This window comes from Acomys russatus, chromosome 24, assembly GCF_903995435.1.
Source record: "Acomys russatus chromosome 24, mAcoRus1.1, whole genome shotgun sequence".
In the NCBI taxonomy this organism is placed as follows: Eukaryota; Metazoa; Chordata; class Mammalia; order Rodentia; family Muridae; genus Acomys; species Acomys russatus.
In genome coordinates, this window is record NC_067160.1 from 27,143,478 (window position 1) to 27,431,835 (window position 288,358).

Here is a 288,358-nt window from a genome sequence, read left to right on the forward strand (position 1 = left end):
AGCAAAGACACGTCTAAACATCTTCAAACAGCACCACCATCTGGAGAACAAGTGTTCAAATATATGAGCCTATGGGGGACATTTTCTTCTAAATCATCACATCACATTCCCTGGCCACATCACAGTGCAAAATGCAGTTAGTCTGATTTCAAAAGTCCCCATAGTCTCAACACTGCTTAAAGTCCTGAGTTTTTTCGGAGACTCAAGACAATCTCTCACAGTGAGCCCTGTCCTGTAAAACCAAAGAGCAAAGTACATACTCCCAGCATACAATGACACAAAATATGTGTTCCCATTCCCAAGGATGGGACACAGTGAGGACAAACTGGGCCAAGCAAGACTGGCTGATATCCACTAGAGCAAATATCAAGCCTGTAGCTCCTTGTTAAAGGGCTTAGATGGCTCCACCCCTCTAGCTTTGTTGCCTGCAACATGCATCTCTTTCTTGGGTTGCCTCCACTTTATGTAGCTCTCCATGGCAAATTTCTCACAGCTCTGGTGTCTCCACCATCTTTGGGTTTGCACTGTAACCCAGGTTTTGCTTTTATAGCATCGCACAATGGCCTCTGGGGCTTACTGCTTGCTCAGAGGCTTCACTCTGAGACTCTCCTGTTACATACTGCCTGGCCTCAGTGGTTTCCTGAAGCAGCAGAGTCCTTGACCCCTTCACTCCTGTATCCTTCATGTCTCTAAAACTCAGCCCTTTGACTCACATTCATAACAATGTTTTTTAATTCAGCTCTTTTCCAGGAGCAGAAAACTCCTGAAGTCTTTTTTTTTTTCAAGGCAGAAGCTTAGCTGGATGAGGTCTTGTCCTGAAGGCACTCTTTTCTTTGTTTCACTGCCTCGACAAGGTCTCCTTAACTGTGCCAAGCTCTTAGGCAATTGTAGCCTTGGCTGTAACATTAAGCTTCCTAGTGTTCTTTTCCTATTCAAATGCTATGTTTTGTATTTTTTTTTCAGTGCCCCTTGCTCCTTCTCGTTGTCGCCTGCATAAGGCAAACCAGTAACAACAATGCTGCAGACTTGATCGATATTAATGCTATCTTGGAATTTTGTCTCCCAAGGAAATTAGCCAATTATTTTTTAATTTAGCTTCAGGCAAGTTCTTAAGGACAAAGACAGAAGGCAGCCAGATTCTTTAATAAGGTAGCACAGGAGTGGCCTCTAGCCCAGTTGCTAATCTGATTCCCCTCTGAAACCCCTTGACCCTTCCAAGTCCACATCGCTCTTAGCGATATTGTTTTGTGGGCTTCTACAGGGAAAGGAAATGGTAAAAAGCTCTGTTTACAGCATGAAATGTTGTAGTGCAAAGTTGCAGACTGTCCCACACTTTTCTAAGAATTATGTGGCCAGGTTCTTCATATCGGCAGCCCACTCTGAGGTACCTTCTGTGTCAGTTACTTTTCTGTTGCTGTGATAAAATACCATGACTAAGACAACTTAAGGGAGCAAGTTAAGTGCCCATCATGGTGTGATGGGCAGGCATAGTAGCAAGCATAAGGCAGCAGGCATGGCGGGCATGAGAAGGACGATGTAAGCTCACATCTTCAACTGCAAGCGCAAAGCAGAGAGAGCAAACTGGAAGTGAAGCAAGACAGTGAAATCTCAAAGCCTACCTGCACTGATGTGCTTCCTCCAGCTCCTAAATCTTCCTAAATGATGCTACCAGCTGGGGAGCAAGTGATCAGATACAGGAGCCTAGGAGGGACATGTTTCATTCACACCAACGTAGGAATGGGGCCACTGATATTTGTTAAGAACTGTGGCATTAGGAGTTAGAAAAATACTAGTTTGGGTACCAGGATCTGTGAAGAGTGGAGTTTGGAGTTGCAAGCATCTCTTTGTGGGTTGAAGAGGTGGTGAGAAAAATTCCTTAACCTGATCTTGTATGTGATTGGCTTGCCTTCATGGTCTAAGTGGGGGTAGCTCTGAAGATGGCTAAGCGTTTGTGTTTCTTGGGGAATTCTTTCTTTCTTCCTTTCTCCTTTTCTTTCTTGAATAAAATTAAGTCGGAAATCACTGATGTGATGATGGGAGTGTAGCTGGCAGCTTGAAAACTCATTTTTGACTGATGAGATGGCTCAGTGGGTATAGGCATTTGCCAGCAAGCCCGATGACCTTAGTTCAGTGCCCAGAACCGAGATGGTGGAAGGAGAGAACTTTCTCTCTCAAGTTGTCCTTTCAGTTCCGGGTGTGTGTTCTGTGCCATACATGCCCCCGCCCCCATTCACACACAAATTTAATAAATGAAAACAAACAAAAAAATCCAAACCAAAGACATCTAGTTTAGCCATTTCCTAAATGCGAATCTGTAAACAAGTGTGTTAGTTGGGTCTCATTGCTGCCGTTTTAAGGGGGGATGTGCACCATTGATGGTCCCTTTCCTTCCCTCTGCTTTTGCCCACTCTACTACCAACAACGTATTTTACACTAGACAAACACCTCTATTGTAGCTGAAGATAGACAAAAGTGATACTCTAAGATTTTGGCTGGGTGTACTTTAGCCAGTTTGCTGTAAACAGGACAGTAGATTTAGAGTGCATCACCAGACATCAGTCCCTTAGGGTCCTTGGAAGAGACTACAACCAGAGGGAAGGAGACGAGGCAAAGCTTTCCTTTTCATGATGCCCTTGTTTGGCAGATGGGCAGCACCAGACAGATGGTGACAGGTCATGCTCCCTTTCTTTTCAAGTGACCCTATCTTGCCAAAGGACACTTGGCACTCCAGGAAGGGCACTCTGAAGAGATGCCAGAAGGCTTGTTTGACCCATGCAAGTGTGAAGAGACAAAAATTCTCTCCAGGTACCATAGAAGCTTGACCAAGATGTGGCCCTAAGGAGATAAAGGAAAGCTGTTCTTCGTTCAGTCTTTGGACAGACTAGACTGGCCAAGGGTTTTTAGAAATCCTGCACTTCATTTGCGGTACGAGTGAGTCTCTCTCATTAAATCTTTTCAGACCATGTATTTTTTTTTCAGGTTTCATAATAGTTTGTTGAATACCTTTGCTGTACTATTTAATAAGTCCCTCAAAGGAAATTCTTGGTTTAAAAAAAGTGTTTATTAGCCAGGTATAGTGGCTCACTCCTGCAATCCTAGCACTTGGGAGACTAAAACAGGAGGATAATTGAGAGTTTTGGGCCAGCCTGAACTAAAAATGAGAAAAAGAATATTATACACATTGTACTATAATTGATATCCTGATTATTTTGTGTGTAAACCTCTGATTATAACATTAGTATGAATTACTGGAAATGGAAGCACTGGGCTTTCATTATGTGTCACCCAACAAGCTTCCAGAAAGTTCCACCAACGTGTATTTTCTGTCTGGTATCAACTGTTATTTCACACAGTCTTGTCATTATCATGACATTGTTATTTTTACAATTTTCTTGAGCTTTCATATAATAAACGGTAATATTAGCTAATGCATTTATATGTATAATGACAGACACTATCCTAGCACTTTCTGTATATGCAATAGGCAGAATTCTAAGAGGAGTTCCCACAGGCAGGGTGTGACTATGTTGCACTTTCTCTCCTGTGATATTGCTATCTTATGTTGCCAAAGAGACTTGGGCATGTAATTAAGGTTCCTAATAACTGACAAGATAAAGGGGCTGTGACCTTACTCCAGGAACAGTTTCCAACTTTGGGGATTAGAGACAAAATCAAGGGATTCTACGTATGACAAGGAGTTGATGAGAGGGGGACTTTGCCTGGTCGCATTGACTATGGAGGCAGCTGCGTGGCAATAAAAACAAGAAGTCCACTTTCTCCCAACTACTCTGGCTCATACTAAACAAGTACACAAGACCCTCAGTCCCAACACCACAGGTAATTGCACCAGACATGGATGGTTCTGCAGATGAGATTTTGTGTAAGATTTCGACTTTGGTTTCAGCCCCGTCATGGTCCAAGTGAAGAGCCTAGCTGAGCCATGCTAGACCTCAACACAGCAGCACCATGAACTAAGACAGGGACACCAGTTTTACAAAACATGGGACACAGACACCAGGTGGAAGGAGATTCAGTGATTAAATTTGAGGTAATTTGAGCATAGAAATACATGTAGTATGTAACAGGCCCCGAGACCTTAGAAGACCCCCAGATCTTAGCACTACAGATGCCATGATGGAAGTACCATTCAGGCCATAAAACTCAGTGCATAACCCCACCTGCCAAAACAAACAAAGAAAAGATCTAAGCCATTAAAGACTATAGTTCTGAAAATGCCTCTAATGTACTAACCTTGCTTTTTGGCTCATGTAGTTCTGCTTCTGGCTGATTGTTCCTGTTAACTGAAGTATGTCAGCCCAGGATATGGTTCTTAGGCTTAAAAGCTCACCCTGAGAAAGGCTTGGGGCCACATTGAGATTTCCAAACTCCCAGGGTAGTTGCCCACCAGCTAATAAAGACTTTCTGTTAGCTTAAACCCTGTCTAAGTAGTCTTCTCTGGTGGATACCTATCAACAGTAGCTGATGTCAATCTATTGGATACAATGGATCTGGATAGACAAATACATAAATCACGTACCTAGTGAGGAAATCTCATTCATTTCAAAGTTACCTCTCCACAAAGCACTAATTACAAACACAAGGAGTAACAGTAAAGTGGGATTTTTTTTTTTTTTTTTTGAGAGAAACTGCTTTAATTAAACACTGGAAACGACCCCAGGGACAAGTGGGAAGCAGACTGCAATATGAAGAACATATCAGTCTTGTCACAGACCTAACACGCATGTAATCATGAGGAAACACCAGACAAAACCTGCTCGAAGGACAATCCACAGAGAAAAACTGGCGTGTAATCTACAAAGTGTCACGATCATCGAAATCAAAGGCAGATGCGGTTAAAGAGGCATGGCAACCAAACGCAGGGCTTCACCCTGCACTGGGGCTTTTGCTGGGAAGGACAGTGCTAGAACAATCGGAGAAACTGGAGGAACAGCCGTGGATAGGATGATGGCAGTATTATCAATATTAAATCTTTCTGGGGGCCGTCTAGTGCCTACACGGAAGGTTGTTTTGTTTGTAGGGTGCCTCTCAAGAGTGTAGGAGTGCCGGGTAACGAGGGCAGCAACTTCCGTGAAATCAAAGCCTCCCTCAGAAAACAACAGATTTCTTTCTACTCTGCTTGCAGCTTTCCCATAAAGTCGGTGATGGTTTCAAAATACAAAAGTTAGTTTACAATAAAAACTTTAAGGGGAAACTTCTTTTTCTACTTTTAAAAAAGTGTGATTAAGTATAGAACAAAAATTATTGTATTTATGTTGGTTCTTTCTGTGGCATTTTTATGTGTAGCTTTGCAGTCATTTACTACATATGTTGCATATATTTACATATATGTAGTAAATATGCATATGCATGCATTATTCATGGTTCTTTAGAGGAACGGAACTTATAGAATTAATCTATGTTTATATAAATGGGATATATTAGAATGGCTTACAGACTGTGGTCCAGCTAGTCCAATAATAGCTGTCTGTAAATAGTAAGCTATGACACAGGTAACACCACCATGTCCTTTAACAGGCTGCCAGCAGAAGGTGTGGCCCAGATTAAAGGCAGATAGTCCCACTTCAAAAGATCTGGATTAAAGGTGTATCTTCCCACTTTAAAAGGCCCAGATTATAAGTGGGTTGCCGGGTGGTGGTGCATGCCTTTCATCCCGGCTTTTAGGAGGCAGAGGCAGGTGGCTTTCTATGGTCAAGGCCATCCTGGTCTACAGAGAGACTTCCAGGAAAGTCATGCTGCAAAGAGAAGCCCTGTTTCCGGAGAAAGAAAAAAAAAGTGGTGGTGGTGGTTTTTCTCACTTCAAATACATATATAGTGTTTGGGTTTGTCTAAGTTCTGTGTGTGTACATCTGTGTTAGTACCTGTGTTTGTGTGCAGTCATCTCTGTGCATATATGGAGGCCAGAGGTCTACATGAGGTATCTTCCTGCATCTCTCCTCACTCTATTTTTTTTGAGACAGTATCTCACTGTTTTGGCTAGAATGGCTGGCCAGTAAACTCCCAGCAGATCCACCTGCCTCTGCTTCCTTCAGTTTTGGGATTACAGGCACACACTGCCATGGCCAGCTTTCACATGGGTGCAGTATCCTCACTTGCATAGCACTTTATCCACTGAGCCAACTCCAAGCTTAGATTTTTTTTTTACACACCCTTTTATTACATAAAAAATTCTTACTTTGTAGCTTGTTTTAGAATTTTTGTATTCATGCACAATCTATCTGTGACTGTTTACGCTCACTATAATAGTAACTGGTCATGGTGACTCTCTGAGTATGAAATGCATTGTGCTGTTAGAATGTGCAGATTTGGTTTTCCAGTTATCTGAGTACCTTTCAGCAAGCTCGCTAATTCTGTCATGTTGTTATGTCAAATAACCTCGGGCGGCAGGTCTTAGTGAGATCTGGTAGCAGCTAATTTAACAATGCGCTTGGAAGAAGGATGGTGTCTGCTGTTTACACCACACCTGTGCCTCCTCACACTTCCCTTTGGACAGGGCCAGGAGCATCGTTTTCTAAATCCAAATAGTATTTGCTTTGCTAATATTGGGTAATTTTTACCACTCACTCTTCCTCCCATCCCCAATAACTAATAATCCCAGTGGATCTGTGACCGTGTCCCAACTTATACTGCCACTAAGATAATGAATAAGTGGCACGCACTTGGTGCTTATGGTTCCAGGAGTAGTGAGCCCTCATACCTGATATCTGAGGAGGGGGATGTTCTTCACTTGAGAGGTACCCCATAACTTCTGGCTCCTTCTCAGAACCCTGATCTCATTGAAAGGAGAGGAGCCTTTGCTACTTCATAACTTCTTTAAGGTCCTTCCTGCTAACCTAATATACCTTTGACCTGGTGGTAGCATTCAGACCACAGCATCAAGGTCATCCTTAATGGGCTGTTTGCTTGCACTCATCTTCTGATCATGCTGCGTACACACTTCTACTGAGTGTATGTAGGAGTTGACTAGCAGGGCAAAAACAGCTGAACAATTTCCCGGAAGAAAATGCCCCAATTTACACTCTCCTAACCATGTAAGTGTTCTGGCACTTCCACCCTCTCTCTGCCATTGAACATTTTCTTTTCAGTTTAGCTACCATGGTATGCTGATTGTGCTATTACATTGTGACTTAAATTGCATTTTTTTTTTTTTTTTTTAATGAGTGAAGTCAAACGCCTCTTAGTATGTGATGGTGTCTTTTTGTTGTGGAGTGTCTGTTTATGTTTTCTGTTCCATTTTGTTTATAGGTTGTCAATCTTTTTCTTATTAATTTATATGTCTAGATCCACACTTTTATAAGGAAAATGCTTGGATGGCAAATATGTTTTCCTAGTGCTTAGGTTGCCAGTTGCCTTTTCATTTCCTTATGGAAGTTCTTAGTTTAATATTGCCCAAGTTCTTACATTTTCACTTTGCATTAGCTTGTGGTAAAGAACTCCGAGGTCCCGGAATTTATGAGAGAGCGGGGGTGGGGTGGGGGGAGGGGTAGGTGGGCAAGGGGGTGGGGGAGGGCCTAGTCTCATGTATCCCAAGTTGCTGTGTAGCTGAGGGAGACCCCAGACTTCTGATCCTCCTGTCTCCCCGGTGCTGGAATAATGCATAGCACACCTGCTTTCATGTTGTGCCAGGGACTGAATCCAGGACTCTCTGCATGCTAGGCAAACCCTCTACCGAGATACACCTCTCGTCTGTTGTGAACATGGTCTCCTTTATATATGAGAATAAGATAACAATAGATACAAGGTACCAGATATTATGTTATATGAGGTGTATTAAATGAGCATGGGGAGAGAAGAAAAGGAGGGAGAAGTAAAGGGAGAAGTAGAGAGAGAGAGACCTTGTGGACAGTCTGTTCTTTTATATGGCCCTGGGCAGGGCCACGCCCCATGGCAGGTAAGCAATGACGTCACAAGTAGGCAGACTGAAGCAGAATCCTAACAGTCCCCCCCCTCCGATACATACCCCACTCTCTTTGTGGATGTAGTCCCGGCCTTGGATTCCCTACCCCTGTGTCAAGTTTAGAGGCATACATCAGCTTACTGACCTTTGTTATTTTGACTGGGCAAAATCATCATTTTAATTTATTTGTTATTGATTGCTACCAAAAAAGTGGTAGTTCTTAATAATTCATATTATTGACCATTGTAGGATTTATTTTTTTTTTTAATGGAAAAATTCTCATACCTACATCTACCTCCTGAGTACTGAGATTAAAGGTGTGTGCTACTGTTCCTGGCTTGAATCAAAGTCTTTTGATGGTACATTTGCTTTTTTTTAGATGTATTTTTATCTTTTATGTATGAGTGTTTTGGCTGCATGCATGTCTACCTGGTACCTTTGTAGGCCAGACTGGTGCATCAGACCAACAGATTACTGGAGCTACAGATCGTTGTGAGCTGACCTGTGTCTTGCAGGGACTAGAACCCAGGTGCTCTACAAGAACAGCATGTGCTCTTGCTCACTGAGCCATCTCTCCTGCCCTTGGTGCTACATTTAAATTCAAGAAGAAAATCCTATGTACCTAAAACTCCTCAATGTCCTTGAGTTCAATGAGCCTGGCCCCTCTCAGCCCCATTCCTACTCGACAGGCAGAATCTAAAGGCTACTCTACAGGCAGAATCTAAAGGCTAGACACTTGTTTTTCCTTTCTCTGGCTTGAATAACAGATTTTTTTTTTTTCACAAAACAAAATTTAAATCATTGTTTGGATGATGCAACGTGATTCTCTCACAAGAGGTTGTAAAGTCAGAGACAGTTGAAGCTTTGCTACTTCTATCCAGGCTTGGTTGAAACTACCTTGGAAAAGGGTGGAACCAGGCCTCCCCTAACTACCTAATGCTGCTCAGCACCTCTTACCTCAAATCTCACTGCCTTATGATGCTGCACTGCCTCACATCACTCAGTAAGGAGCGACTAGCCTGGAATGTGTCTTACTGAAGGTGACTTGCTATGTAGACTACTAACTAAGCTGGTTAACAGCCTCAAGTTACCCCACACTGCCTCCTCTGAGCTGCAAATTTGCCTTTAGAGGGGAAAGAGACTTTTCTTCCCTTCCGTCCTTGCTTCCTCCCCCCCCCCTTCTCCTTTTATGACCCCAACTTGAGGTGGTTGAAAAAAGAAACAGGAAGTGATTTCTGTTTGTTCCTTCTTCTCTTCACTTTTCTGCCACTTTCTCTTTAAACATCATCTTAACACCTTTAATTGGGATTTGTTTTTTACTTATTAGCCTAGAAATGTTATCAACTCTTAACTGGCAGTAACACAAAGTGAATAAGCATTTCTTAAGTATTATAACTATTTCATTCATTCAAGATGTATCAGTGTCTACCATATTGCAGGACCATTACTGAGCAGTTTTCTAGTCTTCATTGCTAAAGTCTAGTGGATTGCTGCTTTTTATTAAAATTAAAATGATGTTCATATAATATTTTATAAGAAAATTGCTTCCTCTATAATTGATCCTTTGTGGAAAAACTATTCATTCTAGAGCATTACAAACCACAGCCACATTCTTTTGCCTGATGTCTTTTTGTGTATTGCCTTTTAGTAGTTTAATTAAGTTGTGGAGTTTTTTTTTTTTCTCTTTCATCTTCCAGAACCGCCCACACCTTTTTACGTCCTTTCCTCCAGCTATGTTTAAACTGAACATTCTACTCTATTGAATTTTTAAATGGAAGCTTTTGCTAGATGGAGATCTCTGTGCTGCTTTTGAAGAGCAATGGCAGTGATATTTTTTAATACATCTATATTGTTGTGTAATTCTGTAGAACAGTTTTTATGCTGCTTTATATGGAAGGTCCCCGAAGGCTATTTTCTATGGAGGGTGCTTTATATTGCCCCAGTAGTTCAGCAGTTGAGAATTTTGTGTGGTTGGAAATCATAGAACCGGATTGCAGAAATGTGGGGGTTTATTTTTCTCATAATATCATGTCCAGAGGAAGCAGTGCAGGGCAAGGACAGCGGAGTTTTGATGTCACTGGTCCAGCTTCCACTGGGCTTCCTTCTGCGCAGTTCTTTCTGTGTATCTTTCATGCAAATAGTCTCTGTATAGTTGCCTCTGTGTCTGGTTTCACACCTGTATTCCAGGTAGGAAGAATGAAAGGGCAGGGGTGAACCTGCAAGAGAAAGCAAATCTGCCCTGCTCCCGCCCCTGATTGCGTACACCTCGCTGCTTATATCTCATTGGCTGGGACTCTACTGCATGGTCACAGACAGCCTCAAAAGAACAATATTCCAGCCTTGAGCAAAACTGGAATCTGTTAGGACGATGAAAGTGGAGAGTGAGTATTAGCACGTGACTGTCTCTTCCAGTTTCAAACTTCAGATGGTAAAATTTCTCAGCAGTACTAGGGGAAAGCACATCAGAATTCCATTTAATTACTGAACTTCATAACCTTGCTTTGGCCTTGGCTTGCACATTTTTCTTTTAATGAACAAGCTTGTAATCAAAAGACAGAGCGGTGCATTTGTGACAGCTAATCACAGGAAAAAGGACGGGGTTCTTAATCATTTGGTTAAAGAACGTGTCTGAAACAATTTCTCTCGTAAACCACAACAAATCTGTATAAAATTGAATGGCTATGTAAAATTAAAAGTAAAGTTAACTAGAAATCTCAGGCTGGCTGTCACACTGTTATTACAACTTAGTAGGGTCCTGGTGCTCCAGGAAGGGGCCGGAGAGATGGTTCAGTGGTTACCAACACTGGCTATTTTTCCAGAGGATCCAGGTTAAATTCACAGCACCCATATGGTACCTTACAACTATCTGTAATTCCAGTTCCAGGTGATCTGATGTCATCTTCTGGCCTCCACAGGCACCAGGCATGTGTGTGGTACACAGACATACACAGGCAAAACATCCATACACATTATATATACACATATGTGTTTGTGTGTCATGTGCATGTAAACATATGTATATATACATATTTACACATATATGCATATAAACATATGAATATATAAATATACATATTGATATACACATATTCATATGTGGTGTGCATATCAACATGTAGTGTATATAATATGTATGTATACAAATACATGTGTGTGTGTATGAGAGAGACAGAGACAGAGACAGAGACAGAGAGATTGAGAAAGACGCTCTAGGAGTGAAGTGATAGTGATAGTTCCGAAACGGCTGACAGATAGCCAGGTTTTCAGGCTCTGGCAAGTAGAAACCTAATGGAATGATTAGGAGTCAACAAGAATGTTTTAAATGAAATAGTGAAGGAAGGAGTCTCTGCAGGAGCCTGCATACAGTCTTTCCCCCTTAATCTAGTACATGGTAGTTGATCGGTGACCATTGGAGGAGATGCAGAAGTAAGAGAAGTGGGGATACACACACGGGGCCAGCACAGGACCGAGAGGGGGAATCATCTGTCAGAACTAGAAGAGGCTCCGTAGCTTGACACGAGGCTGAGAAGCACAGCCACAGAGGTGGCTCAGACAAGGGTATTCAACACCAGCGCGTGTGTGTGCAAGACTTGGTTGGGAGGTCGAAGGAGTTGTCAGACTCCTGTTGTGGAAAAAAGGAGTTCCTAGAGAGCTGGTGGGCTAAACAGCACCAAGTATCACCATACCACCCTGCTGGCCAGACCTCCAAAATGGCTCCCAGTGGCCAACATCCGGCTCTCAGCAAGGCTGTGGGACCTCTAGGGGAGCATCCATGTCCTCACCCTTTGCAGCCTCCGGGTTCTTCGGTTTTACCCCTCCTAGGTCAAGGCCCCTTGTGTGGTATCACTCTTCTTTCTGACCCATGCTTCTGTCATCATGTCTCCTTTTCTGACCTTGATGCACTGCCATCCCTCTTATAAAGTCACAGTGAGCACCTGGGCACCTGGGTAAACCAGCATCCTAACTATTTGCCTTTGCCGTGCAGTATGACACAGCAGAGGTTCTGAGGGCCTTAGTCTTGTCAGTGCTGGGATTATACACAGCACATTTGTCATATGAAATTGTACTTTTTTCTTCCTGGAGCTGACTTGTCAAAACTGAGAACTACCCACCATGCTGTCCTGTCTAGGAACATCAGCATTGTCATCCTTTCCGTGCTCCCCCCCCCCTTTTTTTTTTTTTTTTGAGACAGGGTCTCTCTATGTAGCCCTGGCTGTCCTGGACTCACTATGTAGTCGAGGCTGGCCTCGAACTCACAGCAACCCACCTGCCTCTGCCTCCAAAATGCTGGGATTAAAGATGTGCGCCACCACGCCCAGCTCCGCTCTCCTATCTTACTATAACGCAGAGCATGTTGGCTTAAGACATGTGTATATTCCTTTAATCTTGGGCTGTAGAATTACTGCTGTAGCTTTGGGAGTTATAAATGGAAGAACGGGCACTCCATATTGTTTGTTCTCACTTTTTTTCCCTGTGGACTACTAGAGGTCTGCAGAGACTGGCCTCTCTTGGCTCTTTCCCTCTCTACCCATCTCTCTTCTCCAACCTGGAAAAGCACTGGGAACAGCAGGTTACACTTGAATTATTTTTAAAAACAAGATTGACTTAGTCTCTCTGATCTACTGCAGACATAAGAATGGAGACATTTCCAAAAGGGTGACTCTATGTGGAATTTGCCTCATAAACCAATGCTAATGAATTATGAGAGGAGCAGAGATTTTGTAGATCTCTTGTCTGATTGTTGATTCTGTTTTATAGTAAAGGGGCAGAATTAAGTTTTTCCTAGAAAAATTTCTTTTTGAGCCAATGAGAAGACTCACTGGGCTAAGGCACTCAGTCAGCTGCAAGCCTGCGAGCCTGACGTCCATCTCTGGTATCCACACTGTGGAAGAAGTGCATGGCTCTTGTACAATGTTCCCTGACCTCCACATGTGCACGCACAGCTCCCGCCCACATGCTACACATATAAAATGAGTAAATTGATGCTTACAAATTAAAATGTTTTTCTCAGATGCATTTTCCCACTATATTAGTGAACATATTCGTTTTATCGCCATTGAGGTCCATGTAGATTTATGCACAGAGGCATAGTAACAGAATGACAAGGAAAGATGGCCAAGTTATGTTACTAAATAAAAACTGATTTATACAGCAGTGCCTACGCCATTATTACATTTGTATACAGATTCCACTAGCTACACTAACTACACTAGATACATTAATGTGTATACATTAGAATATACTGAAAAATAATTTCTAAAGCTAAATGTAACTGTGTGTCAGGGTTTAATAGAGCCAGACAGGTTTTAAGAAGCAATTTTCTATGTAATTTGACATGATTTTAAGTATTACCTTTATAATTGAAAAACATAAAGCTATTTACTTGTACTTTACAGAACATGAAAACTGATACTGAGAAGTTTTAAATTGTAAGATTAGCAAACTGTATTTTAGTATGTCCTGTTTTTAGTAGAAAAGGTTGTAAGGCCTGTGGTTTTAGTTTCGGTGCAGTTGCTTGTTCTCTTACGTAGTTACAGGTTTGTGTCTTGAAAGTTTCTTGATATTATGAAATTTGGTTCCTTTGATAACTGCTAAAAAAAAAGAAACAGTGATAGAGTTTTCCCAATATATGATGAAATAACTACCAGAAGTGTAGTTCTTCCTACTGTGTGTGTTTCTCTCTATGATAATAGTTTAGAAACAGTGCGTAAGCAAAAATGAAGTCAAAATTAACTGCAACCCTGCATTCCAGAAATTGTCACTCTTAAAAATGTGGCTTGCAGAGTCTTTTCTGGTCAAATTTCCTGTTATTTCCTGCAATGCATTTTCAGATTTTTAGAGACCAGATCCCATAACTTGCTTAAGCAGTTTATTCTTAGATGCCTCTTTAGAGCTATATCTTTCTCACTATGCCTGAATTTATCATTGGGTTATTTGTTATGTAGCTGAGCCGCCTGAGCGTTATTAGTTCTAATCATTTCTCATTAGTTCTTCCAGGGCAAAAACTTTATATTCTGCAAACTAGAAAGCACAGTGTTACAATGGAATGAACACATGCCATTCCACTTAGATTTAAAAAGGATATTTTGGATATTAGGGGAAAAACACCATTCAAGCTAGACTCTGGTCATAATATTTGCACTAACATTTAAAATATTTTGAGAGCTGTCATATGGAACAGATAATAACTTGATACCATATCAAAGCCATTGAATGTTGTTTACAGTCTTAGGCTGTTTGGTAAAACCCTTGTTATCTTAGAGAACATATCCTCGTGGGGAACTGATTGATCCACATAGCCATACAATAAGTACTGATTCAGCAATAACAGGGTAGCTACAGATTTTCCATTTTGAAAAGTCTAAATATAACTTTTTCTTTCTCAGTATATTCAAAGTCCCCCCCACTCCAGAAAACAGGTGAAAATAACTTTTAACATCATGGGGAAAAAACCACTTCATTTTATAAATTATAGCTCTGCTTCTTATTTTCTCATCTTTAGGGAAGTCTGACTTTTCATCTACCCTGTAGAGACTTAGTTAAACCCACATGTGTTTGTTATTTTGTCTCATTTAACAAAAGTTTAGATTCTCTATCAGATCTGTATAATAGAACTTTATGCTAAAATGCTTTCCAAATCTCTTGCCATTGAAAAACTACCATTACATTGTGTATAAAAGTATTCATCCTATACTCTGAGAAATTTTTCCTAAATTCACTAGTTTTAAATGTTTTCAACTATTAAATCTATCTAGAAGGCTCAATATTTTGACAGCATTCAAGCACTTTCTGAAGTGTCACATAATGTAAGCACAGAATTCTTTCAAAAACCAAGCACTCCTAATGATTTAGCATGGGAGACCCTGTTCAAGTGCAGTTGCTCACCATCCGCATTTAGCCACGGGCCGAAGCAGGTGGTTTAGATTTCTCACTGGCAAGCAGATAAGTGGCCTGAGCAGCATTCACTTGTTGCAAATCTGGAAGTGTTGCTTTTAGTGTAGCTTGTCAGTCCTTGATCTGAAGTCCATGGAAACTGCATTTTGTACTTCTAAGGTTTTTAAGAACTGTGTAAGAGCAAATAGTCTCCATATTATTGATGGAGCTAGGGCAGTCCCTTACAATGACATATATGCTGCCAAGCTTTGCACACTGTGTGAATGTTCACAGTGAACAGGGCGAACTCGTTAGTTTAGACTTGCCACCAAACAGCTTCACGTCAGGTTGGTTTGTTCCCCATACTGATAATGAGTTAAGCCTTATTTTCAGCAAGTTTTATCATGTGAAACAGCTCCGCTGGTCATCGGTTGTCGGATCTTTGTTGTTCCCCTGAATTCTAAGCATCCCAGAGTGCTAAAGGAAGCTGGGCCAAGTCACTTGTTTATAAATTGTCCAAATTATAAATCTGAATACCTATTCAGTTCTTTGACATAAAAAATACTACAAATGAATCCATTTTTGTAATGACCGAATTTAATGCTTTCTTAGAAGTGTATATAATAGTATTGAAGGCTAAGTAATAATTATGTCAAAAGATTCAAATATGTATGAATTCTACATGGCTGGGCCAACACAGCTAGATTTCAAGTTCATGAAGACAAATTGGCTTTTGGTTACATTTATTTCTAGAGGTCAACCTAGGTAAGATTTTTATATGCATACTTAAAAATTTGGGGCTGGTTAGATAGAAACAGGTAAAGTGCTGCCAAGCTGATAACCCAAGTTTGGTCTTTGGAACTTATGTAGTGGAAGGAGAGAAGCAAGGCTGCTGATTGTCCCCTGATCTCTACGTATGTACCATGAGACACGCATGCTCACTAATACGCATGCACACACACGCACAAACATGTAAGCACATAAATTAATGTAAAAATTAATATGATTTGAACTATGTATAGGTGGTAATGAACACTGTGTGGTTTGCATGGTTTTCCTTAGCAAACCAGGAGACCAGATTATAATAAACCAAGGTAACTGAAAGAGAAATAGGAAAACTCACTTTTCTTAAGATCCTCGACTCTTGAATCTCAACGCCAAGAAAGATGATTCCAACTCTAAAGGGGGGAAGCTGTCCATGAGAAAAGACTAATCTATGAGCCAGAAGACTAGAGGTCTCCTAGATAGAGACATAACACAGAGGAGTTGGGTGAGGAAAGCACTGAAAACAACTGACAAGGTACGGCAAGCCTGAGCTAACAACCTCACGTACATTTGTTGAGGCGACTTCCTTACCTGTCTGGTACTCAAGTATATTATAAAATGAAAAGAAGCGTTTGTCTGTCTTTGGGCATGGGATTGTTGCCTCTTTCACTTAATTAACCCAGTGGGCCTAAAAGGCGTCCATGTTCGTCTGTCTGTAAGCCTTACTGTGAAAGCACATTAAAAAGAAATCAAAAGTAATGGTTAGGAAAGCAGGGCTACTGTATACTTAGAAATTGTTCTCAACATTCTTCCGAGGGGCTAGAGGACTTTAAGAACCTTTTTACTCATGTCCTTAAACAGAATCTGTTCAACACTTAGTATATTTTGTGTGAGCACTGGAGACCATATGTTCTAGTTCAATTTCTACTGTTGTGATCAAGAGCATGAACAATGCGCACGCCTTTAGTCCCAGCACTCGGGAGGCAGAGGCAGGCGGATCGCTGTGAGTTCGAGGCCAGCCTGGTCTATAAAGTGAGTCTAGGACAGCCAAGGCTACACAGAGAAACCCTGCATTGAAAAACCAAAAAAAAAAAAAAAAAAAAAAAAAAAAAAGAGCATGAACAAAGGTAACTCCGGGAGGAAGGTGCTAGGTTTATCTTGCAAAACTGTAGTCTATCACGTGGGGAAGTCAGGGCAGGAACCTGGAGGCAGGAACTGATGTTCTAAAGTAACACTGTTTACTAGCTTAATGCTCACTCGTGGCTCGCTCATCTTGCTTTCTTAACCACCTAGGACCACCTGCCAGGGTGACACTACCCACAGTGAGCTGGGCCCTCCTCCATCAATCATCAGTCACGACTTCCCAATTAAGGTCCCTCTTTCCAGAAGGCTCCAGCTTGGGTCACGCTGACAAAAACTCAAGAAAGATGATGCGTATTCATTACTTTTCTTATTGCTGTGATAAAATGTCTCTCAAAAACAACAAAAGGGTTGTGCTCATAGTTTGAGGGGTAACGTCCATCCCGGAGGGAAGGCATGGTAGTGGGAACATGAGGCAGGTGTCCGACTGCCTCGTGTCTGCAATCAGAAAGCAGACAGAGATGAGTGCTATTGTTCACACTCTGTCCTTTTCATTCAGTGTGGGACGCTGGCCCATGGAATGCCCCCCACATCCTTGGTTAAACTTCTCTAGAAACTTCCTCTCAACCATGTCCGGAGGATGGCCTCCTAGGTTATTCCAAATCTAAGCAAGCAGTCAACAGAGAGTAAAGATGACAAGATACAAGTGGAAGTACAATACAGTGCAATGTCTAGCAAAGGAGACAAACGTCAACTTAGCAATTACACAAATGTGAGGACAGGTTGGCTTTATCATGGAAGAGACGGGGCCGGATGGGAGAAACAAGAGGCCCTCTCTAATTCAGATGGAAAGGTGTGGCTCTGTCAATTCCAGCGGGAGGTGGCTTGACTCTTCCGACCACAGTGGAAATGGGCAGATAGGGTGGGAATTTCGGAGGAAGCTTAGTCGATAATAGGTGAATGTAAGTAGAGTGCAGCTGTTGGGAGGGGTGCCTGTGTCATCAAAGCCTTAGAGCACAATGTTTGTGCTCAAAGACCCACAAGAACACACACTAGAGTTTAAACCCTTATTCCCAAAGCAGGTGGACAATCTGCACATGCTATTTTGGCAGGATTTTCAAAGGGTTACAGACCTTCCTCTCTCTTTCTACCCCCCACTAAGATTTTTGGATACTGTAAATACCAGTAGATGTGAGTAGCCCCCTGCCCCCCATATGTGGATCAGAAAATTATGAAACGAGGCACAATAACTCAGCGTCATTTAATTAACCTGTCTGCCGTGGAGGTGAGCTTTCCTAGAGACAGGCCTGCTCTCTTCGGTGCTACTGCAGATGAGTTCACAGGAAGCAGGTCCTAAAGCGGATTTGGGGGTGCAAGGTGTTTGTCAGGGACCGTATGAAGTGAGTGTGGGGGAGCCAGTAAAAACTAAGGCAGCAGGAAACTGAAGTACGTTTTTTCCATATGAGCACATCTTGGGTTGGGGCCAGCTTGCTTTCGGACCCGTACTGCTTTGTCAGAGGTCAGGGGCTGTCTGTCCTCAGAAGGGTGTGCCTTTAGACAAGGCTGTACTCTGCAGCCGAGTCCAACACCAAGGGAGGTGACTGCAGAGGCAGCTTGCACACCGGGTTCCCACAGGAGTACGTCACTCCTGGAAAGGGTTGAGGACCTGGTTGGTACCCTTGCACGTTCACCACACTGTATCACTTACAGTAAAAGTGAGGAGGAATTCATTCTTCAACTGATGCCCTTCTTTCCTCCCAGAAAGGTGAGACATCTGCCCTTTCCTGATCACCAGGTATTTACCAGTTGGGGCAGTTGCATAAAGGAGGGTTAGGAGGGAAAAGAGAGGGAGTGACCAAGAACAAGAATGGTGTGGAAGAGCGACCAGGGAGACGGGTTTGTCAGTAAAGTGTTGGCCACACAAGTGTGAGAATCCAGCTAGACCCCCAGGGCTGCATAAACACTTGATGTGCCAGTGCGTGCTTGACCCCAGCACTGGGAAGGCAGCGACCATCTGATCAGTGGGTTCCAGGTTCCCATGAGAGACTCCGTTTCAAAACACATGGAGGTTGGCTCTTGAGAAATGACACCAGATGTTGACCTCGCACCACCACTTGTACACACACAGACACAGACACACAGACACACACACACACACACACACACACACACACACACACACACACACACACACCATAGGAAAAATACCCTGAAATATAGAGTTATAATATCCACTCCTGGTTATCACTTTTGAAAATAATTAAGTGAACACATCTCTAAAAATATTAGAAAATCGGTCTGTAAAATTTAAACTGTTTCTTATATTTTGACAGATACAGGAAGCGTGAATAGGAGAGATTGGCCGTTCATGATGATTCAGAGGAATGACAGCTCAGGTATTTTTTTTTCCTACTTCCATCTGTCCTTTTTGATTTATAGCATATTATGCAGTTTTGAAATGATACAAACTTAGAATGCTGATTTCTAAAATTCTACTAAGGAAGACTGGTTTTGCTTACACGAAATGACTGGCCAGTTCTGCATGAGGCCTGTTTCAATCACAGATGGGGACAGGACAGTGCTGCCTTCACAGTTCTTGTGCTGTGCTCTTCCTGAAGATGTTTGTATCTTCTTAGGCCAGACGTTAGTTGTTCATATTGATACAAGCGTGAGTTTTTGTTAGAAATTTTTAGGTTATTGTGATCTATGCCTTGGTTTTAGTGGACCTCTTCCTGTGTTTTCTCAAAAAGGTTAATCTACTAAATTCAGAGACGATATGTCTTTGGGTAGAGAGTATACAAGTATTGAACATACTTAGAATCTTATTTGAGCTTATTTGAGCTATGACATATTTAACGTTAATTTTAAAAGCTTTTCAAATTTAACTTTTTTGAGTTAGAAACTTATTGATGACCTCAATATCCTCTTGTATAGTTTCATTAAGAGAGATATGATGCTTAAATATTTCCTGTTGGTGCCTAATATTTTAAAAATGTCTGAAATGCAAGTAAATTGAATAGCATCATAATTTCTGGCATTGGCAACGTTAACCTCACACAGGATTGCTCTTTCCATGGAAAGCGATGTTATATAGGACTGCAGCGGCCTTGTTCTTCTAGATACAAAGTATTAAGTACACCACGAACATTGCAACCATCTTTTATTTGCTTTTAAAACTAAAAATATGACCTAACCTCAATATTTTTTGCCTTAACTACATTTTGATTTTGAATGATGTGACATTATTTCTATGTCATTTTTCTGTTCTTAATGAAAAGCAGATATTCTGAAAAATGGGGTGAGACGTTCCAAGTATAAGCCAGCTGACTACGACCAGTTACGCGCCTTAACCAATGCTAGGAAGCTAGCGTCTGCTTCCACAGAGTTGAAGGTTAGTGGGTTTTGTTTTTGTTTTTCAATTTGGTAAACTGAACTGCTAGGAGATATGATAGTATTTACATTAAAAATAAAAAACAAAGCTGGGTGCCTGTAATCCTCAGGAAGGCAGAACTCTGTGAGTTCGAGGCCAGCCTGGTCTACAGAGCAAGTCCAGAACAGCCAAGGGAACACAGAGAAACCCTGTTTAAAAGAAAAACAAACAAACAAACAAACAAACAAACCAAAAAACTAAAACCCAACCCCTCCCTCTAAAAAAGGAAAGAAAAGGGAAAACAAATGACTGTTCAGATTGGTTTTAGAACTATTAACAGTACTGAGTAGCAGCTACCATTCACTGTCCTGTCAGCGATGTGGCATCATTTACATGCAATACAAACTGTTAGTAGCATCATTATTAAGCTAGATTAAACTTCATTTTGGGGTAGACAGATTCATTAGCTTTTAACAATTTTCAACTTGATAGGAAAAGTAAAATATTCTGGCAAGTGCTGGCCATGGTTTATTTTCTGATTGAGTGCTCTTTCTCCAACACCACATAAATATACCCTCGGGTATCTTCTACTCTAGAATTTTCTCCCCCCCTCCTCCTCAAATAAGTGTCCAATACCATGAAAATGGCAACATTGACTAAATTTGAAGGGGCCATGTGCAAACGATCATGCATAGTATTTTAAGCTATGTATCGCAGAGGATTACACATATGGCATATTTTTCTCTTGCAAAGAATGGAGTTCATTAAAAGTAGCATTTTTGTTATTGTTGCTTGGTTGCATCGAAGAACTTGGTGAAACAGGATGTCAATTTAGAAGTTTTTTTTTTTTTGTTTTATATTTAATGTTTTAGGGTTTGGTAGTTTTGTGTGGCCTTTATTATTCATATCTTTTAAAAGGCCATTCTTCCCAGTGCAAAGCACATGTGACACTTTAGAGACACCCCATCTCCATGAGCTTTATCACTACAAACTCAAGTGAGAACTTAACAGTGTGGGGCCTGGTTTGCTTGGTTCAGGCTCGACTGTAAACTATGGTCACATTGAGCAGACATTCCAAGTAATTTCATAGAAAAGCCCCGTGGCTATCTTGTTGGGAGAACTGTCCATGACTTGTGTTCTGAGACTTCACAGAGTTAAAATGTGCACATACAAGCATACATACATGCACATTTAGTATGTATTTTATTACCTTCCATTATAAGCATGAATATGACATACTATATATGTTTCCTCCTAACATTTTGCCACATTATCTTTGTATTAGTTCCTATGTTACTCAACCACCACAGACCACAAAGTTTAGGCTTTGCCTGTTACTTAGCTTGCAGACAGAATGTGACTGGCATAGTGGGCCTTACCCTTCTGGAAGGCACTATTTGCTGGGATAAAGAGATCTGTCAAATAAGCCCAGACATAAGATTATAGTAAATACAAACCTCAACAAAGCATGCTTCCTTCAGAATTCAGGAAAGGTGTTTTCTTCAGACACCTCACTGGACTTGAGATCTCATTGGACATCAGTGAAATATTAACTAAGCAGAGCTTGCGAGACACCCCAGGGTGCAAACTGCTTGCCATGTAAGCATGGGACCTGAGTCTCAACCCTCGGCACCCACCTGAAAGCCTGATGTGCAGTCTGTACCTGTGACCCAGGCCTCTTATGGTGAGATGGAAGGCAAGGGAGGAGAATGCTTAGAGCGCAGGCCAGATAGCCTGCCCATGCAGCAGCAGACAAGAGACCTCGTCTCAAAGAAATTGGAAGGCAACAACAGACACCCATGGTCATCCTGTGTCCTCCAGAGCTCGTGCACACCTGTTATATGTGCATTACACATGTAGGTAATGTAAGGCAGACAGATAAACAGAGAGAGAGAGAGAGAGAGAGAGAGAGAGAGAGAGAGAAGAGAAGAGAAAGAAAGAGAGATGGAGAAATTTTAAAATCTAATAAATCTTAGCACTCAGGAAGCTGAGGCAGGAAGATTGTGGCCTTAAGGCCAGTCTACGCTACACAGCAACATTCTGTCTCAAAAACAAATATATAAAAAAGACAAGTGACGTCAGTGGATGAATTGAAGATGGTAAAGCTGTGTGATTTGTCTTTAACTCTGTTATGTTGGAAATTCTGCTACCGTGAACTCTTTAGACAGAGGCTCTTCTGTGTGTTAGAATCCTCTATCCCATAGGATAAATTTCTAGAATTGTGGCAAAATTAATGAATATTTTTAATGTGTTGAGAGATCTACCAAGTTTTCTTCTGAAGTAAAAGTACTGCAAACATATCTGCTACATCTTTGTTAATATTAGAATGTGTAAGCTGGACGAGGTGGTCTATGCCTGTAATCCCAGCACTCGGGGAAGCAGAGGCAGGTGGAGCTCTGTGAGTTCAAGGCCAGCCTGGTCTACAAAGTGGGTCCAGGATATCCAGGGCTATACAGAGAAACCTTGTCTCAAAAAACCAAACCAAACCAAACTAAACCAACCAACCAAAGAAGAATATGTAACTATTTGTTCCTAGTTTTATCCATCCATCCATCCATCCATCCATCCATCCATCCATCCATCCATCCACTCAGCTGTCGGAGATGATCACGAAGACACTCGGGTTGAATGTTGATGAATTAGCTGAGTGTTAAGTTCAGTATTTGGCCAAGGCTAATTTCTGTTTAATGATACGATCCCTATCTGAGGCTACATGCATTTAAGACCTTAATTACTAAAAGCTTTACATTTTTAACATTAAGTACAAGACCAGAAAATGTTCCCCAGTGCCAGCTGCTCGGTGTCACCTCAGGCCCCTGGACTCACACGTGGGAGGCGATGCAGCTGCTTCCCGCAGCTACCATATTAAGTTGCATTGTTGACCTTTTTGTTTATAGGAGAACATAATCCCCCCAAAGTCCTTTTTTTCTGTTACATACTTTCTAGAAATAATGGCACGTAAAATTTGTACTTTGGTAGATTTCTGTGATGATTGAAAATGGCTCAGTGAGTCTTTCGCAATCACTCTGTTAGGTTTTTGATTCCAGGTTTTCATGTGCACAATCCATAAGATGAGGAAGGGCCCTTGGAAAGCTGCGGTGCCTCAGTTGCTGTTTCAGGTTAGGGTCAGTGAGGATGAATGCATTTTGAGAACTGCTACAAAATTTTCTAACACTTTCATTTTTCTTCATGTAATTTACATTTTATTATATTGTGGATTAAGGAAGATGTGTTAAGAGTGTTATTGCACATGAGTTTTGGAGTTTTTCTCTTCTCATTCAATTTAGAGACTTCACATTGACATTTTGCCTTAATTTACTTTTTAAGATGCAAATAATAACTAAATAGAGTTTCCTTACCCAGGTCTTAAATAGGATTAAATAACTTAGAATTAAATAAAGCTCTTAAAATCCATTTTAACATTATGGATGTTTGTGTGCCAAACAGTCTGAACTAGCTACAATTACCAGCGTCGTCTCTGGTAGTCTTACTTATGTTATTACTTACATTCTTATAAAATATGTACGAGCTCAAAGAGCGCATCCTATGGCGTATAGATAACAAGCCACTCTGAGTGTCTGTACCAGCCGTGTCTATTTCCTGTTCACTACTTATGTGTTCAGCTTTTACTGTCATTGTTAATTAGACACAGGGTGATGTTGGCACATAGACCCAGGGGGAAAATGGCAGGTCAGGCTAGACCTTGACTTCTCAGCCGCCTGCCGGGATGTTGTCACTGACATGGACGTGTGAGGTAGATGTGATGCCGTCCTCTATAACCCCTGTGACACTGAGCATGCTCAGATTCAGATGCTAGGTGAGACTCGGAAGTAAACATCAAGCCTTCCAAAGAGCCAGCTCTAATCTGAAGTTGTACAGTGGATCTGGGCTGGAAACTGAGGCCAATTTTTGGTACATTGTGTCTCCATTCACAATTTATTAAGTTTTAAAGAAATCTTAATAATTATTTTTATATAAGGTTCTTTGTTTAGGATGGATACGTCTTCTGCTCAATTCAAGTATCCTTCCATGAAATCTTTTTAACCTTATAGGAAGTTACCCATATAACTGCAGTCGGTTTGAACGGTGGTCTGACTCACCATGTGACGTCATCCAGCCTCAACAAGGATCAGCTTTGGCCACAGTTTTGCTTATGATCCAACCACACACTCCCCCATGCTAAACGCTCCTGAAGGAAATCATTGACATCATAAACACGCATAAACATTTAGTATATTACTTTAAAACAGTAGCACTTAAAAGCCCTACCATTCCACCACTATGTATGAAATGTTTGTTTCTCAATAACTTGTATTATCTAGTTAGTATTATTAGATTTCCTTGATTGCTTCAGAAGATTTTCTCAAAATTTATTCAGATAGCATCTAAGTACAAGCCAGACATGATGATTCACTTTTGGTAGGTTTCTTCCCCCCTGCCCCTGCCCTGCACTGCCCTCTTGTAGTTTTATACTTTGTCTTGAAGAAGTCATTATTGGTCCTTATAGTTCCTCACATTTTGAATGATGCCACCTGTATCATTTCATGTCATCTAACAAGTTTTTCTCTTTGTACTTCCTGTAAATTGGTAGTTATATCTAGAGAATTGATCAGATTCAGGTTCAGTTTACTTTGGAAAGAACATTTTCTGATGGAACTTTTGTTTTCCAGTCTTTTTCTATTGTAAATGGTGCTGTGGTGAATAATTTTGTACACCTTTGCCAAGATGCTTTTCAGATACATTTCTATAAATGATGTTACTAGGTCATAGTTAATCAATGAAGACATCTTATGCATAGCCATGTTACCTTCTGTGGGCTTGTATCAATTTTTATTCCCATTAGAATGGAAGAGTGAGCATGTGTCACCAGAGCCTCGTGGAATGCTTTGTAAAGCCACTGGCAGCCTGGCAGATGAGGAATTGCATCTTATGGCGGTGTTTTTATTTGCATTGTGTTGACAGCTCTTTATTGATAGTGCTCACAGCACATCCCAGTGAATTTTGACAAGTGTGTAAGCACATGTAGTATAGCTTCAGCTGTGCACTGCTTACAGATGTTCATTTCTGAACTTGGATGCTCTGACCCATGAGTCTTCTGTACTGTTTCAAAAGGCATTGTTGGGATTTCATATGATACATAATCAGAGTAAATCAGATGCAGTGGATTTTTGTTTTCTGATCTTTCAAGGAATTCATTAGATTTGACATTTTTACTCAAAGTATTTTAAATCATCACCATTCTGCATAAGTTATCATCCACCTTAAAAATAGTTGTATATAGCTTATTGCTCCATAAAATGGATTCAAATCATCTAGCAATCTCTGTTGATGAAGATACAATTTTAAATCTTTGAGTTCTTTTAAAGACTTTGCTTTTCTTCATTTGTAGCCTGAGGATAAAAGTAGAGTCGATGGCTGAATTTCCAAAAACAAAGCAAAAACAAAAAGTAAGATGTTGTACAATGTATTGGAAGTGTCTAGTGAAAAATAGTAGCTTGATTTTTGACTTTTATAGTCTATTTAATTGGCCTTTCCCTGAGCCCAAAGGCAACAACATTGATTTTTTTCCCTTAAGCTATAAAAAATATGTTCACATCTTCCACCAATGTGTTTTAATTTTTTGTACAACATGGACCAAATATGTCAAAGGAATCTAATTTTAAAATTGTATCTGTTGCAAGAAACTTCAGAGGCTGTAGATGGGAAGAATTTGAAATACATCTTTAGACATTCTTAACTGAAGTCCTAGTGTGCCAGCCTGTAGAAATACCCCATTCCTTAATTTTTTTAATAGGTAGAAAATGTACATTTTTTTAAACCAATGTCTCCTATCTAATTTTTCTTAAACTTCATAAATATAACACTCTCAAGAACTTCTGTGGAGAAGGTTTGATTTTGTCTTTTTGAAGTCATTCTTTGGATTAATTTGTTTGCCCATGTCCTTAATTTTGAATCAGAAACCAGGAGTGCGCAAAGATAAACTCAAGGTTAAAGTAATCAGCGAACAGCAGCTGGAAATAGCTTGCATTATGAGATCCCTTTTTGGAACTTGTCCTCTCAAGTTTTCACATCTTCCTTATTGACGTTTTGCAGCTATCAACGTATTGAAGTGGTTCGGTAGCGGAGAAATTAGGAAATATGTATATTTTTGTCAAGTTTCTGATCCCTACTTTCTTTTTAAAAGATTTACTTGTACTGTTTTTTAATCACATGTATATGTGTCTGTGTGGGTTTGTGTGCACAGAGGCCAGAAAAAGTTGTCAGAACCCCCAGAGCTGGAGTTATAGGCACCATGTGGGTGCAGGGATTTGAACCCACATCCTATGCAATAGCAGCTGGTGCTCTTAACCACTTATCTATCTCTACAGCCCTAATCTGTACATTCATACATATTTAAAAGTGTTAACGTGAAATGCAAAGTTTGGAATACGCATGGCTATAGACAGAGTCTAATCAAGGTTCAGACACTGCTGGGGGTTTAGAGTCAAGCAGCCTTCAGTGCTGGAAGAAGGCTGTGTCGATGATTGAGTGAAACATCAGAGGGTTGTGGGCCAGTGTAGAGGTGGACAGCCACTCAAGTCATACCACCCTCAGGTGAGAGGGATGGAACAAAGCAATAGGGAGGTAGAATTGCACATGTACCACAATCTTACTTGTCTCCTCCTCCCCTCATACCCACCTCCCACCCTTGCAACCTCCCAACCAACAGAGAAAAAAAAAGATCTCATTGTGGAAGCTGTAGTGTATCACAGTGTGTCTCATAGTATATGCTTTTGTTTACACTTGTTTGGTTGCAAATGTTCATTGCAATGAGTCATCGGTCAGGCACAAGGCCTCTGGTTTCTGCCACTCTATCAATACTGGAACTTCACTGGACTCCTCTCAGACACCCTGATGTTTCCCTGTGTCATGGAGGTCCCGGAGTTTTGGATCTGCAGGACTGGTCCCTTCATGCACTTCAGGAGTTCATAGATGGGGTGGATGTTGGGGTGGGCCAATTTCAAGCCTGGATCTGGACCTGAGAGGTGTGTGAGCTGGTTAGTCTGGTGGCCCTCGGGCAATCCCTGCAACTAGCTCTACCCTGCTGCCCAGGCAAGGTGCAGGGCCTGCTCTTCTGAGTGTTGCAACCAATGAGGGACATGGTCAGTGTCCCCACTCTCAGGATCCTAGAACCAGCTCTCTTGCCTGCCATAGATGGCAGGATGAGGTAGGGGAGCCCTGAGGGCTGCCTTGTTCAAGCCCCTGCCAGGGTCAGCTCTACGGTGCTGCCCAGGTGAGGTACAGGGCAGGTCTCCTGCTCACATGACCCCAGGACCAGGTCTCCCGCCTGCTGCAGGTGGTGAGGGGCTGGAGAGGAGAAGGTTATCTTTTTCTCATCCATGCCACTGCATGGGAGGTGAGTGGTAGGGCCAGTTCTCCCACATGCTTGCATCCTAGGGGTGGCTACTCCCACAGTGTGTGGGTGCTGCTCTCTCAGGTACTGCAGCTGACTAGGCATGAGGTCAGCTTTTTTACCCTCCCACCCCCAGGGCCAGCTCGCCCATGATGCTCAGGTGAAGGGTGGGGCCAGATCTGCACAGCCCTCAGATATCAACATGTCCCAGGGTGACAGCCCAGACCCGGATGTTCACCTGGCTCTCCTACCCTCATGCCCTTTGGTGATAATAGACCCCTGCTGCTGCATGGGGAATGGACCCAGATGTAGCCCCCAGTGGCAACACACGTCAGGACCACACCGTGGTCCCAGGTGGCATCACCCACTGTTCACATCAGGCTGTTCGTCACTACCCTCGAGTCTCCGGTTCTGCCTCTCTTCCCTGTGCACACATCCTTCTGCTTCTCTTTCTCTTCCACTTCTCCACCACTTACTTGCTCCTTTTAGTGGTGCCTGGGGTCTCTGAGTGTCCCAGTCATCCCAGGAGTGGTCCGAGGAGTGCTTTGCCCCGCTTGTGCCTGATGGAGCTGGACAGGGTCATCTCTGGCATGGTCTACCCCCCCATCCCCCCACCAGGCCTGCGCTGCACTATCCTGGTGGTCACCTGAGGCTAGCTCCCTGCCCAGGCCCCATGTGCCAGTCTGGTGGTCATTTCAGGCTGGCTTCTTGCCCTGCCTGCTCTGGTGGCCTGTCTCAGGCTCACTTGCACCGGAGGCCTGCAGTCCCAAATGGAGTTCTTCTAGTTTCCAGCTTTGTCCCCTTCCTTGGAGCCCACCCAAGCCTACCTGATGCCAGACTGGTGGGCATCACAGGTTGGCTTTTTCAGATGTTTACAGGTCAGAACACAGGTCAGAGCGTAGTCATAGCCTCTTTCCTCTCTGCCATCTAGGAACACACATGTGACACAGTAGCCACACCTGCAATGCCTCTTATAATGAGGGTTCAGTAAATACAACCCAACACCAAGGACCTACGATTGTGATGTTTAAAAGCTTTGTGATTTTGAGCAAATCTTCTGGCCTTTGCCATTCTTATGTCTAAAATAGGAATAATGCTACCTAAGTGCCTTGTAGGGAACATGTGTCCAAAGTGGGGACAAATGTATGAAAACTCTCAAAAAGTCTTCCTTGAGATTGAAGTTTGGGGTTTACTTATTGCATAAAAACCAGAATGGTACTGCTGGAGAGATGGTTCAGGAGCTAAGATCACTCACTGCTATGCCAGGGAACCTAGGTTTGGTTTCTAGGATCTGCACGGTGGCTAACCGTCTCTAATTCCAGTTCTAGGGGATCTGATACCCTTGTCTGGCCTCTGCGTGTACATGTGGTACACAGACATAAATGCAGGCAAAACACCCATACACATAAATAACAATAAATATTTTTTAAAAGCAAGCAAAAAGTAAACAACAAAAACAATAAAACAAACAAACAAAAAAAACCCCCACAACAACTTCACATTTATTTTTGCACATCTTAAACAGGGTTCTCAAATTGGCCACTATCCTAAACCCTTTTGTCTTTCTTCTAATTGATATTTTGTTTTTGTTTTTGTTTTTTGAGAAAGCCACATACTCTTGGTTTAGCTAAGGCTAGCCTTGAATTCATGATTCTCCTGCCTCCATGTCCTGAGTGCTGGGATGATTGGCAGGCACCCCGTGCACAGTTCTCCTCTCCATGGTATTTAATTCAATACTTATTTTAGGTGGATTGTGTGTTAGAAGATGTACCGGTGATGATTGTAAAAACAGAAAACCTTTCTTTTGTGGAAATATATTTTTAAAATATGCACTTTTAGCATGTATTTTGAGCACATTCACCATTTTGCTCCTCTCACCAACTCTCCCGCAATCTGAAAAAATACATTTAAAAAAATTTTATTAATTTATTCATATTACATCTCGATTGTTAGCCCTTCCCCTGTTTCCTCCCATTCTTCCCTCCCTCCCACTTCCCCTCTTCTCCCCTCCCCTATGTCTGTGATTGAGGGAGACCTCCTCCCCCTATATATGCTCTTAGAATATCGAGTCTCTTCTTGGCACTCCTTCCTCTGAGTGCCGCCAGGCCTCCCCATCCAGGGGACGTGGTCAGAAAAGGGGCACCAGAGTTCATGTGAGAGTCAGGTCTCACTCTCCACTCCATGGTGGAGAATATCATGTTCGTCGGCTAGGTCTTGGTAGGGGTTCGAAGTTTAATGCCTATATTCTCCTTGGCTGGTGCCTTAGTTTGAGGAGGACCCCAGGACCCAGATCTGCCTGTTATAAAGTTCTTATTGTAGGTTTCCAGGGACCCTGTGGGTCCTACTATTTCCCCATTCTTCCATGCTACTCTCGCCCAGAGTCTCAATAGGATGTCCTCTCTTCTGACCCACTTTTTTGGTAAGTAAAGTTTTTCATGGTACGTATCCCTTGGACTAGTGTTTTGATATAAGTGAGTATATACCGTTTGTCTCTTTTTGCTTCTGGGTGAACTCACTCATTATGATAATTTCTAGATCAATCCATTTGTCCACAAATTTCGGGAATTCCTTGCTTTTATTAGCTGAGTAGTATTCCGTAGTGTAAATGTACATAAAGAACTCAAGAAATTAAACACCACAAAACCAAACAACCCAATTGCGAAATGGGGCTTGGAACTTAACAGAGAATTCTCAACAGAGGAATATCAAATGGCCGAGAAACACTTAAAGAAATGCTCGTCCTCATTAGTCATCAGAGAAATGCAAATCAAAATGCCGCTGAGATTCCATCTCACACCCATCAGAATGGCTAAGATCAAAAACTCAAATGACACCACATGTTGGCGAGGATGTGGAGAAAGAGGAACACTCCTTCATTGCTGGTGGGAATGCAAACTAGTACAACCACTTTGGAAAGCTATCTGACGCTTTCTCAGAAAAATGGGGATAGGGCTTCCTCAAGACCCACCTATCCCACTCCTTGGAATATACCCAGAAAATGCCCTACCACACAACAGGGACATATGCTCAACCATGTTCATAGCTGCTTTATACACAATAGCCAGAACATGGAAACAGCCTAAGTGTCCCTCAGTAGAAGAATGGACTAAGAAACTGTGGTACATTTACACTATGGAATACTACTCAGCTATTAAAAAATACATTTTTAAAAGCTCGAACACTGCTACTCTTTTGTTCCTCCTTTAAATGTAGATCAGAAAAGCCGTGGCGACCTCAAAGGCGGCTAAAGAACAGACGCTGATCAAACAACACACACAGGTGTGGTGGCAGGAGCAGGAGCGGCTGAAGGGAATCAGGTGAGGCTGGGGATCCACCCCCCCCAGGTGAGAATGTGTGTGTAGGAACCCGTAGGAGTTCCCGTGATCGACTCACAGCTATAGTGCCCAGTCTTAGTTAACGCACACAATCCGAATTGAGAGTCCTTTGCCTGTGAGTAACATTTTCTTAGCTTACTCTGGAAGGCAGGGAGTGTTGAATACGCTTTTGCTTCCCAGTGGGGTAAGGGACAGTCATCTATATCTGCCACTCATGCCCTCCTTTTCACTTGCTGTCCCAGGCTCGGCTGTGTGTGTGTGTGTGTATGTATGTATGTATGTATGTATGTATGTATGTATGTATGTATGACATGCTGACATCGGCCACATGCTTCTCTCCATATAAAGCAGAGACTCCTCAGGGGCAAACGTCACAGTCATTGTTTCATCCTGGGCACACAGAAGGTTAGTAGATGCTCTCAAGACAAGGGAACCGAGGACTTCAGGATGCTCTGTGTTGGCTCCATGTTGCACCATGACTCACCCAGCTTTATTTGGATCTTGTCACTATTTGTAGCAGACAAAGATGAATTAAGACAAAATAATAGTTTGATATTTGATCTTAAATATAAGCTCTGAAAAAAATTTTCTTTCCAAAAATAAAGAACCAAAAGAAAAAGCAGATGTCTTTCTCCACCTTTGAGGCTTGCCCATTTGCTCTGACAATGCAGTATTTATAAACTCGGCTTCTAAATAAATGTCATTACATGTTCTCTTAAGAAGATAGAGCACCGTTGTGGGCTCAGCCTAAGTCAAGTCCCCGGACTCTATTGCCTTTGCTTTGGACTTGTGGAGCTGCTTACTCTGTCCTGTGACCCCCACATGCCCGGTGCAAGGCTCATGATTGTATGTTGAAACTTAAAAACCAGAAAAATAAAGTGCTATAAACTGTACAACATACTAAGTCTATAAAAACCAAATTTGATACACCAAATCCTTCGAATGTCACCTCTAATAGAGAAAAAAGTATTCAAGGCCACTGAAATGAAAAAAAGAAAAACCACTTTGAAAAAAAAAGAAAAAAAATACTTTGAAAAATTGCATAACTTGAAATGCAATAGTAAGGAAAGCGACTTGTTAGCTTTAATCTAGCAGTCACCGACGGGGGCACAAACAAAGGAAGACACTGGGAAGGCTTTGCTTTTCTTCCCCTCCCCCCCATTTTATAAGCCTTGGCTTTTCTACTACATCTTCCCTATTATGTGGACCAAGATGATCTTGAGCCAGACAGGTGAGTCATAGGCACAGCATTATGGAGACTCATTCTGTTGGCTGAGCCTGGAGGACACAGAGATGTTGGAGGCGAGGATCTCTCCAGCGATGATGACCCCAGGGCCTGCAAACTTATAACAACTAAATACTGAACACGAAAGAGTGCCAAGATAACGTTCTGTGTTATTCTAGAATGTCAGGTAATTTTACTGCATATTCAGAGAAGTTAAAAACTAAAAGCAATAGGAGACCCCTTAGAGAAATGGCTGTATGTATGGGAGTGAAGGGACCTTAAACAAATTAGTAGTTTAAAAGCAGTATTAAAAAAAAAAAAGAGCTGTATTTGTCTACCTCAGAAAACCTGCCTGGCATGAGGGATGGCACCTGTCATCTCAGCACTCAGGACACTGAGGCAGGAGGAGTGCTACAATTTCAAGGCCAGCCTGGGTTAAATAGCAAGTTTCAGGCTAACCTGGACTACAAAGTGAGACCCTCTCTCAAAAAATATATATTAAAAATGAAACACACACACACACACACACACACACACACACACACACACACACACACACACAAACCTGTTCTCCCTTTAATAAGGAAAAGATTCTTATGCTTGACCTAAAGACCTCATTGAATGATCTCAGACCTACAGAAGACAAGGGGTACAATGATGTTTAACCTCGCCTTGATAACTGAGTATATATCAGATAACATAGCTAACAGCTACTGTGCTTAACCTCAACCCAGACAATAACCATACTATTGCTCTCCTGTGGCTGCTGCTGAGGCTTCCCACTGAGCTGAGAGGGTTAAAGTGTCTGCAAAAGGCAAACAACCTAGCATGTGGGAAGCTGGGATGGAAACTGGTATTTTTTCCTGTGTTTCATTATCTTATAGCTGACTGGCTCCCCCCCCCCCCCAAAAAAAAAAGGTTTCCATTCACATCAAAGTAGATCTAGTTCTCCAGCCTTGCTAGTCAAAACCAAGGGAAGATGGGCTGGGATATAGTTCAGTTGGTAAAGAGTTTGAGAGGGAGGCATGAGGACCCAAATTCCATCTCTACTACCCAGGTGATAAAAGGCTCATGGTGGCCCACACGTGTTCCAATGGTGTGGGCACAGGAGGATCCTGTCCAGCTGAGCAGGTAGGCTCCAGGCTGAGTGAGAAGCCCTGTCTCAAAGAGTGAGGTAGGGGGCTGGAGAGTCAGCTGTTAAGCTCACTTGCTGCTCTTGCTGAGGACCCAGGTTAGAATCCCAGGACCCACAGGGAGTCTGGAAACTGTCTGCAACTCCAGGCCCAGGGGATCTGAACCCTTCTTACTGCATTTGAAGGCACCAGCCATGTACAAGATGCACCTACGCACATGTAAGCAGGGTGCACATACGTACATGTAAGCAGAACACACAAACACATAAACTAAATAAATCTTTAAAAAATTAAAAAAGATAAAGTGGAGAGTGATTAAAGAAGATGCCTAATGTCAACTTCTGTCCTCTGCTAGTGTGCATGTATGTACATAGACATGTATACACACACACATGTATGCACAAGTTAGGACCTTAAAACCTTCACTTAGAGAACTAGATAAAATTTCCAAATATCAAATTTGTTTAATATTTAAAGTTGTAAAATTTTATCTGAAGGTTGCCGGGCTTACTCAAATCATATGCCCCATGGTCTCGCTTACATGTTCCCAGGAGCATTTGCTGTTGTTTCCTTCTGTGACATAAAGTGAGCTTTGGTGCAATCATTTGCAGATGATTTGCTATATGACTGTCTGCAATGCAACTGTTTGCAGACTACTCGCCTGATGAAGGGTGCATCCGAGTTTAGCACAGACCTCAGCATGGCCTGAGAGTTCAAAGATCTGGGTGAGGAGTTGGCTCCCCTTAATCACCAAAGTAGCACACAGCTCCCCCCTTTTGGCATATTATGGACCTATTGTTGTCTTCTCAGTACCCCCCACCCCCCTCCGAAAAAAGAAGAAGCCAAGCTGGTTGTATGAGTGCTATGTTTGTATGTAAAACAAGTCTGTTCTAAAGTGAGTTCTGGTTTGTCTTCATAAAAAATGCACCCAACCCATCCCAACCCGCCCACCCAAGGGGGAAAAATGCCAGGAAGTTTTGTTGAAAGCCTTTAATTATGGCAACCAGAAGGCAGACACAGGCATATCTCTGAGTTTGAGGCCAGCCTGGTCTACAGAGTGAGTTCTAGGACAGCTGGGGCTACACAGAGAAACCCTGTCCCCCCCCCCCACCAAAGAACCTAAAACAAACACAAATGAAAAACCGAAAGACCAGCCATGCTCAACATAAGAGTTGCAGATAAGCTCTTAGAAACAAAGGATTGGGGGAGGGTTGGGGGGGGTCTCAGTGGGGAGGGCCCAGAGGGGAGAGCCCAGGAGGTAGAGCGCTTAGCTAAGCAAAAGGCTGAGTTTGATCCCTAGAAACCAGGTGTAAAACAGGCTGAGAGTCCAGCATGCAATAGTGATCCCAGCGCTGCAGAGGAGAGGACAGATGGCTCCCTGGGCTCGCCGGCCAGCCAGTCTAGCCTACTGGGTGATCTACAAGCCAGTGAGAGATGCTGTCTCAAAATGGCAGACAAAGCCTAAGAAGGAAAGACACTGAAGGTTGACCTCTGGCCTCTCTGTATACACACTCAAACACATGAACATGTAGACACACATGCACATACATATGCATACCCTCCCCCCATTTCTGGAAAAAGCTACCCAATGGGAAATACAGAAGTATCATCACAACAGCCTTTCACCTTTTCACATATATAAATTGGCCTAAAAGGTGATGACACATGTACATGTCAATACTCACCAATATTACAGCATTAGTTATGAAAACTATTTGGAAATAGTGTAAAATATCAGTGATAAGCAAAATGACTTCACAAAAACTACAACATGAATTGTTAAATATGCTGTTCTTCCAACTATATAAACACATGTAGTCAAAGAAACTTATTGTGAAATGAAAAGAACAATCATATTAAAGTATTATAATAACTACCATTTTCTCATGCCATTTTAATATTAAGGTATACGCTAACAACAAGTCCTGGATTCAGTTACACAAACAAGGGGCAAAAATATAATTGTGCTGAATGCCCACCTAAAGGCTATTATGATTTTACTCTAAAAATGACTGTATCTTTTAAAATTTAGTAAACGATTATAAAGATTTATTGATCATTCCTAGATAAAAACAAAATGTTCTTCTGCTCCCATTTGCCTGACTTAGACAATGGCTCTCCTTGTAGGACCCGGCTGGCCTCTCTCCTCCTCTTCAGCTACCATTCCTACTGCTTGTCCCTTGTCTCCAATCTGCTGCCTTGGGAGTCTTTCTGAGCTGAACACTGAACAGGTGGGGTGGCTTTCAGGTGCCTGGGGGTGCTTAGTGTGGCATGCTGCCAAGTCCTTGCAGGGAACACTGCTTGTGCTGTTGTTTCTGCCCATGTTAGGAACTCAGTGCATGGCTCGAGTAAGCGAGCAGATGTACTAGGCCAAATTCAATGGGCTGTCCCTGCCCCACTTACTTATGACTATAAAGAAATTGATTGAGGTCATGTCTGTTTCAGATGTAAATTGGAGTCTGAAATCAAATCTTGTCTCAATGAGGAGAGCATTGGAAGTGATTGTTTCTGTGAGCTTATGAATTTTGGTGAGTGTCTTTTTTTTTTTTTTTTTTTTTTTTTTTTTGAACCTACATATCAAGGGGAATTTTATTTGGAACTATGAAAGTGGGCCCCTACTTCATGCTCTTTTAAAAGTAACACCTGTCTGGCTTTTTTTCTAAACAAAGATAAAAAGTCAATGAACTAATAGTCTGTTCTTTACTTAAAATAAGAACGTGTCTTATTTCACTTCCTACAGAGAAAGAGCTGTCAGAACAGTGGTGCACATATCTTAAGGCTGTGGTCTACCCTATTCATCAACTGACAAGAGGCCTAAAGAGACAGCGCCACACCTCCAAGCATGTACCCTGCCATAAGGGGTTTAACTCAGCAGTGGTTCTGGAAGAGGTCAGTATGTTGTCTTTTAAAAACATCACGTTGGGCTGGAGAGATGCTTAGTGGTTATGAGCACTTGGGTGCTCTTTCAGAGGACACAGGTTCAACTCCCAGCACCCACATGGCAACAACTCACCCCTGTCTGTAACTCCAGTTCCAGGTAATCTGACAACCTTTACTCAGACATAAATGCAGGAAAACACCATTGCCCATAAAATGAAATAAAAACATAATGTAATATTTCACTTTTGTCCCAAATAGAGCAGTTGAAGCAAATACTTGCCTTGTGCGGTTAAGTAGAAACTCCTCAATGTCAACATTTGCTTGAATATGTCTAGGCACCCTCATTGTGACTCATCCTTCTGCCTTCATCCTTGCCCCTCCCGCCAGCACATTTTGAGATTCTGCCCCAGGACAGGGAAATCAAGGTGTCTGCCTACCGAAATTCACCCCAGGCTCTTCCTAGTCCTTACGCCCTCCTCCTTCAGTCACATCTCTCGCATGACACTGTCCCCATTTCATGTGAGCTTGGTCCCACAGAGGCTGACCTTCTTGCTGTGCCTTTCACATGTCAAACCTACTCCTTAGGATAGCTATGTTCTCAGACCGATGGATGGTACCTTCTCCCATTAAGTCTCCATTGTTCCTAGCCGGCCACCCTGTGGTTCACACTTCTTTCCTCCTCCCCTGCATGCCTCTTGTGTGCCTTTGTTTACTAGCTTGCTGTGGTAGGTGAAGGATCTGAACTTTTGTCTCCCCACTTGTCAGCTAGTCTATATTGCTACACTGCTTTCATAGCTAGTACAAAGCATTAGCTACACCTAGCTATAGACTACCAGGAAGATTTCTTGAGAGCAAAAGTGTGACTGAAGTCTTCCAGTCAAGGATTCCAGACACGGAACAGCACTGCTGTGACTCTTACGTGGTGAGCCCTATTTTGGTGAAGGGTCTGGAATCCTCACTGAGACTTGTTTGATGAGCCTTGGCTGCCTGGCTGCTCTCTCCTTCGTAGATCTTCAAAAGGATTTTTCCCTCCTCTAATTTTCACCCCCGCCTGGCTTCTGAGACTGTGTCTTTCAATAGAAAGGACCTTGGGTGAAGTGCAGTACTTTACCCGCTGCCTGACCACATGCCACACATCCTCTAGGTTGACTTTGTCAAGCAACAGTCCAAGGCTGCCTTTGGCAGACTTAACGAGGAGCAACGGAAAATAGAAGAAGACCTTTCGGACTGGAGTGTGACGGTAGGTGTGACGTAACTGGCAATTGACTCGTTCACCCATTTTTCAGTTTCGTTAAATAAAATAATCATTCCTTTCAGTTTCTAGACTATTCTTCAGAAGAGAAGGCTGACCTGCTCCGCAAGCAGCCCATGGAGTTAGAAACTTTGGAGTGCCCATACCCCGATCTGAAGTCGGCAATCCTTAATGAGTTCTGTAACTTTACAGAGAAATACCAAGAGAAACTTGAAGCTCTTGATCTGCAGTTAGAAGACATACGCAGGTGATCCATTAGAACTCCTTGACTCCCGAACGCTGAGGTTGATTTTGTGTTCAGGGCTGCTATGCTTCTGACTTAGTGCCTTCTAGCTGCACGTGACTGTCATAGGGTCAATATAGCTGTGCCCTAGTTTGTTGAATAACAAGATTCGGTCATATTTTACTTTACTATCTTACTTTCCTGTGGTGCTGGAGAGCTAACCCAGGGCCGTGCACATACTTGGTGAGTTCTATTACTGCATTATACCTTTGGCCATTGGTTTTTGAGGCAGGATTTCACTTTGTACCATACTAGCTTGGCTTCACTTGCGGTGTCCTCTGGTCTCATACCTATTGTCTCCTTCTAGGCCTTCCAAGTGCTGCTAGAGTTACCGATACACACCATACACCGAACGGGAAAGAATATTGTATGTTTGCTTTGCTTTTTCTTGCTTTCAAAATATTCCCTTCATACCAAGGCTTATAAGAGTTTTATTGAGCCTGGTGTGGTGGCACACACCTTTGGTGCCAGCCCTTGGAAAGCAGAGGCAGGTGGATCTCTGTCTCTTCTGGAAAAGCGGAAAAGCAGAAATCTCATAAATCCTACAGTATTCTGTATGTTACCCATAGTGCTTTAAATATAAATAATTATGTGTTTTATTTGATGAATGTTTATTAGGAAAACCCTAATAGACAATGGTCTCTGCTAAGCTCTTTTGAAAGAGGTTCAAGAAGAAGGTTCTAGATGAGGCTAGAAGATGACCTTGTCTCTTAGAAGACCAGCAGTATTGGGGAAGAAATACTCACACACACACACACACACACACATACACACACACACACACACACACACACATTTGGTTAGGGCATACATGTATGTATGTATGTATGCCCTAACCAAATATGACTTACATGCAGACATTAATAGAAGAAAAGAGGAACATGTGGGTAGTGAATGAGAAAGTACTGGTAAAGCCCAGTGGGTTTTCAGGAGTGATTTCTTAGGGGAAGAAAGATAACTTGAATTTAAAGGTGGTTTGTAGCAGTCATCTGCAGCTATGAGCACAAAGGCATACAAATAGACTAAGTAGCAGAGTGAGTGACATACTTAATTATAACTCTAATTGAACTTCCAGTTTATCCGGATCTTGATTTACTTTAATATGATTATCTTCCTTTTTGCTTCTTATTATTGGGTCTTGAAAGAGTTCTCCTGGTCTGTGTATGTGCATATCTGTGGGAGTGTACACTTTATTTATTTATCAGTTTAGTTTTTGGTTTTTTGAATCAGGGTTTTACTATGTAGCTCTGGCTGTCCTAGCACTCACTCTGCAGACAAGGCTGGCTCAATAGAGACCATTTTGAGATTTTAGAAAGCAGATTGCAGTTCTAAAATTAAAAGAACAAAACAAAACAAAAGTTGGGGCTAGGTCACAGTTGGATGGTGACATGATGAGAAATCATGAGGTGTTTTGAGAGCTGGTCATGCAGACATTGGGCACAGAACATCAGAGGTCATGTTCAATGAGAGGTGTAAGTTTGCCCAACAAGAGTCCAGTCAGTGTCCAGGAACCCGGAGGCATGTCAGCAGAATATTTGGATGACATTCAAGAGGTCAGAGTGAATGGTGAACTATTATTTAAGTTATGTGTGTGAGTGTGTGTGTATTTGTGTGTCAATGTGTGTGTGTGTATATGTATATGGGTATATGTGTATGTGTGTATATTGTATGGATTTGAACTCAAGGCCTCATGCTTGCTCAGCCAGTGATGTACCAATGAGCTCCATCCTCACCCAAGAAATGGAGTATTTAGAGACATTTTCCAACTTCATCTTTTATATAAGTGACCTTGAAGCTCTTAGACCAGTGGTTCTCAACCTTCCCAATGCTGCAACCCTTTAATACAGTTCCTTATGTTGTGATAAAATTACTTTCATTGTCACTTCATAACTGCAATTTTGCTACTGTTATGAGTCATAATGTAAATATCTGATATGCAGGATATTTGATAAGCAGGCCCCTATGAAAGGATCAGTCAACACTCAAAGGAAACATGACCTACAGGTTGAGAACCACTGTCTTAGATGGTGTTGAGCATAAGGGAGAAGTGAGAAGCCCTGGTTCATGTTGTGGCAGGAGCATGTTGGCAATTATTATGCTTAATGATGGTGGGGGTGGGGTACAAGAAAAGATTGGACATATAGGAAGTTATTGACCTGTCTCAAAATATAAAGTGGGGAGTGATAGATATCCACCATCAGCTCTGGCCTCTATGTACACACACACTCACACACACACACGAAATCGTTATATTGGGGAAATAATATGTCTCTTCAGAAGTAACATTGAAGGAAAAAAAAATCATTAAAGTGAAATAAATATTTGACTTTAAGACTGTTAGATATTATTTTTTCTCTTCTTATTGGTAGCAAAACCTTCAAGATTATCTGTTCTGGATGGCGTTTTGCCAAACACATTAGCAGATGAGATGACAGTGGTCTTGATCAAGGTAGTGGGAAGACTTGAGCTCTTGGACACCATTTGGGGGTTGAGCCAAGGCATCTGCTCATAGATTTTCTTCAAGAGTTACAAAAGTAAAAGCCCAGGGAACTGCAGCTGCTGTTGCCTCCTTCACTTGGCTTGCTCGGATTGGGAGTCTAAGAAAAAGGGAGTGAGCAGACTATGAGGGGGGCAGGCATCAGGTGCCCGGGCTCCGACATGGTGAGTATAAGCAGCCACGAAAACACTTTGGGCTTTGTGAGTTCAGAGTCTGGGAAGATCTGGTCTAGAGTTATACTCTGTGAGTCATTAACATGAGATTGGATGTGGTCACCAAAGCAATGATTCAGGAGGAAAAGAGGCCAAAAACTCCGCTCCAGACATGTGAGCAGGACAGTGTCAGAGAAAAGAGGGAGAAGCAACAAAAGGTAGACAGATAGGCAGACAGGTAAATGATAGATAGATAGGTGATAGACACTCAGATAGATGATAGATAGATAGATGCAGATAGTCAGATAGATGATGATAGATGATTGATAGGTAGAAGATAGAGAGATAATAGATAGATAGATGATAGACACTCATAGATGACAGATAGATGATAGATAGATAGATGATAGATAAATGACAGTCAGATAGATGATGGTGGATGATTGATAGACAGAAAAATAAAAGATAGATAGATGATAGACAATCAGATAGATGATAGATAAGTGACAGTCAGATGATATAGATGATTGATAGATAGATAGACAAATGATAGATAGATGATAGATGACAGTTAGATAGATATGATAGATGATTGTTAGATAGGCAGATAGAAGATAATAGACAGATAGATAGATAGATGCAAAGAGACAGAAAGGGAGACAGATAGAGGAGGAGAAAGTAGCCTGTGATGACCCACTGAATAAATGCTGCATATGTCAACAAATGACTGAGAGCTGTTTGGCTCTAAAGGAAGATTGTTGGTAGCCATTTTCATTGAAGAAGACGATGTAAATGGCTGACTGGAGTGGGTCTGAATGAGTGGGAGGGGAAGGATAGAAGAGAATTAATGAGGACAACTTGAGACTTTTTTTTTCTGCCAAGGAAAGCAGGATCTCTTTTTGCTGTTGAGCTCCCTGCTCACTTACATTTTAATTTCAATTAGAATGGGAGCAATAGCAATGTGTTTGATGCTCATGGGGATAATGAGGTAAGGGCTAAACTTTAGGGGAGAGGAAAGATAGGAAAGAGGAGGGAGGAAAGGAAGGGGGAAATGTGAGTGTATGTGTGTGATAGAGAGAGGGGGGAAAGGGGGAGGAAGGGAGGGAGGGAGAGGGGGAGGGATGGAGGGAGGGGGGAGGCACTGACTGAGGGATGTCTGGGATTGAGGAGGTTTGGCTTAGCACAGGAGATTCATGTGCTGTTATAACTGAAGTGGGGGCAGGTGTTGCAGAGCATGTGGCTCAGATGCTGGGTAATGAGATGCCACAGTGTCCTGGAAGTCCTCAGTTGTAATTCTAAACACAAATGAGTCAGAAACTTAGGAACCTCTCTACTTACAAAGAAATGAAAAATAAAACAAGACTCAAATATTTACCTTATGAGAATGGCCAAAGATACAATAATTTTACCCAGGGTTAAAAATAGTATGAGGGGAATGGCTATTTACATATGACTGGCATATGATATTTTTGAAAGCCAGAAGATATTTCCCAAAGGTCACAATGGCACCAGAAATCTTTATATGGGGCCAGGAACATGATTCAGTCAATAAAGTGACTAGAGTCAATAAAAAACAAGCATGAGGACCCGAGTTCAGGTCCCCAGCAACCACATAAAAGGCAAGTGTGATGACATATCTGCAATTCCAGCACTGAGGAGGTAGACACTGCAGGATCCCTATAGTCTAGTGGCCAGCTAGTCTTAAACAACTGGTGAGCTCCATGTTCAGTAGGAAACCTTGGCTCAAACTATAAGATGAAAAATGGCCTGGTGTGGTGGAGCACCTCTTTAATCCCAGCACTAGGGAGGCAGAGGCGGGTGGATCGCTGTGAGGCCAGCCTGGTCTACAAAGTGAGGCCAGCCTGGTCTACAAAGTGAGGCCAGGACAGCCAAGGCTACACAGAGAAACCCTGTCTCAAAAAAAAAAAAAAAAAAAAAAAAAGAAAAGAAAAGAAAAAAAAAATGAAGAATGTCACATATCCAATATCAGCCTCTGGTCTACATACACACATGGACATGTTTGCAGACACACACACACACACACACACATCTTTATATTGAGAAAATAATATTTATCTCATAATAGTGAAAGAAAAAAATCACTAAAGTGAAATAACTATTTGACTTCAAGCATGTTAAATTAATTTTTTTTTAATCTTACTACTAGTAGCAAAATCTTCAAGGCTGCCTGTGTTGGTTAATGTGCGAACTTGACACAAGCTAAAGTCATCATGGGAAAGGACCCTCAGCTGAGGAACTGTCCCGTCACATGGCCTGTGGGCATATCTGTGGGCCATTTTCTTGATTAGTGAGGGACTTGGGAGTGCCTGCCTCATTGTGGGTGGTGCTGCCCTCAGCGGGTGGTCCTGGGTTCTATAAGGAAGCAGCTAACGGTGCTAAGGAGAGCAAGCAGTAAACAGGACTCTTCCATAGCCTCTACATCAGCTCCTGCCTCCAGTTTTTTGTCTTCCCTTTATGACAGATTATAGATAGTAAGATAAAATAAATTTTTTCTTCCCAACTTGCTTTTGGCTATGATGTTACCACAGCAATAGAGAGCAATCTAAGACATTACCTAAATAGCCAAGCGTCAGGCAGCAGGGACATCTGGCACGCTGTGTCCATACAGCACATGGCTACACTGATTCTAATCCATAGGGATTTTTAATGACACAAATAGCTGTAATATGTGTTATGTAAGTACAAAGCAGGTCACAAAGCAGGCTATATAATATAAATTCTCTCGGTATTTCTTAAAGTATGACATCCACATCTGTACAAACACAGAAAAAAAGACTGGAAACCCAGTTGTTCAAATAAATAATAACCATAGTCACCCCAGGTAGTGAAATTATAAACATTTTGACATATTTGGTTCTTATTTTTTAAGGCAAGTCACACATTCAAAAACTTAAGTTAAAAGTTCAATAGATCATCAATCTTTAATGAGTACTGATTGCATGATGCGACAAGTACCCATGACATTAACCCTTAGTTTATCTCATTTCAAGAGGTATGTTTTGTCAGGTGAGGTACCCATTTGTAAGCTTGGCTTTTGGGAGGCAGAAAAAGGAGGTCTGTGAATTTGAGATCTGCCTAGACTACACAGCCAGACCCTGTCTCAGACCATAGAAGAATCAAAGGGACAAAGAGAACTGTTTTTCACATTAAGTAACTGCTGGAAGGAGGGCAGCTTTCCTAGTTTTGAACCCTTAGCAATTCAATGGATGGGATCTTTATGCCCAGCTAAATAAGAAAGCTATTTACATACCAACCAGCTTGAGTCTAAGGCAGTGCTGTTTAATGGAAATATGAGTCACATATGCAATTAAAAATTTTAACCAGTTGTATTAAAAAATTAAAAAGGTGAAAATACAAATGCAAATATTAGAACTGCAACATGCGACAGACGTTTTAAAATCATTAATGAGCCATTATACGCACTCTTTTGTTTCGTGTAGTTTTTGAAGCATGCTCATACTGCAGAGCGTGTTAACGTGGCCATGTCAAACCACACACGTGTGTCTGTCTGGTGGGTAGCATCTTGGACAGCAGGGCTTTAAAGGATGGTCTAATTTACTAAGACACACCATAAAAACCATCTAACTACAACGAAGCCTCACCCTTCATTCATCATGCTGGCAAAGCACTTTGGATTCTACTTAGGCTGTGTGTCATTAAGAACACGAAGGTGAGTTTAATTGCTTACTTTACTCCAAAGAGATTGTGGGTTTAATTTCCTCATATTTGGATGAATTAATCATATGGATGAGACATAATTGTGTGATGGTCCATTTAGCTGTGTCAGATCTGAAGTCAATGTGTAGCTGACTATAGCAAGATAACAAGCAATTTGTAATTTATTGTTGATAGGTATATTAAATTTTATACTGTTGGCTCATAATTAATATTCTGAGATCTGAATCTGAATGCCGCTTAACAACGAGCCCTCACAAAGTAGCCAGTACTCTAGCACCATATTTTTCAACTTAATTATTTCCATTTATCGTTTTTGTTGATGCCACTCAAGAGGGCTTTAGCACTGTGAACATTTCAATTTGTGTATTTGTTTCTGAATTCAGAATTAATTACATTACAGAAAAATGTGAAAATAGCGATAATCAAAGAGAAGAAATGAAGTTAATCTAAATCCAAGGGAGACCTTAGAGTAAGTCTTGTGTATGTTTCAGATGTATGTGTACTGTTCGTGAGAAGGGGAACTATGCCTATATCTACTGCCTCCCCATTTTGAACCCTGCCTCTTCCTGTGCTTTTGGTCAGTGCTGTTTCTCCATGCTTTAAGTCATGCACTGAATATCCTTTTACATCCAATTTTATTACATGAATATCAGTATATGTGATTTTATCATAGAAATTCAACAAATTCCCTATTTTTGAGTACTAGATATTCCTTTATTCTTTTTATATTTATATTATTACACATATATACAATAAACTACCTACAGCAAGAAGAGCCATGACACAATCGGGAATTGTATAATGTTACATTCATAGTGTTTGGCTATTTTTATTTGGGAATCTTGAAGAAGACGTCTTTCCTATCTTGCTGTGTCTAAAATTCTGAATGTAACTCAATATCTATCATACCTCATCCTTATCAGCTTACAACATCTGTCTAGACCTGAAAACATCTTAGCCCCTAAACAACTAAGCTTAATTGTAAAACTAAACTACCTGGTCTTCAACCCCGTCAGAGATTTGAAAAGGAATAAAATTAATTACCTGAGTATACAGGGAGTCCAAGTTAGCAGCTTCCTAAATGAGAAGATGACAGAGACAGTTTGCTGCCTGAGCAGTCACCCAAAACACTCTATAACGTTTGAATATCATCTTCAGCCTTCTGGCCCAATATATCTGACAGACATTTTTGTGAGGCAAGAACTATTGAGGACTTGCTTACCCTGTCAACTCTGCCTGCATCCAGACTTGCCCATCTTTAGGCAGAATTCTGTCTGTGGAAGAAACAAAGACATTTTGCCCAGTGTCTGGTTTGCCACATTTGAAGCCATCTCCATAAGGAGGTTCTTTGATGCTCATCATTCTCTTTGAGGTAGGCTGGGTGTTGCCAGGAGTTAACCTGTCTCATTGTCAATGACTCTTTAAATACCATATTCTGTATGTCTTTGAGGCTTTTGAAGACCTTATCTAACTATTTTACCTTATCTTTCTATAGAATCTTATCTTTATGTTACACCTAGGATGTATATTCTTGTGATGAAAATAGACTACTAATTGATATGACCAGGATTTGATCAACTAACAATTAATGTGTATAATTCACTTAAGCTAAACATCCTGCAATAGCACTTTCAAAGTATTGGAATTAAACCTTGTATTATAGTTGAGTTGTATAGGTATAGTACCATATATTAGAGTAGAAACATGAAGGTGCTGAAGCATGAAGGATGCAGGCTGTCAGTGTCCAGCATACTGAGAGGAATGAATCCTATCAGGTCTGATTCGGCATCAATGTCCAGTTCTTTTGTTTTGAAAACATAATTTCTCACAAGCATTATAAAGTCCTAAAATTATAAATGTATAAGGTGTGCTTGATGCATAGAACAATTAAGGCTAGTTCTCTGCTCTTTGTACGAGCAGAAAAAGGACATCTGTAAATCTTAATTCATGCCATAGGAAGAATAGCATCTAATAATAAATCACAGGGATTTTGCAGCCAACAAGAGGACATGCATGGACATTCACGTCTCAGCCAATCTCAGAGCTATTTCCATGGAGTGGGATTAGCAATATAAGTTACCTCCTGTTCTGCAGTTTTAATCCTTCACATCCTAATTGCAGCCCCCTCCCTCATCCCCTACTGACCCCCTCCTTCCATCTTCCCCTGTCCCTCCCTCCCCTAGTTCTCAGAAAAGCAAGCCCTTCTCCCCTAACATCTGACCTCAACCTATCAAGTCTCACCTTGACTACCTGTATCCTATTCCTCTGTGGCAGAGTCCATGTCAGAAGTAGTCCTTACTCCCCATATTGTGGGACGCACAAAGAGACTGTACTGACTATCTACTACAACTGTGCAGAGGGTCTAGATCCACATCATACATGGTCCTTGGTTGGTGCATCAGTCTCTGTATTGTAGTGTGGTTATCTCATGTTATGTGCTTAGTATCTGCTTATAAGTGAGTATATGCCATATGTGTCTTTTTGGGTCTGGGTTACCTCACTCAGGATGATCTTTTCTAGTTTTATCCATTTCCCTGCACATGTCAAGATTTCCTTGTTTTCAATAGCTGAGTAGTATTCCATTGTGTAAATGTACCACAGTTTCTTTATCTATTCTTCAGTTGAGGGACATATAGGCTGTTTCCAAAGTCTGGCAATTACAAATAAAGATGCTATGAACATAGTGGAGCAAATGTCCTTGTTGTATGGTGGAGCATCTTTTGGGTGTATGCTCAGGGGTGATATGGCTGGGTCTTGAGGTAGAATTATTCCCAGGATGGCAGCTAATGTTGATTGTGGCCAGTGCCAGGACTTAGCTCTGCCTCTCTGCTTTGTGTCCCAGATCTAGTAAGCAGCAAACAGGCGGAGAGAGCCCAAAGCTGCACTGAGTGTCTCACAATCTTTCTCAAGATGGCTGCTAGAGTGGGTTGTCCCTGGAAATTTTCTGTGGCTTAGCTGGGTGGACAAGGGTCAGACTCACCCATGCTCCACACCATGTGGATCCCTCTTACGTGAGAATCAGCAACACTGGTGTTTTGTAAGCTCTCAGTTTGGTCTTTAGGTTGCTGTGCAGGCCTTGTTGTCCTGCTGATAAGAAGTGGTGTGCAATCAGCACTGCCATCTTGAATCTCCTCAGTAGTTGACATTCTACATTCTGATGTTCTTTGAGAAACTTTGAAATGGACTGGCTTGCCATTATATTTTTGAATATTTCTGTGATTATTCTCTTCAGTTGAGTTTTAGAAATGGAGAGTTCAAGTCATCGGGTGTTAAGGATATTGTTATACTTCCTTCCAGAAAATCAATCCGAGTTATGTTGTCTTCCCCTTTTAGTTTTTTAAGACAGACTGTCCTGTATCAGGGTGGCCTTCAACTACTGAGCTCATGTGAGCTTGAGCTCCTGATGCCCCGCCTCCACATTGCTGGCATTTCAATCTTGTACCACCATGCCCAGCAGAAATTAAAACTAGTTTCAGCATTTGGTTCATCTTCTAGGCTTAGTGATGAGGCCTTAAATATTGCCTCACTAGGGTCCTGTTTGTGGTCTTTCTTTGTGTTCCCATGTTTACCAACATAGTGAACCTCTATCAATGTCCATAAATAAAAAGAGAAACACACACATTTCCCCTTGCATCAAAGCAAACCATATACTCTATTGTGCATGTGCCTGTTGCCTGAGGGAGACAAGAGAGAAGAATGCAGTATTGTAATGGAGATGACATGGGCTCGCTGATGAGAAGCCACAGGTTAGAGCATTAAAGTTTAATCACCAGTGGGCATTTTGCCGTGAAAATGTACTCTCAGTACTGTAGGGAGGGCTCAGTGCCTGAGCATTACCAGTCTCAAGTTCTGCAGGTGGACCTGTGTTGGTTGTATTCCAAGAGTGATTAATAAAGGGAGAAGTACCGGGATAGCAGCATAATTCTAATTCTTTCCTTTTCAAGGGTTTAACTAGTCCCATTGGTTAGCAGACCTAGGCAGCCAACATTGGACGCAGTACTACTCACTTCTCTTGGTGCTTTCAAAGGAAAAAGTCTCATTCATTGCTGACATTTGTTTCTGTTGAGTGATGGGTAATCATAGACAATTTTCCTTTTGTCATGTAGTTTTAGTAGCAATTTTGTTTTTTTGTTTTTTGGTTTGTTTGTTTGTTGTGTTTTATTTTTTTTGAGACAGGGTTTCTCTGTGTAGCCTTGGCTGTCCTGGACTCATTTTATAGACCAGGCTGGCCTTGAACTCACAAAGATCCACCTCCCTCTGCCTCCCAGAGCGCTGAGATTACAGGAGTATACCACTGCTCCTGGCTCAAATTATTTAAAAGAACGGTTTCATCAAAATTACTAGTTTATAACTTAATGCTCTATCATACCAGAAAACACATTTGGCAGTTACTAAACCTGCTTTGGGTTTGTTGCAAAAATAATGCATATTTTAGATTATTTTGTCAATGGCAGAATGCATCCTGTCAAGAAAAATCATGAATCTCATTTTTAAAACATTTAAACATTTTTATTTACATGCATACACAAGAGAGAGAGAGAGAGAGAATGTGTGTTTGTGTGTGTGTGTGTGTGTGCTTGCAGAGGCCAAAAGAGGGCACGCAATCCCCTGGATTTGATTGTTATTGACCTGATGTGGCACACAGAAACAAACTTGGGCACTCTGCAATAGTTAGCTCTCAACCTCTGAGTCAGCTGTCTAGCCCTTCAGCGGGCTTTACTGTTAGCACCTTTGCTGTCTATACCTGTCCAAAACCCAAACCAAACCAAACAGACTAAAGAGTGAACAAAACCCCTTTCACACTTAATCAATATGCAGTATGAAACATTAATACACACACACACACACACACACACACACAAACTACATAACAACTGACTCATGGTAATTGGCTGTTTTGTCACTTTACACATTTATTATTATCCCGAGTGTGAAGCAATAACATCCTTTCTCTTAGTAATTTGATATATTTATTAATTCTTGTCAACCATCACCCTCCCATGCTGTTTTAGAAAATTAAGAACTCATTCCTGTCCCGATTCGTACCTACAAGTGTTGACCACTTTCTTTCAATGCTTCTTTTCCCCCATACCCTTCGTGGCTCCAGTAACCGCTGTTCCACTCTCTGCTTCTTTGAGATAAACTTTTAGCTGTCGTAGATAAATGGTATTATATGGTGTTGGTCCCTCTATTACCGATTTTGCTCAATATCCTCCCATTTCACCTACAGTGCTGCAAATGACAGAATTGCAGTGTTCGGGTTTGGTAGATGGTGGAGTGAGCCTCAGTTGTGCATCTGATCACCTCAGTCTCTTCAGAAGAGGGAAGAATTACCTTGCAATCAGCTTGGTCTCTGGCTTTGTCTATGAGTCATCTTCTTAATTGGTAATTGATGTAGGAGGGCCTAGCCCACTGCGAGGAGAGGGGGCCTCCTTAGGCAGGTGGGCCTGTGCTATGAGAAAGCTAGGGGAGCAAGCCAGAGGGTGTGAGCCCATGGACAGCTTTCCTCCATGCTTCCTGCTTCTGTCTCTGTATTGTTGTCAGGTCTTTGCTCTCCTTCTTGACTGACTGTGGCCTTGACCTGGGAGCTAAACAAACCCTGTCCTCCCCACGTTGCTTTTGATCATGGTGTTTATCGCAGCCACATAGAAGCAAACTGGGGGTAGTTTTTACACATATGCATGTCCAGCCATTTATCTATTATGAGGGCCTAGATTTTCCAATTTATTTGTACATAGTCTTTTAGTAATTTTTTTTATTTCTTTGGTATCAGCTGTCACTTTTTTCATGTTTGATTTTCTTTATTGGAATCTTCTCTTTTTCCTATAAATAAATTTGTCAATTTAGCTTATCTTTAATTTTAGTAGTCTTTTATAGTTTTTGTTTTTCTCGGGTCCATTTTTTTTTTCTCCTTCTGTTCTGGCCTTTGTTTTTGTTTTGTTTTGTTGTTTGTTTGTTTGTTTGTTTTTCATAGAATAATTTACTATTTTATTTTTTCTTTTTTTAAAATTTTTTTATTAATTTATTCTTGTTACATCTCAATGGTTATCCCATCCCTTGTACCCTCCCATTCTTCCCTCCCTCCCATTTTCCCCTTATTCCCCTCCCCTATGACTGTTCCTGAGGGGGATTTCCTCCCCCTGTATATGCTCATAGCGTATCAAGTCTCTTCTTGGTAACCTGCTATCCTTCCTCTGAGTGCTACCAGGTCTCCTCCTCCAGGGGACATGGTCAAATATGAGGCACCAGAGTTCGTGTGAAAGTCATACCCCACTCTCCACTCAACTGTGGAGAATGTTCTGTCCATTTGGCTAGATCTGGATAGGGGTTTAAAGTTTACCGCCTGTATTGTCCTTGGCTGGTGCCTTAGTTTGAACGGGACCCCTGGGCCCAAATCTGCCTATCATAATGCCCTTTTTGTAGGTTTCTAGGACCCTCTGATCCTTCTACTTTGCTATTCTCCCATGCTTCTCTCATCTAGAGTCCCAATAGGATGTCCTCCCCTCTGTCCCAATTTCCTGGTAAGTGAAGGCTTTCATGGGACATGCCCCTTGGGCTAGTATGCAGATATAAGTGAGTATATACCATTTGATTCTTTCTGCTTCTGGGTTAACTCACTCATTATGATCATTTCTAGCTCAATCCATTTGTCCACAAATTTCGGGAATTCCTTGTTTTTAATAGCTGAGTAGTATTCCATAGTGTATATGTACCACAGTTTCTTTATCCATTCTTCTACTGAGGGACACTTAGGCTGTTTCCATGTTCTGGCTATTATGAATAAGGCTGCTATTAACATGGTTGAGCAAATTTTCTTGTTGTGTGCTGGAGCATCTTCTGGGTATATTCCAAGGAGTGGAATAGCTGGGTCTTGAGGAAGCCCTATTCCCATTTTTCTGAGATAGCACCAGATAGATTTCCAAAGTGGCTGTACTAGTTTGCATTCCCACCAGCAATGAAGGAGTGTTCCTTTCTCTCCACATCCTCACCAGCATGTGGTGTTGCTTGAATTTTTGATCTTAGCCATTCTGATGGGTGTAAGATGGAATCTCAGAGTTGTTTTGATTTGCATTTCCCTGATGACCAAGGAGGTTGAACATTTCTTTAAGTGTTTCTCAGCCATTTGATATTCCTCTGTTGAGAATTCTCTGTTTAGTTCCAAGCCCCATTTCTCAATTGGGTTATTTGGTTTGGTGGTGTTTAATTTCTTGAGTTCTTTATATATTTTGAATATTAGACCTTTGTCAGATGTAGGGTTGGTGAAGATCTTTTCCCAGTCTGTAGGCTGTCGCTTTGTTCTCTTGACAATGTCTCTTGCCTTACAGAAGCTTCTCAGCCTCATGAGGTCCCATTTATTAATTGTTGACATTAAGGCCTGGGCTGTTGGTGTTCTGTTCAGGAAGTTGTCTCCTGTGCCAATATGTTCCAGGCTCTTCCCCACTTTTTCTTCTAACTGGCTTATTGTTTCTGGTTTTATGTTGAGGTCTTTGATCCACTTGGATTTGAGTTTTGTGCAAGGTGACAAATATGGGTCCAGTTGCATTTTTTTACACATAGACCTCCAGTTAGACCAGCACCATTTGTTGAAGATGCCTTTGTAATGTCTTTCTTTGTACTAATTTTGGATTTGGTTTGATTTGGCATTTTTTTGTTTCTTCAGTTGGATCATTAGGTTATTTATTTAAAATCTTTCTAATTTTGAATTGAATTGTGTTTGTTTCATTACAACTGGATGTTCCAGCATTGGATGTCAATATAGTTATAATTGTTGAATTTGTCCCTTGATCACTAAATTGTGACAGCATTTCTCCCCTCCCCCCAGCCCCGGCCTGCAATATTTAATTCAAAGTCAGGTTTCAGTAGTGGTCCCTGTTACTTTGGGCTTTTATTTACATGATAGATCTTTTTCTGTTCTGTCACAACCAATCTCTGTGTACTTTTACTGGCAAACTGAGTTCCATATAGCATGTATCTGGAACTTATTATTTTTTTAATGTAGCCAATCTATAGTGGTTTTTAAAAAATTATTTGCATATGTATTTGTCACATGAGTATACCTGTTCATGTGTATGTGCATGTGCCTGCTAATGTATGTATGTGCATATAGTGTGGAGGCCAAAGGTTGACTTCCAGTGTCTTCCTTATTATATTATTATTATTATTATTATTATTATTATTATTATTATTATTATTATTATTATTATTATTTTGAGACAGTGTCTCTCACTGAGCCTGGTGCTTCCTGATTTGGCTTAGTTTGGCTGGCCAGGAAGTTTCAATAATACGCCGTCTCTATTTACCCAGTGCACTCTCATGCTTGGCTTTTGACACGGATATTAAGGATCTGAACTCAGGTCATCTCCCCATCCACAATCTATGTCTTTTAATAGGGGATGATATTTCATTTGCATCTGAGGTTATTTTTGATAAATGCATTGACCTATGTTTTTGATAATTTTTCTCAGGTTGTTTAGCAAATTCCTTTCCTTTCTGTCCTGTTCATATGTGGGCCTATTTTCAGTTGGTAGAGCTTGGTTCTCTTCGTCTCCTGTCATCTCCTCTGTTGTTGGGTCTTCTACTCTGCATGTTCCTTCATGTCTGTGTAGGACAACCTTGAGTGCTTCTTGTAAGGCCAGCCTGACATTGGTGACTCCCCTCAGTGTTTGTTTTGAGACACTTTACATTTCTCCTGTGTCTCTGAAGTTAGCTTTGTTGTGTGTAACATGTTGAGTTCAACGGGGCTGTTTGGTTAGGGCTTTGCCTGTCTCGTGTACTTCTCTCTTGGCTTGTAAAGTTTCTATGGAGAAACCTCCTCTCAGATTAATGAAGTTCTCTTACGACTTCATGTTTTTCTTTTTGTTTTTAGAATGCTCTTGTACTTAAAAACTACGTGTGTGTATGTGTGTAGGTGCATGCACTTGTATATGCACATCTGGGTAAAGGCTAGATGAGCTCAGTGTCATCCTCTGGGATGTTGTCCACTTCCTTTGAGGCAGACTTTCAATGGTTTAGAGCTTACCAATTGAGCTAGACTGGTTGTCCTAGCTTCTGAGGATCTCACTGTATCTTCATTGGATTTATTGATCCTTTAGCTCCAAGATTTCTAATAGAGTCTTTGTTATATTTATTTGAATAAAAATTGATCATTATTAAGTTGTTGTATGCAATATTGTGTGTTTCATATTGTTTTGAAGTATGTACGCATTGTGGATTATATTTTAATACAGCTTATTAACAAATATATTACCCCATACAATGGCTCTTTTTTATTTATTTTTGTAATTAGCATACGAAGTGTAGATTTCATTGTGGAATTTTTCTTCCTGACTGGTTCTTTCTTAGGTTAACTCTGCTGAATGCCATGTTCATATTATAAACTACTTTTGTAGTTTCTTGAACTGTCTATATTTTGAATTGTTTTTCAGGCAGCTCTTCCATGTCTGTTGCTAGTGAGTCACTGTGTTCCTTTGAGATGTTAGGTGCATCACCTTTGTTGCTTTTTATTTTTGTGCCCTTACGTTAGCATTTGAACATCTGACCAGTTGCTTCTACCAGTTGTACAGGGTAACTTTTGTGGTGGTAAGTCTCCTGGTGGTGTTCCCAGGGTGTTGACTGGACAGACTGCATTGGCTTTGGTTTTAGTTGGATACTTTAGGATGTTGTCTATGTAACTCCTTCAGCTCTTGTCAATATTGGCAATAGTCGCAGGTGTCCAAGCCTGCCTGGTTTGTGGGATTTTATTACCAGCTGGGAAATGCCTCTCTCTCCGTTGGGATGGGTTATTGCCTACACTGATTGGCTAGGTTTGGAGTGCCTACCAGTTTCTGTGGGCTGTGGGGATGTTGACTTCTTGGTGGGGCCATGCATGTTGCTTCATTCGGTATTGAAAGTGTCTGAGGTCTTCACTAAGATGTGAAGTCATAGCTTAGTGAATAGTGAGTCAACACAGGCTTTTGGAATGACTCAAACACATGAAATTTAGTAGAACTCAACAAGGATGGAACTGCATTTACCATGTTTAGTTATTTTCATTTCATGAATGACCTGTTTTGTCTTCCCTTTTCGAAAATCACAACAGAATGACGTGTGTGGACTTCAGTTCTGTATTTGGCAGTGGAGGAGTGTGAATGTCATATGTCTTACTTTCTGCATACTGAAATCCTGGCATGTTAGAAGCACTCAATAAACATGTAAACTGAGAAGGCTGGGTGTGTTCTTATGAGGACAAAAGTTGCAAAGACACTTTTAATTATAAAATTTAGAAATGGTAAATAGTGAACAAATATTTTTCTGTCTGAGATAGTTTTTAATTACTTAATTCACTCTTACATGCATGAGAAATTTGCCTGTACTTACATCTGTGTACCATACGCACCCCTGGTGCTCACAGTGGCTGGAAGAGGGCATTGATCCCGGGGAATTAGAGTGACAAATGGTTGTGAGCTGCCATATATGTGCTGGGAATCAATCCTGGGTCCTCTGCAGTGCTCTTAACTGCTGAGCTATCTCTTGAACATCTGTCTGAGACATTTTTAATTGTAAAAGTTTAGAATAATTTTACTGCTTTCTTTGGAAAAATTTAAGCATTAAACAATTTTCAATTTCAGAATGTACATAAGAAATTTTATTAATTTTTAATTAGTCATGTAACCTAGTGTTACACAATCACCAGGGAAGTGGTTAACTTGAAGAAGAACTGTGGCAGGTAAAAGCTAACTCGGTCTTAGTTATTTTACATATATGATCTGTAATAAGAAAAAAATGAAGGTTTGATTAGGAGAGATAAATGTCCATGTTTTAGTTTAGAAACATGTGTATGTTGAGCTAAAAAGCTATTGTTTCTAAGAAATGGCTGCTTTGTTACTCTGAGGAAACTACTCTGCTTGAATACTTACTCCTTTTGGATTTTACTGTGCCAGCTCTGTGTGTGTGCGTGTGTGTGTGTGTGTGTGTGTGTGTGTGTGCGTGTGTGTGTATGTGTGTGTGTGTGCGTGTGTGTGTATGTGTGTGTGTGTGTGTGTGCGTGTGTGTGTATGTGTGTGTGTGTGTGTGTGTGCGCGCGTGCACGCGTGTAGTACTGTATGCATATGTATGTTTGTGCTGTTACTCTTGCATGTGTCATAAGACTTAAACCTGCTTCTCCGGAGCCTGCTATAAATATTGTAGAAATGATATGATTATGATATATGATTTGATATTATGATGATGCCACTTCCTTTCAGCGTGCTTTTCATTTTTACTTCTTAAGAACTAGAAAAATGATTCACAACTTGTGTGATTTTTTTAGTAAATAGAGAAAGACAGTTGAGATGTGAAGCTTCTCAAGTCAGCTGGGAGGTCAAAATGGCTGCCATCGCAGTCCAGGTCTTCCTTAGTTTGAAATGTGTGGTTTAAATGTTTGATGGTTATCTCATACATTTAAGTGGGTTTTAATGTCATTAAAATAGCAACTAATTAATACATCGATGCAATTTATAAAAATGAACCAAATGCCATAAATTTGTCTGCTGCTCTATTTATTTATAACAGTGTGTGCTGATAATGTGTGCTTGTATTTGGAAAGCATTTCAGTAAATGTTTGCTATTTGCACATTGTGGACAGCTACAATCTTGTAGCACTATTCAGTAGGCGAAGCCATCAAAGCAATTAGTTTAAAAGTACTTCTCCATTTATCAAACCATTTAAGCTGTTTGAAGACTGTGGGCAAGATTGCTTGTAGATTATGTTAGGACGAGTTCTATAGAAACAAAACCAAGAAGGGTTCCTAGAACCACAGAACTATTAGCTGGTCAGTGCTCCAGGAAGACTTGTGAGGGCCGCAGAACAGAGGAGGGGAAAACACCTAAGCAGGAGGGCATCCTGGTGTAGGCTGGTTCTGATGTGCACTGAGCAAGACTGGTGCCAGAGTCGACCCCTTGGAGGGATCTGACTGGGCTAATCTTGTTGCCCTGTGACTATCATTCATCTACTATTTGTAGTTGGCCTTGGAAACCATGTGGGAGGGGAGCCTCAGAGGGACGTGCTTCTGCTGTGGCCCAGGAACGTTTTCCACTGAAGAGAAGGGTCTTGGAAAGTTACCAGCCAAGACTCCTGGCGTCTTGGCGGTGGGGATCCCCCTCTAAGAAACAGCGACAGTTCCAAGCAAATAATAGTTTAAAAGGACAAAAACTCAGTGGGCCCACGCTCTGTCCCTTTCCCCTCCAAACAATACCCCACATAGCCACGAATACGAAAAAGATGGAAATTCAACTGTGTTCAAGGCCCTTTGATTTTAAAAATAGTTTAAACCATTAACAAGGACATGGTCTTTAGTTCTGTCCCTCTACTGCTTGTGAGATGATATTCAAGACTTTCTCCATTAACTGCTGTTAAAATGCATCCACATGACTGTGAATGAAAACGGTCCTTGAGCAAGGACCTGAGACATTGTCCTTGACAACCCGAGGGCATTTTTAAATGCCAAGTGCACATAGGCAAGCTTTTCTCCTAGGTTAATTTTACCACTTGAAATGTTTTATTTGCAGAAGCCTTTGGCTTCTCATCCAGTTGGAACCAAAACACTCGGTGTATTCATGAATGAATTCATTTTAATATTTCCAGTGTATTAGATTATTATGACATTTTGAACACTTTCCTTTTGGCAGACCATCTTCTACCCTCTCTCTCTTCCCTTTATATAGTAGGTATGGAGGTTTTTCTCTTTTTAATTTCTTTTGTCTCGTACTCCTTATCAGTACATTGAAAGAAGTAGGCAAGAACTAGGCAGTCTTGTGTAAGGCTGGTGGAATTCCCATTAGTTCTCCTGACTTAAAGGGTGGGTTATTTTGTTAAGATGTCAAATGCTGCCAGGCATGGTGGTGCATGCGTTTAATCCCAGCACTTGGGAGGCAGAGGCAGGTGTGTGAGTTTGAAGCCAGCTACTCCAAAAGCTACCCAAAGCTACACAGAGAAACCTTGTCTTGAAAAACCAAAAAAAAAAAAAAAAAAAAAAAGGTGTCAAATGTTTTTCAGAGACAAAAAGATACCTGGAAAAAAGTTTAATTGCAGAACTTAGCGTGTAAGATCATTGATGTAGTCGGAATAAGCAACGGCAATCCACCTTGGATCAAAGAAATATCCGTTGCTATTAATACTTCCTCTGATTGCATCTGTATTTGATTATTCTAATTGGCTTCGCAGGAATAATAATAACATGCAAATAAAATCAGAATATAAAGAGGCATTAATTAAGTTGGGAGTTCAAACTGACAATGCAGCTTTTTCACTTTGCACAGGACTTTGCTAATACTGTGTACAGAATGTGAGTCATACCGTGGCTGCGAGTGGTGGGAAGGGACTAGGTGTGCTGGAGCAAGGCAAACAGGCGACTAGGGAAACTTGCAGGATCGTGTTTACAAGTGATGCCTTTGTAAGGTGCTTCCTCCAAGCCTCATGACTAGGATTCCAACCCCTGAAACTTACATGGTAGAAGTAGAGAGCCAACTTCTGTAAGATGTCCTACAACCTCCTGTGTGTGCATGTACACACACACACACACACACACACACACACACACACACACACTAAAAACCCAAGTTATTTATTTACTCATCACACATGTAGCAGCACTGTTTATTGTTGTACTACCAATATGTAGCATTATCCACAGAGCACGAGGTAAAGAGAATAAAGCAAAAGATTATTTGACTTGCCTTGGAGCTCAAACCTCAAATAAAAGCCTCTCTCAATCTGTCTTTATTTTTCTTTATATAAAACGTGCATCTGTTTTCATTTGTGTTTTTCTTCAGTGTAGTACTGGGAACTTTGTTGAACAAGGAAATTTTATTTTTAATCTTTATCCCTTATAACTATTTTCCAATGTTTATCTATTCCACTCACTAGTGATGGCTTTTAAAATGTTGCTATAGGCAAGATAGAATATCATGTCTCACCAGCATCCTTAAATTATTCCTGGAACTCTGGCAAGATCAAACCAAGGACTGAAAGAACCCTCTGGACACAGGCTTAGAACTTCTCGGGAACAAGCACTCAGTGGCTAACATTAAGGGGGAAAATGCCTCAGCTGAATGTTGGTGCATTCCCATGGCCTCTGCTCCCAGGATGAAGCTAGGGGTGGGGGCAGGGGTGGTGTCTTGAGACCAGCCTGAATAACATAGTGAGTCCTTGTCTCCAAAAGAGCCACATCTTCCAGGATGATCGTCACTGGATACCAGCTTGGACAGTTTGAAGTCCCTTAAATTTTCCATGATCGTTCACCTATGTGTGTGACATTTTTATTGCTTCCAGAAACTTCCAGCTAAGTGAAGAAGAGCAGTGGATTTACCAGGCTGTCTTGGATCAGTATCCTGGAAATCTCCTTGGCAGGAGGACTCTGTACTTGGACATGTTGCAAAGATATTTTCCTCACAAATCTAGGCATCATTTGGTGAGTGCATCCCAATGATGAATATGCATATCCTACATGCCTGTGAATTGCAGTGTTTAGTGGTCCATAATTCATAAGACAAATACATGTCTGTTAAAAGTAACTGAAAAGTCCCTCGCTGCAGAAGATACTGTTACAGACTGCAAACCTGTGAGGGTCATTTTTGAAGTCTGTAAAGTCTAGAGGAAGTCCAGGGTGGGTCTGCGTCCACCTGCCTGGAGACGTTCACCATGCTTTCCCAGATGCAGAGCAGCGGTTGTGTCCCTGAAGGTCACACCATCACTTACCTGCCTGCTATGGAGGTTCTGCTATATCTGGCTCTTGCCTGAAACTGGAATGCCTGCCTTCTACCCATAGGGCTAGTGCCACTTCAGTCCTAGGCCTGGGGAAACCAGCGTTTACTCTGGGCTGCGTCATTAGCCTCTACCACCACAGCTCTGCCCGATTCCCACGTGGTCCCAAACACAAACTCCACTTCAGGGACCAAAGACAACTGACAGTTACCTGAGAGGAATCTGGGAAATAATAATTTCATTCTGTGGAGGGCAAGACCACAATAGCAAGAGTCTAGAAGTTACCATGGTACCAATTAGTTCAACTGTAACTCACCTTATAATGCACCTGTAACAAACATGCACAGATTTGACTTTGTTTGTTTGTTTTCGAGACATGGTTTCTCTGTGTAGCCTTGACTGTCCTGGACTTCTCTTGTAGACCAGGCTGGCCTCGAACTCATAGGGATCCACCTGCCTCTGCCTCCCGAGTGCTGGGATTAAAGGTGGGTGCCACCACGCCTGGCCAGAGTGGTTCAAATGAGCTATGCTATGAGATATCACGTGCCGGACCTCTGCAATGACTTCCAATTAAGGAGTGAAATGACTCTGTCAGTCCAGTGAAAGTCCATTAGTACAGTGACAGTGCTTGAAACCACTGCTATCATTAATGTCTGGTGAAGAAATGGAAGTAAAAGCCACACAGCTGGTGTGGCCGTCCTCTCCTGTCCCTCTTATTCTGCCCCATTCTGCTCTCCGCCCCCATGTAGTGAATATTTAATTCTGGTCTTTAAGTAACTCATTATAGATCTTTAAGAATTCTTAATTAATCAAATTAGAGGTTTCTTTTTATTCCCAACTAGTTCTGTTTGCCTGTGTAACTAGCCCTCAAGTGTAACTTTGTAGATTTTTATATTTTATTACTATTGATGTGATAAAGATTTTTACATTTACTTTCCACATTAATTTGGTTGCTATACATTACTGCACGGTCTGTGCTTCCTTTCCTTGATGTTTGACAGATGTTAGTGTATATTTAGCCTTATAGAACAAAGCTAAGAAGTTTGCAGAATGTGTTTTCTCTCTGGTTAAGGTGAGACCTTGGCCTGGGTTAGCACGATCCTAATTAATCCCACCTAAAGTCCTGCTTTCTGTCGGGCATTTCTCGTCCTGCTTCCTTTCTAATGCCTAGCCACTTAGGGGTCAAATAATATGTCAGGCTCACAGGTGTGGGCCGCACTAGAGCAGTAAAGACTCACTTCTGGCCGTCCCTGTCATTCCAGTCATCCACAGGGGTTTTAGACACCCTGGGCTCCCTGTGGGTCTGCACTGCCGCCTCCATGCTCACCACTGGAAGAACAGTGCTTACTGCTAGTGTGAGAACTCATGCCCCTCAGGGGCAGACAGGGCGGGGGTGGGGATGGGGTGGTGAGGGAGGCCAGAAGGATATCATCACCAGAATTACTGTTAAGCATCCTAACAGCTGGGCGTTTTAGTGATTCAAAACAACTATGACTTTCCAAGATTATTGTGACATTTAAAAAGTGTTTTAGTGTGGCTGGAGAGATGGCTCAGTTGTTAAGCTCACTGGTTGCTCTTCCAGAGGACCCAGGTTCAATTCCCAGCGCCAATATGGCCACTCACAACTGTCTGTAACTCCAGTTCCAGGGGATCTGACACCCTCACACAAACATGCACGCAGGCAAAACACCAATGCACACAAAATAAAAATAAATGAACAAAAAAATTCTTTTAGCAAAGTATGTTGCTTAGCTGAAACAATGTAATCATTTAAAATACAGAAAAGGACTTAAAAGTGGGATATTTAAAATTACATATGGGGACAGATGGATTTTTGTTGCAGCATTGCCATTTAGAATTAGCCACTGCAGGGACCACCTGGCCTGTTTCCATGCTACCCAAGGAAACAGAGGATTTAGAAAATCAAGTGACATCAGAAGTTGCCAGTTAGGCAAGTCTCTGAAAATTGGAGCTTGTGTCTCATTTCTGGCCATGGTGAGGATGTTTGTTCCCAGTTGTTCAAATTCATTACTTGTAATAGATTTTTATTTCTTTTTGAGACAGGGTTTCTCTGTGTAGCCTTGGCTATACTGGAACTCTCTTTGTACACCAGGCTGGCCTTGAACTCACAAAGATCCTCCTGCTTCTGCCTCCCAAGTGCTGGGATTACAGGTGTGTGCCACCACGCCCAGCGATTGTAATGGATTTTATCCACTTCATAAGCTACAGGTCGTTTCAGAATGATGAGCCACTGGACTGGCACTTGTTACTTTTACAGGTAGCGCACGAGAAATACTGTGACCAGTATCACTTTGCTAGAGAGCAGAGAAGAGTCCTGCTAGACAGTTGGGACAGGAACAGAAAGGACTTTGTACAGAAAGCCACGCTGACCCTCCTTGAGGCCTGTGCAGCCCATGAAATGGAGAACGTGGTGGCCAAGGACAGGAAGCGGCAACAGGAACTGTGTGCTGACCTGAAAGCCAAGGTAAGATGCTGCTGCAGCGGGGGCTTTGATATGAGGGTGTGCGTTAAGGGTCTACCTATGCCAGGCCACGACAGTGCACACCTTTTATCCCAGCCCTCGGCGAGACAGAGGCAGGTGGATTTCTGAGTTCAAGGCCAGCCTGGTCTGCAGAGTGAGTTCCAGGGCAGCCAGGGTTACATGGAGAAACCCTGTCTTGAAAACCAAAACCCAAAACCAAAATAACAAACAACCAACTTCTGTTCAAATTCTATCTGAAGTTCAGTTTCTCTGAACAGCCCATCTTCATGAAAACTGTTGGTCTGAGCCATAAGATTTTGCAATTCATCCAGTTTAAAAAAAAAAAAAAAAAAGTCTGAAGTCAGCAATTTCATTTAGCTCAACCTGTTACCGGAACAGGATGTTAGTATTGAAATTTTGGTGGTGACATCTAAGACCTGACATAAGTGCCACACAACAGGCATGGCTAGATGGAACTGTCTGATGCTGAGCCAGACTCCGTTCACATGGAAGGGCTGAAAAGGCCAAGAAGAGGAAGAAGACTTGTGGAGTACGTGGGAGCAAGCTTGCCAGCCTTTGTGGCCCTCAGCAAGGTGTGGGGGTGCAGATGGGGCTTTGCTCCTCCTCTGAACCAGAGAGGGGGCTTCAGCATGTGTGGAGAGCTTGCAGTTGAAAGGCTGGAGTGTGGGTGTCTGCCACACGCAGGCAAACGCAGAGGTGTCAAGTGAGGACTGAAGGTATGTGTTGCTGCTGTGCTCAGGTAACTGCACTTCCCTCCGCAGGCACGGGCCATTAAGCGAATCGTGTTTAAGTGTAATACAGTGTAACCTTCTTGGGTTCCTGCTAAGTAATATAGGCACAACAAGAAAGTTTATTTTCTTCATAGAAAAAAAAAAAACCCTGGCAGATATTATGGTATAGTGATTAATATATCTAAAAGCAAAGGCGTGTTTGGAAACAGTAGAGAAAACATGCTTGACCAGCATTTTTTTTTTAGAAGCAGAAAGATTTTTTTTTTTACACAGCCTAAGTTTGGAACCTAAAAAAGTAAAAGTTGGATCTAGGCTGATGTACCCTAGCCTACAGAGCTGGCATGTATTTCTCATTCTTGGAGACTGAGAGGGAACACAGGGTCAGGGTCAGGGTCAGGGTCAGGGTCAGGGTCAGGGTCAGGGTCAGGGTCAAGGTCAGGGTCAGGTTCAGGGTCAGGGACAGGGTCAGGGCCAGGGTCAGGGCCAGGGTCAGGGTCCGGGAAAGTCCTTGTACTTGTAGAGCCTGCCTCTGTTCACTTTTCCAGCATAGCCATTAGCCCTTGAACTGTGCTGTGTGCAGTGTGTGCAGCCAGGCACTTAAGTGAGCTATAGAATGAAAATTGCTTATTACGCCCCATGTAAACACTGAGCTAAGATATACTGCATAGGAAACCAATTTCTGAGGCTCAGGGCTTGCTCCCGCCTCCCCTCACCCTAGCCACCCTTCTGAGTTCATCCCTGTGATGTCTTCTGTCTGCTGCAAGCAGCATGCATATCAGATCACTGGATATGTAGCCTTTATATGCCTATTGCTCATCATATCTGCTTGAACCTCGTTTCCTGTTGAAACAATTCGTTGTTTATAGTATTGTACTGTATTTCATTGAATAGAAATACAATTTATTTATACAGTTTCCTGATTTTTTTTTTTTTTTTTGCTATTCTGAACATAAGTGGACATGCCTTCCTGCATTGACATGCTGATTTCTGTTGGGTCCTTAGGAGCAGAATGGGTGGTAGATCATAAGGTTTGTGGATGGAGCTTGAGTAAATCATGCTAAAATGGTTTCCCAAAGTGACTATGCAGATTTTCAGCCAACATCCTTCACATCCCATTTTCACTAACATTGCCTTGGCCGATCTCTGCTTGAGTCTGGTGACTAAGGAGTGGTGCTGCTCTGTGGGGTTCACTTGCATTTAAAGTAAAGGGTGAGCATCTTTTCATATACTCATCATCCAGCCAGTGAACCTTCTACTCAAGTCTTGCCCATTTCTCTTATGGGTTCCTTGCTTTTTCTGTCTCTCATTGTATGTTGTTTACACATTCTATACAAGCTCTCTTTCTTTTTGCTTTCTCCCAATCTACTGTTGCTCGCTACTCTTTTAGCAATGTCCTTAATGAGAAAACTTTTTAAAAAATTCTTTTCTCATCTATTACATCCTGACTACAAATCCCCTTCCCTCCTACCCACCAGATCTACTCCTCTCCTCCCCTCAGAGAAGAACAGGCCTCCCAGGGACATCAAACAAACAGTGCATAACAAGCTACAATAAGAACAAGCACATACCATCACATCAAGGCTAGACAAGGCAACTCAGTAGCAGGGACATGGTCCCATAAATGGGCAAAAGAGTCAGTCATAACAGAGGACCTAAGTTCAGTCCCCTACAAGTGCTGCAAGTTTCCATGAGTCCCAGTCAGTTGATTCTGTGTTCACCTGGTGGATCCCTGGCCCCTCTGGTTTCTCCAATCCTTCCTCCCCCTCCTCCACAGAATTCCCCCAGCTCCCCCTAATGTTTGGCTGTGGTACTCAGCAACCACTCCCATCAGTTGTAGCTTTGATGATTTGGCTAGGCTCTGGTCCGAGCACATTCTGCAGGCAGGACGATCTATGGGTTGGAAATTTTGTGGCTGGGTTGGTGTCCCAATCCCTCCACTTGGGGCCTTGCCTGGTTACAGAAGATGGCCAGTTCAGTCCCCCATGTCCCCCTTACTAGGAGTCTTTGCTAGGATTACTTTCATAGATTCCATTGCACTAGGCTTCCACCTTGTCCTCCCAAAATGTCCCCCAACTCCAGTCGTTTCTCTCTGTATTTTCTCCTTTCCTCCGCCCAATCCCATCCTTCCTGTTCCCAACCCAACCTGTCCCCAGTGAAATCTGTTCTATTTCCTCTTCACTGTGAGATCCCTGATTGCCCCACTTAAGCCCTCCTTCTTTCGTAGCCTCTCTGGGTCCATTGTCTGTAGCATGATTGTCTTTTACTTTACAGCTAATAGCCACTTATAAGTGAGTACATACCATGTGTGTCTTTCTGGGTCTGGGTTACCTCATTCAGGGTGATTTTTTTTCTAGGTCCATCCATTGGCCAGCAAATTTCAAGATTTTCTTGTTTTTTAGTAGCTGAATAGTATTCCATTATGTAAATGTACCACAGTTTCTTTATCCATTCTTCAGTTGTTTTCAGTTTCTGGTTATTATGAATAAAACTGCTATGAACATAGTTGAGCACATGTCCTTGCAATAGGATGGGGTGTCCTTTGGGTGTATGCCCAAGAGTTAAATAGCTGGAGCTTGAGGTAGATTGATTCCCAATTTTCTAAGAAAGTGCCATACTGATCTCCAAAGTGGCTGTACAAGTTTGCACTCCTACCATCAGTGGAGGAGTGTTACCCTGCCTTCATATCCTCACCAGCATGTGCTGTCACTTGTGTTTTTGATCTTAAGCATTTTGACAGGTGTGAGATGGAATCTCAAAGTTGTTTTTGATTTACATTTCTCTGGTGGCAAAGGATGTTGAACATTTAAGTGTTTCTTGGCCATTTGAGATTCCTCTATTGAGAATTCTCTGTTTACATCAGTATCCCATTTTTTAATTGGATTATTTAGCTTGTTGATGCCTAGTTTCTTGAGTTCTTTACATATTTTGGATATCTGCCCTTTATCAGATATATGGAGTTGGTGAAGATCTTTTCCCATTCTGTGGCTTGCCATTCTGTTCTATTAACAGTGTCCTTTGCCTTAGAGAAGCTTTTCAGTTTCATAAGGTTCCATTTATTAATTGTTGATTTTAGTATCTGTGTCATTGGTTCAGGAAGTTGTTTCCTGTGCCAATGCAGTCAAGGCTATTCCCCACTTTCTCTTTTATCAGGTTTAATGGATACAGTTTGGTGTTGAAGTCCTCGGTCCACTTGGAGTTGAGTTTTGTGCAGGATGATAGGCATGGATCTAGTTGCAATCTTCTACATGCAGACATCCAGTTAGACCAGCATAGTTTATTGAAGATGCTTTCTTTTATCAATTGTATATTTCTGGATTCTTTATCACAAATCAGGTGTCCATACGTGTGTAAATTTATATCTGGATCTTTGATTCATTTCCATTGATTAACATGTCTGTTCTTATGCAATACCATACAGTTTTTATTACTACAGCTCTCTAGTTTGAAATCAGAGATGGTGATACCTCCAGAAGTTCTTTTACTGTGTAGGATTGTTCTAGCTATCCTTGTTTTTTTTTTTTTCCATATGAAGTTGAGTATTGTTCTTTCAAGGTCTGTAAAGAATTGTGTTGGTATTTTGATGGGGATTGCATTGAATCCATATAGATTGCTTTTGGTAAGATGACCAGTTTTACTGATAATCCTACCAATCCATGAGCATGAGAGATATTTCCATCTTCTGATATCTTCTTCAATTTCCATCTTCAAAGATTTGAAGTTTTTAATCATATAGATCTTTCTCTTGTTATGTTAGAGTTAGCCCAAAATACTTTATTTACTTATTTATTTAGTTTTGTTTTGGGTTTTTAAAGATAGGGTCTATCTGGGTAGCCTTGGCTATCCTGGACTCACTTTGTAGACCAGGCTGGCCTTGAACTCACAGCGATCCACCTGCCTCTGCCTCCCGAGTGCTGGATTAAAGGTGTGTGCCACCATGCCCTGCTAGCCCAAGATACTTTATATTATTTGTGGCAATTGTAAAGGGAATTGTTCCTCTGATTTCCTTTTCAGCCGGTTTGTCATTTGTATAAAGGAAGGCTACTGATTTTTTTTGAGTTAATATTACATCCAGCTACTTTGCTGAAGGCGTTTAATCAGCTATAGGAGTTCCCTGGTAGAATTTTTGAGGTCACCTATGTATACTATCCTATCATCTGCAAATAATGATACTTTGACCTCTTCCTTCCAATTCGTAGCTCCGTTATGTCCTTTAGTTGTCTTATTGGATGGGCAAACGTTTTAATGGTGTGTTGTCTCAGCAGCGCATTCCTTGTTATCCCTGTTGTAGATGAGTCTGATCAGTTGTGTTCATCCTTTCGTGACCGTGGTTACTTTGTCATGTGGTGGGAAGCTTTAGGCTTTCCTGTGACTCTCTGCCTCTGAGAGAACCTTTTATCTCTCATTCTCCTCCTTCATCTGTACTAGGTTGTCATAGACGATGGACACAAGTGCCTGCAGGGAAGAGGCGTGCATGTTCCTCATTCACGTAGTCCCTGGGCCCTGGGGCTCAGGCTTCCTTGGTTGTCTTGAGGATATTTTCCTCATGACAAACTGCCTGGTGCCTTTAATGGTTCTTGGGAGGGAGATACTTTCCTGCCACAGCCAGAAGAGGACATTTTCCTGCTCTTTTCCAGCTCCAGGGGTCTGCTCTCATACATGTGGGTTTGCTGCCCTTCCCTGTGTCTGTCATAGTCCCCTCCCCCCATCCTCAGTTCCTCTCTTGTACATCCTCACTGCCATTAGAGGCTCCCTCTCCTTGGACACTCTGACCCCAATCTTTCTGTCGAGCACTCTGAGATCAGCACAGTGAGCCCGAGAGTGGGCACCAACTCCCCTGTGTCTGTCGCTTCTGTAGGCTGCTAAATCATCAAAATGTGCAAATCATTAAAATGTATTAATTCATTACAGAGCTCTAGCTGCTGTCGTCCCCAGGTGCTCTGCTCCAGGTGAGCCACCTTCCATGTCATATGGCTCTTATAGCCCTCTATAGTCCTAACTGGATTACTGCCCCGTGGTCTCTACTGATGGGGTTTGTGAAATTTTCTAATATAGGAGAGTCAGCTTTAAAATTTTTTGATGTCAAAGTAGGAGTGACAATTTTTTCAAAGTTCTCCACCTAAATGGAAGCTGGAAGATGCTAACGAAATCCTACTCATCAATTTTTTATATGCCCTAGTTAGTGTTGGCTGATTGTGAGAGGTCATTGTCAAGGTTATCTACCCTCCCCCGGGTAGGACCCCCACCAAAGTCGAATGGAACCGCAAAACTAAGGTCGAGTGACAATAAGTGGCAACTTGATAGACTAGCCAAATGAAAATGCGCATGGCCCGGTAGGGACATTTTTGTAGGGACAGTGCAGCTAGCAATCAAGGTGATGGAATTGCTGGGGCAGCAAGATTTAGCTGCCGGCCGGGCTTAGCTATAACATGTCAGGGATTTCTGAAGCTGCTGCTGTTCTTTCTGTGTCTTGCCTTCCCTCTTCCTTTGGATCCTGGAGATTCCGGAAAACTGAAAGAGATGTCACTTCATGATCACGGAGGAAAAGACCTTGATCTCCTGGGACTGCTCAGTGGCCCGGGAGAGTGTGCTTTATGACTTATAGTCCCCATCCTGCTGAACTTAGATCTGGTGACAGAAGAAATGGGGACTTTATAAATCATAAAACGGGCCCCATAAATCATAAGATGCTGCTTTGATTATCTCCCACATATCACCCTCGCCAGCATGTCAGCAGTCTCCCGACCCCAGTCTACGGCAGCTCTCCATAGGGTCTGTCTGATGGTCACCTCAGTCTCTGACATGTGCAGGTGACACTGTGCTGCCTGGCTGCCTGGAATCAGGAGACAGCACAGGCATAGGCTCCTGGGGACAGACGTGGTCATGTTTTGGATTTGGTTTGAGTGTGTCCTCCAAGGTTTGTGTGCTGGGAGTTTCCAGATGTAGAAGACCTTTTGGGAGATGGGCCTGCTGGGAGCTTTTGTTATAATAGCAGAGACCAGACAAATGTGAATGAACGAACGAGCCCTCTAAAGGGTAAGCGGGAATAAAAAGTAGAGAAATAGGAACACAAAACTGTGGTGAAATAGGTTTCATCTTCCTGCAGATAGTGTGAGCACCAGAATTTGCATTCCTAATGAGAGACCAAGACTCAGTAAATAGCTGGGATGGAAATATATTATAGCCGGGCGTGGTGGCGCACACCTTTAATCCCAGCACTCGGGAGGCAGAGGCAGGCGGATCGCTGTGAGTTCGAGGCCAGCCTGGTCTACAAAGTGAGTCCAGGATGGCCAAGGCTACACAGAGAAACCCTGTCTTGAAAAACAAAAAAACAAAACAAACAAACAAAGAAAATATATTATAAAAGGAAAGAGATAAGTCCGTAAATTGTGTAGTAATTTAAAATGCTCAGTTATGTTTACACTTTTTGATGTGGAAGAAACCACGAGGTTTATTCCTTCACCATCATTTTCCAAGTCTGGAAGCTGATTCCTGAGAGATGAAGTGACCGCCTAAGGTTCACACTAACTCACTCTGCTTGGAATTCAGCACTATCTATCTCGGCCCCACACAGGTTTGCATGCAAGAACACTCACAGAATAATAGGAGATATTTATTATGCTGTTGGTCCCAGATGTGCTATGTGTTAGACCCACAGAATGTGGGGAAATGTGATTTTATTGTAGCATAAATTTGACCTTTCAGAAGCTAATACACTAGCTATAATAAACATTAATTAAACATTTAACAATAATTTGGTTCTCAGACTTAGAATGTAAAAGGTCTTTGGAGGAGTGAGTTAGACGATTTGTGTCTTACGAGAAGTATTAAAGGAATTTTGGAATACTGAGTGCCCGTTCTCTGTCTTTTTGGTACTCTGCCAGGAATGGTTGCTGTGGCAAAGCAGAGGTGGCTAGGCCCCTCACTCTCAGGATTAGCTGGGAGAAGCTTGTGTTCAGGCACCCCTCCCAACCTGACGTCCTTGCGCTCTGCCCAGCTCAGATCATCCTATTGGCTCTCAGGCAATCCCATCCTGTCTGTCTTCAGAGTTCAACCCAGGAGGCTTCCCAGAGATGTCTCCTTAGTGCCTCTCTTTGCTTCCGTGCCGAGTGACCCTGTGCTGCTGTGGAAAAGACCACACCCTCTAGACTCTGACGCCACCCTGGAGACTTGCCTTCCCCCTGCCCATTCCTGTTGTGACTATTGAGACTGGCCAGCTCCACACTTTCCTAAGGCTGTGTACCCAGATACCCAGACTTGGTGTCAGACACCTCCTGGTTATCAAGAAAATTACATCACTGGGAAGTACGATCATCCCTTTTCACAGGAAATCAACTTCCTACACCATTCGCCTCGGACCTCGGACCTCTCTAGTTTTCCGCTCAAGGTTACAAGTGACCACGTGACCTAATCCATCAGAGGTGTCCATCCTCGGCTTGCTGTTCCTCTCCGTGTGCTCTGTTGACCACTCACCTTTCTCCTGCCACACCGTATGTCTCCGTGTCCAGATAATTCTAAAACCTGGCTACCCTCTGGGTTTCTTCCCTGGCTCATTGTTCTCATGTTATTCCATTGGCCACTGAGGGGGCTCACAATTTTGCTCACCGTTCTCTCAGATACTTTTCCAAGGCCCGAATAACTCTTGCCTGACTTTGCATAGTGCCACGCTCATTATATTAATTTTAGAAGTCTCCAGATGCCCCCAAACCAACATCAGAAATGGAAATCTTGACTTTCCTGTGGTAAGTTGTACTTTTTTCTTGAAACTTTGTTTCTTATCCTCCCTCCCTCTTATATTCCTTGGATAACATTGGGAAGTTGTCTGTTTTAACCCTTTAACTCCCATACCTTTTCCTTTCTGTCCTTGGGCCCCTGCCTCAGTTCCTAAATTGTGTACTCTAATGCTTCGTCTTGTCTTCTACCCTTATCAAGTCTTCCCCTTAAACCAGAGGCAGAATTCTCTGTCTAAAATTCCATTCAGAGCCTGGAGCACTAACAGAGACCTGCACATCCAGCACCCAGAGCTGGTGGCAGAAGGATTTTGAATACTAGATTACTCTGAGATCCATAGCAAAACTTGTTCTCAATAACAACAAGAACAACAAGAACAAGAACAACAACAACAACAACAACAACAACGTGGAAGAAGGGGAGGAGGAGGAGAGGAAGAGGGTGGGGGAGGAAAGTAAAATATTTTTTTTTAAACAAAAGACTTTTTTAATTTTAACATTTGCTAACTTGGTAGCATGCCTTGGCTTACAATAATAGGCAAACTTCTTGGTGGGTTTCCAGGTCCTCGGTAAGTTGGATGTAACTGCCTTCTTAGCTTCCTTTCTAAACACTCTCCACTCTACCCTCCAAGTGAGAAACACCAAGTCACAGGAATTCACTCTTTGTTTCCTCCAGCTACAGCATTGTGTACTCCCTTCTCTCCAGGCCCTGAACTTTCTCCCATGCTGTTAGCTTTCCTAGTGTGTTTCTCTCCTTTCCCTTTGCCTGAGTCTGTCTTGATCACCTTCAAGACTTGGCTCAAAAGACTCTATTGTGCCTATAATGAGATTTAATGCATTCTGCGTTCTCTCTACCTGACTCTGGCTTCCCAGGAGTTATGATTATAGCACATTGAAAAATCCACGTCAGCAACACAACTGCAAGTGATACCCCATTTTCTTCATTTTGGTACTTTATAAGCCTCACCCCTCAATACATTTTCCAGTGTTGGGACTATGATAGGTTCTCAGTAAGTTCTATTGGAGTGACGTGTGTAAGCTGCAGGCATTTTTCTCCCTTCTCAATACTTCCTGACATAATGATGTTTCTATTACCTTCTTTCTATGTTATTTATGAGGATGCTTGCTGTAGAAGCAAGTATATCATGTGCAAAGTCATTAGGAGGCAAAATATCACACTGAATTATCAACACCGAATATGCTAAGATGTTAGATGTAGTTTTAACAATAACACTTAGCTACCTATAAAGCTGGGGTATATGTCAGTTGTGAACCAAATCATCTGGCTCTTGGTTTTCTTCTTCCTGTCTCATTTCTGTGCCTCCTGCTCCCATTTCAAGTTGGCTGAATGACCTGGCCACCAACCTCTAGTAGTGAAGGAGATCAGATAATGAGAGTTAGACAATGGCACTTTGAATAAACTGTTGGGGGTTGGTTTGGTGCTGCTATGTATTTAAATGCTAAACATTGATTCTCAAGATCTGGTTGCAATACATATCCAATTTCCACATACATTGAATGATGCATGTGTGAACATTGCTCCCCTATTATCACTGATTGGCTAATAAAAAAGGGCTGGAGCCTGTAGCTGGGCAGAATAGAGGCGAGTGAAGCTTTGGTTCCTGGGCTGAGGGGTCTGATGTAGGGACCACGAGAGAAGCTCACACGCAAGGCTGGGGAAAAGGGGTGTGTGGCCTGATGGCACAGATCCAGCCCAGACAGGACAACGTAATGGCAAGTAACTTGGGGAATACAGCTGGGAAGTGGCCAGACTAATTTAGAAAATTAGTATACATCCTACCTGCCTAGTTATTGTGCTAAAGCTGCTTTAATAAATTGATAGGTCTCTGTCTCTAGAGACAGAGGGGCTAGCCAGGTCTTAAAACAGCCCTTTAGAGTTTAATAAATATTTGAGCTCACTCCCCAAGATGGGAGCCCCTCACGTCACCCGTGCTGTCGTCTCCTGTGGCTTCAGCTCCCTTTTGCTGTCAGAGATTAACCTTGGCATTGGGTTCCACCAATCAGAGGTGAAGTACTCTGATCAAATGGGGAGTTCTCTGAGTAAGTGCTATCGGTCTGCCTCTCAAACTATGAAGTCAAGTTTAACAGGTTTAGTAGGTAACTTGACAACCACACAAAGGTAAGATCTGTAAAATGTGACAAGCTTTGACTGTGAACTCACTTTCACCCTGAATTTCTTCATGAGACCATTTTCAATATGGGACGGAGAGATATATAACATGAGTGGGGGAGAACAGTATTTATAGGAGACACTGGGAGGCAAAGGGAGATGGGATTAAGGTAGATGGGATTGTAGAGATAAAAAAAAAAAAAAAAACCTCTAAAACATGTATAGAGACAACCCTTAAACCCTTTCCCACCCTGTAACCTCTGAATGTACAGGGCGAATGCCAAAAGACCAGCAAAGAATGGGTGCTAGCTAGCTGGCAACACAGTGGGGATCCCAAAGATCAGAGAACACAGTGCTGGACAGGCTTGGAATCGACATTCTTGTCCAAGCACGGGATTAAGAAGCAGGGACCCTTAACTAGGACCAGAACTAGGCTTCAATTTTCAAAGCCACCTCTCCCCATCCCTTACTTTTTTCAGCAACAACCAACTCCCTAATAGTTTCACGACCTTCTAAAGAAGGATTATTGCTTGGGGAACCAAGCACTCAAGCACACGAGCTTGAAGAGACAGTCACAGCCAAACAATAACATAGTACATGCAGGAACGGATCCTGCAGACACAGAAGACCCTAGTTCAGATTACCTTTGAGATGGAGGTGGTTCCCGAGACTTAGCTACCGGCCACATGCCTAAGTGACCACATACAAGGGAAAGGATGCTTCTACCGTGTAAAGCCCCTGGTGCCCATAGATGTCATCTATTTTCATTTACATTTCTGGCATCACCTCAGGAAATACTTGCTGGGTAATAGCTGGCGATGGGGAAGTTGGGTCTTAGATGGTAGTGATCCATAATCACAAATACTTCCCAAGTCAGACCAGGATAAAAAAGACAATAATTGGAAAATTTAGATGTTCAGTATACCACGTGAATTAAAGACTCAACAGTTTTTTTTTTTCCCAACTTAAGGCATTTACTTATTAATGCTTTGGCATGATTAACTGTGCCATGTACCATCAGCATAATCGGTATTAACATGGCACTCTTCCCTGTAGGCTATACAGTGGGGAGGCATTCATAGAGAACTTCCCTGCGGGGAATATGCATATGCAGCATCCAAAGAAGCAAGGGACTTCCTAGGAACCCCAGGATCAATGCCAGAAAGTCTTTCTTTGGTCACAGTAGCAGATAGCATTTCCTATATGCAGCTGTTTTGCACTGTCTGTGGCTCTTGGCAGGTAGCTAATTAGAATTCCACAGGGTTTAAATGCTTGATGAATCTACATATTATTTCCAAGTAAAATATTACAAAGTAGTCCAACTCTTAAAACGCCTTTGTTTTTAAAGCTGATTTGTCTGTGTTGGCTCTAGTTTATAAAGTTTAAAAGAGGCTGTACTTTTTAATGTTCTTATGATGAAAGCCTTATATCTCAATGGCAAGTCATAACAGTATCTCACAAGATGTTTTGCAAATGAAGATATCTGGTCTGGAATATAGATGTTTGCATCTTACTGTGACTGTGTGCAATAAAAAGTAAGTGAGCCGTAGTATCAGGTTCTGGATAATTAAAGAGGGAAATCACAACCTGAAGTTGGAAAGTCTAGGTTTTAAAAATACCCGTGAAAAAAATTTAAAACATGGCCATTTTAAAGAGAATCCTAAGTGTGTCTGATGGAACAGAATAAGATATCCAGGGATCAATCCAGACATTGTAGGTTAGTTGATTTTCAGCAAGGACACAAAGCTAATTAATCCCAAGTGGCCAATTGTGAACCATTGCCTCTCCACATTACACCCAAATGGACCTAACTTCACACTGCATGACTCAAGGACTGTAGACCTACATGTAAAGGCAACATGTGTGTGTGTGTGGGGGGGGTCTTTACAGCCTTGACATGGAGAAAGGTATCTTAGCCATGACACCAGATGTGTTATCATCTCTAAAAGAAAAGAATGACTAATTAGATATCTTCAAAATGATCAAAAGACACAAACAAGGCAATAAAACACAGGCTAATAAACAAAACAATATATTCGTCTACTTAATGTCTACTGAAAAAGTCAGGCACATTACTTACAAAGAGTTCTCAAGTATTAATGATAAGAAAATAATTCACTTTTAATGTGTACGTATGTATGTGTTCTGTGTGTGCAGTGTGAATGCATGCCTGTATATGCATACATACACTAGTGTGTGTGCACATGTGTTCTCAGGAATGTAGAGGTGTGAGGCTGATTCTGGGCATCTTTCTTAATTGCTTTCCATGATATCCAATGAGGCATATCTCACTTGAACCTAAAGCTCCCTCATACGACGACAATGTTGGCTGTGGGGATCTTGTCCTTGTACTCTGAAAGCTGGAATCACAAGCAGGCTACCATGTCCCCAGAATTTACCTGGCTTCTGGGAATCCAAAGTCTAGTTATCATGCTTGTATGATACTTGCGTCCATTTTCTTTTCCTTTTTTTTTTGAGACAGGGTTTCTCTGTGTAGACTTGGCTGTCCTGGACTCACTTTGTAGACCAGGTTGGCCTCGAACTCAGCAATCCACCTACCTCTACCTCTCGAGTGCTGGGATTAAAGGCATGCTCCACCACGGCCCGCCCAGGAAGAACACATTTTAAAATTCATCTTTGGACCACTCATGGTTGACATCCATCCTAATGCATAGTGTACTCAGTAAACATCACCATTGTATGGGAGGGATTTTGTTATACCTATGTATGTTCTCTGATAATTCACTTATGTTTCATATAACTCACATCTTTGATGTTCACGATTAAGCAAATTGCATTGTAAAATCTGATGATGGCATTAACTTGGCAGGGCAGTTGTGCATGAGACAGTCCCCACTGTTTTCATAATACCAGGATATTCTCATTCCCCCCCCCCCTCACACACACACACATTTTTTTTTTGCCATTAAGAACTCCGAAGACAGTTGGTCTACTGTTTGCAGTTAACCGTTTACTCTGGCATCCTCATCCTGGGGGATCATTAGGCTCGAAGGAAGTGGATAATTGTGTAGAAAGATTCAAGTCTTGACTCTTTGCTTTTACCCTAGAGAGGATAGGAAAGCTTTCATCAAAATCATCCTGTGGTAGTATTGATGGTTTGCAAATTTGCAAGGCTTAGCTTTTAATGTATCATTAATTTTCATAGACCTCTCTTTTCAATAAGAAAGAAAATAAATCCATAATTTATTAGAGAAAACTGTGTGTTTCTGTGACAGTGATGTTCAGGTACATCCTATCTAGTGAAGCATCCAGCAATCTGAGCAGTGTCCTTTTGGTGTTGCCTGTCAGGCTGCTTCTAGCCAAAATGTGAGAGCATTTTTCCTATGGACAACTTGAGAAAACCTCCCTTTTGAAACCATCTAAACCAACCGTTTGAGTCTTGCTTCTATGTATTGTCTCAAACCATTTGGCTATAGTGTCTTGATGCAAATTCTCCTTCTGTGAGTGAGAACGTCAGACTAGGAAAGGAATAAAGTTAAACAACAACAGCAACAAAACCCCGAGGAAATGCTCTGTCAGTGCCTGAGGCATTTGTAATAAAGAGAATCAAGTTTCTGGGCACGAAAGAACCACATGAGACAGTTAAAATGATTCTTTTGGGCTCCTTGCCTAGTTCTTTACTTTCACAAGAATGGGATTTGCAAAAGGTATGTACTGAATGCCTGAGTATTTGAAAGCAGCTAAGTTGCTTATTAGTAATAAACTTTCTGACTCTTTACAAAAGTGTGTTTCTTTGACAATAACAATGTACATCACTCATTTCCTCACTCAACAACAGCCTTTTGTATACCCCGCCCCCACCCTTCCGTGTCAGGCACTGTTATAGGTACAAAGCACTAAAAGAAGAATATACCATCCTTAGAGATATCAGCTTCCTGTGGAAGAGACAACGGACATAGATACAGTCATCTTGGACTGTGGTAAATCCCGTGGAGAGAGCTGATAAAAGTTCTAGGAGAAGGGAAGGAGCCTATGGGATGGGTAGGGTGTAGTGGTCAGCATTGAGGAGCCAACCAATTAAGCAACCGCCCAAGGCGTGGTGTTAGGTTTATAGTAGGCATAGGAGGGCATTCTAGACACTGGGAACTAAATGTTAAGCTATATAATCAATGTGTCAGGATAAAAAAAAAACAGTCTAATTCTCCTTAATTTATAGGTCATAGGGTAAAAAAATACAAGCTAAAGAGGTGCTAGATCTCACAGGGCCTGTGAGCAATGTCAATGAGATACCGTTTTAGTGTATGTGATGGGGAGCTACTGCAAGGTTTTGGTAGATGAGAGACATGCTTTAAGGTATATGATAACTGGGCTTGGTGAGAATAAAGATACATTTTATGAAAGGAGGTCTAAGGGAGCCAGAGGTGCCATGTTTTTGCTGTCATGACTGCATGGATGAAGGGGGTAGAAGGGTGGGTGAATGTGTTCATTCAGCGACTGATTATGCAGTGAGTGCTGAATTTTAGGTTAGCATTCTACCAAGTACATAGGAAAGGATCCAAGATCCCAAACCTAGCAGATCTTACCTTCTAGAAGTTTGAGTGACACAAAAAATGAGTAAGCAATATCCATGCATAAGAGAGGCAAGTGCTAAGAGCAAGGGAGAAAACATACTAAGCAAAGAAAAGTGCACAGGAGTTGGGAGGGGAAGATTAGTCATTTACAGAGCGGACAACTTTTTAATAATATATATATTTATTTTTATTTCTAATTTATTCACTTTATATCCAGACTGTAGCCCCCTCCCTTGTCTCCTCCCAGCCCTACCTGCTCTCCCTCATTCCCCTCCCTTCTCTTTCTGTCCTCAGAAAGGGGACTGTCACCTGACCCATGCCTATCAAATCTCATCTGGACTGCCTGCATCCTCTTCCTCTATGGTCTGGCAAGGCTGCCCTGCCAGGGGGAAGTGATCAATAAGTGGGCACCAGAGTCCATGTCAGAGGTAGCCACTACACCCTATATTATGGGACCCACAAGGAAACTGTGCTGCCTATTGGCTACATCTGAGCAAGGGGTCTAGGTCCTCACCATGAATGGTCCTTAATTGGTGCATCAGTCTCTGCAGGAGCCCCTGGGCCCACATTTGTTGGCTCCGTTGGTCTCCTTGTGGAGCTTCTGTCACCTCCAGGTCATTCTGTCCCCCAAGTTTTCCATAAGACTCCCTGTGCTCCACCCCAAAGTTTGGCTGTGAGTCTCGGCATCTGCTTTGATCCCCCCTGGGTGGGGTCTTTCAGAGGACCTCTTGGTTAGGCTCCTGTCCTGTTCCTTCTCTTCAGCTGCTTCCAGTGTCTATTCTATTTGCCCTTTGAATGAAAAGCAAGCATCGTCCCTAGGGTCCTCCTTGTTGTTTAGCTTCTTTAGGTTTGTGGATTTTAGTGTGGCTATCCTGTATTATGTGTCTAATATACCATGTGTGTCTTTTTGGCTCTGGGTTACTTCACTCATGATTATCTTTTTTGGATCCATTCTTTTGCCTGCAAATTTAAAGATTTTCTTTCTTTCTTTCTTTCTTTCTTTCTTTCTTTCTTTCTTTTTTTTTTTAAATAGCTGAGTAGTATTCCATTGTATAAATGTACAACAACTTCTTTATCCATTCTTTGGTTGAGAAACATCTAGGTTGTTTCCAGATTCTGGCTATTATGAACAAAGCTGCTATGAACATAGTTGAGCAAATGTCCTTGTTGTATGGTGGAACATCTTTGGATTAAAGACCTCAAGATAAAACCAGACACATTGAATCTGTTCGAAAAAAAAAAAAGTGGGGGAGAGCCTTGAGCTCATTGGCACAGGAGACAATTTCCTGAACAGAACACCAACAGCTCAGGCTGTAAGGTCAACAATTAATAAATGGGACTTCATGAACTGAAAGGCTTCTGTAAGGCAAAGGACACTGTCAACAGAACAAAGTGACAGTCTAAAGATTGGAAAAGATCTTCACCAACCCTACATCTGACAAAGGGCTAATATCCAAAATATATAAAGAACTCAAGAAATTAAACACCAACAAACGACATAATCCAATTAAAAGATGAGGTATGGAGCTAAACAGAAAATTCTCAATAGAGGAATATTGAATGTGCAAAAAGCACTTAAAGAAATGCTCAACGTCTCTAGTCACCAGGGAAATGCAAATCAAAGCAACTCCAAGATTCCATCTTACACCCGCCATAATGCCTAAGATCAAAAACTCAGATGACAGCACATGCTGGTGAGGATGTGGAGAAAGGGGAACACTCCTCCATTGTGGTGGGAGGGAAAACTTGTCCAACCACTTTGGAAATCAATCTGGTGCTATCTCAGAAAATTGGGAATAGCTTTACCACAAGACCTGGGTTATACCACTCCTGGGCATGTACTGGAAAACCTTTTTGGGAAGGAGACAACAGAAAAATCTAGAAGAGGCTAAGTAGGCAACATCTAGGGGAAGCCCTGCCTATGGAGAAGGATCTGCAAACATAAAGGTCTTGCCTGTGGTGTTTAAGAACAGTGTTGGGCTGAGTTAAGGATGGTGTGGCCTGGCTTACCTCGCAGATCCTTCTGGCTGTTGGCTTGGAGCAGACTAATAGGGAAAGGGCTCACCCTAGCAGACCGTTAAGAGATGTGATGTAATCTAGTCCCCCCCTCCAAGGTCAGCACAGACAGTTGCACTGCCTGATAGGATTCCCAGCTCCTAGCCTACTGCTCTATGGGGCTCATCTTCTCAACATGCTACCGTCCCTCTTACTCTGCCTCCTCTGGGCTTCAGATATCATCACTGGCCAGTCCTCCAACCTGTTATGCAGAAAGAACATCTCCCTTCCAATATTTTATTTTGAGTGGCTACCATACCACAACAGTATATTGGCCCATTTTGCTTTGTATTATTTTTGTTTGTATTTTGAGATAGGGTCTCTCTCTCTCTCTCTCTCTCTCTCTCTCTCTCTCTCTCTCTCTCTCTCTCTCTCTCTCTCTCTCTAGTCTAGGCTGTTGGCAGATGCTTTGGTTATTTGTACTAAAGGAACCTAGTACAAAGCTCTTCTTTGGGCTCCTTAGAACACAGCTTTCTGTAGTATTTATATGAGTGAGATTTCTGGCTCATAGATGATCTGTGTACCTATGACTTTGTGTGATATTAGCACCCTGTCCTCCAAAGAGTCAGAACCCGTCTATCTTTATAGCTCTCATACATAAAAATTCTTGTTCCTCACCCTTGCATGTTTGATATTTGTTTTTTAACCATCTGTAGATATGTTGTGGCATTCATTATAGTTTTGGCTTGTAGTCTCTGATTTCTAAGTGAATGTCTTCGCTTGTTTAGTGGTGACTTAGATTACTTTTCTTTCCTTTTCTTTCTTTCTTTCGTTCATGAAATGCGTGTGTAGGCAGCACTAATTGGACTTGGTGGGTTAATAAGAACAATGAGAAAGGAGGAGATGAAGTTGGGAGGGAGGCGGGATGAAATCCATGACAGAGCATTGGAAGGAGATGGGATGAGGTTACTAAGGGGAGTTGGGGGGGTAGGGGGGAGACGGACGTGATCAATATATATTGTACACATGTTTGAAACTTTCAGAGAGTGGAAATATTATTTAAAGAAGAAATTGTCTCTTCAAGTTTTTGCTTAGCCTTTTCTGGTACTTGATCATTAAATATTTCAGATACCAACTATTGGAATATAATGTATTTCAGGCATATTTGCTTCTCTTGTTTTCTTTCTTTTGGAAATATCTTTTCATTAAGAAAATCTTACTGTTTTAAATATTTTAAAATGTTTTGAGACAGGGTCCTTGGCTTACAAAGACTCAAACCTTCCTGCCTTTACCACCCACTGAAATATTCATGTGTACCCTCATACCCAGCAAGGTTTTAAATTTTCATGTAATAAATTTATGCACCACTTGTTTTTCAAAAGTTTTATTAGTTCTTTGTGAGTTTTACTTCATGTACTCCATTCTCACCTGTCTCCCTCTCCCTGAGTATCTACCCTCTGCCTATGCAATGCCCAAAATGAAAACAAACAAAAAAGAATAAACAGAACAAAACAAAGCATAGAAAACATCTTGTCATAAAAGCTGTAGTATATCACAGTGTGTCCCACTGTCCACACATCTTCACTTGCAAATGTTCATTGCAATGAGTCATTGGTCTGGTTTGAGGCCTCTGGCTTCTGCTATAACAACAATATTGGATCCTCACAGGCATTCCTTCCAATTAATTCTTTTGTTGCCCTGTGTCATGGAGCTCCTGTAGCTTTGGATCAGCAGATATGGCCCTTTCACATGCTCCAGTATTTCACAGATGATACAGGTTTGGGGTGGGCCATCTCAAAGCCCCAGATTAGGGCCTAAGTGATAGCAGAGCTGGTCAGCCTGTTGCCTCTTCTGTATTCACAGTTCCAGGGAAACTCTCCAGCTTTGCTCTGGCTAGCTCATCCAATACTGCTGCTAGCAGTGGACAGGGTCAGCTCTCCTGCTCTTGTGCCATCAGGGCCAGCTTACCACACCACCAGAGCCAGCTGCTCAAAGCTTAGGACCCACTGTCCTAAGTTCTGCAGCTGGTGAGGGGCTGGGTCAGCTCTCCTGCTCTCGTACCCTCGAGGCTGGCTCACCTGTGCCTTTCCCATCAGGGCCACTTCCATTGTGTTACTCAGGTGAAGTGCTGAGCCCAGTCTTCCTAGTGCTACAACTGATGAGGGGCAATGCCAGCTCATCTGCTTTCAAGACTCTGGGGCCATCTCTCCAAACTACTGCAGATGGCAAGGGGTGAGGGGGTGGGGAGGGCATCACCTCCAAGTCTACACCATCTCATGGCATAGAAGTGGCTCTCCCATACTCATGCCCTAGGCTGGGTCACCTATGTCCCCTCCATCAGGACCAGCTCTACTATACTGCCCAGGCAAGTGCACCATTGTTCTTTATAGTTATGTTTTTATATTTTGTGCTAGAATGCCCTTCTCACCTTTAAGTCTGAGTCTTTTTAATTTTCTAGAAACTCTGCTACTCTGCCTTTGATGCTCAGGCCTATGATCAACATGGAACTTTTCCTTAGGGCAATTAAATAAAGGCTCAGTTTTGCTTTTTATCATAAGGGTGCCCAGTTGTCCCAACAGATTATTTTGTTCTTTCCTACTACCCTGTAGTTCCATCTGCACCCAAAGTGAAGTGACTGTAAATATGTGGATCTATTTCCAGACCCTCCATTTTGTTTCATTTCTCTATATGTAATCATGGGCCAGTGCTATTCTGTGTTAATTCCCATAGCTTTATAACTAGTCTTGATTTATTGTAAAGTAAGTCTTACTGCCGTGCTAATCGTACTAATTCCTAAGCTTTTGCATTACAGACTCAGTTCTTTTTATAACTTCATTTTTATTTTAAAATAGTTTATTAATTAGCCAGACAGCAGTGAAGCATGCATTTACTCCCAGCATTCAGGAGGCAGAGGCAAGTGGATCTCTGTGAGTTCAAGGCCGACCTGGCCTACAAAGTGAGTTCTAGGACACCAGGGCTATACAGAGAAACCCTGTCTTGAAAGAGCATAAATAAATAAATAAATAAATAAATAAATAAATAAATAAATAAAGTCACTTGAGAATGTCACACAATGTATTTTGATTGTATCACTTCTTCACCCAGCTTCTTTTGGACCTATCCTCACTCCCTACCCACATGGCCTTGTGTCTTTGTTTTTGTTGTAAAACCCATCAAGTCTAGTTTGTGCTTATTATATACTCTTGGACGTGTGGTCATTCACTGGAATATAGTTGACCTACCAGGGTCCCCACCTTAATGAATACTGACTTTCTCCTTCTCAGCAGCCATCAGTTATCAGTACATTGTTAGCTGGGGGTGGCATGTCATGCTCTCCTCTCCCCTCCATGTTGGGATTTTGTCTGGTTTAAGTATGAGCAGCTGTGGTGTATGCTGTCACATCTGCTGAGAGTTCATAGGTGTAACTGCTCTGCTGTGATCAGAGAATATAGTCTCCTTGTAGTCATTCACCATTCCTGGCTCTTACAGTCTTTCCATTTCCTCTTCCATGGTGATCGCTGCCCCTTGGCAGAAGATGCATGATAAACTAGGGATGAGCATCCCCCAGTCTTCTATTCTCTGTACCTTGACTAGCTGTAGACCTCTGTATTAATTGTCATCTACAGAACAAAGAAGCTTCTCTGATAAAGGTTGAGAGATGACCCAATCTGTGGATGTAATAAGTGATTTATAATATAATGTCCACCTATCAGAATAATAGTAGGATGTTCTCACCTACGGCCCATGACATGTCTAGCCACAAGTTGTTAGTCTCATAATGGTGTCAGGTATGAATTTTATCTTATGGAGCAGGCCTTAAATCCAATGAGAAAGTGGTTGGTTACTCCTATAGCATTTGTACAGGCTATCAGTCTTTATTCGCCTGCTACTGAACCTACTTGCTGAATTCTTTAAGAAATGTTGAAGCATTTCTATTACCATATATTAATTAAAGATGAAAGTGGGATTCTTTATAACATTTCATATATATATATAATGTTTTTTAAAGCATATATCTTTGTATATGTGTGTGGTGTGTATGTGTGAGGGAGCACCTATGCATGTGGGGAGTTAGAGAACAACCTCAACTGTCAGTCCTTGTTTCCAATTTTGTATGGGTACCAGGGATCTGGACTTGGGCTTTCTAGCAAGTTCTTTTACCCACTGGGTTTTCTTTCTGGTCCTCTAAAATATTTTGATCATATTTACTCCCATTACCCTCTGTCTTTCCCTTCAATTCTTGACAATCCTCTTCTTCCTAATGAGTGCCTGCTTGCCCCCCTGCCCCGTGTGTGTGTGCGTGCGCGTGTGTGTGCGTGATTTAAATTTCAATTGTTCATATGAATAATGGATGAAAGGTTGTTTCTAGGAGCCTGGGTGATTTACCACTAAAAAAAAAAAAAATGTTTCCCCTCCCATAGTTCGTCATGGGAGTGGGGCATGGGGAGGAGCGTGATGCTTCATGAGCCCTCTCCTGGGCCACCATTAACTGCTTGCAAATCCTCTCACAGCTGTTGTGAGCGCACAGGTGGAACAGCCATATCATGTCTGTTATATGTTATAATATATAGTATATATATATATATATATATATATATATATATATATGTTATAATATTCCTTCCTTCCTCTGACTTTTACTTTTTTCTGCCTCTTTTTCTCATGATGTTGTATTCTTAGCTTTAGGGAGAGTGCTGTAGAGCCCCCTTCATGGCTGAACACTTGTTCTCAACACTTTGGCTAGTTTATGAATTTCTGCCTCTCAAGCAAGACCGATATTAATACTGACTTTTGGCCATAAACGTAAATGGTTAGAAGGAAGTTTACTGGCCTCATTTAGCAAAAGCATAGTAGTAGCTGGTTCATTAGAGCCTGTGACTTCTCCTGCCATGGCTTTGACCATGGTTATAGCACCAGGCATAAGTCATCTCCAGTAAAACAGTCCTCAAATCCTATCAGACAGAAGCTGGTTACCTCTTGTGCTGCTTTGAATGAGAATGACTCCCATAGTTTATGTATTTGAATGTTTGGTTCCTAGTTGGTGGACTGTTTAGGGAAGATTAGGAAGTTAGGAAGTTATTGGAGGAGGTGTACACTGGAGGTGCGCCTTGACATTTCAAAAGTCCATGCCAGGCCCACTCTTGTTTTTTCTTTTCTTTTTCTTTCTTTTCTAAAAAAAAACTTATTTATTATTGTATATACAGTGCTCTGCCTGCATGTACACTTGCAGGCCAGAAGAGGGCATCAGATCACATTTTTGATGGTTGTGAGCCACCATGTGGTTGCTGGGGATTACACTCAGGACCTCTGGAAAAGCAGTCAGTGCTCTTAACCACTGAGCCATCTCTCCAGCCCAACTCTTGCTTCTTCTTTCTCTGCCTCCTACCTATGGAGCAGCATGTTAGCTCTCCTGCTCCAGAGCCATGCCTATCTGCTAGTTATAAAGATCATGGATGAGCCCCATGAAACTGTAAGCAAATCCCCAACTAAATGCTTTTTTAATAAGTTGCCTTGTCATGGTGCCTCTTCACAGCAATAGAACAGTAACTAAGACACCCCTCCTAACAGTCATGCCTCTTTGCGCCAGTGGGCACATCCTGCATGGCAGATCAGTGGTGTCCACAGCTCAGTAAGACTGTTGTTGGTGGTGACTTTTCTCCCCAGCAGTTACATAGCACTTTCTGGTACTACAAAGGCTAGCCAACAGGGAAGAAATTTCCAAGTCAGTTTTAACTTCATTTCTTTATATCCTCCAATCAAAATATGAGGTATCTTCAACAATAAGACCTTATCTTCTAGTTCTGATAGACCAACAAGAGCAGTGGCAATATCCTGTATTGTTTTGATGACTTAAGAGGTCTCCCTGAGCAAATTCATAGGGAGTTAGCCCACCCTTGGCAGTGGGGTTTTCATTTAATACCTAATGTCTTCTGGGAACAGCCTCATCTACTCATATAGAGCACTCTGTTAAAACTTAAAACTTGCTCTTTCAACTTGATACCCTATGAAAATATATAGGGGGATGTAATCCCCCTCAGGAACAGTCATAGGGGAGGGGAATAATGGGAAAATGGGGGGGGGGAATGGGAGGATACAAGGGATGGGATAAACATTGAGATGTAACAAGAATAAATTAATAAAAAAAAAAAGAAAAAAAAAACTTGCTCTTTCTTTTTTAGCTTGGAAGAGTCCTCATGGAAGGAGGTGTGGGTAGGTAGAGATAGGGGTTTTTCTCTCTGGACTTGCAGGAACAACAGAGAAGCAGCTGGTAGGACACAGGTAAAACAGAATTCTAGAAAAGAGAGATAAAGAGCCTTTACAGGTTTGGAGGAATGCAGGAGAAAGGTAGACTAGCTAGGTAAAAGGACACAGACAGAAAGATTTCTAAAGAGCTAGCAGGTTAGTTGTAGAATCAGGATTGTCAGTAGATATTTTATATATAGTTAAAAAAAAAAATAAAGGTATCCTGATGAGCTAGCAGGTTTTTACCTTTAAAAATTCTTAAAACTTTTTATTAATGTATATTCATTGACTAAAATAATGGACTTTACAATTACATTTTCATATGTCTTATGCTGTAATTTTCATTTCTCATTATTTGTAGTTACTGTAATTTTATTTTAAGTATTTATTTATTTATTATTTATACAATGTTCTGCCTGCATGTACCCCTGCACACCAGAAGAGGGCATCAGATCTCATTATAGATGGTTATGAGCCACCATGTGGTTGCTGGGAATTGAACTCAAGACGTTTTGAAGAGCAAGCAGACAGTGCTCTTAACCTCTGAGCCATCTCTCCAACCTGGTTATTGTAATTTTAAGTTGTTTCTATTTGCCTTTTCTCTCACAATTTGAAATTCCTTGCTTAAAATTTCAAGTTCAACTTGTAGCTCTATGATCATAGTGTATGTTTTTGTTTTATGGACTGTTTCTTGCAATTTTCACAAATAACTTTTTGTCCTTGCTGATTCTGTCTTACAGTGTTTATCTGTATGCATCTGGTGCTTAGGCTATTTGATAGTCCCTGAATTAAATGCTCCTAGAAATAATCTGATCCTAGATGACAGCATCTTCTTCCCAGGAACATGTTCCTTCTTCTTTCATATGTATATGAAAATATTAAAGGCTCAGCATCAAAGTGTGAAAATAACATCCCCCCTTCTCCCCATGCCAAGGCAAGATGTCCTTGTGTTGCCCAGACTAGGTTTAAGTGTCAAAGGTTTCTGAATTGCTCAAATGATCCAAGGTCTTCATGCCAGAGGCCATTTTTCTTAGACTTCTACCTTACTGAACCTGGCCGCCACACCTTGTTCTAGTCTTAATTTCTAGATAAAAATTCTTCTGTGGTGAAACCAGGCTCTATTGAAACAGCTAATCAAAACTTGGTCCTACCTGATCTTTCTGAGAGATGCTCCTTCTCCTGCCACTGGGGCACTGTACCTGTGTTCATCACCCCTCAGCATGTGACAAAAGATAATCAAATCTCCAATCCCATTTATCACACGTGACTGCGTAACAGCATTTTAGTTTTTGGAATTGTTCATTTGAAAACATCTGGCTGCTTTTTTTTTTTTTTTTAAGCCGTTCAGCAGAACATTCATCAGTCACGATCGATTTCATCTCAAATAATTTAATTATATTTCAAGAAAGAAAATCATTACTACCTGCAGACTGTCTGTGGATTTAGTTATGAAGGGACACCCTAGTGACTGCAGGTTTCAAACACTGAGGCAGAGGGTTCACCACTGATGATGGTTAGGTTGACTTGTCTCCAGTTACCTGTGTGTTAACATGGAACAAGTTACCCCAGCCTCTAAGCCTCTGTTGCTTTTGAATTTAAAAAAAAAAAAAAAAAGTCCCATCTTGCTGTGTTGTATTAAATGAGACCACATGCGCAGATTACATGGCATTATTCCTGGCACTGAGGAAACAACTAATAACATTTAGTCATGATTTTCTCTATATGAAAGCCATTGGGGAAAATGTCAATAGTAGACAGCCCGTGGGGATTTGGTGGGGTGACTGTGACCAAATGAAGTCCTCTTCCTTTGTGACTTCAGACTGAAGCAAGAACCGCAGACAGCATTTCTCTCCTCTCCTCTCCTCTCCTCTCCTCTCCTCTCCTCTTCTCTTCTTCCTCTTTCTCTTCCTTGTCCTCACCTTCTTCTTCTGTTTGGTTTTGGAGAGTGTTTCTCTGTGCAGCTCTAGCTATCCTAGAACTTACTCTGTAGACCAGGCTGGCCTTGAACTCACAAAGTCCCTCCTGCCTCTGTTTCCCCACTGCTGGGATTAAAGGTGTAAGCCACACTGCCCTGCTGCAAAAGGCATTTCATTTCACCTTCCCATGTTTAGAGGAAGAACAGGTCTTCCCCTCTTTCCAAAGAGCTGAGACAGAAGGATAATGCTCCATCTGTGCCCATTCGAGAGGATGCTGAAGTTCAGGTAGTCCGAGGACACTACAAAGGCCAGCAGATTTACAAAGTGGTCCAGAAGTACAGGAAGAAATATGTAGTCTCCACTGAATGGGTACAGGGAGAAAAGGCTAATGGAACAACTGTCCATATGGGAACATACCCCAGCAAGGTGTACCACAAAGAAAAAAAAATCCTGGAAAGGAAAGCCAAGTCTCGGCAAGTATGAAAGGAGAAGGGCAAACATGAGAAAGACAACTGAGAGGATGCTGGAGAAGAGGGACCTCATGTACAAGTTTCATTAAAGACCACTTAAGTGATTTTTAAAAGTCAATAGTATATTTAGCTCACTTTTATTCTCCTTGATTATCGCAAAACATGAGCCTCATTGGGATATATTCTTCGCAGATAGAGAACTATGAGTATTGGGAATGGTAGCTATTACCTGAAAGAATATACAGTGATTCAAAATAGGACTTTTATGAAATGGTCAAAGCTGCTGTGACCAGTCATTCAGCTATGCACATGGCCTCGCCCTCCTGAGCTGTACTGTGTATTCACCTGTCCTGAACAACTGTGTGCAACGACCCTGGAAATACTCATCAACTATAAAATATTGAATACATTTTCAATATTACATTGTAAGCTGTAATTAGATTTAAAGTTATGATTAATCTTAATAATTTTGTTTCTTAGGATAGTCTCTTGAATTATAGTTTCTGCCCTAGAACTAACTGTGTTAATGTAAATAGAGCACAGTATCTCAAGGCCTTAATTTCTTTATCTGGCAAAGAAGAGAGTTGGTCTAAACTACCTCCATCTCTAAGATACTATGATTTGCATGTAAAATGCAATTTTAGTATCTCTCTAGTAGATTTGCATGTGTGACAGAATTTCTAGTGTTAGCCGGGCGCTTTGCAATTTGTATTTCTAGGCCTATAATTAGCATGAGGCATCATGCTTTCTCCATCCAGCCTATTAACAAAGCATGCATATTCTCTAACAAACATGACCTTTAAATAATGGTGCTCCGCATGACCTTACTGACACAGTCACTGCCTGCCGCAGAGCCATGGTTATCTGTATAGAAATGGCCACACTGGATGCCCTCTTAGTTCACAGCCTTTCAGTTGCCTGAAAGGAAGGTCCTCCTCAGTGATAATGGAAATACCATTGTGGATATCTGAATAGAATCTCAGATCACCTAAGGCGACACTGGATGCCCAGTGTTAAAGTTGCCTCAACAGTATAACGAAGCAGCTTTGGACGCAAACCCAATACCCTCATGTTACCTCATCCCTACCTGGTGAAGTTCTTAAAAAGCTCCAAGTCAAATAATCACTTTGCAACATCTTACGGTGATGGATTAAATAAATTAGTTTTATTTTGTGGGGAGGAGAAGTGAGAGAGGACAAAGAGAACAGGAAGGGCTAGAGAGCAAGAACAAGCAGGAGAGGCATCACTGCAATTCTCTTAGAGTGTCTAGAGGCTCAGGCCACCAAGCCCTTGGCTTCTGACAGCTGCTGCTGCAGATGTATGCAAGGGATCCCACCCAGAACTCACATGGTGAGGAAGCACTCAGCACCATGGGTAATTTTTCAGAGTCATTGAAACTGCTTATGATTTTCTGAGGCAATTATAGTTTCTCCAGGGATTTTTTTTTTTTTTCAATTTAAATTTTCCCCATCAAGAACCTTTTACAAAATACGTTGAATAAATATAACCAATGGCAACCCTGGCTTCCAGCTGCCGTCAGAGGTCTCGGAAGAATATGCTTCTATTATAAAATGAGACAGTCAGGGACCAGAGGATAAAGAGAATTCCAAGAAGCCACTGAGCTGTTAAGTCCCTTTGTTCACACGGATTCCCTAGTGTGTAGCCACAGAGAAGTGTTAATATCAAAAGGTTCTTTTTACTCTTTTTGAGAAAAGAAAAACCTAATTGCTTCCTAGAAGCAAATGGCACGGTATCCACTTGTGCACATAGGTCCTCGGGATACAAACCTATTATATTGTCTAAGCCTGAACAATGCAGCAATCACAGCTACGTTAGCTCCCTTATCTTTGAAAAAATACTTTAACATGCATTTCTCTGTTACCGATGGTATTGTATGAGAGAGGAAAAATTATCATCTAGGAGAAACAGATAAAGTCATCGAGTCACCGAAAACTGACCCGCCAGGAATGCAGGAACGCACTGGCGTTTTACTTAGGGCTAGAACTCATTTCGCATATTTTTTGTATGTTGTTTTCTATTTTATTTTTTAATTAACTTATTCAGATTACAACTCAATTGTTATCCCATCCCTTGTATCCTCCCATTCCCCCCTCCCTCCCGCTTTCACCCTATTCCCCTCCCCTATGTCTATGACCGAGGGGGGACTTCCTCCCCTCACTATATGGTCATAGGCTATCCAGTCTCATCTTGGTAGCCTGCTTATTCTTTCTTTGAGTGCCATCAGGCCTCCCCACTCAGAGGAGGTGGTCAAATATGGGGCACCCGAGTTCATGTCAGAGTGAGTCCCCGCTCTCCACCTAGCCAATGGTCAAGATTTCACAGATTCTTGACAGTGACATTTCTCGTGTCTACAGGATTGCTAGTGGGGAGGTGGGAATAAAAGAAAAATACTGCCCAGAGAAAAATGAACAAAAGGGTTACTTCCTTCTCCTCTTCTTCCCTCTGACACTTGCCAAGATAAAGTGAGTTAACCCTGGTCATTCTCAGCTGCACACACACCGTGGCCAGCCTCTCTGCTAACTTCTGTAGATTATGTGAATCCACTGGACTCTAACCTACGCCTTTCTGGAGCTCTTCTCACTCTGGCTCTGTAGGACCCTTCCTGACCTACTCCTTTCTAGTCACGGCCACTTGTCTAACTCACTTGAACTACAGCCATGTTCTCCCAAAGTGGTTGCCCCAGCGCCAACCTTGTGATGCAGCATTGGTCTTCAAAGAGCTGCCAGAAAAAGAAACCTGAAACTTGCCTTCTCCCCCTGGTGCTTCTGCTCAAGAGATTGCTAAATGACTCCTCGTGACCTTGACAGTGGTTGTCAATTCCTTTGGACCCTGTGTTTCTGATTTGTGACAAATATTCTGTAAAACTGTATCTAAACTCTCAAAATGAAATCCATAGGAAAATGTATGTAACCTGTATATGTAATCTGAATATTAAATCAGTATAATGAAAAAAGGAAGAAGAAATAAAACTATAATGCCGAGTATATCACAGTGTGCAGCTGATTGTTCAGGTGTCTGGATGTGACATCATCAGAACGCATGCTTACACCTATGTGTGGAGTGACAGTGACTGTGATGGCTGCAGATATGGAAGGACTCGGGGCTTGTATTCACAATTCCAACCCTTGAGTAGTAGTGCTGCTAGTGACATGATTTTGTCAAATGGAAAAATACCAGAGACATGATCTGTAACATTCTTTTCAAACTTTAATGTAAACAGGAATCCTTTGGAAGCGAGTGGAGCCTGAGGCCATGTGTTTCCATCAGGCTCACAGGTGATGCATAGGTCCCTGGTCCATACACTAGGTGCTGAGTCATCAGACCCTAAACTAAAGAGGCATTACTTGTATCCAGAGACAAATGCATCTTACTGAAATAAAAGTAAAATCCTGAAGTTCATGCAACACTTGTGGCCTGGAGGTATCTGTAATTGAAGTAACCTCTCTCTTAGAATATTCTCTAGGATGTAGCAGCCATGGTGGGCTAGAAGCCCAGAACAGGGGCCATGGAACTGCCAAAAAGACACAGCATCTTTTCTGAGGTGGAGGTGGCTGAGGCTTGAGTCTTCTTCAGGAGACTGATAACCTAAACTGGGCCCACAAAGCCATGCTTACCTCTCTAGGCATTTGGGTGCTAGCAATTCTAGGTGTGGCAGCTTCATGTGAGGAGGACACTGCATTCAGAGGAAGCTATTGAGAGTTGCTAAAGATGTACCTGATTTAAAGAGAGATGACCGGTGCCCCAGGTCTGGAGAGAGAGAGAGAGAGAGAGAGAGAGAGAGAGAGAGAGAGAGAGAGAGAGAGAGAGAGAGAGAGAGAGAGAGAGAGAGAGATCCTCTGTTAAGGCCCAGAAACACTTTGGCAGCCCTATATGGTAAAAGTAAGTGAGTGTGACGGAGGGGACATTGGCACACTAAGCTAATGTGACCTCATGTGTAGTCACAGGTTGAAGAAGCCTGAGACACTGGGTGCGAGTGGCACCTGGCATCACCATAATGAATGCATGTACTCTTCCTAACCTTTATGTTGACCACATCTAGAGCAGGTGCGTCTAACCCTTAAGAAAAATGTCCTCCTCCTCCTTGCCCGGTGCACAGTTTTGCTTGAGCCACTTTTACAGTATGTTATTCACTTCTCACATTTTCCAGTCCCTTCTAAAATCATGATGTCTCATTAGAAGAAAAAAGCAAATCCACCTTGTATGCCTATAAGGCTTTGGATCTTTATTTTAATTGACAATTAGTGCTAATACATACTGGAGTACAATAGACATTTTTTGGTGTATATAGACATTATAGGATGATTAAGTTACTAAACACAACTGTAGCTTCAGTTACTCATTATAAGTCTTTAGTTTCTGAAGGTACCTTTTAAGGCTGAAGAGATACATTATGAATTTCATTATTTCATGCCTTCCCACTAAGTGGGCAGAAGAGTGCTGACACAATTGATTCTAGGCCAGTTCCCCCTGAACTTCTATCGAATGCTCCAGAAAAGATAAGACTCCCACACCAGGCTTTGTTTCAGCTGCTGTGCTCTGGAGCAAGCCTCTGCATATCCACTCTGTGTCAGAGGCAGGGGAATCTGTGGCTTTGTCTGGAGTTCTAAGTCCACCTCTCCCTCCCAGGAAGATTGCCACTCTTGATAGACAGTTAGCCTTAGGGAATTTCCTATTGACATCAAAGATAAGAATTACCAAAGTATCAACAGTAGTTGTGTACTTTTTCTTACTTGTTTTCATTTGGATTCTTTATTCTATTTTTCCAAGAGCCATTCTCTATCTTCCTTGACTCAGTGAGGCAGAGAAGAATGGCTGCCCCCTCCCCCCACCCCCCGCGAGGAGACCAGTTTGCCCACAGGACTGGGTGTCTGTCTCTGTCTGTCCCTGTAGTTTTCTCAGGATTATTATTCAATCTGAAATTGAGCTACAGTCTTTTGACTCTTCTCCAGAAATTTCTGCTATAAGAATCATGAAATGGTCTTTGAGTCTGTCCAGCTTTTTTTTTCATGGCTTCTCAGTGGACCAGGCATAAGACTAGTGTTTTAGGTTTGCACTGGAGGAGAAAGGATGGAAACAAAGTTCATGAATATAACTCGTCCTGTAAGGAGGCAAAGATAATACAAGATGTCCGAGGTTTCCAAGTTGAAGTGGCAAGGGAAATGGAGAAACCAGAGTGATTTACTTGTATGACAAAATAAGTACATTTGGGTTTAAAAGATATTATTTAAGTGATAGCTATACCCCCAAATAAAAATATGAAACATTCTCATTTTATTTGATTTCAGTACAATAAAAGGGATATATTGCAAGCTACTCAGGTAATGGTGAATTATTATATGAGAGATTTAGAGAGTATAAATGAAATTCTCAGTGTAGCTAACAATTGGCTTCATTAATCCCATTAGCTGGTGAAAGTGAAGGCGATATTGATTAAATTGAAACAATGAGTGGGTCTGTTTCATGTGGCCAGTGATACTTAATCATCATAAACATTAAGGATATGTTTGTATAATTTTTCTTGTTTTTAATCTGAAATTACACTCTACTTAGATTGCTCCTTTTCTGCAGGAGTGTTTCTGCCACTCCTGTGAGGTGCTGTGAAGCCTCTTAGCTGTCCTCTGATAGGATGACAAAGGTGGCTTCTGTCTACTCAACAGTTTTCAGAATAGGAAAAATGTCCCCTCCACAAAGTGTGTGTGTGTGTGTGTGTGTGTGTGTGTGTGTGTGTGTGTGCATGTGTGTGTGAGTGCATGTGTGTATGTGTGTGTTTGTGTGTGTGTGAGTGCATGAGTGCATGTGTGTGTGTGCGTGCGCGCGGGTATGTGTGTCTGTGGATGTGGATGTGAAATGTAGGGCAGACAGTGAAATATTCAGCCAAGAAAAGAAAGCAATTCTACCATCTGTGACAATGTAGATGAATTTTGTGGACAGTGTGCTCAGTAAATTTAGACAGAGAATTCCAAGTACGATGGCCACACCACTTGTGAGAAGGATCTAATGTTAAGGAAGCAGAAGATAGAAAGTTGGCTGTTAAGTAAAGGAGGGAATGCTTAAATGTTCTCACCACAAAACCAAACCAAACCAGGTAACCAGAGTGTAGCTAACTAGGTTGTTATGATCATTTCAAAAAGTATTTGGCTGTCAAGTAATCACAGTGTGGGGCTGAAGAGATGGCTGGCTCTGAGGTTACGAGTGCTTACTCTTGCAGAAGACCCGGTTTGGTTCCCAACACCACATGGCAGGCAGTTCATAGCCATCCAAACTCCATTTCCATGGAATCCAATGCCTTCCCCCCCCACCACGTCAGGCACCAGGAACCCATGTGGTGCACATACACACATGCAGGCAACATACTCCTACATATAAGATAAATATGTCTAACTTATTAAAGACACCTTAACCTTATTCATTAATAATATGCAAATAAAACTAGAATAAGAAATGTTGTCTAACACTATGTGATGGGGATGTGAAGATTTCTGATCTGTGAGTTCATTCAGAGTAGTAAAAAGAAAAAACCTGATTTTGCTTTATCTTATTTATTTGAGACGGGGTCTCTATCTGCAGCCCTGGCTAGCCTGGGACTCACTGTGCAGACCAGGCTGGCTTTGAACTCCCAGGCTCACCTGCCTCTGCTTCCCTAATGCTGTGAGTAAAGGCATGTGCCACCATGCCTGATTTTTAAAAAGTCCAGGAAACTAAAGCCTCAGTAAGATGCCTCTGTCTCTCTAAGAGTGAGTTATCTTATCTTATCCAAAATGACCCTCTCAAACAAGACCAAGTCGAGTGTAGGTGAAGGAAAAAGCAACAGCAGTTTTGATTGTGCATGGCATAGCCGTGCTTGTCATATGTGACCCTCAAGTCCCTTGGAGTACTTATTCAAGTGAAACAAAAGTATGTTTATACAAAATCCTACATATGAATGTATCTGTTTAATTTCCGCTCACCCACAACCTGAAGCATCTGATGAATGACTAAAGACCCCATAGTGTGCTCATACAATGGGATACGTCCTAAGTTATTCTAAAAACCAGTACTGAAGTGAGCAATAACTGGATGACTTGATACCCTATCAGCATATACAGGGGGAGGTAATCCCCCTCAGGAACAGTCATAGGGGAAGGGAATAATGGGAAAATGGGGGGGGGGGGAGGGAAGAATGGGAGGATACAAGGGATGGGATAAACATTGAGATGTAACAAGAATAAATTAATAAAATTTTTTTAAATTAAAAAATAAAAATCCAAAAAAACAAAAACAAAACAAAAAAAAACAAAACAAAAAAAAACAAACAAACCTGGGAGTCAAAACACAAACTGTCACATACTATTAGTTTGGAATAAATGCTTTGAAACTAAAAAAAAAAAACAAAAACAAAAAACTGGATGAATCAACAAACACGTTGTGCTGCAGGAATAGCCAAACCCCATTTAGACTTGTTCCTTTCGTATAACATTTGATAAAGGCAAAACAGCAAGTTATGGACATCAAAGCAGACACTGTCGCAGTGTAAAGGAAGGAACAAGTGACCAGTCTGGGAGAAAGAAGTGTTAGTTGTTTCTCTCCAAGATTTAAAAACAAGTGGGTATGCGTGTGAGTGCAGGGGCCCAGGGAGGCCAGAGGTGTCTGATCTTCTCTCTAGAACTGGAGTTACAGGCAGTCGTGAGCCCCTTGATGTGGGTGATGGGAACAGAATTGGGGTTCTCTGCAAAGTATGTGCGGTTAACTGCCGAGCCTCCTCTTTGCCCTCAAGAAACTTTTTAAGAATTAAAACCGAAGGTTTATATTCATAAGGGAGCAAAGCTAAATCCAGACTTCAGATCTTTAATTCATTATCTTTACTATCTTTTTAATAAGAGAAAAATAAATTGGGAAAACATAGTCACTTATATTTAGTTCCAATACTGTTATGAGTAGAAAGCATGTAAAATGATTAGAATACAAATTATTTTTAATTTTGACTATATATATATTTACTATATATATCACATATATGTATCTATGATATATATATAATCACACACACACACACACACACACACAAACATACCTCACAGATGGATTGTTACCTGAAATCCTTTTTTCTCCAAGTTGTTTTTGTCATGTACTGTTTTATTACAGTAATAGAACACCTAAATAAAACTTATATGAGACATTTGGGGGATAAATCTTAAGTCTAACCATGAGCTCCATCCATTATATAGACACCTAGTACATATAGTCTGAAGATAGTTTTATACAACATTTTAGTCACATTTAAATTGTAACCTGCTACATGAGGTCAAGTATACAATTTTCTACTTGTGGTATCACGAGCATGCTCAAAGTGGGTGCAGTTTGGGAGCATTTCAGCTTTGGGGATTAGAGATACTTCCCCTCAAGTATCTGCCAAGAGGCAGCAGGTGGAGATAGTTGTAAAGAGGGGGGTAACTGGATTGGCATAAGGGGGAAGAGGGAGGGAGGGAGGGACCTGGAGGGGACGAGGGAGTGGGCTACAATCAGGGTGTAAAGTGAATGCATTTAAAATAAATAAATAAATAAAAAAGAGTGGAGTAACTCACCAATTTTGCCCTAAAAATCTCTGTAGTCCAATAGAGAAGGCAATTTTTTTGTTAACAACTTTGATTCGGTGTGGTTAACTTGGGGAGTGGCACCAAGGACAAATGATAGTTATGTCCCCCTGGAACTGGGATGGTGTAGAGAGAGGGACACTCCAGCTGAGTGCGGTGTGATAGATAATAAATACTCGGCTTTTACAGGAAGGGATGAGTAGGTGTGGCAGGGCATTACCCATGTGGGAGAGCTCCTAACAGCGACATGGAACGTGCGAAGAGCTGCATGTGGTTTGGCCTGAGGAAAACCCAGGCTGCATGCAGCGGAGAGAAAGACGTGTTCGCTGATGGATAATGAGGGATCTGGTATCTCTTGCACTGTTTAGGCTTCGTCTCCTAACGGACAGGTTGGAACTTGATGGCCTGAATATCAGAGTGGGGTATTAAATGTTTGGTTTTTAAGAATGAGGGCACACTTACAGAATTAAAATTTGGCAGGTTTTGCATACAAACTTAGCAGCTGAAAAGCTAGAATATCTACTTTCCGTCACTTGTTGTCTTTGTTCTCATGTGGCAACATGTGACCAGAGTCAAAGGCACCTAGGGGTCGTCAGGTGGGGAGTGCTTGATGCACACAATGGCATGTCCTCTGCCCACTGCCATCTCAGTGCCTCGCTTCCTTTCTGCCCATTGGTGTACGTGAACCTGTGCAAAGGCTGGGCACAGGATAATCATGTGCTCTTACTTTTCACTATGGAAGGATTCAACGTAAAATTTGGGTGGAGGGGGGCCTGTTGGGAAGTAATCATCAGACTGGGAAAGAGATGATGAAATATCACCTGAATGCCACGCCTTTAGTAGATTACAGTCTCAGGAGTGCAGGCTTTGGTGGCAGGATGTTAAAAGGCACTAGAAAGAGAGGAATCTAGGTTTGCTCTTAACTCGGACAGCTAGATAGCCTGTTACAGCAATTAAGTTAGGCAATGTACGTTCTGAGGGAGGGGCTGTGGTTCTGTTCTGAGTCTGTGGCTTTTAAGGTATCTGCCAGAGCCTCACAGTTGGCTGGATACATTGAACTAGAGCCATGGACTTGGGAGCTCTGAGCCCTTTTGTGGTAGTGGAGGCCCTGTATGGTGCGTGATAAGGAGAGAGCACCCTAGACACGCCAGAGGGAGCGTGGAGAATGTGGGTGGAGCCCAACAGCTGTCATTAGTTCTGACTTTTAAGATTAGGCTTCTAATTTAATTATTAATTGTTTTCTTGTTAATTTAGCAGGTTGTGCCCTACTTTATAAACAAATGACAATACCATCCAGGATTCAAACTGCGGCCTATGTCGTCCATGGGATGAGTGGAGAGGATCACATGACGGGAAACCTAGAATACTCGACTCCTTGGAAAAGACAAAGTTGTTTTCAGTGTTAAAGAAAGCCAAGCCATTTGCCCATAAAAATGTCTAGAGTTACCAAGCAGTTTGCATTAGCTCTTTTAAAACAGATAGCAGCTTTTTTTTTTTCCTAGCTGAGAATAATCATGAGTGAGCAGATGCCTGCCACAGAGACAGCCTTGAAAGACAAAATTCAGATTTCTAAATCTCTAACGTAAGTGGCAATTAGAGTCACACCACCATGCTTTATGAGTTTGGTTTAATATGGTTTTATAGGCTAGGACAAAGTTGTCTCCTTGGCTGCAGAGTGTGGGACTTTTTGTGAGGGCTCGTATCTATTCCTCTGAGAAACATAAGCGGAGTGCTGGGGAAGTTGGAAGGATACGTAAACGAGCTTCAGCGGGGCTGTCGTTAACAAGCAAAACTGGCTAAATCGTGGGCATAAAGCGAATGAATTCCACATTGTTTAGTGTTTATCTACTCAGAGCATTCCTTTTAGAGGTTCGCTATGAGTTTATGGGAAAGAATAATATTTCCCATTTCTATGAACATATTGTAACACCACCATAGCCTCCTGCCTACTTCTTAATGTCTATTTGGAAGAAATTCAATCCGGGGGAGTTTAGTGTCCCACGAATTGATGTGCTGTGCTTCCATTAGCATTTTTTGGTGATAATCTGAGGTAGTCCTCTATGAATAATTATAATTGGCCCTTAATTTTTATTTTATACTTCATCCTTCCCCTCTTCTCTATCTTTCTGTTTTCCCTGTTTGGAAGATAATGCTGCCCACGCCCCCCATCCCCCAATTGCACTCAGGCTGGACTTTCTAGAAAAAAGACGTTCAGGCAGTGCACACATATCTAGTTTGAAATGTTTATTACTGAGTGAGACATGTAAATGGGGTTCTGCTGATGGTAATAGAAGTCACTTTCGTTTATGATCCCCTAGTTCATCTCCTTGTGATCTCTGTGTGACTTCCCTGCTTGGCTGCCTACATAGATGAAATGGAATGAGTTTCTCATTTGACGAGCTTGAAAGTCCTCCTGTGTTCCTTAGATTATCTTCTGTTGATTCTGTGCTCTGTCTAGGAAGAAGTGAGCTCAAAAGGCAAAGAATATTCTCACTGAAGGTGTACTATTTCTGTTTCTATAAGGCAGGGATCCATAAACGGCAGTCACTCTTTCACACTCCATAATCACTTCCTTAAAAATTTATTTTTAATTTATATATTCACTTTACATCCTAAGTGTAGCCCCCTCCCTCCTCTCTTCTAGGTCCCTCCTGCCCATACTCTTCCCTCATCAGCATGGACCACAGATACCAACATGGCCTCCAGTGGCATTATGGACCATGGTGCGGTCTTCAAGGAGGTCCAATCTAGAAAGTGAACCTTTCCTTATCATTGTCCAGGACCAGGACAGTAGGTTTGGGGGCTAAGTCTGTGTCTGCATAAACTCCAGGCTGTAGCATTCCACTCTGTCAATCCTACGCTCTATATCTCTATTTTCCCCATCTTTCTATCACATATCTGTTCATCGTTGTGATGCCCACCACCTGCGCCACAAAGGCAGGGCAGCCTCATTGGTTTCTGCTGCCTGTTCTTCTTCTTATTTTCTTCTTCTTCTTCTTCTTCTTCTTCTTCTTCTTCTTCTTCTTCTTCTTCTTCTTCTTCTTCTTAACTATAGGAAAAATAGAAAGTTCAGAGCTGAAGAGTCAAAGGAAGGTTATACTTTCTGTGTTGGATTACTCTGTCATGTAGCCACGATTCTGGGGTTAAATTTAGGACTGGGCAGAAAATTATCTTACTTTCCTTAAGGGATGCCTTTAAGATCATATATATCTTTCAGAGTGACATTTATTGAGTTATGTTTGTAAAATTTAACATGGTGGTTGTGTTGGTTAGGTTTTTGTCAACTTGGAACAAGCCAGGGTCTCCAGGAATGAGGGAACCTCATTTGAAAATGCCTCCATCAGATTGCCTCTAGGCAAGCATGTGGGAGCATTTTCTTGATTAGTGATTAACGTGGAAGGATTCAGCCACTGTGGGTGGTGAAGGAAGTTTTAGGGTGTGTAAGAAAGCAAACTGAACAAGCCATGGCAATGAAGGTAGAAAGCAGCAACCTTCTGTGCTTTCGACTTGAGTTCCTGCCCTGACTGTGGCAATGACGTTCCCTGAAAGTGTAAGCCGAAATAAACCCTTTCCTCTCCAAGTTGCTTTTGATCGTGATCTTTGCCACAGCAATAGAAAACTACATAAGTGTTGTCTCCAGAATGTATGGTAGAATTGTGAAGTAAGCATATGAAGTTATACATGGATAAACACTTTATACAAGATAATGAATTACTCATATTTAAAGTACTTCTACTAAACATTTGCTTATGTTAAGCATTGTGACAATGTCTCAGGGAAATATAAGAGAGAATAAATTCATGTCTCCACATCCACCAGGGATATAGCTTTACATATATACCAAATATGCACACATATATGGTACCAAGCACAGGTAGGAGGTGGTAGAACCCGTTTGGAGATTTTAGGTCGTTGCTCATACTTTAGGCAGAATGTGGCACTCTGGTCTTTCACTCTGTTCATATCCTGGTGGCCTTGAGATGAGCTACTTGCCTGAGCCATGTACTCCCTTCATGACTTGTGGCTTTACACAGGAGCAGTGGGACCAAGTGATTATGGCCTAAAATTTCTGAGACTGAGCAAAACGAATGTTTCTTCTTTCTAGGTTCATTATGTGAAAGACTTGGGTATAGTAACAGAAAGCTGGTGAATACAATGGCTATTCATAGTGTATAGGACATAAACTAGAGTTTAATGTGGAAACTACTGAACAAAAGAAAAGAGGGTGTGAAGAGGAATAAAATATGACCACATGTATAGTTTGAAAATATCTCCTCTGGCCTCAGTAAGGTGAGAGTAGCAAGAATGGATCCAGGGAAGGTGGATAACGATGCCGGGGAGAGATAAGATGGTCAGGAGGTTCAGTCAGTGTGGGCCAACACAGTATTTGTGTATCTGGAAATCATGGACCTATGATGCCGAGGTAGTCCTCAAGTTTTGAGCTTATGCAAATGGGTGGTATTTGTAAGTGTGCAATATTATTACCCCATTTAAAATTAATCTGAAGTTCAAAAATGGTTAAACATCATGCTCCAGGGAGCCAACTAATGAGTCACAAAGGTACAGTTCAAGCTCTACTTTATGATTTCAAAACGTTGTGTCTTCACTCTATCCTGCGCTTCAGAATTGATTTCTGAAGCTCTGCGCTCAATGCTGTCAGCGTGATAGCTTTTCCTTTAGACCACGGAGCTGTAGCGTCTTAGCCTTGGGAAGCACTATACAGAGTTCCTAGGATTTCCAAGCTCTTTTGACCATGACCCATAGTGAGACTAATATCACACCACAAATGAATATGCACATAATGGAAACCACGTTCTCTTAGAAACACTATGACTGTATTACTTGAGGCGTGCTGTTTTCTTTTGTTCCCACTTACAGAAAAATGCTAGTTGCTATTCACAACATTGGTTTTATAATACAAATGATAAGTTCTTTGAAAAACATTGAACTAGTCCATTTAAATTCCAGAAAAATTTGAAAATGATTTTCTAAAAGAAACTCCTGCTGATTCCCTTTTTTAAAAATTAAAAATATTTTTTCATATAATATATTCTGATCATCGTTTTTCCTTCCACATCTCCTCCCAGATCCTTCTGACATCGCCATATCCAACTCTACATATTCTTTCTCTCTCTCTCTTAGGAGACAGACAAATAAAACAAGAAAATAATAGTAAAATGAAAAAAAAAAAAACCAAACAAACAGAAACAAAGGCATGGAAAGCACATGCATACATACACACACACATACCATAAAAACACAATATATAATCAAAAGACCAGTAAGGTTGAAAAATGCCCGCCCCCTAACAGCATTATGAGACACAAAACAAACCTCCAAAAATGCTATTGAGTTTGTTTTGTGTTGGCCATCATGGGTAGGCATTGGGGCCTGCCTTGAATTGTGGTTTGTATATCAAGTGAGACTCCATTAGAGAAAACTAATTTTTTCTTTAGTTTGAAGAACCATTGAACTAGTCCTTTTAAGTTTTAGAAGATCTGGAAAGTAATTTTTTTTTTTTAAAGAAACTCTTCTTTCTCTTTTAAAATTAAAAATATGTAAGCATTTGACATTTGGAGATAGTTTCAGGGGTAAGCATGGGGGCTCATGTCTGTTTCTCCTCTTAGTGTTGGGACCCCTCTGGCTTGGGCCTTTGCATGCTGCCACAGTCTTTATGAGTTCATGCACGTGTCAATCCTGCTGTGTCTAGAAGGTACCTTCCAGTACTGGGAACTCGAGTGAGTACGGATGATGGCCATAGTTAGGTATGAGATATGCAAGTGTTCACTGAGATATGCAAGTGTTGTCTTCAGCAAAATCACCTTATCATCAGTTTGTGGAGCACAACCAATAGCCTTGCCAATCACCTGAGTTGTTTGGAGGTTTCCAGGAGGCCCTTCGGCAAAAAACCCAGATACAACCCATTTCTAGAGGTTTCACTTGATGGTGAGAGATGCCTTGTGGTTTTGTCTCCTCTATTATTTGGTGATTCTATTTAGATTTCCTTCACTTACACACACACACACACACACACACACACACACACACACACACACACACGTTTCATATGTGTGTGTGTTAGGTTTCCATAGGATATCTCAAATGGCCCTTAGTGTTAGCTATCTCTCTCATCGTCCCTTTTTTACCCTCCTCTTCCTTCCTCCTCTCTAATACTTCCAATTCAGCCCCCCCTCACCCCCACAAGCCTGTAGCCTGTACCAGCTCTCCATAGCTGTATATTCTTGTATCCCCTTGCTGGGGAGCTCCTTCCCTCTTTACCAGTCCCTTACTCCATGTATAAGCTCTAGTTACACAAGTTGCGGCATGCGTTATCATGCTTAGCAGCTAACATCCACATTGGAAAGTGATTTTCTAAGACTTGGCAAACAATAGGCAAGTGAGTGTCTATGCTGCTCCATTAGACAACTTGGCTCTATCAGCTTCATATACAGAACTGACTGATAGGTATGTAAATTTTGTCCTTTATGAACAAACAAACAAACATCCAGCTGTTGATTATTTTCTGCTTATTGCCATTTAGTCTGTTGTTGTTGTTGTTGTTTTAGAAGTCTTGTTTTGTACGAAGGTTAGGCTGTCCAGGATGCAATTAAGTCAAGCATTACATTTTGTTTGAAAAGTAATGGATATGCAACAGTCAAGATAATAAAGAGTGCATAATCTCTGAGAGTCTAATAAAAAGCCACAGAAAATGGAAAGCACTTATCAAACAGGGGTGATAAAAATGCACTTACAAAGTTACCCCAGAATCCAAAGGATAATTGTGAAGCTAAGAGGGAAAGCCAAATTTTTCAGCTAAGCAAAAATGCCAAGTGGAGAATAGAAAGCCTTAATAACATTCACACAAGCACAGGGACTATTTCCTGAGTGAAGTTAAGCAGAAATGGGGCACAGAAGATAAAAAAAAAAAGAAAAAGAAAAAGAAAAGCCTAGGCCTGTAATACTGAAAAACGAATGAACATTTTGGAAAATTTTTAATGGAGCTCTCAACTGTTCAAGGTTTAATAAAATAAAAATTTGACATTATTCAGCTGAACTGAACTTGGAAGCTTATAGTAACATTGAGGGAAAAGAGAAAGGGTTTTCTTGGGGCTTTTTACATATGTACTCTAACCTTCGGTGAACTATGAAGCGGGTGTTGAAAATCCTGACAAAGTTTCTGGCTTTTTTCCCATCAGGCTAGGACGGATGCAGACACAGCCAGTACTCAGAAAAATCTAGTGTCCCTCCACAGTGGAGGCATCAGAAAATGGAAACCCTCTCTTTCTCTAGCCAATCCTAGCGCAGACGCATGAGTGCCATCATCTTATTTCTAAGCACATCTCAAGAAGATTGTCCATGGGACAACACTCTAAAAGAGTTTACTGAACCCTTGCCAATCCCTTCACACACACGCACCCCCGCCATGTCATGTAAGCTCTGGACAACATGACGACACAAATATCCGCCTACTCTTAAGAAATTGGTAGCCCACCCAATGGATTTGATCCATCTCATTCAGAAGAGTGACAAGATGCCTGGGACATGGTGTGTGAGAGCCTCCCACAAGAGAATGAATCCAGGCTTTGACCATAGGTAGGGTAAGGAGGATGTAGGCAGATGAAGAATAAAGGGCAAGCTTGGGGATTTCTGTGATTATGTCACATCGTATAGGCCCGGTGTCCTATAAGTTCTGGCAATTGTAGTTCTTAGTGTTTTGTTATTGTCAGTTATTGGTCAGACAGTACCTGTTCTATTTTTCCCTCCAAATAACTACAGCTTACTTGTGCTTCCATAACCATGGCTGAGATAATGTTAATGCTTAATTAGCTGTAATTGTTTAAAAGACCTATAAAACACTGATGTTTCTCATTGCAACTCATTATGCTTGCAAATTAAGCTGCAGAGTATGTCTGTCATACATTGTGACCTTTTCAAATAAGGAAATTTGTATAATAAGTGGACTAGAATCAGAATAAGAGGAACTGTTGAGGTCACAGAGCTCAGTCCTTCCTTTATTATGTGAGAACTTGGTGAAGTATTTGTTCAAAACAGTGATATTGTTGGTTAGTTGCAGAGAGAAGTGACTGGAACGCCTGGGTTCAATATTCATTTTCTTTATAGAGTGTGACTTTGATGTTACCTTGACGTTAATTCTAGTGGTTGCCTTTGATGTCTTCGGATCTTTATTTATTTTTATTTTTCATGGCATTTTCCCCTCTGCGAATGTACATACCTGTTAACTTCATTTGCACCATTCCACTGTATGGCAAGACCAAGGACTACAAGCTAAGCACTCCACTTTAAGCCCTAAAGTTATGCATGGTGCATGAACACTCTGGACTATTTGTCCTTTCTCGGGCTACGATCATTCAGAGATGGCGCACTCGGCAGGAATATTAAAGCATTAACTAAAGCCCTGGAAAAATGTCCTGTGGTTAAAAACTTGAATAACATTTTTCTTAAAATGTGCACCTGCCTACCAGGGAGGCAATGTTCTCTCAGGCTTATTATTGTCACGCAGTTATGTTCGAATGCTCTGTTTAGAGCTGTGTAATTAGCAGAGCCTTCAAAACGAAGTCGCCGGCCTGTTCGACGCTATTCTCCCTTCCTGTCAGCGTCACTCAGGATTCTGTGCTTTTTTAGCCCATTTGTGCTGCTATCGATTCCTTTGCCCACCTGCCAGCTTTCTTATTATTAGCCTTCTCAGAAAAATCTAGAAATGGGTTGTCTTTTTCTGAGGACCCACTGGGTAAGATTCCCCCCGCCCCCAGCCCACTGCTCTTCCCCGTACCCATTGTGTGATCTGAAAAGCCCCGTTTGACTGTACCCGGTGTAGAAAGCCTGACTCTCATTGTCAAGACTGCACACACGTCTGCCTTCTATAATCATGCCTTTGCGTACACTTCTGATCGCAAACGATGCCATGAATTATCGACTCCCGATAGACGGAAGAGGCCTCCGGCTGTTGCGGTCATTCAACATCGAGCGGAAGCAGCTTGCTTTCTGAAGGCTGAGTCTTGCTCCTTCTAGGCTCTCTGGCCCCAGGGCTTCCTCTTTCTCCTGCTAGCTGACATCTACAGCCCGCTGGTTTGCAATTATTGAACTTGCCTGTAGTTTTGTAATCTTGGGATAAAATCTATGTGCATCTTTCAAAAAAAAATTTTGCCTTTTCTGGAGAGCACAAGAAGGGTTCTTTGTACTTGCAAATGCCAGAAAATGACAACTTAGGCAAATTGTTTGGCAAACTGTTTAGCTTGATTAATTGCTTACACGGTTATTATTAAGTACCTATGATGTACCAATGCTCTGCTTGGCAGTATAAGGTGGAGGCAAATGTATAAACTATGTTCTAAATGGAAACAATATGTTTAGCACAATTACTGAGCAGTTATGGTATGGTACATGAAATAAAAGAGGTGCATGTATTGGAGATGTTTATGAAAGCTGTGAGACATGGTTTGGGCCCCAGGTGAGTGTGATGCATCACATGAAATAGAGGGAAATCAAGGACATTACAAGTAGGGAGTGTTTGTATCCATCCTTGAGGTTAAGGATAAGAGTGACTTAAGGGCTTAAGAGATGGCTCAGTGCTTAGGAGAAATGGCTGTGCTTCTGTAGAACCCGTATTCAATTCCTAGGACATACATGTAGCTCCAGTTTCAGGAGATCCAATGCCATCTCCTGGCCACTGTAGGCATCAGGCTTGGACATAGTTCACAAATGTACAGAGCCAAACACTCACAGGTATGAAAAAAAAAAAAAGTTGGTGTCACTTACAGTTAAAAAGAGTAAGCATAAAAATGGTCATTTGAGACAGAGCCAAGAAAGAAGTTTTCCTGGAAATTACATACTAACAATATTATTGTGGGGTTGGGAGTGAGAAAGTCAACATAATCAATTGACATTGCCCTTGTAAACCTTCCAGTCTTGTTCAATAAATGCACTCGGCCAAAAGATTTTGAGTGAACTAGAGAATTACAGCTAATCTCAATGGTTTTGAAATTGATTTCTCATTAAGAAAAGCTCATGTAAGCTTAAATATATATGTATATATAACCAAATTATTTATATATAATCATCAAAGTATGTATACACACACATATATATATACATATATATATATATATATATATATATATATATATATATATATATCAAGTTATGTACATCATCAAAGATTGTTGTGAAATCCAAAAGACTAGTTATATGAATGGACGTACACAATGAAAACAGTCCATCCTCCTGCAGACTTGTGATCCTGCCAACAGGGGGCAGGTATTTGAGGTGACACAAGTGCCCTGGGCTTGGTGTGATATGAAGCTGTGACAGGACAGGCCCCACATTAATTTTGGACGTCTGGATCCTAGAAGCACTAGCAAACAGGGAAGTCTTTTGAGAATTTATGGAGAGTTGATTTTACAGGCAGAAAGAGCTGGTAATACAGATTTTGCTGTCAGATCCTGCAAGAGATGACTTCATAGAACAGGTTTAAATAACAAAATAGAGAGCAAGACTGGAGGTGAAAGAGGGTTCAGGGTTGAGTGGCTAAGGAGCAGGGAGAGAGGCATGCCCTGTTAAAGGCACAGGAGAGAGCCATGGCATGGCATGCAAAGGAAAGAATCTTTTCTGGATGGTCAGTAGGTTGAGGAGAGAACAGGACGATCTGAGTGTTCAGGAGGGAGAGTGTTGGCAGCAGTTGTCAGGACACTTGATTTTTACTGTAGCAGTTGCAGATAAAAGAGAGACTTACAGTCAAGGTAGCTAGCAGGACAAGGACCTGTTCTAGAGCCCAGGTCCAAAGAACTCAGCCGTGCTGCTCAGAGATGGCTAAAGGGCTGGATACTGTACTTGCAAACCAGGAGGAGGCATTTTCCTGCTTATGTTTATAGACATGGCAAAAACACACTTTTCAAAAACCAAAAATTTGAAGTTAATATAAATTATTTTAAAAGCAAAACTATTTAGTCACTTTAGTCATACTTGAATGACATATTTCAATTTTAATTTTGTATGTTATTAATGAATGATGCTTGAGTCAGAAACTTACAAGTTACCTATTACTTTTTGGGAGAGGAGTTTTGTACACGTGTGTATTTTTCATTACTGTTTTGTCAGCAAGAAGAGTACAGGGGTTGGGAAAAAAGTTTGATTTTATTTTTCATTAGTCCTCATTTGTTTTTTGTTTATAAAAAATGTACCCAGCCTAGAAAGGTTAGATTAACTTTTTAAAATCTTTTAAAATAATATTCAGAGGTTCTGTTGTCACATGGGTAAACCTCCTCCCAAAAGCCTTTCTTGACATACACACAGAGATACTTTATGCTAATGAGATCATACTATAGACTTTATATTGTTTTGCATCTAAAATATTATAGACATTTTCTTATCAACAAATATAGAAATATAGCATCTTCTACCAATCATAGATATTGTATGAATGTACCAAAATTGATTTAAGCCACCTTCTACTGAAGAGCATTTAGACATCTCCCAATTTTTCTGCACTGCTACGGTACATTTTCGTGCACTTGTCTAGTTGATGGTTGTGTTGTTTGTATGTTTTCTATTGCTGAGATAAAACACCATGACCAAAAGCAACATAGGGAGGAAGGTGTTCACTTCAGCTTGCAGCTTACAGTCCATCATGAAGGGACATCAAGTAGAGATGTGGATGCCGGATCTGAAGTGGCTGTGGAGGAAGGCTGCTTCCTGGCTTGCTTTCTGTGGCTTTGCTCAACCTGTTTCCTTATAGAACCCAGGGCCACCTGGCCAGGGGTGCTACTGCTGATAGTGGACTGGGCCCTCCCACATCAATGTCCCATAGACTTGCTCTCAGGAAATTTGATGGAGGCACTGCCTCAATTATGCCTCCCTCTTTCCAGATGACTCCAGCTTGTGTCAAGATAAAAAAATGGCTAGCCAGTTAAATGGCCTTTGGATAATTTCCAGAGGGCAGGGATATCCATGAAAGGCTATGTGCATTTTATATTGTGATATTATGTATTACATATTGACAAAAGCTATGAAAAATATTTGCCTTCTAATAGCACATATCCATATGCATGAAGTTCTTTATGTTTTCATTTCAACTTCCGCTCATTTTCATGCTTATTAAATAAGGAAGTTGAAATATGTTAGTATTTCTTAAAATGTTTAAGGTCTTAGGACCATTTTAGAATTTAGGTGGTGGTTGGATGTGTGTGTGTGTGTGTGTGTGTGTGTGTGTGTGTGTGTATGTGTGTGTGTATGTGTATGTGTGTGTATGTGTGTGTGTATGTGTGGTATGTGGTGTGTATGTGTATGTGTGTGTGTATGTGTGTGTATGTGTATGTGTGTGTGTGTATGTGTGTGTGTGTATGTGTATGTGTGTGTATGTGTATGTGTGTGTGTGTATGTGTGTGTGTATGTGTGTGTGTATATGTGTGTGTGTGTATGTGTGTGTGTGTGTGTGTGTGTGTGTGCGCGTGTGCACATGCACGTGCATGCATGTCCATATGTACGTAAGGGCCAGTGATCAACATTGGGCACCTTCCTTGATTGCTCTCTATCTTACTTTTAAATTATATTTTTATTTCTTTTGTGTGTGCCATAGCATTTATATGGAGGTCAGAGGAAAACATAAGAATGGAACATATTTCTCTGACCTATGTGGGAACTGAACTCAGGTCATCAGCCTTGGCAGCACCTACCTTTACCCGCTGAGTCATCTCGCTAGCTCCATCTACCATAATGTTTAAGATAGCACTTCTTACCAACAGACTAGAGTTTGCTAGTTTGGCTGTACCAGCTCTTCTGTGAGCCCAAGAATCTGCCCATTTCTGCTGCTCCCAGTGCTGGGCTCTCAGTGCTGCACATGGCTTTTTTACACAGGAGCTAATGAGTACTCACTTTCACGAGTACATATTCAACACTGAGCCCTATTCCCAGGTACCTAATTTTAGAATTTTTTAAAAAACTGTTTAATCTACTTTCTAGACTTACCCACAGGTGTAAAAGCAGATTTTTTTTAAAAAGCATTTTGCTTAAAATATTAATGTTTTTATTGAAATGGAATTACATCACTCTCCATCCCTCTCCTTCCTCTAGCCCCTCCCTCCCCTGAACCCTTTCTATGTCCCCTCTACTCTCAAGTTGATAACCTATTTTTTTAATTATTATTATGTGCATACATATATGGGTATATAGGAATGAACATACACACATATATACACATATATGTATATACATATATAAACACAATGTGCTGAGTCCATGTTTGCTGTTTGTGTGTATATGCTTCAGGACTGGCCCCTCTGCATTGGACAGCCAATAAGGACTCATCCTTGGGATAGGCTCATTCTCGTTCTCCCAGTGGTTATTGGTTGTTGTCAGACTTTTGTCTAGGGGTAGGACCCCATGACATTTTCACCACTCCACATTAACATGTCCATCGATAAAGCAGTTCACACACAAGGCAAACACTGAGCCACAACCCAGTCCAAAATTTTTTTGGAAGTCACAGATTCTTTGTATTAAATTCATAACCTTTTATTACTTCCTGATTTCAGGTAGAGTCTCTGGATGAGTTATTTTAAAGCTGCTGTTTTCTATGCTAGCACGCACACAATGCATATGTACGTTTGTAAACACTTGAGTCCTCCTCAACACAGAACCTTGTCTCATGTGAAATCACATGCAAGCTTTTGAAATGAAGGGTTTCTGTGTGTTTCAGGTTTCTCAGTGGCGAGCCCACCAGGAAGAGTTAGCGAGACTGGAAATGGAAATTTCAGCTGGAAGAAGAGAAAGGCAAGAGGAGAAAGAGAAGCTGTGGAAGAAGAAGGAATTGCTGCAAAGGGAGGAGACGAAGGCGAAGGTAGACAGTCTCCTGCTTCCCTGATGTGTGAATGGATTCCTGATTGGCTTGATTGAGCAAAACTGTGGTGTTTGGCATAGAAATCTCCCTGGCTACCCCAGGAACATTTGTGAGAATTGAGCAAAATCTTGTGTTATCCTCTATGAATCTTATGGATTTGTGAATGCTGAAGAGAACCCACATTGAACACAGATGTCTGTGACTAAGTTCATTCCATATTTGTATGTGTGTGTGTGTGTGTGTGTGTATGCAAAATTTGAGTCTATTCTTAAGCCTTGCACTAAGAAGGGACATGATCAGGCTTTCAGTGTACCAGGAGAGCATTTTGGTTTATGACAATGTGGTGAATGAATGATAGCTAGAAATGTCCTCGCAGGCACAATCCATTGTACCAGGGACAATTCATGGAATGCCAAAAGGCCCCTGAAGACTTCACTTCTTGCCTTGTTACTTATTAGATTTTTCAGTTATGCAAATGTACCATTCTTCTTTGGGGCAAGTGCTTGTTTCTTAGTCTTAAAAATACTCACCAAAATCTTATGCAAACCCTGAAGTGGTGCTGGTGCAGATCTATAGAAGATATAAATGCTTGGGGGTTGTTTTCACTATTTTATTATGGCATTTAGACATTTTGTCTGTTCGTACAATAAAAATCTCAGAAATTGGAGTAAAGATATCTTAGTGGAAAATGTTATCAGAGTTATCAGGCGATGTTCAGGGAGCTGCTGACTCTGGAAATCACTCACGGAAGGTAGTTACCTCGTGACCAGTGCAGTGAAAGGAAATCGATTTGTCGGCATAGCTCCTCCAGTCTTGCATATCAGGGCCAGAGAGATCACCTGTACTGACTTGATCTGCATGATGTAAGAAATGATTCTTTTAAAGCTGCTTACAGTGCTAAGAATGACTGACTAACTCACGGCCATTGGTGGACTACCTCTTGCACTTGTGACCACAGTTTACATTTTGGGCTGTGTGATCAATGAAGTCTATGAAACCCTTATTTAGGAGTTTTTTTTTTCTTCAAAGTTGAATACTGGGGGATAAAGGAATGCTGGACTTTCACGCTATAAGCCATTTTTGCTGCATTTTTAACTCTTTACTTGTCATTGACCTTGACTTGTGCCGAGCCTTTGTGCGGGCAAGCTGATGTATTGAGAAGCAGTCCATGTGCTGAAAGTTCTACGCTCACTTGACAAAAATCAGCTGCTAAGGCATTGCTTTTCATGGCTCTTATAATTTTTAATTAAAAGTTGAATTCCATTTCGTCTCCTGAAGAAGTAAATTGGATGGTTTTGTCAGGCCCACATCAAGAAAGGTGATTTTTTTTTTAAAAAACGGACAACTATATTACTGAATATTGATCATGTTTCAGATAATGTACGTGAACTGTGTATCTTTGTGGAGCAAATTTCTATTTGCTATCATGAAAGAACAGTATTTGACGTGTGCATCCCTAGATTTGTCTTCCATCTAGGATGCTCCCACAGCATTTCTTCTCTACAAGGAAGTGTGACCACAGAAAGCATTGTATGTCTAAGCAGTGGCTCATGTAGTGTCACCCTAAGTATCAGGTAAAGGGCCTTAAAAAAGGTCCATTTTCTGAAAGACCAAGACAACTGAAGTCAATTACTAATAGTGGGAGAGAGCACATTTAACTGTGGAAATTAGGTTGGGTTGGGCAGTTGGCGTGGACACTCGGAGGAGGATGGCAAGGCACCGCTCACTGCTTTCTTTGCAGTTGGTACATATCATTTGTAGAAAGGAAAGAAAGAGTTTTTTAAAAGGTGAGAAAGAAAGACCTTCTCAGTTTTCAAAAAGGATGACACGTGGTTTCAGAAACACCAAAGCCAGCAAGCAAAGAAGCACAGAGAGAGTAAAGGGCGGAATCTTTGGCAACTGTGGTGGCCAAGGTGATGGCAGGGTTAGTAAAGCCTAAAGCAAGAAGGCACCGTAGAGACTGAGGAGAACTTCAGTGACCTTAGTGGCAACATCCTTTCCACATTTCAGAATGTAAGTCCTGACTTCTACCTAGGAGCATTAGGAAGCAGATGCTGAGAAAATGTCGCGATGTCCATATGCCCAGTGCATTTGGGGCTGCAGTTGCACCCCGTTAAGCTCCCTGCAGGGTCTCACTCCGCTGTCTTGCATATGACAATGATGGACATGTGTGAAATGTGACACCGAGTGTCTTATATGTGCAGAGTTGTAGTGACCTCGCATGTTCTGCATGTTCTGTGTGTTCTGACGTCTGCTTTCAACCCTTAAAAGTTGTATAGGACCAAGTATCTGGTGTATTTTGCTTATTTTCTTCTTATAATAATTTTTTAAATTTAGGACATTTTTTAAAATACAGAGATTAATATAATGTTAGTGCCCATCGCCTAGCAGTGAAAACTTAAAATGCTTCATGTCGTCTCATATTTTCAAAAACTAAGTAGAGTTTTAAAAAGTTGACACCATTTTCTTAGGTCTTAGTCAGCACTTTCTTCATCTCCATAGAGGTTTTGTTTCTGACACCCCAGGACAATATATAGCTGTTAAAACATTTTAGCATGTAGGCTGCTACGTGACCACTATTGTACCACACCGTTGCGCAACACTCCTTTTTTTTTTTTTTTTTTTTTTCCTGTTTGGAATATTTCCCATGTTAACAGTATAGAGTAGAGCTGGCTTTGGTTTGTTGTTGTTGTTCATTTGCTTTAATTGGGGTTTTGTATCCCGTAGTAGACACATCTGCTGGCTGCTCCATTCTCCTTAGTGGCTTCACTTCAGCCTGCAAAGGTTTGCCGTTTTTCTGGATGTGAGGCTGTAGACACCATGCAGACATCTTTTGGCCTAACCAGAGATTTCTCTACGTGTTCCTGGGAGTGACATGATTATGTTGTAGGATCAATGTATTTTAATTTTATATGATTTTTAAACTTTATATGATTATTATAATTGTTTTTTTTTTAATTCTGCAAATCTGATAAATGTGAAAAGCACCTCGTTGGTGTTTTAATTTTTATTTCCATGGTTATTTCTGAGACTGAACGTCTTCTTATGTTTACTAGGGCGTTTTCTCTTTTATAGATCACTTATCTGTACTTCTTACCTACTTTCCTATTTGTATATTTATTAACCTACAGATAGGGCTTATAATGGCAAGAGGCTACATTTGAATCAGCTACTGGGATTGCAAGGACTTTGTTCCTCTGGTCACTTGCCTTTTAATATTGCCTGAAGTCTCTACAGCTTCACAGAGTTTAAATGATTAGGGAAGGAAAGCATTTGTTTCCTCTATGAATTGGACCTTCCTTTCTGAACTGAGACCGGGTAATGAGACTCTGACGACAGCTCTTAGTTTTGCTTCTGCAGAGGGTCATATACATTTTACTGGCTCAGAACCAGCTTCCGGGTTATTGTCTAGCCCTGGGACATGGTGCTGTAAGCCCTTGTGAATGTCAGCGTTCTCAGGCATGACACCAGCTTAGCGGACTGCAGAGGCCCCTTTGATCCTCTGATGCCCAGGCACAAGGAGGCCCCTTTGATCTTCTGGTGCCCAGGCATAAGAAGGCCTCCCAGCCCCTTCTTAGGGAGTGATCATGCTGTGCTAATCCCTGCTCTGTGTCTGCCCAAGTTCTGTGCTATTTGTTGCTCTTGGATCCAACTCCTAGGAAGGTAAAAGGCCGGCTGTCAGCTACTCAGACCCTTCTTAGGGGCTAGTTTATTTCTGACTTCAGCTGCATCTCCTTAATCTGATTTCGGAGTCCATCTTTCTATTTAACCCTGGGGCTGTGCCTGTGAGTGTGCATGCTCGTGTGTGTGTGTGTGTGTGTGTGTGTGTGTGTGTGTGTAAGAGAGATAGAGAGATAGAGAGAGACAGACAGATAGACAGAGACAGAGAGATAGAGCGATCTCCTGTGTGTTACTTTGTTCAGCATTTCTACATATTTATTTCTATATATTTCTACGTCATAAAGAGTAGACATACTGATCAAAAGTTCTGGCTACCTTTACTAATTACAAACTTACCTTCTCTTTAACTATTTTATATGCTAGAAGCAAGCTTTGTTTTACAAGAGCATTACAGCAGCTACGCAGACCTCACAGGGGACAGTCCTGCAGACAAAGCCCGCTGACTGAGGCATGCTGCTCTCCGTGCTGCTTCCCCTTCATTCTCCCACCTGCAGCCTCTCACCTGACTTCCTATATTCATGAGGAAGCAGCAGAGGTGACAGAGATGCTCTGACATGCATAGGACCTCGCCTGACAATGTCTAGACAAGGCATCCTCTTCTCCCTAATGTTTCTTCTTTCGGGGCTCATTTGCTAAGATAATGTTTTAGCTTGTGTCTAGGGCTAATGTTTACTCTTATGGGTGCCCAGCACCTTAGATTACACTTTTCCCTGTGGTTTAAAACTCCAATTGGATGGACTAGTCATACTTTTTGTGGTTTTCATATCAAGATTCCAGACAGATGTTGATTAGCTGAAATTAGATAAGTGGTTAGCTGACAGGTAATTTTCACAGGCATCTAGCGATGTTTGAAGTTACTGTCATGATAAAGTCAGAGGGTAGTACCTTCCTATGAATGAACATAGAATTACTGCAGGAAACAAGATTATTGTTCTAGATGGGCCTTAAAATGGCTGAGAAGTGATATTGATTTCTGCACCACCCTTTTGCTGCGTGTGGTTTTTAAGATAGTATGAGAATATCATATTATCTTGAGAGACAGTATGACATGTATGTATGTATGTATGTATGTATGTATGTATGTACATATGATGCATTCCTATGGGATGCCCAGTCTAGGGTTCCATGGGCTCCAAGGCAAGAGTAGTTGCAGCTTTTCTCCCAGGATGGAGCAAGGTTCATATACTAGAGACATACTTCCTGCCTGGTGTAGTGTCAGACGATTCTCTGAAAACTTTTAGCCACATTCCAACCCAGCACAACAAGCAGCAGGATTGGGAGGCGTTACTAGGGAAACCAGGATGCCACCAGTGGGTATATAATTGTCATTTTTACTTCATAGATATCTTGAGGAGGGATCTGTCATTATGTGAATTCTTAGGTTGCCAAAAGTCACAGCTTCAGTGTGATGCTGGTACTTGAATGTTCTGGCAAATAGCCCCAGCATTTCATGCACCAACAGAGGAGCATGGGGAAGGAGAGTGTATAGGGCACAGGCTATCTAGAAATGACAGTGAAAACAGAGTGCAGGTTAGATGGCTGGTGTAGCTCTTGTGCTCAGAAGATTCCAGAAGATCCATTCTCCCAGGAAAATTTACAGTTCAGGTCAAAGCTATTCTCCCAACGTGGTAATTTGTGGGTTCATATGAGAGGAAACTTTCATAAAATCTTGAAGTCTCTTTTGAGGTACTGTGTCATTTGATTCTGTACTATCAAGTTTTCAGATGTTGATCTTAAACTTACATTTAAAGATTCTTAAATGTAAACCCTGTGACTTTAGGACCATTCGGGTTTAGAGGAGCCAGCAAGTACATCTGGGCAAGCCAGCTTGAAAGATGTCCTCTGAGATTCCCTCCCAACCCTCTACACACCTTTCCTCGCCAGAACTGGAAATGACATGAAGTTTCCTCCCATGCTTACCTAAAGAGTGCAGTTGATGGCAAAACCGTGACATTATCAGAATGACCCCATCACAGGAGCCTTTAGAGAAGAGGACTTTCTGTGGCTGTTTGCCAAGGGTGGCTAGAGATTTGAAGGACAAGAAGAACATGACCTGTCATTGATGGCCAAAGACTGATGGAGCCATCAGGCAGGGAACATGGGTAACCTTGCGGAACTGAGCCAGTAAAGCAATGCAAAGCTCTAAGTCACAGTCCTGTGACCATAAGGAACTTGATTCTGTTATAAAAAAAATGAAGTTGGAAGCAAATTTTTCTCCAAGAATTCAGCTTTGCCCAAATCTTAGGTTTCAGTATTATAACTTTAAAAGCAGAGAGCCCAGCTACACTGTGCAGGACTTCTGAATTACAGAATTATGAGATAATAAAAGTCTCGCTAAGTCCGTGGTATATGATAATTTTTATAAACAATTAAAAAAAACATACACTCAACTGGGTTTTGCTATCTGTAATACCAGTAATGCAGAAGTGGGTTTCAAATTGCAAGTGGGGAAAAGCCAGAAGAATTTTGAGGATATCATTTTGATGTTGATTAATATAAAAAAAGACTAGATCAACTTCAACAGGTGACTGGTTGAAGATGTTAAAGACTCGTATGATGGAGCCTGGCGTGGTGGCGCACACCTTTAATCCCAGCACTTGGGAGGCAGAGGCAGGCGGATCGCTGTGAGTTCGAGGCCAGCCTGGTCTACAAAGTGAGTCCAGGATGGCCAAGGCTACACAGAGAAACCCTGTCTCAAAAAACCAAAAAAAAAAAAAAAAAAAAAAGACTCGTATGATGAGGATTCTACCAAAACTGATGAGAAATACTGGAAACAGAAGATAGGCAAGTGTCAGGAGTTTGGGGATACTAAAGCTGGGTAGAAAAGGAGCTCCTGACTAATGAGCTTCATAGAGCTGAGACATTTGCCAAGACATTGAAGGTGCTGCCTGGATTCTTTTTGCTACTTAGAGTTAAATGGAGGAGATAGATTTTGAAAAGCTGGTCAACAAAAAAGGATGCAAATTTGATAGTTAGGAAAATTCTCAACCAGCTAGGAGATTCCCCTTTGTAACAAGAGTCTTGTTGGACAGCACAGATAACAAGCTAGATATATACAGTCCTTTTGCTGAAGCCTTCAAAAGGTCAAAAGGTCAGCATACTCGTTTGTATAAAAGATTCTCCCAGACTTTAAGGGTCCTTCTCTTGGTTCTTTTGAAACTAGAAGGACTTGAGAAGTTTAAGGATGATGACTCTCAGCCACCTCCAGAGCAGGAGATGTGTGTGTGTGTGTGTGTGTGTGTGTGTGTGAGTGTGTGTGTGGTCTAATACATGGAAATCCTATGAAACACACATTAGGTCTTGAGACAATGTCTGAAATAAGGCAACATGAAAACAGGAAACTGTATGATCAGAATTCTTTTGCTGAGGAGCAAGTGACAAATGTCTCAGCTGTCAGCCTCTGCTGTCATTCATAAGAAGGGGATGGGGGTGTCTCAGAGTGTGGAATCCTGAGGCTAGAGGGCTGAGTTGAACAGCCTAAGTATTAGAGGCTAAGGTTGGCATCTACAGGCACGTACGTGGCATTCCAGATACCCGCTTCCTGGCTCAGACTTCCATCCAGGCTTGGGAAGAGCTAAGATTCCTTCCATCTCCATGTATGAGGTCAGGCTGAGCACTGCAGACAGGGAGGAGGAAAATGCTTCCTGAAGACATATGACATTTTAGCCTAAGCTGCACTCCTGTCTCCCTTTTGACCTAGAACCATTTGGGGGACGGAGGATGGGTTCCAGCCAGAACTAGAGGACTAGGAGTTGAGCACTCTCTAACAAGGCTGCATTGGCTTTGCTATCCCATGGCAGGCCCATGGCTCTGAAATAGGATTTAACTAAGGACAGGGAGCAGTCCAAAGACATTTCTCTTTTCCATCATGTATTGGCCGCAACTGTATGGTACATTGGCAGGCTCGTTGAGAAAGGAGCCAAGACGTATACAGATACAAAGACACTGAAGCTGATCTAAGGAGAATCAGTTCCGAATGAAGATAGGGATGGGCCATTGTGGGAAGAGAAAACAACAAATTACAAACAGGGCGGCAAATGCGGAGGACCCCAAACTTAATGAGCCCCTTAGAAGTGGGGCCTGGCTCCAAGTGAATTAAGCACTCTTTCTTTCTTTCTTTCTTTCTTTCTTTCTTTCTTTCTTTCTTTTTCCTTGCTCAGATCTAGCTGTCACATGCTAATTGTGTGACCATGGAGAAAATGGTTTCATCTCTGGAGTTTCAGTATTTATGTCTATTTGTATAATATTGAAAAAGTTGAGACAAAACATGGGAAACAGCTAGCACATGCCTTGGACCCAGAAAGGGCTCTATAAATAAAACAGTAAGTACTGATTTTAATATTGTTGCAGCAGAGTGGTAAAGCAGAAGGTAGCTAGAAACACCACAGAATCAAGTCAGGCATTTCAAATAGAAATCAGAATAAAACTAATAATAACTAGAGGGAACAGAATTAAGCCAGCTTCGGAAACCAGAGTCATGGGCACAGTTCTTCTTCTTCTTCTTTTTTTTTTTTTAATTTTTATTTTTAGTTCTTCTCATCTTTGCTTGCTCATAGCTGGCGAGAGAATACCCCTCAAAGGGGCATTACTTGATCAACACCGGTGGCTGCATAACTGGTTTTTAGTACCAATAAGATGAAACATTCTGATCAGAACATAGAGCATGCAGCTAACTGTGGTGACTCACTCTAAACCAAAGGGCTATTGACTTACTAGTGTATCCCCTGGGTCTAGGTAGCAATAAACTTGCAAAATACAGACTCATTAGCACATAGTTCAAAAAGATAAAATGTGCAGCATTTCTCATAAGCACTATGACTTGCTGACTTCATTGGAAATTATACACATAAGCCTTCTGCTGTGTGTTCTGTTTTGAAATCTCGAGGCTTCCTTTAAGGAGTAGTGTGTCTCAAAGTAGTGCATTTACTTTTTTCATTGAGCGCTGACACTGCGGCCCACCCTCCTGCATTCCTGTGTCGGGCTGCATTTGCTCTCTCTCCATCCATCTCCTTCACCTATAGGTAGAGCTATGGGCTCCTAGTAAGATCTCAGTGGCATGATCCCGAAGGCCCACATGGGACAGTTCTCCATCCATTTACTCACTGTGTTCCAAGTTTCTTTCAATGTGGGCATATCTTACACCCCAGTCCTTCACTTTGAAAATTTCATGCCATTGTAAAAGGACACTCTAACATAAATTGTTCTTCTTCTGGTAGTTTTTTTTTAAATATGTATTTACCCGTGCTGCCATAAAGACAGTATACATTTACCATGTCAATAGAAACCCTTAGTAATAATACAGAAATATTTTTAGTTTCAAAGTTTATCAGGACAACAAAAGTGTTAATCAAGAAAAATGAAAGCTACAGAAGGAGGTGAATTCCATTTTGCTTGAAATTAGTTGAGTTTGACCACATATAACACATTAAATATTTTCCCATGTATACACATATGTTCATATTGAGAGCTACATAAACATCTATATATTTCTAATATAGTTTTAAGAGTAACTCCTGGTCCATCAAGGAGGACTGAAGTGCCTTTATTCTCATCAAATGCCTGCACCACCTCCTCTTTCATCTCTTGGCTTTGTATCGTCAAGCCATACCATGGGCATCCATCCGTCCTCACTCTGCTGGTCTGACTGCTTCTTAGTGTAAAGGCTTCCATGTTAGCAGTGGTGCTAGTTTAGCCGTGGCTGATCAAAGTCCAGGGCTTGAAATGAACTTTCTGTCCTGGCTGACTGCAGCAGGGCTCAGCAACTCTCCTCTTATTAATCTTCCTTCACTTCAGGCCCTTAATTGCTACTGCATGCATTTGTGCACCACAGGAACTGCAGGATATGGAAGTGTCCTCTGCAATTTCCTTCAAATGCCTGTGACTGATGGCCTCTCATCCCCACGAAGTGCTCTGATGTTGAGGAAGGAGGGTAATGATGATTATGAGGCATTAGGGAGTGGGAAAAAGAACCTTTCGAAACCATAGTGCTGCTTGCAAAAACAGACGCTCAGGGATGGTACCTGCCAGTCCTGGCCAGGCTCCTGTTTCCACTGCATCCTCTCCCATTGTGACAGACACTGTCCCCAACCCATGTAATGTAGAGACAAAGGAAGCTTTTGAAGAGGGAAAGAAAACTATTTAGCTGGATCTCAGTTGTAATAAAATGATATAAAATATATGTAATATTTCACCTGTGCTAGCTGAAACTTTGACACAGAAGCACCACGGTGGCACTTAGCAATATGGTGGCTTTCAGTGATTAAAACTGGCTTTCAGCACCCTTATGCTTTCAGAAAACAGAGAATAAGACAATAGCCATAGCCTTTGGGGACCTTGGGAACGTGCCTTTGATTCTCGCCAAACACAAAACTTGACCTCCACTCTAACATTCCTTCACTTGAACTTCTCACAGTGTGAGAGATTCTTGGCAAATAAACTGTCTGCACTAACGCTAAATCCCTACAGAGCTGAGGACCAGGCGCGAGAACTGGTCCCCATGGCTGGACTCTGGACATCTCAGCCAGCGACTCCCAGGTGTGGAGTTTTGCACAGTGTACTGGGGGAGTTATTTTATTTATTTATTTATTTTTAAAAATTACTTTTGTGCCAGGCGTGGTGGTGCATGCCTGTAATCCCAGCACTCAGGAGGCAGAGGCAGGTGGATCGCTGTGAGTTTGAGGCCAGCATGCTCTACAAAGTGAGTCCAGGACAGCCAAGGCAAGCACAGAGAAACCCTGTCTCAAAAAAAATTACTTATGTCAGGGGGGGGGGCGGTGGGGTAAGGGAGAAGGAGACTAGAGAGGGAGAGAGGGAGAGAGGGAGAGAGGAAGGGAAAGGGCTACACGTTGGTGCCCTTGGAGGCCAGAAAAGAGCAGCAGATTGCCTAGAGCTAGAGTTACAAGAAATTGTAAACTGGTTAACATGGGTGCTGGGAACCAAACTGAGACCTTCAGCAAGAACAGAATGCACACTTGAGTCTCTCCAGGCCCTTTTGCTATTCTATTTAATTTTCAAGTCTGGTGAAGTATACCAAACAGCAGAGCTAAAGAAACGTAATGAATAAATTGTCATTTAACAATAGTTAGATAAGGAGAAGATAGTAAATATTTTATGCAGAAAGAACTCAAAATTAAACTGGGATTATAACTGTCTCTTATAAAAATTTAATATCAGTCCTCCAAGTAATATTTTATGGGTAAAAAAGTTAATGTCAAGCAGGAGGTTTAATTAAGCAAAAGAAATAAATCCAGAATCACCTAATTTTAAAATGTTTCCAGTGTTCTTTGGTTTGTCATTAAAACTTAGACATGAACATAAGTAAGCTTTTTAAATGAACCTGTCTCACCCTGTTTACACGAGACTGAACAAGTTGAAACCAGTTCTGAATGTAAGTCTACAAGTGACAGGAAATATAGGGTGTCAACCCAGAGATAGCCAATGGCAAGCTTACTTGCTTGTTTTCAACTGTCTTTTGAAAATGGAAACTTCAGAGTTTTGGAGATGACTCATTGTTTAAGAGTGCTTGTTTTGCAGTGATCTGAGTTTGAACATCCATCTCTCACGTAAAACGCTGAGCATGGCTGTGTGTACCTGTAACCCTAGCAGAAATGTGTAGCAGATACCCCTGAGCTGTGAACCAACTGATGTGGGTACTAAAAACCGAACTTAAGCAACAAGTGGTCTTAGCACTGAGCCATCTCTACAGCCCCTACATCTTCTTTCTAAGAAGAATAAAACATGATGGGATCTTCCTATGTTTTGTGATGATATAATTTTAAGAAAAAGTTAGATTAAAAAATGCTAGATGATGAAGAGCCATGTATATTTGTTTCTTTTTTTTTTAATTTTGTTTGTTGTTGTTTTCTCACAAGATTTTCCTGTTGGAAGCTTTATAAAAAGGAGAAACTCAAGAATTAACACCAGGTGCCATGTTTGGCTATGTTTTCTGCTAAGTCTTGATTATTCATAATTCTCTGATATAACTAGTGACCATTTGTGCAGAGTTTGCAAAATTCTAGGCAGTACCTGTGTTTATTTAATCTTCTTAGCAACTTTGAGGAATAGATAACAAGGTGATCCTCAGACCTGAAGAAATTGTGATGTATACAGTTACACAATTTCCCTAAAGCTACATAGCTGTGAAGTATTTGATCCCAGTTTATTCTTTAAATGCTGTTGTACTGTTGGTACTGCTCTTGTGAGTGCTTTTTGTTATTGATTTTGAGAGTAATCCATTTTGAGTAACCTCAATTTCAAAAAAACCTCAATATCAAAGTCTTGGATGTGGGATTATTGTTATCCTAGTCCTACCCTTGTTCACACAGATCTGTCCAGCAGATAGGAAATTGATGATATTAGAACTTTTTATTAGTACCCACTTGCTGCAGTAGAATTTCTTTTATGTTCCAAAAGTGTCCAAAGCTGAGTATCTTTTTTCATATTCTTAATATTATAATTTCTCTGAGTTAATGAGGCACTATAAGCAAACACTCCATAAGACATAAGATAACCGTGATAATACTGTGATAAGCTGACTTTTTTAAAAAGATTTATTTATTGTTATGTATACAGTGCTCTGCCTACATGTATATCTGCAGGCCAGAGGAGAGCATCCGATGACATTATAGATGTTTGTGAGCCACCATGTGGTTGCTGGGAATTGAACTCATGACCTGTGGAAGAACAATCAGTGCTCTTAACCTCTGAGCCATCTCCACAGCCCCGATAAGCTGACTTTTAAAAATTACCCTTTTTATTTCCTCTTGATTTAATCCCCTTTTGAGGGGGGTTAAGGAAAATGAAGAAAACTGCCACGACTGCATTTTGTTTTGTTTTTAACATATTGACAATAGTTTCACAGGAGAATTTCCACAGGTTTCCAAGATCAAAATCCATCAACTCACCAGAGTGTATACTCACAACCCTGGCATCCTTCTTTTCACAATGCTGACATACCCTGTGAACTGAATCTCATCGCCTTTCCTACTCAAGATTGTCCCAATCTTTGTCCCACCACATTCCATCTTCCAGATCTTTTCTAAGTGCATGCATAATGTCTTCCGTCTAACATGTACCCTTGACCGCCTCCCCCATCATTCTATAGCCTGAACTCAGTGTCAAGCTTTTCCCCTCTAATTCTCCTTTTACATTTTTTAAAACTTTCTTCAACACATAATAAAACCACTTATATTAGATCCTGTGGTATTTTGGTATGTATGTATATTGTATTATGCTTAAATCAAAGTAAGCATATATATGTTCCATAACAATTATGTTTTATTAAGGTGAAACATTTAAGATTATTTTCTAAAGCATTTAAAAAACACACAGTAAATCAGTATTATCTGCAGTCAGCCCTACTGAGTGATAGTTCACCAAAATTTCTTATTCTTGTCTAGCTATGGTTTAGCACTCTCTGATTATTCTTTCTCTGTCCTATGTACCCCAGCTTATAGTAACCCCAGTTCTCTCAGCTTCTATGAGATCAGATATTTCACTTCCACATGGGTGGGATCATGTGCTGCTTGACTCCTGGTCTGTTTCTTCTAATGTTGACCTAGGGTCATCCTTGTAGTCACAATTGACAGGAGTTCAACTCTTACAGCTAATTTGCATTCTTATTCCTTATCTGCTCATGAGTTGTTGGGCACTTGGGTTGTTTCAATTTCTCCATTGACGCAAATAGTGCTTCAAAACATGGAAGTGAAGATGTCTCTTCAACATACTATTTTAATTTTCTTTGGCTATATCCCTAGTATTAGGATTGATAGATTATGGGTAGTTCTTTGTTAATTTTTGAAAGACCCTCCAGACTGTCCTTCAAAATTCACCTTCTCACCAGTTGTGCACATGTTCAGATTTTTACAATCCCCTCCAGCACTTGTTACCTTTCCTTTTTCATAGCTGCCATTCTAGCTGGAGTGAGGCCAGGTGTGAGGTTATTGTGATTTGCATTTCCCTGATGGTTAGTGATGGGGAACGTTTTTTTTCCCTTTACTCCTGTTCTCTTGAACCATTGCATTTCCAACTTCAGCAACACTGCACTTGCCAAGGTTGTCCTTGACTTCCATGTCCCACTGACTACTCCCAGTGGTCAGTTCTCAGCTGTTATCTTTCTGGAACTGCTATGATAGAACTGACCAGGGCTTTGTCTTTGGAAAATGATTCGGTTTACTTCTAGGAAGCCAATCTACCACAGTGGTACCTTCTTCTCAGTAAACTTGGATGGGTCTTCCTCACTCTTTATCTCCCAAACTCTGGAATGTGTTGGGGGATCAGTCATCTAAGTACATATATTATCTAGATGATCTCAATTAACTTCACAGCATTTATATGCTGAGCACAGATTAATAGTCCTTTTGTAGTCTACACTTACATACCCAACTATCTCTAATCTAAATGCCAAAGCTGTGATTCTGTCTTCCCACCAGACCTACCCCATCTTTCTTTCCCGTCCTCAACACAGATGGAATCTGCTCTGCCAGTGCTGATCCAGCAGTCTTGGGGTCATAGTTGGTTTGCATTTTCCCTTAATACCTTTACCTCCTGACATGGATAGAAGCTCTATCTGTAAAATACAATTAAAAGCATTGCATCAGCCGGTTGGTCTTCTAAGTAATTCCTCTACTCCCTCTCTTCCCATTTCAATAATCAACCTTCATGATATTTTATGCAAAGCATCCATGATGAACATTGTAAAATTCACTTTGGATTATATCCCTCCTCTCCCCCTAAATGCACTAATGAAGTTTCTATCCATTAGAAAAAAAATAAAAACCAGCCTCAAAGGCCCTGCCTGATCTTGGTCCTTGCACTGTGCTGATGTGAGCCCACCTGCTTCTGCTCCACCTGCAGCTCTCTGCTTCCTCCTCCAGGAGCATCCTAGCATCTTTCTCCAAGCCTTTGGCACTGTGGTTTCCTGCACCTAGAACCCTAATCCTCCTTCTCCAAGATGTCTGTCTGCACAACCTACTTTTCACTTTACTGAAGGACCCAATCAAATGTCATGCTAGTGAATACATCCTTGATGACCCCCTTTTTCTATTGTCATCTATATATATATATATTCCACTTCTTTTTCTAGAATGTATGCTCACAAGAAAAGAAAATTTGTGTTTTTCTTATTTTTTTTTATTACCAGGGCATGGTGCCAGTCACTCACCGAATATGGGTTGAGTGGGTACGTTTGTTGCACACACTTCGTACAACCACTTAGCTCTACACAGCACATGCTTTGGTGTTGAAGTGGAAAGGAAGACATGTCAGGCCCGGGAGCCCAACACGATTGATGACCTTGGGCACATTATGCAGGCTGTTTGGGATTTTGCCCTCTTGGTTGTGAAAATGAAGGGTTTGGATTAAATGTTCATAAAAATCAACTGAGCTCTAAGCTGTAAGAAGTCGTGATTGAATGACTCGGAGGCCTGTTTACTTTTTACTCTCCCTGACACTTCATGGCCTGAAATACAACATCTTAGTATACAAACTCCCTTTCTAATGAGCAGTGAAAGGGGAGAAATTCGACAAGATTATGGGCAAATTCATTTCTGCAATGTCAACATACGACACAAACATTATATAATATTGCCCATCCTGAAAACAGACGTTTCTCCTAAAGAAGCCATGACAGTTATTTTTAAATCCACCTGGCATTTCAATTAAGAGTGAGATAACTAATGTGTTTACTCCAGAACACTTCCTTGGCTCATCCTATTATTATGGACACAGGATACATCGCAACAGAAAGTAGCTTATTGCCAATTTGTGTGGGCAGCACGCTCCGCTGTGAAGGAGTGCTCACACAAGTGGCCAAAACGAGCACTGCCTAAATGTTATTTCTGTATGTATATAGGTATCACCTACTTTTAAACACTTATAATCAAGGAAATTAATACTGCTGTGTGGGATACATTACCCTTGAGCTGTCTCCACCTGCGATTCTGTGGCTCCTGGGGTTTCCTGTGTGTTTTCCTTGGCCTCTAGGTGCATTTAGCAAAAGTACGAGGTGGGCACCTGGGATGAAGCAAGATAGCATCATTCCCCAGCTCCTGGCCCTGTTGGGTTGTGCTGGACTATCATTCTTTCTACCAAAGGCTCCTGTCTGCTGCCCCTCCCACCACGCTATCTCCGGTCTTCAGCTGGCGAAGCAGCTGAGGCTGCCCAACTTCTCGCTGCCTTCATTTCTACTCTCTTTTCAACTTTCCTTTTAATACATCTTTCCAGCTTCTTCTAATTTTTATCTGTGCCTATCTGTTTATTAGTAAGAATCATTGATGTAAGAAATTAGTAAGTGAGTAAATGACAAGAAGTCAAAGGGCTTGGAGTAGAGTTATGTCAGCAAACTAAAAGTAAAGAGAGATTTTTTTGTAACTTAACTCAGAGAAGAGCACGTGGTTCCCATTTGCTACCGATGGACGTGGTACCCGGAGCTGGAGAATGCAAGGAAGAGTGGAGCTTATCCTAAAGGCATCATCTGAAATAGAAGGACTGTATGAGGACTTTATAAAGCCCATGGCATAAAATTAAATCATGAGCCCATGATATGTTTCTAAGGACTATGCATAAACACGGTGCCATATGCAATGTAGTAGAAAGGGCTAGTGTTATGCATCTATAGGCGCGATCAGTACCGGATATGCTATCCTGTCTCTGGGCTTGATGAAAGAAGATACTTTGGAAACTCCAGGAATGAATAATAGCCATGCCCTTTGGATTCACTTCAGACTTTCTTTGGCTAAATTTAAAAAGCAAATGTTTGAAATTGCAAAGTATTTTATATCTGTTGTAAAAATACAGACAAGCACATGAAATGCTATACAAAACACCCCAAACCTGCACCACTCCCAAAGGAAAGTTAACAGCAGCAATGGCCTTAAAAAGCTCTACATACATAAATGTAGTATTTTAAACATTATCTCCATGACTTCTCAATACATCCTCTGCATTTCCCCTTTTTATGTAAGATATTTATTACTCGTTATCAAATGAACCAATAATGATCCAATAGTTTACTTGATAACCTCACAATTTTGGGTATTTCCTTTGTTGCCATTTTCTCTCATTCTTTTAAGACTGTCAGCTTGTTGGACTTGAAAAGCTGATTTCTTAGTAATTAAAGACTCTGAGACTTTTCTTGTTATTAAAAATAATATTGTGTGCAAGTGTGTTTATGCACACATGCATTCCATAGCATACATGTGGAGGTCACATGCATTCTATGGCACACACATAGAGGTCAGGTGACAACTTGTGGGAACTGGTTCTTTCCTTCCACCATGTGAAGCTCAGGTCATCAGAATAGGTGGCAATTGCCCTTATCCACTGAGTCATCTTCCTGGTCCTGTTTTCTTATTCATAGCCTCATACTATTCTTCAGGAGAAAATGCATAATAGTTTATTCTTTTACTAGCCAGGGGTGAACTGTTTATCACCTTGTAGCTCAGTGTCTGAAAAAGTCAAGTTCAGGGCAAGGGAACGTATCAGAAACATGAGCAATTTGAATTCTGGCAGGAAAAAGAACCACAAGGTTCATATAACCAGGCAGTAAAGTTTTGAAATTGGCTTGTTTTATATACCAAAGATCTGACTTTGGTTTCTTGCTCAGGTGGAGAGCTTTCAAGTTTTGTGTAATGAATGCCTCACAAATTAAGTCACTGAAGCTCCTTTAAGATTTAAATTCAGGGTTAAGAAAGTGTATATGTGTGTGGTCATGTACATGGGTGAACACAGGTGCCTAAGGAATCCAGAAAAGGATGTCAGATCCCCTGGAGTTGGAGTTAAAGGTGACTGTGATGTGAACCACCTGATTGGAATTCTGGGAAGTCCTGGGATTCTCTGTAAAATAGCAGGCACTCTCTCCAACCTGATGCCATTTTTTTTAAACTTCAGAAATGTAAGTCATTCTTGGGTCATACACACAGATATTGGTATAGTATACAATGTATAGGAAAGATAATGCTGACTGAAATATTTTGAGAGGAAGAATGACACTGGGTTTGTCTCTAGCGTAAAATAGCTTGAGTTGGCTCTCAGAAGCAACTTGACTCAGTGAAACAGCAGTTATGCATGCTCCTGGGATTAAATATCATGTCCATGACAGTATAAATCAGTTCAGTGACTGGTAACTTGAACCATTATTGTCTATTCAGATATATTAGGATTTATTTGAGCAAAACCCAAAACAGTATTTTCTTCAATGCTGCTTGTCTGTATTATTTTTCATTGCATCAGTTTAGCAGATGAATCTCTTTCATTTATCTCCTGATAGACAATAAATGGGTACAAAAGATGCCACTGTATAAGAAATGTCTCTTCCCTTCCAGGAGGTCATAAGTTATGTGTCAATGCAGAGGTAGTTGCACTATTATGGTTGTTAAATTAACATAAAAATATAAAGTAAGGGGCTGGAGAAATGGCTTAGCAGTTAAGAGCACTGACTGCTCTTCCACAGGTCATGAGTTCAATTCCCAGCAACCACATGGTGGCTCACAACCATCTAGAATGTGATCTGATGCCCTCCTCTGGCCTGTAGGTGTACATGCAGGCAGAGCATTGTATACATAATAACAAATAAATAAATCTTTAAAAAATATAAAGTGAAAAATGAGTATGTTTATTAAGATATCCAGTTGTGCTTCTATATCTGATAATGTTACATTTTTATATGGGGCTGGATATTGCAGGTCAGAAGCAGGAAAGCTGTCTGTAAGTTGCAAGGGGCTATTGAAATAAAATAGGAACCAAAATGAATTCACTGTTTGCTTTTTCTTAATGCTTTATTGGGAAAAGAAACTGAGTATTTTAACCTTTGTGTATGGCATCTTCTATGTGTCTGGTTAAGTGTTATGACCTGATTCTGTAAAGTTATTAAATTCTGGAGATAATAACTTGGGAACACTGTACAGAAGTCTGTTTGTTCAAAGATTCAATATCACACAGATATCTTGAAATTAATGGCCCACCCTTTTCCTATTATAATGCTTTAGTTCTAAGCTTCTACTTTCTATCTGTAAGTAAGAAAGTCTTATTTCATGGTAAATTTAATGGCTGTCTAACACTCGTCTAGGTTTTCTAAGGGTAAACTTTGATGTGTGCTTAGAGTATATACATCATGCTTTCTCGTAGGGTTGTTAATAGGAAATAAATTGTTCTGAAAATTGCTAAAGTAAGGTAGGATATAAAAATGATCTAAACGCTCTGAAAAAAATACTATACCATTTCGATACATAAATCTATACGGAGTCTATTTTCCTAGGTTTGTTCACGCTCTCCTTGGTGTAAATCTACTAAAATGGAGAGATGTGGGACTGTGCAAAAGAACGTCTTACGTACAGGACAAATTAGCAACCCCATGAGATCAGGACGATGGGGGCTTGCTTTATTTTGTTTGAAACATCATGTCCAAGTAAGAGCTTGACGTTTAGTTTATCATTTACATTGTCTGTCTGAGCTGCCATTGCTGGAATGTTTTAAAGATGGAGCAAGGAGCCTAAAACTCAGTGCATTTACATTCCATGTCTCAACAAGCATCTCAAAGGGCTAGTTAACTGTTCTTAGCCAGGATTTTAATTTGATGCTTGCAGAGCCAATAATTCTCGATCCGCACTTTCTGCTCCTATTAATTGATGAGGAGTGAATGGAACACTCCTTGGGGAAGTACTTAGTTCAGACTTCACCATGCTGCAGATAAACCTTCTGGCTTCGTTCCCATGCACAACTATCATTCTTGGGCCAGAGACCAGGAGAAGTATCCACTCACCTAACAGCCACCCTTTAAACTCTAGCGTGTGCCAGACACAATGTAAGGTACTAGGTATATGATGGTAAACAATGCAGAGCCATATGGAAAACGCTAAGCCAAGAAAACATACATAATACCCTAGCAGGCACAGCTGGCCACACCTGGAAGAGGAGACAGGAAGAAGGGCTGAGAAGGCAGTGCTGAAAGTAAAGTCTTAAAGGAGGGCCAGGAGGGTTTCCCAGTCAAAACGGCAAGGGCTGCACAACCCCAGGCATATAGTAAGTGCTCCCATAGTCCAGGTACAATCCGGGGGAGTGTCATTTAGAAGAACCAAGGAGAGAACCACAATAAATCCTAAGCAAAGAGTCCTTACTGCAAGAGATGGAGGTAGGTTTATTTTAGTCTTGACAATATAATAAGATTCTACAGTGGAGGCGAGAAGGGAAGCCGTTCTCCTAGGAAAAGCTGTGAAAATGAAGATGTAAATGAGGTTGGCACCTTTTCTTCCTAGCCTTGGACATTAGATATTTTTCTGCAAGTAGATGCTTAATTTGGGCCTCTGGGACTGAGTTCTCCCCGGAGCAATTCACACCTCCAGATGTTGTTGTCTCCACTTAGGCATGTTCTAGGCATTTCAGGAACTACGCGCTCACAGTGACCTTCTGCTTGTCCTCCTTCCCCAAACCTGTTATGAGCCCACTCTTTCATCTCAGTTACTGATGTGTGAAGCTCACAGTCGCCAAAGCAAACTGCTAGGATGCGTTGCTTGCTATTTATCCCACGCCTTTCCTGGGCAACGTTCCTCAATAAGCATGCCCACACCACTCTCCAGCATGCCTCACCCCTACACTGCACCCCAAGTCTTAGCCAAGTGACCACCTTTGCCTTACATTTCTGTCTGATATGCTCTACTTCTTGGCACCTCTGCTATCCACTCTCCATTTAACAGGCAGAGCCATCCTTTACGCCCAGGGTCACACCTTGTCACTGCTTGATTGAAAGTCCTCAGTGGCTTCTTCATTTCTGAGTCCTGGCCTGTCCATCCAGACTCCCCGTGCTCTCATCTGGCCCCCTGCATTAACTTACCCCCCTATTCTAGTTGTTCGGTCTCCTGATTCTCAGCACATTTCAGGTCTTTCCTGTTGAAAGCTGTTGAAGCCACGATGTCCTCATCTTCCACTTGTCTCTACTTTTTTTTTTCATGGCAATCTCACTTTTAACTTTCAGCTTTTTATCCAAATGTCCTGTTGAAGGCATTCTATAAATGCCATCTAGTAAAGCCACTCAAACTATTCTGAATCATCATTGTACTTATTTCTTTCTTAGGGATTGACAGAATATGTAATAACCTGTTCACTCATTTATTTCCTTATTGTGTCTCCCCTCTACTAAGTCCCAATGCTGTGGTAATTGCTATAAATACTATATCCCAAGTAAGTGGTATATGGCTTCAAGCATGCCCTTAATAAATATTTAACAAACAAATGAATGTCAAAGGCAATACTATTTTAAAATATATATATATAAAGGTTAGTAGAATCAAACATACAGAAATACCAATTATTGATAAACTAGGAATTGAAATGGTTGTTTGATTTGATCCCCTGTAAGTTACCGGTGAAGGTAACAAGTTTGCTTGGATCATTACTGATATATTTGGATCTACTAGTTATCTAGAATTGCTCTGCATTTCCCTGTTGCTTGGAAAATTCCTCCTATTCAGAAGGCAGAGGTAGGGGCATTGTGAGTGAGGACTAATATGGGAGCTGTAACAGTGGGACCCAGTGAATAGTCTCAGCTGCCTTAATGAGAAAGAACCTTGAATGTCATGTTGCTACCATCTTGGTGGTTTCAATAAAAGTCTTAATTTCTTTTTTTCTTTCTTTTTTTTTTTTTTAAACCGGAGAGCTATGTGTTTAATTGTACTGCAGAGAAGAAAGAAACACAAAGAGAATGGGGCTGGAATGATGAGAAGGACAGATGGGGGAATAGGGAGATTTAAGAATGGAGAGCTGCCCTGGGTAAGGGTCTCTCTGGGTCTCTAGAACATATACTTATGACCACCGAAGGAAGGACAGCTCTCCTTGCTGGATGTTAATGAAGGTTGGAGCTTTTGTATCCCCTGTGAAAAGTGAGGAAGCAGAGGTAGGTATGTAGGGAACCTGTCTTGGAATGTTGTTGAGAAGCTGGGAGCTATTGACCAGGAACTAATTTTAAAAAGGTAATTGTCACTGCGGGTCTTGGTGAGGTCATGGGCTTGGTACCTGTTCATACAATTCTATCATTGGTCCATGGTCATTAAGTACATGCTATGCTCTAGAAGACACTCACAGCTGCCCAGATTAGCAAATCACATGTTTTGCAATCCAGTGGCAAAGAGAGAGGATTTACTAATTACTAAAGCATCATTTTGAGGCCAAATAAACAGTGTCCTGAGCCAGAGCCCAGAGGATGAAGATGGAGAGGGGCCAATTCTGCTCAAAGAGTCCATTGCTATATAATTTAAGATTTTAGCAGTAGAACACTAATGAAAATCAAATCCTGAAGGAAGAGGCAATTTTTTTGGAAGAAGTCTTGAAAACACAAGAATAACATGATGAAAGGAAGTTTAGATGGTTAGAGGTAGCTTTGAGGAGTTTGTGACTCAGGTGTCTGAATTCTTGACAGGACCTGGGGATGACCTGGAAGTCTACATGTAGCACTGACAAGACCAGGCAAAGGGTGCTATATTCAGACAATCCAAACATGGGAAATGGTAGGGGTTATGTGTGAGAAAGATTGATAGTGTTCTTAACGTCATGGTTAATAACAATGAAAGTTCAACGCACTCCCCAGAATGCCTCACCAGAGAGTGAGCATGCCTTTTCCTGTGAGTTTCAGTGACAGCAAGGAAGAGGTGCTCTGAAGTCTGAAGCTGAGAGGAACCTTTCAGATGGTGGCACTGGGGTTTCCCAGGGCTTAAACACTGTGAATGACTGCACTGAGAAGGAGGAGGAGGAAGAGAGGAGAGGTGGGAAGAGAGAGGGCAGGTGGAAGAGAAGAAAGAAGAGAGGCATGGAGGGAAGAAAGGAGGAAGGGAGGGAAGGGGAGCCGCATACTCTTTGATCTGCACACCAAGAGATGGCAGGTGAGAGGCTCGCAGCAGCCTGGCCACAGAAGCAGCTCTGCTCCTCCAGCGCCAATGCTAAGAAGAGTAAGCACATGCTACTGGGCTGGTAGGACCCAGCAGAAAGTTCTCTTTCATTTCATGTCTGTGCTTTTTTAAAGCTTGGGTTTGAAGTAACATCACCATCTTGAAAAATGAAAGACATATTTATTGCAAAAAGCCCCTATAAGATAATACAGAAAAGTATAAAGATGTCTTATACCCCAGTGGAGACAATCTAATTATCCTGCCTGGTGCTTAGAGATTCCTGCACTTATCACGAGAACTATGCTTTTTCTCCACCCCTGCAGCCACACTTGGTTTACTAAGATTTGTTAGTCTGTCTCTCTCTCTCTCCCTCTCACCATCTTTGTTGTTGGAACCTTCCTGGTTTCTTTTTTGTTTGTTTGTTTGTTTTTCAAGACAGGGTTTCTCTGTGTAGCCTTGGCTGTCCTGGACTCACTTTGCAGACCAGGCTGGCCTTGAAGTCACAGAGAACTGCCTGCTTCTGCCTCCCCAGTGCAGGGATTAGAGGCATGTGCTACCACACTCGTCTCTTTCCTGGTTTCTTTCTGTTCTCCTTAAACCCTGACTTGAGTCATATGGAGTGCTATTACCTTACACAATGTTTTAAGCCTTGAGCTGCTGGTTTCTCTCGGCTGCAACATCATTGCTCTGGCTGTGGCCTGGGAACTTCAGTTGCCTCTCGAGAGGCTCCCAGGGATCAGAGACCATGCTGCTAGGGACAGCCAGGAAACCACTCAGCTTTTCCTATCCAAACTTCCAGAAGAGGAAGTGCCACACTGGAGGTGTCACCACTGAGGTACCTCTCTATCTAGCAAGACTCGGTGTCTCGAGCCAGCAGCATGGCAGCACAGAGCAGTAGAAAGGTTCTATTAATTTGAGTTGCCTAAGCACACTGTGGAACTCTGAGATGGTTCCAGCCCCCTGGAAATGACACTTATTTGCTTCCACTGAGAGAAGTAAAGCAGGCCTGGGAAGAACAGTGCTTTCCACCTTTGTGGGCCTGATAAGCACGACCTTTATTTTACCACATAGGTCGAGGCTACTCTTTACCACAGCCTTGTTAATTCGTGCTTTCCCTCCTTCCTCCCACCATCTCCTGCCACTAACCTGGGAGCATAAAGCTTTCAACATCCTGCTGTCCATTAGCATAAATAAACCCATGCTTTTAAGGTAAAAATAGTTGTAATGCTATATTTGTTAAAGACTGCATTACCATAAACGGATAAAAATACTCCTGGGTAACAGGTAGGCCATATTCTTCCAAGGCAGTAGCAAGCTTTTATTGTGGTTCCCTGAAAGTCGATTATTTCAGCCATGATTAAGACCTAGGTCTCAGCACACATTACATTTCCACTTCAGAGGCAGTTAAACCAGGAGCTTTCCAGAGACTCGTACCCCTGTGTTTTAATTAATTAATTTATTTTTTCTATTGCCAATATTTTATAGGCCATTCCGAAACACAACACCACCAACAAAAAAGATGAAATGCCATTGCAATCCGAGCTTTGCTATGTGAGGACCTGGATAATGCTGTTGCCCCTCCCCCGTTTGATCAGTTGTTAATTTAAATCTGGTGTGATATTTATACGATAGATAAGAAAATACTGGGCTAAGCAACAGCAGAAGTGGGAAGAGATGGCAGCGAGAGATCTCCAGCGCTTAGAAGAACTGAAGAAGTTAATGGCCGAACAGTCAGTGAAAGACAGAGAAAGGTAAGGGCGAGATTTTAGGCCGTAGGAGTGAGCTGGGAAAGCATCTCCTCTAATGTGTTAGAATAAGCAACATCAGAGCGAGGATCTCTCACGCCCAACGTTGCCATTCAATATTTATGTCTATAAACGGATACAATGATTTCTATAATATAATTCCTACTCTCACTTTTGTACTTAAGCCTCCACTTTTCCTTCTGTTCCTTCATAGCTTCCTCCTTAAAGATCTCACAGAGGATTTTGTGGCAACTGATTGCCCACTGTGTGCAAGAAGTGATACTGGTGGCTGCTGTGACTTAATTATTTGACCCAGGAGGAGGAAGCCATTATTTTAATAAGAAAGGGGTCCACTGACTATGGCTGGCACTGAGGAGGACAAGCCACAATTACACAGAACTGTGTGGATGTTCCAATGAACTCACTAAGCTCATATATGAAAATATGCCCTAGAATTTCCTACAATTGTGTTACTGCAGAGCTGGGAAGGACACTGTAGATAATGAGCTCGGTCTTCTTATTTTTATGGATACACCAAGAGATTAAAACAGTGTTTTTAAAGATTACTGTATCGGGGCCCAAGAGAAAACAGTAAAAAATCATAGTAATATGAAAAGGAAAAAAATCTGAAAATAAAGAGCTACATTCTCTTACAGAAAAGCCCTGTTACATAAAGGGGTCGGGAGGACTTTAGGGAGTTCTCTAGGGCTGAAGGAGAGCAGTTATGAAGAGAAAAGTTAGACCCTGTCTCTGGGCTTGCAGCTACTCCTTGTCCCATCCATCTCTGGGTGAACATCACATTATTTTCCGGGCATCTCAGCATTTTAGAGTTTAGTAAGGAAGCAAGAACACAGCAAAGCCTGAATTCAAGGTCAGGAGGTCAGACAACCAAAAAAAGAAAACTGTAGCAAGAAAAGCCAAGGCACAAGTGGCTACCATAGGACAGGCCATTCCACGGCTCAGACAGAGGTCAGTGAGAGCCCCCAAATAGCTGTGTACCAATGGACAATGCAAAGGCAGTGGCTGGCTGGGCGATTTAAGCTCTCCGAGGAACAGAAAGAGCCACAGGAACTTAGAGGAGTGTGAAAAGCAGAGCAGATGTGGAGTCCCAGCGTTGGGGACATGCTTCTAATAGAAAATCTCTCATAGCAGGGAGCTTCTCTGATTACAGAACCATTTTCAGTCTTTTGCTTCCTGTCCTAGTAATTATCAAGATTAGCTGATTCAGAGCTTCAGTTGAAAAGAAGAAAAAGAAAATCAGATTAGTGTGTATTACATAACAGGAAAAAAATAGCCATAGTACAGCATAGCAAGAAGACTAAGGGGCAGGAGCCATAGCTCAGGATTTTATTCTTGACTCAGCTTTGAACAGCGTATGACCTTGGAAAGGTCAGTTGTTTACCTCCCATAAAGCTCCGTCTTGTCCACCGGAAACCATCTGAAGGTGAAAAGCTGGTCACTTTTAAGAGTTTGTGATATATATTCAACTCCTTTGATGAAATAATGCAGTTTTAAATAATTGTGAAGCCGATCTTTGCATGCCAAAGATAAATCAACTGATGAAGGGCTTTCAAATATCGTGATATATCCAAGCTATAATTCTCTGGGGGGACATGATGCTGTGCAGGCTGGGGATATAGCCACTGGAAGAAGGCTTGCAGAGCATTTGCAGGGCCTTAGGCTCAGTCCTAAGTACCGCATCTCAGCACTTGAGATGGGGGCAGGAGGATCAGAAGTTCAAGGTCATCCTTAGATACATAGCAAGTTCAAGGCCAGCCTAGGATAGGTTACTGTGTCTAAAAAAAGAAAGAAAGAAAGAAAGGAAGGAAGAAAGAAAGGAAAGAAAAAGTATTGTAGATAAAAATGTAATTCTCATTCTGTACTTTGAGATGTAGTCTTCTGGGCAAAAAGCTTTCACTCTGGCATTACCAGAAGCTCTATTCATCTGGCACTAAAAAATTTGGTAGATAGGCTAAAGAATTTTTTCTCTAATAATATAATACAATAAAAAGCATGTTTTATATCTTAAGCTAATGCACTTTTAAAATATCAGATTAAGGAGGCCTAAAATATTAGCTTCCAGATTTACTTCATGGTAGACAGATGTGGCCTTGAGAGTTTGAAAACTCAGCTCACTTACTTATTTCTGTTTTGACTACGGAAGACTAAGGTCCATGAAAACAGCACGTTCATCACAAAACCTGATGGGTGGGTAATATGCGACTTTCATTTTGGGGTTAAAATGGTTACATTTTGGGAGGTTTCATGTGACTTGACATACTAAATAGGCAGTCACTGCCACACCTCGCTTTCTTCAAATTATTTTGCCAAAGTTTTCACTAGCCTTTCTAAATTCCCAATACCCCATTTTCTACATGTTCTTGAGAGTGAGAGAGAAGACTCCAGAAGTGAGCTGTTGCCATTTGAGCCTTGTCTTTTCTATCTATATGAGTTTGGGTAAGCTCATGTCTTTGTGCCTTAGTTGTTCATGTGTACAATGAATATATAAATAGTATCTACTTCAGAGGATTAAAAGTATCAAATAGCTATTGCGTGTAGCTCACTGCCTAGAACATAGTAAGAGCAGGAGACCTGGTGGCACTCAGAGGAAGGACAGCAGGCTACCAAGAAGAGACTTGATACCCTATGAGCATATACAGGGGGAGGTAATCCCCCTCAGGAACAGTCATAGGGGAGGGGAATAATGGGAAAATGGGAGGGAGGGAAGAATGGGAGGATACAAGGGATGGGATAACCATTGAGATGTAACAAGATTAAATTAATAAAAAAATTAAAAAAAGAGAGGTTTCCACAGACTGACTTTGTCATGACAAGATGCTTCTAATGCAGTTTTGTCAAAATATTTGAATTTTAAAATATTTTTAGAACATATAGTAATGAAGCCATTTTTTATATAAAATGAAACCATTTATATTAAAGCAACCTGCTCCTTGATCCCTGTCCTCAGGCGACAACTTATCTGGAACTCCTTGCTATTATCAGCTGTTTAACACAACTCCACGCAGATCATCTATATATATACCCAGACAAAAATCAAGTGTGAGAACACCAAGCCAGCCTTCAGTGTACTGCAAAACGTGGTGCCATTGTGTTGGTCAGCTAGAGCTATTGTGAAAAACTGTGTTCCCGGGAGGTTTGAAAGTCTGGGACTTATTCTTAGTTCTGGGGGGTGGAAATGCCCGATGGGACAGGGTTCTAATGAGGACGCCTTCTCTGGCCTTCAGAAAGCAGCCCTCTCAGGGAGACTCATTGAGCTCGGAGAGACAAGTTCTCTAGTGTCTTTCCCTATCTGGGCACTGATACCCTTGTAAAAGGCTTCGCCCTTCCCCAGGGCCACTGAGAACGAAGGGCTGCACATAGGAATTTGAGACAGACACATTCAACTAACTAACCATCTGGAAGAAAACAAAACATACTCGTCTTCCTGCGGATTGTCTGTTAACTTGCCTATGTTTGGTTGCTTCTATAAAATAATATCACGGGAGCGATTAGAAAAGATGCCCTCGTCTGGCAGGAAGTGTATGCAGCCCCTGCTGCAGAAGGACAGACAACCCAGGAGAAGTGTCTCCTCCTGAGCTATGGCACACAGCTTGGCAAACAAAGGCACACCAGAAGCAAGCTTCAAAATGATCCATGGTAATCCTCAAACCAACCAAACAAAACCCCCAAACCAAAACCAAAACCCACAAAATTACCTAAGCTTTAAAAAAATAGAATATGATATTTATACCGCTTCTAAAAAATTAGCCATGTAGCCATCTGTAACTTATATTCATGAGTTATGTGAACTTACTCTGACTTCCTCCCCCCTCCCCTAATTTGATGGCTAACTATCTCAGAACCAATTAATAGTGATTCACCCTTCTCCATTTGATTGGGTATGCCACTCTTATTATATATCACATTTCTAATTATATTTATATATCCATATGGACTCTTAATTAGATGAAATAAAAGCTGATCTCTATTTATGCTCCTGCATGGACACCATGCTGTTCAGTCAGTCTCTTGTGCTGTCTAGTAGGGCAAGTATTCTCCTCAAAAAAATAACTACTCTCATGCCACTTCTTTTTACAAATTCTCTTGACTTTGCATTAAAATGGTGTTAAGGAAAACTGAAATATAGACAAGATTTGATTTCCAAACTTAGAAAGATGTGGCCAAAATAGTTGTCTGGTCATTTTCTTCTTTCAGGTTCCCATAGATGTTTCCAGTGAAAGGTTGGAAAATATTTTGATTGAGATAGAAACTTGTGATCAAGAAGGTAATTTCAAGTTCCTTTTAGGTGAGGGGAAAAAAAGTCTGCCTTAAAATAGCAGCAGGTGAGGGGCAGAGATACAAAGTCTAGGATATTCATGAGGTACTGAAATTAATTAATGTTGGTAATTCATGTCATTAAAGAGAAAGCAGAGAAAGAAAAATGATCCTGAATATAGTTGAAGGATTTTGTTATTGTTTTAATATTTTTGTTCCTTATTTGACAACTTCATTCCTCTGTATAAGTTGCCTTCATCATACCAACCCCAAACTTTGTCTTCTCACTCCCTGCTCCCCAATATGTGCTCTTTATGTATCTGTATGTGTATCTCTCTCTTTTTAAACACAGATACATATTTTTTAAACATTTAACTGAAGAGCAACTTATGTATCACAAAAGCCTTCTGTTTTAAATGTATACCTCAGTGGTCTTCAGTAAGTTTATAGAGTTGTAGCACCATGGTGACAGTCAGCCCCTTAATAATTTTTATCACATCTATTGGCAATGAAGCGGCTACTTCTAAATGGAGGGTTGGGTGGGATAAGTGACTGATATGAGTTTTGGGGGAGAGGGCAGTTTTGTAACTTTATTTGACATTCATCAAGTTAGCTCTCATCCACATGGACGGTGGTCCATAGAGTCCATACGTTTTCTGGACAAACATACATGAATACAATATGGAATATTCCTTATTCCTTTGTCCCAGATGGCTTTATTGATCCTAATATCAATGTGCACCTCTGGAGTCCCCATCTCCTTTATGGCAAATTTCCGGATATCTTTGCATGTTTAAGGGGCATGTTTCTTTAAGACTACTCCGTGGATATGCTTGTGAATGTTGATGGTGCGTTCTCATGTCACTTCCTCAGTGATGGTAGAATAGCCTTGCTTCTTGCTATCCTTTGTGTGTGTGTTTATGAGAGAGAGAGAGAGCCATTCTGCTGAGCCCAAGTGGAAGAGGCCAGGGATTGTCAGTTGTGTCTTCTGACTCTCCTAATTACCTCAATGTCCAGGGTGTAAAACAATGATGTATGTGCAATCATAGCATTCTGGTATCTAAATAAAAACATGAAAACAAACATGTGGAATTGGTTTTTAGAATATATTCCATTTAATTCAATTACTACCTCAAATGGTGTGGTTTTGATACATCACCAATATAAAAAAAAATCACTAATGAGGTGTTTTTACAGCCTTTTTCTCAAGTGTTTAACATCTTAGGTGCATTTAACACTTAAACTCAAATCAGTATGTTTCAGCTGCAGAATAGCCTCTGTCATCAGTGACTGGAATGGAAAATGGCAGCCTCCTGGTGGAGGGGTTGACTGCAGACTTCCTCCCTTAGAGAACTGGCATTCGACTTGGTACACACTTTGAACCTTGCTTTTGTTTGCTCATCCTTCTGCATCTTCAGGGTCTTCACTGCCCATGCCATGATGCCCTTTGTGTCTATTGTCTCTAGTAATGTGGAGCCTGTTGGTGATAAACCCAGTCTCACTTACCCTCAAGGTACCCACATCTATTACCCCTGTCCATACACAGATATTACCTGTGGTCCTGACAGTCCCCTCTTGAGCGAGTTCTTACTTCTTCCAGCCCCAGGTTTTTGCAGAAACTGGTTTGTTCTTCTAATAAGACTGTTTTTAAACCATGAAAAATAAATGCTTTCCCAGGCTCTTTAGACAACTTATACCCCATCCCTATGGCATATAGGGATGTACATGCTAAATGCAGGGATTCCCTGAAGTCACTTTATTCTAGATAAGTGGGGAAGAGGTCTTGTGCTGTTGGGCTTTCCATACTTGCCTCAGCATTTTCATTCAGCACCACCAACCTAGCTAGTTCACTAAGGAGCAGAATGTGGTAGAACTGGCAGGGAAACTGTTCGCCATTCTTTTTACAGCAGTGTTCTGACTGATGGGAAATGTTTCCACAATAAAATCAATGCATGAGGTTAACATTTTCAAAATGTTTACTATCTATTTAAAGAGAAAATACCTCAGGATTCACTGGCCACACACATTGCTAGCAAGAGCCCCATTCCTCTTGCCTCATTTTCCTTGAATGCACCAAACCCTTTGTCTTTTAGGGACTCCCCCAGCTGCCACGAATCTTATAAGACCCCAGCTTTTCTTGGCTCTTTTCCTTCAGACACCCCAAACCGACTGCTTTCCTCAGACTCCCCACCACCTAGTAGCTAGCAAGAGCCCTGTTCCCCATAAAGTACCCAAGCTCACCACCTTTCCAGGACTCCTCTCCTACTTTGCAGGACTCATGTCACTCAGTTTTCAGGTAGCGCCCTCCCTCTCTCCTCTTCAGGTACTCAATCCCCACTATCCCAGGACTTGCTCCACCCTCTTGTGTTGCAGGTGGAGACAAAATCATCCTGTCCCTCTGACAGTCTAAGCTCAATATCTGAGGACCTATATATCCATTGCCTGCTCACTCTGCAGAGGGAGCCATTACCTACCCTGCCTCATAGCACCTCATCCACACCATCTGAAAGCCTATGCTGGACTTGTGTCAATTGTCTACATCATCGAGGGACCTGCACCCATTGTCTACTCACTCTGCAGAGAGAGTCCTCGCCTGCTCTGCCCTCCAGCACCTCATCTACACTATCAGAAAGTCCCTGCTCTCAGAAGCTATGTCTTCCCCTAGCTGAGCTAGAGTCAACCCAGAGGTGCCATTTGTGAATCAGAACAGAGTGGCTGCAGCCCAAGTTTCAAGCATCTCCTAGCTGATCCAAAACCAACCAAGTAAAGGTAACAGCAGACACAGATCCAAACTCCCACTTGATACAGGTGAACTAGAAACACTTATCAAAAGACTCAGCCAACGGACTAAGTACAGGTGCCCAAATCTTATCACAAAGCAAGGAGCTGGAGAGATGGCTTAGAGGTTAGGAGCACTGACTGTTTTTCCAGAGATCCTGAGTTCAATTCCCAGCAACCACAGGGTGGCTCACAGCCATCTATGATGTGATCTGATGCCCTCTTCTGGTCTGCGGGTGCGCTTGCAGGCAGAACACTGTATCATAATAAATAAATAAATATTTAAAAAAAGACATGCAATACAAAAACAAACAACAAAACCAACAAAAAACACAAACCAACCAACCAACCACTACCAACACCACCAACAAACACAAACGAGACCATTCATCTCTCAGATCAGCAGCTCTATAATTGTGAGAACAGCTTAGAGGAAGCTGAGGACATAGGATGCAAATGAACAATTACAAACACAGCGCAAGGGAGTGAGCATGAGTGAATGCCTGGGTGAACTTGAAGAGGACAGGAAGAAAATCCTGACTGAAGCCCAAGAAAACAAAATACGAAGAACAGCCAAATGAAATAAGGAGGGAAACTCAGGATATGGAAATAAAATTCAAAAGAGAGATAGAAATGCTAACGGAAACCCAAGGTGAAAAATGAAAAATGCAGCTGGAAGTGAAAAATTCAACAAGTCTAATAAAAAGATCAGTGGGAATATCAGAGGACAGCCTCACCAGCGGAACAGATCACATGAAAAATAGGGAGACAGGGCCTGGAGACATGGTCAAGAATCAGGTCATTCAATGGAAGAAAATGATGCAATTTTTTTCCTGCATGCATGGACTATGCAGGGTCTATGAGACATTGTGAAAATATCAATGCTATGAATTTGGAGAAGAAACTCAGGTCAAAGGCATAGAAAATAAATGTTTGCAGCAAAATCATAGGAAAAAAAAATCCAAATCTAAAAAAGAAGTGTTCATCTGGGTACAAGAGGCATGGAGAATACCTAATAGAATCAGAAAGAAACTCTTCATGCAATATTATTAATAACACTAAATATACAAAACAATGGAAGGGCATTGGAAGCTATAAGAAAAGACACCTGAGTCATATGTAAGGCTGGCCCATCTGAATAACAGATTATATCTCAATTAAAAACTTTAGTTAAAATCCAGAAGCTTTTAAAGTGTGGAGCAATGTGTTTCAAATTCTGACACATTGCAGAGACCATTCAATAGCACTTTACCTGGCAAAACTATCTGTCTAAGTGAAGGAGAAAGAAAACCTTTTTCTGTGATAAATAGGCTGAAGAAACACCAAGCCAGTCCTACAGAGAATATAAATAAAGGATACTTCAGTTTGAAGGGAAAGATGATCACATATTAGAAGTTATAAGAAAAAAAAAAAACAAGCTATACCAGGATAGGTGTTATACAAAGTAAGCAAATAATGCAAATAAAAATGAGATTAATTAATACACATCTCTCAATAATCACCTTGAATATTAGTGGCCTCAATTCTACCATCAAAAGACACAGGGTAGCCAGTTTGATTAGGAAACAGCATCTTTTTGTTGTCCGCAAAAGATACACGTCACCTTCAAGGATAGACAGTAACTTAGAGTGAGAAGTAAGAAAATAGTGCCATAGTCACTGTTACTATTCTAATATCTGACAGAACAGACCTCAAGCCAAAACTAACTAACTAGAAGAGATAAAGAGGGAACAATCCCCCACACGGACATTGCAATTCTGAACACACACACACACACACACACACACACACACACACACACACACACGACTCAGGGGCACCAATATTCATGGAAGATACCACTTGCCCTTAAACCCAAAATACTAATAGTAGGTGATTTCAGTAGCCCACTTTCACTAGTGCACAGATTCCAAACAAACAATAAAAAGGGAAATGCTGTCATAGACCGAACGCACCTAGACAGATATGTACAGAATATTGTACCCAAACATGACAGATTATTCTCAGCAACTTCTCTAAAATAGTCCACACACTGGATCACAAGGGAACTACCATCAAATTTAGGAAAATGAATTACGTCTGACTATGGGGGAATGAAGCCTCAAATCAGTGGTTTAAAAAAAAAAAAAAAAAAGGAGATTAACCAAGACACTGTGGAATGACAAATGGGTCCTTCAACATATGAAGAAGGAAAAATTTTAAATCTTGGAAGAAAATGAAGCATAACATCCAAAAGGCTCTGAGATAGAATAAAAGCAGCACTAAAAGAGGCATAGGCGCTCACAGCAAAAGTCAGAAAGAACCCAGGCGACAGGGGACACTGAAAGAGTGCGGGGACACATGAACAAAACAAATCCCAAAATGGTAGATGTGAAGAATGACCAGGGTCAGGGTGGAAATGAATGTGAGATAGAAGCCTCAAGAATCAATGAAACAAAGAGTTGGTACTTTGGAAAAGAGAAATGATTGATAAACCCTTATCCTAACTGACCAAATGAGAGAGATGACCCAAATTAAGACAATTAGAAATGAACAGGGAGACGTTCCACATATGCCAATATTTAGTCACGAGAACATCCTTTAAAGACCTGCATTCCACTAAGTTGGAACGCCCAAAAGAAACACATGAATTTCTATCTGCCGCTGACCCACAAAGTTAAACCAAGATGAGATTGATAGTTTACCAGATCTGTTACAAACAAGGAAATTGAAGCTGTAATTTTAAAGAAAAATAACTCTTCTTGAACTCCTTTCTCTTGTAGCTATCATATAATTTCCTTTTTAATATTTTTTCCAATTGTTTTTATGATGAGAAATGTAATTTTTAAAGTAAATTCATTTTCTGTGTGTCTGTAGGTGTGCACATGTGCACATGTGTGGAAGCCAGAGAATGATTTATAGGCGTTGGGTCTCTCTTCCCAACACATGGGTTCTGGGATTTGTGCTAGGTCATCAGGCTTGCTGGCAGGCTCCTTTACCCACTGAGCCATCCTCCTGGTGAATGTAATTTCGACCTTCTGTTTATTTATTTTCATTGCTGTTTCTTATGATTTCATAAATAACATGCCTTTCTTATCTTTCCCCCCTTTGCAGTAATTTTATGTATTAATTTTTAACTGTATATTTATATGGTAATTAAAAGAATTTCCAGAAGCAGGTTTACTTAGCCAAACAGCTCCTCTGGGTGTCGTTGCATAAACAGAAACTGAAGCAGAGCAAGACAACAAATGGACAGTGGGATTCTAAGAAGTTTATCAGCTAGGGCGCTGTCAGCAGAGCAGTGCTTCTTCAGTCTGCAACATCCCAATCACCTGGGGGCTCCTGAGAGTCCCTGAGCTCCTGCTGGACCCAAAGCAACTGAACCAACAACGCTCTGTTTTCAGTGTGGTATGCGCAGGTGAAAACGCAGGAGCATGCATATTCATGTAGAGGCCAGAGGGCAACCTTGTTGTTCCTGAGGCATTCTATGCATTTCCTCCTGCTGTTTTTTTTTTTGGGGGGGGGGGTACGGGGTGGTTACAGGGTCTCACTGCCTAGAGCTCCCCAGTAGGGTAGGATGGCTGGCCAGTGGGCTCCCAGGATCTGCCTGCCTGCCTTCTCAGCACTGGGGTTGCCAATGCGCACCACTGTGCCTGACGTTTTTTAGGTGGCTTCTGAGAATTGCACTCAATCCTCACACTTGCAAGGCAAGCATTTCCGTAACTCAGATCTCTCCCCAGCCCCAAATCAATAATTCTGAGAGGATTTTTGACACCAGTATTAAAAAGGAGCCTTGGAGCATATAGTAGTTACTTTTCTATTGCTACGATAAAACACTATGACCAAAGCAACTTGGGGTTTATTTGTTTATTCTAAACGTTGGTTTAGAAGGGTTGATTTGGACTTATGGATCCAGAAGGTTCGAGTCTATGATGTGGAGCAAAGGCTTCCGGCAGCAGGCTTGAGGGCTGGAGCAGAAGTGGCGGGCTCACACACAGCTGAAACTAAAGTAGGCAACAGAGGGAGTAATCAGGATTGGTGGCGGTCTTTAAACTTTCAAAGCTCACCTCCAGCGATCCACATTTTCCAACAAAAGCATACCTCCTAAGCCTTCCCAAACAGTGCCACCAGCTAGGGACCAAGCACTCAAATGCCGGAGACTATGGAGAGCAATTTTTGCCGAACTATCACATGTGGGATTCTGAAGTCAAATAAGGAATTCTGTCCACACTTTTAGTACAGACCCTAAATTATCTACTGAGCTCTTTTCTTCTAACATTAAAAAATTATGTGTGCATATGCAGTCATATGTGAATGCATATGCTGGGACGGGTCAGAAGAGACTATCAGATCCTCTGGAGCTGGAGTTGCGTTGGGAACTGAACTTCCGTCCTCTGCAAGAACAAGTGCCCTTAACCACCAAGCCATTTCTTCACAGGCTCTATTGCAGTGCTTGTCAACCTGTGGGTCGCAAGCCCCATGAGGGTAGGATGACAGATATTTACATTACAACTTACAGCAGGAGCAAAATTACAGTTATGAAGCAGTGAGGAAGTAAGTTTATACTTGCAGGTCACCACAAGATGGGGAACTGTATTAGAGGCTCACAGAATTAGGAAGGGTGAGAACCATTGCCCTACTGGGACCTCAAGGAGATCCTGCTATGTGTACATCCTGGGATACTAAGGATGTCTCTTATAGAAACTTTAGGCACTATAGATAATTTAGGCAAGGTATTTCAAACTCTCAATTCTAAAGATTCGCTTTTAGCACATGTGTTTCATGCTTTTTTTCTAAGTACTCAAATGTGTCTGTGTGTCTGTCTTTCTGTGTTGTGTATAAGTGTTTAAAAATGTTGCTTTCTATAGTTTGGAAAACAGTTGTTAGTCACCCCACTTCCATTCCCCAAACAACATTTTCCTGTGTCATAAGACAGAAAATATTTGAAGCCCAAGATGTTGGTGACCATTTGGGAAGAAAGAGCTCAGCAGCAGCTGTAGTCCTAACATTAAATTGGCTTTGCTAATCCAGCGTGTGTTTTGGGGTGCTTGCCAACACCAGGGAATTGACAGTTGTTGCATTTTCTAAGTAGGAAAAAAGCAGATGTTTATCTTTATATTCTACACGTCTTTTTTACAATGTGCACCTTTTGGCACGTGATATTAGATGGCATTGAGAGCCATGTCTGTACACCTTAAAGAATATGTGTTGCAGACTGGCTTAGCCTAAAATTGATGTCTGTATGTTTTTGCTTCTCAGCAAGAGATTTCCCCAAATTAGTGGAAATGCTCTTGTTCATTAAATCTCTGTCAAGCAAATTCCCACTCTAAGTGAATGTGCCAAGTGATGGCAACTGGGGATCTCTGGGAACCAGTAAACAAGCTATCTGCCTTGCCATTAAAATGAATGTCAGAAATGCTTTGCAAATTAGCATTAGTTTAGAAGACTCACATCACTCCTTGGCTTTGGGTTATTTAACTAGTTAATGAAGTCTGAAAGAGGCCTCATTGGTAGCTAACACTGAGGTAATTTGGAAAAGATGGTGGAGGTGGTGGTGGTGGAGGTGTAGTTGCTGGTGGTGATGATGGTAGATGAGGTGATGGTGGTGATGGTGGTGATGGTGGTGATGGTGGTGATAGTGGTGGTAGTGGTGGTGATGGTGGTGATGGTGGTGATGGTGGTGGTGATACAATTTCTTATAAATTGCCTATCAGGATAAGGTCACCACTCATGACCTATGTTCAAATGTTCAGGCATTCCAGCAAGAACACAGATTAACTCAGTTTACTGTAGTAGACGCAGAGTGTAGCTTAGCCTGATTGACGGAAAGACACTAAGACATTTATGAACACAGTTAAGTTCAGCCATTCTAATGGGAAAAATCAAGCAAGCTAGAGCCGGTGGGCAGATGGAGCACCAGCTGGGAGAGATGGCACAGCTGAGGGTCATTCTAAAGGTCTGAGGCCAGGACTTATTTTGTAATATATGCAAGTCCAGATGCTTCCGTGGTTCCTTTCAAACCACAGGCAACTGAAGAGTCTTTTATTTAGTCAATTGTACTGCTTTGACTTTATTATTCACAACTTTGACTATTTTAGAATTCATAGTCATTAAAAAGGCAGCTGAGTTTCTACATCAAGACAAGCTGACCTACTCGTTACAGTAACTTGTTCAGACCATAAAGTGGAATATTACTTGGCACATGTTTGCTAGTGGGGAGGTGATATTCTGAAGTGCTTTATAATGTGTTTTACAGTAAGTGAGCATTGCTGCATTTCCTCCATTGTTTTTGCTTGACACGGATGCATCAATCTATGGCCACAGATACTCTCATTTCAAACAGGACATCTAGGTGAAGTGGTAATTTGGAAAGTAATTTATTCTAAATTCTTTGTCCAGAAACAACAAAACACTTGAGACAGTCTTCTTCTACATCCAGGATGGCCTCAAACTTGCTGTCCTCCTGCCTCATCTTCTAAAGCACTAGGTAAACAACCGTGCCCCAGCACTTCTAGCACAAAACATTTAAAAAATCTTTTTATTAATTCTTTGAGAATTTCATACAATGTTTTGATCATATCCATTCCCCTTCCCCAACTCCTTCCCACCTCCCCTCACCCCCCCCCATCCCTCCCCACCCACTCGACTTCATGGTCACCCTCCCCTCCACCACCCAACCCAATGAGTCCAGTTTGTGTTAGTCTTCTACTGAGCATGGATTCTGCCCTGCAGTGTGGAAGATAACACCAGGTTTCACACTATTAAAGAAAACCAACTCTCCCAGCACCAAGAGAATGTCAGTAGCTCCTCAGGTCGGGGTGGGATGTTAACAGCATAGACACTTTTACCTTGGTTCATAATTTGTGATACAGATATTTGAAAGTTTCTCTTTGTGCTCTGCTTATTTTGAAACTGTATTTTCCTCCTCTCATTCAACATTAACACCAATATAAAGATGAAGTCTAGGATGTGTTAAGTGAGGTGTAATGGCCCACTCTAAGGGTAAACATCATCATACCATGGCAGTCTTGGACTGGATAAAAATGAGCAAGTGAGCAGAACACTAGCCTTGTGCCCTCTCTGCTTCTTGAGTGTGAAGTCAATGTGACCAGTTATCTCACACTTCTTCCACAACAGCTTCCCCCACCTCGATGGGCTAAACCCTCAAACTGTGAAGCAAAACAAGCCTGTCCTCAAAGAATATACATTCTACTCAACTGGGCCATGGAAGTTTCTCAAAAATAGACCATATCCCAGGACACAAAACCAATCTAAACAAATACAGGAAGTTTGAAATAACTCCATATATCCTGTCTAACCACAATGCAACAAAGCTGGAAATCAACCACAAAAGAATCTCTAGAAATCATATAAACTCATTCTGCTGGATAATTTTATGTCAACCTGACACAAGCTGAAGTCGTCTGAGTGGATGGAACCTCAGTTATGAAGATGTCTCTGTAAGATTAGTTGTGCTCACTCCTGCAGTGCATTTTCTTAACTAGAATCCTAGTGCATGGTAGGTGGTGCCATCCCTGGGCTGGTGGCAAGCAGGCTGAGCAAGGCAGAGGGAGCAAGCCACCAGGCAGCACTCCTCAGTGGCCTTTGCCCCGGCTCCTTCCTCCAGGTTTCAGCCTGGCTTGAGCTCCTGTCCTGACTCCCTTTGATGATGAACTGTGACGTGGAAGTGTAAACTAAATAAACCGTTTCCTCCCCAACTTGCTTTTTGGTCATGCCGTTTCATCACAGCAATAGAACCCCTGACTAAGACACTTAAGATTAAACAATTCATTAATGAATGATGAATAGGTCAAAGAAAAAGTCAAAAAGGAATATTTAGAAAATCCCAGATAGAAATTAAAATGAAAGCACAACACACCAACACCTCTGAGACACATTGAAAGCAGTCCGAAGAGAGAAATTAATAGCTCTATACTTCTACATTAAAATTCAGAAAGAACACAAATTCTGTAGGTATCTGTTAGGTCCATTTGATCTATGATGCCATTTAATTCTGATGTCTCTGTTTAGTTTGTGTGTAGATCATCTGCCTGTTGGAGAAAGCGGGATATTGAAAACACCTATTGATACCGAGTCAGGGTTAATCTCTGTCTTGAAGTCCAGTCGTTGGCTTCTTATGAAATTGGATGCACCAGAAGTGGTGCATATACATTTAGGATTGTAATGTCTTCTTGGTTGGTTGTTTTTTTGGTCAGAATGAAGCATCTTCCTTTATCTCTTCTGATTAATTTTGGTTTGAAGTCTATTTTGTCAGATATTGATGTAGAAACACCTGCTGTTTCCCAGGTTCATTTGCTTGAAATACTTTTTGTTTTTTAAGTCTAAGGTTTTACCTATTTTTGAAGGTAGGATTAAGTCTCTTGTAGAAAATAGAAAAATAGATTTTACTTTTAAAATCCATTTAGCTAGCCTGTGGTTTTGTTGGGGAATTGAAGTTATTGATATTTAAAATTACAATTGAAAAGTGTATATGTTTCATTTATTTGGTTTTTTTCTTTGTAAGTCTTGGCTATTCTCCCTTCAGTGTAAACTGTTGCTTCTAGGGCCCAATATGTAATTATTTAATAAGTGAAATATCATACCTTGCAAAGAAGCTATGAATGTGCTGCACATCAGAGGGTTTTTACAAATAAACATGAAAGTTTTGACATGCTCAAGAGAACATTCAGGTCACCCAGAATACACCAGAACACTAGGGATGCCACTGTGCCCTATGTCCTCCTGTCTGTCTGTCTGTCTGTCAACTACTGCACTGTCCCTGTCATTATGTTTTGCCTCACATCAGACTTAGAGCATCATGGCCAGACTGAAGCCCCAGGAGCCATAAACCAAAAATAAACATGTCTTCCATGAAAGTTGATTATCTGGGGGATTTTATTACAGTGACAAACCACTGACTGACATAGTTAGGAACTGTCGTCGGAAGTAATGTATAGCCCCTCCTATGATGTATGACGTCTTCAAAGCAAGGTAACCTCAGGGAAGCTGGACCTTCTCCATGATGCCGCAGGGTTGCACGGCTCATTTTCCATCCAGGATGGTAGAAACTGTGGCTTTCATGGCATAGCCTTAAAAGTCTTATAGTGTCACTTCTATGTATCCACTGGCAACATAGTTAAGAAGCTCTTTAAATATAAAGGAAGGAGATTCTGGACCAAAGGTTCGAAATGTGGTAGATCAAATAATTTGTGATCATTTTTTTAAAAATCACCATAGGGTCCTTGGCCTGTGCACTTTTAATATACTTTAAAAAATCATTTGTTAAACTTTCAACTCCAATAAATTCTGTGAGAGTAGATTTGTATCTGTCTTTGTCCCCGTGCTTTTCTGTCTGTCATGGCACAGGGAGCCCACTCTCAATAGTTGGGGATGGGAAAGACATCTTGTTTAGAGATTAGGTTTCGAGCTCTCTGACTCTGTGTAAATCTCTGTATTTGTTCTTACCTGTTGCAAGAGGAAGCTTCTCTGATGATGGCTGAGCAAGACGTTGATCTATGGGAATAGCAGGACATCATTAGAACTCATTTTATTGATACATTCTTTTAGAAGAACAGTAGTATTTGGTCTTACCCTAGGTACTTGGGATATCTAGTCTCAGGTTCTTTGTTACTCAAGTAGTGTTGGTTGTAGATGTCATCTTGTGGAGTGGGCCTTAAATTAAATCAGATATTGGTTGGTTATTCCCACAAGTGGTATGTTGTTTTAAATGAAAAATCCCAATCATTCTATTTTACCAGTAAAGACGCTAGTGAAGAAGCTTCTTTCCCAGTAAAGAAGCCAGATGCTGGGGTGGAACCTGTTAGCTCAAAGAGGCAGAGAAAGCACCCAGCTGACCTTCCTACTTAGCTGATGTTCCAGAAGTAAAAAAGGCCCCAAAGACTCATTAGCTCAGCTGACAGCCCAGGAGAAAAAGGTCCAAATACCCAAGACCGAAGACTTACTAGATCAAAGCCAAAGACCAAGGAGCTGAAGAGCTCAAAAACTAAAGAGCTCCTTCTGCTTCTACACACTATCTTAAATACCTGTCAATTCAAAGTCCCTCCTACTCTTTAATCCCTGTCAAATGGTTTCTTGCTCCACCTCTTGACCTAGGGCTGGCTGAACCACGCCTTAGTCACCTGTTTACAATAAACAGAAAATTCGTGGATTAAAGGTGTGTGTTGGGGGTCAACCGTGTCAAACAAAGGACAGGTTTTTACAATTCACAATCTCAGGGATCACAATTGGATCAAATATCCTGATACAGTGTTATTCCACCTTTTCACTGTCATACTTTGCAGGCAGGATACTATTGTTTATAAAAGGGCTTATAGCTGGGTTAATGTTTATGTTTCTCCTTTGGTAGGATGCAGAGTAACTTCCTGTAGCAAGGATGCTAGTATAGGGTGAAGACTCTATGTAGGCACTGACTTGACGTCTCTATATTCATGAGTTGTAGAGGCGTTATACTCAGCAATAAGGCCTTATTCTCAGTTCATAGAGAGCTATCTATAGTATTGGCTGGTGTGTTTGGGGATTCCCATGGGACTACTTTGGCCAACAACTCAATTAGAACCCATTCCTGTACTGGAAGCTGCATCTGGTGACAAGAGATGGCCAACTGAGGCTCTGTTTCTCCCATTATTTGGTGATTTTATCATCTTTACCCACACACCCACCCACACATACACCCCCCCATACTCCCACATGTACACACACATGTGTGTGTGTGTATACATATATATACTCCGACCCCCCTCAAAGTCCCAAATTCTATAGGTGTGTGGTTCTACAGATTGTATCATTTCCCTGATGGCTAAGGATGTTGAACATTTTTTTTTTGTTTCTTGGCCATTTGAGGTTCCTCTTTTAAGAATTCTATTTAGATCTGCACCCTATTTTTAATTGGGTTATTGTTTTCTTTTTAAGATATTATTTATTTATTTTATGTATATGCGTGCTCTGTCTGCAGGTAAACCTGCATGCCAGAAGAGGGCATCAGATCCCAGTGTAGATGACTGTGAGTCACCAAGTGGTTGCTGGGAATTGAACTTAGGGCCTCAGGAAGAGCAGGCAGTGCTCTTAACCATTGAGCAAGCCCAGGTTAATGTTTTCTTGATATCTAGTTTTTTTAGTTCTTTATATATTTTGAGTATTAGTTCTCTATCAGGTGTAGAGTTGGTAAACATCTTTCCCCATATGGTAGCCCACCACTTTGTCTGATGGATGGTGTCTTTAGCTGTACAGAAGCTTCTCAGTTTCCTGAGGCCCCATTTATTAATAGTTGATCTTGGTGCCTGTGCCAATGGTGTTCTTTTCAGAAAGTCTTTTCCTATTCCAAGGAGTTTAAAGGCATTCCCCACTTTCTCTTCCATCAAGTTCACTGTACCTGGTTCTTTGTTAAGGTTTTAGATCAGCAGTTCTCAACCTGTGGGTCACAAACCCTTTGGGGCTGAACAATCCACTCACAGACCATCAGAAACACAGATATTTACATTATGATTCATAGCAGTGGCAAAATTACAGTTATGAAGTAACAAAGAAATAATTTTATGGTTGGGGACACTACAACATGAGAAACTACACCAAAGGGTCACAGCCATTAGGGAGGTTGATAATCACTGTTTTAGATTCACTTGGAGTTTGCTTTTGTTCAGGGTGGTAAGTATACATATGTTTGGATTCTTCTACATGCAGCCATCTAGTTTGATAAGCACCATTTATTGAATATACTGTTTTTTCTCTTGTGTGTATTTCTGGCCTTTTAACAATCAAACCTCAGATGTTCATAGGTGTGTGAATTTATGTGTGGATCATTCATAGATGTGTAGGTTTATGCCTGGCCCATCAGTTCTATTCTATTGATTAGCGTATCTATTTTATAGCCAAACCATGATGCTTATAGTGCTATAGCCCTCTAGTACAACTTGAGGTCAGGAATTGTGATACCTCCCGAACATCCTTTATTATTCACAATTGTTTTAGCTATCCTAATTTTGTGTGTGTGTGTGTTTCAATATGAAGCTGAAAATTATCTTCTTAAAATCTGTGAAGAACTGTGTTGGAATTTTGATGGGAATTGCATTGAATCTGTAGATTTGGTAGGATGGTCATCATTTTTACTATATTAATTCTACTGATCTGAAAGCATGGGAAATCCTTCCATCTTTGATATCTTTCTTAATTTCTTTTGTTAGTGTCTTAAAGTTTTTATCATCCAAGTCTCTCGCTTGCTTGCTTAGAATTATCTCAAAATATTTTATATCAAAGGCTATTGTGAAAGGTATTGCTTTCCTGATTTCTTTCTCAGATCATTTTTTATTTGTACATAGGGCTACTGTTTTGTGAGTTAAATTTGCATCCAGCTACTTTGCTGAAAGTGGTTGCTCTGGCTAAAACTCCAAGTACTATATTAAATAGATATGGGAAGAGTGGATAATCTGTCTTGTTCCTGATTTTAGTGTAATTGTTTTGAGTTTCTTTCCATTTAATTTGATGTTAGCTATGGCTTTGTAAACTGTTTTTATTACGTTGAGCTATGTCTCTTCTATTCCCAATTTCTCTAGGACTTTTATGATGGAGGGATCTTGGATGTGTTAAAGTCCTTTTCTGCACCTAATGAGATAATCCTCTGACTCTTACCTTTTAGTTTGTTTATATGGTGGATTATATTTATTCATTTACATTTGTTGAATCATCCATGCATCTCTGGGATGAAGCCAACTTGATCATGGAGGAAGATATTTTTTGATGTGTTCTTTGATTCGGTTTGCAAGTATTTTCTTTAGTATCGTTGCATCTATGTTCATAAGGGAATTGGTCTGTGATTCTCTTTCTTTGTTGTATCTTTATGTGGTTTGGATATCAGGATGACTGTGGCCTCATAAATTGAATTGGGTACTATACCTTATGTTTCTATTTTATGAAATAATTTGAGGAATATTGGCATTAGCTCTTTGAAACTCTGCTGGCCCTGGGCCTGCCTTTCTTCTTTCTTTCTTTCTTTCTTTCTTTCGATTGGGGGACTTTTATTGATTGCTTCTATTTCATTAGGGGTTATAGGTCTACTTAGATAGTTTACCTGATCTTGATTTAACTTTGGTAAGTGGTAACCATCGACAAAATTGTTCATTTATTTAAATATCTCAATTTTGTAGAGTACAAATTTTAAATTATGTTCTCAGATTCTCTGGATTTCATTGATGCCTGTTCTTAAGTCCCCCTTTTCATTTCTGATTTGGTTAATTTGAATATTCTCTCTCTTCCTTTTAGTTAGTTTGAATGAGGGTTTGTCTATCTTATTGATTTTCTCAAAGGACCAATTCTTTGTTTCATTGATTCTATATTATGATTTCAGGCCTGGGTTTGATTATTGCTCTTATACCCATTCTGGGTATGATTTCTTCATTTTGTTCTAGACCTTTCAGATGTGCTGGTAAATTATTAATGTAAGATATCCCTCCCCCCTTTCACTCTCTCTTAGTGTAGGCACTTAGTGCTATGGACTTGCCTCTTAGAACTGCCTTCATTGAGTCCTATAAGTTTGGGTACATTGTATATTCATTTTCATTCTATTCTAGAGAGTTTGATTTCTTTCTTCATTTCTGTCTTGACCCATTTTTCTTTCAGTCATGAATTGTTCAGTTTCCACTAGTTTGTAAACTCTCTGTTGTTGTTGATATCCAGCCTTAACCCATGGTGGTGCAGGGCGTTATTTAAATTTTTTTGTATCTGTTGAGACTTGCTTTTTTGTTGGGTTATGTGGCTATTTTTGGAAAAAGTATCATGAGGTTCAGGAGGAAGTTATTTTCTTTTGCAATCTGATTCTGTTCTGTGAATATTTGTTAGGTCCATTTGGTTTATAATGTCAGTTAGCTCCAGCATTTCTCTGTTTAGTTTTTGTCTGAATGACTTGTCTGTTGGCAAGAGTGAGTTGTTGAAGTCTTCCACAATTTGTGTGTGAGGCCCAGTATGTGATCTAAGCTGTAGTAGTATTTCTTTTATGAATGTGAGTAGCCATGTATTGGTGCATAGATGTAAAAAATTGCAATGTCTATTGGTGGATTTTTCTTTTGATAAATATATAGTGTCCTTCCCTATCTCTTCTGATTACTTTTGGTTTGAAGTCTATTTTGGCAGATATTTAAATGTATACACCAGCTTGATTCTTAGGTAGTTTTGCCTGAAATATCTTTTTCCATCTTTTTACTCAAAGGTGAGGTCTTGATGTTGAGGGGTGTTTCTTGGATGCAGCAGAAGGATGGATCCTGTTTTTGCATTCATTCTGTTAGTCTGTGTCTTTTTATTGGGGAACTGAGACCATCGATGTGGACAGATATCAATGAATAGTCTTTGTTGATTCCTATTACTTCGATTTCATGGTGTGTGTGTGTCCCCTGTTTTGATTTGATGGTTTGGGATTACTTGTTCCTGGTGTTTTTTTTAGGTGTGGTTAACCTCTTTAGGTTGGAGTTTACCTTCTAGCTGCTTCTGTAGGACTGAATTTGTATTTAAATATTACTTAAATTAGATTTTATTGTGGAATGTCTTATTTTATTGATCTATGGTGATTTTAAAGTTTTGCTGGGTATAGTAGATGGTTTCTTAGAGTCTATAAACATTGTCCGGGCCCTTCTGGCTTTTAGAGTCTCCACTGAGAATTTGATTGTTATCCTATTAGGTACACCTCTTTATGTTACTTGGTCTTTTCCCTTTGTAGCTTTTAATATTCTTTTCTTGGTCTGCACTCTTAGTGCTTTCTTTTCTGGCCCAGTCTATTTGGTGTTCCATGTGCTTCTTGTGCCTTGATAATCATCTCCTTCTCTAGGGTGAGGAAATGTTCTTTTATGATTTTATTGAAAATATTTTTGTGCTTTGATGATCCATGTTTCGTCTCCTTCTTCTATTCCTATTATTCTTAGGTTTGGTCTTTTCATTGTGTCCCATCCCAGATTTCCTGGATGTTTTGTAGCAGGATTTTTTTAGATTTAACTTTTTTTTTTTTTAACCAAGGTCACAGAAGTTAGCGTCCTGCTTTCCTGGCTGGCTTGGCATGAAAATTTCCAGGGGATGCTAATTATCCTTACAGTTTTAGGCTCAACCAGCACTAGATAACTGGAAAGGAAGGGAAACTCAGACTTCTTGGCATACCTTTAAAGCTAATGAATAATTCCATTCCACTGAAACTCTTTACTGCCCCTTTCACAGCAAAGCATGAAGAACAGACCTGTGGGTATCATCTGACCCTTCTGCCAAGCAGGAAAGAACTAGAAGCTTTGGCCCCCAAACCCATGTGTTAATTAGAAGTCAAGCCTTACTTGGGCAGGGTCACTGTAAATGGAACTTATTTTCCTGGCTCAGTTCTTGTCTGGGAGGCTTACTGCCTCCTTCTGCTAACCTAGGCCTAGTCCTGGAAGCTTCTAGATGCTGTACAATCTAATCTAGGCCTAGAACATTTTCAGCCTCTGAGACTTACTGCTTAATAAGCTCACCCTCACTTGTTCTTTCTGAGCTCTGAGCTAGTTGGTTCCACTCACCTATTCTGGCCCAAAGTCTTCTCCCAGGTGACTTGCTTCATCTGGCTTCTCTCTCAGCCCGGAATTGCTCTGTTTGGCCTCAAACTTACTCAGCAATCTGCTCTAATCTTCTGGCTTCTTCTCATTCTCTGGCTCGTTCCTCCTCTCTGTCACCCATCCCTCTATTACTGTCCTGGTAAAACTCCTCTTCTCCCTGTAAAACTGCCTCTTAAGTACCTTCCATCCTTCTCTCTTCTTGTTAGAGTTAGGTGTGTCCTATTTTGTCGAATCATCTTTGATTTGACACCTTTTTTGCTACTTAATTAGCTATCACTTTCAAAAATGGCACTTCCTTCTACAAACTAACTTTATGTTTGTTTGGGATTAAATTAGGCATGTACCACCACACCCGGACCTAAGCTTTTCTTTACCTGATACTTGCTCTATCCCAGGCTGGCCTTGAACTCAGATCTGTTTGTCTCTGTCTCCTGGATTAAAGGCATGTTTGTGTTCTAGCCAGATCACACAGATCTAGAAGATCTTTGGATGTGATCTCTTGCCAGAACAGCTATATTTTAAGTTAACATTTCTCTATAGACTACTTTTAAAAATTCAGGTTGAAATAGTGACAATGGGTTCCTTTTTTCTTTCCTCTTTCCATTCACATTGTATTTTTAATAAAGTTACAAGTCATAAGCACAGTCCAAGAATTCTACTAAAATCTATCATTTCTAGTTTGATGTAAATTATCTAAGAAAGAACAACTATCTATAGTCTTTGAACTTTTCCAAACCTACTTTATTTGGGGTTCTTTAATGCTTACACCTCCCTTCCAACCCACCTACCCTAGACAGGAGAGAAAAGTGGTTAATGGCAACAGGAGAAGTAGACTTTTTAAAACTCAGTTCCTTGGAGCAATTTCACTCATTGTCATCAGGATTCCAGCAAATCCACTAAACAGCAAACCAGCAATTCAGCAAAAGTGACTGTAACAGCAGCTGCCAGAACAAGGAACCTCGAAGTGTTCTCTGGAGTGTTTCTCTCTAGAAACATCTCGAACTGGATCAATGAACAGCCAAATGATGGGAAATAATGCCAAAACCAAAGACCAAGCCTCTGGATTGGGGTGTGTGTGTGTGTGTGTGTGTGTGTGTGTGTGTGTGTGTGTGTGTGTAGTATCTCAAAGTCCATATTAGGATGTTAATCAGTTGGCAAAGTCCACGCCCCACCAAGAGGCAGTTCTCCTTCTAGTAGACAAAGACCACATGTCCTCTCACAAGTCTGTTTCCAGCATACAAACACCACACACCCTCACACAAGTCTGTTTCACATCCCACACTTGGGATAAAAACAAAAACATGTTTACATACACTATAATTATCCAGTAGATTATGAAGATGTACAGAATAATATCCTTGTTTTATGTGTGTTCATTAGTGAGTATACATATGTAAGTACAGTGTTGCATAGACATGCCTGTACATACGTGCAGGGCTGGAGTGGGATGGTGGCTGTCTTTTTCATCACTTTCTGTCTTATTCCTCCTGCTGAACCTGTAGCAACCCTTTGCCATCCCAGTGCCAGAGTTACAGGCACACGTATAAGCATGCCTGGATTAGATCTGAATTCAGGTTGTCATGCCTGCATAGCAAGCACTCTTACCTACCTTGTCATTTCATGTATTAGTTAGTAAGGACTATTTAATTAGTTAGATTAGCCGAAAGGAGTTATAAGAAACATTCTTAATGACAATCAGAAAATTTAAAATATGGAGCCTGCATGATGGTTCAGCAGGTAAAGGCTCTTGTCACCAAGAATGACGATGTGGATTGGACTGCTGGTATCTACATGGCAAAAGGACAGAACTGACCCCAACAACAAGATGTCTCCACATACCATGTCATGCCTGTGACCCCACACACTCATAAACAATATAAATAAATGCATATAATTTTAAAAAGAGAAGAACTTAAATACAGGCTGCTGAAATGTACTAGAGAGAAACCCTAAGCTTTTCACATTAAATAACACTAGTATTGGTACTTTGAAATAATGTAGCCTTATAGTAAGATAAAACACAGGAACAAACATATTATAAGCATATTACTGCTAATAAGATGAGCATTAAGTATAAAGGAAAAGATACTAATATTAAATAAAAAATTTTAAGTCTTATGAAATGAGAACATCAATGGAAATTTAGGTTTTTTTTTCTTTAACTAATTTTTCTTTCTAGAAAGTGACATTGTAGAGACCTTGAAATAGTAACACCCCAGTAGCAATGGGTATATCATGTGTCTAGATACTGATTTCTAATTATTTTCTAATAAATGTTGATTAGTAATACATCTAGAAAACGATAGCTTCTAAGTTTTAATAGCATTTGTGTGTGTGTGTGTGGATGGTTCCTGTACGTGTATGTGTTTATGTGTAGAGGTCGGAGGAAAACCTCCCATGTCAGTCTTTTTCTTCTGTCTTGTTGGGGGCAGAGCTACTCATTGCTTGTCAGTGTGCTGTGTACTCAGACTAGCTGGCCCTCCAGCCTCCGGGGCATCCTCCGGGTCCTACCTTACTTCTCTTTGCAGCAGTCCTGGGATTACAGGTGTACTTTACATAGGGTTCTGGGGAAGCAAACTTGGGTGCAACAAACCCATTTTACCAAGAGGGACATCTTATCAGCCCCAAGTTTTAATTCTGAATGTGGCAATTCAGACAAATGCTAGTGGGCAGTAGAAACTTTAGGTGAAGAATTTGGGGGAAGAAACTGGATATTTATATAGAGCTAACTGTGACTCTATGAAATGCCAAACGAAAGAGAAAACAATGGACTTTTACAGTGGGGAAATTTGATCATCAGTGCCTTCGCCAGGCACAGGACTGCAAATAGCATCAGTGTCAGTGGTGCAGCCTGACACCGAGCCCTGTGACACGGGATACTATGGAGCCCATTACCTTTGTGCCAAACTGTTTTACCTTAATCTAATCAGCTTTCTAGTACACAAGTTGGCAGTGTTTTAGTTTGGTGCAGGGCGGGAAAAGAGGATTGTAACTACTTTAGGTTTTGTTGGTGATATTTTATTATAACCAGTCAATTTGCTGTTATAGGGCAAAGACAGGTATGATGAGACAATATGCAAATGAATGGGTGTAGCTTTGCTCCAGTAAAACTGTGTTTACAAAAGTAATCATTGGATTAGCTCAGGCCCCCAGGCCATAATTTATCAGCTCTGATTTGAGTCTCAATTTCCTGTCTGCAGGTAATTAAGGGGAATTAGCATCCAAAGGAACTGAATACTAAAGAAATACTGCACACGCATCAAAACAAAACAAAACAAAGCAACCAGTGTCCTGGGAAAATGTGGTGCTGTTCAGATTCAAGCTAGACAGCTCATCTTCCTCCCAGTCAACACTAAGCACTGTCTCCCCAGTCGTGTTCAGTCCCCCACGGTGATGTCATCCCTCCCAGAATCACCTGCTGCACTCTCCCAAATCTTCCTGAGCTGCTTTTCAAAGCCTCCTGACACAACTCACTCCTGCTTTTCTCTTAACTTTTGGTGATAATCATTTAGAAAATAGCTTGATGAAAAAAAAAAAAAATAGAGAAAAACATGCCTGTGTTTAATCATGTCTTTAATTGGGGATGGTATTGTCTCAGCTGACCATTTTACTCTCAAAGGAAAAGAATTTTCTTGTTCCTTATGATAGTGTCTGTATTAACTATATTTCTCCAACTAAATGCCATGGATCATTTTTGTTACTTAACTACATTTTTCCTGCGATGCAAGATTTGGAGTTAAAAATCTTAATTTATTTCGGAAAATGTCATGTAGACGTACATAAGGTCTCTTGTAGGGAAATAATTTAAGGGATGGAGCTATAGCTTCGTGATATGGCACTTACACCCCCTCCCCAAATTTAAAATAACAGAATGTAATAATTGATTTTAAATTAATATCAACACATGTCCTTAAAAGTTATAAAGCAATTCCTCTCCACGCTCAAAGTTTCATCATCTATCTTAGAGCAAACAAAGCAAAGCAAGTGAGTGCTCTTCATGGGCCAGGATGGTTTTCTGAATCTGCATCTTACTGCTGCATCCCAGATTGGTCTTTGAAAGTCTACGCGGGACATGGACCGGCTTTCTGCAGCTCAGACAATCCACTTCTGGCTCTGGGTTCTGCCTCTGATTTTCCATTCTTGATATGGTCTCCTCTCCTAAGAAGTCATTTTTGAGAGGATAAAGCTGCTTCCGAATTAAGGTTTCTTTGATTTTTTTTTTCCTTATTGCAATGAATGTTTTATCCTGCTCTTATCCCTCAGGGAGGAGGTGGTCCTGAACTTTAAGAGTCCTTTCTGTTCTTTTTATCCAAAACATAGGGTTTGCAAATGAAACCTAGGGTAAATTTAAGCCAGGTTCCTGGTTAATTTTTCTGCCCCACAGACCATACATACAGATGACAGTTCTAAATGACCATTTATGACTGGAAATAAAGGCACAAAACCATAGCAAGTATTAACTCCCGATGCTATCTTCCAAAAAGTCAGTGATAATCTCCTCTTTTTCTTCAGATTGTAAAAATCTTTAGCGCTTTATCAAAAGTCTGGTGAAATCCCAGGGCCCACCAGGACAGGAAGCAAAGGCATGAACTAACACCAGTCTAAAACCATCACTAATGCACTTCTGGGAGACTCTGTGATTCCTGACGTGACTCAGAAAACAGGAACTAGAATGTCCACAATGTTGGGCTATTTCTTGCAGAGGAGCAGAGCTGATGGACCGCTGCTAGTAAGGGAGTAGAGTGGTGCTTAGTGCCTATAACTGATTCATTTATTTATGTTTTTCTTTTTCTAAAAAATATATGTTATTAATTTATTCGTATTACATCTCAATTGTTATCCCATCCCTTGTATCTTCCCATTCCTCCCTCCCTCCCATTTTCCCCTTATTCCCCTCACCTATGACTGTGACTGAGGCGGACCTCCTCCCCCTGTATATGCTCATAGGATATCAAGTCTCTTCTGGGTAGCCTGCTATCCTTCCTCTGAGTGCCACCAGGCCTCCCCATCCAGGGGATGTGGTCAAATATGGGCCACCAGAGTTCATGTGAAAGTCAGACCCCACTCTCCACTCAACTGTGGAGAATGTCCTGTCCATTGGCTAGATCTGGGTAGGGGTTCGAAGTTTACTGCACGAATTGTCCTTGGCTGGTGCCATAGTTTGACTATTTATGTTTTTCAAGACAGTGTAGCCTTGGCTATGCTGGACTCACTTTGTAGACCAGGCTGGCCTTGAACCCATAGAGATCCACCTGCCTCTAACTCCTTGAGAGCTGGGATTACAGGCATGTGCCAACCGTGCCCGGCTCCCATTTCATTTATAAACTTAATATTTATTACTGAGAGTCTTGGGATACAGCCATGAACAAAAACACATATCCCTGTCATCAAGATCCCATTGGCCCTTGAGAGGTTGAAATATGCTTGGTAAGGACAAGCGTCAAATGCTCCAGGGATAATCCTTACCTGGGCAGGGTGTGGAGAGAGGAGGCAAATGGCTTAAAGAATGGAGAATGTCCTTCAGACCAGATGAGCATGGCACTTTAGGGAAAGTCAAAATATAAAATCACCAGTGGTTTAGAGAAAGACTTGTTGGGAGAGACGACACTCGTGAGCAAAGGCCAGGTTTCTGACGTCCCTTGGAAGCCTTAAATCTTGGAAATTCTAACAGTGTAAATTCTGAATTCTTTGACTAGTAAAGTATAACTAGTTTTATTAAGCAATTGATGAATGAACTTAGTAGTTTATACCGTTATATTTTAAAGAGTGTAATAACTTATTTATGAATTATTAAGAGATTTAACTGATTCTAGGATACTAGAAGAGCCTTGTGCAGAGATTGGAGTGGTATCAAGAACAGGAGTGCAGTTACTCCAGGAAGATCCATATGCTAGCACTGAAATAGATTCAAGTGAGATTAGACACACTGATGGATGGGTGAGTTGTCAGGGGACATAGTTTATATGAGGCCCTCAGGTGTTCTGCAACCAAAGGGACTTGGGAACATTACTTGAAAAGAATTTTAAGTATCATGAATCGCAGGTATTCTATCCCTATCCTATGATATAAACTCATTACTTTTGGTAGCCTTAATAAAGATGGTCTTCAGTTGAATTTAGAACTTTGAGGACTATTCAGAAAGCTTGAATTCAGGGCTGGGGAGATGGATCATTGAGTAAAGTGCTTGTCACACAAGTGCAAGGACCTGTGAACTGAAAGGCTCAGCACCTCCACAGAAAGCCAGGCACAGCGGCACGTGCCTATAATCCCAGGGCCGGGGAGACAGAGACAAGTAGACGGCAACTTGTGGGCAGGGCAGCCTAGCTGGACTGGTGAGTTCCAAGTCCAGTGAGAGACCCTGACTCAGAAAACAAGGTAGAGAATGAGGAAGACACCCAGTGTTGACCTTGACCTCTACATGCAACACGCACACATAACCATGCACACACACACACACACACACACACACACACACACACACACACAAACACAAACACACACACACACCAATGCACATGCATAGATACCAATAGAGAAAGAAAGAAACCTTTATGCTATGTCTGTTTGTAGAGACAATTCAGCTGCCCTACATTCTACTGCCTATCTGGGGGTTAATTTTTAGTAATAAGACCTTCAAATTAAGCTTCTAGATACCATTGATTAAAATAGCTGATTAAAAATGTAAGAGGGAAAAAAACCTGAAGACAATTTTCTTTTACTAAATTCCTCTAAAGTTCTTTTGATAAAATGCCGTAAGTTGAGTCCCTCTTGGCTCACCTGCAGTGGAGACAGAGAACAATGATTCTTCTGTGAAAAGCTCCCGATCGCGCTTCGGGATCTTGCCGTATGCCATCAGCCTTAGCGTTGCTATGCAAGGAGCCCCACTTTCTTTAGATTTCCTGAGTCAGTCTTCTGCTCCCGTAATGCCTGCTGGCCTCCTCTGGAATTCCTTCCTCAGAACTCACGTATTGATTCCAAGACCTACAATGACCTTCCCCTTTCATGTTATTCTAAGCTGGACTTAACGTAGGTCAAGCGAAAGTGACAATGCAGTCACTGTTTAGGACACAGAGGCGCACCCAGATGCAAACACATGTACACACATGTACACACATGTACACAGATGCAAACACACACGTAGATGCGCACATAGCAGACACACAAGTGCAAACTCGTGTTCATGCACAGATATATAAAATGCAAAATTTCTGTGAGAGAATTGAAAAGTATTTTCTGTTTCTTTTACTTTTTGTGTGTGGGTGTCTTTCCTGCATCGTGTGTCTGCACATCACAGGCATGCAATGCCGGTGGAGTCCATAAGACCCTGGAACTGGAGGAGCAGACAGTTGTGAGCATCCAGCTGAGACTCAAACCCTGGTCTGCTGGAAGAACAGCCAGCATCTATGAGACATCTTTCAGCCCCTGTAAAGAGCTGTTAATGTCAGCTCCAAGAGGTAGTTCAAGAAATAAGGCAGTGTGAACTCTATTTAGGTCAGTTGTGGATATAGGTCAGACTTCCTCAGTCCTTGGCATGTTGGACTACATAGAAGGAAAGCAGGTTGTGAGGAGTGAGAAAGTTTGAAGTGTGAAGTGGGAAGTTTAGTGCCTAACTATACTATACTTTGTGGTCTTCCACTGTAGTGCTGAGTTCATATGCAATAATGCACTGCTAAATCCTTGCCAACAGGCTGGGCCTGCAAGAAGTGAAGTAAGTCCTGATTTGTAGTTTGCACCAGTTTCTGCAGTATAGATACTTCTACCATAGCCCATGTTAAATAACTGACTGGATGTCACTGGATACAGAGTTTGCAAGATGTGTGCAACTGTATACTATTTTATTTTTACCATACTGATTTAATAACAGGCATCATTAACCTCAGACATGGATAATGTGAAGATTAGTAAAATAATCAGGAAGTGATGGTTTTGAAATTTTAATACCTTTTTAAAAATATACTTCATTTCATTGTAATTTTATATAATTTAATATATAATAGTGGGTCTGCTTAAGAACTGGCTTGCATTTATCCTAACATTTAACCATTGGTTCCCTCTAGCTGATAATGGGGGGAGGGGACTCTTAAAATTTCTGAGTCTCTAGGCTCCCTAGCAAAAGGAAGAAAGCACACAGCTAAGTGCCCCGTGAGTTCCTGTGCATTGGCGCGGGATGGCCACTATTGCACCAATGTGCCGTTATCAGCGGTGCTGTCTCCCCAGTGCACTTTTCCAAAACACCAAGGCTAAGTTGTTGTCCTCGCAGACAATTTACACTTGTCCTGCCTTGTGGGACCAATCTGAAGAAAAATGGGAGATAGCTGGAAAACTCCGAAGTGTTGAGTAGTAATCTGGAGAGGCTGGGAACCGAGGGGCTGTTTCTAGCACAGCGCCATCCTAACGCAGAGGGCTTTGAAAGGCAAGTGAGTCCCGAGATGTGGGGAACATGACCTTTAAAAAGTGATTTACCGGGTAATCTACGACCAAAGCGAGAGGCTCTGAGCTAGGGAGAGAGGCACTTCTCAAGGACGCAGCACATATTTTTGACGAGTATTTTTACAATCTCCAGGAAAAGCATGGCAATAGGCACCATCCTCAATTTTAAGAGGCAGGCAGAAGCTCTCAGGAAACGTAATGAGTAGAAAGGACAGAACTACGTGGTGTTTGTATCAGTTATTCTATCACTGTCACCAAATACTTTACAAGAGGCAACTTAAAGGAAGGCGGATTTAGTTACTTTATGGTTTGAGAGAAAGCAAGTCCATCATGGCGAGGGGTGCTTGTGGGACCAGATCTCTGTGATCAAAGGCATGTAAGGTTGCTTGCTCATCTCTCAGCAGACCTAGAACAGAGAAAGAAGGCGGGATTCTCTTTTCATTTCAGTCAGGGACCCCTGCCTATCCAATGGTGCCACCCACTTTCAGGCCAGATCTTAATCAATTAGTTAATCCTCTTTGGACACACCCAAAGGTATATGTCACTTAGTGCTCCAGGTTGTCAATCAGCTTTTGCCATCACAGTAGTAAATGAATGTTCAGTGATGGTGACTCTTCAGAAGCATTGCTGGCGGGCTGAAAGATACAGCGTCGGAACTAGAGCTGTAGCTGCATATGAAATTATCAAATGTGGGAAGTACCTCTGAAGATAATTAGCCAAGAACTACTTTAGAAAGTAGAAAAATAACAAGGGTTACAGTAGACCGTGTCTTAGGACATCTGGAGAATACAGCATTCATAAAGTTATACCCCAAAGATGGAGAATGAGCCAATAGGTGCCAATTAATTGAAAATAGGAACAATGAGCAAAAGAACAGATCCTTCCTCCTATTTGGGCCCATCTATAATGGGGTAGAAGGAGGGTCTTACACATGCCCAGGACCACTCTATTGAGTGGACCCCAAGCAGAACAAATAGAAATGGTAGCACACACAGACCTATCCATGTGACACGTGAGCTCGGGAGGAGCCAGCAGCTTTGAGGATACACACACACACACACACACACACACACACACACACACACACACACACACACAACTTTTAGGTTACAGGGTCTAACAAAGAATAGATGGCATGGGGTGTGTATTAGTTACTTTTCAATTGCTGTGACACAGTACCATGACCAAGGTGTTTGGTCTTACAGTTGCAGAAGGTTAGAGTCCATCATCCTCATGGCAGGCAGCAGGAAGGCCTGGAGGCTGGGAGCAGAACCTGAGGGCTCACATCTTGAACCACAAGCAGAAAGCAGAGCGAGCAACCTAGAAATGTTCAAAGTCTGTCAGTTCTTAATTCCTACCTCCAGCGATATACTTCCTCCAACAAAGCCACATCACCTAAGCCTACTCAAATAGTACCACCAATGGGGGACCAAGGAGTCAAAGGTTGGAGACTATGGGGGGGACATCTCATTCAGACTACCACAGGATGCTAGAGAAAAGAAGCTTTCAGTCATAAGAGGCTAAACCCTTGGGGCCACCAACGAGGGGACTCTGGACCAGGCCTCCAAAAGCATCACCAACACAGGGAAACAGCAAGGTATAGCATAGTCTCCAAGGCACTGGTCATTTGAATCGTGGTTATCACTCTGGTGCCAAGTTACCTGCATTTCTCATATAAGAGGCTGCAATCCCAGCAAGGCAGATGATTCCACACTGCAGCACATGGCACCGCCCTCCCGCAGACAGCCCATGGTAGACCCAAGAGCCTGCATTTTATAAACAGATGTTAGTGAAGTTGGCTAACCACCTACCTTCTAGAGAATACAGTGTAATTAAGCCCAGTCCCCTGCTGAGGAGACAGGTCTGGGAATACTGTGTTGAACAGGCAGTTTTGGCAGTCCCACCTGGGGAGCAAGTGCTGACCCCTATGAGAAGTAAACTCATGGCCCACCTGTGACAATTAACTTGTGGCAGTTGCCTGGATACATGTCTCCCTTTTACTTGATTCTGGTAACTTTTAGTGCTTCTATGTTCCCTTATGCTTAATACAATGTATCGCCCCAATATTTCTTGGAAGCAATTAAAAAAAAAAAAAAAAAGACCCTTCTTCACATCTAGTCTAAAGAGAAGGCAAATGGCACTGCTAAAGTATTAGTTGAGCAGTGGATTATTTTTATAGCAAATATGTATATGAGACTATCTTTAAAATTAAGGATTTTTAATACAAATAGGCAACTTTAAAACACATGATGTTTCTCATATTCTAATAAGCCTGAGCACTCACGGCATTCTTATACTCAAGTGTGTTTGCATTTATAATGTGCATTATTAATTGAAAAGCATTCTTAAGTCTCCATCGAGTGTGCAGAGAATTTTTCTCTTTGTGAAGCTATTGTCCCTCTTTAATCTTCCAGCATTTTCAAATCCCACAAACAAAAAAGGGTTACCATCGCCAGGCGAGCATGCATGGGCTTGAAAGCGGTAAATGTTTTTAAAGACCTAGGCTTTTGAGGCTTGCTTTTCTCTCTCACTCAGAGGTTTGGTTAATCAAAGCTTACTCCCTTCCTAGGACATGCACAAGCGACCTCATATCGGAGCAGGCTCAGAAGGGGTTTCCTCCAAGCATGGCGGCGATTGCTCTATTTTCGGAAAGACTTGTTTCTGTCCACTTTGATGCCAGCTTGGCGTAAGCTCATTCCACAGCCCTGAACTGGAGCTGTCTACACAGGATGTCTCTGTCTAAAGCACACATGCAAGGAGGAAATATTGTCTGTGTCTGGCTAAGGTGATAAAATTATTTTTGAAGCCAAGGATCTCAGCAGAGGCCAGATTTGTAGAGGACAATCTTTGGAAATCCAGGGACAGGGAATATATTCAAAAGAAGGCCCTTGTAAATATTTTTTACTTGAAATAGCAGAGTACATTTTTTTTTTTTAATGAAATGTCTGGTCACGTTGTATTCACAGTCAGGAAGCAAGCAGATAGTAGAAAGAAAGGGCGGGGCTGTGCTATCAAACCTCCCCATGTAACCATCTCACAGCTTTCCCAATGTCCCAGCATCAGTCCCTGGGACAAGATGTTCAAACACATGAGCATATAGGAGGACCTATCACACTCAGCCCATAGGAGTATGTATTTGACAAACCTGAGTGAGTCATTACATCTGAAAGAGGACAAGTAACATTATAACACAGGCCCAGCAGGATGGCTCAGTAGGTAGTGATTCTTGCTGGGCCAGCCTGCCAACCTGAGTTCAACCGTGGAACCCGTATAAAGGTAGAAGAGGAAAACCAACTTCACAGAGTTGTCCTCTGGTCTCCACATATGCACCCTGGCAGGTACACCCACAGGCAAATAATAATAAGACACAAAGGCTTTCTGAAAGAATTACTAGACTGCAGAGTCAGGTAGAGAACTCGTGCTTAGCCTTTCACACCTGTGACAAGGCTGGCTACACCTCTATGCGTTAGAATCATAGCCATGAAGTTAGCTCAGTCCATGCAATGGGACTGACTGCCCAGCAGCTTAGGTTAGGCCAAAAGCCTCCCTTTAAGAGGCAGCACTGATGAGCCCTCATCAGCTTAATGTGGAGCCAGCAGCCCTCACTGTTTACAGGGGTCCTGGTTAGGTTCCACAGGGAGCCAGGTCTGTCCTCTCTGGTCCCAATCACTAAAGTCTTTTGAGGGAGAGATGACATCCTTCTCTGAGGAGCCTTTTGAGTTGTTACTGTACTCCGCAAGGAACATGGACAAGGAGACACAGCCTGTTTCTAGGTGTCTTCGTCAGCTATAGCAAACTGGACCTCTGTTTGGCTGTTTGATAAAATAAAACTTTGGTCATATTAACTGTTAACTTGTCTTGTGAGACAGTCTCCTCTACTTCTTTTCCAGGTTCCCTGACATAGCATGAAAGTCTACAAATTGTCCATTCTTAGAAGCCAGTTTCATTGTATTCCTCTGGCCTATGATCCGTGCCCCTCCCCACAGAGGTGTCTCCATTTGGAGAGGTACCCTAAGAGATACCCTGTGGAAGATGGCTGCAGATATATCCTACTTCAAGTAAGAAAAGAAATCACAGGGTCTCTGCTCATACAATCATACTCAATGGCAGGGCTTCCTTTGCGGGAAGCCAGGAGCATTGCATTCTGGGGGTACCTATTTCTAAAGAAAAAAAAAAAAAAGAGCCACCTATCCCAGAGCTTGTTCTGGAAGGCTGGATCCTCAGGCAGAGAAAAGGCTGTTTAGGCACAAGGAAGAAAAACCACTGAAGAAGCTGGCTGACATGCTAGCTGGGGCAAGAGTACGTCAGCTCTGAGGGCCATAAGGGAAACGTGTCCTAGAACAGCCACAGCCAATGGTCGGTATATCTCACTGTTTGTTTTCTAAAAGTATATTTTAAATGGCTAAAGAAAATGGTTTGTGCGTGTGTCTCGATGTGTATGTTTGTGTGTGCAGGTGCATGTGTGTAGGTTGTGCTTGCTTGTGTGTATGTGCGTGCGTGCGTGCGTGCGTGCGTGCGTGCGTGCGTGTGTGTGTGTGTGTGTGTGTAGGCCTGAGGGCAACCTCAGATACCATTCCTTGAGTACCAACCACAAGTGTGTATGTGTGTGATATGTTATTTTACCTTTCTTCTTTTTATCCCCTTTATTTTTACAAACAGTGTCTCTCAGTGAATCTAGAGGCCACCAATTAAGCTATACTGACTGGCAGGGACCACTAAAGGGCCTCCTGTCCCTCCCACACACATTCTAGCACTAAGATCATAAGTGCAAGCCACTAGGTCCAGGCGTTGTTGTTGTTGTTGTTGTTTTTCAGATGAGCTCACAGAAATCTAAACCTAGGCTCTCATGTTTGCAAGGCAAGCACTTTACCAAATGGGCTATCTTTCTAGCCCCTGAAAGAAAGTTCTGATGGTTAAACACTTTATAATATTATTACACTGGAAACAAGAAAGGGTACTTTGTTAAAAAAAAGATAAAAACAAAAACAACAAAAAAAAGAGGGATAAGGTATCAACCTTCCCCAGAGGCGTTTATGAAAGTAAATTTTTATGCTTTTTTTTTTTTTTTTTTTTTTGGCCTCCAATGTTAAAGCTGTTTGTTGAGCCTCTTTGCTGATCATTTCCCAGGCTGAAAGAAAATCAAGGTTGACAGCATTGCCCTGGGCAGCTGAATCCCTATAAAAACATCTCTGGTCCTTTTGATGTTTGCTGTCTGCAAAAGTTCTGAGAGACATGGGAAGGAAGAAAGGAAACGGAAAGAGGGTTTTTAAGCAGTGTTAAGAAGCCAGGCTTTAAGACTCTTGTTTACTTAAATCCTTTGCTGGAGTGAGAGGGGCTCAGTACACTTTCCAGCAGGACTGTGAAAGCAGGGAAGTCCCACCCCTTTCCTCCCCCCTCCTCCCCCTCCCCTCACCCCCGTGGCATAGTGTCTACCTGCTCTCTACTGTCCATTATCACAAGGAGTTAAGTCAAAAAACCCTGGCTGGGGACTGAAATTTGATAGCGTGGCAGCATATTTTATTAGCATGGTTTGTGTAAGTTCTCTTTTGGAACTTTGGTCATCAAAAATATTGTGTCTCTCCTGAGGTTTCTTCTATAGTGTCCTCCCGTGAAACTAACTACTCATGTTTATGCTTTTCTTGCCTTTAAAAACATTTTTTCCCTGTTCAAATGAAAGCAGAAGAACTTGAGGAAAGCTACTTTGTTAAGCAGGATGCATCATGAATTTCCTTCTTATACAACCATTAAAATGGTCATTTATCATCTCAAGGCATTTTAAAAACTCAAATGCATATTAATCATGAAGCTTAATGGGTTTAATTCACTAATTCAAAAGGGTTTGAGACGCTGTGCAAATCTCCTCATGGTGCCAGGGCACATGTCTTCTCTTGGTCAAGTGCCCGCTGCTGTGTATGCTTTTCAAAAATCCAGTGTAGGGCTCGCCTTTGTCCACCTGGTGGGCATTCCAGCTGCTCTGATGCAGTCATGTGCTCCTGGCTGGGACCAAACACCCAGCCAGAGGAAACAGGAGAAGACTGGACTTTGCAGTTTACAGCTCAATAGGTTCAGCATATCATGGGGGGTGGGGGGGGGGAGAGGGAAAATGGCAGCAGTGGCACTTGACTGTGGCAGTAGGAGAAAGAGGTTGCTGCCTCACATCTGCGTGGATCAGGAAGCAGAGAGAAGGGGCACTGGTCCCTACTCCTTGGTTCATCTTCCATTTTGTCCCATTGTATTGTCAGGGACTGCAGCCCCTGGGATTATGTCAGCCCCATTTTGGAAGAATTTTACCTCCTCAGTTAATCCTTTCTAGAAACACACTCACAGATGTAAATAAGTATTTTTCAAAATCTATTTTCTTTTAGTTTCTTATCTCTTTCTTCCTTCTCCATCCTTTCTCCACGCTGTTATCTTCCACCATCCCTACACCAAGTAAGAGAGAAAGAAAGTTAGAGGGTAGAGGGGTGTAGGTCTCTTAGCTACTTCCTGCTGGTTAGCATCTTTGGGATACTTGGGGCAAGTCCAATCTTCATTTCAGGAGATCTCTGACTTCTTCTTGTCAAATTGCATCAACAACAACCAGGAGCAGTGGGGGGTGGGGGGGGAGCACCAGCATTCTTTCTTGGAGCACCCTTCTTTCTCTTTCTCTGGGCTCTAGAATTTATTCCCTCTCACAATCTTCAGAATTAAACTATCTGCAGCTGGCAATGAGCCTCTCGAAAAGCCCACATGAGGCAAATAGCTTACTGCTGCGGACAACCTGAATCAGCCCATATCCCACACCTGGGATTAAAACAAAAACATGTTTACATAACATGACTGAGTTTTGTTTTTTGTTTTTGTTTTTGTTTTTTTTAAAGACACTGAAGCTTTCCACTACAACCAGATATGAGGTCTGTTCTCCTTTTATCCCTCTTCTCTTCCAACCTCTCAAATGATTAAATATCTTACAAAACAAAATGAATTTCATCAGTTTATATAGGTTTTATAGTCTAGCACAGCTAGTGATATATATTTAATATACTGATAATTTTTTTGTCAATTCCTATTTCCTGGGGTAGTTGGTGGAATTGCTTTTTATCTCATTCACCATTCAGTCTTCCATTCATGGTGTTTATCTTCTATGTCTTATATACGGTGTTACTTGTGAGAGGCTCCAAAGAGATTAAGTCACAGCTGTGCTGTGAAGGAACTGCAATGTAGTAATGAGGAAAGACATACAAAGCTATAGTGTGTGCCAGTAAGTGGATATGTGTCTGTGCCCGTTAGTTTCCTAGACAAATCCTGCTTACTTATAGAAGGCAAGTAACATCCCCTAAACTGGATTCTACTGAAGATTTTTCTGTCCAAGTAAATTTTGGACAATAAACACAGTAAAACTCCCTATTGACGATTCCTCATATACACCACCAAAGTACTGTAAAAATGAGCAAGTCCTTTATGAAGACACCTTTTTTATTCATCCTAGGACTTCCGAACCTTACTTAGATGCACATATCATGGTCCACATGTTAGTATGCTGTGGAGTACACATCTGCATTCCTTGAGTCATCAGTTGGAGAGATGAACCAGTAGGCTCCATGTCCTTATCCAACTTGGATCTGGTGACCCTGACTAGGACCAGTGAGGAGATGAAGAAATGACAGACACGTAGACACAGAAAAGAGGATCAGGTGGTTTGGATTCTCTGATGGAGAAGCCACAGCACACAGGAAACTCAGCATGTTTATTATGTACAGTTAAAGAGGGTTTCTGTGGCTGTGCTAAAATACCATGACTGTCCTAATTCCTTCCCTATTGCTGTGATAAGACATTCTGACCAAGGCAACTTTTAGCAGAAAGAGTTCATGTGTGGGCTTCTAGTGGCAGAGGGTTAGAGTCCATGATGGCAGAGTGGAAGAAGGCAGCTGGAGCAGCAGCTGACAGATCACATCTTGAGGCACCAGCAGGAGGCAGAAAACATGCTGGCAAGGGCACAAGTCTTTTGAAATCTCCAAGCCTACCCCTACACAAGGTCACACTTCCTAATCCTTCCCAAAAGGCTCTACCCAGTGGGGAATTTAAACATGGGTCTATGTGAAACCACAGTGACCACGACAACTTAAGGAAGGAATGGTTTAGTCTGCCTTTTCGTTCCAGAGGGTAAGAGTCCTTCAATGATGGGAAAACATGGCGGCAAACAGCAGGCATGTCAGCTACAGCCAAGAGCTCACATCCTCATCTGCAAGCACAAAACAGAGAACACATTAGCAGTAGGCCATTAAGCTCTCAAAGCCTCCCCTCCCCCGACCAGTGACAGTATTCCTCCAAGAAGACTGCTCCTTCTCAACTTCCCCAAATAAGACCTACCAACAGGGGACCAAATATTCAAACACTGGAGCTGCTGGGAGACAATTCTCAACTACTACAATAAATGTTAGAGAGATTCAAAACAACAGATGTCTACCACAGTGCAGTTTAATTATTAACTTCTAGATTTGGCCATAATAGGCACTTGGCTCTGGCTTTCAATTTCTGTTGGAAGGAGAAGGTTAAAAAGTCATCTATTTTAATATTTAAGTCATTATTTTTAAAAGACATCTTCAACTTATAAGGTAGTTTCTAGGTAATAAATCCACACAGGAAGTCACCTCTGTCATTTCCTTAAGTATATAAGAGACTTTCTTGGCCCCAGCATGTCTTATTGCTCAAAGCAATACATTCTGTGAGTGCTTTTCTTAGGCTTTTAAGTAGCTAAAATGTCTCTACTATGAATATTTTAGGCCAAGAGTTTTTACATTCATGTTATAAGGTATTATTAGCAGTGAAAACTTAACAGTCTGTCCTTGAGCTATGATGATCTCCAAATAACTGACTGTACAGAATCTTAACTCTACCCAAGACGCATGTGGCTCACCTCTACGAGGCTGTAAAGAGGCCTTTGGGTTTTTGTTTAGACTTGTCATGAGTTTTCCCAACTTTTACTGGATGATGTCAGTTGGTTTTATCCATCTCTGCTCGTTGCCCATAAGTTGTTAGCTCTGCACTTAGCCAGCCGTGTACCTCCACTGTTCTTGAGGGACTTATCTGAGAGTAATCCTGAATTCACAGGAAGAAAGATAAAAGATCAAAGGATTTGCAGCTTCGAAGGACAGGAAAGTCCAAGCTTTAGGGGAGCTGCCTATATTTGGAGTCTGATTTCTAAGAAAAAAAAATTTTTTTAAGTGAGAAAATAAGATCCATGTTGGAGCCTTGGGTGAACAGATGTGAAGGAGCTAGTGATAGAGTTTTTGGGGGGAACAGTCAGAAAAAGGGGACAGAGTCCAAGAGAAAGGTGGCTATCAGTGTGGACATTGCCAAGAGGTCTCACAGGGAAAGAGACCTCTGAATGTGCAATTTGGAGCCCATGGTAATGTTGAGGAGTGGTTTCCAGAGTGTGGAGTGAGCAGAGGCCAGACTGTAGCCAGCATGGACCAAATGAAGAAGGGACTACGCACAGAGAGGACAGCGTCTTCAATTACAAACCAGCTCTGTAAAACGAATAAGGAAAGGAAGCTGGCGGGGGTCAGAGCTGACTGGCACATTTCTCACCCACCTGAAGAACGTGTATGTATGGGAAAAGAGGACAGATGAGGTTGTTAGAGAGGGAGACGGAAACTAAAGTAAGGAAGAGGCTCCTTTGTGGAGCATGGTACTAGTGACAACTAAATTTACAAGAACAAGAGCTCAGGCTCAGGGGGAGGATGAGAAACCTTAGCAAGGTCATCAGGACGAGCATGAGGAAGGAACGCCAAAGACCATTCCAGTGAAGCAGATCTCTCTCTACTCAGGATCTGAATTGCATGTGACCTAAGGAAGGTGAATGCCAAAACAGTTGGAGTCAAAAAAAAAAAAAAAAAAAAAAAAAAAAAAAGATTGCTGAATGTGTTGAATATCTTGTTAACCTTTAAATAAAAGTATAATACATTTAACAAAAATTAGGACGGGAACTGGCAGGGTGGTGTCTAAAGAAAAGAAAGCAAGATAATTAGTGGGTTTTGGTGACTGTGGGACTTTGGTTCCAAAGCCATGGAGAGGATGCAGCTGAAGTTGGTCATGTCTCCTCACCTGGGAGAAAGAGTAGAGGGAGAATTAAATACTTCAGGGAGAGAGAGGGGGGCATGCACATGGTACCCAATAAATAATGTCAAAAAAATGCAAATTTGCTGAGCTAAAGCTCCAGGTAGGGTATGACTGACTGAGTGCAAACAGGAACCTACTAGGCAGCCCATAGGAGTAGGTCCCCAGAAGTGTGCAGTCTCCAGCCTTTCTCAGCAGATACATGAGCCAAGAGGTTGGAGGCATCAATAAGATCTCCCATGACAACAGTCATGACTGATGCTGAGCTCCAAGTTCAATCTAAGAGAGTAAATTGTGGAAGAGGTTAGGGCCATTGGGAAACAAAGGGCTGTTGGTTACAATTTCGAATCATTGTTATTCAGGGCGGATATGACCTGGGCATTGTTAGCCCAAGGACCATTATAGAGTAAGAGCCACGTAACTGTAAAGTCATTGGGTAAACTTCTGTGATTGTCACTGGGGATCAAAGCAATCAACACCCCCCCATAGGCACCCTTTATTTCAGGGGCTGCCACTGAAGTATTGTCACCTGAAAACACTGTTTTCCAATTGTTGATAGGAGTCATCACAGTGAGGTCATGAGTGTGCTCCAGAAGAGCAGTATTTTATTATCAACTGTGTTAAGACTTCCTGGTACACAGTGATTGGGGGGGGGGGGGGGAGGACTTTTTGTCAGTTTTATTACTGTTTTAAAACCTCGGCAGATACCACAGTATATATTCCCTACACCTGCTTAAAATATTATTGGCAAATTGTATAGGAGAAACTTTGAGGATCCGTAAGGATATTAAATGGATTGCATTGCAGAAAGTCAGGTAGAAACCAGTACGAATCGTTTTAGAAAAGGGTAAACAAACAGTGGCAGGAGTGGCCTGTTGGATTGACATGGGGAAAGGCCAATGTGACATTTGCAGCACCCTTCCTGTGCCCCCTCCTTCACACCTCGTTCTACTCGCTCTCCATCGTGAACCCTCAGGTCAAGGCCATATTGCATCACAGGGTGATCTGGATATCTGGCTCAGAACTGATTACAACCAACAGGAAATGGGCTCCACTTTCCCTCAGTGGGTTTTGCTGCTGGTGATAAAACACCTACCTTTTTGTGTGGTTCAAAGAATGACTCCCAGAGAGAGTGGCTCATGTCTCCTCTTATGAGTGAATATGCTTCGAATTACACCATTCCGCCTTGAGTTCACTGAAAGAACTCTAAGTAAGAGCCTGAGGTTTTCAGCTGTCATCAAGATATGTTTTGTTCAGCAGAGGGAAAACAGGCTTTGTAACAACTGTTGTTAAGGCTGCCTATCAACAGCACGGATCACAGCCCGAGATGGCTGTGGTTACCCAGGGAGCTGGCCATCCATATGTTTTGGGGACACAGTCAGGTAGGAAAGGGCAGGGCTGAATGCCAACAGCATCATCAGAAATTTCTAGTTTGGACTGGACCTGAAGCGTGTAACTGAGATGTGTAGCCCAGAGATGTAAGCCCTGCCTAGGTAGTAATTTGTACTTGGTTTTTGTCTCGATAACAATAGTCAGGTAAAGACCCTTTAATGTATATATTTATCTATGTTGTAGTTCTCAGAATGTGGTCCCCAGGCCAGCCACATTTGTGTGTTTCAGAAATTTACTGGCAATGCTGATCATCGCAGGCTCCATTCTTTGTTCTTAAAGCAGAGGCCCACGGGAGAGGCAGCCAGCTGCCTAGCCTCCAGGTGACTACTCTAGGCTCAGGCTGATCCGACTGGCATTGTCATCAGTCTGGCTCTTGTTCATTAGCAATGTCTGGTGGAATGTCTCACCAAGTATCAGGGCTTGGGCCCTACCAGTAGGATTTGATGTAACTAGTAGGTAGGTAGTGTCTGGGCATCAGCTTCCGGTAAGTTCCAGTGGATCTAATTATGGTGACAGCTAAGAACCATTGTTCCATAGTTATCCAAGAAATGACTCTGCAACCCAGGATGTGATCTCCCAAAACTAACTTATCGAGATCAATTTGGCTCTTGCTAGAGTGTTGACTCAGTCATTTGTATACGAAGCCAACCATAAATCAAGTAAAATGTCACAGGATGGGAACATTTCTCTTCTCTTCTTTTCTCCATTGTGTCCTGAGCACTGGAAGCAGTGTTTGGCATGGAGAGGATGGAAAGGTAACAGTGCAGATAAATCCCATTGAATCATTGGGAACTGGGTCCCAAGAGTCTCACAAAGGAGCAAGCTGGAAGAATGGCCTCTGTCTGGGGCTGTCCTGTGCTCACCAGTCCCTGGTCCGATGGATGCGCTAAGAGTCCTCTTTGTTCTTGCTTCAGGCACATCTGTTCCAGGATGTCACTGCCTTGAGTCAAGACTTACATAACTACTTGTGGGATTCAGTCTCTGCTGATGTTTCTCCCAGAGCTGAATGGAGCTGATTCTCCCCTTCTGTGGAGCTAGAGGGGCGAGGCACAGTGGTGTGACTGCGAGTTTCTTGTTTGCTCTGGACAGACACCTCGTCAGAAGACCCTGGCTCCTGACTCACCTCTGTGGATGTATACATTGTTCCATGGGTGCCTTATAGATAATGGGATGCGCTCCCCCATTTGGTGGCAAGAATAACCTTCTGAGTGAGATGTTATCCCAGAATGGATTTCCCAACCGGTAAAAACCCATTGGCCAAGATGCTGCTGCTGCAGTCCCTCTGGCAGGGAGGCCTGGGCAGGTACCTGTGTTGAAGTTCATGACTTCAACTCTATGGTGAAAGTTTGCTTATAGACAGAGTTTGTTCAGCAGAGCAAATCACATCCCTGGTACACCGGAGTGGGAAAGCTCAGTGTTTGTTACCGTACCCTAGCTAAAATTCCCGGCTCTCTGCTCTACTTCACTTACTGCTTATGTTGTCGTATGAGAATGTTCTTGTTTCTGAATCGCAGTGCTTGTCACTGTGTGCCCTTCTTGGCCAACCTCTCTCCAATCCCCCACCCCCACTCCCTTGGTTGCGGCAGCTGTTTGGATGGCAATTACCCCATGATTCTAGATAGCATGGTCTGGATCGGAAGTTGTTGCTGCACCTTGAGGTCCACTCACTTCTGAGAGCCCAGTACACATTCAAGTCTCCTCAATCATCTACGGATTCCCTATGTCTACATGAAAGCTTACTGTCCCCCCAACCTCACAAAGGCCCAGAAGCTCAATATGTCCCTTCTCAGATTATTGTTAATGTCTGGCCTGACTAGGCAGCAGCTGTTGCTTATAAACAATGTGACGACTCTCCTCCCCCAAGAGAAGTTGCAAATGCCTCGTTTGCAGTACAGTATGTTCCACCTCTGTAGACCCAGGGAGTATAAAAGAGTAAGAAATGAATGCAAGGCTCCTGTTTGGGGATTCAGTGCACAGCTTAAAAACTATTGAGTTTAGCCATTTCCTGACATTGACTTTCATAGCAACAGTTTAATTTGGAGAAAATCTGCTACCTCAAATGACTAAAAGTATTTATGTGGAAAATTTTCCAAGTGATTGGCTTTACTGTGTTGCTATTTTCTTTCCCCATGAATACGTGAGTATTTGGCTTTCTCCCAAGAGGTCTTTTCTGCATCACTTCTCTTTAAGAAAAGACAATTTTCTATCCAGAGTAGAAGTAGTTCCAGGAGTCTTCCTCTTTTAAGCAAAATATTGCCTGAGTTTAAGCCAGAGCACTGGTAAAAATTTAGAATCAACTGTGTCTGGAGTGCCCTTGAATTTTCGCCAAGATGAAGGTCATCGGAATAACCTTGGGTGCATTCCCTGTGGAATGGCCAGCTCATGCTTCTTGCAGCCATGCCCTGTGCCTAGCTTCTGCCTGCATCAGTCTTACTAAAAGCGTGTTCTCCACTGTCTTCCTTCTTCCTTACTCCTCTATGTCTTCAGCTACCTTGCCAATGTGCGCCCTCGCCCACATCAACAATGATCCCCCTATAATTCAATGCAATAATGTTGGATTATAATCCATCTTTCTGTAACATGTGACATCTTAGATCTCATTTTCCTTTCCTTCTTGAGACCATTTATTCCTCTTTATTTTCTTAAATAGTTTCCTCTTTCTTTTTTTCTTTCTTATGTGTCGTTTCCTTGTTTCCTAATTCTCTTCAGACCCTACACTCATATTCTGGAAGGCAGCTGTTATGATTAAAAACTAAGATTCTGGGCAACAGCTATGATATGGAGAAATTTATTTGTAGGAGCATGGAAGAGCAGGAAAGGAGGGGCTCCTGGCACCACAAAAGGAGTGAGAAAGAGCTGAGAGGGAGACAGACAGACAGACAGATAGACAGAGCAAGAGAGGGGGGGGAGAGAGAGAGAGAGAGAGAGAGAGAGAGAGAGAGAGAGAGAGAGAAAGAGAGAGGGAGAGAGATGGGTTTCCCCCTTTTATAATCCTGAGCAGGGGCACACCTAGTAGCAGGCAGGTGATGACATCATAGGTTGCTAGGCAGACTGGGCCAGGTAGGCCAACAGCAGCCACCTTCCCTGTGACTCTAGTTCTCTAGTTCTGATCTGCTGACAGAGTTTCCCCATCCTTGTCTAGCTCAGTACAAACCAGTTTTGTGCCAATCTGAAGCTTGTTCCCTGTTTCTCTTTTAAGTTCCCAGTCTCGGGGCTGGACACTCTCGTTTGCCAAGAAACCGTAATTTCTTCCTATCTCTTATCACTTCCCTGACCCTATAAAGCAAGCCCCTTTCTATTTATTGTATTTCTTCCATGTCTTAAATTCACGTCTTCTCTGACCTCCTGCCAGGATCTCTTTCTACCACAGGATGAGAAACTACCATCTCGGATCTAGATTGCTCTATCTTGCCTCTTGATCGTCATCCATCATGCATTCTCCTATTCTCTGATCATCCAATCCGAGTTCTCTGATCAAAATCTCTCCTCTCTCCTGCTTGCAAAGTCCCACAGTGTGACTATCTTATGCCCTCAGCCTGAGGTCATTTCACCTTTCGTTTCACCATATTTGTATTTAGCCTTACTGGATTTCTTTTCAGTCCCTTAAACCTACCATGGTGTCTCATCTCTGGACTTCCACATGATCCATTCTTCCTAGTCCACTGCTTCTGTTTTTCCACCTCTTTTGAGTGTTACGTTCAGAATGCTCCTCACATATGCTACCAAGTCTGGCGAAGTTACCTCCCCCAATGGCTTTTTGCCTCACAGTCTCGTCAAAGCACACCTCCCCCCAAGCAGGCCACCTCACAGTTGCCCCATCTTGAAACTTCTGCTGGAGTGTCTGCTGTGCAAAGACTGCTGTTGACTGCTCTCTGTACATGCCTAATGCAATGTTTGATTCACGGCTGGCACTGAGCTCAATAATATCTCTTAAATGAAGAATGAGCCTTAAAATGAACTGTGAGCCAGCCTTCCTCATCATACAGATATAAATAAATGCCGTAGCCTCTTTTCAGTTTCTTCCTCACTAGTCCCCTGGCAAGAACGACTATTATTTTCCCACAAAGCAGACAAAAACTTTGTTGCAGACAAAGCAACCTATATATCCCACAGGAAGAAAAACTTTCCAAGGTTCTGAGAATTAGCATATGGTAATTGGCAAGTCCCAGGGTATCTTTTAATTGAACCTTCACAGAAGTTCACTTAGCTTGTACTCAGTGCTTAAATTGAGTAGAACCTCACTAGGGAGGTTGTGTCATGTCATGCCTTAGTGAAAATGGAGAGAATGAAAAATACAGCTTCCAACACGGAGGCCGGGGAGAGAGGGAGCATGCTGATCTGTGGCCCTTGAATCCTCATGTTGTGTTCGTACTGACTCCTGACACCAAAGAGCATGTTAGGATAGGCGTGACTTTCAAAGGAGCCTAGGACTGCCCTCCTCAGATCCCATTGAAACTTTCCTATTTCACTCGCTTTCCTTCTATCTCTCTCCCTGTCATCTCCTTTATTGCCAGTTCACAAGCAAGCAGAACTTCAAGAATGTCCCTTCCAGAAGCACATCGGAGGAAATGGTGCGACGGCCAGGCTCGATCCAACACAGCTGTGCTGTGATCTCTGCCACCATTTACTTACTCAGTTCTGTCCTTCTGGAGACCAGGATAAGATAAGAGAGGTGCTCAATCTCAGGTGCCGGCCCCACCCTGGCCATCTCCCCCTCTCTGCTCCTATCACTCCTTACTTCTCCAAACCCTCAGCCTCAGGACCCGGCTCAGATGTCCCTCCTCCACGAAGCTTTTCGTACCACCTGAACAGAACCTCAACAACCCACCAAGCGGCCGCTTCGCTTTTCTCCAACTCCAGGGGACCATATTTGTACCTCCCTGCAGAGTCCGAACACCTCCTTTGGTTCTTAGGCATGTCTTGTTTCTATGTTAAGTTACCAACTTTACAGAAGCCTCATTTTCTCAGCACGCCCACACTGTCTAGCACAGTAGGTGTTCAGGAGCAAGGGATGTAGAAGAGAGCTGGAGAGGAGGACAGCGCAGAGGTTAATTGCAGGGGGTGGGAGGTTGGAGGCAAAGCTTGGGCTGAGAACAGGCATTCTGGGTCACGTTTCTGCTGTGCTACTTAATGAGCATGAGGCTTTAGACAAATTACACCATTTGTCTGTGCCTCCATCTCTGTATCCATGAAAGATAAAATTATATATACAAAATTATACCCCTACCCATGATTGTTGTGAAGTCTATCCAGGTAATCATAAAGCACTTAGTATAAGACTTTTTGACTCGGGAGCACTCAGAAGATCTCAGAATCTCCAGCCAGGGCTAGCGAAGCTGTCGCCATAGAAAATATTATTGTGTATACCAAAGGCAAAGAGCATTTGTGACTAATATGACAAAGCAAGTTGAATCTAAGCTGTCGCCAGTAGAAGACCTGCATGGGCTAATCCTCCTGAGAACCCAGGCGCCTGCTTTTTTGAAAGGGTGAATCTCATTGCTCTAACTCAATAGAATTGGTTTGACAAGAAGCCAGCAATGGCCAAGGCTATGCAATACTCAATGCAGGCCACAGAGAGGGCTAGTTGAGCTCACAACATTGAACTCTGTTTTGATGCTCCCTGCTTTAATGTCTGATGACTGCGAAGGAGATGAAAAACTAACGCTGAAGGGGAAAAGTCATGTTTTTGCTGCCATCTACAGATGTCAGAGTGCATTTTTAAAAGCTTTTTTTACATGCCCACAAGCCCATTTCACCGAATGAGACTGTATATGAAACATAGTTTAAGTTCTAGTAACCTAAATAATTTAAGCACATTATTACAGTAATTTATTTTACCCTGCTTTCTAAAACTATGCACATTTCATAAGGAATTCAGTCTTTATAATTCCTCAAGTTGTGTTCAAACTTGTCATCAGAAGGCTGTGTCATAACGCAGGATTGAGTGATGATTGCTCAGGGCACCTTAGCTGTAGCTATGGCAGCTAGCGGACAGGGTCAGAGTTTTAAATGGTGGCAGAGAAGACTGATCTCGGTTGGATTTTACTCCAGGCTTTCCTGTATCTTTCTGCTTACTAGAATTACTGTAAATTGCCTCTCATTGTTTGAATGTGAGAAATCAAAACAAGTAAAATTAAGACGTGGGAGTGATGTCCCTTCTGAGATGGCTCCTGTTGCGCTCTTCTCTGTGTGCCATGTGGGTTAATTACAGCCCACCTACCTGTCCTCTGTCTCTTTTCAAAAGGGTTACATATAGACAAGACTTATTGGAGAAGCGTTTGATGGAAAGAAAAAGAATGGCCCTTCAAGAAGTTCAGGAAGAAGAAGAGAGAGAGAGGCGGCTGGAAGCTCTTCGAAAACAGGTGTTTTCAATGTGGAAGTTTTTGGCTTTTTTCAATGTTGCTAAGTGTGCTAATGATATTTTTTTTTATTGGGACTTGGTTCATGACATCTGCCATACAAAATGAAACTTTTCCAAATGAGGGCATGGTTTTCATTTCCAGGAGCCAGTTAGGTTTATGTTGAACCAGGTCCAGTTACTTAATATAAGTAAAGAAGTGTATCGGCAGCATTTAAAAAGCTCTCCCAAGATTTAAATGTGTCCATATCTTCTCTACTTCCTTATCCAAACAGTATCTGCTTGCAGCAGTGAAACTCTATTTCCAATCAAAAGACTTCACTGTCCTCAAAAATGTGGCAGAACAAGATAATCCACTCTTGAGTGGGACCCTTTGCTTGGAAAAATCCCACAGTCAACAATCCTGTAAAGCATCACTTTACAAATACCCATTTTGTACCAAATTAAAGGCCTCCCTTTGCCTTGCCTAATAAAGGTAGGCAAACGTAGATGAAAGTAGACTGTACACAGCAAACAGGGGTTTAAGAGACTGGGAAATGTGAAACAGTTTCTTTGGTAATTTTTCTGAACTTTGACCCAGGAATGATTTGTTGAGCTGATAACTGCATGACCTAGCCAATGGGAAGTGGCCGTGTAGTTCCCTAAGTGAGTGGATGCTGCACAGAGCCACACATGACACTTGCCCTTGGATGTCCTTCCACACTGGAACAGCTGGTTAAATACTCAATGGCAGAGAAGACGTTAGTCATTTATTTAGCCTGCCTTGGCTCCATATCCTCCTCTGGAAAATGAGCTAATAGAGGTAGTTCCAGTCCCATGGGTTTGTGATAACTGGAGTTCAAATTTGTGAGTGCTTACTAACTGCAAAGCCCTATTCCAGTGCTCTTGGGTGAAACTTGGCTTACCCTCCTCAGGATCCCTGTGAGGGAAGCATTACAGACACCCCCACACTGTAAAAGAGGAAACCAAGAGGTCGGGTGCTTTTTCCAAAGTCACATAAAATGGGACCTCTATGACACCTACCTCACACCAGCATCATCTTCAATAAAATCAGCTGTAGAGATGAATTCAAAGCATAAGAACATAAATTCTGTTCATCGTATATCTGAAAAAAAAATCAAAGTACTTAACCATTAGCAAAGAATTACATACTATGGTCTTCCAGAGACAGATGTAATGTCACAGTTACTGAATTCACTCTTGTTGCAAATATAACTTTGGTAACTGCTGAGTCCATGGGACTAGAATCCTTCCACCCAGCACCCTTTGAAAGAGGAAGGTTTCTGTTCCCATCACCTGTAATAAGTGTTTAGAATTGTAGTAGATGGTATTTGAACTAGTAAACCTATAACAATTACATTTTACCCCAGTGATTTTATTATACTTTTGCAAGGGCATTAAAAATGCCATTTATAAGCCGGGTGTGGTGGTGCATGCCTTTAATCCCAGCATGAGGGAGGCAGAGGGAGGCAGAGGTAGGCAGATTGCTGTGAGTTCAAGGTCAGCCTAGTCTACAAAGCGAGTCCAGGACAGCCAAAGCTAACACAGAGAGACCCTGTCTCCAAAAACCAAAAAAAAAAAAAAAAAAGCCATTTACTTCATGCAAATTCTTGACTTGCAGAATTAACAGGCAGGTACTGGTCATGCTAGATATGCTTGGCAAAGTTAGTGGCTTCATTTCATTAAGACTTGGGTCAGAACTGTTATTATTATGTAGGACAAAGACTTTGTGTTAAAATAACTCTCTGGTTTTATAGTAGGAAGGTAACTCACTGTCTTTAACAGTCTAAAGGAATTTACTTGCTTTGTACAGTGGAAGTACACCCAGCTTGTCCAGTAAGGATTGCACAATCGACTTTACCAGAAGGCCTCATGGCATTGTTACTTATAACCAGAGATTGATAGCTACTGAACCATGAATTTTATTGCTTTTTGTAATTTTCAAGGTGGTTTTCTGTGTAAGATTCCCTTTGACTTTTATCACACAGATACATTTGTATCTGAAATCAATCATAATTGTGAATATTTAATCATGATGAAATGGTTATGATATCCCAATCTTTTGTTTGACAGGTGGCTTAACTCCTTTGTAAGTCTCTGGGACTAGCCAGGATTTAATGTTCCTTTGCTCTTTCCTCCACAGTTTTATACTTAATAACATTTCTTCAATGGTCACTAAACAAATCTATATTCTTACCCAGAAGTTCATAGTTTGTACCCTCTTCTGAGTGGCAGTGCTTTCTCCTCTGCCAGGTTGCTATTGTTGTTCAATCTGATCCAGTTAGAATGATGTCAGACACACTGGCATGGAAAGCTAGGATAGACGCCGAGAGTGAAGATGAATTCATTCTTCAGAAGCCACTCTTCACGTTGACTACATACAACGAGCATCAGGTAACTGTGGGAATTAGTCCTGGTGCCATGTCCGTGCTGAGAGTAGGAAGAATTGCTGGAGTATGCACTCTGGGTTACAATTTATTTTCAATATTTACACAAAAATACCTTATATATTAGCATGTTTTACTTTTGTAAATGATAATACATAATTAATGTATAAATCTAAATATTACAAAATTGTGACATAAAATAAAACAGTTCAAAATGGTGTCTACCAATGGAGAAAATTTATAATGTTTTATTTAAAAGTTATTGATATAAAAAAGGTCATTGGCATTGCTTTAAGGTTCAAAGATTTCTCTGTTGTATGAAGAGCTTATATCTAAATTCATGGCATCAGTCCCATTAAATAAAGCAACTAATGAGAGTGGCAGGCGGTATTGAAGACAGCCATCACAAGCTATGTTCTTAGAGGCAGGGATAGAAGATTTTCTGTGGAAACAGCATTGAGGGATAATGAGGCTGTTTGTAGGAGCTTTGAATCTGTGTTGGTTGTGGCTGGGACTAGAAGGGAGAGTTCAACGAGCTTTTAGCGGGAGGAGGGTAGGAAAGAAGACATATAAGCAAATGGATATCACCAAAATTAAGAGAGTAATCTCATGAATATTACAGAGGTAGGGAGAAAAAAAGCCAAAATCTTAAGAAACCTCTTGCACTTCTCCTGTGTGCTGCACACTGGATAGCAAGTAGTAAGGTGAATTTTTCATTCATTAGTAATCAGACAGATATTTATGAAATAGGTGCTGTATTCTGGCTCTGTGTGAGAGTGTAGCACTGGGCTCCACCCTAAATGGACCAGACTCATCCTTCCTGGGGGAAGTTGGCTCTCTAGGTCAGGAAGGTAAGTATTATATTCGGAAGGAAAGTGAAGGGTGAGGCAGGTCTTTGTGAGATACAGGATTAAGGCTGCCTGGATGCCTACAGAGATGGAGCTTCTGAGACTGAGCAGAGCTGAAGATTTGGTGCAATTGCTGCTGAATTCATGCAAGATGGTTTACAGTTGAAAAGGGAAAAGATTGACGTGCAGGAGGAGAAGAGTTACTTAAAGAGCATGTGGGTGTATTTCCAGAACCAGCTGCCAAAGTGGGGAGGCAACTGGGCCTTACACAGACTAAACTCAGAGCAAGAAAAAGCTCTAGGGAGTTGGACAAAGCTATCAGGTTTTACCTAGGCAGAAAAGACTGACAGGAGGCTCTTCCTTGAATGTCTTCACTGTGCCACAGAGCCAGGGCCACAGGATAAGTGGAAACTTAGGCGAGGGCACAACTATGATACACACAGTAAGCCATTCTACTCAGACACTTGACCTTTATCCTGTGAACAGACATGATATTTTAAGGCAGGTAGGTTAAATAATGGCATTTGTATTTTATCCTTGTATCATCTTGACTGGAAAATGGATGGGTGTTGTGGTGGAGGAGTAGAAGTGGCGGTGAAAGAGTCATGAACAGCTCTGACTGGAGAGAGGGAGGTGACAAAGAAAGTGAGGATGATTCCCAGCTAGACAAGTACCACTGTGAACGGCCCACACTGTACATTGTGGATTCAAATCCATACCCTCGATTTATTGGCTGTGTGCTCTTGCCTAAGCTATTAACATCTTTATGTTTGTTTTCTTCATATTTAAAATAATTACTTGCAAAGTTCTTGCGAGGATTATAACTAATAAATATCAACTGCCTAGACTATTGCCTGGTATTCAGCAGGCAGTTCAACAAATATTGCCACTTTGTGGATCTGCCATTAACCGTATAAGAATACAGAAGAAAAACCAAGCCTAGAGAGAAGAATTTGTTTTGTTCATGCAATGGTTACAATGAGGAGGTCTAAAGCACGCTTTCAAGAAAAGGGTTACCAAGGGAGGAATGGGAGGATACAAGGGATGGGATAACAATTGAGATGTAATATGAATAAATTAATAAAATTTAAAAAAGAAAGAAATGGATTATCAGCTTATGGGACAGAGAAACCCCTCTCTTCTTCATTTACTTTTTACTCAAAAATTGAATAATGAAAAAAAAAATTAAAGTTCCACAGCTGCAGACCTGAAGAAAAAGGTAAATCCTGCAAAGAATTTGGGAGTAAACGGCACACAGGCCACAGAGGGAGCAGGACTCCCTGAAAGTGGGCGAGAGCCAATGGGGACAAGAGAGGAGAAGCCTGGATCCTTGGCTCAAGCAGTTGTTTCTCAGACCTTCGAGTTACTCCATCCTTGTGCTCATCGCTCCCCCAGCCCTGCTTTGGAGTGGCTGCCACTGCGTCTCCCTTCTGGAGTGCGCCTGACAGTTGGCTCTTCTGCACCTCCAGACAAGTCTAGGTGTTTATGACTTCCTGTCTAGGCAGTCACAGTAGCATCCTGGCCTTCCCCTCCCCCCACCCCTTCCTTCCCTGCTACCTTAATTTATTCCGACTTTATGATCAGCTCCATCTTCACACTTTCATACTAAAAGCAGAAACAAACACCATGGCCCTAGCCAGCTGTGCAGACACACACTCATATACTTAAAAATAAGCTTTTATTAAATTATAGCTTAAATATATATTCTAGAAGTTGATTTTATTTATGAAAGTGGATTTATTTTATATGCTTTATCTATATGATTCTAACCAGCAATCAATAACCAATAATGTAGGGCCAGGAAAGCCATGTGACAGGGCAAGCCAGTCCAGAGCAACAATGAGCTTGAGATGTGTCTAAAACCTCAAAAGCTTGTCCTGAGACTGACAGGAGTAGGATTGCTTCCCCCTCGCTCCAGGCCTGCGTGTCCCAGCACACATATACACCTCTCTACCCTTGAGGTAGTCATGTTGCCTGGTGGCCAGGTTTCAGGTTAAACTTCCTCTCCTTATAAGGACATGTCCAGGAAGCACCTGGAATTCCTCTTCATGCAAATGAAGCATTCTCAGCACCTCAGCTCTAGTCAATGATATACACTCACCCCCAAGACCCCTACCCACTCCCTGAGCTTTATATAGCTCTTTTTCACCTCCAATAAAGAGGCCTGTATCACTGAAAACTATCTCTGGAGAACACCATTTCTTCCACATGCAATGTTGACCAAGATTCTATGTAACCCATCTGCCCATTAAGCTTCATTTCCTTCGATCCAGCTAGGTAGTATCTGGATACCCGAGGGGAAAAGCAGAGCCAGAGTGTCCCCAAAAGAGTACTGGAAGTCTTTCTGTGGCGCTCCTGTCACCTCCAGGTCCTTCTATCCATCCCCCTATTTTCTCACAAGACTCCCTATACTTCACCCAATGTTTGGCTATGAGTCTCAGCATCTGTGTGAATCCACTGCTGGGTGGAGCCTCTTAGAGGACAGCTATGCTAGGCTCCTGTCTGAAAGCGTAGCAAAGTATTGCTAATGGTGTTAGGGGTTGGCTCTCTCCCATGGGGTGGATCTCAGATTGGGCCAGGCATTGGTTGGACCTTCCCTCAATCTCTGCTCTATCCTTATTCCTGATCATCTTGTAGGCCAGGTAAATTTTGGGTTGAAGTTTTTGTGGGTGGGTTGGTGTTTAATAGAGCCAACTAACCAGGGCCCAGAGGGGCTTGCTGAGAGGGAAGCACCAACTAAGTACCATGCATAGACTAGACCTAGCCCCTTACACAGATGTAGCAAATGGGCAGCTCAGGCATCATGGGAGTTTCCTAGTAAGGGGAGTGCAGGCTGTCTCTGACCTAGACTCAGTAGCCTACTTTTCTTTTAATCACTCTCCCCCATCCCCCGCCCCCATGGTGGGGCTGCCTTGCCAGGCCACAGGGAAAGAGGCTGTGCTCAGTCCTGATGAGACTTGATGAGTTGGGTGGGTGTGTAGAGAGGGGTTCTCCTTTTCTGAGGAGTAGGAGAGGGGAATGGTGGAAGAAGAAGGGAGGATGGGACTAGGAGAAAGGAGGGAGGGGCCTACGGCCAGGGTGTAAAGTGAATAAATTAATTAATTAAAAAAATAAAATACTGGAAGTAAGGTTATTCTGTTTAATAATTTTAATATATTATATTTGATTAATATAGTATCACATATTGCAAATAAGTAATACATTGGAAGATGATAATGTCAAAAATAGTTTGAACATTTTTAGTAAAAACTCTGCAGTCACAGGACTAACAAGATTTACTGTTATCTAAGCACTACTTTAAAAAAGTTATGCAAATTAGGAAAATATGAAACTAGGTGATAAAATTTACTTCAGTTAAACAAGCTATTGTTTATTTACTTTTTATTTTATGCCTACAGATAACTTCTGATCCTAGACTGCGATTTGAGTTAGCACTTCGAGAAGCTGGGCTCCATAAAACACTGTATGCCAAAGAGATGCTGCCCAAAATTGGGCCTCAGAAGCCTCCAAGGAAGGACACAGAATCAACTGTGTTCAAGGTCTAGAGGGCACATCCACATATATGGATATGGATAATGAGGATTATCACTTCTAAATGTCTAAGAAGCACCAGGCATAGAAATTATAGTGTGTGTTAAACAACTTTCCATTTTTATCTTCCAAATTTATCCACTATTTGGTTTTTTTTTTTTCTTTAAATAACATGTACTATTACCAAATTCACCAAAATTATGAGACTTTGTTATATATGTTGTCATCTGGTAGGCTATTATTTTGAAACTTTTTTATATAAGGAGGATATCAAAATAACTATTTGCAAGGTTTATATATTTCACAGCTACATTCATTTCTGCTGGTTGTCTCACTATTTGACTTTTACTTCTGGAAACTTCATTATCATTAGTACGTCCATTGTTTCTTGATTACTGTAAGAGGACATTCACCTTTTCTCTACATTTAGAAATCAGTTTGGTGCATCATGTTTAATGCAAAGCAATTATCTGAACCATCTCCATTTGCAAATTTGCCTTAAGAAGACATTAGACATAGTGTCTCCATCATAGGAATGTGTTTTGTCTGGGAAGACATGGTTGTGAGGTCATTTAGAAGGAAAGCTTGAAATAAATGTTATCAAAAGTTCCAAATTATCCAAGAACTGCCTACATGATTTTCTTGAAAAGGAGTATTTCAAATAAAGCTCACCTATGAATTTTTTGCTATTTCTAAAAATGCAGCAAGAGAAAAAAAGTTTTATTTTTCATCCAGAAAATGTGCTGTTAAAAACTTCCAGTTGCTAATAGTAGGAAGAAGAGTAATCACTTTTCTCTCTGTTGCTGTTCCCTGTGTTTCCTAGACACCTCCAGCCACAGTTGGGTTGTGGTCTCCAAGTGCTCTGAAAACCACAGCCGCCAGCTGAGTGCCTGCCTATAGCGCCCAAAGCCCTGACTTTGGTCCCAGCACCCTAGCAGGTGGATGTGCTGGCACACACCTACAATTCTAGCACCCGGGAGACAGGAAGCAGACTAGTTCAAGGTCATCCTCAGCTAACTAGTAAGTTCACAGCCAGCCTGCAATACAGGAGACCTTGTTGAAAACAGAGAGAGGGAGAGAGGAAAACAAGAAAGAGCAGGCGAGGGGAGACAGGACAGAAGAGCAGGAAGAGGGGGAAAAAAACACTGCAGAAAACAGTATGGCTGGGACTCTTCATGACCACGCCCAACATTGTGAGTGTAAGTAAGTAATGTCAGTGCAGCTTGTCAGAATCCATTGTCTTTGATAGAAGAGGTTCTATAGGGGAGGGATCTTTTCCACATTCCACGATTCAGCCTGATGCTTCCCTGCTGCAGCCCCTGACATCATAGTATCTCAGTGAAGAGTGGAGAAGTCCTTAGGAAGAGGTGGAGAACAGTGGGCATGGATTTGTCCTGGGTTTTTTTTCCAGGGGGTCAAAGTGTGTTTTATGGGGCTCTGACCATAAACCCTTGGAAACCTGCTGAAACAGAAAGCGTCGTGTACAAACAGTGCCTGTGGGTCCTTACTGACTTGAACGTCCACACCGAAGTCCTGGCAGCACATTCAAACGTTGCTGAAATAGTAACTCTTTTAAACTCTCTTCATAGTTAAAGACTCATCGCTGGTGCCACCAGGTTAGCATGTAGTGCTGCCATTCTGAGAAAAAAGGACCATGCTCTATGCCGTGGTTGTAAGGAAAACTGTGTTGAGATCTGGCCAGCAGTCTAGCCATTGGCTCTGCCCAGCCTCAGTCTCTAACAGTTTTCTTTATTTTATTTTATTTTATTTGAAATGTTTTTATTTGAAACAAGAGCTGCACTAAGCAAGACCTTATGTTCCCCACTGCAAGGTAAGACAGCACAACAGGGCAAATGCATTTGGTAGCACAGTTCCAATATGTGGACATTATCCTACTCACTGTTTGGGATAATTTTATTCATAAAGTTCTTAACACAAAATATTACCCCTGGACCAGTACGTATCACATACAAGGAAATGGTCTATACTTTTCAGGGATCATTTCTATAGTTTGTTTTCTTTATTTTTTAATTGTGTTGATGATAGGGCTTAATCGCTGAGCACAAACGATGCGTAGCATCAGTATGTGCTTTCCATATGACACCAGACCATCCTCACAGCCTTATGATAAGGTTGCTGTCATTATTAAGGCCTAAAACTAAGCCCCAAAAGATGAAATGATATATATTTGTCAGTTGTCTTCAAACAAGGACATTAAATTAAGTGAAATGAAAGAAAATAATGTGAATCTAAAGATTAATAAACACATGAAAAGATAAAACGCTTATTTAGATCTGCAGTGGACGACCAACACCCACTCAACAGATGCACTGCCAACGAATGTAGTAGCCATGGAAAAATTGGAAGACTGGGTGTGGTGGTACAGGCGTGTAATCCCAGCATATGGAAAGTGGAGGCAGGAGGGTCACCCTCAGCTGTGTAGCTGAAGGCCAACCTGGACTACATGATACAATGTCTTCAAAGCCAAAGGGGCACAAAAGAGCTGTGTGATGGAAAACTCCTATAATAGGAGCACTTGGTGGAAACAGGAGGACCAGAGATTCAAGGACAGTCTCGGCCTTCTAGCCAGTCCCAAGCCAGCTAGGGGTATATCAGACACTGTGTGTGTGTGTGTGTGTGTGTGTGTGTGTGTGTGAGAGAGAGAGAGAGAGAGAGAGAGAGAGAGAGAGAGAGAGAGAGAGAGAGAGAGAGAGAGAGAGAGAGAGAGAGAAGCATGTGTTAGTGTGGATTAGAAAGCCATCCCTTGGCTGAGGTGATGATGGTTTTATGCCCTTTGATCCAGCAACTCTCCTCCTGATGTGTTACTGAGAGGCTCCTGCACCAGTGTGTGGGGAGGCAGAAACTGGGGCTCACAGAGGAAAACAAACTACATTTCATCAGTAGTAAACTTGGCAGACATGAAAATTATCAGATTTTCACTTATGGAATTACACATCACAAAGGAAATGGGGGAAATTTATTGATATGGACATGATATTTTCCAAAAGGAGTAAGGTGTCATATTTCATTCATCTAAAGAACAAAAACCTGCCAAAATAATCTGTATTGCTTATGGATACACACACGAGAGGCAAAACAATGCAGAAAAGCAATAAAATATGCTACAAAATTTTTTTGTGTGTGGTTGTTGCTCATTTCCTTACATCTTTAAGCCTTCCTTGAATTTAAGAATATGTTGGAGTAAATTCCAGGGTTAGAGTAAATCTATGCCGAAGTTGATACTTTCGTGGATCCTACTTGCAGTTTAAATAATAAAGACACAGAGACTTCTATATAGTTTAAAGCTGTTGGCCTTTTGCTGGGGCAGGCTCACAGCTAGCTGGCTAACTTACCCTTGACTTCTCCACCATCGTGGTTCCCCCAGTCAGTTCTCACTGTGTGCTTATAGCTCCATTCTGTCTCCCTCCTGCCCCCTTCTCCCTGACCTCACCCCTTCAAGTCTTCTAGTCTCCGGCACCTCTGCCTTTGCCTCTGCCCAGAAGCCCCTGTACTTCCTGGCCCAGGTCCGGCCTGTCAGCTCTTTATTACACAAAAAGCTACATTCCTGTTTGAACCAATCAACAGCAAGACAACACCTGCTCTGTCTCTTAGGTTGCCTTTAGGCACTGAAGGCTGCCCTGCCTTCATCTTTTGGGCAAGTGAAGAAGGAGAAGCATTTACAAATAGAAAACCAGTGATGCGCCATAGAAATGACAGTACCAAAATCCTGCCAGCACTTAGCTCTCTGCCGGCACAGAATGATCACTTGAAAATACAGGGACATACCTTCTCAGTGTGAGGGAAAGTCACTCCAACATCTGACAGTGCCATGTTGTCCTCTAACTACCCAGCCATTTTTTGCCAGTCAAGGACCATCTTTAAAGAGTTGCCTGTAGACGCTTGAGGCCTCTCCTGTTTTCCCACTGGTGTCATTGTTCTTAGCAAGGTCAACAATGAACTTCCTGCTGGCAGATGGTGAGTTTTAATCTCTGCCTCACTGACTTGGTAGCAGCTTTTGGTCCAGGTGGCAGCAGTCTACCTAGGAACATGTGTTTCTCCTGGTTCCTGTTGCTTCACCTGTTTTACTTCCTGCTACTTTGGCTGCCTCTCAATTTCCTCTGCTAACTCCCCCATCTCTTTCTAGCTCTATGTCTGGGATTATTCCAGGACTGTACCCTTTAGGCCTGTTTCTCTTTATTGTGATCACCCAAGGGGACATCCTTAAACCTTACAGGCTTACTTTTCATCATTTTTGGGGTGTCTTTTAATGTACAGTCCTTATCTTCTTTGCTTCTTCACCCTTTGGAATTTATTTACTGAGGAACAAACATGTATACGTAGCACTCCCTCTACCAGACTTTGTCTCTGCTACCCCTAACCCCTCTCCCACTTCCGTCCTTTGTATCTGTTACCCGAGTCTAGCTTTATCAGATAATATTTTGATTCTTCTTTATTTTCCCCTCCAACACCACTTCCTCTGCCTTCATAGTCTGCCCCACCCATTGGTTGGTTAAGTACCTGGATGTTTTTGGAAATTTTCACTACTGCTAGCTCTCTGTGCTTAGAGCCATTAATTAAGAACCACATGACTAAGGTACTGCAGTGTTTGGTTTCCGTCAGCCTAAAATGAAACAAGACACATCCGGGAAGAGAAGAGGGAACCTCGGAACTGAGAAACTGCCTCCGTCAGACTGTCCTTCCTGTGGGCGTGTCTGCGGGGCATTTTATTGATTGCTAGTTGATGCAGAAGGCCCCACCCACTGTGGATGATGTGTGGACCCTGCCTGTGTGAGAAAGGTAGCTGAGCAGGCTAAGGGGCGCAGTAAGTGGCACTCCTCGGTGGTTTCTGCAGAAAGTTTGAGTTCCTGATTGATGAACTATGTCCTGTAAGAAGAAACAAACGCTCTCCTTCCCAAGATGCTTTTGGTCACAACAGCAGAAAGCATGCGGGGACACATCCTCTAATATAACACATCCTCCAATAGAACCAAGCCTTCTTCCTTCGTTGCTAAGAACCACAGATGAAGGAAAGCTTTTACTTCTTCTCGTATTTGGTGGTAAGAGAAGAATCCAAACTGTTTGCTTCTTAACATTTAAAAAAAATTAAAGAATTGGTTTTCTGACAACTTCCAAAGATGATTGATTTTGTTATATCTTCATGGTCAGGCATTTTAATATGTTTGGTCTCCTAATCTATGGAAGAGTCATTCTTTGTCATATTCCAATTATCCCCTCTTGCCCAGTGGCTCAGGAGTTCTGACTAAACAATCTCACAGATTTAATACTCCACACTGTTGCAGGTTCTATTGCTCTGGTCAAAAAGCTGTGCTCAAAACTAGTTGATTTTTACCTTTCATCACCCGTGATTTGATTTGTTACACACTCCAGAGTCTGTGTTCATCTCTTGTCACTCTTATAGCAAATTACCAGAAAGTTAGAGGCTCGTGCAATACAGTGTAATCATGGTTTTGGATATTTGCCATCAGAAATTGGATCTGTAATCTAAAATCAAGCTGTGACCAGGCCAGTGCTGTTCCCTGGGGCTCAGGGCAGAATCTTTCTTTTTGAGCTTCCAAACCTGCTCATCATCTTTGGTCCATTTGTCTCAAGCCAGAGGGGACAGGTATAGTTTTCCACATCTCATCACCTTACAGTCTCCTTCTGCCTCTCTCTCTTCCACCAGTATGGATTCTTGCAATGACTATGAACTCACTCCAGTGAGGACAGTCTCCCTACTTTAAGGTCAGATGACTGGTAATCGTGATGTCGTTTGCTGTGTAACTCAGTCACAGATACTAGGCATAGGAGACAGGATCTCGGGGTCACTTTCTTCCTGCCACTGGGTGTCTGACGTGGCGCAGTCAATTGCTACTCAATTGGCTAAATGGTCAAGAAGACTCGCTGACACCGCTGGCAGAAGATACTATCTGTTGACTAGGTGCTCATCTGAGCGAGACACTGAACCAGATACACGTGCTCTCCACGTGAGCTGGGTTCCAAAAAGAAACAGAAGTGAGCATGTTAAAGCTAGGAAGTCTGTGAAGTGCTGCTAGAATTGGCCTACTGTCTCTGCACTCTTCAAAACAGCCATAACGCCCTTCCAGACGCAAAGATCCCTTATCCATGATTGCGGCAATGGCCAACCTCCCTTGTAGAAGGGTTATGTGAATTTGAAGATACTTCACCGCCATCTTTCAAAGTCTGTCACATTTGTCATCTGGCATAATAGAACGAGCCAGGCTCCTCTACACTTTCTCTTCTGACCTGGTTTTTCTCTAACAAGCTCAGAGTCCCATTGGTGGGAAATAGTATGTCAGTACTACAGTTTGGATCCCTAAGGTTTTATATTGCTACTGGGTTGATCTATTCTAGGTACTTTCTATGAGTATTACTAAAATATACATTCATGTGCATGTGTGTACATCCACCTATGCATACATATATACACAAAACAAGCCTGTAAGTAAAGATCACATATATTAATCCATTCTGTTATTTCACATTTGAATTCCTTGGGGTTTTAACTTCATGTCTTCCACTTTCATTTGTATTTCTTTTCTCCTTATGGAGGATTCTAGTGCTCCTTGACAAGAAGTCAAAATATGAGATCATTACTCACTGTATTATCCCACACCTTATGCACATAACAGTGAAGGAAAAACACCAACATGACAAAGCAACAATAAATTCTTTAGCTATGTACATTACACTCTTTCTTGTTATAAATCCATTGTATTTCTGTTGTCAAAAGGTATGTAAATACTATACACTTTTCATTAGCTCCTAATTTTTTTTCCTAAAATGTTTTCTTTGCAGATTCATTTGTAAGTACAACGGCACATGGTCAGATATAACTGTTTCCCTTTCTAGCTCCACCTCCAGATTTCTTAGCCCCAAACACTTCTTCCAACTTCATGTCTTCTCTTTTTACTAAACGGCCTGCAGAGGGTCTGAAGAGCTATCTCAAAACTTGCTGCACTTCCATAGGACCCAGATTTGATTCCTAGCACCTACACGGCAGTTCACAACTATCTGTAACTCCAGTTCCGTGGGCTCTCATTCCCTTTTCTGGCATTTGAGGCCACCAGGCACACATGTGGCACACAGATATACACACAAGCAAAATATCCATACACATAAAATGCAGTTAAAAATTATTTAAAAATGACTCTCTACAAAATCCAGGACAGCCAAGGCTACACAGAGAAACCCTGTCTTGAAAAACCAAAAAACCCAAAACCAATCCTCCCCCCCCCCCCAAAAAAAAAACCCAAACCACTCACTAAGTCCAATTAATGTTGACTATGTGTGTGAGTGTGGGGCCATCTTCTGGAACAACCTATCATTGGCCACAATCCCTCCCCCCAAAAGAGTGATTCTCCCTTGACTTCCAGTTCTCAGTTAGGGCTAGGGAATCAAGAGATCCTCTTCCACTCATGCTAGAGTTTTGGCTGACTTGATCTTATGAAGGTCACACAGCAATTTTACGTTCCTGAGCGCAATGGCTATGCCACGAACAGAGACAGAATCTTACAGCAGCCCCCATACCCTCCAGCTCTGGTAATCTTTCCACTTCTTCTACGTCACTCACTGTTCCATGAGTTTTGGGTACAGAGGGTGACAGGGTGTCCCATTTGGGCCAAACACTCACAGTCACTCAGTCGCTTATTCTCAGCACCGGGACCAGTTCTGGATTTCAGCATTGATCACTGACCTCTGTAAAAGGAACTTCTCTGACTGAGAGCAGCCCAAGGCTGTGGCTGTAAGCGTAGCTATTTGGAAGGCAATTTTGACAACCGGGACACAAAACAGAACAGCAATAGTGAACCTACCTAGGGCTGAAACTCTACTTTATCTCGTTTTGTAAGTCAGCGTGTTTTGCTGGTGTCAGGGGGCTTTGTGTTAGCTTTCCACTCATCTTTTTGATGTAGTCTGTATCTTGTTTTAGGGACGATTCCTTAGAAGCTGCGTGTGGAAACTGGATTTGGAGTGTGTTAATCGTGTTGTGTTGGAGGCCTTTATAGCTGCAAATGTTTTTTTTTCCCCAAGAATAAATGCCATATTTACATTTTCTTCCCTTAGCCTAAATGTCAGGAGGCTGGTTGCAAATGGTTTTCTTTCCCTGACGATTTACTTCATCTTTTTGCCTGACTGCACAAAGCATTTCCCTGCCTTCCTCGTGATGTAATGGTCGCTGGAATTTTGCTGATGCCAGTCACTCAGGTGGCTATAGTCAGCAAAACCAGTTCTCTCTTATGACACAGAGTCAAATTTATTCCAGGGATTGTTTATAAATTATACTTCTTCAGTATTTGTTGTTTTATTAAAATATTTTGGTTTTCCCCCTGGGTGTTTCTTACTGTGCTGTTCTGATCAATTTTCTCTTTGTCTCCTCAGTCCTTTGATCTCATTTCTTGATGTTTACTGGAGTTTAAGCAACTTCTTGCTTGGAAACAGTTTCACTCCACAAAATAGCTAAAATCCAAGAAGCCATGCCTTTAACTAAGAGTCATACACTGCTTCATATTCAAGAGGATTTATCATTTTTGTGTCCTTATTATATCTATGTGTAGACACACATACACATATGCACACACATGCACATACATACATACGCAGACATACACAAACATGTACACATATTTATGTACACGCACATTCTCTCTCTCTCTCTCTCTCTCTCTCTCTCTCTCTCTCACACACACACACACACACACACACACACACACACACACACACACACACATACACACTCATACACTTTTTTCCCTACGGTTTGAGAGTACGTTATCTGTTCTATCTGTCTATGTCTGCTTACTAAGGGTAAGAATGCAGCCAAATACAGCAGCATAGTGAAATATATGTATCACTGCTATAATACCCCCCAATCTAGTCTATGTTTCGGTTTTGTTCTCCAATCCATCATCAACCTTTGTAGCATCTCTCCTCACATCAGGACCCAGTCAGAAACTGGCCATTGATTTTTATTGTTGGCTTTTGAAGCTCCTTTAATTTGGTCCATCTCTGTAGTTTTGCCTTTTATGACATTAACTTTTTATTTGTGGTAAATATATGCAACAGAAAGGTTACTGTATTATCTAATCGTAAGTGTGCAGTTGAGTGGTATACGGTTTCTTCACATTATCACTTGAACAGCACTGCGATACCTCTCTACAACTGTTTGTCATTTCATCTTGGAACTGTGTAACCACTAACCAAATGTACCTTCATTCCTCCCTTGATTTTCTAGGCATGATAATTAAGCATGAAACAGAAATAAAGGCATGTAAGTCCAGATAGAATAAATTAAGTGGTTCCTATTTGAAGAAATTACAAAGACGTGATTCCACAAGGAAAAAAATTACCTCATCACAAACAATAAATGAATTCAGTGATCCCACAAAAATCCACCTCATCATAAATAATAGACGAATTGAGTGAAGCGCCAAGATACAGAATCAATATGCAAAACTCAACTCTGTTGCTACACCAAGAGTGAACAGTCAGAAGAGGAAAATCAAGAGTGAGCACATTGTTCATCCCTGCTCTTACAGCCAGCTGGAACCTTTGGTCATTCACCACTGAGGATGAAGCTAGTGGGAAGCTTTTCACGTGCAGCCTTTATTATGTTGAAGAGGTGTCTTTCTAATCTTATTTTGTATTTTATGAATAATGACAAGACATTGAATTTTGTCAAATGCCATTTCTGCATCAATTTAATTATGAATTTTTTCTTTGTTCCAAAATATATTGTCTTTTATATCTAAGAGGAAATCCCACGTTTGATGGCTTACAACACTTTTAATGTAGGTTTTTGTTTTAAGGTTAGTTTTTTGTTTGTTTGTTCATTCATTTTTTTTTTAATTTTTAATTTTTAACCATAAATAGCATCTTTAAAATGCCCATTTGGTTGGGGAGGGGAATCTTAATTTTTTGTTTTGAATTTTTTACTTCCACTCTACCTCAGTTGCTTGGGGACTCCGCCAGAGCCTGTGAAGTCAGCTTGGCTTATCCCTGTGGACCTTCTCAGCTTTCTCTTGTAGCCCAGCCCTGTTCCTTGTTGTCAGCTCCCATATGTGGAATGCTTTCTCCCCAGGATCCCCAGTCATCAAACCGGGCTGTGACTCGGGTTTTCACTTTCTTCCCTGTCTTCCATCACTACCTCACTACCTTATCTGTCTTACTCTCATCAGTCTATAGCAGACTGCTTTCAGGTGGCCCTCCTTCCACCCTACATCCATTTCTTGGGGACTGTGTCAGAACTTGTTATTTGTTGTATTTTTTCTTTGGTGTGAGTGTAATTTTAATTTTTTTTTTATTCTTCTCTCATATATTATATCCCAACCACAGTTTCTCCTCCTTCCCCTCCCTCTCAGTCTCTCTCCCAAACCTCTCCCTTCCCCAACACCCACCCTCCTCTGTCCCCTCCCACCCCCTGCCTCAGAAAAGCGCAGGGATCCCAGGGACATCAACTAACACAGTAAGAGTAGGCACATACCATCACATCAAGGCTGGACAAGCCAACCCAGTAGGAGGAAAGGGGTCCTACAAGTGGGCCAAAGAGTCCGGGACAGTCCCTGTTCCCACTATTAGGATTCCTACAAGAATGTCAAGCTAATCAGCCATAACTTATGTGTAGAGAACCTAGGTCTTATTCTTACAGGGTCCGTGATCTCTGCGAGCCCCCATGAGTGCTGCTCACTTGATGCTGTGAGACCTGTTCTTGTGTTCTTGTACTCTCAGTGTTCCCATGGTGTCCCTAACATCACTGGCTCCTCCAATCAGTCCTCCCCTTCCTCCATGGGATTCCTGGAGCTCTATCTAATGCTTAGCTGTGGGACTCAACTGCTCCCATCGGTTGCTGGATGAAGTCTCTCAAGTCTCTTTGATGATAATTCTTCTGGGCTCCAGTCCCAGAACACTCTGTAGGCAGGGCAATCTGTCAGTCAAAGGTTTTGTGGCTGGGTTGGTGTTCTTTTTAAAAATTGATTGATTGATTGATTTCTTCACTCACTTTAATCCTAGTCATAGCCCCATCCCTTCTCACCTTCCCCCATCCCCCTCCTCTATTCCTCAGCGAAAAGGAGCCACCCTTCCCATCTACCCCAACTCATCAGGGATGAGTGTGCCCTTTTCCCCTGTGGTGTGGCAAGGCAGTCCTGCTAAGCAGTTGAAAAATCTGGCAAAAGAGTCCATATCACAGAGAACTGAGGCTTCCCTTACTAAAGGACCCACATGAAGCCTGAGCTGCCCATCAGCTACGGCTTTTAAGTGGTCTAGGTCCAGTCCATGCATGGTCCTTGGTTGGTGCTGCAGTCTCAGCAGGCCTCTCTGGGCCGTGATCAGTAGGCTCTAGGGTTTTCTTGTGGAGCTCCTGCCCCCTCCAGGTCCTCCAAGGTTTTCACAAGACTTCCTAAGCATTGCCCAATGTTTGGCTATCAGCCTCAGCATCTGTTTAAGTGGCTGTTGGGTGAGGCCTCTCAGAGGACCACTCTGCTAGGTTCCTGTCTGCAAGCATAGCAGACACAAGCATCACCAAGAGAGTACAAGTGATGGGTTGGTGTTCTAATCCCTGCATTTGAGCCCTTGCGTGGTTACAAAAGATGGCCAGTGTAGGAGGCTTTGCTAGGGTTACACTCGTAGATTCCATGAAGTTTCTATTGCGCTGGGTTTCTACCTTGGCCTAGAAATTCACAACCCGTTATTCCAGTTATTCCCTGCCCAACACCTGATCCCTCCTGTTCCCAACTCCACCCCTTATCAGTTCACCTGTGAAGTTGATTCTATTTCTCCTTCCTAGGAAGATCCTTGCATCACTCCTTAAACCCTCCTTGTTACTTAGCCTCTCTGGGTCTGTGGTCTGTAGCATGACTGTCTTTTACTTTCCAGCCAATAGCCACTTAAAAGTGAGTACACACCGTGTGTGCCTCTCTGGGTCTGTTATCTCAGAATGATTTTATTTCTAGTTCTATCCATATTTTTTTTCCTGTAAATTTCATGATGTCACTGTTTTTAACAGCTAGATAATCTTAATTGTATACATGTACCATATTTTATTCATCTATTCTTTGGTTGAGGGGCATCTAGGTTGTTTCCAGCTTTTGGCTATTTATGAATAAGTCTTCTATGAAAATAGTTGAGCAAATGTCCTTGGTGTGTGATAGAGCATCCTTAGGGATGATCAGGAGTGTGTATGCCCAGGAGTGATAGAGCTGGTATAGCTGAGCCTTGAGGTAGAGCAATTCCTAATTTTCTGAGAAACCACCATGTGACTTCCAAAGTAGAAGAACAAGTTTGTACTCCCACCAGCAGTGGAGGGCTGTTCCACTTGCTCCACGTCCTCGGCAGCATGAGCTGCCACTTGTATTATTGATCTTAGCCATCTGGCAGCTATGAGAAGGAAATTCCTTTTGACTTGCATTTCCCTGATGGCTAAGGATGGTGAACTTTTTTTTAAAAAAAAAGTGTTTTCTCAGACATTTGAAATTCATCTGTTGAGAATGCTATGCTTAGGTCTGTGCCCCGTTTTATCACTGGGTTACTTATATTTTGTTGATGTCTAGTATCTTGAGTTCTTTATATATTTTGGGTATCAGCCCTCTGTCAGATGTGGAGTTGGGCAAATTCTTTTCCCATTTTGTGGGCTGCCGTTTTTTCCTATTGGTGGTACCCTTTGCCTTAGAAACTTTTTCAGTTTTATGAAGGCCCACTTATGAATTGTTGATCTTAGAGGTGAGCTGTTGGTGTTCTTCTATTCAAGATATGGATCTATTTGTATTCTTTTACATGCTAATATCCAGTTGGACGAGCACTATTTGTTGAAATTGCTTTCTTTTTTTCCATTGTATATTTCTGGCGTCTTTGTCAAAAAGCAGGTGTTCATGGGTGTGTAGATTTACCTCTGGGTCTTCAATTTGATTTAATTGATCAACATGTTTGTTTTTATATTAATACCATGTAGAGTTTATTACTATTGCTCTGTAGTATAGCTTGAAATCAGGGATGGTGATACCTCCAGAAGTTATTTTATTGTATAGGATTGTTTTAGCTACTTTGGTTTTTGTTATTGTTGTTTTGTTTTGTTTTGTTTTTCATATGAAGTTGAGTAGTCTTTCAAGGTCTGTAAAGAACTGTGAGAATTTTAGTGAGAATTGCATTGAATCTGCAGATTGCTTTTGGTAGGATTGCCATTTTTAGTATGTTAATCCTACCAATCCCTGAGCATGGGAGATCTTTCCATTTTCTGATATCTTCTTCTATTTCTTCCTCAAAGACCTGACCTGAAATTTCTGTTATGTAGCTCTTTCACTTGTTTGGTTAGAATTATCCTAAGATATTTCATATTATTTGTGGCTATTGCCAAGGATATTGTTTCCCTTACTTCTTTCTCAGCCCATTAATCATTTATATATAGGAAGTTGAATTTTTTAAATTTAATCTTCTATTGAGCCACTTCATCATTTCTCTGGAAGTGTTTATCAGTTGTAGGAGTTCCCTGAATTTTTGAGGTTGCTTATGTAAACTATCATATCATTTACAAATGGTGACACTTTGACTCCTTTCTTCCCCCAAGTTGTATCTCCATTACTACTTGTCTTATTGACCTACCTAGAACTTCAAGTTTTCTATTGAAGAAATATGGAGACAGTGGATAGCCTTGTCTTATTCCCCATTTTAGTAGAACTTGAGTTTATCTCGATTTTGGCTCTCAGCTTTCTGGAAATTGCCTTTATTATGTTTAGGTATGTCCCTTGTACAGGTGATCTCGCTAAGTATTTTATTAGGAAGGTCTTTTGAATTATTCAAAGGCTTTGCCGCTAATGAGATGACCATATAATAATTTTTCTTCTTTCAGAGTGTTTATAAGGTGGCTTACATTGATGGATTTTCATATGTTGAACAATCCCTGCATCCATGGGATGAAGCTGATTTGATCGTGGTGGATGACATATTTGACGTGTACTTGGATTTGGTTTGTGAGTATTCTATTGAGTATTTTTGCATCAATATTCATGAGGGAAATTGGTCTGAAATTCTCTTTCTTTGTTTAGTCTGTGTATGGCTTCATAAAATGATTTTTGCAAAGTTTCTTCGGTTCCCATTTTGTGGAAGTTGAAGATTTTAATTTCAATATTAGGTGTATACATGTGTGTATTGTATGGGTTTATGAGTGGGAAGGTAGGGACCCACACATACCAAAAGAAGTGAGCCTGTTACCTGAAGCTTGACTTCAAGTTGAGAGCTACTTGACATATGAGTGTGGAAAGCAGACTTTGATCTTCTGAAAAAGCATCATGTGTTCTTCACCTGTGAGCAATTTCTCTCAATCTAGAGGTTGATTTTTCGTTTTCTTTTTAATATAATGTTTTATTCTGTGCTCTAGGCTGGTCTAAATGTCCATATGTGGCTGACTTTGGCTGAGAACTTTATCCACCTACCCACACAAACTCGAGAAGAGGCCCTGGTCCCTGACCCCACCATCTCACACCAAACCACACCCCCACCCCCACCCCCTTTTTCAAGTACCTCACTTCTTGCTTACCTGGGCTGAGGCTTCTTTTTCAGCCGCATGTCTACTCCTGCTAGCACAGCCTGGAAGGTTTCCAAGTCAGGAGTCTTCATCAACGCCCCCACAGGGAGACAGGGGAAAGGCCAGCTTGCCACTGTGGCCTTCACAAGCAGTGTGTGTCTGCCAGTGAAGGCCTCCTTGAACAGAGCTGGGAGGAGCTCCCTAGGCAGTTGCTCCAGACCCCAAATGGCCAAGGCCTCATCTCTCAGCAGAGCCTGCCTTGCCAGCTTCAGGAGTGTGGCTGGGGTGTCAACACTCATCCTGCAAGGCCTTCAGTCACAAGGATCCTGGGGGAAGAATTCAGGGAAGAATGTGTTGTCAAGAAAAAGCTCAGCAAAACCGCCTCCCCAGCCCCAGAGCCACTCCAGGTCACAGTTCTTGCTCATCAGCTTAAACCTTTGCCCTCCATGCTGCTCTCCAAGCCCAACTCTCTCCCTCACAGCATGTGGAGCCTCTACCAAGTACACCCCAGGGGAGAGGACAGGTTCCCAGGGTTTCCATCCAACCCTACCCAATCCCTTTTCCCACTGGGAAGGCTTCCCCAGCAGTCTGAAAGCTCAATACCACCTTGGGCTGGCAACCAGACCTAGATCTTGTCAACAGTCCCCAAACAACAGAAAAGAGCAAGTTCACACAGCCACCCTACCCATCTTTTCTCTAAAGCAGACAACATGCCTGGGAAAGACTGAGATCGATCACCTAGGACATGTGATAGTTTCTCCATCGTGCATTCCTTAGTTTTAGGTCAACTGAGTACAAAACTGCATGATAAATAAAAGAGTAGTTTTCGATGAGAGACCTCTAGAAGTTAAGCCTTTAGGGGCCAACATAAATACTGAGGAAACAAACCAACTAACCAACGGACCAACACGTCAGAAAGAACTTCCCCATCTTGGGTCTGAGCTCTTCCTCTCTCTCTCTCTCTCCCCCCCCCCCCTCTCTCTCCCTCTCTCCCTCTTTCAGGTGGCCTGGCCCATTAGAGGGAAGTGACTTACAGGGTCTGCAGAGTGTTGTTTCACACAACAGGTTTCTGGATGCCAGCAGAATCAGGCTGGGACTGTAGGCTTCAGCTGACAAAATGGCTCCTCTGGCTCCAAGGGAGCCTTTATATACCCTTCTACTCACTCTCTCCCTAATCCAGCCACACCCCAACCACACCTGTCATGGGATTGGATTGTTGAGCAGGACACTTAAGCCCAGTTTGCATTTTCCCATTCTCTAGATAGAATTCCAGCTTTCTGTGTCAATGCAAACAGAACAGGAACACCACAAAGGATGCAGATCCTGACTCCATTGACTGATTTACTCCAAAGCCTTGCTTGATGTTTGTTTTTTTGCTTGTTTGTTTGTTTGTTTCTTTTTGTATTTGCTCTTGAGGTCCTTGGTTTGGGATTGTAGTCTGAGACTCCATTGTCCTATAGAGAAGTTGAACTTGCAAGTTCAACTCCGAGGAATCTAAGGTGCCCATCAATTCCAGGAGTGGAAAGGGTCCAGTCTAAGCCTAGTCCTTTGTTCTTTGGTGCTTCAGTCTCCAAAGGTGCCCTCGTGTCCAGGCGACTTACTTGGCTGTGTTGGATTGTTGTGGAATTCCTGTTCCTTCCTGGCCCTTCCATCCTTCCCCTTACTTTTCCGCAAGTCTCCCTGAGCTCAGCCTAATGTTAGGCTGGGAATCTCAGCGTCTGTTTGGATCCAGTATTCGGTGGAACCTCTCACAGGACAGCTATACAAGGTTCCCCTCTGCAAGCATAGCAGAGTGTCCCTAAGAGTGTCTTGTGCCCAATAAATACTCTACTGAAGAAAATTAGTCCAGCATTGATATATTACTATACAGAACGGGGCAGAAACAAAGTACTTATTCCTTTACAGATATATATAAAACGGTGATGCTGCTGGATCTTGATCCCATTGTGATCCCTGGGATTGTGGGCTGTAATATTCTATACTGTGTTTTCTGCGGTGGAGCCCTAACACAAGCCTTGAATCCAAGAACTTTCTGTGTATTATAGACTTGTGACTAGGTTGTGGTTCAGCATGTCCTAGCACACAGCTTTCAAAGGAGAGCTTCCCATACACAGGATTGAATGCAGTCAACCAACCCTCTGTCAAGAGGCAGAAGGGGAAAGCAGCTGACCAAGGGCATGTGCCATTCAAGTGTTCACTTAGCAAGAAAGTGGGACAGAGGGGGAAGACTTCCATTTGATACTCTAGGTGAGAGAAGCAAGGGAGAATGTGGAACTAGAAGGATCCAGAGGGTCCTAGAAACCTACAAGAAGAACATTATGGTGGGTGGATCTGAGCCCCGGGGTCCTGCTCAAACTGTGACACCAGCCGAGGACAATTCGTGCAGTAACTTTGAACCCTTACCCAGATCTAGCCAACGGATAGGACATTCTCCACAGTTGAGTGGAGAGTGGGGACTGACTTTCACACGAACTCTGGTGCCCCATATTTGACCATGTCCCCTAGATGAGGAGGCCTGGTGGCACTCAGAGGAAGGATAGCAGGCTACCAAGAAGAGACTTGATACCCTTTGAGCATATACAAGGGGAGGAGGTCGGCTTCAGTCACAGTCATCGAGGAAAGGGGAAATGGGAAAATGAAAGGGAGGGACGGAGGGACGGAGGGAGGAACGGGAGGATGCAAGGGATGGGATAACAATTGAGATCTAATAGGAATAATTTAATAAAATACATATTTAAAAAAAGAAAGTAGGAAAGACTTCTGAGTTGAGGGGTAATAGAGACGGCATGTAGATGTAGAGGGACCCCTCAGGTCATGGGCTTTTGGCTGTTTGCTTTTGAGCTCTCCATCTCCTTGGGCTTTGGGTTTGGGAGCTATGAACTTTGGAAGCCTTTGACCTTGGGTTGTTTTGATCTTTTCCTCCCTGGCTGTCTGCTGAGCTAGTTAGCCAGTTGGGCCTTTCCCATAGATACTTGTGCTGAGTAGTAATGTGGGCTTGGTAGTCTTTCTCGACCTCTCCGAGCATGCAGGTTTTGACCTCATCATCTGGCCTGTGAGTATTCACCTGTAAATAGAAGTTTTGGGATCTTCATATCAAAGAACACAGAGATTGCGACTGAGGACTTGAAATAGTGTTCCTTTGTGAAGTCAAGGACAGTGTTCTCCAGCAGAGGGGTTTGTGTCTTATTGGACACCTTCCTCTCCACTATGGCTGCTTCCTAGAGCTCTGGAGTGCATCAGACTCTATATGGCCCTATAACCATGAGGCATGAGGCCCGGATAGAGTGGTTCAAGGTGGGGAATGTCCCGGAGACCCACAGATCAAGATGGCAAGGCCAGCCTGGTGGAAGCGAGGCTTTAGACAGAGAGAAAAGGAACGTTAAATCCTGAAGGGAAAAGAAGCAGCAAACCCTGCTCCCTTGGCCCTGGGCTGGTCTCTCTTTCCCTTCAGGCACTGGGAAAGGCTCCACGGAGCCCTGTGGCCTGAGTGTGTGGATGTGAATAGTGTGGGATCCAGGAAAACCTCCTTCGTAGGGGGTGTGTCTATGTTGATCATTTGAGTCTCAAATGATCGTGATAGAATTGAATAGCCAAACAAATGGGTTGCAACTACTGGGTAGAGAAAGGACAAGAAGAAAAGAAGTATCAAAAAACAATTTATTGAATGGAAGCCAGTGTGACCTTGACCCCACCTTCCCCCCCCCACCCCACCCCCCCCCCGACCCCCCGGCCTCACCCTTAGACCCCAGTATTTTCCAAAGAGTCATCCAAGTCACTGGGCCGGACTCCACCCGGCCGTGAGCATCAGAACTGAGGAAGACCCCAGAGGGTGCACATCCAGGTTCCCAGTGGCAGGACAAAGCCAATGTTTATCCTGTCCCGAGAGGAGCCATTTCTAGAGGCACAACTGTCTTGGTGACACCACAAGGCCCCCTTTCCCACAGCGCCATGGTTCTCCAGGTCCTGTTCCTCCTCCAAGATCCAAGTCAGCACCCAGAATTGTGTTTCCCACCACCTGAGCAGTGTTTGAAAGCAGAAGCTCTGGGTCCCCAGGATGAGAGCTGTGTCCCAAGCCTTCTCCCTCTTCCAATGCAGATGTCAAGTTTACTGGTCAGCGCCGGCAATAACAGAGTCTGGGTGCCAAGTCATAGAAAGAGCGCACTCCACATTGAGGGCAGATGGCTGTAGCAAAGACGATGCTCTTGGGCTGCCTGAAGGCCCTGAGTGTAGCTAGCAGCTCAGGACAAAGCTGTGCAAATCTCCTTACGGAGACATAACCCGAGGCACCATAGCACTCCAGAGGGGCAGGGTACTGTTCCACCTCCATCTTGCTCCAGTTGTCTGTGTGCTGCCAAAGTTCCTTCAGGATGGGCATGGAGAATTCATTGTCAACGAAATGGACCTTGGTGAGCTGGGAGCACTTGCCGAGGGCAGGTGTGAGCACGGTGAGGTGAGAGTCCCTCATCTTACAACCCCTCAAGTCCAGGGAGTGCAAAGTCTCTGCCACCTGGTTTAGGAGAACTCGCAGAGGCGTGACATCCAAAGACGTGAGCACCATGCCTCTCATGTCCAGGTGCTTTAGCTGGAAGAGATTTGGACACACAGAGAGGTACTTCAAGTCTGCCTGGGACACGAGGTGGTAAGTGATGGACAGGGTCTCCAAGGGGGTCACCAGGCACCTAGGGATAGACCAGGCTGTTAGTCGTGGCAAATGGCGATGAAGAGTGTGGGATGGGCTTACACAGAGGTGGAAGGACCCAGGTGCCCCTAGGTCACTTTGACCAAAACAGCAAGGGCATTCTTGAAGGTGCTTGCTGTGGAAATCTGCTCAGTCAAATCAAACCCACGCCTCATCTCCTGGCCTCCCTCTCAAGCCGAACACCGGCTCATCCCAGAAGCCCAGAAAACACACGGGAGAAGTTCTAACCCGTGAAAGACCTGACGGGATCTAGGGGCGCTTCCTGTGGGCTCCGTGACCCTGGACTCCCTCCCAGCCTCTGCACAGTCGCTCTGCTGTCGTCTGACACCCACGCTGCCCTCACTGTCCCAGGCACTCAGCTCTCCTTGGCCTCAAACCATTGGACCCATGGCACTGGGGCTCTTCTCACAGACTTCAGCCCGGAGCTCACTGCCACAGAGTGCTGGGGAGTCCTCCCACTCCCGACTCCACTCTCACCTTCCTCTTCCCTTCCCATTGGATTGGTTGGGCCTCTTTCCCACAAGGACCACAAACCATCCTTGCTAGGTCTGGCCTACTGCTCTTTAGCACACTCGAGTCCTCCCCTTCGTGAGAGCTCAGTGGAGACCTTGATTCAGTAGACACGGCAACTAGACAGAAACAAGTGGGCGTTCTCGTGAGAAGCCCCTCGAGTTTCCTTCCCAGTGAGCGGCAGGCTTCCTGAACCACTAATCCTTCCAAGCCAAGAGGAAGGTCTGCTCTGGTAGTTTTCCCAGCTCCGCAGCCTCACTTACCCAAGGGCCTGTCTCATGTGGTCTCTGAGAAAGTCGACTCTCCTCAGGGAGAGATGCCGGAGACAGTTGAATCTGGAGAACTGAGAAAGGAACTTGCGGACACACTTCTCTTCTCCGTCTCTTGTCCTGGGGCCAAGCCTGAAGACGTTCTTGGAGATGGGCGCCAGGGAGAGTTTGCGAAGGTTTCTCATCTGGCCCAGGCAGGGAGCAAATTGGGCCAGCGTGGACACATTCCACTCTGTGTTCAGCTCCAGTTCCTCCAGGTGCTCCGGAGGAAACACGGTCAAGATCTGCCTGACTCCATGCAGAGGCTGAGCCCAGATCTGCATCTTCCTGCAGCACAAGTGGAGGGAGCCCTGTCTCTGCTGGGCCCACTGCAAGAAGCATGCCTGCTGTGGATTGGGCCGTGGCCTGAGGCAAAGCTCAACTACCACCTTCAGTCTCTGCCTCAGGGCATATCTGGGAAGGACCTTCTCCGCTCGCATCTCATCCAGGCCCTCAGCCGAGCAGCCACCATGCTCTGCTCCAGCCCAGAGGCTCCAGAACGGATGCTGTTCGTTGCTCAGATCCACAACCTGAAGTTTTCCCGTCCTGTGGGTACAAGAGGTGGAGTGTGAGCCGTGGGATCAGACCCAAGCACACCGAGTGAGTCGGCTCTTCCTACCCAGGTCTCCACTCGGCCCTTCCCCTGGGCCAGGGTGTGCCTCTTTTCAGCAACCGGTGTCCAGCAGGCACCCAGGCATGCTCCAGAGCTTTCCTTGAGCTGAATGGGGAGCCCTGCCTTCTTCCCTCCCCTAAGTGAGTCTCTCTGTCCCCTTGGTCCCATTCCTAGTGGCAGTGGGAACGCCAGAGGAGGCACATCCCACTGTGTGGTTCCATCTGCTCTAAGCTTCCACCCCTAGTCAACCGTCCTTTGTGCAAGCAAAGAATCTCTTGCGCTAAGGCTGCTGCATCACTGCCTGATGATCAGAGAAGCTTCTGACACACACACACACTCGGGAAGAGACCCTGGTCCCTGACCCCACCATCTCACACCAAACCACACCCCCACCCCCACCCCCTTTTTCAAGTACCTCACTTCTTGCTTACCTGGGCTGAGGCTTCTTTTTCAGCCGCATGTCTACTCCTGCTAGCACAGCCTGGAAGGTTTCCAAGTCAGGAGTCTTCATCAACGCCCCCACAGGGAGACAGGGGAAAGGCCAGCTTGCCACTGTGGCCTTCACAAGCAGTGTGTGTCTGCCAGTGAAGGCCTCCTTGAACAGAGCTGGGAGGAGCTCCCTAGGCAGTTGCTCCAGACCCCAAATGGCCAAGGCCTCATCTCTCAGCAGAGCCTGCCTTGCCAGCTTCAGGAGTGTGGCTGGGGTGTCAACACTCATCCTGCAAGGCCTTCAGTCACAAGGATCCTGGGGGAAGAATTCAGGGAAGAATGTGTTGTCAAGAAAAAGCTCAGCAAACCGCCTCCCCAGCCCCAGAGCCACTCCAGGTCACAGTTCTTGCTCATCAGCTTAAACCTTTGCCCTCCATGCTGCTCTCCAAGCCCAACTCTCTCCCTCACAGCATGTGGAGCCTCTACCAAGTACACCCCAGGGGAGAGGGCAGGTTCCCAGGGTTTCCATCCAACCCTACCCAATCCCTTTCCCACTGGGAAGGCTTCCCCAGCAGTCTGAAAGCTCAATACCACCTTGGGCTGGCAACCAGACCTAGATCTTGTCAACAGTCCCCAAACAACAGAAAAGAGCAAGTTCACACAGCCACCCTACCCATCTTTTCTCTAAAGCAGACAACATGCCTGGGAAAGACTGAGATCGATCACCTAGGACATGTGATAGTTTCTCCATCGTGCATTACTTAGTTTTAGGTCAACTGAGTACAAAACTGCATGATAAATAAAAGAGTAGTTTTCAATGAGAGACCTCTAGAAGTTAAGCCTTTAGGGGCCAACATAAATACTGAGGAAACAAACCAACTAACCAACGGACCAACACGTCAGAAAGAACTTTCCCATCTTGGGTCTGAGCTCTCTCTCTCTCTCTCTCTCTCTCTCCTCTCTCCCTCTTTCAGGTGGCCTGGCCCATTAGAGGGAAGTGACTTACAGGGTCTGCAGAGTGTTGTTTCACACAACAGGTTTCTGGATGCCAGCAGAATCAGGCTGGGACTGTAGGCTTCAGCTGACAAAATGGCTCCTCTGGCTCCAAGGGAGCCTTTATATACCCTTCTACTCACTCTCTCCCTAATCCAGCCACACCCCAACCACACCTGTCACGGGATTGGATTGTTGAGCAGGACACTTAAGCCCAGTTTGCATTTTCCCATTCTCTAGATAGAATTCCAGCTTTCTGTGTCAATGCAAACAGAACAGGAACACCACAAAGGATGCAGATCCTGACTCCATTGACTGATTTACTCCAAAGCCTTGCTTGATGTTGTTTTTTTGCTTGTTTGTTTGTTTGTTGTTCTTTTGTATTTGCTCTTGAGGTCCTTGGTTTGGGATTGTAGTCTGAGACTCCATTGTCCTATAGAGAAGTTGAACTTGCAAGTTCAACTCCGAGGAATCTAAGGTGCCCATCAATTCCAGGAGTGGAAAGGGTCCAGTCTAAGCCTAGTCCTTTGTTCTTTGGTGCTTCAGTCTCCAAAGGTGCCCTCGTGTCCAGGCGACTTACTTGGCTGTGTTGGATTCTTGTGGAATTCCTGTTCCTTCCTGGCCCTTCCATCCTTCCCCTTGCTTTTCCTCAAGTCTCCCTGAGCTCAGCCTAATGTTAGGCTGGGAATCTCAGCATCTGTTTGGATCCAGTATTCGGTGGAACCTCTCACAGGACAGCTATGCAAGGTTCCCCTCTGCAAGCATAGCAGAGTGTCCCTAAGAGTGTCTTGTGCCCAATAAATACTCTACTGAAGAAAATTAGTCCAGCATTGATATATTACTATACAGAACGGGGCAGAAACAAAGTACTTATTCCTTTACAGATATATATAAAACGGTGATGCTGCTGGATCTTGATCCCATTGTGATCCCTGGGATTGTGGGCTGTAATATTCTATACTGTGTTTTCTGCGGTGGAAGCCCTAACACAAGCCTTGAATCCAAGAACTTTCTGCGTATTATAGACTTGTGACTAGGTTGTGGTTCAGCATGTCCTAGCACACAGCTTCAAAGGAGAGCTTCCCATACACAGGATTGAATGCAGTTAACCAACCCTCTGTCAAGAGGCAGAAGGGGAAAGCAGCTGACCAAGGGCATGTGCCATTCAAGTGTTCACTTAGCAAGAAAGTGGGACAGAGGGGGAAGACTTCCATTTGATACTCTAGGTGAGAGAAGCAAGGGAGAATGTGGAACTAGAAGGATCCAGAGGGTCCTAGAAACCTACAAGAAGAACATTATGGTGGGTGGATCTGAGCCCCGGGGTCCTGCTCAAACTGTGACACCAGCCGAGGACAATTCGTGCAGTAACTTTGAACCCTTACCCAGATCTAGCCAACGGACAGGACATTCTCCACAGTTGAGTGGAGAGTGGGGACTGACTTTCACACGAACTCTGGTGCTCCATATTTGACCATGTCCCCTAGATGAGGAGGCCTGGTGGCACTCAGAGGAAGGATAGCAGGCTACCAAGAAGAGACTTGATACCCTTTGAGCATATACAAGGGGAGGAGGTCGGATTCAGTCACAGTCATCGAGGAAAGGGGAAATGGGAAAATGAAAGGGAGGGACGGAGGGACGGAGGGAGGAACGGGAGGATGCAAGGGATGGGATAACAATTGAGATCTAATAGGAATAATTTAATAAAATACATATTTAAAAAAAGAAAGTAGGAAAGACTTCTGAGTTGAGGGGTAATAGAGATGGCATGTAGATGTAGAGGGACCCCTCAGGTCATGGGCTTTTGGCTGTTTGCTTTTGAGCTCTCCATCTCCTTGGGCTTTGGGTTTGGGAGCTATGAACTTTGGAAGCCTTTGACCTTGGGTTGTTTTGATCTTTTCCTCCCTGGCTGTCTGCTGAGCTAGTTAGCCAGTTGGGCCTTTCCCATAGATACTTGTGCTGAGTAGTAATGTGGGCTTGGTAGTCTTTCTCGACCTCTCCGAGCATGCAGGTTTTGACCTCATCATCTGGCCTGTGAGTATTCACCTGTAAATAGAAGTTTTGGGATCTTCATATCAAAGAACACAGAGATTGCGACTGAGGACTTGAAATAGTGTTCCTTTGTGAAGTCAAGGACAGTGTTCTCCAGCAGAGGGGTTTGTGTCTTATTGGACACCTTCCTCTCCACTATGGCTGCTTCCTAGAGCTCTGGAGTGCATCAGACTCTATATGGCCCTATAACCATGAGGCATGAGGCCCGGATAGAGTGGTTCAAGGTGGGGAATGTCCCGGAGACCCACAGATCAAGATGGCAAGGCCAGCCTGGTGGAAGCGAGGCTTTAGACAGAGAGAAAAGGAACGTTAAATCCTGAAGGGAAAAGAAGCAGCAAAGCCTGCTCCCTTGGCCCTGGGCTGGTCTCTCTTTCCCTTCAGGCACTGGGAAAGGCTCCACGGAGCCCTGTGGCCTGAGTGTGTGGATGTGAATAGTGTGGGATCCAGGAAAACCTCCTTCGTAGGGGGTGTGTCTATGTTGATCATTTGAGTCTCAAATGATCGTGATAGAATTGAATAGCCAAACAAATGGGTTGCAACTACTGGGTAGAGAAAGGACAAGAAGAAAAGAAGTATCAAAAAACAATTTATTGAATGGAAGCCAGTGTGACCTTGACCCCACCTTCCCCCCCCCCCCCCCCCCCCCCCCCAGACCCCCCGGCCTCACCCTTAGATCCCAGTCTTTTCCAAAGAGTCATCCAAATCACTGGGCCGGACTCAACCTGGCCGTGAGCATCAGAACTGAGGAAGACCCCAGAGGGTGCACATCCAGGTTCCCAGTGGCAGGACAAAGCCAATGTTTATCCTGTCCCGAGAGGAGCCATTTCTAGAGGCACAACTGTCTTGGTGACACCACAAGGCCCCCTTTCCCACAGCGCCATGGTTCTCCAGGTCCTGTTCCTCCTCCAAGATCCAAGTCAGCACCCAGGATTGAGTTTCCCACCACCTGAGCAGTGTTTGAAAGCAGAAGCTCTGGGTCCCCAGGATGAGAGCTGTGTCCCAAGCCTTCTCCCTCTTCCAATGCAGATGTCAAGTTTACTGGTCAGCGCCGGCAATAACAGAGTCTGGATGCCAAGTCATAGAAAGAGCGCACTCCACATTGAGGGCAGATGGCTGTAGCAAAGACGATGCTCTTGGGCTGCCTGAAGGCCCTGAGTGTAGCTAGCAGCTCAGGACAAAGCTGTGCAAATCTCCTTACGGAGACATAACCCGAGGCACCATAGCACTCCAGAGGGGCAGGGTACTGTTCCACCTCCATCTTGCTCCAGTTGTCTGTGTGCTGCCAAAGTTCCTTCAGGATGGGCATGGAGAATTCATTGTCAACGAAATGGACCTTGGTGAGCTGGGAGCACTTGCCGAGGGCAGGTGTGAGCACGGTGAGGTGAGAGTCCCTCATCTTACAACCCCTCAAGTCCAGGGAGTGCAAAGTCTCTGCCACCTGGTTTAGGAGAACTCGCAGAGGCGTGACATCCAAAGACGTGAGCACCATGCCTCTCATGTCCAGGTGCTTTAGCTGGAAGAGATTTGGACACACAGAGAGGTACTTCAAGTCTGCCTGGGACACGAGGTGGTAAGTGATGGACAGGGTCTCCAAGGGGGTCACCAGGCACCTAGGGATAGACCAGGCTGTTAGTCGTGGCAAATGGCGATGAAGAGTGTGGGATGGGCTTACACAGAGGTGGAAGGACCCAGGTGCCCCTAGGTCACTTTGACCAAAACAGCAAGGGCATTCTTGAAGGTGCTTGCTGTGGAAATCTTGCTCAGTCAAATCAAACCCACGCCTCATCTCCTGGCCTCCCTCTCAAGCCGAAAACCGGCTCATCCCAGAAGCCCAGAAAGCACACGGGAGAAGTTCTAACCCGTGAAAGACCTGACGGGATCTAGGGGCGCTTCCTGTGGGCTCCGTGACCCTGGACTCCCTCCCAGCCTCTGCACAGTCGCTCTGCTGTCGTCTGACACCCACGCTGCCCTCACTGTCCCAGGCACTCAGCTCTCCTTGGCCTCAAACCATTGGACCCATGGCACTGGGCTCTTCTCACAGACTTCAGCCCGGAGCTCACTGCCACAGAGTGCTGGGGAGTCCTCCCACTCCCGACTCCACTCTCACCTTCCTCTTCCTTCCCATTGGATTGGTTGGGCCTCTTTCCCACAAGGACAACAAACCATCCTTGCTAGGTCTGGCCTACTGCTCTTTAAGCACACTCGAGTCCTCCCCTTCGTGAGAGCTCAGTGGAGACCTTGATTCAGTAGACACGGCAACTAGACAGAAACAAGTGGGCGTTCTCGTGAGAAGCCCCTCGAGTTTCCTTCCCAGTGAGCGGCAGGCTTCCTGAACCACTAATCCTTCCAAGCCAAGAGGAAGGTCTGCTCTGGTAGTTTTCCCAGCTCCGCAGCCTCACTTACCCAAGGGCCTGTCTCATGTGGTCTCTGAGAAAGTCGACTCTCCTCAGGGAGAGATGCCGGAGACAGTTGAATCTGGAGAAACTGAGAAAGGAACTTGCGGACACACTTCTCTTCTCCGTCTCTTGTCCTGGGGCCAAGCCTGAAGACGTTCTTGGAGATGGGCGCCAGGGAGAGTTTGCGAAGGTTTTCTCATCTGGCCCAGGCAGGGAGCAAATTGGGCCAGCGTGGACACATTCCACTCTGTGTTCAGCTCCAGTTCCTCCAGGTGCTCCGGAGGAAACACGGTCAAGATCTGCCTGACTCCATGCAGAGGCTGAGCCCAGATCTGCATCTTCCTGCAGCACAAGTGGAGGGAGCCCTGTCTCTGCTGGGCCCACTGCAAGAAGCATGCCTGCTGTGGATTGGGCCGTGGCCTGAGGCAAAGCTCAACTACCACCTTCAGTCTCTGCCTCAGGGCATATCTGGGAAGGACCTTCTCCGCTCGCATCTCATCCAGGCCCTCAGCCGAGCAGCCACCATGCTCTGCTCCAGCCCAGAGGCTCCAGAACGGATGCTGTTCGTTGCTCAGATCCACAACCTGAAGTTTTCCCGTCCTGTGGGTACAAGAGGTGGAGTGTGAGCCGTGGGATCAGACCCAAGCACACCGAGTGAGTCGGCTCTTCCTACCCAGGTCTCCACTCGGCCCTTCCCCTGGGCCAGGGTGTGCCTCTTTTCAGCAACCGGTGTCCAGCAGGCACCCAGGCATGCTCCAGAGCTTTCCTTGAGCCGAATGGGGAGCCCTGCCTTCTTCCCTCCCCTAAGTGAGTCTCTCTGTCCCCTTGGTCCCATTCCTAGTGGCAGTGGGAACGCCAGAGGAGGCACATCCCACTGTGTGGTTCCATCTCCTCTAAGCTTCCACCCCTAGTCAACCGTCCTTTGTGCAAGCAAAGTATCTCTTGCGCTAAGGCTGCTGCATCACTGCCTGATGATCACAGAAGCTTCTGACACACACACACTCGAGAAGAGACCCTGGTCCCTGACCCCACCATCTCACACCAAACCACACCCCCACCCCCACCCCCACCCCCTTTTCAAGTACCTCACTTCTTGCTTACCTGGGCTGAGGCTTCTTTTTCAGCCGCATGTCTACTCCTGCTAGCACAGCCTGGAAGGTTTCCAAGTCAGGAGTCTTCATCAACGCCCCCACAGGGAGACAGGGGAAAGGCCAGCTTGCCACTGTGGCCTTCACAAGCAGTGTGTGTCTGCCAGTGAAGGCCTCCCTGAACAGAGCTGGGAGGAGCTCCCTAGGCAGTTGCTCCAGACCCCAAATGGCCAAGGCCTCATCTCTCAGCAGAGCCTGCCTTGCCAGCTTCAGGAGTGTGGCTGGGGTGTCAACACTCATCCTGCAAGGCCTTCAGTCACAAGGATCCTGGGGGAAGAATTCAGGGAAGAATGTGTTGTCAAGAAAAAGCTCAGCAAACCGCCTCCCCAGCCCCAGAGCCACTCCAGGTCACAGTTCTTGCTCATCAGCTTAAACCTTTGCCCTCCATGCTGCTCTCCAAGCCCAACTCTCTCCCTCACAGCATGTGGAGCCTCTACCAAGTACACCCCAGGGGAGAGGACAGGTTCCCAGGGTTTCCATCCAACCCTACCCAATCCCTTTCCCACTGGGAAGGCTTCCCCAGCAGTCTGAAAGCTCAATACCACCTTGGGCTGGCAACCAGACCTAGATCTTGTCAACAGTCCCCAAACAACAGAAAAGAGCAAGTTCACACAGCCACCCTACCCATCTTTTCTCTAAAGCAGACAACATGCCTGGGAAAGACTGAGATCGATCACCTAGGACATGTGATAGTTTCTCCATCGTGCATTACTTAGTTTTAAGTCAACTGAGTACAAAACTGCATGATAAATAAAAGAGTAGTTTTCAATGAGAGACCTCTAGAAGTTAAGCCTTTAGGGGCCTACATAAATAATAAGGAAACAAACCAACTAACCAACGGACCAACACGTCAGAAAGAACTTTCCCATCTTGGGTCTGAGCTCTCTCTCTCTCTCTCTCTCTCTCTCTCTCTCTCTCTCTCTCTCTCTCTCTCTCTCTCTCTCTTCTCTCCTCTCTCTCTCCCTCTTTCAGGTGGCCTGGCCCATTAGAGGGAAGTGACTTACAGGGTCTGCAGAGTGTTGTTTCACACAACAGGTTTCTGGATGCCAGCAGAATCGGCTGGGACTGTAGGCTTCAGCTGACAAAATGGCTCCTCTGGCTGCCAAGGGAGCTTTATATACCCTTCTACTCACTCTCTCCCTAATCCAGCCACACCCCAACCACACCTGTCACGGGATTGGATTGTTGAGCAGGACACTTAAGCCCAGTTTGCATTTTCCCATTCTCTAGATAGAATTCCAGCTTTCTGTGTCAATGCAAACAGAACAGGAACACCACAAAGGATGCAGATCCTGACTCCATTGACTGATTTACTCCAAAGCCTTGCTTGATAATGTTTGTTTTTTGCTTGTTTGTTTGTTTGTTTCTTTTTGTATTTGCTCTTGAGGTCCTTGGTTTGGGATTGTAGTCTGAGACTCCATTGTCCTGTAGAGAAGTTGAACTTGCAAGTTCAATTTTTAGGAATTCTTGCTGCTCATCAATACCAGGAGTGTAAAGCGGCCAGTCTAAGCCTAGTCCATTGTTGTTTGGTCTTCAGTCTCCAAAGGTGCCCTCATGTCTGGGTGACTTAAATGGCTGTGTTGGACTTGTTGTGGAATTCCTGTTCCTTCCTGGCCCTTCTGTCCTTCTCCTTACTTTTCCAGTGTGCTCCATGGTCTTTCCCATATGTTTTTTTTGGGAATTTTAGTATTTATTTGGATCCAATGTTGGGTGCAGCCTCTCTTCGGACAGCTGTACTCTGCTGTTTTGTGCCAGAATAGCTGAATAACCTTGATAGTGCCTGGGTGTTCAATAAATACAGTTCTTAAGAAAAAGAAGTGCAACAATATATTGTTTTTTATTTATTTACTGTATATTAAAAGGAAATAAAATGGTAATGTCTTGGGAGATTTTTTTATATAGAAGGTAATCCTGAGAAGTTGTAGAAATCAGGATCCCATTTTAATCTCTGACACTGTGTAGGAACTTGTCTTTGATCCCAGTGTCATCCATGAACTTTTGGGCCGGTAAATTGTGTCTTTTGTTTATTGTGTATGATCCTTTATGCCTACCTTTAATCCAAGTGCTTTGTGCTCATTTTAAATTGGGCATTAGGGTGTGGTTCTGCTGGCTCCAGCACACACCTTCAAGGAGATCTTTATGTAAAGGGGATTTAATGCAGGCCATCTTTGGTCATGAGGAACAAGGATAAAACTGCTGACAGGGATTAAAAAGCAGGAAGGACTTTGAGTGAGGGGCATTTAAGAGAGCAGGCAGATGTTGAAGGGGCTCCTTAGCTCTTGGCCTTTAGCTTTTAGCCTTTGAGTTATTCAGCTCCTTGATTTTTGACTTCTTGGGCTTTGAGACAGCAACCTTTGTTCTTGGGTTGTTTTGGTGGTTTCTTCCTGGGTTGTCCATTGAACTAAGGTGCCTTTTGGGCCATTTGCATAGGTATGTGTGATGGGTAGGAAGGTGAGCGTGGTGCCTTTTCTCTGCCTCTCTGAGACTGTGTGTTTTCTCCTCAGCATCTGACTCCCGATTTCTTATTGGTAAAATATAGTGTTTTTTATTTTCCTGTAAAACGACTCAGAGACCACAACAGACATGAGGCTTTAAAAAAACAAAAACAAAAACAAAAAAACAACCCAAATGTTTAGTACTGAAAGAAAAATGAACACTTGTAATCCTTTTCTCTTTACTATTTGCTTTCTTTCCCTTTGGTCACCTTCAATGGCTCCACGTAGTTGATTTGTTTTTTAGTTCATTTTGTATCAAGCCACTTTCTTCAAGGTGTTTGTCAGCTTTGTTAGCTTTTTCATGGAATTTTATGGATCACTTAGGTATACTATTACATTATCTACTAATTAGGATAGTTTGGCTTCTTTTTTTCCAATTTGTATCACTTTGATATTCTTAGTTGTCTTATTGTTCTAGCTAGATTTTCATGTACTATATTGAGGAGATATGAAGAGAGTGGACAGCCTCTCTTGTCCCTTATTTTAGTGGAATTGCTTTAAGTTTTTCTCTGTTTAATTTGATGTTAGCTATAGGTTTATTGTAGCTACCTTTTATTATGTTTAAGTATGGGCCTTGTTTGCTATCTCTTGAAGACTTTTATTATGAAAAGTGTTTTTTCCTTATCTTATGAGATAACATGTAATTTTTTTCTTTCAGTTTGTTTATATTTTGGATTATATTGATGGATTTTCATATGTTGGACCATCCCTGCATCCCTGAGATGATGCCAATTTGATCATGGTGGATGAAGTATTTGATGTGTTCCTCGCTGGGTTTTTGAGAATTTTATTAATAGTTGCATCAATGTTAATGAGGGAAATTGGTCTGTAATTCTCTTTATTTGTTGAATCTTTTTGTGGTTTTTGTATAAGGGTAACTGTGGCCTCATATAATGAGTTTGGCAATGTTCCTTTCTATTTTGTGGACTAATTAGAAAAGTGTTAGTATGGAGTCTTCTTTGAAGGCCTGGTAGACTTCTATACTCAAACCATCTGGTCCTGGGCTTTGGTTTGTTTGTTTGTTTTGTGGGGGACTTTTAATGACTGCTTCTATTTCTTTAGGGGTTATGCATCTATTTAAATTTTTTATCTGAGCTTGATTTAACTTTGGTAAGTGTTATCTATGGAGGAAATTGACTGTTCTATTGTTAGTAAACAAAATCCCAAACATTCAATTTTATTAGTAAAGCTTCGGGAGTCAGATTTTCTTGCTTTCTGTTAGGAATTTTTTAGATTTAACATTTTCTTTGACTGATGCATTTATTTCTTCTATTGTATCTTCTATACCAGACATTCTTTTTTCTATCTCTTGTTATTTTTGGTGATGCTTGCATCTATAGTTCCTGTTTGCTTATGTAGATTTTTCTATTGCAGAATTTCCTTAGTTTGTGTTTTCTTTATTGCTTCTATTACTATTTTCAGGTTTTGAACAAGTTCCTTCACCTGTTTTTTTTTTTTTTTTTTTTCATTCTTTAAGGAGTTTTTCATTTTTTGTTAGACTTTTCCTCAATTTCTTATATTTTTGGTTGTATATTTTGGTTGTCTAGCCTGTAACGTCTGAGCCATCTCTCCAGCCCTTACTCAGTTTTTTTAAGGGATTGTTGTTGCTGTTGTTTTGTTTTTTCAATACAGGATTTCTCTGTGTAGCCTTGACTGTCCTGGGACTCATTTGTAGACCAGGCTGGCCTTGAACTCACAGAAATATGCCTGCCTCTGCCTCCCTGAGTCCTGACATTATAGGCATGCACCACCATACCCTGCTTTTTCTTTGTTCTTTAGTAGTGCTAACTCTTAAATGTAAATGCCTTTCTTATACAACCCTTCCCTTTCCTCAAATATACTCCATCTCACTGACAGCACCATCATCTGTGGCAGTATGCTGGCACAAAAATCTAGTCATCTGTCTTGTTGCCTTGTTTCTCTCACTCACAGCTGTAGCCCAGTGAGACTTTCTAGGGCCCAAATTGGAATTGTCTCACCAATAGGAGATCTTTGTATGCCTACCCAAACCATACTCACAACCAATAAATATCTCATATCACACATCTATGTCCCAGATTGAGAGCTTCAATTTTCCACAGTAGCTTCATAAAGTACATACACGACAAAGTGGGGGTGCATTTTTGATAGAACCATTTGAAGCCTTCAGCTTTGGCGGGTAATCGTTCTCCAGTCTATGGTACCTAGTACTCAGGTCAATGGGTGCAAGCAAAGACTTGTAGGACTAGCAGAGGACCGGTGGCTGTTCACTGGGAGGGTTTCCTGATGCAAGGTGAGCATCTTTCGCGTTTGGAAAGCCTTAAGCACTGACTCTGTGTCCCTCCCAGAAATTCTAGAAACTATTTTATACTTTTAAGAGGTTGCCTTCCTACTTAAGGGAACTCAAGTATGCTTCGATGCTTCGGTGTTTACTAGCATGGATGTAATGAGCCCAGGGTCTTTCCTCAGCTTTTCTAATGTGTCAGCCACAGCCTTGTGCCCTCTGTAGATAAGCCCTCCATCTTGGTAGTTTGTCTACTCAACTACCATTTCTCCCCTCTTCACAAATTAGAAGCGAACATTCCAGTTCCTCTGAGGATCACTGTAATTGCTGAGTACTGGTTTTCATAGCAATAATTTCTACTCTGGGAAGAACCAACTGTAGGATTATTTTATCCCCCACTGAAGAGCACAGCTCACTTTTCAGTACCAAAAGTTCTATTATCTGCATGTATATTCCTAAAAGTCATGGAACCAGTGTGACTTTTGTCTGCCATGGGTTTGGGTAGTTCTCTCTCACGGGTTCATACTTCCTCAGACTCACTAGAACGCAGAGGCAAAACATAAAACCATTTAAAATAAAGACAATTTTAAGAAGATCTGGGAAAAAACTAGAAACATTTTGCCAAATAAGTGATGGAAGAAAATGTGAGAAACAGACATGTGAAAAGACCTCAATCAAAACCCAGAACTAATATTTGGCCAAGCAAGAGAAAGATACATAGAATTCTGCTGCTTCTGACATCTTGTGTGTTTCTCTAGATGCAGGGCTACAGAGTTGTTGATGCATTTGAGAATGGCCACAAAACAGATGACTTCCAAGCACTGCGGAGGGGCCCAAGGGGGGCAATTCCAAGGAGCCAAGACAGTGAGCTGGGAGCGACTACTTCATGCTGATCTTCACACAGGACGACTGGGCATCCACAAGCTGCAGGGTTCCATGAAATCAGACACCTTTCTTTCCTTAGGCAAAAACAGAGCATCAAGTCTATGTTGCTTCTATACTCTTTAATCTTCAGAAAGATGACTCGAAACTTTCATGCTGATTCCTCATAAACCAATAAATACCTGCATTTACCTTCAATAGTATTTATGTCCGAGCCGATTCATAGTTCTATTTAAATCCATCATTCTTGTTTCCATTTTACCTATTTTGTTTCTATTTAATTAAAGTTAACTGACATCAATTTTCCCTGTTTAAAACATTTTAATGGTTTTTTTTTTCTTCAGATTTTTGTCACTACCTAGATTTATCAATTGTAAGTTCTGATTTTGCTTCACTTTGTGAACATTATTTCTTTCTCAATCCTTGAAAACCCAAGAGTGCTGCTTATATGCTTGTGTCAAGGGCATACTGGAGGAGCCTGTGGCTCCTGTGGTGCATGATGGTGTTAAGCCTGGGCAAGGGTCTCGGGCCCAGAGAACCATTTCTACTTCTTGTTTCTCTTCTCTGACTACCAGTGGCTTCTGGTCATACTCAGCTTTGCAGCCCGAGGTCTTGACAAGTCCTCTTACCCTCATCCGCTGCCCAGATTGTACCCTTTGGCCTGTCCAGTGTTCTAGCTGTGGTGCTTCACAGTTGTCTTGCGACTGTGGTCCTCGTGACTTTGGAAGTCTTATCACCCTGCTAGAGGGACACAACAATGACAAGCGTGGCAGCAGCAAGACACAATCCTTGGACAAAGCCCCAGTGGTCTATCCCTTCCAGGGTACATCCATCGTAGAGCATGCAAAATGGTGGACTATCTCCAGGAAGCTCACCTATTTGCCACAGGCCTTTTATGTGTGTATGGCTCAAGGCAAGTTATCAACTTTGCCATGAAAACATTAAGTATCCTTTTTTCTTGCCTCTTTGAAATACATATACAGTCTAAAGTCATTGCAGTGTGACAAATGTATGTTTCTCATGATTCTGTAGTCCTTGCCAATTTTATCAAATCTCTTTTTTCCTCAGACTATTTCTTATTTGACACATAGGAAAGTATAGTTGTATTATTTCCCTCTTTTTTTTTTTTACACATTTCCCTCAATATGCCAATATTGCTTAGCACCACATATGCTTAAAATTCTTAATATTTATAAACAATTTGCTTTCATTCCTTTGACATTTTTGAAACATTGTGTAAAATCTGAAATGCTTTCTGTTAGGAAAAGCATCGGCTCGAGACCTCCAAGACCAAGTTCTCAACACAAAGGTTTATTTGCCCCAGAGAGATGGAGGGCAGGAAATAGGAGACGAAGACAGGAGATAGAGGACAAGGGGGCAGGAGAAGAGACCTAGGGAGAAGGGAAGGGACAGAGGGCTGGAGGGACAAAGAGCTGCCTCTGGGTAGAGAGAAGACAGACGAGGCCCATAGAAAAATGGCAGTTTATAAAGGTAAAGTGGGAAACCCAGTGTTAAGATGAGGTGTTTGTTTTAACTGGGCATGTTAATTGGGTGAGCCAAAGGGGGCTTTTGATTGCTGGACTTCAATACTATGATAGCTGGACCTTGGTAGTCAGCCTCAGAGGGAGGAAGAGGCCGAATAAGGGAATAGACCTTGGTGACTAACTTTAGGAACACAATGGAATCGTTTTTAGCGAGGCAGAGGGAAGGGGGGAGGAGGGCAAAGCTTGCGAGAGCCATGCTCACCACGCTGGAGCTGGCCAAGTCCCTCCACTTACCTTCACAGTGTATTTAAAGCAAAATGTTACCCAAACTGCTTTATTATCAAACAGTTCCAAACACTTTGGGAAGACATTAAAACCACTCTCCTTTTGTGGCTTACTAAAACAAAATAAAACTTTACTTAGAAGAGAAGATGGATGGTTGTCCAGGGGGGACCCAGCAGAAACTGAACCACATGTCTGTGATTCTTCCAGACAGCTCTGCTTCCTCTCGCTCTATTCTGGCTGTGTTTTGTTTTATTTTGCTTTGCTTTGTTTGTTTGTTTTGTTGTTGTTGTTTTGTGCTATTTGCTTTTATCGTTTTCACTTCTCTCTGCACCTTAGATTTTTCCTAGCTCTATTGCACGCATCATCCATTCTTGTTATGGTTGTGTCTAGTCTAATTTCTAACTTACCAATTAGTCTTTAAGATTAAATTTTTTTATAATTTTGAAATTTCATTTAGACATGAAATTTGATCCTTGCATTAGTATAACCCTCTACAATTGGTTAAAAATAATAACAACCTTGTACTGATAATAATTCTGTGAGTTGAAGTAAGTTACTTAACCTCTCTGGTCCTATTTCCTCATAAACACATGGTAAAACCATCTCATGTACATGTGAGGACTGCTGTGTTAATCTGTTCAGTGTGGGTAGAAACGCTGGGCTGTTGGGATCATGACTGTCATTTGTGGAAGTGTTGTGTTTTTCCATCTCTCACTGTGTTTCAGTTGCCTTTTGTTGTTTGTTTGTTTGTTTGTTTTGAGACAAGGTTTCTCTGTGTAGCTCTGGCTGTCCTGCAATTTATTTTGTAGACCAAACTGGCCTCAAACTCACAGAGATCCACCTGCCTCTGCCTCTACTTCTCGGAGTGCTGGAGTTAAAAGCGTGTGCCACCACGCCCGGCTACCTGTTTCAGTTGCTTTAGCTTTAATCACTTTGGAGTTTTTTCAGGCAGTCATTCTCTGGGTCCTGTTTTAGAACCTCAGAGCTCTATGTCTATATTTTACAATGGGAGCCCCTGAAAAGGAAATTCAAATTCCAAACTCAGAAAGGCACCGAGCTGAGCTTTTGTTTTTGTTTTTCCAGGCAGAGTTCCTCTGTGTAGCCCTGGTTGTCCTGGACTCACTTTGTCGACCAGGCTGGCAGGCCTCGAACTCACAGAGATCTGCCTGCCTCTGCTTCCCGGGTCCTGGGATTAAATGCGTGCACCACCACGTCCAGCGGCGAGCTGGGCTTTCCAATTCACTTCTGGTTATCGCGAGAGTTTCCTGCGCAGGCAGCAGATGTGTTCTGCGTTGTCATCACGCCAGAGTCCCACTTGACCAGACAAGAGACCTCCGTCTATACCAGAGCTAGCAGAAATATCCTCAGGCCTCAGGCCTTTAAGCTGCTCCCTTTCCTTGCATACTTTAATTCATTTCCAAACACAAACTGTGTGGGTTTTGCAGATGTTCCTAGTCTCCGCCTTGCAGGACCCCTGTAGACTTTGTCCTTCCTGTGACGCTATTGTGCGACCCTCTTCTTCCGTGACCCTCTCTTCCTCTCTCTCCCACCCCCTCAAATATTTTTCCTACTGACTCACTTTTCTTCACACCAGTTTCTTTCCTCCTCTGGTAGGGCATTTAGTCGCATTAAGTCTCATATGAAATGATAAACAGAAAAGAGAAACCGTATTGTCAGGTGGCTTTTTATCTATACCAAGGACAGTACATAGCGGCTTGGCACTGGGAAATTTCATTTGAAACTGGCGATTTTGATCCTGTAGAAATATTCTCAGAGCCTTCCTTCCTCGTTTTCTCCAGTGAGTCATTCCCACGTCATCATCTCCTCCGACAGATGCTGAGGTGGTGGTCGTATCTTCTCATAGGATTCTGACGAATTGTGCCTTGAGAAATTACTTTGATCAGATGCATCTTTTTTTTGTTGTTGTTTGTTTGTTTGTTTTTTCTTTTTTGTTTTGTTTTTAGAGACAGGGTTTCTCTGTGTAGCCTTGGCTGTCCTGGACTCACTTTGTAGACCAGGTTGGCCTTAAACTCACAGCGATCCGCCTGCCTCTGCCTCCCGAGTGCTGGGATTAAAGGTGTGTGAGATTAAAGGCACGTGCCATCATGCCCGGCCCACATGGATTTTACTGAGCCAGGGTGCTGCAGCTGCCTGAGGCAAAGCCCCAGGCTCCTTGCAGGCCTCTTCCTGTATCAGAAGTAGACACTGGGCCTCTCTCGCTGCTGGGACCCAGAGCCGTTGGCACCGATTCCCCCCTTAAGCAACTTTCTCAGAGCCATGTGTCTTGTCCTGCAGAAAGGCCAGTTGCCACGTATGAAAATCCTGTACTTTACCCCTAAAAATTGGTAAAGCCTAGCTCTGTCACATTTGAACTCTCCTTAGCCCCTTAGCAAGAGGAGACTTGGGAAATGCATCATTTCCACATGAAAAAAAGACATTTTTATTCTGAAATATAGAAACTGACTTGTAGAGAGCAAACGTGAAGCCATTTGCTCTGTCAAGTGTGTGTAGGGCGATGGGTGACTCATGAGGTAACAGCAACTAATATAAAATAACAAATAATAAATTTGGAGGTATCATCTAATCTTTCTCCCTTTGGGCATTATGGGATGTAGGTGGCCCAATATTGGGCCCCTGTGCCCCGTTCCATTCGCCCTCCTCTACCTGCCCTTGACACACATCTGACCGTTCCCTCTATACCTCTGTCAGTGAGCCTTTCCACCGTTTGCTTGCACAGTAAGTCTAATCTCCTTGAGAGCATGTAACCCAAACTACCCGCCCAGATCCAGTCGGGGCGGCAGGGGGGACCTAGTCATAGTGTCTTTCCTGTGTTATGCTCCAAGTCTGTTGTCAGCACCTTGCACGGAGTTCTCACCAAAATCAGGCCTTTAAGTAAAGTTCACTTCAAACGTGTGCTTTGTCCAAGAAACCCTCTCAAACCTTCCTACTCTGCATAGTCACTTTGTTGTTGTTTAACCTCTGAAAGCATGTGTGTGTCTTCCTCGCCTTTGGAGTCTATGTGTTTATTTTCCTTTGATTTACAGTGACTCACATGTCAGTCTTGGTGTTTCAGGTATACAAGGCTGTAATTGGTTAAAGGAAACAATCCTCTTGCTGGCTCATTGTAAGACTGAGACCTCTAGAGAGATCTCTAATCTATTCCCGGAGTCCCCACTAAAAGACAGAGTCCGTTGTCGATGCAAACGCAAAGGAATTTATTGAGCGGACACAACGGGGTCTTTCCAGCTCTTTCAAGCTGCAGAGCCCGAGAAGCAGAGGCACGGACATTTTATAGGTTTTAGACAAAGAAATGAGTTTTACAGTATGTGATTGGTTGGCATTTGGGCAGAAAAGCTGCAAGCAGGAAGTTACAGGTCTTGGCGTTTCGTGGTTGGATAATGGGTGGAGGGGCAAGTTAACTTATGGAAAAGATTGGTTGAAGCAGTCACAGGGGGTGTTTAGGAACTTTTTTAGTTGGGGAGGGGTAGTGGTAATTTTAAACACAGCTGGTTGTCCTTGAGTCCAGCTGGACCCTGAGCACAGACCGAGACCTTGAGTCAAGTTGGACTTTTCAAGGTTTTTCCTGTCCCTGACACACACACACACACACACACACACACACACACACACACACACACATACACACACATACACACACACACACACAGTGATCTTATGTCTGTCTGCCCTTGGTTCAAGCTGGACCCTCTAGAAATTTACATGCTTTGGCCTTAGTTGGGGTCCTTAAGGGAGGACTGGGTAGGCTGACTTTTACATTTTCCCAGACTTTGGCCCTAACAGGGGTCCTTAAGGGGGCTGGTTCCTTCATCATGGTATCTAACCTTGTGACTTATAAGAAGCTGCTTCTTTATATACGTGTTTGTTTGTTCTGCTCTTTGCTTCCTCGCTTCCCGTCCACACCATTGACGCTTTAGAGCAATTGTAGAAATAGTTCAGTTTGGCTCGAGCCTTCTGGGCTCTCAATGGGAAGAAGGCGGATAACGCTGGCAAGCAGACCGTGAGGTACAGGAAACAGGTCTGAGGAGGTGTGTGGTGCCCACACTGATCATTTATCTGTCTACCAGTCTTGTTGCTTTTTTGTTGTTGTTGGTTTTGTGGTTTGTAATGATGGCACTGGGGAGTGAGGTGCGAGCGGAATGTTAATGCCAAAAGGGCTTTTCTCTCAGGTAAAAAATAAGGTGACTTTGAAACAAAAAGCATAACCTATATTTTTAAAGCTCTGTTCTTTATAGTCTAATGGGAGATGGGACAAAATGGAGGACTTAGATAATTTTTATTACTCTGTAATAGCCACAGTGCTTCAGAATGTTAACAATTAGCCTTCTATAGAAGACAACACTTTTTCTTAGAAAACTTAAATTCTTAAAAAAAAAAAAAAGGCATAATCCTAAATTACCATATGGCAGGGTAATTCTAGACCAATTCTCCACAAAATATATGATATTGCTTTCAAGGTTGTTCGCCCAATGAATTTTAAAACTACTTTATTCTCATAAAATATTATTAGTATTACATTTAATGTTTCAGAAGGAAAAGGAGTTAAATGGCAGAGTTTGTTCTCAAGAGAAAACTGTTCTGTTCAGTTTGTAGAAACATAAATGTTAAGTCAATTCTATATTGAATGACACCTACTGAGTGGAGTGCATCAGAACTGGGAAAATCACTAGGAAGTGAAAAATAAAGCAGATTACAAATTATAATTTTTTCTAGATATTCATCTTAGGCGGCCTTGTGATAAGGATCCTGTTATTATTTTAGAATTCCTAAAAGATGGAGAAAGTCCTAAAGAAATGAAGTATGTGTGTGTATGCACATATGTATATGTACATACATGTATACATCATTTTAAAGGAAAACATCAGCAAGATGAGTTTGTTGAGCTAACCCTGACAGGAAGACTGTAGACCAGATCTTCAAAATGTCTACTCAAGGTATGTCCAAGGGCATGCTGGATCCCGCAGAGGAACAATATGGCTTTATGAAGCTCAGTATGTGTTAGACAGTTTTAATTTATTTCTATGACAAAAGGCAGAGCCTATGGCTTAGAAGCAAGTAATGAAGTCCATTTAGTTTTTACTCAGGTTTTCATTTCTACCCCGCATGTGATACCTGTTGGCAAAATTAGTTGAACACCATGTTGCTAAGGCTGCACTCTTGTAGCGATCATGAGAATTGTCAAATGCAGACATATATTTGTACAGAAAGGGCTATATCTCAAGGCATCCTGGTTATTTAAAACTATTGACTCCTAGTTATATATGATTCTTGTATTATCAACATGTATAGGCAATAAAGCACACATATATGCTTAGTCCATCCAGCCTTACGATGCACTAGTCAGTAGCTGGAATGTAAAATTATTAAGATACTATTCTGGACATCAATGGGTTGCTCTTCTGGTCACTATGCCAGTGGAGAATGGTTGAAAGGCATTTAGCAGTTCAGCTTCGGTGCCACCTACAGGGCATTCTTCTAAACTAATGGCTGTTTTCTGAGGCTGTGCTTTACCACAGAGCTGCCTGGTCCCTCTCAGTGAGGCTCAGGCAGTGTTTTTGAAGGGGTTTCCTAGTGACCCTAATATGCTCCAGTGTTGAAAGCTACAAGACAGAGTCCTAGAGAAAATCAACTGACACCCATACCCTGCTCATTACATCAAGAGTTTGTAAGGGAAGTGCCTTGGGCAGATATACATTCCTCATCTGACAGTCATTTGAGCAACCAGTGTGGACTGGCGCTGTGTTAGGTGTTTGGAGAGGACAGTAGAGCAGTAAGTGAAGCAGGTGTAGTCTTTGCCCTCAAGAATATTACTATGTAGAATTTAAGCGTTTGTTAAACAGTGATGCAAATTGCAACAAAACCTCAAGCTGTGATGGATATTTCAAAGAAGTAATAGAGGGCACAGTGGGAAGCAAGGCTGCCGTTGCCAGGAATTGACTGGAGGCTCAGGAGGAAGGGAGGAAAATTAGTTCAGATTTAAGCCAGGAGCAGGAGTTGAAGTAGGAACCATCTGCCAAGAGCACTCCTATGAACTTTTGGAGTAGAGGTGATGCTATGGAGAGTGAGGTCTACAAGGCAGAACATGGTATCCAGACTTGGAGTAGTGGGGGAGCTGGAAAGAGAGACAGATTGAGGGCTGATGCAGGACAGTCCACTCATCTGTTTCCTTTACTGTAGTTTGGCAGGTATCTGGATGGACACCATTTGCTAAAATAGGAACTACTGGCAAGGAAAACATTAGCCCTCTTGGTCAGGAAGTGACAGGAATATTCGGTGGCAACGACTTCATTCATCTTTCTGAGAATTGCTCTTTCTTGGGGCAGAGTAGAAAGCAAACAAGATTTTCAAGGGCAGCCAGATAGAAGTTCAACCCAAAAGCATATTGAACCACTTTGAAGTAGATTTCACTTAAGGAAACAGGAAGTGAAGTAAAAATCAGGCTAGCACACAGCTGCTCTCTTGCCTCTGCCTTGGTGTTGGTAGTTCAGATGTTGTGTTTGATGGTCAATTATTGAGAGACCTGGAAAGTTTCACTCCAAGCATTTCTGCTGCCAAAAGATGTTCACAAACCAAAGCACCTCTTAGGGGATCCTTTATTGCTGCTGGTCAAAGGAAAATTCCATTCTTGTCCCAGGCTTGGGCTAGTTCAGACTCAGCCTGGAGCCGGCTGTCTCCAGCAGGGAATCCTGCCTTGAGCTACATATGATGGACAAATGGTCCAGGATCCAAACACTCTGCAGCATGGTGGGAGTTACATTTTATTTGTTCCACAACCATATAAATATATATACATGATGTTACACACTATACAAGTTTACAAGATGTCCTCCACACTCATCCCATGCAGTCTCTCCGATTTCCAAATGTGTAGAAGAACCTTCAAGGTGAGATCAACTTGTCAGGCCTCTCCTGCATGCTGGCTCTCTGTATCAACCAGGGGAGGCAAAGATGCAGGCTCTGAAGGAAGCCCGCCTCAAAGTCATGCGGACGGATTCGCTCACTCTCTTGACTTCAAGTTTAAAATTTGGTTGTTGACTCATTCTTCAGCCTTATGCAGTTATTATTGAAACAACACCAATAAATACAGCTTTCTCATGACATATTTTCTTGTAGGAAAAAAAATAGATTGCTAGAAGGCAATTTAGTCACTTCTGATTTCTGAAGGAAAAAAAGGGTCTTTGCATTATCAAGGGTTTTCATTTGAAAAAAAAAAAAGTGTGATCTCAAGCTGTTGTGTGCTGTGAGGATCACAAATGTAGATAGTCATAAACCCCTGATTCCATTCTGTGTGCTGTGTGCTGAAACTGTGCAAGGATAGAAAAAAAAAAAAAAAAAAGGATGGCCATATTTCCCTGAGGGTAATTCATACAGACCTATATCACACTGGCACATTTTTGTAAATGTTTTGAATGTGTGTGCTCAATTTTTGTCACTTGTCCAACACCTAGAAGTGCTGACAACACCCTACCATCCACTTCTCGGTCTGCTTCAGCAAGAAACTGGTCACCATTTACAATTGCCTGATCCATGTTGATGTAGGCTTAATTAATGCTACATATGAAACTCCAAGTGTCACAATTCATGAGTTTAAAATATTAATTATCAGACTGCTTTAGTTAACTCGTTCCAAAATGGAATTCGAACTTAATTTCACACGGGTATTAAACTCCCTTGCAATAAATTCAACTTTAAGATAAAGGATTTCATAAAATCTTTTATGATTTTAGCCCAAGGATGAGAATGACATAAAAATGTTATGAACAACACATGTCTTCAGCATTGTGACTCCATGTACCAACTCTCAGGAGAGGGGCAGAATTCTGAGTTATGGCATCTGGTCACAAAGTCCAAGCTGTTTTTTGATGAAATTTGAGATTAGGGCGCTGTGGCCGTCGCTGGTGCTCCACGAGGACATCATGGGACAGATTGATTTGGTCACTCTCGAGTCTGTCAAGAAGTGTCACACAGACCACAGCAGCTAGAAAAGAAGGCCCTGTGGTTAGCGAAGCGAACAGTTCATCTATTCTGTAGGATATTAGCCTAAAGCGTTAGCATCACAATGTGTGCCTTTTCAATCATCTCTCCTACAGGTGTAATCTGCTGCATTCTCTCCTTTTCCTCTTCCTTCCTTCCTTCCCTCCTTCCTTCCTTCCTTCCTTCCTTCCCTCCTTCCTTCCTTCCTTCCCTCCTTCCTTCCCTCCTTCCTTCCTTCCTTCCTTCCTTCCTTCCTTCCCCTTCCTCCTTCCTTCCTTCCTCCTTCCTTCCTCCTTCCTGCCTCTTTCCTTCTGGCTTCCTCCTTCTTCCTTCCTTCCTTCCTTCCTTCCTTCCTTCCTCCTTCCTTCCTTCCTCTCCTCCTTCCTTCCTCCTTCCTTCCTTCCTTCCCTCCTTCCTCCTTCCTTCCTTCCTTCCCTCCTTCCTTCCTTCCTTCCTCCTCTTCCTCCTTCTCCTTCCTTCCTTCCTTCCTTCCTTCCTTCCTTCCTTCCCTCCTTCCTTCCTTCCTCCTTCTCCTTCCTTCCTTCCTTCCTTCTTCCTTCCTTCCCTCCTTCCTTCCTTCCTTCCTTCCTTCCTTCCTTCCTTCCCTCCTTCCTTCCTTCCTTCCTTCCTTCCTTCCTTCCTTCCTTCCTTCCTTCCTTCCTTCCCTCCTTCCTTCCTTCCTTCCTTCCTTCCTTCCTTCCTTCCCTCCTTCCTTCCTTCCTTCCTTCCTTCCCTCCTTCCTTCCTTCCTTCCCTCCTTCCTTCCTTCCTTCCTTCCTCTTCCTTCCTTCCCTCCTTCCTTCCTCTTCCTTCCTTCCTTCCTCCCTCCTTCCCTCCCTCCCTCCTTCCTCCTTCCTTCCTTCCTTCCTTCCTTCCCTCCTTCCTTCCTTCCCTCCTTCCTTCCTTCCCTCCTTCCTTCCTTCCTTCCTTCCCTCCTTCCTTCCTTCCTTCCTTCCTTCCTTCCTTCCCTTCCTTCCTTCCCTCCTTCCTTCCTTCCTTCCTTCCTTCCTTCCTTCCTTCCTTCCTTCCCTTCCCTTCCCTTCCCTTCCCTTCCCTTCCCTTCCCTACCTTTGCTTCCTGCAGTACACTAGATTAAGGAAATCATTGTGCTCAGAAGAGAACAAGAAAAAACAAAAAAAACAAACAAACAAAAACCCCTTTGTATCCAAAGCACACAAACCTCTGGGCTTTCAATTGTATTTGTTTGTGTTGCGAGGAGGCTCTTCCTATTCGAGGATGTGTCGGAAATGATGTTTTGTTTCTGGGTGCAGTAGATGAAAGTGCTTGCTGTAGATGAATGAGGCAAGCAGCAATGAACTAGCTATGGGTTGCTGGCTAGAGAAGACCCATAAAGGTGAACACTGATCCTTGTGAAATTTAAGATCTCAAGTCAAATGCTTGAACATAAGACTTAGGCATATGAAAGATCAAACACATTAGCATTTAATTTCCAAAGAATGAGCGAAATAATGCGTTAAAAATAACAACAACAACAAAATCATGTGGAAAAGAATACAATATGTTTTAGAAACAAACAAACAAACAAACAAAAAATTTGACCCAAGGACAGTATCTTTGATTTGTCCTTTTAGGAAAATTCAGACAAAAAAAAAAAAAAAAAAAAAAAAAAAAAAAAAAAAAAAAAAAGAAAGAAAGAAAGAAAGAAAAGAAAGAAAGAAAAAATGGCTACTCTATCAAATTCACATCAAGCCTTTGATTCCAAGGAATGTGTTCGCTTATAATGGAATCAGTATTGAGCATCTAGGACTGACAATGGTGTGTTAACCATCAGTATCTAAAAATGCATCACTGAAAAGGGGATCAACTCTGTGGATATTAGCAACCTGTGCAGGCATAGAAATAGAATTGGGTAATATATATTTTTTGTCTCACTGCTGCAGACATCATTGGGATATATACACTTAGGAAGAAGTACACTATAGTCATAAAAGTGCATGCTCTCTTTTAAATCTTTACTTTTCATTGTTAAATGGTGTGTGTGTGTGTGTGTGTGTATAGGGGTAAAGTGAAATATTTTATTATGTGTATGCATTATAGAAAGACTTAGTCAATCTAACTAATATACGCATCATCTTACATACTTAGTTGCATAATAACAATTAAAATGCACTCATTTAGATACTTAGGTATATACATTATTATCAACAATACTCACAATATTTATTAGTGCATTAAAATTTGTTCTGCTATGTAACTGCAACCTTGTACCCTTTGACCAACATGTCCACATTTCCACCAACCCTCCACGCCCTCAGCATCTTACAACCATGATTATAATTTGTATTCCTGTGAGTTTGAGTGTTTTAGATTCCATACATGCCTGCGTGAAATTGTGCAGCGTCTCTTTCTATGCCTGCCTTATTTCACTTAGCACAGTGTCTTAATTTGTCTTGTTTCAAACACCCAAACCTCCTTTTCTCTAAGACAAGAGTGCTCCATCTTATATGTGCGTCGTATTTCACCCATGCAGTTATGGCTGATGATGGCTGTGATTGACTTTCTAATGGTGGTGGCTGTGAGCGGTATGGTAGTGAGTACTAGCGATGGCGTCTTCCACAGGCTGAGTACAATTCTTTAGGTTACATATTCAGATTGTCTCACACCATGGTCATTCTATTTTTAGTCTGAGCAGGATGGCTGTGTTAATTGATCTATACCTCTGTCACCAGCATAATAGGGTTCCTTTTTTTTTTTTTTTAACCTCCTCACCAACACTTGTAATTATGTGTCTTCTCAGAGCCATTGTAACAGGCTCTCAATAATCATCAATCCACTTGTTTCCTTGCTATTCAATTGTATGAACTTCTTATGCATTTTGGATATAAATGTCTTAATATTCAGTTTGCAAATATTCATGCATCCTTGTGTTTGGTTTAGTTCTTGCTGCATGCTAGGCAATTATGACGTCATAATTCAGGTAGCCATGTCATGAACTCATGAACGAGGAATTATTTTTGTTCCTGTAGACAGATGATGGAATGAAGGCTTAGAAAGGTTAAACAAATGGTCCATCATGACCTAACTGCTAAGTAAGTACCTAGGCAATCCCCAAGTTCCTAAACCACCGCATCCACATCTCTCCTGAGCTGGTACATGGTGAACTGTTAGAACTTGCCTTGGCCTGCCCATCAAACTGACGCTTACCATCAAGTAAACAGCAACGGAAATATTCAACTGGACAAGAGTCTAATATTTCGTCACCTAGGATCCTTTTCACTCAAAAGTCACTAAGTTGCTTGAACAGGTGAAGAAGAGAAAGGGAGAGCCAGTGACTTCCCTGGCTTTTCAAATTAATGAGCAGCAGGTCCGTGAAGTGTGATGTGGCTGGCACACACAGGGGGCATTGAAAGTCCAGCTCCAATCTCTCACTTGGCAGAAGGATAAGAAGGAAACCCATGCCCTGTACTTTCCACAGAGCAGGCACCAAGAGGACTGTTTCCCTTGAATTTTAAGGGCAAGGTCAAATCCAGAGAGAGCAAGTAACAGCAATTCTGGTTTTGCTTTTTCCACTCAGGAGAGGCCCCTAACAAGCAGCATATAATGATCTTGTCACCTAATTATTTCCATGAACAAATGAAGGGGACTAATTACCTAAAACAACCTGTCAAAATGAAGCCTGTGGCTTTGCTGCCATAATCCGTAGATTAGACATGGCTCCTGGGGCCAGAGGGACACTTAGTGACCTAGCTGTCACCGAGAACATTGTCAGCTACCTGATCCAGGAGGAATGTAATGGGAAACCACAGGTCTAAAGGAGAGTTTACTGTGTTCTGAGCCCAGTCAGTACTGCCTAGCAATTCTCAGCCCTTTGGCATCACTTATGGCCTCTTAGAGAAGCTGATCAAAATTGCTGCTGTGTCTTTTTCACATTAAAACAAGCAAACAAACAAATTACATGTACTTCTATGTACACAAAAAAACTGTGGATGATTTTTGGGAGCCAGAGCCTCAATAAGCTCATACATTAATTCCTTTAAGTTCCATGTGGCCTTTCAGTCTGCTGTGTGAGCAGCTCCTTTATGATTCAGATCAAACCTCCAACAAGATTTTGCATTAATTGGCGGGCAGGGTAAGGTGCATCGAAGATAACAGGGTTGGGAGCCAACACCAATGTACACAGTGGAAGCCACATTGGCTGGCTGTTAGAAGAATGGGAAAACAGCAAAGGTTTGTGTTGTAGCTCCCAGCCTGACTTACCTGTCTGCTCCTCTTTTTTCCTCTCTTTACCTCCACCTTCTCACGCTCAATCGTCTGTTTTTTTTTTTTTTTTTTTTTTTTCAATGTTTGAATTTATAAAGCCACCATTCTTTTGTTCTGGGCTACCTGGTGGAAGGCACTAGAGCCATAGCTTTGCATTTCCTGTGTTTCCTCTGAGACTTTGATCTTGGCAGACTCCCAATAAGCAGGTGGAAAAGCTCTCATTCAGAGAGACCAGGGCTATGCCCAGATCTCTAGGTCCTTAAAGACCACCAGGAGTCCAAAGCCATATGCAAAAGCAAGGAGCCTTCATTCAAGCTCGAGCATGGACCCTCAAATCTCACTCATGCAGCCTGGTCGCAATCAATCTATAACATCTGGGAAAATTAGGTACTTGATTGGTTCTAGCCTAGGGTGGTTTCTTCCTGGAACCGTTTGTGGTTTTCCAGCAACAGAGGTGAACTTGGGGACAGGTTCAACATGGTGCCTGCTGACAAAATGGAGTACATTAGCTAGGGCTCTTCAGCCAGCTGGACCAGAGACATACAGATAACTGTTCCTGTGGGTTTATGTTCCTCAAAACTTGATCTGTTGGTCACCTGTATCCAAACTGGAGACTACAGATAATTCAGATTCCTAGGTTTCATCCAGGACACATGAACCAGAGTGTTGGGGGGAGGGGGGAGATGTGCTAAGGACAATTAATACGTATAGAAAGCAGGTCTTTCTGATTGAACTATCTGAAAACTACTTTAAAGACTCTCAACCGCATTCTTGAATCAAACCACATAACCACAAATGTACATACCTGGAGCCTAATTCTTTGGGCCAATAAAGACATGTTGAATTAACTGGAGCTTTTTACATTACATCCTTTGATTGTTCTGCATGTCTTATAAAAGTATTATTAGAAATGCTTTCTGTTACAGCATAGCTGACAATATTCACTTGTTCAATATTTGAATAAAGTTTTGCCAAAAAAAGAAAAAGGAAAGAAAACACCTCAAATGCTTTCTTTCATTATATAACAAAAGTCGAAGAACACAACTTGTTTTCATTTTCACTTGAGAAGCCCAGAACTGAACCCAGGTGTTTACATTTAGCACTGGATTCCTGGGTAGAGTCTTTGGTATGGAGGTTCCTACGAATATGACCACTCCTTTACATAAACAGCTCCTATTCTTTTTCTCTTGTTTGTTGAAAATATTCCTTTCCCATTGAAAGCTGTTCATGGTGTTTTCTCTAGTACAGGTGGGCACAGACCATCTTTCAACAGTAACTGCCAGTTTGTGACATCACGTGAAGGAAGCATCAGCCAGAAGGCAGTGATGTCAGATCTAATCTGTCCTTGCTCTTGCTTAGCTGTGTTTCCTTAGGCTTCCCAGTTATTCTCTCTAGACCTGGCTTCATCCTCTCAGAAAAGGACATCTTTCTGAGGTCTCCCAAGCTCCCATTTTCCACCTCGGGCCTCATATTACATTGTCAGTAGGAAGACTATGTTGTCATCCCTGAGGAGCAGCTGTACTGGGACCTTGATCTTCTGCTGGATACCAGGCCATGAAACAAAAATGCCTTGGGAAATACAAGTAATGCAACCTGGTCTCTGGTCCTGGGGTCATAGCAGAGAGAGGCTAGTACAGGCTGTGCCAGCCATGCAGAAGGTCTGTTGGCAGTGGCAAAAGAAGGTTAAGCATTAGAATTAAAATCAGTCAACCCAACACTATACTGGTTTTAATTCAAAATATACAAAAATATCGCAAAGTAAGGTTTTTTTTTCCCCTGAATCTTGTCTTTGTCAAATTAACAGGACAAAAATAGCTAAGTGTTAGCATTTGAAATGTTTCATCTCAAAGGACAGAAAGATATTTGAGGCGATCAAAGGTAGCTCAATTTGATCATTAACAAGGATATACACATATTGAACCCTACACGGTTACCACTCAGTGAAATGAGTACTGCAAGGTGTGCTGTGGTGGCACAGATCTGTAACCACAGAATGGGCGGCGGGGGTTGAGGCAAAAGTGAAGGCCAACCTGAGCCATATGGCAATGCCTCACCACCACCACCCTGTACAAAGTAATAGGTGAACTACTTATTCACACCTGATTTCTCAGATGTGAAATCTGAGATGTCCTGGAGTGGCTATGCAATACCACTGAGTGTCTCCTTAGCTTTTTATTTGACTCAGCACTAACTGCTGGGACCACCCAGTCCTTAGTGTTTGCTGGCTGAAGCAAGAGAATTCTCTCCTCACAACAGTTATAGCACAAAACCACCTCTGATTTTTGAATGGTGCGCATTTTGGTTCTTTGGTCCAGAGACTCCCCAGCCTTATGTTTTCATGGAAATGCATAACAGTGTTTCTGGAGTAAATGGCCTAAGTCACACAGATCTGAGATCAGATCCCAGCTCAGCTACTTACTTGGGGGAAGGTGGGAAAGTTAAGGCACCCTTAGCAACCATTTCTCTTAGGAGATGATAGTGTCGAGAGCTATAAGTGGTTGCTAAATATCTTTGTGGAACAATTTTTCAAAAAACTCAATTTATCTCTATTTGTGGGTTAAATACTATAGCTACAAACCTAAAATAATCATCAGGTTTTTTTTGTGGTAACATCTTTTGGGCTTTGTCAGTGGTCACTATGCAGGTCCCAGATAACAAGAGTCTTCATTGCTGGGAACATCCACAGTAGAATTAAAAAATTGAATTCAAGTTGAGCTTCTGTTTCCTTTTATTGAACAGTTTCAAAGTTATTCTCTAAAGAATGAATACCTCCCTAAGTTACAAGTAGCTGTCAAAAGAAATAACATGGAATTATTCCTTTACTCTGTAGAAAAACCACTGTGAGTTGCAGACAACTAAAGGCATTGAGAAGAGCTTGAACAGAGCCTAATCTTAGACAAATATTAGGTTTTATATATTACTGTGCAAGCTTGTGTCAAAAAAAAGGTCTATCTTTAAAAACTAGATACAGGCTGACTATATTTATCACAAGTTTAGAGCCTGAGAGGGTTATCATCTTTGATCACAAGGCCGGGGGCTCAATTGAAGCAAATTTCACTGTAAGAAAGGGACAGACAGAGATGCATGTGCTCAGCTCTGTTGCTTTGCTGTTGGCCCATTTTGCATTGCTCTGAACGTACAGCTTTCTAATGCAGGGTGATTTGAAGCCTACTATTTCCTTACTCAGATCTTTGTTAAGGCGGCACTGGATCCCTACTGTGTATGTCTGAAACAATGTGAAAAAGAACAACAGTGACACCACGTCTCCTGGATGGGGAGGCCTGGTGGCACTCAGAGGAAGGACAGTAGGCTACCAAGAAGAGACTTGATACCCTATGAGCATATACAGGGGGAGGAAGTTGCCCTCAGTCACAGTCATGGGGGGGGGAGGAGTAAGGGAGAAATGGGAAGGAGGGAGGAATGGGAGGATACAAGGGATGGGATAATAATTGAGATGTAATATGAATAAATCAATAAATTAAAAAAATAAATAAATAAAAGGAAAAAAAAGAATAACAGAGACAGATGGGTGTCAGTGGCCTTAGTCCAGGCAGTTTGTCTACCTACAAATAACAGCAGACTCGGAGACTGCAGGTTTGCATAAATCTAACAGCAAGGGGCAATCTTGGCTCCAATCCTTCAAACAATTCTTAAGCGCTAATGTGACCAGTGAGTGAAGGACCTGGTTTTCTACGGCCATTTTCCAAAGTCGAGTAGAATTTCATTGTCATTCTTTACAGTCACTCTCTCAGCAAATATTTATGGAGTTCCCATATGGCAGACATTATTCTAGGTGTTGGGCATTGAACAATGGCAAAGTCCCTGTACTTCTGCTGCTACGTCTCAATCGAGAAAGAACGCTCACCTTATGCACTGTGATGATTTGGTTTTGTCACTTGAAATGTATTCGAGTCAGCTGAGAAGAGGAAACTTCAGCTGAGAAATTGTTCCCATGGCCTTAGCCTATGGCATGCCTGTAGGTCATTTTCTTGATTAATAATTAATATGGGCGGAGCCAGCTCACTGTACACAGTACCATCCATAATCAGGTGGTCCTGGGTTGTATAAGAAAGCAGGCTGAGGAAGCCATGAGGAGCGAGCCTGTAAGTATCATAGGGCACAACTCCCCTGAAGGATGAACTGAGGTGCGGGAGTGTAAGCCAAATCAATTCCTTCCTCCCTTAGTTGCTTTTCATCAGAGTGCTGCATCATAGCAACAGAAAGCAAACTAGAGCACACATTATATAAAGTAATACATAATATATAAGCGAACCATAAATATAGCTAATAGTGTTGGATATGCAACAGAGAAGAGAAATAAACTATAAAAACATGAGTGATTGGGTTTGAGTAGTCGAACAGTGGTCCCCAGAGACCAAGTCTCACATTAATTGTGAAGATAAGTGGTGAGCTGGGTGGACACAAGCCTTCCCTGGGCCAGGCAGATGCAGAACAATCCATTTCTGCAAGGGTTCTAACTCTGTGACCAGGTCCTCTGAGATAGGACGGAGGTTCCTAGAAGAGTGATGCTAAAACAGAACATTATCCTAAGGCAGAAACTGTATCAGTTCTCCCATGGGTGTGGATTCATGGCAGTTGTTCAGCTAGCTGTCTTGTAGTATAAAAAAGCCATCAGAGAAGGCAGCCTGAAGCACAGGGTGGGACAGGGCAGTGACTGTGGAGGGCAGTGAGGTCTAGAGAGCCAGAAATTCATGGGTCCTGGACTCTGGGGTCAGGTGAGAGAGCTCCATGCTGCTTGCCTGCCATTCATGGCCTTCCTGATTTTTTTTTTTTTTTTTTTTTTTGCTAGAGTGGCAGCCTATGAATGTACCCTCAGCCTTTCCCCCAAAGCTTTCCTGGCTCACGGAGTGGGTTAGTAAACGGGCTAAAGTCAGAGAGGGCCATGTGCCAGTGCCCAAGCTTTACCACTGGGAAACGGCGAGGGGAGAATGTTATGAAGTGGTGATGAAAGATGGGGACATGTAGCAACCTGTGGATGGGCCTGTCGCCTGGCCCTGATAGTTGTTGCTCTTCCAGAGCCAACATACCATGTTTTAAAATCTTTTGAACCAGAAATATAGCCAATGGTGTTGACTATACAACAGAGAAGAGAAATAAATGATCTAAGTATGAGTGACTGGTGGAGTGATCTTTAAAAATCCACCTTTTGAAACAGTGGTGTCTTGGGGGAGATAAACAGCTCCTGTGACTGGGAAGAAATTTGCACAGTTAAGACTTGGATGAACTACAGAGTTGCAGAGCTGCTTTAGAGTGTGTGCTGACAGTGAAAAGGGATCTGCATGATGAAACGGAGGCTGCAGCCTTGGAAGAGAGAGACCCGCAAGGATGCCTAACCCAGCAGGCAGAAGCTACAGCAGCAGCAGAGAGAAGAGAATGCTGCTGAGAGATGGAGAAAGAGCTGCAGGAGGCAGTGAGAACAAGGTCCTGAGATCTGCCACAAGGACAGAAAGGCTCTCTTAAGAGAATGGCTTCCCTCAGGTCTTCGAGGACAAAGGCCTACAATGTTCCCCGGGGGCCAATAGATAACTTTTATAAAAAGGATTCAAGGACAGCACCACACTTATACCTGTGTGCCTATTGGCTCAGCATTTTACATTTGACTGCATTGGTTACCAGAATCTGCTCATTTCCATATTAGCAGGGATATGAGACAAGTGGTCACTTCTTTTCATAATAAAGAAACCCCAGAAGGTGTTCCGTAGAGCAGAAATCTTCTGCATTGCTGCTCAAGCAAGGTCAAACTGCTCCACTCTTGCTAATTTGTTCAGAGGAAAGCAGGTTATGGTTTCTCTGAAAGTGAGTACTATAAGCAGTGTGAGGCGGGGTGGGGGTGGAGGTGATGGCTATACAAACCTAACTAAATGCCTACTAAGTGTGTAAATCTGCCTGTAATTCTGGCCTCAGAAAGCAGAGAAAAGGTTTTCCCCAGAGCAAGCTGGCCAGCAGGACTAGCCCTGTCATTGAGTTCAGGGTTTGATTGACGTAGGGGAACAACTGAGGATGGCTCCTACCTCCAGCTTCTACAAGATATGTACACTCTCATACACAAGTGCCCACACACATACAAACATGCGCACCACACACATACACATAAAAGTGGAAAAACTAAACAGCACAAGGAAGAATCTGTGGTTCCTCACTCATATAGTGCAAGGACTGTTGTATACATGTACCCTGAGGTCACAGTGGTTAAGAATAGTGTCTCTGCAATTAATCTCCTTATGAATGCTCTTTTATTCCAAAGTTCATTCTCAGAAATGTTACAACATGCATAGTGCTTGTAGCATTCATATGAAAATGGATTGGTTGGAAGGATAAATGGTAGAATTCAGGATTATTTTTGTGAAGTGTTATTCTCTGGGCAGCAGAGAAAAACCTCTCCTGGGGTGCTGCCAACATCACTGACCACTCCTCTTTGGTCTTCTTCATCTCCCCAACTTTTAACTTGGATCGCTTTCTATCTATGTCTATTGTGTCTCATCCACTGTATTGGCTTCAAATGTCATCTTTACACCTTCAATACACAAGTTCACTCCTCCAGTCCAAACTCTTAATCTAAGCCCAAGAGTTATTAGTCCTTACCTCCTGGCAACACCCAGCCTATCTCAAAGACGATGTACATCAAAGAACCTCCTTATGGAGATGGCTTCAGATATGGCAAACAAGCCATTGAGCAAAATGTCCTGTTTTGGCTACAGACAGAATTTTGCCTAAAAATAGGCAAGCTTGGACACAGGCAGAGTTGACGGCCAAACTCTGCCAAGACAGGCTAAGAAAGTCCTCAATAGTTCCTGCCTTACAAATATGTCTGTCAGGTATACTGGGCCAGAAGGCTGAAGGTGATGCTCCAACATTATAGAGAGTTTTGGGTGACTGTTCAGGCAGCAAACTGTCTCTGTCAAATTTTTTCACTTTGGAAGCTGCTAACCTGCACTTCGCGTTTACTCAGGTAATTAATTTTATTCCTTCTCATGTCTCTGATGTGGCTGAAGACCAGATAGTCTAGTTTACAATTAAGCTTAGTTGTTTAGGGGTTAAGATGTTTTTAGATCTAGATAGATGTTTTAAGTTGATAGAGATGAGAGATGATAGATACTGATTTACATTCAGAATTTTAGGCTCACCAACAAAGCATATATGTTTTCTTCAAGGCTGCCAAGTACAAATAGCCAAAACACTATAAATGTAACATTAATATCATTCCCGATTGTTTCGTGGTTCTTCTAGCTGCAGGTAGTTTATTTTATGTATGTTTAAGAATATAAATGTATAGGTAAAAAAATAAAATAAATATTTTTTTAAAAGTCGTAAGTCAGCCAGCTTACTTGACCTCCGTTTGACAGTCCCTGCTGCCAAATTCTCACCTAAACACACTCGTCCCAGTTGTGATAAGTTCACCCTTCTGGGTACTCTTAGGGTCTGCCTCTAGAACTCACATCCAATGTCAGCAATCCTTGGTGGGTTTTTCTTTTGACTTGTGCAGAGGCTAACTGCATCTCCCTGCCCTCTGCTATCCCCGTGGCCCTTCGTGGCTCCTTGGATGGCTGACCTGTTGTCCTTCTTATGCCTTTTCTGGCTTCTGCTCTGGCCCTATTAGTTTCTTCCTTGCTCAGCATCTAGGAAAGTCTACAGAAACTTCTCTTTTCAGAGCTCTAGAATACATTCCAGTTTCCAGACAGAAAGTCAAAGTCTTAGAGGTGGTAGGAGAGGCCTGCCCTCTTCCCCACCCCCACGTCTCTCCCCACCCCCTCCCCGCACTTTTCTCCGCCTGTTCCTGAAGCACACCTGCATGCTCCTGATATATTTAGCTTTGCATTTACACCTTCCAGAATGTGCTTCCCGGGTTTCCATGTGGCCTTTCCCAAATGGCACTTTTCCTCCTACCTTTTCCTGACCTCGATAATTAAAATTATGACTGATAGACTATTTTAGGAATCTCTCATTTGCATCTTGTCCCAACAAATCCAATTATGATAGAAAACAGCAGCCACTACCAAGACAGAGAACAATGGACCTGCAGTTGAGTCCTAGCTATGTCATCAGCCAGCAGGTGCCCTTGGATATTTGGATTTTTGGTCCTTGGGCTTTGTCTCCTTATATCCATGGTGGGGGCAATGTCTTACCTGTTCACAAAACACTATGAGATGATGCATACTATAAATAGTTGTAGGGCAAGCATTTAACACGAAATATAATTTCCCTGGGCCCTCTTTCCTTCTCCTGCAGAATGAACATAAGATGCCTTTGTGAAAAAGAGGACGGGTTAATTGGTATTCACAAGAAATGTACCTTTCAGACCACACAGTCTACACATGGCAGCGAACACCGTCGATTCCATCTCGATGTTCCTGACTCCAGCTTTGTATGCTCTCTTCAGGAAGTCCAGCTTCTTCTCTCTCGAGAAGGAACATAACGCTCCGTCTAGACGACCTTGGCCTGAAAGGGGATGGAGCGAATTAATGGCTGCTGCCTCACCTCAGTGTGGCAGTGGCGTCTTGAGAAGGCTGGCTTACGATGCATCCGTACCTGCCTCTTGAGTGAGTCTCTTTCTTGGGAATTAACCTGGCACTGAATTCTCTCCTCCCTGGAGCCTTTTCCCCCAAAGGACTATAAAGCATGGCCACAGCTGGCTCAAATCTCACACCCAGGGCAGAGTGTATGCATAGGAGTGCCCGGGTTCTGAGGGACAGTGGGGGAACATCAGGAATGGGATGAGGGGATACAGAGAATGCTGTCCTTTAAAGAGACCCTCACGCTGCCCCAGTGACAGGGGGACAAGCAAGGTGGAGACACTGGAGGAGAAGAGGTTTCATACCTCAATGACACTCCTGAGGCAAATGGTTTGGACACTGCCATTCTCCACATGACCACCCCAGCCAGGCACAGGCAACCGGTACATCCTTTGTCCTGCACATACCCCTCTGGCTTCATGCTACCCCTTCCCTTAAGTTTTCAAATCCAGATTCTTCCTATTATTCCTGGCTTAGTTGATTTCACCTGGTTGACCAGTGGGGCCAGAAGGACAGATGTGGAGAACAGTCTGATGTACTCCTGCACCGTGTGTGCATTCCAGCCTTTTCTTCCCAGCAGTGCCCGGATGGAAGCTGGCCACCCTCCATCCTTGCACGGTCCTTCTCAAAGGCCTTCCTCTCCGTTGCCTCTGTTCTCTGTGGTTCCCATCCTAGTCAGCAGGTTTTCCTTATTCCTCTCCTTCTCTTTGGTGTTGTCTGCCAACACCTCTGTCTTATTTAGTTAGGCCCAGAGGCTGTAGGTAATGTGAATGTGAGGGTCTGCCCAGGCGATAGGATTTGCCTCACTTCACCCACAGCACAAGTGCCCCAGATGCAGGCCAGGGCTTTCCTGGAATGTCATGTATATACTATGTTGTACTTTTTAGTGCTACTTTATGTAATGTCAGCAAGCCAGAAATCTGGATTTTCATATGGAAAGCTCTAGAAATTACAAATGCTGGCAAAATAATTCACACTGGGCCAATGGAAACACTGACTCCACCAGGCTTCTGTGACTGAGCTGTGACTAAAATGAGGTGCCTAAGGTCCTATGGCACTCTCAGCCTGCTCATCTACCTGCCTCCAACACCTTTACTAACCTGGACAAATGTGAACTTTTTAAAGTAATATGTAAACTTTAATCTAGAGAAAGGGAAAGGAAGTTGCTAATGACATCTTAAGATTATTTATGATTATTATATAACTGTAACTAAGCATAAAATTTGCTAAAAGCCCAGCATGCAATGGTGTCGAGGCACTGTAGTTTCTTCTGTAATAAGCAGGCTCTATCCTTGGAGGTTGTCTTGTCTTGTTTTTCTTTTGCCTAGTCTCGTCATTCCCTCAGAACAAGAGCTACTGTTTGGCAGTGACCATCAACTTAACCCTAAACCAGGTGTGGAGACCAGGCTGTGGGATAAAAGCCCTGCTGAGACGATCACATCCCACAGGGTCTGTCTAACTAGACATTTCTCTCTGCTTCCCAGTCTCCTTTCTTGGCTCGGGTTCAGGGGAACGACAAAAGCACAGAGCCAATATGTTCCTCTTTCTTAAAGTCAGCAATCTAAGGAAAAGTCGTGAGCAGAGAGAAGATGCTGTCAATAGCATTTTAGTATTCTAATTGATATAGGATTAAACCCATTCTCAGTTATAAACCCATTCTCAGTTATAAACTCATTCTGCATGCTTCTTGGATGCTTATTACGCCCTTATGTTGTTATGCTTTAGTAAGTAAAAAGGTTATTTGCTTCCTTTTGAAAATCTACACTATTAATTGGCTAGCATGCAGTTTTAATACAGATTATGGGTTTTCATAACAAGCTGCTGGTGTTTTCCTACCGCCTTCATGGTGGACAAATGATTCTCACCTTCATAAAAATCATAGGTGCACATCGTGTGTCCGATGAGGGTCGGGAAGTTGGGGATTTCTCGGCTACAGTTGAGCAAATCATCAGCCAGTTCCTTGTCAAGTTCAGTGCTTCGGGTGACCACGTTGTCCAAGATGACCTGCTCAAACCGAGGCTTGAAGAAGGAGTCTACAGCTGTATCTGTTATTACAACAGACCCCGGGGCAATCCCTGCAATATGGAATAAATAAGTGAGCCCAGAAAATTGCTTGGAGTTGGCTTTTGTGACATGCAATATGTAACCTATTCTGTCAACATTAATTAATGCTGTTTGTTAATGATTCCCCATTTTCCTCTTTACAAAAATATTTTTTTTCCCAAGTGCAATCAAATAACCTTTACAACAGGCATTTTTATTGGCTGTCTTTTCAGATTCGCATTTACAATGTGGTGGGGTTTAGACTTCAAGACGAACATGACTCTTGGACATGCAAATTAGTGCCAGCCTTCAGGCACCAACTTGAATAAATTAGGTCAGGAATAAAGTAAACGAGCCTGCCAGCAAGTAGCTTTCACAAAGTGAGATGACTACTTGATATTTAATCTTCCTACAAACTCCTCGATTACTATAATTTCTTGGCAGCTTTCTCCTCTCTTCCTCCAGATTCTTATCACACACCCTTCCTTTTCTCCATGCAAATTAGGCCTCTTGGCTGCCTTTCTAGTGCTGCAAAGCCTGGGCCCACTGAGATGCCCTTTTCTGTCAACCCTGACTCTCCCTGCCTGGATGTGCGCTTGTCCTCCCTGACTCCCTTTCATCACAGTAATGTCAGCGTTCCTCAGGTGTCAGCTGGAGTCTCTCCCTTCCAAAAGTCAGAGCCATGGAAGGAGAAGCAATGAAATGAGTATAAATAATAGGTAACACGGATGGGTTACAGTGAGTTTCTTGGGCCCTTCCAGGACTCATCTTTTGATCTAGCCTGATTTCTACAGCCTGCGTAAGGAGATGTGTCTAGGTGGTGCCCTCAACAGTCTCTCTCCTGATACCCATCACACTCTTTCTTGCTGCCATTTGTTTGTCTACTTCTCTGCTGAACACAAGCTATATGAAGTTAAGGACAGTGTCAGTTCACTGATCTCTCCCCGGGTCCAGTGCTGTACCCATCATATCATAAGAATTCAATAGAAATCTGGTCAGTGTGTACATGCTTCATTCCAGATGCCACAGAACACATGTCTGCAAATTCTGGTCCACAGGACACGTGCCACCTGTATTAGTAATTAAAGCTTTATTGCCACATAACCACATGTTCATTCACATCCTGCCCTTGCTGTATCCGAGCTATGATGTGACGCTAAGAAGTAGCAACAGCAAGTGCACAGTTTGCAAAGCCCAGGAATGCTATTACCTGGTACTTTACAGAAAGCAAAACAAAACAAAAACAGCCCTGGCTATGGAGTTCAGACTCATCTTGAGTTAGTATACATTCCAATATGCCAAAGCAGAGTTCATTGCAGAACACTTTATATTTCTAGCTAGAGACCCAACGTGGCTGTCATTGTTTAGTTTCTGTTGTTGTGATTAAAAACACCCTGACAAAAGCAGGGAGAACAGGCATCTATAGTTTACAGTTCCAGCTCACAGTCCACTATTATGGGGAAGTTAGGGCACAAACTAGAAGCAGCCGGTCTTGACAACAGTCAAGAACAGAGGGGAAGGAATGCACATGCACTTGCTAGCCTGCTTGTGTGTGCTCAATTGCACAAGTCAGGACCCCCTGCCTAGGAGATGGTCATGCCCATGTCAGTGAATTTAATTAAGACAATCTCCAGACAGATGCGCCCACAGGCCAACTGGAGGTAGATAATCCCTTAATGTTGAAGCATTTATAGCATGGTTTCTCTAAGACAAATGTGCTTTTTAATTATGTACCTTTCTCTTATCAAGGTATTTGTTCAATTAAGGAATGGTCACGTTGGCAAAAGAATAAATAATATCTGCATTTTCTGTCTTCAAATACAGCACGGCTTCAAACAAAGCTGTTTACACCAGCACAATAGTTTAATTTGCCTCCATTTACAGGCCCTCATCATGATGCTGTTACCATCTTGTTGTAGCCTGTATTGTGTTATCATGAAACACAGGACCATGAGCATGCTTTGGATGGTCACTAGAGTGACTTGCTGGAGACTCATTCACATCAAGTGGCAGTTGCAGCAGGGAGGAGGACAGAATGTGTAGCTATGACCTCAGAAAGCAGATCACCGTATCCTGCCAACCAAGAATTACCAGCGGCCTTAACAATGGTTCCCGAGTCTTTCCCAGGCACATTGTTCCCCCAAACTGATTATTTGGGATGTCCGATACACTACCATCTAGAATGACGTCTGAGCAACACTGATTGCTTCCATTCTCTCTTTCCATTTGGAGGAGCACCCACAAATGGTTTTCTGTCCATCCATGAGGGGTTTTGGTTGTATGTGTTCTTCTATTATAGCTCTGGACAGGCTGTAGTCCTTTTTAACTTGCCCCATCTTCATCAGAGCCATCTGGGAATCATGCTGTTTCTTTAGTCCTTTAAGGATTTTCTTTTTTCTTTCTTTCTTTCTTTCTTTCTTTCTTTCTTTCTTTTTTTTTTTTTTTTTTTACATCATCTCACTCCAAAATGCTTACTCGAGCAATTCTAAGGGATTTGTCTTTTTAAAAGCTCACCCCCTTTTAAATAACCATGTAATCCCATCACTCTGTAAATCAAACATTTCCATGTATAACGGTGATCTGCTTTTTGCATGTGACATGGTTACCCTGACAAGATCTGCTCCTTAAGAAAGAATTGAAGGGAGGCAGGAAGGCACTTGAATGAACTTGGGTAGTCAGGGTTAACATGGTCCTTTTGCTATGGAGTTGAGAGAAGACAGTCACAGAGATGAGCCAAAATCAGCATTTTGCTAGCAGCCGTTGGGTCTGATACTTAGTAGATGAAACAGGTAAATATTTGTAATTTTCTTTACCTGAACACCCTTATTCCTGTCACGTAAAATTTCTCATGCTCAAAACCAACTCTTACCATGTGCTGGTTAGTTTTTGTCAACTTGACTCAAACTAAAGTCACCTGGGAAGAAAGAGCCTCAGCTGAGGAGCTGCCTACATAAGGACAGCCATGAAGCCCTCCTTCACAGCCTCGGCTTCAGGTCCTGCCTTAAGTTCCTCCCTTGGCTTTCCTCAATAATTTCCTGCGAGCTGTTGGCTGTATAAGCCCTGTTCTCCCATTGCTGATTTTGGTCTAGGTCTTGTGACAGCAACACACACACATACACACACACACACACACACACACACACACACACACACACACAAAACAAACAAACAACAAAAAAACCCTAGAACTTATCATAAAATCATACTTTCTAATAATTCTACTTTTTTATATCAGTGTCTTTGAACAATGGTGGACACACACACATACACACACACACACACACACACACACACACACGTTGAGGGGTATTTAAATCCTCAATCTCAGCCTCCCGTACTTTGCAGCCCATGTGTGTTTCTGTTGGACTCTACATATATTGGCACATTTTGAATTAACACAGGGATGTACGAAGCATCAGTAGGCTTTAAAGGTAGAAACCAATCCATCTCACCAATTCCCCCTGAGGTTCCCATTCTGATGATGGTGACATCACAGCAGCGTGCGTGGTGGAGTAGTTTGATGAGTTCGTGCAGCATGATAGAAATGGAGGGGATGCCCATCCCGTGCTGTTGGGAGAGAGAGGAGAGGCATTATGTATCTCACACACACGCATAAGTGAGCAGGACGTATTTTTTTTCTCCCTTACAAGCTAACAGCCCTTGTATAAATTTACATAATCATTAAGACTGTGCCAATGCTTGGGAGAACGTAAGTCATCTCTAAGTGATGCCTACACGGCATGCTGATGGATGTGTCCATCTGTGAGGACTAGAGAGAGGCATCCTACTGCCAGCTAAGCTGGGCCCCTCACTGTCAGAGGTGGTATGGCAGCGAGTACAGACAGGAATGCCAGGATGGTGTCAGCTCTCATCTCACTGTGGGGGCTCTTTTCGATGAGCTTATGTGAAAAGGGTTGCTCCCCGATACATAACTGACATAAAACTGAGGAAACATAATTTTGGCTGCCATTTCACCAGTCTTACTTCACCCGAGTGAGTGAATGAGTAAACTAATTTTAGTGTTCAGATGTAGCCTTGATCGTTTGCTGTTAATTCCATGTGAGTTCAGAAGGACTCTAAAAGAGAAATGTGGTTTCGAGTCCCAGAGTGTGCAGTAGTGCACACCTGTAATTCCAGCACTCGGGGAGGCAGAGGCAGGTAGATCTCTGTGAGTTCGAGGCCAGCCTGGTCTACAAAGTGAGTCCAGGATAGCCAAGGCTACACAGAGAAATATTGTCTTGAAAAACCAAATTTTAAAAAAGAAAGAAAGAAAGAAAAGAAAAATGTTTAAAACTTATGCTGAGCATGTGAATAAATTCAAATTGTTACAGATCATGACCACATCCTGGTTTAATTCAGCATTTATGCCAAAACAATCATAGTCACTAACCTACGTTCCTTGACAGGACAGCGGGATTACCTCTGGCTTTGTCTTATGGTGACACTTTTACATTTAGTTTCACTTCTGGGGTAAATGTTACTCTTTTTTTTTTCTTCCTCCTTTTATTGTTCGAAATAGAACAAATAATTATAGTATAAAGGATTTTAAGAGCTAATAGACATAGTATGGCCACTGGAAGTGGCTAAACCCTCTACTTTCTTCTAAGGTAGATAGTTTATAATATTTTATTGAATGAAGAAATTAATAAACAAATGGATTTTGCCATTAGAAGCCAAAACAGGTCTCAGGTACTCTTGGCCTAGAAGGAAGATCAAACGCAGTGCCCCAGTGGTATTATGTGTTTTCTTTAGTCACCCCATATTCCAGCTCTCATCACATTCCACCACTGAGTAACCTGAGGAATTTGGGGGAGCAATGAGTTGTGACTGTCCCCTAATACAAAGGGCATTTACAACTCAGCTCTTCAGAACTGTCGCATCTAGGCAGGCCTTGCTTATTCTCTTCTGCTTATGCTCCCCCGCCCAGAGGACTACCATATCAAAATATGTGACAGACTTGAATTTTTGCTTCAGAAGGCAGCCATGCGCAGAAGGCTGAGATGGGCAGAGTGGGTGGCTTAGGGTAGACAGACACCCTCCTAAGTGCTTGTTGCTAAGCGGAAATGCTCAGAGAATCATTCTGTTTTCATTTCGTCTTTCGACAGACTGTGTCCGGAAGATTCTGATTGAGAGGAGGGGCTCCTCACAGGGGCTCCGTTGAAATGCCCTTGTCGCTTTTCAGCAAGTTTATTCCTGCTAAATTCTTTTTTTTTTTTTTTTTTTTTTTTTTGGTTTTTCGAGACAGGGTTTCTCTGTGTAGCTTTGGCCATCCTGGACTCACTTTGTAGACCAGGCTGGCCTTGAACTCACAGCGATCCGCCTGCCTCTGCCTCCCGAGTGCTGGGATTAAAGGCGTGTGCCACCACGCCCGGCTATTCCTGTTAAATTCTAACCATCCTGAAAATTGGCCTCTACGGAAAGCTCAAATTGTTTTGGTTTGGTTTTTTGGTTTGTTTGTTTGGAGTTTTTTTTGTTTTGTTTGTTTTGTTTTGTTTGGGACAGAGTCTGTCTGTGTAGCTTTGGCTGTCCTGGACTCACTTTGTAGACCAGGCTGGTCTGGAACTCACAGAAACCCGCCTGCCTCTGCCTCGCTGACTGCTGGGACTAAAGGCGAGTGCCACCATGGCCACCAGGAAAGCTCAATGTTCCTAAAGGTGGATCAAGGACAGAGGAAAGGAAATGGCGGGGGAGGGGAGCATGTTAATTAATCAAGAAGAGGGACAAGCCGTGAAGATTTTTGCCCTTCCCTCGAATAGTTACGTAATGAGTATAAAGGCAGGTGGTGACCCTGTATGTTCTCCCTTGCCCTGAAAACTTTTTCTAGACGTCCTGTCAACCTCTTTACTTGCCTTCCCGTGTGAGAGGGCAAGGCAGGGTTGGGGGAGAACTGTGTTCTGATGGCCCCAGTTGGGTGTCCAGCCTGCAGAGGCTAACTGACTTGGAGCTGTCCCGCACTTACACTGATGGAGAGCACAGGGCCTGTTTTGAACATGCAGTATCGGTCTGTCCCCGCACAGATGTCTTCAATGGCCTCTCCATCTCCCTCCAACCGGAGCTCTTTGTGCATAAACAATGCAAAGGCTTTCATTCTGTTGGGGCTACCACCAACGCAGACAAACTGTCAATAAAAGCAAACAGGTGTCTTTCATTGTCACTAAGATAAGAGCACAGGCCGGCATTCAGTTATAACGGTTTCATTTTGTAGTACAGTTAGTTTACTTCTGATTGTGTATAGATGTCCTAGATGGGTTGTGCTTCAGATTTGCCTCATTTGCGTCATTAACCTGAAAAAGAAGGCAACTAGGTGCAATGAGTTATGTACTAAATTAGTGAAGAAAGTCATAAGTGTTGACACTGTTCAAGGAGGCACTTCCTGGTGGTTTCGTTTATAGCAGCATCTTCCTTGATGTCATCATCCTAGTGGTGGACACTCACAGCACAGGTGTTTAGTGTCAAGTATGAAGGGTGTAGAATGACAGTGACAGGGAAGCAGCAGCTGCCAATTTCACTGTGTTTTCTCATTATCCACCCTAACCAGAGTTTTTATTTAAAACTTTACTGTGATAACTTACTCATCTCAAGACCTTTCTGCTCTTCATTGAGAAAAAAAAAAAAATCACCATGGACCAAAGCTTGTCACTGTGAGTTCAGAACCATAGCTCAATAGTCTTTCCATCCCACTAATTTGTTTTGTTTTTATCTTATTCTCTGAAATTAGGGTAGATATTAAAGTCAAAAGTTGTTCTGTTTAACAAAATATGATGATAATTGACAGTTGGGCATGGTAATGCACACCTACAACAGCTCTCTGAGGTAGAGGTAGGGGGGATTGTGAGTTTCAGAACAGCCTGGACTACATAGTGCATTTGATGCTGGACTGGACTACACAGTGAGACCCTGGCTCAAAGGAAACTTATAATTGCTCATGTCACAACCTGTTAGGGATACATCAACCACAGGATGGGAGGATATGCCAGAGAGAGGGGAGCAGAGCGGCCTGTTGCTAGCCTGCATGAGTAGGCATCCAGGTAGCCACCAATCAGGGAGGGGTCAGCAACAGAGGACAAGCAGAGGGTCTGATAAAAGCTGAGGAGAAACAGAGCACACAGAAGGTTGTCAGGCAGCAAGCCACTCAGAAACAAAAGCCACATGGTGTGGTGTGAGGGTAGTGCAGTGTCATATAAGAGATGTGGTGTGTGTGTGTGTGTGTGTGTGTGTGTGTGTGTGTGTGGCATGGTATATATGGTAGGTGTATGTGTAAGGGGTGTGGCCTGGTGTATGTGCTGTGGTGTATGTGGTATGGTATATAGAGTGTGGTATATGGGTTGAAGTCCAGAAAGCAAAGCCAAGGAATGCTGGGCAGCTACCCTTTGAATGTAGGCACACTTGGCTTTGAGTGCCAGCTCATCACTGATCAAGTAACTTGCTCAGCAACACAGGAAGCTTCCTCAGACCATCATCGTCAGTGCTCTCTCAGGATGAAGGGCAACTGAATATGACAAAAGAGCAGGCGTGGCTCCAGGCACTTTCTCAGTTGCGTATCAGATAACACTGCCTTGGCTTGCATTTTGAGCTCACAGTCTCTCTATTGCAGAAGTTAGTAAAAAATGAAGCTGACTCAAGTTTTCTGGGTGGGACAAAGACCCTTAGTGGTGCCTGGTTGATGTTGGCAGCACTGGGCAGAGGATCCAAGGAAAGCTAGCAAAGACCTTCACAGGGATGTCGGAAGCAATTCCTGAGGTTGCAGAGTGGGCGCCTCTTGTGCAAAGGATCAACAAAGGAGTTGCGTGGTCTGGTCTCAGGATGCCTCCTGTTTCTACTTAACAGTAATTTCTGGGCTGCATACATTCATCCTCCATCACAGGACATAATTATTATTTTTGTCTGGGAGCTCTGCTTCTCATCTACCTCACTACTGTCTTTGCTGGAATGTCCTAGATTTTCTGACAGGACCTTAAGGTAGTAATGCACAATGGAAGTCAGCCACAAAGGCTAGGGACAAGAGGGCAAGGCAGGCCATTGTTTAAGGTGAGCTTCGCTTACTATTGATTATTCATGGGCTTTTCTTGTTCTTGCTATAAGCAGTTAAACACTTTCTTTCTATGAGCAGGTCAAGGTCTAAGTACAAGGAAGCCCCTTTTATATACAAAATACAGTAGTTTGAAAGTAGCCTCACTGTGTGGTGCCATTGCATCTAAATTACAATCATTTTGGTTGACGGTAAAACCAAAACAGACGTTAGAATAGTTTGCAGTCTGTGTTCTGCTTTGAACTGTAGATATTGCAGTAATCAACAGGAACATCTGCAGATTTCTAGAGACATACAGATGACATGTGTGGACAGAAGCAGCTTAGTGCCTGATGCTTACTCCTAAACCAGATTCACTCAGCATCACCTGCAGCCACCATGACCAGCCTGGCTGCTTTAACAAGCAGTAACACACAGCTGAAGACCACCAACCAGCATTGGCCTCCAGCAGCACTGACTGGATTTATGTTCCAAACAAAGTTATCTTTGTCCAGGATTTACCAAAGAAGGTAGAAATGCATTGGACAGGAATAAGAAGCATTATAAAAAATATGTTCAGGATTTTGCCTAATAACTTCCAGAACAAACTCACTTTCAAATGTCCCCAGAAGCTTAAAAGATTTTGCCATGTTGCATTAATTTACATCATAAATGCAGTTTATGTATTTTGTGTATTAAGGAGGATGTTTTAAATGCATACTATGAAATCTTATGAAGCAACTATTTTCCATGTTACTTAAAATTCTGAAGATACCATGCATTTCAGAAACACGGCCTAGAGCCTCCTGAGCTACAATTGATCTGAATACCCCCTACCTGAAGATGAGCCTTTGGGGTACTAGAAGGCACCATACAAGCTTCTAAAGGAGGGAGGCAACCAGCAGCCCTATGTAGCCTTGATGCCTATGAGCCACACTAATGACCAGCAGGGCACGGTAACCTCGAGAGGGCAGTAGTGGCACACACGCCTTAGTAGTGACCAACAGCTCTTTCATTGAACTTAAGACCCACTCAGCTAGAGTGAAAACATTTGTTGTACTGGAAACCTAGCCAACTACTTAGAACTAGGGAGGTCATAGCTGTCGGAGGAGAATCAACAACCACTAATTTACTGAAACAGCACAATCCCTAACAATAACCTATAAGCATGTGTCCTTATTATACCCACAGGTAAGTGTAATCTTTACCTCCACCCCCATCAAGAAAACTTCTCTTTGCAACAGATGGAGAGCATTATGGAAAACCACAACCAGTCATGAAGGCCGGCCTCAGTGGCTTCATCTACAAAGCATTCCGGCACCCCAAGGCTTGGGGAACATTGCGGAAGAGGAAGAGAAACAAGGGTAGCAGCCAGAGGATCAGGGAGTTTGTTGGGAGACTGTTTCCTAGTAACATCAGATGCTGCACTCATGGAGTCTCACAAACATAACTGCCCAACTGTGAGGCAAGCAAGCAGAACACCAATGGGCACGCAAAACTGAATGGAGAAAACCACATGAGGCCTCAACCCTACACACACACACACACACACACACACACACACACACACACACACACAGAGGGCACTGGGGGTAGAGATATTCTTCCCTAGGGAAAAAATACACCAACTGGTTGTCCAGTACCAAATAGTCAGCCCTGAAAAGATACATACAAGCTAAGCATTATATGGATTGAACTGGAGAGTATTTAGGATCATGTAGTATATAGGCATGCAATAACAATTAATGAAGAAAAATGCCATAAATTTGAAAAAGAGTGTGGAGGTGTATATGGGAGGATTTGGAGAAAGGAATATTAAGGGAGAAATGTGACTATATTATAATCTCACAATAAAAGTAAATTTAAAATAATCGCTTGGATGAATTAAAGGGTACTAGTTAGCGATTTTATAAAAGACATCCCTGACTACATGATAAAAATACATTTGGATATTGAATTTGAAAGACATCTTTCTAGCATCTCTATCATATTTTTCAGTTGTTTTCCTCTCCAGTGAGTATGGCAGAGAGGGATGAGTTACATGGCAAGGCTATTTCCTCTTCTTTCTGGGCTCGCGGTTAACCCGAACTTCTCAGGCTCCTTTCCAGGTAGACAAGGCCCTATGCAGGATGGAGTGCCAGCCACAAGACTATGAGAAGAAGTAAAGCCTTCCACTTCTGGCCTAGTTTACAGACTGCCTCCACCCTCACCCCACAAGGAGGATACGTGACTTCTTCTGCCACCTGCTGGATGGAGGTGATACCTGGGGAGATTTCAAAGCAAGATGCAAGAAAAGCAGGTCTTCGGACCTCGACTCCACTTGGCCAGTCATCAGCCTTATATTGTACTAAGCCATTGAAACTATGTAGTACCAAGTAGAAAAATTCCAGAAAATATAGGAAAGGTACAAAGGACTACAGGTGACTTTCAGAGTCTATCAGGTTTCTTTTTCTGTCCATTTGCTTGTTTAAGAAAGGATACCACATACTGCAGGCTGGTCTTAGACTCAGTATGAGGCAAAAGTCAGGCCTGAACCCTTACCCTCATGAATATGTCTCCTATATGCTTTGACTGCAGACATGTACCACCATACCTAACTCTTTCAGGTTTAGACTATATATCCTACCATCTCCTCTCCCTTTGAAGTTAGTATTGATAATAATTATCACCATCTTTTGCGGGGTAAATTTGAATTGTTAGGCATTGGTGGATTACGTCTTTGCTTTGTAGCCAGAATTGCTGACCTGAGACTAAAGGGAGCCAAGAAATCTAATCTCCAGCGTGCTCACTCTGAGATAAGACAATGCTGGATGAAGATACATTTCTGAGGACAGGACCTATAACAATACAGCTGATCTTTATCTTCCTTTCCAACATCCTGTTTCTGTTCTGAATATAATTCTGTTCTGATCCTAAATCTAAACACACTTTTGCCTCCTATCCATCAAAATGGGGCTATGATTGGGGTTGTTCTCAGGGACAAAACGATTTGAAACGGAGCATGTCTTTTATTCAAGTGACTGTGCTGGTGGATGACAGTGGTTCTGAGAAACAGTGTGGCAAAAGCGTAGGTGAAATCCAGCCAGGTAGAGAAGTGGGAACATGGAGTTCCAGTTTTTTGGAGCAACAGAGGTGAGACCATATGTACTCGTGTGTGTGTGCACATCACGGGCATGATTCTCCTCTCTAAAAAATGCTATCCAGCCCGGCAGTGGTGGCGCACACCTTTAATCCCAGCACTCGGGAGGCAGAGGCAGGCGGATCACTGTGAGTTCGAGGCCAGTCTAGTCTACAAAGTGAGTCCAGGACAGCCAAGGATACACAGAGAAACCCTGTCTCGAAAAATCAAGAAAAAAAAGTTATCCATCCCATGATTTACCAATAACTAGTAGAGTAACAAGTGCGGTGTTAAAAATAAAAAGAACCGGCAACTCTTCCATCAGGGAACCTAGGGCTTAACCTCAGCTCTCTCATTTACTGGCTGTGTTGTGCCTCCTACAGACAGATAAATATAACACGTGTGTTTTAACACTACAGATCCATTGAACCCTAGTTTCCTCTTCTGCATAGGAAAGGTAATATCTAGTTTCTAATACAACCAGAGCCAGACTTTAACTCCTGACCTTCCTGCCTATACCTCCCATGTGCTTTGACTGTAGGCATGTAAGTAGAAGACAGGAAGAAGGAGTGCCCTACATGGTGGGGACTGGGTAGGATCAGATACAAAGAAGGCCATCATGAATGGGAGAGGAGAGGCAGACACTCAGACATGTAGATAATAGGCCGCTTGTATCAAAGCATCCTGTTTTCTTAATGTACTGAACACACTGCTCCTTCATTTGTTAACTATGGCAATCCTGCTATTGCAAGCTGTCATCCTTAGATAAAGGTCTTGGGGAAAATCTCTGTGAGGAGGCATGAACCTCACACCTAACATGTGAATTCAGGTCCAGTTAATGAGTACCAAAGTTTGACTTGATCAAAGATTCTTGGAGCCTAAATAGCAGGCTCAGTAGAAGAGACAAAGGTTACATTCGAAAGAGGAAGAGGAAGAAGGAGATAGGCTGCACAAAGGCAGGGAGCTGCAGTCTGGAGAGGAATGGGGACACAGGCTGTGCTGCAGCCTGGAACCCCACCCACACTCATATTTGCTCCTTCAGAGGTGGAGGGAGGAGGCAGCTGAGCACAGACTGGCAACAGATAGCCTAGAGATACTTGCTTCCTTCCTTCCTTTCTTCTCTCACCTTCCTTTCTTCTTCTGCCTAAACTCATCCTCCTTATCCTCTTTCTTCACACTCCTCCCTATTTGATTTTGGAGATTTCTGACTTACTGTAACTCAGAATCCACCTGGTTACAAATAGTTAAGATCCCTGGGACCTGGACTCAGAAGAGCTTGGTCTAAGTACCAGCTCTGCAATTCTGGAGTAACTTGAACTTCCTTTGACTTCCGTAAGCTCTTCCCTTTGACCATGTCTGCAAATCATCAAACACCAATATTCCTGCATGAGAAAAGCCCTTACAAGAAATAATATCTACTTGAGTCCTGTTTCTAATGGGAAATGCTTACTACAAAAGTAAAACATGGTTTATATAATTTATGACGCACCACTTGACCCCAAGGACAATGGATCAATGGATTTCAAACAAAATGAAATAATATGGGGATATAGTAATAGCATAATGTCAAACAAAAAGATACAGGATGGCAAGTTGCATCATGAAAACTATTTTTTTTTTTAAAGATAGAGTCTCACTCCAGGCTGGCCCTGAACTTGTTATATAGCCAAAGATAACCTTGAAAGGGAACTTCTGATACTCCTGCCTCAACTTCTCAAGTTCTGGAAATACATACTTTCACTACTATACCAGTCTTTGCTGAGCTGTATCCTTAGTCTTATTATAAATGCTTTAATACTTTTTATTAAAAAGGAATTGAAGAGTCATATGGGGTTAATATGCTTAAAGCACAGTATGTGTTTTTATGTAACCTAGTGCCATGTACAATGGCTATAGAAACAAAAGTGAATGAATAAATTAAATGGAAAAAAGAAAGTGGATTGATAGTGTCTGGGTCTAGGAAGTACGACTATAAGGATTGTTTTAAAAACAGAATGCTCTTTTCTATGTTTTCCTGTTTTTAAATAAGGAACAAGAATTGGTTTTAGAGCCTATGTATATGATAAAATAACATAGTAACACAATTCTTCCATTATTATTCTATAAACAATTTTCTCATGAAATATTTTTTATAAAATAACAAAATATGTACAATGGGCTTTTTCAAGAAGAGAATAATAGAGCTTTGTTAGTCTTGAGTTCTTTTATCATTTAATAAGATAAGAATCTGTGAGCTTCAGCATTAAATGCAAATGTTAAGTTGTGAGCTGAATCTGTTAAGACATAATGAATTCTGAATACCCAACAGTATTGTCAATAAATTATATTCCTCTCCAGGGACACAGTGGCTAAGTGATCATGTTTGCATTGGATTTAGTTTGGAAACATTTGTGTCTTATTGGGATGGAAGTGCTTGTTCATGATGCACACATTCTGAATTTGAGTAGCTTCATGTGCTCTTGGGACCTCTGACCTGTCTATCCAAGGCTGTGATGTTTATTCTGAGGAAAATAAGAAAGAAAAACAGCAGAGGGAATGCAGTCATTTTCCTGGCATTCAAAGTGTTTCTTTACCTTTACATCACCAAACATTGCTGGTAGGTTGTGTGTTTTGGTTCCTAAATCCAAGTGATAGAGTATGTCTTCATCCATAGCATCCAGGTAAGGATTCTTAACGTACACAGACCTTTTTCTAGAAACAAAAAACACATACATACATGTGGTGAGAATTTTGGTTTCTTTAAAACCCGGTTATATGCTTGTGTTTTTGTTTTAATCCCAGGTGTGGGATACTGGGACTGTTTCAATTGTCCACAGCTGATAACTGTGATTTGCCTAGTGCACTAGCAGGGCCATAATTTTTGCAAGCTGCAGATAGTTTACATTTGGAATTCTGGAGACTCTTGAGATGCCAGATACCAGAGAGGGGCAGGGCTTCTCCAAAGAAGGCAACTACTGAGCCCCTCGTGCTGCTTCTGGTTGCTGTTGTGGTTTGATGAGACTAAGCTGGAGATATCCTGATGATGAAGATTGGACTTGCCCCCAAGGGACCCCATGGTCCTAATCAGCAGGAAGCAGCCTAAAGGTATATGCCCCTTTCCCCTCTGATCTTCTGTCTCTCCTACCTGGTGTTGGTGTATAGGAAGGGATTAGGGTGGAGAAAGATAGTAAATATAAGAATAGTGTCAACTCATACACAAAGAGAATATCAAGATATTTGAAGAAAAAAAAAGCACACCTGAGACAGCGAGGACACCTATGATCATCACTAACACAACTGCTGCAAACAAACCTCTCATAATTAAATCTGGTATAATATGGCTAGTATTTGTTTTACACTTACTGCGTACCACACTTAGAACCAAGCATGAAAACTATACCATACAGAAAACTGATGAGATAAATACATTGGCTCCTTTAATGCCGTGACCACTCCATTAGTTGAGTAACATTAATAATCCAACTTACAAATGAGGATGCCAAGGCTTTCAGATGTTGAGCAGTCCCATGCAACCAGGAAATCTCCAGTCATCTCTAGTCTGTTCATTCTGCTCTAAGTGCCGTTCTCTTACTGTGAGGATGCGTAATACAGGGATATGGCTCTCAGGCCACCTTTGCTTTAGTGCCTCATCAACCAGACAAATGCTTTCCGTGCAAGCTTGTGCAAGCTAATTTTGCCCTTTCATCCCCTAATCTGTGAAGTAGAAGCAAGGATGGTGAAAAATGCCACTTGGCAAGCCTGTGAGCCCTGACTTTTATGGTAATTATAAGGCATTGGGATGTACAGTGACAAAACACTTATCTTTATGCATGAGACTCAGGATACCTCCCCCTAACACACAGAGAGAGACAGACAGACAGACAGAGACACACAGAGAGACAGAGAGGCAGTTATACAAAGCCTTATGTTCAGGTATAGAATAAGTATCCCTCATCACTATACCTGGAATATTATGAGGCTATATTGAGATCAACCAGAGAAAGCAGAGTGTGGCCTGAAGTGTATTTGTGAACCTTCAATTTCTTTTCCTTTGGGGTATACTGCTAGGCTAAATCCCCAGTGAGCTAATGTAATGTGACCAAGTTAGGCCCAAAGGGATGTGGGGAAGTGATTTGCCTGTTTATACTGCTTGGCTCTGGGATACGTTGTCTCAATGGCTGTATGCAGTCCATACCTCTTCACCCATCAACATGAGCCACTGAGCTCAGACAGTATGAGTGTCTGACCACTGAGAGTTTGGTAGTTGTGCTCAGTGAACTTGGAAATGATCCGTGTCCCATTAAAAGGTTCAGGTGAGAAACAGACCTCAGAGGATGGTGAGGTGGATGCAGAGAGATGAGCAGGCTCCTGGGAATGTGAGGACAAAGAAAGGAGGACTAGGTATAAACCCAGAGAAACAAGAGTTAGCCAACCAAGAAAAGAAATGCTTAAGATGGCCAGTTGTGGTGGCACACACTGGTGGGATTTGCTGAAGGAGGAGGGAGAGGCAGGAGGATCACAAGTTCAAGGCCAGCCTGGGCTACATATTTTAGAAAAGAAAGGAAGGAAGGAAAGAAGGGAAAGAAGGAAGGAAGGAAGGAAGGAAGGGGAAAGAAAGGAAGAAATGCTTAAGATGAATTCTAAAGAAGAATGGCTAAGGAACTTGAAGAAAGTAGGGATGATAGGAAAAGAGATCTAATCTTAATAAACACATAAAACAAAAATTCAAAACTACTATCATAAAAAATAATTAACTTAGAAGCAAAAAGTGAGATAGAATAAACCCTTTAGCAAAACATGCCTGTGCATACATTTAATACCAGTACTCAAGAGGCAGAGGCAGGCTGTTATCTGTGAATTTGAGACCAACCTGATCTGTACTTTGAGTCCCCGACCAGGGCTACATAGTGAAACCATACCTTTAAAAGCAACAACAACAAAAACCTAGAAGCTCTGCTTAGCGTCAGCCCATCACCCCATTACCCAGGATATTTCAGTGGCTCCTCATTTATGCCTGCATCCTGGAGCCAACATCCCACCCAAGGCCTGACCACACCACCCATCCTAATGATGCATGGCTGCCAACCCCTGCTCCTTCCCTGACTGCATCCTGCACAGGAAGCAAGTGTATGCTTCCATAGCAGTGCCTTCCACGCTCCACTGAGGGGCCATCTCTCAGCACTGCGTCTCCATCTCTGTACACTTCTTGGCTTCCTTCTCAACTTCCCTGGTCTGTGTCTGGATGTGCTTAGGTAAACAATTGATGGATCCTGTGGTCTCTTTCATAGGCCAGCATTTCTTACAAGGTCTCTCTCTTTTTTTTCTCTCTCTCTCTCTCCCTCTCTCCCTCCCCTCCCACCCCATTTTTATGACACTAGTCTATAGAAACACCAGCCCCCATCTCAGAAGTTCTAGCTGGTTCACCAGTCCTTCCTTTCTCATTTGGCAAACCTATGTAATAGAAGGCATTGAGCTGCCCTACAGGTGGGCCCTGGATTCAGTCTCCTTTCTACTCACAAAGCATGCTCTTTGCGGCCTTCAGTTATTTTGTTTATCATAATACCCCTCCACATATCAGTGAAAATGAATTATCTGTCCCAAACTACAGTGGTCAAGACATCCCACCAAGAACCATCTGGAAACTCTTTGGTCCTTCCATTTCCTTCTAAATAGTTGACGCCATCTCAACTAGCTCATGCCCTTATGATACATCTCCAGTGGCCCTCATCTGATGCAGGTTGTTCCTTAAAAACCACCAAGGGGATTCAAACGAAAAACACTGGTGACCTGGCCAAAATCAATTGGATGCTTAGAAAGTAGTTTTCAAATGTTACCATCAGATGTGCTGCTGATGGTGAGAGTTCCTACTAGAAGCCTTCGCTCATGAACTACTCTTTCCACTCCCTTTCATTCTTTTTACTCATCAAAATCCTATTCCTTCCTTAAGTCCACCTCAAACATCACATCTTCCAGGAGCCCTTTCTAAGCAATCTTTATCCCTAATCAATACCTCTCCCCTCACCGTGTTTTTAAAGCATCTATATTTGCGCTAATGCTGTTAAAATGGACTTAATTTTCTGTCTCCTCAGAAAGACTGTAAATTGCTTGATGCAGTCTGTCTAATGCGTCTTTCTTTAATCTGTAAGACTTAACAAATCCTATTTGTTAACCTAAATTTAACTGTTCAGAAAGTAGAACAAAATACTATTAGTTTTTTTTTTTTCCCTCCTTCAAAACATTAGAAGGAACAGGGTTCTTAGTTTGTGAGGCATACCTCCTTTGGGGGATGGGGGAAGTGGGAAAAGGAAGAATGAGTATTCCGTGGTGCTGCTGTGCTGTCACTACTGCAGAACAAGCATCTGCATTCTCCGACAGACACTAGACACCTCCTTGCTACTGCTGAGAAGAGTCAGGCAACCTTTGCCCACAGCCCTTATGCAGAGGGTGCTGAGTGAAGCTTCTGGGCATCACAGCCCAGCTCAGGGAGCTAGCTGGTTAGAAAGGCAAACCACGTTTCCACCCCAGTACCATCAAATCAAAACCTGCATTTTAATAAACCCTAGTGATTCATATGCACATTAAAGTTCTGGAAACACTGCCACTCACTTTCTCTTCCAAATTCAATTCTACTTTTTATTTCATTTTGCCAAAGCTGATTTCATGATCTGGGAGATTTTCCTTTGGGGTTCTAACTGAATCTACAAACCATAACACCAAGAAATGCATTCATTCATCTCCAGCGAGACTCCCCAACTGCTTATCAGAATAACTGGGGGGATCTTTAAAGGGTGTCAGAGTCTGATGCTGCTGGAGATTCTTGTCCCAATTGTGCATGGAAAAAGCACTTCTAAGGTGATCATCCTCTCAGTGACCAAAGGAGGCATTTTGGCCATTGAAATCTTTCCTTGTTCCACATAGGTTTTAGGGTTGTTCTAGTTCTGTGAAGAAGGGCATTAGAGTCTTGGTTGGAATTATATTGAATCTGTAGACCACTGTGGGTGTTATGAATGTTTCACCTGCATCAAGTCTCCCTGTCCACAAATGTGAAATATCCTTTCACCTGTTTATGCCTTCATGTTGTCTTGAATTTCTTTTATCAATATTCTGTGGTTTTCAGCATACAGCATTTTACTCTATTTAATTGGGATTGTTCTCTTAAGTTCAGTTTCAGGTAGTTCCTTATTAGTAGATAGAAAAAAATTAATCTTTTTGCTTGCTGAATTTATAGCCTACAACTTCACTGTATATCAGTTCTATTAGGAGTGTGTGTATGTGTGTGTGTGTGTGTGTGTGTGTGTGTGTGTTTGATTAACTTAATACCTTCAAAATAACAAGGTAAGAGATATCACAGAACTTGAGTGGAACTATAGAGGTATTGTAGGGAGCAGAAATATAAAATATGTAGCAGTGTGCACCTATAATATAAAACCAAGCTCTAGCCACAAACTGGAATCACTAGATGGACTTTAAAGAGTGTTGACACTTTAGTCCTTTCTAGGGATTTCTGATTCAATTGGTTAAGGACACCTGTGGCTTGGAGTTTCTAAAACTACTGATGTCCATCTTTCCTGTGTTCAAGCAGAAAATCTCAAACAATCATAGTCATTAATTACATTCTATTGTAGTATATTTTTTTATAATAATCCCTTTATACTTTGGAGATATCCTTTAGATTTCCTTGATGTCTGATTGCCAGTTAAGGAAGCTGAAGCAGAATAATACTAAATTCAAGGCCAGTTTGCTATATAGGTTTCAAGACAGTGGAACATGGTCTAAAAGCAACCCACCCACCAACCAACCAAACCCCCCACATGACTGTAATCAAAGCAGTGTGGCTCTCACACATCAATGAAGGGAATAAGATGAAAGTCCAGAAATAGACCCAGTTATTAATGGACAGTTGGTATTTGACAAAGCAGCCAAGAACACAATGAAGAAAGGAAAAGCTTTTCAATAAATGGTGTTGAGAAAATTTGATCCCCACCTACAAAAGAAGGAAATTGAACCTGATCTCGGGCCACATCCAAATGTCTACTCCGAATAGACAGCAGCTGCACATGTAAGATCTGAAGCTGTGTCACAGAAGACCGCAGAGAAAGGCTCCACCATCTTTGTTTGTAAAGTGGTCCCTAAGGTAGGACTCCATAAGAAAAGGCAAACAAACATGTAAACAAACAAATGGGTTTGTACCAAACTAAAGCCTCCTGCATAGCAAAAGAAATAGCCACAAAGTGAAAAGACAACCCATGGGCTGGGAGAAGATATACATCGGACAGGAGTCTATTATCCAAGTTAAATAACTCAATAAAGATAGAAGTAGAATATGGCTAAATATAACTTAAAAATTTGGATGGACATTCTCAAAATTCCAGATGGCTGACAAATATATTTTAAAATGTTCAATATCACTAGTCATTATGGAAATTAAAATAAAAAACACAATGAGATATCTCTTCATATCTGTTATAATTATTATTTTTAAAGTATTTTATTAATTTATTCATGTTACATCTCAATTGTTATAATTATTATGATCAAAGATCTCTGATAACAGATATTGCCAAAGTCTAGAGACAAGATAAATCTTGTATACTATTTATGAAAGTATAAATTAATATGGCTAGTCTAAGAAAATATCATGGGGGGCATAGAAACTAAAATAAACCTCTCTTATGGTACAAAAACTTCACTTTTTGTTATTTATCTAAAAGAATTGAGATTGGTGTGTCACAGTGATATCTGCATTCATATGTCAATTGTAGCGCAACATATTTATTTACATATTTATGTATTATAAATATGTTTATTAATATATATTCAAAAATGGAATACTAGTTATACTTTATTACAGTTATTTATTTATGGGCGTGGGTGAAAAATATGCATGCATAATAGCACATGCATGGAAGTCAGAGGATGTCTTGTAGGGGCCATTTCTCTCTTTCCAGGATGGGAGCCCAAGGGACACAACTCACGTCAGCAGGCTTGGTGTCAAGTGTTTGTTTATCCACCGAGCCATCTTACTAGCCTCTGAGCTCTTACAGTGAAAAGCATTCTGTCATTTGTGACATGGGCAGAACTCTCCTAAGGGCAATACCAGCCCAGAAAGACAAATACTGTGCCTCAAAAGCTGGGTACTAGGAAGATGTGAGAAAGAGATGGTGAAAGGGAACAGTGCCATTGAAGGAATAAGCGTAATGATCTATACTGCCTTGCCTGATAACCACGAGTTACCAGGCATATACTTCAAAATTGCTTTAAAATAGATTTTGAACATTCTTACGATGAGAAATTGGTGAGGTGATGGATATATTAGCTAGATAATAGAATTTAAAATTTCTGCAATACATGCATAGTTCAAATCCTCTTACTGGGCTGGGGATATAGATCAGTGATAGCGCATTTATCTAGGATGCATGAGGCCTTGGGTTCAGTCGCCAACACCGCAAACCCACCAACCAAACACACAAACAAAAGCCCCTTAAGTACATGTCAACTATCATGTTCAACCAAAAACAAATACACAAATGTCTTAAAAATGTTAAGGAAAGGCTTGCCTCAGACTTCATGCCAAATTCAAACCAGTACGAACCTGTCTCTTCCAACGCTTTGCTCTTTCTAAAATCCCTAACTATCACTAAATAGACTCCCACATTCTATTTCCTTTTTTTTTTTTTTTTTTAAGCCTCTTTTCATAAAAACTTGTGCTCTAAATATCGGTGACCAAAGAAAAATGTTGGCCAGCACCCTGGGAGGCAGAGGCAGGCAGATCTCTGTGAGTTCGAGGCCTGGTCTACAAAGCGAGTCCAGGACAGACAAGGCTACACAGAGAAGCCCTGTGGGGGGAGGGGGGGTTGGGAGAAAAGAACAAGAAAGAAAAAAAAGAGTTAGCTGGGAGGTTTTCCATTTTGGTTTGCCTGTTTGTCTTCATTTCATATTCCTCCACCTCTCTTGAGCTTCCCTGGTGGGTGGAAGGGTCTGTTTGAGCCTGGGAGGAGAGCCCTGCCTGTACGCTGACATTATGGCAAGACGTGTCCCACAATTCTCAGCAAATCAGAGGAAACTTACAAAAATTCCTTAAGCTTCATGAAGACTAATGCTCTATTATGTTCTGTTAACCTGAGGCAGAAATTAGAGTTTAATTTGCAGGCAGTTGGGCAGATTTATGCATGCCTTTGAGATGAATAACATCCATGGTATTTCAGAAGTCGATCCATGTCAACTCCGTCCATCACAAAGCATATGAAATTACCCCATTACACACTGAACACAGTTGAAGTGCCGTAAGCACTGCGGGGCCCTTTCATTATTTCCCAGGTACAGCCTATGGGCCTGGAACTAAACACTGAACTCCACAGTGGATTCCAGGCTGAACTTTGAATTCGTCTGCTCCTGTGGGTTGCGTAAAATTCTCATGGTTTTTTGTGGGTTCTTTTGACCCTCTTTTTCTCTCTTAGTATTACTATGTGTATTTTTATTATGCTTTCTTATAAAACTGTGTGGAGGTGGACATGCAAGGATGCGTGTGTGGAGGGGAGAGGACATCTCTTGGGATGGGTTCTCCCCTTCCACATTTCACTGGGTTCTGGGACGTGAACTCAGGTGGTCCAGCTTGCTCAGCCAGTGCTTTTATCCGCTAAATTATCTCACACAACTCTGTTCTACATTCATGCAGGAACCAACCTGCCAAATCCCCAAGAGCCAAAGAATGAAACACCTCAGTGCTTTTATATGTGTTTGTATTACGAACAGTAATGCAATTGTTTAATGTCCAGTGTGAGAAGATGGACAAAACTCTGGGGTTTTTCCTCTGAGCGTTTAAAATAAAATCCAAGAAATTTTCATCTGACCAAAACAAATAAAGATCAAAATTACTCACCCTTCATATGTACTCGTGTCAGGTCTCATGGATCTATTAGAAGCAGGTAAAATGGAAGCCATACTTTGCACTATGTGGTTATCAGAAAAAGCAAAATCAGGACCTGCTGTTAAATTTCAGATCTAACCACAGTGACGCGGCTTTGAGTTAGAAGAGCACCATCCCTCCAAGCTTAGGTTTTCTTCATAAATTTTCTTCTAAGATCTTCCCTTAGTAGTTTGAACTCCTGTAGATGATTTCAAAACACCATCCCTGGATGGCCTTTTATACCACAGCCCAGCTTGCAGGGTATCATTCCCCAAGAAGATAGGCTCCCTTGGGAGGTGTGGCGTCCTTTCTCTTTGACCAGGTTGGCTGGCTTGTTAACTTTGATCACAGCACCTTTCCCAACATAGGGCTGGTGTGATCCTCAGACTTATTTGCTTTGAGACAAACTGTATATGAATGCAAATCTGCTTTTGGAGTCCATGCCAACCTCATCAAAAATGTGTCCGGTGCTCGGGAGAACTTTCAGTTCCCAAATATTTTGTTTTCCTGTTCTTTCCCACTACTCGCTAATTTCATTTTGTTCTTTCTGATCACTAGTTAGGGAAATATGCAAAGTCAGGGCCTCAGAAAGCCCCTTTGTCTGAACTTTGCCCATCGGAGTTCATACAGGTCTGATGATTAAACAAAGCTGGTTTCCCATGGACTCTCCATTGAACTAAATACTAAGTTGTCTTTAACATACACTAACCTGTGCCTCTGGGTGTCAGTGCAGGCAGAATAAAAAATTATAGCTCATTATTTTTTAAAAATATATATAGTGGTTTTTTTTTAAATAAAAAGAAATCTATTAATTGGTAGCCTGTTGTGACTGTGAAGCCTTGCAATCCCAAAACTCAGGAGTCAGGACAGGAGAATTGCTACAAACTTGAGGGCGGCCAGGTCTACAGAGCTCCACAGCACACTTGGGAATAGAGCAATTCCTGACTCGGAAAGAAAGAAGAAGGAAGGAAATGAAGGAAGGAAAGAAGGAAGGCAGGAAAGAGGAAAGGGAAGGAGGGATGGAGGAAAGCAGAGAGGGAGGGAGGGAAGGAAGAAATAGGGGAGAGAAATGATGGATTCACTCTGATTGCTGGTGCATTCATCCTGGAGGAAGACAATCTCTTTCATCGTGACCCTTTCTCTCGTGGTTCCCATGGGAATCAGCTGACATTCTATATGGAGCACAGCTTCAAGAGCACTAGCATCATGGATTTTAAGCAAGTCAGAACTTAAAATATTTGCAAGGGCCAAATAGAAGCAGTGGCATTTTCTGCTGTGCGTGGATTTCTGTTTATAATGTGCAGTACAGTCGAGGAGCAAATACCCTGGATCTTAACTTAAGGTGTAAATCACACCACTTCCTGCTGAAAACCATGTTTTGAAAACTTCTCCAATCTTTTTATTTTATTTTACTTTTGCCTTCTTTTGGCTCATTGTAGTCAGCCGACAGAGTTTTCAGAATGGGGGAGGCAAATGCATGCTGGGAAATAAACTAGGTAGCCTAAGCCGTGGCCACTGGCCACCAGGCATTTCTAATTTTACCCAAACTATCCAGGAGTCATTGTGAAAGTTATCTCAGAAGAGACACTGGTAGCTATAGGACGGAACAACACTGGGCATGGATGCTGCCTTCAGACTAGGACCTTTGCCTTATTGTTATATGTACACGCAAACCTCTTGACACTGCAAGCTGCTCGGCCTGCTGCTCTTTCCCCACAGTGCCTGACAGCACTGAGAGACTTTGTCTTTGTGGAATAAAGAGGAAGAGCACCGACTTGCACCTGGCCTTTACCACTGCTCCTGACAGGCTGAAAGTGTTAGCTACTTAAGGATTATGTAATTAATTATTTCTGTGAGCAAATCAGGCTAATTAACATGTCTGTCTTCAGTGCATATTCTGGTCACTAACAATGTCCGATAGAACAAACTCAAATGTATGTACTCCATATAACTTTCCCCAGCCCTGGCCATTAAGACCAGTAGTCATCACACAGGGCAATTTTAGAATAGATTTGGGGGGGGGGGGAGTCTATGAAAGGAGTATCAGGTGTTGTCTTTTGAGAAATCTGAAATTATTCTCTTCTCCTGATTTCAGTCTTCGAAAGACTAATTCATATTCTTACAGTGAACTGTTACCTGAAGGTCTAGCAGGAATGAGGAAAAGTTTTGCTTTGGGAAAGTTTGCAAAAGGTCAACTTGGGCCCAGCTCCTGGGTGTTTTGCAAACATGGGCTGTGTTCCAGCAAAGCCTTCTGACTCCCTCCAGCCTGGATTAGGAAGGTCCTGCGTCGCCTCCACCAGAGTCTCACGCCGTGGTGCCTGAGCTGCAGGGAAGCTCTTACTTCTTCCAGCCTTTCTCTACAGTGCCAGCCCCTGAACACGCTCCATCCTAGACTAGTTTTTCTTAGACTTAGTTCTGCCTCTGAACTTCTGATGTTCAGCTAAACGACTTCAGGTCTCTCCTTGGCAGCTGCAATTTTTATTGGGTCAAGGAGACTTAGCCATGTGGAGTTCAAATCCTGCCTAGCCACCTCCTAAGCAGTGTTCTGTCACTCTGAAGAGGGCTTTGTTTTTCAAACGCTGGTGACACTGATAGTGCGATATGTTTGCAACAGAACAGCTCTAGTGGCCTTTTTTTCTTTCTTTCAGATGTCTGGTGTTTTAAAAATCAAATGCCAAAACAAGGTTTCACTGACTATAATACACTTTCAATACTCACAGCTAATGATGGCCACGCTATCGCTCTGTAGTACGTTTTGGCTGTGGTGACTTGCAATTGTCAGGATGCTTCTCCTTAAGGTGCGCAGCCTGGTTGTGCAGGTAGATGGTGGCCTTCAGCAAGTTACCTCTGTTCTAGAAACAGCATCCCTGACAGGCATGATGCTCGCCCTTCATAATGGCACAGTGCAGCCCACCAGTTCTGTTTTCCCTCTTCAGGCATCCATGGGGCAATCATGGGACCTTCTCATTTCAAACCAGGTTCCCCTACTAGCTTAAAGGAGCTTGAAAACTTCTTGGTCTATCCACTCTGGTTCTGCACAGTTTATTTATATATTTTTCTTCATCTGGTAATATTAACTGAGCACATACTATGCCCAAGAAGTCTAGGAAATGCTGCAGATAAAGGCATGAGTAAGACAGTTCTTGCTTCTCTTGTTTCTTTGGCAAAAGCTACTGCTCTCTATGAACAGAGGAGACACAAGTTTCCGCTCTTCAAGCGAGGCTTCCTTACAGCAAAACCCATGGGGCGACTGTCCCTGCAGAGCTCCTGCCTCAAGCAGTAAGCTTTCCCATTCCTTTGATCTGCCTTTCCTGTTCCATCCACAATCCTCTCCTTTATATTGCAAGTGCATTGCATCAAAATGTTATGACATTATTTTACTTTAAAAATTCCAGAAAACCTATTAGCAGGGCTACGTGGCCCAAGTATTTGCAACAGTATAACACTGGTGGCCTTTAAAAAAAAATTACATTTCAAAAATTGAATGGCAAAACAATGTTTTACTGATTACAGTGCACTTGCAATAGTCACACTTAATGAATGGGTCCCTTAACTCCTTTAATAATGCATCTTACCTGTGCTATGTGCAGAGCCTCCAAAAGATCCCTTAACTTCCGCTACCCACTTAGGCTTTCTCACTGTTTCCCACCCTCCTGGGAATCAAAGCAGGGAGCAGTGGCTATAAACATCCTGCCCACTTTCTTTCAAAGAAATGCTTGGCATATCTGGCTTCCCTCTGTTCACTACTCCTCTTCAAGGTGACACTATGAGTTCTGAGAGTTAGGCTGTTCCCAGCCTTCCTGATGTGGTGGTAACCCCCCAACCATCAAATTATTTCCACTGCTACTTCATAACTGTAATTTTGCCACTGTTATGAATCGTAATGCAAACATCTGATGTGCAGGACATCAGGTACACAACCCCTTTGAAAAAGTCATTTGACTCCTATGGAACTCACAACCCAGAGGTTGAGAACCAATGCCTTAGTGGACAGTGGTGCGTTTCCTGAATGTGCTGAATATAGCCTGCTCTCAGTAGGGAGCTTCTCCTTGCCTTGAGGCCTTTCTGGAGCCAGGTGAGAGGACTCAAGCCCCTCCTGCAGGCTCCCCAGGCTGAGGTGTGTATGCCTTCTTGGATGTATGTTGCTCCCTGTCCCTTGAAGTTCATCCCCTAGAATGAAACTAACTCCTGTGCTTTTCCAGTTTTCCAGTTTGCGTTCTCTCTCTCTCTCTCTCTCTCTCTCTCTCTCTCTCTCTCTCTCTCTCTCTCTCTCTCTCTCTCTAACTAGAACTAGAATTCTTCTAATTTGTCATATTCTGAATTCTTTCTAGTTCCTAGTTAGTAGTCTTCAGTTTCAAGTCCATCAAACCTAGGTTTTGATGTGTTGAAAGAAATATACAATGCTTAAAATCCTTGGGTTTGTTTGTTTGGTTTTTTTTTATGCTGCCCCACCAGAGGCTCAAAAGTCCTACTCAAAGAATCCCAGCTCACTCCTGTAACTCCCATAGATGGGAATATGAACAGGAAAGGGGCACGGCTGTGGGGGGCACTGGAAATGTCTTCAAGAAGTTCATGTTTTTTTAAATTTTATTAATTTATTCATATTACATCTCAATTGTTAGCCCTTCCCCTATTTCCTCCCATTCTTCCCTCCCTCCCACTTCTCCCCTTCTCCCTTCCCCTATGTCTGTGATTGAGGGAGACCTCCTCCCCCTATATATGCTCTTAGAATATCAAGTCTCTTCTTGGTAACTTGCTATCCTTCCTCTGAGTGCCGCCAGGCCTCCCCATCCAGGGGTCGTGGTCAGAAAAGGGGCACCAGAGTTCGTGTGAGAGTCAGATCTCACTCTCCTCTCAACAGTGGAGAATATCATGTTCGTTGGCTAGGTCATGGTAGGGGTTCAAGGTTTACTGCCTATATTCTCCTTGGCTGGTGCCTTAGTTTGAGGAGGACCCCAGGACCCAGATCTGCCTGTTATAAAGTTCTTATTGTAGGTTTCCAGAACCCTGTGGGTCCTACTATTTCCCCATTCTTCCATGCTACTCTCGCGCAGAGTCTCAATAGGATGTCAAGAGGTTCATGTTTTAAATGTACAGTTTAGGGAGGGTCTGGTAACAGGGAGATGGCCTTCAGTAGCGGAAGGAAGCCCCAACTCAAACTCTGACTTTTGCCTTGATCTCCTCTTTGTTGAGACATAACGTAACAAGCCTCTACTACAAATTACAGACGCCATGGCTATGGACTGTGCCACTCCACAATGCCTTCCATGGACATGGACTCAAACTCTATGAAACTGTAAGCCAAAATAAACCACTCCTCCCTCCACTACATTGCTTCGGCAGTATTGTAGCTACTGTCATACAAAGTCATTAGTACAGCCATGCACACAGAAAGAAAGAAAAACATCTCAGTGATGTCTCAAGTTTATCACACCCATTGTAGTCTCTGTCAATGAATTACACACACCTTTTGAATAAAAGCAGCATGTGACTATTCCTCGAGGTGCTCATCCCTCTGCTGCTCTTTGACAATGCAGTCTTGTCTTGCTTAAGCAGGACTTTGCAGCCTTTGCCTTGAGCAAGCTACCCTGAAGGTTGTCTTGTGTGGGTGCTGATGCAAGCTGAGGCCATGGGGAGGGTTCCAGCATGCCTCATGCTTCACACCAGACTTCAGCCTCCTGTTCTCAGGTCAGTGGTGTGAGATGCACTGTGGTCATGTTGGAAAAGTCTCATAATGCTGTATGAGACCAGGAAATATAAAACAATGATGGATTTCTTTCCCCAACGTCCACAAAACACTGACATTTGGAATCTTCATTAAGTTATAAAGGATAGATTTCATTTAGAGAGTTACTCTTCTGGATTAAAAAATTTCATTTATTAGAAATATGTATTTTATATTTATATTTTATATATTTATATATAATATTTATATTGTATGTGTTACAAAAATTTATACATTATACAAAAATATATGATATATTATATTTTAGAAATGTATCTAGATATATTTTAGGAATATATATGTATACACCACGCACAATTGATCTTCCTTGGGACAATGGTTTTAATTAGTCAATGAATGAATATGTTTCAGAAGCTAGAGAGATGGTTGTGACTGAAATCACTGGCTACTCTTGCAGAGGACCTAAGTTCACTTGCCAGTACCCACATGGTAGCTCACACCATCTGTAACTCCAGTTTGAAGAGATCCACAGTCCTTGTCTGGCCTCTGTAGGCAAAGGCAAACATGGTACACTTACGTACAAACATACATACATACAGGCAGACATTTACACATAAAATAAACAAATCTAAAATGTATTTTAAGCATCAAGTTTCTAGTCATGTGGACACTGATTTATAAGAATGATTTGACTATTGTTAACTGTTCCAGGGAAGCTGTTTCCAGAAGCCTAGAGAGTCCACACGGAAGTATCAGCCCTATCACTTGGTAGAAATACCTACTATATCCTAAGTGTGCATTGTGATTTAACATAAGGCATCATCTAGAAGGTCATGTTTTGATACTTGGTCCGTAGCTAGTAGCACTATGTTAGGAGGCTACTGAACATTGAGGGGAGGAGGGGCCCTGCCTGAAGGAAGCCATTAGATGAGGAGACTTACTGGGTTCTGCTCTGTAAGGATGCCAACAGCCTCCACCAATCTCTCCCACCACCGTGAACTAAGTTGCTGCTCCATACCATCCCTGCCACGGCACACAGAAGCTCTCTGAAGCCATGAACTCTTGCAAACCTTTGTTCCTTTAGTTATTTTCGTCAGACATTGTGATCACAGAGATACACAAAAAATAATATATGTGTATTATACGTATATATGTATATATCATGCTTTGGGACTAAAGAAGTGGTTGTGTAGCCGGGCGTGGTGACACACGCCTGTGATCCCTGCACTTGGGGAGTCAAAGGCAGGAGGCTCTCGGAGTTCGAAGCCAGCCTGGTCTACAAAGGGAATCCAGGACAGCCAAGGTTACACAGAGAAACCCTGTCTCAACAAAACAAAACAAAACAAAACAAAAACAAACAAACAAGCCAACAAAAGAAGTGGTTGTACTGTGGGTAAGCCTGAGGGTGTGGCTCTTAGACCTTCAGAACTGATTCCTGGGAGTCTGCTGTTTAGAGGTGGAAACTAGAGAACCCTTAGGATGCTATAGGCAAACATTAATGGGCGGTTAGTGGAGCTCAGAAAATCAGAAAATGCAGGCAGTGAAGGCCAGGCTCAAGAGACTTCAGATGCAAAGAACTCTATTGGCACCTGGACTAGGGGACATTTGATTCCGTTCTGGAAACTATTTGTCTATATTTTGTCCACGTTTTAATATTTTGGGTGAATAAATGCTTTGATGAAAGAGATCAAGGCAGCATAGTATTCAATCTATAACCTGGTTATTGGTGGCTGCTTCTAAGTAAATTTACAGTGAAAGTTTGAAGGAAAATGTGGAGGAGAAAAAAATTTTTTTTTAAATTTCAGGTGTTATATTAACACCATAAAAGAGAATCTAGGTGATTTTCTACTAAAACAACAAAAAGCATGCTTTAAGCACATTTTAGGAAGTAACAAGATTCTATTCTTCACAGACTCCAGGGCAACATAAAACTATTGGTCATTTCAAAGATTTTCTGTTAAAAACAGAATGCCCCCAGGGAATCCTGCTGGCAAAAGTTGCCTATAGCATAGTGTCCCTAGATTCAGCCACCTGGCATTCAGTGACCCAGTGCAGCCATGGTCCAAGGAGGTCCTGCTATTGTTCTAGCCAATAGTGACATGGTGTTGGCCACACAGGACTGGGTTCTTAGACATTCAGAATTGAGAATGACTTGATAATGCTGGCTTGCACCAAGATCTTTAAGGAAAGCCTATTGCAGTAATGCATAGCAAGCTCAGATTCCCAGCAGGAAGAGCCTGGAAGACTGCCACTGCACAAGGATGTGAAGGTGGAACCCAGGTTGCAATGGAGATGCCAGGAGGGTAGAACATCTACTGAGGAAAACTCCAGAAACTGATGGAGTCATCCTAAGAGACAGGCCATGTGGACTGCAAACAGCAAGGCTATAGGGCTAGTCAAGCCTATTGGAGGTCACATGACATCATCACACTCCCGGGATGACAGACTGGAAAACAATGAGATTTAATGCTTTCCTCTTTCGGTTTTGGGCTTGTGTTGGTCTGACCTTTCCTTATTCCTTCATTGTAGGATGTTTCCTCCGTATCACAGTATATTGGGAAAATACATCTTCTCTTTTCCTGTTTTACACAGATACAGAGTTGGCCTTGAGCCTCAGAAGAAAATGTGAACTTCGACATTTAAACAGTGTCGAAACTGTTTAGGGTGCACTCTGACAGCTGTGTTTACATGCTTTTTATATCACGGGATGACCATGAGCCTTTGAAGGCTAGGGAAGGGCTGTTTTGTTTTGAATCTAAACTGTGCTTCAGGGGGCTCATGTTTTAAATGGTCAGTCTCCAAACAGGCGCTGCTTTTGTAGGGAGTGGTGATGTGGACCTTTCTGTAGGGGAGGCCTAGCTGGTAGAAGGAGCTCACTCATGATGGGTCATTAAAGGTTATACAGCTATAATCCCCCTGCCCCCTCCCCCATTCTGGCTTTGCTTTGTGCTGCATGAACCATTCTGAGCAACCTCTGAAATGTGTTCTCACCACCATGAATGGAGCCATGATTCATAGAAAGTCAGCAAAAATAAATACTTCCTCTCTTAAGTTGTTTACATCAGACATTGTAGCCAGAGTGAGGGGAAATACAGTCTGTTATGCTGGGGGCTGAGAACTGAGAGGGAACGCCTTTTCTTCTAGCAGCACCCAAATGAAAATAGTGTGATTTATACCCTGGCTTCTCTGATGGTTTTTCTTACTGGGAATACGAGTACAGAGTATGACTAAACTTGAAATAGCCTGTGCTCAGGGCTCGAGAGATGGCTCAGAAGTTGAGAACACCCGTTGGTTTTGAAGAAGTCTCAGATTCAGTTTCCGGTACCCACGCCATAGCTCACAACAACCCGTAACTCCAGTTCCAGCGGATCTGACACCCTCAGGTGGCCTCTGTAGACACGAGGCACTGCACATACATTCAGGCAAACACTCGTTCATAAAATATAAAAGTAAATATATTTTTAATTCGTATGATTTAATGGGTGGCTTTAATGCAAATAGTTACCACAGTCGAATCATCAGACTGACTCAAGAGCCAGTGACACCATAGCCCCATATGGCATGGTCAAGAGAATAGTGTAGACTGAAAACGTTGGACTTCCGAATATGCTAGGCTTTCATTTTTAGAATTGTTCTGTTCTCACCTTCTGGGAAAGGAAGTATGAGGCATGAGATATCAGACAAAGATTTAAGAAAAAAAAAAAAGTTAATCCTCCCGAAACAAGCAATAAGCAGTAGGGTATCAAATTTTAAAGCTTTTCACCAAGCTCAAAATAACCACTTTCAAAAATAATAAGCACATTCGATCTAGAATGGAAATCTGCAGGATGAGGGAGAATAACTGAAATAGCAGGAAGAGTGTGTGACGTCCATGGATGCCCCGGGCTGGACCAGGGCTGGGAATGTGTGACATCCGTGCCTTCATGGATGCCCCCGGGCTGGACCGGGGCTGGGAATGTGTGACATCCGTGCCTTCGTGGATGCCCTGGGCTGGACCACGGCTGGGAATGTGTGACATCCGTGCCTTCGTTGATGCCCCTGGGCTGGACCGGGGCTGGGAATGTGTGACATCTGTGCCTTCGTGGATGCCCCCGGGCTGGACCAGGGCTGGGAATGTGTGACATCTGTGCCTTCGTGGATGCCCCTGGCCTGGACCAGGGCTGGGAATGTGTAACATCCGTGCCTTCGTGGATGCCCCCAGCCTGGACCGGGGCTGGGAATGTGTGACATCCGTGCCTTCGTGGATGCCCCAGGCTGGACCGGGCCTGGGAATGTGTGACATCCGTGCCTTCATGGATGCCCTTGGGTTGGACCGGGGCTGGGAATGTGTGACATCCGTGCCTTCGTGGATGCCCTTGGGCTGGACCGGCGCTGGGAATGTGTGACATCCGTGCTTTCGTGGATGCCCTGGGCTGGACCCGGGCTGGGAAATCCTAGGCCACATCTCACTTAAGCCTCACAACAACCCTGTGCAATGACTGTTGTTATTCCTCCACCTTTCATCTGGGAAGCTGAAGCTCAGAAGTGCCACTGAGGGAGGTGATGGGGATGGAAATTCCTATAACAATGCAAACTCCTAGCAGAAGCCCTACCCACTTAACCAGGAGCACAGTACAGTCTGCCAAGGACAGGAAGCCATAGGCATTGCAAAAGGCAAGGATTTGCTTGGGGTCTTCAAGGTAAAGTAGGATCTGAATTTTGGCTTAATCTCTGTAATATTTTCCTTCGGGGTAGGGTGGGGGGCGGGGGCGGGAAGGAGGATGTCACAAGATTTTAATCAACTCATTTACAGAAAAAGAAGCCATAGCTGGGCCATGGTGTGTATCTGGTCTCCAAGGCACTGACAAGCAAAAGGTCCCACTAAAAGGAAAGCCCAGTTGGAGAGCTGACTTCAAAATTAGCTTATTGCTAGATTTTTAAATCGACCTTCAATTTAAGATTCAAGCACCTGAGGTTTAGGTCGGGTCAGGGAGCACAACTTCCCTAAGATTTTGTGACAAGAGCCAGAGCTGTGTTCAGCACACCACCTGAAGCACACTCTGTTCTCCACCGCAGGACATGGAAAGGTGAGGTAGACAAACACAGCTGGTAGATGTTTCTGTGACCTCTGGCTTGCTGGCTGTCCTCACCTTTCCAGTGACCTGAGCCTCTGTTTGTTTTTCAGCAAGGCATATAGGAACATTCAGTGTCCTGGGCAGTCAGCCTTGGGCTGGAAAGGCACCTGTGAGTCTGTCAGCCCCGGCACCACACTCAGCAAGGAGAAGGGCGACTTTCCCCAGGACTCAAGGCTGTAGCAACCTCAAACATATAATTGAGGTTTGTGCTGCGACTGGCCTATGCAGCTAACGCAGTGGGGTTATGACATCCTAGAGCCAGCTGATTCTGACATGGGTTTAAGAACAAAGTCCCACATCGCTAATGAATGCAGCACTTGGGCTGAGCATTAGCTCTTTTCTAAGGGGGGTGGGAAGCACTTTGTTACACAATCAAGGCTGATCTCCCGGTTCCATGAATGCGCGCACCAGTCTTAGTTGTATCGTGACTTCTCTCCGCTGACCTTTTAGGACTTCACTTTGGCTTGTGTTCTATTTTCTGTCCCTTCAGTAATTACTGGTGCTCCTGTCTGTCCCTTCCCACACCGAAAACGTCTCTCTCTAAAAGATTTAAAACGCAAGGAAATAGACAGTTAATAGGCATCTCTGTGGTTAGCACACAAATTGTATCTTAACATTCTGCCATATTTAATGACAGCTTTATTTTTAAAAAAGATCTGATTCCAGCTCTCACCACATTCCCTACTTAAGATGAACGGTTCACATCCCCTGAATGGAACGCTGTTCCAGAGTGGGCAGGGATTTGGTGCGCATCCTCGGGAGAGGAGGCTGAGAATTACTTGTCAGTATTTACTTACAATTTCACCAAGAGGCTTCAGACATATGTGTACATGTTATATATTAACTTCAACTTCTCCTGCACCATTACAGACCCTATTATAGGTCACACACAGCGTGTATAGCGTTTACATCACACCACACTTTGAGTGCCTTTTATCCCGCTGTCTAAGGAATAGAAATGCTTCCGAATTTGAATTGCTTTCACATTTTAGAGTCTCTATGTATGAATAAGGAGATATCTTTTCTGTGGGACCCAAATATAAACACAAAGTTGCCTGTTGTTTCCTATACACCTAGCCTATAAGTACCTTGGTGCAGCATTTTAAGGAATTTCCACGTGAACCAAAGCATGCACACATGGACTGACATGTCAAATGGTCAAAAAGCTATAGACTTTGGAGCATTTCACACTTCACATTTTTGAGCTAAAGATGGTGTGTGTGTGTGTGTGTGTGTGTGTGTGTGTGTGTGTGTACATATGGAAGTGTATGTGGGTGTGATACGTGTATGCGTGTTTTCTACAATTTGTTCTTTTGTGCTGCATCAATGTTCTTCTGAAAAATATCCATATTCATACATAAATACATGTACGCACACACGTACATATATATATAATCTTTGTATGTGTGCATGAGTTTCTCTAGCACACATGATCATAGGCTGACATGTTTGAGTTCAATATATGGCACTACTGTACACAGTGATTTATCAAGGTACATTTGTACCAATCACGCATGATTTTCTATTTTCCCACGGTCTTGCCATTAAATCTGGTGTTATAAGCCACAGAATTGTCTTGCCAGTGTGGCTATTGTAAATGGCATATTCTAAAATTCCTTGACTATTACTTAGCTAAATATTTTTATAAGTGTCCGGTATAAAGTTGTGCTCCTTCTGAGATTTACCCACTCATGGTCTTCATTTGTTTTGTTTTTTGAGTCTTCCACTTTGTTCTACTCATTCTTGGCAAACGCTGGGCACTAATCTTTTGTCGGGTGTGCGTTTTGTTCTTTACTTTGAAACACTTTCTGTCAATATGTTTTTGGAATTTATCTAATGAACAATATACAGGCAACTTAAAAAAATTACTGCCTTTGGGCTGGGTGTGGTGGTGCATACCTTTAATCCTAGCACTCAGGAGGCAGGGCAGGTGGATCTATGAGTTTTGAGGCCGCCTGGTCTCCATAGTGAATTCCAGGATGGATGGGCTAGGCTACATGGGAAGACCCTGTCACATAAAAACAGAACAAAAAAGTCATCTTTCACCTGCTTTTAATACGTTCAAAAATAATATGATGCTAATTGTAGTGGCACGGCTTTAATCCCAATGCCTGGGAAGCTGAAGCATAAAAAGTCACAAGTTCAAGGCCATCCTTAGCTATTTATCAATAGAGAGAGATTTAGGGTAAGTGTGGAAACAATAAATGCATGAGATATGGGAATGTGACAAGGAAGGAGGAATTCTTTTTAAAAAGGAGAAACAAGGCTCAGTAGATGAAAGGAGAAGAAAGGGAAGTGAAAAATAAGGTCTGGAAGGAAAAGGGGGAAGAAGTAAAGAATAAGGAAAGATTTCACAGTAGTGAAACAGCTCAAAAAAATGATATTAGTAAATGTGAGGAGTAAAAAGAAAATGTGAAAATTTAAAACCAGTAAGAAAAGCGTAAGAAAAGCTCAAAATACTAATAAATTTATAGGAGGCTAAGAGAAAACACAGGGACAAAAGGAAAAGACAAGACATTGCCTAAAACATGTAAGGAAATGTGTAAACAAAGTAGATGGCCATATGTAGGTGAACAATAAAATCATAAAAATTGTAAAAATCAATGCAGTAAAAAAAAAATCCTGCTAAATCTATAGGAAGAAAATTCAAGTGTCAGAGCAATTTCTTTCTTTGGCCTCAAGAGTTAGGAGGTGCCAGCTATGTGCATGGAGTTGGGGGTCAGCTGAACTTGTAGGCCCTTGTCTTTCCTTTGGTTTCTGTCATTGATGACTCTGTATCTGTGTCTGCCACAGCTGTCGTCACAGCAGCAGTTTTCCCTCTTGGTGCATGGGGGCCTCATCTGGCCACAGTTATCTTCGCCATCTGTGGCCGGACAGATTCTATCCACCCTCCTGAGACTGTCCAGGTCATTCCTGATGGGATGGCTAGTGGCTAGCTGAGGGATGACTCCCAGTGTGTTGGGAATGTGGGCAACACCAGTAGCACTGAGACCAGCACAACCAGAGGACCTACCTTCATACTTTCTAGACCTCATGGGTATCAATCCCCTGCTGAGGAGATGCCAATGTAGATATCTCTAGAACATCAGAGTCCTGTTGATGTACTTCCTGGCCTCAGGCTACTGGAATGAGCTTCTGAGTCCCCTTCCCATGTCAAGGACCCAAGGGACTGAGGCTTCGTTTGGCTTGTTGTGTGCTCCGTGACTTTGCTTTTGCTGCTCTCCAGTGCTACCTAGCTTCCCTTGAAGATTGTCAAAGATTCCTCTCTATTCTTGTCTTCAGGATAAAGCCTGTATCTTTCTCATTCTGGCTTCCTTTCCTCAGCTCACGCAGAGGCATCCTTAGCCAGCCCTCTTTCTGCAAGCCTTCTGGCATTGGCAGTAGCTATCTATTAGGCCACTTCAGTCTGTCCGCATCTTATCATTTGTGTATTCTATTTGTCTCTTTGCGACAAGCTGAGGAAATTTCCCATCTTCACTTGTTTTCTAGCTGTGATTAACTGAGCTGTGCCAAACGGCAGCCATGCTCTGGGTGATTCACTCTTCTGTCTGTCCATGCCTTATTCCGGGTCATTATGCAATGTCCTACCAAGCCCTGCCCACCCCCAATCATAAATGGCTGTCCTCTCCTGCCCCTTTTGATTATGTCACCAATTTCATCAAGAAAATGGGGAAAAATAAGACAATGCCAGGTGTTCGTGCCCTTGCCCTTTGAATTAGTCAGCACACTACCACAGTGTCAAAATACCCATGATAAACAGCTTAAAAGAAAATATTTATTTTGGCTCACAACCTTGGAGGTTTTAATCCACAGTCACATGGCAGTGTTGCTTTGGATCTGTAGGAGGCAGCACAAATGGTGGGGATCCCATAGAACAGAACCATTCACCTTGTGACAGCTGGGAAGGAGAGAGAGGAGAGGGCTGGTATACCCACACACTCTAGCCCACCTGTTGTTTCCACTACCTCCCAATAGAGCCACAGGATAGAGACAAAGTCTTTAAGCCCTGAAAATCTAGGGAATACTTCACATCAAAACTGGAACACCATGAGCTTGACTTCGCTTTCATTTGGTTTTGAAATGAGGCCTTGTTGGCTCTCTAGCTGGAATTTACTATGTAGATCAGGTTGGCTTAGCTCCCCACAGCTCTGCTTTTGACTGACAGTGATCCTGGAAGCACTAGGAACCCCTTCTATGAATGGGGAGAACCCCACTGGTGGGGTTTATAACCGCAGCATTGGGTCCAGTCCGATGGTGGAGAAAGTCAGTGGGTCTGATGGTAGTCTTATGGTCTGGGGTGTTGACCAGATCCCTTCCTAGACTGGGGAAGTGGGGGATGGAGTGATAACATATCCCATTTTTTTTGTCTGCCTGTCACCAGCCTCACTCTGACACAGTTAATGGTTTCTTACTGGAACTCCCCTTGTTCATGATTTTAAGCATAGATACTTCCTAACTTTCCTCAGATCCAATTAATTACCTTGTTCTTGCTTGTGCTCACTTTTCTCTTGTTCCCTCCCCACATACCCCCACTGGGGATTGCTTCCTGGTTTTAGCTGTAACTTTGTATGAGTCTCTATCTGTTTCCTTCACAGGGTTCCAAGACACAGTTTGGGGAAGTGTTCCTAGACACTGGCCTTGCATTTGCTTTTGCCACAGACTGAGGCCCTCTTCCATGGAGCAACTGTTTTGCATTAATGTTACCTGAAAATCTTAGCACAATGCAGAAACATCAACTGTCACACCTGGCCATGTGCTCGGGACACTTTGCAAACCATTTATTTTTTTCTATCAGTATTTGCCTGCAAAACTTTTCTTTGCATTTCAGGACTCAGTATTGGATTGTTTAAGACACTCTACATATAATCTACAAAATAATTGAAGAACCTAACTTAATAAGGGGCTTTCGTGACCCACCGCCCTCTCCCACCAGGCAACAGCATGTATGCACATCCTGCATTGCCCAGGAACCTGGAGTGAATCCCTGACTCAAGTCTGATCTCTTCTGAGTTAATAGTAACACCTGCTCAGATAATTGATTAGTCTTCGCAGCAGATGATGTCACGTGATGTTTTTCATTCCTCAAAGTAAGCTCCCATGAACCTCTGCTTGGCACTCCTGTGACTCAGTGTGCTGGGCTGCTGTGTGAGTTTTGTTTGATAAGCAAAAATAACACTGCACAAGAATAGTTAGGAAACTTTTAAACTGATTTGGTGCTCAGGGAAAAGAAGACCACTCAGTATAAAGAATGCGATTTGGGATACAGGACTTTTCTCTTGTCAAGCAGTAAAAATTGGTTCTATCCTTGTTGACCACCAAGGAATGGATATGAGGAGGCTTTGGCATGTATAAACATCTTAGTCCAAAGCAAGCATCACACAACCATTTCTAACTGTCTGGTCACTCTTGAGCCTTGTCTATAGCCCATGTGGAGAGGGACAGTGCTGGCAACGACCTTCAGAACAGGACACAGGCACTTTTTATCATTTTTTTTTCTTACAAGTTTTACTTGAAAATATCTTAAATCAATGCCTTTAAGACATTGTTTTGAAATTCTGTAACAAATTGAGGGAAACAACTGAAAAATTTTTTTTTCTTTTGAGCAACTTTGCCCTCCTCTCCTCAGAGCCTTTCCAGGGTGAGAAGAGGGCCAGGGACACAAAGAATAGAGATGCTCATCCTAACCATCTACTCGTGTGCCTCATTCCCTTCTTCATCCCCCACCCAGTTGATGGATAAAACACAAGATGGTGGTCATTATGGTAAAAGTCATAATTCTGTTTTAAGGCAGAACACCATTGCCAAACTTTAGCCAGTCCCGTTTTGAGCTGAGCTAGCTGGGAAGAGAACGCTAGAGCCAATAAACTCAAAGAGAGTAGAGCATCAAGTCACAAAATAGACTGACAGTGTAGCAAATGATGTATTGTTCTTGCTTATAATCTGCATATGAATAAATGGAAAGTAATTACATTCAGAAACAGGCCACAGTCCTGCCTCTGGAAGTAACAAGTCTAACAGCAAGCACAACTCTAAACCCAAATCTGAGTGTTGGCCATTTCACTCTGATAGACAAATCATAGCCAATGAAGCACTGTGGTCAACTGAAAAGACCGTTCTTTTTAGGCCAAATGGATCCACATCATTGTTCTACACTTCAAGTTTTTCCCATCAAGTATAAAAAAAAACCAACAGTTACTGCACAGAAGAAAACATATCTTAGGTATCTGGTTCATAGGAACAAAACATAAACATTTCTATAATTTATTTCTAATGTATTCGCTTTACATCCTGATCACAGCCCCCTCCCTCCTCTCCTCCTGGTTCTTCCCTCCCACCCTCTTCCCCCTACACCTCCTCCCCTTGTCCTCAGAAAAAGGGAGCCCCCACCCACCCACCGCAACCCACTCTAGGACTGAGCTCCTCCTCATCCACTGAGGCCAGGCAAGGCAACCCACATAGGGATAAGTGACTAACAGTGGGCAACAAACTCCTTGTCATAGACAGAACCTTCTCAGTGTAGGAGACCCACGTGCAGATCAAATCGCCCATTGGTTACACATGTATAGGGGGCCTACGCCTAGTCCGTGAATGCTTTTTGGTTGGTGCCTCTGACTGTAAGCCCCCATATGTCTACGTTAGCTGACTCTGTTGGTCTTCTTGAAGTGTTCTTGCCCCTTTCATTTTGTGGAACAAGAATGCTGCAAGAATATCAACCTTTACCTGAGTATCATTTATTACCTTTTATTAAGATTTATTTATCATTGCGTGTATATGTACACATGCACACATATGACTACAGATGCCCATGTTGTCTAGCGGATAAAGTAGCATTTCCTAGAACTGGAGTTACAGGTAGTTGTGGATGCCCACGGAATCTAGAAGATAAAGTAGGATTTTTTAGAACTGGAGTTACAGGTAGTTGTGCCATCTGCTGTGGATGCTGTGAATTGAATTCAGTTCCTCTGGAAGAGCAGCAGGACCTCTCGCCATTAAGCCACCTCTCCATATAGTATCTCGACATAGGCCATTGTTTATAATTATAGAACATGCAAATGAAGAAATGCAAACTTCTTTGTGATTCATTGAACCTAAACCTCTTAAATTAGAGTGCCCTGCAAGAGAGATTCCCAGACTGTTGAGGGGTTAAAGGGATGTCTGGAAGGCTGTGTGGCTCTCAGCCCTAGGGTCAGACTTCAGGCACGGAAGGTGATAGCCCAGGACAGCCTATGTATCTTTGTGCAGATGGTTCCAGCCAGGCAGGAGAAGTTCAGGATACCAGAGTCCAGATACAGCTAACGTTGCATTTATCCACACCGACCATGCAAAGGAAGGATGAAAGAGGTACCAAGAGGCTCAACTTCTCTAGACTCTGGCCAGCACATCCCGTACTGTGCAGAAAGACACAGGGTCTTGATGAAGGAGCAGGAATAGTGACAGGTCAGGGAGAAACACTAGCAAAGGGATTTTAAATCTTTATTTCCTAAAACAAATGTGAGGAAAATAATAAGTAAAGGGGGATGGGTTGATCATGATTTTTTTTTTCTTTTGAGAAAGGATCTTGGTAGGAGTCCCAAAGGGAGCTCAAACTCAGCATCTTCCAGCCTCTGCCTCCAGGCTCTGGGATTGGAGGTGTGTGCTCTTATGTTCAAGTGGTTTGTTGAGATTTAATGATCTTCTCATTTACCTTGTTTTCCTAAGTCTGGTGATAATGATAGACGCTTCATATATGTGAGACTTCATCCCCCTAATAAATGACACTATAATATAGATATTTTAGATTTACAACAACGTCCACTTACCCTCTAGGTCTTAGGGGTGGCACATAGTCTGTGTTCTGACTCTCTGATGCTGAACTCCACAGCTGCCCAACCTCCTGCTAGCAGAGAAGGATACCTGGGATATGACTATCTAGTGAGGCCATATGCAAATGACTACTAAAGTAATATTTTTTTCTCAATAGATTCGGTATAACAGCAAGGAGAAAACATTGGACTAGAGTCAGAATACCAGAGCTCTGGCCCAAGCTCCATATTTAACTCACCCACATTTAACTTGGTATTCAATTATGAGGAAATCATATGCCTTTTCATGTCCCCACATACCTCTGCTATTAGACAGAGGTGGGTAATTAATACCTCATTCAAGCCAAGGGGCCTGAGCATATACTTTAAGTCCAGTCTGACTTCCATGCGGGCACAGGCAGAGGTGGCTTGTTTGACTGGGCATGAAGCTCTAGGTAGATGACACCAACATAGATGGTGACACTGCAGCAAGCAGCTCAGGATGGTTCCATTTTGGGCCCATCAGGAGCCAGTCCTTTGAACAAGGAGTTTACTTCCAGCACTGAGCTGTATGAAGAGATTGGACTGATTGAAATTTTGACTAGTAAGACGTGAGGAACACCGTGCACGTGGAAACCGTAGGGTTCTAGCCACTAATTTGTGCTGGGATACTGTGTCTGAGACCCCT

General features: G+C 42.4%; 3 protein-coding genes, 1 non-coding gene and 1 pseudogene across 4 annotated transcripts; 1 reads left to right on the forward strand and 4 right to left on the reverse strand.

Moving 5' to 3' along the window:
* Positions 1-19,919: 19,919 nt before the first annotated feature.
* On the forward strand, positions 19,920-189,233 carry Ccdc148 (coiled-coil domain containing 148). Its single transcript, XM_051166767.1, has 13 exons — positions 19,920-20,024; positions 30,610-30,713; positions 35,535-35,617; positions 35,830-35,978; positions 37,114-37,209; positions 37,287-37,468; positions 58,140-58,278; positions 60,850-61,056; positions 109,122-109,262; positions 133,448-133,566; positions 182,329-182,446; positions 184,696-184,836; positions 189,076-189,233. The coding sequence occupies exons 3-13, from the start codon at positions 35,608-35,610 to the stop codon at positions 189,220-189,222; spliced, it is 1,449 nt and encodes a 482-aa protein (XP_051022724.1). The 5' UTR covers positions 19,920-20,024; positions 30,610-30,713; positions 35,535-35,607; the 3' UTR covers positions 189,223-189,233.
* Positions 28,243-28,378, reverse strand: LOC127207768 (small nucleolar RNA SNORA17). Its single transcript, XR_007832975.1, has one exon. It is a non-coding gene; the product is annotated as a small nucleolar RNA SNORA17 (small nucleolar RNA).
* Positions 189,234-207,849: 18,616 nt separating the features above from the next.
* LOC127206949 (PRAME family member 12-like) lies at positions 207,850-210,586 on the reverse strand. The gene is made up of 3 exons (XM_051166270.1): positions 210,300-210,586; positions 209,211-209,801; positions 207,850-208,417 (listed from the first exon to the last, which is right to left on the reverse strand). Exons 1-3 carry the CDS (start codon positions 210,584-210,586, stop codon positions 207,850-207,852), a joined length of 1,446 nt encoding a protein of 481 aa, XP_051022227.1.
* A 3,795-nt stretch (positions 210,587-214,381) lies between these two features.
* On the reverse strand, positions 214,382-217,123 carry LOC127206950 (PRAME family member 12-like; annotated as a pseudogene).
* Positions 217,124-231,652: 14,529 nt separating this feature from the next.
* On the reverse strand, positions 231,653-269,133 carry Upp2 (uridine phosphorylase 2). The gene is given in 8 exon segments (XM_051166205.1): positions 231,653-232,192; positions 232,194-232,288; positions 244,815-244,961; positions 246,901-247,110; positions 250,531-250,645; positions 253,038-253,196; positions 260,778-260,895; positions 269,063-269,133. Coding segments are annotated over 8 exon segments (963 nt in total). The 5' UTR covers positions 269,125-269,133; the 3' UTR covers positions 231,653-232,135.
* Between the last annotated feature and the right edge of the window lie 19,225 nt (positions 269,134-288,358).

What these genes read in the sequence shown, in the direction of transcription:
- Ccdc148 (XM_051166767.1), top strand. An exon ending in ACAAATCTAGGCATCATTTG is followed by an intron (nt 58,279 to 60,849) that starts GTGAGTGCATCC and finishes TTACTTTTACAG; the next exon opens with GTAGCGCACGAGAAATACTG. An exon ending in GGGAGGAGACGAAGGCGAAG is followed by an intron (nt 109,263 to 133,447) that starts GTAGACAGTCTC and finishes TTTATACGATAG; the next exon opens with ATAAGAAAATACTGGGCTAA.
- LOC127206949 (XM_051166270.1), bottom strand. Translation starts at nt 210,586, where the DNA reads ATGAGTGTTGACACCCCAGCCACACTCCTGAAGCTGGCAAGGCAGGCT. An exon ending in AAAAAGAAGCCTCAGCCCAG is followed by an intron (nt 209,802 to 210,299) that starts GTAAGCAAGAAG and finishes TTGTACCCACAG; the next exon opens with GACGGGAAAACTTCAGGTTG. An exon ending in CACATGAGACAGGCCCTTGG is followed by an intron (nt 208,418 to 209,210) that starts GTAAGTGAGGCT and finishes GTCTATCCCTAG; the next exon opens with GTGCCTGGTGACCCCCTTGG.